Genomic DNA, 288,358 nt, shown 5'->3' with positions numbered 1-288,358 from the left:
TTCTCCCTTTTTTCCTGCATCTCTTTGATGAGTTTACATGCAAACAACGTAAATATATTAAATCATCACACGTCCTGGCTCACTGATACTTCCAGAATAATATCAGTGAACGTCTTCGTTTACGTGGCCATCGTATTGGTAGCTGCTGGATAAATAGTTTATTAATTCTGGTAATGTGCATTCAAAGATAAGGAATTACCACCTTTGACACTGACGCTGTAAATAAAAATGGGCAAGAAAACAAGTGTCAAAGCTAAAATTCGTCTGAAATGTGCAAGCAGGTACACGAAAGTAGGAGACACAACGCGTGCACTGAACAGTTGTAAATAATAAAACGTGGCCTGTGTAGTCACAAAACAAATGCATTTTAGTAGTAGCACACACAGTTCTTATGAATGAGTATTCACATCAACCATCTGCACTACACACTACCCTTTTATCCACATACAGATTGAATGTGAACAATGAAACTTACACAACATGGTTAGTAATGAAGATTTCTATCTATTTAAGTCTCTTCATCATTGTAGATGATGGCGTCTCGGAGGCGCGGCGTAGAATAGTTTATTGTGCGACAGGTTGAACGTCATTGATGTTAATGATTCGTATTACCTACATGACCGATTTCGGAGTACACATTCCATAATCAGATATATCATTACATAATAAAAGCATCATAAACAAGCATCAGGAAACATAATGTTTCTCGTGCTTAACATAAAATTATAATGTTAAAATCCTAATATAGTGATGCCATGAGACAACCCTTCGCTATCTTGTATGCATACACAACAAAGAGTAAAAATTATAAACGTATAATTATAATTAGGATATAAAATCAGTGTAGGAAAAGTGAAATCTATAATGTGACAAAACATAAATTAAATAAATAGACTATCTAGATGGTGAGAAAGTGAGATTTTTTAAAAATTTAATAATTCTATTTCTAGAGTGCTATGAGCCAAACGCCAGCAAATAAAAATATTCTTCCCTAGTATAAGAATAGCTCAGGAACTGTGTAGCTATGTCATGATCAAGCACTACTCCACAATGGAAGACATACATAAACACTGCGAGAACGAAAGAATATAAGAAAATGTCGCAAAACCGGAAATAGTGTGCGTCCATCCGTCCATCGAACAGCAAGCACGGCCTACTGTATCCAGAAGTCCACAGACAGAGGAAGTCATCGTAGCAATTTAGAGGCGAGCAGCTGGATTTGTTATATGTAGGTTCGATCATCGTGAAAGTATTGTAAAAATGCTATATGAACTCAAATGGGAATCCCCGGAGGGAAGTAGAAGTTATTTTCGCGAAATACTGTTAAGGAAGTTTACAGAACAGGAATTTGCAGCGGACTGTAGAACGATTCTACGTACATCTCGCGTAATGACCACGAAGATAAGATAAAATTAATCAAGTTCTTTTTTTTTCGCTCCGGTTGAGGTAGAACAGGAAAGGGAATGACTGGTATCGGTATAAGGTATCCTCCGCCATGCAGCATATGGTGGCTTGCTGAGATAGTATGCAGCTGTTGATGTTAGAAAACCCCACGCGGGAAATGGTATAAGGTTATCCAGCAGCTCGCCTCGCTTCTGTTTTGTAATAAGTTAAATCTCGCTCTGAATAATCTCTAAATACGTGTCCACAGATATACATGTGTGTCTGTGTATGTGCTCATCTATAGCGCTAGCATCTACATCTACATCTACGTGATTACTCTGCTATTCACAATAAAGAGCTTGGCAGAGAGTTCAAGGAACCACCTTCAAGATGTCTCTCTACCGTTCCATTCTCGAACGGCACACTTAAATTTTTGTCTGTGAGCCCCGATTTCGCTTATTTTATCAAAAAATGGTTCAAATGGCTCTGAGCACTATGGGACTCAATTTCTGAGGTCATCAGTCCCCTAGAACTTAGAACTACTTAAACCTAACTAACCTAAGGACATCACACACATCCATGCCCGAGGCAGGATTCGAACCTGCGACCGTAGCGGTCGCGCGGTTCCATACTGTATCGCCTAGAACCGCTTAGTTTATCGTGATGATCATTTCTCCCTGTGTAGGCGGGTGCCAACAGGATGTTTTCGCAATCGGAGGAGAAAACTGGTGAGTGAAATTTCATGAGAAGATCCCGTCGCAGCGAAAAACGCCTTTGTTTTAATGATTGCCACTCCATTTCACGTGACATATCTGTGGCACTATCTCCCCTATTTCGCGAGAATACAAAACGAGTTGCCCTTCTTTGAACTTTTTCGATGTCATCCGTCACTCCCACCTGATGTGGATTCCACGTCGCCCAGCAGTACTCCAGAACAGGGTGGACAAGCGTGATGTAAGCTCTCTCTTTAGCAGACCTGTTGCACCTTCTAAGTGTTCTGCCAATGAATCGCAGTCTTTGGTTTGCTCTACCAACATCATTATCTATGTGATCGTTCCGGTTTAGGTTACTTGTAACTGCAATCCCTAAGTGTTTAGTTGAATTTACAGTCCTCAGATTTGTGTGACTTGTCGCGTAATCAAAATTTGGTGGATTTCTTTTAGTACTCATGTGAACAGCTTCACACGTTTCTTTATTCAGTGTCAATTGGCACTTTTCACACCATACAGATATCTTATCTAAATCATTTTGCAATTCGTTTTGGTCTTCTGATGACTTTACAAGACGGTAAATGACAGCGTCATCTGCAAACTATTAGAGGGCTACTCAGATTGTCTCCTATGTCGTTAATATAGATCAGTAACAATGTAGAGCCTATAACACTTCCTTGGGGAACGCCGGATATTACTTCTGTTTTACTCGATAAATTCCCTTCTAATACTACGACCTGTGACCTTTCTGACAGGAAATCGCGAATCCAGTCGCAAAACTGAGGGGATATTTCAGAGGCACGCAGTTTGGTTAGAAACGCTTGTGGCCGGCCGGAGCGGCCGTGCGGTTCTAGGCGCTACAGTCTGGAGCCGAGCAACCGCTCCCATCGCAGGTTCGAATCCTGCCTCGGGCATGGATGTGTGTGATGTTCTTAGGTTAGTTAGGTTTAATTAGTTCTAAGTTCTAGGCGACTGATGACCTCAGAAGTTAAGTCGCATAGTGCTCAAGCCATTTGAACCATTTTTGAAACGCTTGTGAAGAACGGTGTCGAAATCATTCTGGAAATCTAAAAATATGGAATCAATTTGATATCCCCTGTCGATAGCACTCATTACTTCACGAGTATAAACAGTTAGTTGTGTTTCACAAGAACGATATTTTCTGAATCCGTGCTGACTATGTGTCAATAAACCGATTTCTTCGAAGTAATTGATAATGTTCGAACACAGTATATGTTCCAAAACTCTACTGCAGATCAACGTTGGTGATATTGGCCTGTAATTCAGCGGTTTACTCCCATTCCTCTTTTGTTGGTTATTGATGTGACGTGAGCAGTTTTCCAGTCTTTAGGTATGGATTTTTCTGTGAGCGAGCAGTTGTATATAATTGCTACATATCGAGCTATTTTATCAGCATACTCTGAAAGGAAGCTGACTGGTATTCAGCCTGGACCGGATGCTTTGCTACACCGAAAATATCTACTTCTGTGTTTCTTATCTTGGCAGTTGCTCTTGATTGGAATTTAGGAATTTTTACTTCTTCTTCTTTGATGAAGGAGTTTCGGAAAACAGTGTTTAAAAACTCTGCTTTAGTGGCACTGTCATCAGGGGCTTCACCGTTGCTATCACGCAGTGAAGGTGTTGATTGCGTCTTGCCACTGGTGTGCTTTAGGTATGACCAGAATCTCTTTGGGTTTTCTGCCAGATTCCGAGACAGAGTTTCGTTGTGGAAATAATTAAAAGCATCTCTCATTGAAGCACGCCCCATATTTCGAACTTCTGCAAAACTTTTCCAATCTTGGGCATTTTGCGTTCTTTTAAATTTGGCATGCTTTTTACGTTGCCTCTGCAACAGCAATCTGCCCCGTTTTGTGTACCATGAGGAATCAGTGCCATCACTTATTAATTTATGTGGTATATATCTTTCAATTGCTGTCGATACTTTATCTTTGAAATCATCCACAACTTTTCTACGCTCATATGATCAGATCGGAAGCAATGGAGACTGTCTCTTAAAAAGGCGTGCCATCACTCATTAATTTATGTGGTATATATCTTTCAATTGCTGTCGATACTTTATCTTTGAAATCATCCACAACTTTTCTACGCTCATATGATCAGATCGGAAGCAATGGAGACTGTCTCTTAAAAAGGCGTTAAGAGCATTTTATGAGCTTCTTTAAATAAATGTACTTCGCGTTTGTTTTTGATGGTTGAGGGTGTTACGGTACCAGCCTAGCAGCAACTGCTTTGTGATCGCTAATCCCTGTATGCGTCATGACACTCCCTATATGTCTAGGATTATTTGTTGCTAATATTACAAGTACGCTTTCGCAACCATTTACGCTTCGAGTGGGCTCATGAACTAATTGTCCAAACTAATTTTCTGAGAAAGCATTCAGTACAATTTCGGACGACGTTTGATTCCTGCGCCGGCTTTAAACGTATAATTTTTTCCAGCATATCGAGGGTACTTTAATTGTATGAGTGGGATACCTATTTGAAATTAGACTTAAGTTTTCTTTGAACTGTTCAACAACACTCAGTGTCCCAGCTTTTTTAACTTTCAAACTACCTGCAGTATCATATTTACTGCAGACATAACCGTTAGTCGGTAACACTGGCGCACAGATGAATGTTTCTCGTCAGCTGATAAGCTGCTCGACATCCAATGACGTCGAGGGCCACGCCCCTGACATTTTGTATTTTTCAGCCACGCACGCTACCTGGCGCCGGGTAGCTGAACTAAAAGCGAATCCCAGCTCTTCCGTCTAGGCATTTTATTTTAGCGACGTTACACAGCACTTTAGCGTCACGTGGATGTTTCGATCAGTCTCAGGCGAGCATGTAAACGTTCCCAACACGTCTTTGTGCATGAATCAGCGAAGCGTTGCCGCAGACGCGATAATCTGTTATCGCTTGATGCGCCAAGTGATAACTGTCAACTGACAAAAGTCCCGCCCGAAAGTGAAATTCACGCTAGAAAATGTTTCAAGAACGCTATCGGTTTTACATGCAGCCATTATTAGATGAATGTGCAACCTCCGCATTCCTATCTTCGAAGATTAATCCTTAGCTTCCCAGGGCTCTTTTTTTTTTTGTCATACACTATCCCAGCTATATTTTGAATAGCCATAAAAATTGCTTTCCGCAATTTTACTTGAACATTTCAGATTTTATGTTAAAGACTGCATTAATACCACACAAAAAATAAGTTAATTTTTACGAAAAATCGCATTTAAACATAAAACTGTTCAAAATGAACATAATATTACAAAATATTACAAATACCTTGCACTCCAAATTTTACTTTTCGCTATGTTTTTATTGTTTATTATTCATGTAACAATAAAACATAAAAAATTCCCACAAAACATTCAAAAAAATGAAAATTGCAGCTCCACTTTTTAGGTATTCAGTTTCCTTCTCAGAGGATTTTTTTTTTCGCACACTCTGGAAATTTTTGTACAGATTTCAAGTCAGATTGGCTTCTTGCAACAATGGAAACGTAACATGTCTTTTTCGGGCCACAGGTGGAGCTTGTTTAGCATTCCATGTTTAGCTTTTTCCAATCGTTCTTGTTTCTGCTGCACCCTAAACGTGGTGAAGGATTCACGAATTTCACGGGGTATATGATACTTGTCTCGCTTTTTATGTGTGGTGTCACCAGCGAGTTTACGAGCTTCTTCAGCAATTAAAGCGGCTCACCTAAGTATTTTCTTTGTACGAACTGTGAAGGACAAACGCATTCACCCCACTTATGTCCAACACGCGGAAAAAAATGCCATTGGCCATCCTTGGAAGAGGCTTCGACGACCAACGATTTTTGTTGCGACCTAATATATTTCCAGCAGAACTTTTAGCTAAAGGCAGTCTTCACAATTCTTTCACCACTTTGATAATTTATTTCGCTTAAGTAATTCACAGCTGGCAAAATAAATTCGTCTTCACTTTCGCACTGTTCCTATACCGTATTCACTTTCAATTTCGTTGTCACTATCTGATCCAACATCGCTTCCTAAACTGTCCTCACACCATTTTATAACAGTATCCTCAAAACCAGGGTCCGTAACATTAACAGTAGAGTTAGGCCTGGCTACTGGGTCCATACTGGAAAATGCCAGGTGCAGTCTCAGAGACTGCTAGCACGGAAGAAGCAGTACTAGTATAGGTACACGTCATATTCAAGCGGCCACTGACAAAGGAAACGACGGCAGTGTCGGGAAAAAACAACTACATAACACTGTAACTTCCTAAGCCACAGCCGGCCGCGGTGGTCTAGCGGTTCTAGGCGCGCAGTCCGGAACCGCGCGACTGCTACGGTCGCAGGTTCGAATCCTGCCTCGGGCATGGATGTGTGTGATGTCCTTAGGTTAGTTAGGTTTAAGTAGTTCTATGTTCTAGGGGACTGATGACCACAGTAGTTAAGTCCCATAGTGCTCAGAGCCATTTGAACCAATCCTAAGCCACTACTATGCGTTAGCAACAGAGTAACAAACGCTTGCGGTCTGTGATACCGCACCTGGGACGTTAAGGGTCAAGTACTGAATCCTGTAAAGAAGTAAGAATATTTATTAGTCATTCATTGTTTTGCAGTGAAATAGATTTTATCAACAGCAACCAATAGTAGTACTTAACTGTCGTAGTACATATATATTACTTGGCGTAAAGATGTTCGAAAGTGTTCCATTTCTTCTTCAGTGTTCCTTCCTTTCTTCCAAGTTTGCCAGACACTATAGGAGCGCTATTTCTTAGCTGACAGAGTTATATCTAAGGAGGCTAATTTTAAATATGCACTGCTCAACACAAATGATAAAATGATAATAAAGGTGGCAGTACAAGGTGTGTGTAAGTGACTTGAAGTAACAGATTTAGGCAAAGGAACAATATCATTACTTATAATAATACTACCAACACAATAACAATACTGGTATTTTAATTATTATAAAAAATAAACCTGCAGTAATAAATAGTATACTGAAGAATACATACGTCAAACCTACAATTGCTCTTAAACTTCATGCAGATGAGTTTTTTATTTCGTGTTCTCTACTGATGTGGAACGAAACTTCTAGTCAGAAACTGGCGTTCAGATTTGAAAATTCCCGATTTAGCAAAACGCAGCGCATGCTTGTTGATCCTGGAAGCAGACTTACAAAACCCAACACTGGGTCAAAAGTCGCTCAGTAACAACTGCAGCGGCAACAATGAAATGCTACCCCGAAACTTGAGAAAATGTGTCAGTTCGCCTAGCGAAAGCAAAGAGCATACTAAAAATATGTAGTGTTTTATATCATGGTGTTCCTCTGTTTCGGGCGACTCCCGAAGCACAATCCACGTGACAGGTCGTTGCGGAAATGTCGCGTTTAATGCGTCATATTTCGAAATAGAAGCTACGAAACGGTTTCCTTTTGACGGCTGCGAAGGAAGTCGTATTTCCCGTCTGTTTTAGTTGGTACTGGGACAGTGTTGTACTTCAATGATTGAACTCAACTGAAAAAACTGTATTCAGAATTCATATGAACACGCAAATCATCAGAGTCCGTGGAAAACTAAACTGACTGAATGATTTTAGACTTTCGAAAACCTGTTGAGTCAGTACCAGATCGCCGCCTTATAAAGGTGCGTTTGCAGGGCAATATTTTATGGCAATATTTGGCCACAGTAGCGTTGTCGTCAACACTCCTACTATGTGACTGGAGTACACGGCAATTTTGTGATACGGTCGAGAAATACTGCTGATGTTGCAGGTAGGTGCCTACGTATTGCTGAGCGGTTGCAAGTGTAGTCCAATAAGGACGGAGAATACTTTCGTATTGCAGGGCAATACACAGGGTGTTTTTTTTTTAATTTGAGACAACTAAATGTCACGAAAACGACACATCTCAAGGAATAAAACATTCTAAGTGAAAAGTTAATAAGGGTGTTTGTGCTACAACGGTCTCCTTTTCATCGCCCCTCCTACGTGGTCAGAGTTAACTTTGTATTGTCAAATGGGAACCCCCTATTTTTGTTGCATATTCGGGTTCTACACCAAAAAATACGTCCGGATTACTGAAAACATTGTTTTCCATTAGTGGTAGATGACGCTGTGACGGCAATATCAAGTACGCCTATTTATGCTATTAAGAACTGATGTAGTTGATTCTACATTACATTTACAATGTAAATGTAAATTTTCGTGTCTAATGGTTGATATTTGTGTACGAAATTACTTTGGTGTTGCAAACTTGATTGTACAGTATAATATGATTAGCCGTTTCACTTTGTGGGTAGAAACTACGATGAGGGTGATCCAGGAATAACGACTGGGTGTAATAGGTCACTATCGCCTCAAGGACATTCTACCTTATTACAGTGGTTGTAGTTTTAGTACGCTGATAGCCGCGTAGCGGCCAGCACGAGAGTTCCATAGAGAAGGTGGAAACGCCCCGAAATCACTCGTCCTGATGGCGGGGATTCGGAGCGGCCATCGATATCAAGCATTCCGATGGCTGTGGACACGCCACAAACAATCCCGCAGGAAAAAGAAAATTGCGTTCCCATACAAGTAGCTTATTTGGCGGAAAGGTCAATGTCTAGCCATATTATTTGCACTGTACATTCACATTTGCAACACTCAAGTAACGTTTGAACATAAATTTCACCGCTGGAACACAAATGTTTAAATTTACATCGTAAATGAAATGTACAATCTAATGCTTCGGTTCTTAATTGCAAAAACAGGTACACCTAATATTTTTCGATTACAGTGCCATCTACCACGAATGAAAAACATTGGTTTGAGTGAACCGTACGAATTTTTTGGCGTAGAATCCGAATATGCAATTAAAATTGGAGGTTCCCATTTGAAAATGCAAAATTGACCCCACCCACTCATAACGTGTGGTAAGATGGTGGCCAGTAGCAGTACAGACGGATGTTTCCTTTATCTAGAACGTTTTTTTTTTTTTGTACGATGCGTAGTTTTCGAGATATTTAATTGCCTCAAGTTAAAACAAACATCATGCATATCTCGCACACTGTCAGTGAACACTTCCTTCTTGCTTTCTCCTTTGTTTCCTACTTATCTCATCGACAGCGCTGTAGTAACGTTCTGAACAAAAACAATATCGTTTCGCTTTTGTACGAAAGTTTGAGCGTGTATGTATACATCGAAAGTAATGTATACAAAAATCGCCTCCAGAAGAAGGACAGTAGGCAAGCTGTTGCCGATGAGGTCGGACACATGTTTGATTTCATCGTGAGCTTTAGCGCGTGTATTTCCGTGTGCTAGTGAACAAAAAGAAAATACACTACTGGCCATTAAAATTGCTACACCACGAAGATGACGTGCTACAGACGCGAAATTTAACCGACAGGAAGAAGGTGCTGTGATATGCAAATGATAGCTTTTCAGAGCATTCACACAAGGTTGGCGCCGGTGGCGGCACCTACAACGTGCTGACATGAGGACAGTTTCCAACCGATTTCTCGTACACAAACAGCAGTTGACCGGCATTGCCTGGTGAAACGTTGTTGTGATGCCTCGTTTAAGGAGGAGAAATACGTACCATCACGTTTCCGACTTCGATAAAGGTCGGATTGTAGCCTATCGCGATTGCGGTTTATCGTTTCGCGGCATTGCTGCTCGCGTTGGTCGAGATCCAATGACTGTTAGCAGAACATGGACTCGGTGGGTTCAGGAGGGTAATACGGAACGCCGTGCTGGATCCCAACGGCCTCGTATCACTAGCAGACGAGATGACAGGCATCTTATCCGCATGGTTGCAACGGATAGTGCAGACAGGTCTCGATCCCTGAGGCAACAGATGGGGACGTTTGCAAGACCACAACCATCTGCACGAACAGCTCGACGACGTTTGCTGCAGCACGGACTATCAGTTGGGAGACCATGGCTGCGGTTACCCTTGACGCTGCATCAAATACAGGAGTGCCTGCGACGGTGTAGTCAACGACGAACCTGGGTGCACGAATGGCAAAACGTCATTTTTTCGGATGAATCCAGGTTCTGTTTACAGCATCATGATGGTCGCATCCGTGTTTGGCGACATCGCGGTGAATGCACATTGGAAGCGTGTATTCGTCATCGCCATACTGGCGTATCACCCAGCGTGATGGTATGGGGTGCCATTGGTTAAACGTCTCGGTCCCATCTTGTTCGCATTGACGCCACTTTGAACAGTGGACGTTACATTTCAAATGTGTTACGACCCGTGGCTCTACCCTTCATTCGATCCCTGCGAAACCCTACATTTCAGCAGGATAATGCACGACAGCATGTTGCAGAGATGAAGAGGCTTGCACAGAGTAGACTAGCACGGAGAACTGCATCAAACCTTTCGGGCTTTAGACCACAATAACGACGGCAGTAAATCTTTCTTGGCTTATGGACCGAGTGCCTTCAGTGATAAAAGTTCGTGGGATAGCAATATGCACATATACGGATGGCGGTAGTATCGCATTCATTAAGTATAAAAGGCAGTGAACTGACGGAACTGTCATTTGTACTTAGCTGATTTACGTGAAAAGGTTTCCGACGTGTTTAAGGCCACGCGACGGGAATTGACAGACTTGAACGCCGAATGGTAGTCGGAGCTGGACGCATGGGACATTCCACTTTGGAAATCGTTAGAGAATTCAATATTCTGAGATCACACGTAAAGGGTTGAAGGAACCTGAGGAGAAATTCCGAAACGGAATTAAAGTTGAAGGAAAAGAAATAAAAGCATCAACTGAATGTTCCGTCGGTGCTCGGAAACTTTAAGGATTATCGATTACATGATAAATCTTTCAGAAACGGCAAATCTCTTGGAAATCAGATGAACGAAAAGTATATTGTCTTGAAACGAGATTATAATATGCACAGCAACAAAAATAGAACAAAGTTAATGGAATGTAGTCGAGTTAAATCAGGAGATATTGAGGAAATTGGATGACGAAATGAGACACAGAGTAGAAGATGAAATTTTGTTACTTGGGTATCAAAGTAACTGGCGATGGCAGAAGTAGACAGGATGTAAAATGCAGACTTTTAAGAGGAAGCAAAGCGTTAAGCATTCTACTCTGAAAGTGTTGGTGTGGAGGTAGCCTTGTACCGAAATGAAACGTAGATGATAAGTAGTTCAGACAAGCCCAGCATACATGAATAATTGGGGCGAAAGGAATGGAAACGGGATGGGAAAGAGATAGGAACGAAATAACGACTTCCAATCGCACAGGACATTGCGGCAGCGTAACGGCGAGAGGTGAAAATTTGTGCCAGACTGAGACTCGAACCCGGATGCTCCACTTCTCTAGAACGCTTGCCTGAACCGCGTCGGCCATCGAGACACGCTTTCCGTCAGACTCAAGTTACAAACTCCGCTCTTGTCGCATCACAATGACCCCCGCTCCTTAGCCTCGTACCTCACAGATTTCAGATTCCAGTAGGAGTTCGGACGTTAGTTGCGCATCCACATTGAAACTTTTTCCTTAAAGAGCCGTCGCATCCATAGAATTATGGATACGACTTTGTCTGTTCTGTCGGACACCCAAAAGAATAGAATAGTTTCTTCTGAAATATGGCACTTCAGAAAAATGCTGAAGATCGTTTGGATGGATCGCGTAACCAATGAAGTAGGGCCTACTGGATGTAATTGGAGAGAAAATAAATTTATGACACAATTAGACTAAAAGGACGAATAGATTAGTGGGACATATGCTGAGGCATGTAGTAAAGGAAACGAAAGAAAAATTCGGAGTAAGAACTGAAGTCCATGGAGAAGAAATAAAAACTTTGAGGCTCGCCGATGACATTGTAATTCTATCAGAGACAGCAAAGGACCTGGAAGAGCAGTTGAACGGACTGGGCAGTATCTTGAAAGGAGGATATAAGATGAACATCAACAAAAGCAAAACGAGGATAATGGAATGTAGTCGAATTAAGTCGGGTGTTGCTGAGGGAATTACATTAGGAAATGAGACACTTGAAATAGTAGATGAGTTTTGCTATTTGAGGAGCAAAAGAACTGATGATGGTCGAAATAGAGAGGATGTAAAATGTAGACTGGCAATGGCAAGGAAAGCGTTTCTGAAGAAGAGAAGTTTGTTAACATCGAGTATAGATTTAAGTGTCAGGAAGTCGTATTTGTATGGAGTGTAGCCATGTATGGAAGTGAAACATGGACGATAAATAGTTTGAACAAGAAGAGAATAGAAGCTTTTGAAATGTTGTGCTTCAGAGGAATGCTGGGTAGATCACATAATTGATGAGGGGGTACTGAATAGAATTGGGGAGAAGAGAAATTTGTGGCGCAATTTGACTAGGAGAAGGGATCGATTGATAGGACATGTTCTGAGGCATCAAGGGATCACCAATTTAGTATTGGAGGACAGCGTGGAGGGTAAAAATCGTAGAGAGAGACCAAGAAATGAATATACTAAGCAGATTCAGAAGGATGTAAGTTGCAGTAGGTACTGGGAGATGAAGAAGCTTGCACAGGATAGAGTAGCATGGAGACCTGCATCAAACCAGACTCGGACTGAAGACCACAACAACAACATGCTGAGGCATCGCGGAATAATTAATTTGGTAATGGGAGGTAGGAAGCAGGTTCATATGGATGTAGGTTGTAGTACTTGCGTAGAAATGAGAAGCCTCACACAGTATTCACCAGCGTGGAGAGTTTCCTCAAATATGTCTTCACCACCACAACAACGTTAGTCTCGTTTAGAAGCACCACACCAGGAAAAGTGCGCTGATTAAAGTAATTAAAAACCTGAAATACGCCATATACATTCGCAGGGCTACGAGACTGTCAACACGTGCTCTCAGTAAAGCTTTTGATCCTGCCTTCTGGACAACTTGTTTTGAAAATGAGTCAGATAAATATTTGTGTGAGCGCACTGAAGTGATCTCATGGGCAATTGACAGACGACAGCAATGCGTTGGCTATATATATATATATATACCTGTATTGTACGACTCGTTACAAGGAACAAATCAGAGGGTGGTACATTTCATTGTAGCGCACTTGTGAATGGAAGTCGACCCCCCGCCTTCGCTACTAGTGCTTTCACCGTTCGTTCTCCTCCATATTGCTTTATAGTATTACACCAAATACGTAAATAATGTGACGGATCCAGACGTTTACTGCTAATCCTGTAATCTGATTCCTTTTCTTTGTTGTGCCCATTATCTTAACTTTATCTATATCTAAAGTGGACTGCCATTCATGGCAATACTAAGTCACTCAGTATTTCCTTACGATCAGCCAGCGATGACACATTTGAACAACAGCGCCATAAGCGAACAATCTGATAATGCTGCTGATCCCACCCAGTATTTATCCAATTTCACATCCACATGAATGAAGATAGAATTTTAACTTACGCGTCTAAATTAGAAGTTTACTTTAGCGCCAGTAGTAATTTGCCAGTTCATGTGTTTGCCAACACGCCAGTTTAGCAGAGAGCACTAATGCGATGCTTCCTGGATTTAAGTAGGCGCGCCGACCTCATATCGAATCAGCCTGGCGGATTACCGACGAGGGTCGGTGTGCTGGCCCGCCTGGATGTAGTTTTTAGGCAGTTTTCCACATACCGCTAGGTGAATATCGAGCTGGTCCCCACGTTTCACCTCAGTTACACGGCTCACAGACATCTGAACACGTTCACACTATTCCATGGATTACGTTCGACGCAGACAGCTGGGGTACACTGCTTCTATTCACGGGTGGCGGGGGGAGGGGGGAGGGGGTACGGGGTGGCGACAGGAGGGGCACCCGGCCACGCTCTTGACACTAACAATACCAAAATCAATAATTATCTCCAGACCCGGCAGTAGCTGGAGCGGGATCTGGATATGAACGATGTGTTTGCCAGTTGGGTTCCCCTGGTGCAGATAGCCCATTCGTTGCACAAAGTGTGTCGCGGTGATGATACCATAGCAACGAAAGGCAATCTGCGTTCTTCGTTTCAACAGGAGCAACAACTTCACTACTGGGAAAAAATAGTACACCTGGGACGACGACGTCGATTTTGATCCGATGACAGCATACGCCACCTCGGGGATAGTAGATGTACTGATAATGGTTTCAACTTCATCCGGTAATAGATAGTGTAGTAACATAGCTACCATGCGCAGTCTATGTTTAATTGGAAACGCTCACAGCCAGAAGGCTCTGTGTGGTACAAACGTGTGACGCAAGCGGGCAACAATGCCACGGTGACTCACTCGTGCTTCATTGCATACGTAGAATTTAACAAAACTCCCAATCGCGAGTACCACGATAGCATGCGTGGAATAACGTATCCCAGGACAGTTTTCGCCTTCTGTACGATCGACTAGATGCCGGAGTCAGCGCCTGCATTGCCGCCCGGGATGCTTTACCAAGTACTAATATGGGTTTTTCAGCAAAGGTCGATACTTAGTACCTCAGAAGCACTTGTGCTATTGGTCTATAAATGTAATCATTTCGTGTACTCCATATGCACTGTTGTAACAATAAATCTTGAGTGAATTGGAAACGTCTAAAACCGAGTATTGATTTTTTTCCGGTAGTGTACGTGGCGTGATTTTCGTCGAGAATACGGCGCTGCACCTTCTACAGCGTTAAGGGGCGTACGGTTCTCGCATTTGCACTGTTGGCCTCCAAGGTCGCATTATGACAAGGTTCGTGACTTGTTTCTTTTCTTTTTTTCTGCGAAGTTTGCGGAAGATCGCGTCTATGTGACTTTGGGTGAAATGCGACGTAGCACAGCAAAAGCAGTGAATGAAGTAGCTCCAGACATGGTTACAAAGGTAGAGAAGAGTTTGGTTATCGTCTGGATCTTTCTCTTGCGTCCGGTGGAATATACATTGACCATTTATGAAAGGTAAATAAAGCTATGATCCGACATGTATTTGTAAAAAGTACCCCAAGTCTGTATTCGTATGCATATTAAAGATATACGCTTTAAAATAGGATTGTTCATTGTTGGGCGTAAATCAAAATTTATCCTAAGTTTCTATCTTCATAGATGCAGAAGATGTAGTACTCTTCTGAAATCTGATGAATCTCTTTAAATCATCCTCCTTGTTGAAATCACTGCCTTGCGGCACACCCGATGTTACTTTCATTCGTGCTGTACGGCCACTACACGGTACAACAATCTGTATTCTATGAGTCAAACATTCCTCGGGCCAGTCAATTATTTGAGAAGGTACACCGCATCATCGTATCTGGATTAATGGTGTAGTGTCAATCGCCTTTAGGAAATGTGGGAAGAAGAAATTTAACTGTTCACCAGAACCTATTGTTTGCAACATGTTGTGTGACTAAAGCAATCAATGTATCAATACATTATTTTTGTTTCTCCTGGATTCTTGTTGATTCGCTGAGAGAAGTTTCTTTCCCTCCAGGAAAGTGAAAATATTTGAACTCTGGTATCTTGAAACAGACGGACGTTTAGTTCCGTGGATCTTTTACTTTTTTGTAAACAGGAGCTACTTGTACTATTTTTCGGTCACGTATCGCGAAGGATCTGTGGTATTTTCGTCAGTTCATTGTACATCAGGAGGACAGGACGTGCCCAGGGCTGCATTTGATGGGCAGCAAGTGACCGTTCTGACAGGTAGTCATGCGCAGCGTCATATTATGTTGCATCAGATGTTGAGGGACCCTCACGCTCAATATTTATTGTCAAATAATATTTTCTCAATATTTTGCGCCAAAGTGCGAGGCCAGGAACGCACAATACTCTACCATCGCGCAATATTTGCATCACGGACGCATCAGTTAGAAACCTGCCTTCGTAGCGAATATGACGGCGCTCGATATAATGTAGGACTCGGATGTAAAGCGATTTCACTCGCTGCTTGCTGCAAAAAGAAAAGCACGAGGAACCGACGACGGACGAAAAAGTGGCTTGGAAGGCGTTCTACAAACGGCCATATTAATATTCTAAGAGAACTTGTAGCAGAGCCAGGTGACTATCGGAGTTTTTAAGGATGAAAGAGGAATTTTCAATAAATCAGTGAAATTCGTTACACCTGTAAATCTGGAAAGATTAAGATACATTATCGTTGAGGATCAGTAGACAATACTGTTATGTGTTTCTGTCGTGATAATTCAAGTTTACGAAACGAACAAACAAGGAGTATTATTTCCTGGCACTTAAACATTTTTGCCTGTAATTAATTACTCAGCAAGTTTTTAGTATGTAATCAGACTACTGCCCTGGCTGCACTTCAACGATTTATCCTTTCATCTGTCTTACTTCGTGTATTCATACATTCATATGGCATCGCTGTATCAATTGTTTGCATGTCCGCAAACCACGAAGTCTCGGCAGGAACTGCCGTGTATTGCACAATATCACCTTTACAAGGTAATATGTTACTCAATATATTGAGCGAGCGTCAATATTTTTAAAGCTCTGGAGTCTCCTTCAACACATTTCCCAAATCGTCAATTACTCTCGCAGACGAACAATATTACAGCGCAGTGCTCAGTATTGCTCAATAAAGACTGAGCATTTGCGAGCTCCTTTAACGTCAGCGGACCATATTGGAATGGGAGACGGTAAATACTCAGTATTGTGCAATAAATATAGAGTGTGTGAGGGCTCGTTAACGGTAGCGTGGCATACTAGAGTGGGGGACGGTAATCGTCGTGGCAAGATCGATTGTAGCTATATACAGGGTGATTATAATTAAAGTTCCAGTTTTAAAAAGCTGTAAAAATTGAACCGCTGCTCACAATGACGTCAATTTTGAGTGGAATACTGGCGAAGAAGAGGGAAACGTTATGGAAACAAAAAAATTTAACCAAAATTTTCGCAGTAGATCATTCTGTAAGCGTCATAACACAATTGGGTTCGACTACATATGTCATACGAGTATGAATCGCAATTCGACGGCTATGGGGTGAGTTGCACGTTAAACCAACCGTGCTGAGCAATATGCACGACCACACAAGTTCGTCATTCAACAGCTGCGGCGCTTGTTAGTTACGTAATCCCATCCACCACGGCAAGGTCGTACCACATCGCATGGGAAAACCGGGCATGGGAAAATCGGTTTTTAACTGTTCTGAGATCAGAAAAGACATAAAAAGTAACAATGAAATCGGTTTTTTACTGTACACGGCATCTTTCAGATAACCCCACAGCCAGAAGGCTGTGGGGCAATAATTGCTGATAATGCTAGCATTTCCAAAATGTATCTGCAGCCACTGCTTCACTGGCTGTGCAATGTGCGGAGCGCCAGTGCGTAAAAATGACCTTACCCACACATCCACGCTGCTGAAGGGTTGGAATGATGTTGGTGAGCTAAAGACTCTCATAGCGTTTATCAGCAGCGGCATAGGTAATAGGACCCGTTGGACCCATTCTCTGGAAAAAGTGTGACCCTATTATTAACGCTGCCGTCAAACAGCACCACACATTTACCTTGCAGAAAGTAGCATTAGCTATTGATGTGCGCGCGGATTTTCCGTTGCCCATATTCTGCGGTTCTGTGTATTGACATGTCTTCCGAGATGAAAATGGGCTACGTCTGTCCACAGAATATTCCATGGCCGTTCACTGTCCACATCCACGCGAGCAAGAAATTGTAGAGCAGTTGTTTGTCTTAAGGACAGGTCAGCATGAAGCAACTCCTCAACTTAGGACATTTTTATGAATAGCAATGCAGGATGTTTCGTAGAATTTTGTGCACTGTGCTCATAGGCATGTCCAAAGTTCAGGCAGTTCCTTGTGCATTGTATGTTTGAATACCACTGCTCGACCATTCCTGCAATGCTGTGTCCACATCTTCTACTGATGTCGGATCAAGTTTTCCTCCCTCTGCCACACTGCACTTCAAAACAATCTGTCTTTTCGAATTTCGCAATCACTTTCTCCAAAATCTTGGCAGACATTGGACCAACGGTCTTTTTTCACACCACTGAGAGTCCGGAACGTCTACAGAGCTACTGGCGCACAGTCACTGTTCTTCTAATAGAGCTTTACCAGCAGCGTGCGATCCTGGACTGAGGCAGTCACGCCGAGCTATCAGACGCAAACAAGGGAACAGCCACGTAACCGTGTCTTCTATTTTGCATATTCTGTCCCTTAGCGCTATCTAGCGATAAAATTTTCGTTAATTTTTTTCTGTTCCTATAACATTTCCTCCTTCTTCGATAATATTCCGTTAAAATTTGACGTCATTCTGAGCAGTGGTTCGTTTTTTATAGTGTTTTGAAACTGGTGCTTTAATTATATTCACCCAGTAGTAACTACTTGGTACAACACATTGACAGTTTGCGCTCCAGAATGTAATATTCTAATACAAATATGAAACGCAATAAGCAACGACCACAGATTTACTTACTTATTTACTTATTTATTCATCCAGGGATCATCTCACTATACTATAGGATTTGTTATCACAGTAGAATGAGAATAAATGTCTCCAATATACATACACCTAGACTTTTTTTTCTTTTTGAATCATCAGTCTTCTGATTGGTTCGATGCGGCCCGCCACGAATTCCTCTCCTGTGCCAACCTCTTCATTTGAGAGTAATACTTGCAACCTACGTCCTCAATTATTTGCTGAATGTATTCCAATCTCTGTCTTCGTCTATTCGTCTACAGTTTTTACCCTTTACAGCTCCCTCTTGTACCGTGGAAGTCATTCCCTGATGTCTTAACAAATGTCCTATCATCACGTACCTTCTCCTTGTCCACTTTTTTCCACATATTCCTTTCCTCTCCGATTCTGCGCAGAACCTCCTCATTCCTTACCTTATCAGACCACCTAATTTTAAAAATTCGCCTGTGCCACCACATCTCAAATGCTTCGATTCTCTTCCGTTCCAGTTTTCCCACCGTCCACGCTTCACTACCATACAATGCTGTGTTCCAAACGTACATTCTCAGAAATTTCTTCGTCAAATTAAGGCCTATGTTTGATACTAGAAGAATTCTCTTGGCCAGGAATGCCCTTTTTGCCAGTGCTAGTCTGCTTTTGATGTCCTCCTTGCTACGTCAGTCATTGGTTATTTTGCTGCCTAGGTAGCTGAATTCCTTAATTTCATGTACTTCGTGACCATCAATCCTGATGTTAAGTTTCTCGCCATTCTCATTTCTGCTACTTCTCTTTCTTCTATTTACTCTCGATCCACATTGTGTACTCATCAGACTGTTCATTCCATTCAGCAGATCATGTAATTCTTCTTCACTTTCACTCAGGATAGAAATCATCAGCAAATCGCATCATTGATATCCTTTCACTTTGAATATTAATTCCACTCCTGAACTTTTCTTTTACTTCCATCATTGCTTCTTCCATGTACAAACTGAACAGTAGGGGCGAAAGACTACATGCCCAACACCCTTTTTAATCCGAGCACTTCGTTCTTGCCGCCGTCCACTCTTATTAGTCCCTCTTGGCTCTTATACATACTGTATATTAGCCGTCTCTCCCTCTAGATTACCCTTATTTTTCTCAGAATTTCGAACGTCTTACACCATTGTACACCGTCGAACGATTTTTTCAGGTTGACAAATCCTATGAACGTATCTTGATTTTTCTGTAGTCTTGCTTCTATTATCAACGAAATGCATAAGTATATAGATAGGACAGATGGTCGCCCGCGGCCGTGCTGAAGGAACCATTCCGGTATATTCCTGAAATAATTTAAGAAAATTGTGAAATCAGGATGACCAGACAGAGCAAATTCATTCCAGTGTGTTAACAACTGCAGTGGCACTTGTGGCTGGCCCCTGTCGTACAATGTTCTTCTGATAACAAACACAATACGGATAAGATAACTTTTAATATAAAAGATAGTTTTTCACTTTGTCACTGCACTCACGATGGACATGTGCTGGGTACTGCAGGGCCAATAACATGATGCTATGCCTCTTGCACTTCCTTCAGCCTGTTCGAAAAACTGACTACGGGCCTCTAAACAAGTTACTATGGCTCCATGCGAGTCTCCATGCCCGTCATCAGTACTTGCGGAAAATTGAGTCAGTGTGTAATGCTTACGGTTCTTGACCAAAAGATATTTTTCTGAAAATTTTTGTAATGTTGTGCAATAATCCGTCAAGTAGCAAAAACCGGACGCCTTAGTTGCTGTGGCGACGTGAACCAAGGCACGGAGGAGCGAGTGGCCCTGGTAAAAAGCATGAAGGCCGTCAGTAGTGGAGAAGTAGCGAGTGAGTTTGTAATAGCGTGCTTCTACAGTAACTAAGGAGTACTTACAAAGTTAAATTTAATACCGACAAACAGGCAAAGGGCCGAAACGTCAATTTCAGGCTGGAAGACTATCGTCAGAAACACGAGAGAAATCGGCTCGTGGCATACAGGCTGTACAGGGAACAGTACCATCCATAAAATGATCGCCAATTTATTGCAACGTAACTTCCTGTCACTGGGAAAAAGGCAGTAACTTGATAGATTTACATCTAGTAGTCACCATTAACAATGCAGCGCATTGGTTCAGTATCGTTTCGTCAGTTAATGGGGACTCTGGTGTGTGAATTGGTTATGTGACATACTGACTTATTTCACCAATGCCTTAAATATTCCTAACACTGAACTTCAATGCTTTCTCAAGGAATTTTGTTTGAATATCGGATAGGAGCAGGCAGGGCACAGTCTGACGCCACTGCTTCGAGAGCTCAAGGGAGTGGACCTCAAGGACATTAACCGTGAAACGTCCGTTTAGAAAAATTATGAATGAGTGTGCTAGTAAACTTCTACATTATTTGATTTTCAAACAGCTGAGCAAAACTCAAAGTGCTCAAACCATTTTCTCTTTACTTATACTGATCATCACTAAACTGACATTCCCGGCGGGGTCAGGGATTTTCTCTGCCTCGTGATGACTGGGTGTCGTGTGATGTCCTTAGGTTAGTTAGGTTTAAGTAGTTCTAAGTTCTAGGGGACTGATGACCATAGATGTTAAGTCCCATAGTGCTCAGAGCCATTTGAACCATTTGAACTAAACTGACACACAATGTTTTTAGCGCAACGCAATCTGACTTTCAAAAATCCCTACAAAAGAATGGCCCTGATTAACAATAACCTATACCTTTCATGAATCACTTACCTCACAAAAATCTTCGTTACTCGAACTACTGCAATACAGCGAGCGCCAATACCGCCCGCTAAAAAAAAGATTCTAACTACTGAAGGCAATAACTACTGATAGGCACTAACTACTGATAGGCATAGTTAGCAAATGAAAGATTTTGATAGACAACAAACAATGTATTTACCTTCATAACGTTCAATAGTCATTCATATATATATCTATTAGTTCATGACACCCATCTTTACAAATTTCCTTTTTCTGGCGGACACACGTCTAGGTCGTCCGCTTATAGTAACCTCTCAAAACTCTGGCATCTGTCGCTCTCTCTCCACATCCACCACTGCTGGCGGTTCACCTCCAACTGCCCAACGCTACGCACTGTTCACATCCAACTGCCCCCAACACTACAATAGCGAATATTCCAACAATGCCAACCAAACAGCCACAGAATGCACACAGTACAGTCAGTATTTTCATACAGAGCGCTATGTGGCGTTATCAACGTAAAAACCTAAACAGCCTACTTACAACCGTACCTATTATTGTAGTCGTATCCTTCCACTTGAAAGATTCAATTTTTGATGTGGCTTGCTGTTGGAGCCGACATTATGCTCACTAGTCTCTTTCTAAGCATTAGTAGTAGCGTAAAGGCCAGTAGGAGTTGTTAGTAGTTTTAATTCTTAATGAGATACAATTAGTGTCAGTTGTTCTCGTAGCGTAGATGATAGCGCGCGAGACTGCTCAGCCTTTGGCTCGGGTTCGATCCTTACTACCGTTCCATGTCCAATTTTTGTATCGCTCTCTTGTTCGGTTCTAGGAAACCAAACGAAGGATACATTTAGCGACACCGTCTCTGGCGGGGCGCCTGAATCCTGACTCCACATAATGTCGGATCCAGCAGGCCGGGGTGGCCGAGCGGTTCTAGGCGCTTCAGTCTGGAACCGCGCGACCGCTACGGTCGCAGGTTCGAATCCTGCCTCGGGCATGGATGTGTATGATGTCCTTAGGTTAGTGAGGCTAAGTAGTTCTAAGTTCTAGGGGACTGATGACCTCAGATGTCAAATGCCATAGTGCTCAGAGCCATTTGAACCAATGTCGGGTCCAACAACAAGCCACTTCATTAATTGAATCTTTCAAGTGAAAGGATACGACTACAATTATAGGTGCGGTTGTTGTCCTTGATGTCTACTCCCTTGTACTATTCGCTCGAGCCAAGGCCTGATTGGCTAACTTAAATGCTGATTAACTCGGAAACGGGGCAATGTATCGAATTTTTTTCTTAACAATTATTTCTCAGCACAACCTACCCAGCAACTCTTAAAATATTTTCAGACTGTTTCTGAACATCCTGTCTAGGGAAACCATGGAAAACCTAAATCCGGATGGCCAGACGACTTTTTTAACTTCAAAGTCATCTGGAGTAGTTCTTTAAATTCAGCAACTTCATCCTTAGAACGATTTTTGTTTTTTGATATAATTAGTGCATTACTTTTGTTCTTTTGAATTTACAATTTTCTTACATCCAATGATCTGAGGAGATTTAAATGCTTCGTCAAATTTAATGAGCGCCACGAAAGGTGAATGTTGACATCTCTTTCTGTATCTACATTTATATCTGCACTCTGCAGTCTAATGTGAAGTGCCTAGCTGGAAGCACTTCCCATTCACTTATTAACGCTACTGTCAGTTCCAGTGGCGTATGTAACATGGAAAGAAAGATTGTTTAAAAGCCCGTGCGCGCGATATTATAAGTATAATCTTGTCTTTGCACTCCCTACTGGTGCAGTACGTAAGGAGTTTCTGTATATTCCTGGATTCCTCACTTAGTGGTCGTTCCAGAAACTTTGTAAGAGTTCTTTCGCGGGATGGTTGGCGTCCGTCTTCAAGCGTTTGCAATTCCGGTCCCATTGATGCTTTACCATCGGTCAAACAAACTTGTGACCATACTTGCTGCCCTTCTTTGAATACGTTCACTATCCCGTGTTGGGCTTGTTCGGTTCGAGTCCTACACACTGATCATTATTCTAGGATGTTCGTGCAAATGTGTTGTAAGACGTCTCCTTTATAGACTAACTGCGTTATCCTAGTGTCCTATCAGTGAACCGAAGTTTGCCAACTGCTATACCTATGAATGAGCCTCTGTGATCGTTCCATTTCAGATTCCTAAAAGTATGTGATGAAATAATAAGCAATCAGATGTATGAAAGAAATTTAATTTCTTTATCTATTTCGGGAACTTAGTGCTCTTCTTCAGAAGGATACGCCTATCGAATTATTTGCGAGTGTCAATAATAAATTGTGTACAGCATAATGCCATCGTTCTAAAAATATCCGTGCGGGAACAATAAGTAATACAATACTGAATCCATTCATACAATAAGAGCTCTTAGATGCATACACGTAGTTCACAGCGTCTACATAAAACTATTATTTTATTATGTAGGACTACAGTTGCTGAAGATTGATAAAATACAATCCCTAAAATTGTCACAGTCAGATATTTTTATGAACTGATTAATTCCAGTTATGACTCATTTGCCCGCAGCTCGTGGTCGTGCGGTAGCGTTCTCGCTTCCCACGCCCGGGTTCCCGGGTTCGATTCCCGGCGGGGTCAGGGATTTTCTCTGCCTCGTGATGACTGGGTGTTGTGTGCTGTCCTTAGGTTAGTTAGGTTTAAGTAGTTCTAGGGGACTGATGACCATAGATGATAAGTCCCATAGTGCTCAGTGCTATTTGTGACTCATTGATACTGCGACAAAAGGATACCACATTTTTTGTGTTTTTCTTTTGGATTTCTGAACACTTATGGCGAGTGGCCAATCTTCGCGCAACTTTGAAATTTTATTGAATTCTGACTGAATATTTGTGCAGCACCTCATTTTAGATAGCTGCATCGACTGCAAAAAGTCGTTACTATATAAACTACCTGCCAGGTTATTATACAGGGTGGTCCATTGATAGCGACCAGGCCAGATATCTCACGAAATAAGCATCAAACGAAAAAACTGCAAAGAACGAAACTCGTCTAGTTTGAAGGGGGAAACCAGATGGCGCTATGGTTGGCCTGCTAGATGGTGCTGCCATAGGTCAACGGATATCAACTGCGTTTTTTTTAAAAATAGGAACCCCCATTCTTTATTACATATTCGTGTAGTACGTAAACAAATATGAATGTTTTAGTTATATCACTTCCTTCGCTTTGTGATAGATGGCGCTGCAATAGTCACAAACGTAAAAGTACGTGGTATCACGTAACATACCGCCAGTGCGGACGGTGTTTCCTTCGTGATACATTATCCGTTTTAAAATGGACCATTTACCAAATGCGGAAAGGGCCGATATCGTGTTGATGTATGGCTATTGTGATCAAAATGCCCAACGGGCGTGTGCTGTGTATGCTGCTCGGTATCCTGGACGACATCATAAGTGTCCGGACGGTTCACCGGATAGTTACGTTATTTAAGGAAACAGGAAATGTTCAGCCACCCCCGTCCACCTCCTCCAGTTTGCCGATGACACCGCCTTCCTTGCCCTTGCCCCCACCCTGCAGCGCTCCCAACACCTTCTCCAATCCCATCTTGACCGTTTCACCGCTTGGTGCAACCAGTGGTTGCTCAAGGTCAATCCCTCCAAAACCCAGGCGATCATTGTAGGCAAAACCACCCCTTCCTTCCGCCTCCTTGATTTCTATCTCACCATCTATGGCCGTCCTATCACCCTCACTCCCACCCTTAAGTACCTTGGCGTCACCCTCGACCGTCGCCTCTCCTGGACTCCCCATCTCCGGACAATCCAAGCCAAGGCACACTCCCGACTCCGTCTCCTCAAGCTCCTTTCCGGACGTACGTGGGGTCAGGAGCCCTCCACCATCCTCCACACCTATAAATCCCTCATCCGCCCTATCCTTTGTTACGCCCATCCGGCCTGGATCTCCGCCCCCCCTACCTTTTATAAATCCCTCCAAATCCTTGAGCGCCATGCTCTCCGCCTCGCCTATCGCATCCGTCTCCCCTCCCCCACGCGGATCCTGTATGATCTCATCCCCTTCCCCCACCTCCTCCTTTTCCTTGAGAGGGTACAGATCCTGTACACTTCCCGCAAACTCGATCCTCCTCATCCGCTTGTCTCACCCATCCTCTCCCACCGCCGCCCGCTGCCGCGCCTGTATTCCCACGTCCCACCCGGTCTCCATCTCTCCACCCTCCTTAACCTCTCCCAAGGTGGCTTCCGCCAGCTCCCCCTCCCTGATGATGTCCTCCTCCCCTCCATCTACCCCTCCCATCAACTTTGATCCTCCCCCCCCACTTCCTGTGTCCTTTCCTTTAGGCACCCTCCCTCCCTTCTCTCTCCTTTTCCCCCCATCCCTCTTCCTCCATCCCTCTTCCCCTGGGCTTCCCCTCCCCCTTCCTCCTTTCCTCCTATCTCCTCTGCCCGTGGCATCTCTGCTCTCCCCTCTCCCTCTCCCACCCCCCCTCCTCCTTTCTTGGCAGGTCCCCAGACTCGCACACGCTACGTGGACTTCCGCGCGCCGGAGATCATCGCCATCAGTGTCTCGTGTGTGCCGTCGTGTTTAGTGTTTAGTGTTCACCCTCGCACTTCATCGCTCACCTGTGCCATCGCCATCTTCAGTGTTTGTGCGTCGTATCAACAGTTTGCTGTGTGGTTTATCGTCGAGTGTGACCGGCTCCGTGTTTGTCCTTATGTGTCTACTGTTTTATTGCCCACCGTTCTGTAACTTATATGTATTCTTCCTGTTTTTTCTCATTGTGTATTCTATGGCTGAAGAGCAGCGTAGAATGCTGCTGGCAGCCTGCCTGTTGTACAGATTTTAAAATAACAATAAAGTAAAAAAAAAAAAAGTTCAGCCACGTGTGAAACGTCAACCACGACCAGCAACAAATGATGATGCCCAAGTATGTATTTTAGCTGCTGTCGCGGCTAATCCGCACATCAGTGGCAGGAATCTGGAATCTCAAAAACGTCGGTGTTGAGAATGCTACTTCTACTCGACTGCACCCGTACCATATTTCTATGTGCCAGGAACTGCATGGCGACGACTTTGAACATCGTGAACACTTCTGCCACTGGGCACAAGAGAAATTACGGGACGATGACAGATTTTTTGCACACGTTCTATTTAGCGACGAGGCGTCGTTCACCAACAGCGATAACGTAAACCGGCATAATATACACTATTGGGCAACGGAAAATCCACGATGGCAGCGACAAATGGAACATCAGCGACCTTGGCGGGTTAATGTATGGTGCGGCATTATGGGAGGAAGGATAATTGGCCCCAATTTTATCGATGGCAATCTAAATGGTGCAATGTATACTGATTTCCTACGGTAATGTTCTACCGATGTTACTACAAGATGTTTCACTGCATGACAGAATGGCGATGTACTTCCAACATGATGGATGTCCGGCACATAGCTCGCGTGCGGTTGAAGCGGTATTGAATAGCATATTTCATGACAGGTGGATTGGTCGTCGAAGCACTATACCATGGTCCGCACGTTCACCGGATGTGACGTCCCCGGATTTCCTTCTGTGGGGAAAGTTGAAGGATATTTGCTATCGTGATCCACCGACAACGCCCCACAACTTGCGTCAGCGCATTGTCAATGCATGTGCGAACATTACGGAAGGCGACATACTCGCTGTTGAGAGTAATGTCATTACACGTATTGCAAATGCATTGAGGTTGACGGACATCATTGTGAGCATTAATTCATTAATGTGGTATTTACAGGCAATCACGCTGTAACAGCATGCGTTCTCAGAAATGATAAGTTCACAAAGGTACATGTATCACATTGGAACAGCCGAAATAAAATGTTCAAACGTACCCACGTTCTGTATTTTAATTTTAAAAACCTACCTGTTACCAACTGTTCGTCTAAAATTGTGAGCCATATGTTTGTGATTATTACAGCGCCATCTATCACAAAGCGAAAAAAGTGGTACAACTAAAGCATTCATATTTCTTTACGTACTACACGAATATGTAATAAAAAAATGTGGGTTCCTATTTAAAAAAAAAACGCAGTTAATATCCGTTTGACGTATGGCAGCACCATCTAGCGGGCCAACCACCAACCATAGCGCCATCTGGTTTCGCCCTTCAAGCTAGACAAGTTTCGTTCCTAGTAGTTTTTTCGTTTGACGCTTATTGGATATTTGGCGCGGTCACGATCAATGAACCACCCTGTATACACTAAGGCTTCCAGCATACTTCCCTGGGACAAACCTGAAGCTTATTTCTTAAATCTGTCGATGACTCTCCACCCAAGATAACATATTGTGTGCTCCCTAACAAGAAATCGTCAATCACGTCATAAATTTCACAATTGATCGTACTTTCATCAATAAGCATTGATGTGGCATTAAGACATACGCTTTCGTAAGTTAACGAATACTGCACTTATTTGTTTTCATTGATCCATTCCTTTCAGGGAGTCACATGAGAAAAGTACGAGTTGAGTTTCGCATGAACTTTGTTTACAGAATTCAGCTCGCTGACACGGATGTTATTCTATTCTGTAAGTCTTTATCCGAATGCAAAACGCTGCAAATTGCGGTTGGTGACTTAGACGAATCTATAGCAATCTTCTCGGGAAACGTGGGTATAATTTTGATTGGGCATTGCATTTGCTTATTGTGATAACGTAGAATGTAGATACCTTATCGCGCTCTCAACTGAAGCTGAGCGGCTACGCAAACAGCTGAGTCAGTAAGCAGTGTTCACTGAGGCGTGAGTAACACAAAACCTGCAGCGCTGTCTTATCAGCCACGTCCAGTTGTCATAACTACGGCCGGAACAGCAGGTCACGGTCGGCTGCAGCTCAAGCAATCCTGTTATCGCTTCTGAGTACCCACAGAGGGTGACGAGAATAAACAAATGTTACGTGGCGGTACTGATCTTGCCAAGGCGCTGACATCTTGGACACTATACGTCTGAGGCACGCGGTTCACGGTACAGTGTTTATGTCTGATGCTGATTCCTCAGAAGCAGCATTCTGTGAATGACGCGTATCTGATGTTCGGCGTTCTTACAGTTCTAATTCTGGTGTAATTTCCTGGGAGCCTTATGCGACTCGACACGTCGACCTGCACGTAGCTTGACTTCCCGACGGATTTCTCTGATAACTGTTGTTGTACTTCCGATTATTTAGGACAACGTATGTTTTCGAACCTCACATAAAGGCAGCAGAGTCCATATCTCTGCATTCTCAGAAAGCGTTCGGCAGCATGAATCGTTGTAATATTGTACGTTCCGTTCTCATTTAGTGTTTGAAACATCTTTCTTTCAATAACAGACGAATCACTCAGCGTGTCCACCCTCACCTACCTTGGCCTCACCATTGACCGTCACCTCACCTGGATACCTCATCTCCGCTCCATCCAAACCAAAGCCCACAACCGCCTCCGACTCCTCAAACTCCTCTCTGGCCGGACATGGGGGTTGCACCCCTCTACCATCCTCCACACCTACAAATCCTTAATCCGTCCCATCCTCTGTTATGCCAGTCCTGCCTGGATGTCTGCCCCCCCCCCCCCAAATTCTATCAGTCCCTCCAGATCCTTGAGCGTCATGCACTCCGCCTCGCCTTCCGTATCCACCTCCCGTCCCCCACGCGGATCCTCTATGATCTCATTCCTTTCCCCCATCTGCTCCTATTCCTCGAACATATCCGCATCCTCTACACCTCCCGCCGTCTTGAACCCCCTCACCCCCTGGTTGCTCCTCTCCTCTCCCATCCCCTGACACGTCTTCACCGTTGTGTCCCCCCTACCCTCCATCTCTACACCCTCCATCTCCTTTCCCAAGGTGGCTTCCGTCAACTCCCCCTCCCGGATGATGCCCTCTCTCCCTCCATTTATCCTTCCTATCAACTCTGATCCTCACTCCCCCTCCTTTCCTCTGTCCTTTCCCTGGGCTCCCTCTTCCCCCCCCCTTCCGTCCTGTTTTCTCCCCACTACACCTCTCCCTACCTCCCTTCTCCCCCCAGTCCTTTTGTATTCCCCTCCTCTGCCTCCCCCACTCCCTGTCGTGTCTGCCCTCCACCCCTCTTCTGGGTCCTCATCCTCCATCAGCTCCTTTCCCGGTTCCCCCCTTCGCTTTTACTCTCCTTTCCACCCCTTTTTTTGTTTTCCCATCTTCTGTCCCGTCTCCCCCCACCTGCTCTCGACTGTGGTGTCACATTTGCCAACTTTTTAGTGCAGTGTTCCAGTGAGTATTCAGTGTTGTTTGTCTTTCTCGTGTTGCGAACAGAAACCATGCTGTCGCTCGGTGTGAATTTTATGTCTTTTGCGAACAGAATCCAGACTGTCGCCGTGTTTTTTAATTGTCTATTGTTTTCCCTGTCTGCTTCGTATGTATTTTTCTTAGCATCATCATCCCTCTGTTGTTGTTTTAAGTTCCATGATTTCTTTTCGCCTTGTTACTCTCTAAGTCTCCGATTTTATCGCCTGTTTTTTATTATTTGTTCTCTTGATCTTTGTCACAAAATCTGTCGGCTGAAGAGCGGCATACTAAGCTGCTGCCAGCCCGCCCCCTTCGGGGGGAATTGAAGTTCAATAAAGAAAAAAAAAAAAATCGGCGTGTCAGATCTCCGGCGGTAATCCGGAAGGATACCGCCCTTCGATTGGCCTTTCGGTTCTAATCGAAGCGTTAGTGTATTGCAGGTGCCAGCCACCCTGAAGCGGTCCAGCCAGCAGCCAGCAGCCAGAGGCGGTTCCTGCCAGAAGCCAGCAGCGGTTCCTGCCAGCAGCCAGCAGCGGTTCCTGCCAGCAGCCTGTGGCCAGCGTCCAGCGGCCAGCAGCGGTTCCTGCCAGCAGCCAGCGTCCAGCAGCGGATCCTGCCAGCAGCCAGCGTCCAGCAGCGGTCTACGCCAGGAGCCAGCAGCGGTCTACGCCAGCAGCCAGCAGCATGCAGCGGTCCTTGCCGGCCCCAGCCAGCAGCCAGCAGCCAGCTTCCAGGTTCCACCAGCGGTCGCAGCCACCAGCAGTCGCGGCCAGCGGCCAGCAGTGGTCCTAGCTGCCCCCTCCATCCGCCAGCAGCAGCAGCAGAAGCAGAGGCGTCCCCACCAGCCAGTCAGCTGGGTCGCCCCCCCCCCCCCAGCGGCAGCAGAGTGGGGCTTAGGCCCCAGTCTCCTTCGTCTTTCTCCGTCCCTTTCTCCTCTGTGTCTCATGTCGCCCTGCCCGTCTCTCGTTTGCTCCTTTGTCTAGTACTGTGGTTTTTTTCCCCTTATCATATTGTCAACCTCCACCACCTCTTCTACAGCCACCACCACTGCCATTATCTACACCTCCCCCTCCGCTGCTGCCACCACTATCACTTGGTGTGCCGCTTCCCTCCCCCCTCAGTCCATCCCACCACTCCTCACTCTCTCATCTCCCTCCCTATTTGTCGCCCCGTCCCCGGCTCCTCCCTCCCGCGCCTCCTCTGATCCCTTCGCTCCACTCCCTCCCTCTGCTCCTTCCGTTTCTTCGGCCCCCGCCAGTGTGGTCGCCCGGCGGGCTACGGCCCACGCTCCACTCTCCCCTTCACCTTCATCGACCTCGTCTTCGTCTTCACCGTCTCCTTTGCCATCGCCCTCACCATCTCTGGCGCCGACTCCAGCCCCGGGATCTGCCACTCCCCGCCACATTCCAGTTGTTCCCATCCCCCACCCCTCCTCCGCCGCCGTCAAGCGCCCCAGTGGCACCCCTGCCTCCTCTGCTCCCAAAAAGGTTCCGCCTCGTCCCCCTTCCCCCACCCATGATGCCATGTATGTCTCCCCACCCGTCCCTGCCCCCTCCTCCTCCTCCTCTACCCCCTCCTCCTACTGCTACCTCCTCTCCCGTCCTGATCCCTCCCTCCTTGAAGCCCGGAACCTCACCTTCTTCCTTCGCCAGAATTGTCCTGGTGTCCCCATCTCCCTCCTCACTCCTCGCCGTGATTCGGTGCTCATCTCCTTCCCCAGCCCTACCCTCCACACAGACCTCCTTTCCCGCATCCCTGTCACCCGCTTTGGCCCTCATGCCTCCCTCACCCCTGCTCCTTCCTCACCTCCCTCGCACCAACCCCAACCCCCGTGTCGCCCGCCGACCCTCACCGCCGTGATCACTCGGCTCAGTCCGGCGATCACGGAGGAAGAGGTGTTGGCGGAGCTTAAGGCCCATCCCCATCTGGAGGTGTGTGCGGTTCGTCGCATCCACAATGCTGCCGGCCCCACCCGCCTTATGCGGGTTTTTTCTGAGCACGCCCCCTCCATCGACCGTCTCCTGAAGGAGGGTGCCCTCCTTTTTAACCAACGTTATAAAGTTGACCCCTCCCGTTCCCCTCCTCAATCCCTCCGCTGCCAAAGGTGCTTGCGGTATAATGCGCACCCAACATCTGAGTGCCGCGAGGCCCCCACCTGCCCGCACTGTAGGCAAGCCCACTTTTTAAGGCAGTGCCCCAATCTCCAGTCCACCCCCTCCTGTAATACCTGTAACCTCCCTCATTCTACCTACTCCCAGAAGTGTAAGGCCCGACCCCCTCCTACCACTCCCGAACTCACCATTCCCGTCCGCCCTCTGGACGCCACCACCCCTCCCGGCAACTCCCTTCGCCCACCCCCTACCGCTGAGGACATCATCAGATTCCTCACCATCGTCCTTCAGAATGTTCATCCTTTTCAGCGCCCGCACACCCTCAAACAGATCTCCCTCGCCGCCCGTTCCGTTTCCCAACTCAAAATGTACGCCACCTACTCCCACAACCAGGCCCATTTCACCTTCTCCCATCTTGACACCCTCGTTTAAATCCCTGTCATGGCGCGACAGCACCGTATCCTTTTCAACAACATCTGCTCCCTTCCCGCCAACAAGAACCTCTTCCTGCACACCCTTAACACCCACCGCATGGATGCCTTCCTCCTCAATGAAACCTTCCTGCAACCCCACCACACCGTCCACACTTCGCCCTACCTCCTCCACCGCTCCGATAATCCCCTCCCAATTGCGCGTGGCGGAGTTGCCATTGGGCACCACTGCCAGATCCCCGTTCGGCTCCAACCTCTCCTTCCCGACCCCACCGAACACCTGGTCCTTAGTCTCTTCTTCCCCGGCCTTACCGTTACCTGCGCCACCATCTATGTCCGCCCCAACGCCACTATTCCCTTCAACTTCCTCTCCCACATCGACCGTACCTTCTCCTCCTACGTGATCGCCGCCGACCTCAACATCCATAGTCGTTCCGCTGCCCAGTTACGGTGGTGGCATCGGTTCCTCTCCTCCCTTCAAGGCGACCTCATCCCCATCCCCCAGCACACCCGTCCCGAATCCAACTCCACTCCCGATGTTATCCTCTCCTCCCCCAACCTCCTTGGCCGCATAACGGTGGATGTCCTGGAGCCTATTGGTAGCGACCATCTCCCTGTCCTCCTCACCGTTTCAGACAGTCGTCGCCCCCACCCCGACCCTCGTAATGACCCTCCCCCTAAGTACGTCCATGACTGTTCCCGTGCCAACTGGAATGCCTACCGTGATACCCTCTCCACCCAGGTCGATAGCCACCCTTTCACCTACCACCACCCCGATGATGTCACCCATGCCGCCTCCTTTCTCCAGCAGACCTTGTCTGAGGCCATGGAGGCCCACGTCCCTACTGTCGCCATCCACCCCCACCGTCCTACCTTACCCCCACAGGCCGTCCTCCTCCACCGTGAATCCCGCCGTCTCTACCCTGCCTTCCTCCGCACGTGTGACCCGGACACACTACGACACCACCGGCAACTCCAGCGACACATTCGTAATTTGCTCGCGGCTAAGAAACGCCGGGACTGGCGACAGATATGCACCCGTTTAAATGCTACCCTACCTATCAACTCGTTCAAGTTCTGGTCAGCCTTCCGTCGCCTTACCGGAACTAAACCCTCCCCCTACTATCCTCTTCTCCATGATGATCACCCCTTCCCTGACGCCCTTAGTAAGGCCAATCACTTTGCCTCCTACCTGGTCGATGTGTTTTCCATCCCCGATGATCCCCAGTTCGATTACTCCCTCTTCCCGGATATCCGCGATCGAACTGACACCTCTGTCCCTCCCATCGCTCCTGGTTTCCAGTCTTGGACAACGTTGCACACACGGAACTCAATGCCCCTATCACTACACAGGATCTCATTGCTACACTCCGCACAAAACGCAACACCACTCCTGGTCACGATCGTGTCACCTACCGTCACCTTCGTGAAGCTCCTGTCTCTTTCCTCTCCACCCTGGCCAGGCTCTACAATGTAGTCCTGTCCACCGGTTACTACCCCGACCTGTGGAAAACCTCCCGTATCCTCATGTTCCTTAAACCTGGCAAACCACCGTCCGCCGTCTCCTCCTACCGTCCCATCAGCCTTACCTCGGTCTTCAGCAAGGTCCTGGAATCTATCCTCACCCGACGCCTCCACCAGCATCTCCGCCAGCACCGCCTCCTTCCCGTTACCCAGTGTGGCTTTCGGCCGTCCTTCTCTTCCGACGACCTTCTCCTTCACCTCACTCATCTCCTTTCCGACCAGCTTAATTCCTGTCGCTCCGCAATCTTCCTCTCCCTGGACCTCGAACGTGCTTATGACCGCGTATGGCATTCCGGTCTCCTCTTCAAGCTCCAAACCTACACCCTTCCCCTTAACTACGTCCGTCTGATCAGCTCCTTTCTCTCCCGCCGTCGTTCCTATGTCACCATCCATAACACAGATTCCTACACCTTTTTCCCCTCCGCCGGTGTGCCCCAAGGCTCCGTCCTCTCCCCCCTTCTGTACCTTTTGCACACGGCGGACATGCCGCCGCCGTCACCCCCCGTCCACCTTCTCCAGTTTGCCGATGACACCGCCTTCCTTGCCCTTGCCCCCACCCTGCAGCACTCCCAACACCTTCTCCAATCCCATCTTGACCGGTTCGCCGCTTGGTGCAACCAGTGGTTGCTCAAGGTCAATCCCTCCAAAACCCAGGCGATCATTGTAGGCAAAACCACCCCTTCCTTCCGCCTCCTTGATTTCTATCTCACCATCTATGGCCGTCCTATCACCCTCACTCCCACCCTTAAGTACCTTGGCGTCACCCTCGACCGTCGCCTCTCCTGGACTCCCCATCTCCGGACAATCCAAGCCAAGGCACACTCCCGACTCCGTCTCCTCAAGCTCCTCTCCGGCCGTACGTGGGGTCAGGACCCCTCCACCATCCTCCACACCTATAAATTCCTCAACCGCCCTATCCTTTGTTATGCCCATCCGGCTTGGATCTCCGCCCCCCCCCTACCTTTTACAAATCCCTCCAAATCCTTGAACGCCATGCTCTCCGCCTCGCCTATCGCATCCGTCTCCCCTCCCCCACGCGGATCCTGTATGATCTCATCCCCTTCCCCCACCTCCTCCTTTTCCTTGAGAGGGTACAGATCCTGTACACTTCCCGCAAACTCGATCCCCCTCATCCGCTTGTCTCACCCATCCTCTCCCACCGCCGCCCGCTGCCGCGCCTGTATTCCCACGTCCCACCCGGTCTCCATCTCTCCACCCTCCTTCACCTCTCCCAAGGTGGCTTCCGCCAGCTCCCCCTCCCTGATGATGTCCTCCTCCCCTCCATCTACCCCTCCTATCAACTTTGATCCTCCCCCCCCCCCCCCCCAGTACCGTTTAGCTGCGCTAAACTCTTGTAAGACAGTCCCATTCCGTGTCAGGTTTGCCGTTAGTTTGTCTTCTTGTTTTGTTCTGCCCAATGATGCTGCAGAATACATCGGTTCCTAAACGATACATATCTTACAACTACAGTTTTGTAAACGTTGAGCACAACAATTACCTGCGTCTACATCTACATCTATATTCTACAAACCAGCGTGAAATGCATGGTAGAGGTACGCCCCACTGTACCAGTTATGAGGTTTTTTTCCCATTTCGTTCACGTATGGAGCGCGGGAAGAATGATTGTTTAAATACCTACGTGCGTGCTGTAATTAACCTGATGTTGTCTTAACGAGCGATACCTAGGGGGTTGTAGTACATTTTAGAGTCACCATTTAAAGCCGATTCTTAAAACTTCGTAAGTAGGCTTTGTCGGGCTGCTTTGCGTAGCGACACGTAGGGGGCTGTAGTATGTTCCCAAAGTCACCATTTAAAGCCGTTTCTTGAAACATTGTAATTAGGCAATCTCGGGAAAGCGTACGTCCATCTTCAAGAGTCTGCCAGTTCAGTTTCTTCAGCATATCTGTGACAGTCTCCCACGTGTCAAACAAACCCGTCAGCATTCGTGCTGCCCTTCTCTGTATAAATTCAATAGCCCCTGCTAATCCTGCTTGGTACGGGTCCGACACACTTGACCAGTATTCTAGGACGAGTCGCACGAGTGATCTGTAAGCATTCTCCTTCATAGACTGATTGCATTTCCCCAATATTCAACAAAGGAACTGGAGTCTCACACCTGCTTTACCCACGACTGAGCCTGTGTTCATTCCATTTCATACCCCTACAGAATGTTACACTCAGGTATTTGTATGAGTTGACCGATTTCAACTGTGACTTACTGATATTATCGTCATAGAACACTACGATTTTTCGTTTTGTGAAATGGGCAGTTTTCTTCTGTGCAATTTTATTGGTCAGACATATCAGAAATATTCAGAAGAGTGATAATCAGTCAAAATTAATCATCTGTCCTGTGGCAGAAATAACTACAAAAGTTATGAATGAGGAGATGATAAATATACATATTACATTCAGTAAGAGCGGCTTATCCACTGAAAACTGAAAAGACATAATTAGTCGTTACATCATGATGATAGTAAAAAAATTATCAGAATTTGATAATAAACTGTGAAGCGGGCTGCTAGCTTTACGGGTCGTGTAAGGTCTCATAGAAATCTAATGGACATGGAAGTGATAAGCGTGATCGTTTGTACTAATTTATTGAAGTAATGGCAGAAAGATGTACCAGAAATTGGATTCGGGAGTAGTGCGGAACAATATACGTTTGACTATGTAATTTACATGGTTAGAGGCCAACGACCTAGGATAAAAGAAAAAGGTTCAAATGGCTCTGAGCACTATGTGACTTAACATCTGAGGTCATCAGTCCCCTAGAACTTAGAACTACTTAAACCTAACTAACCTAAGGACATCACACACACCCATGCCCGAGGCAGGATTCGAACCTGCGACCGTAGCGGTCGCGCGGTTCCAGACTGAAGCGCCTAGAAACGTGGAACCAGCACTTTTTTTATTTTGTGGAAGGGCTATAACTAAGGAAAAGGAAAGCAATGATGTCATTGAACCAGTTAGTGAGGTAATACTGACCTTCAGTGTAAGCTAGTCTCTTAAATGTACCACTTCTGTTTTAAGGTCATACCTCATTTATCATCAAGATGTGTTTGATGTGTGTCAGCCGAATTGTCCTCTTACAAACACTTGACATGCAGGCGATGGTTTGAGAATGAACATTAACAAAATGGTTCAAATGGCTCTGAGCACTATGGGACTCAACTGCTGTGGTCATTAGTCCCCTAGAACTTAGAACTACTTAAACCTAACTAACCTAAGGCAATCACACACACCCATGCCCGAGGCAGGATTCGAACCTGCGACCGTAGCAGCAGCGCGGCTCCGGACTGGAGCGCCTAGAACCGCACGGCCACCGCGGCCGGCAATAAACATTAACGTTCGAAACTAGTCACCACCAAGAAACTGTACGCAGTTGTGACGGAAACTTGAATAAACAATAAGTAGTCGTTTGTGTTGTGGTGTTAGCGGCAGCCTGGGGATGGGACGGTAATTGACTAGTCCGCCTTTTGCTAATATCTGACCAGTAGCGCAGGATGAGACAGAATGTAGCAGTCGCACCTATGAATGGGTTATGTCGTGTTTGGTGTCCAGTACAGCGCTCATTCGTTGTGATGGTTAGACATGGTCGACCAAAGCCTTGACGACGAATATGTCGGCACAATAAGGCCACTTTTAAACTTAATAGTGTTCCATAGATTTCGTGTTTGTTTTGAATACAGTCAGAGAGAGTCCCTTTAGTCAGCCATAGTGCCAGTAGTGTCAGTGTCGTCCTAACCGCCGTCTGCTTCACGTCTGCTGTGCAGCGAGCTACCTTAATTTGAGTATTAACTGTATTTTTCTTACTTGTCACTTCTTCTTCCGTGTGTTTTTGCTTTTAGGAAGCTTTAATTGTCGAGTGCTATTAATAGTGTTCCATAGATTTCGTGTTTGTTTTGAATACAGTCAGAGAGAGTCCCTTTCAAATGGTTCAAATGGCTCTGAGCACTATGGGACTCAACTGCTGTGGTCATAAGTCCCCTAGAACTTAGAACTACTTAAACCTAACTAACCTAAGGACAGCACACAACACCCAGCCATCACGAGGCAGAGAAAATCCCTGACCCCGCCGGAGAGTCCCTTTAGTCAGCCATAGTGCCAGTAGTGCTAGTGTTTGTTTTCAATACAGTCCAGAGACAGGTAGTGCTATTTTCATTGCTTTCTACAAGAAGTGGCTAGCAATCTCAGTTTAGTCAATAATCAGCCGCCTTTAGTGAATTAGCAGTCTAGTTAAAAGTTGATTAACTCTCTTCAGTAAATAGATTCCTTAGGATGGATAGGATGTGTGACTGCTGTGTACGGACGCAGGAGGAGACTGTTCGCGAACAGCTGAACGTGTTGATGGCCGCGGTCAGCCGTCTTCAGGCTGCTGCCTCGGAGTGTAGCGGCAGTGGGGAGTCTGGTGCGTCGCAAGGTACACCCCAGGTGTTACATGCTTCACCCACTGTCCCTGCTGTCGAGACATCTTCGCGGGTACCGTGCGCGGTTGGGCCACCCTCTCCCCAAGGGGAGTGGCGGGTTCAGCGGCGTTCGCGGCGCACGAGGCGGAGGGTAAATGTGGAGGCTTGCCGTGTGGCATCGCCCGCTCTGCCTGTGAGTGGACATGTGGCTGCTCCTTCAGCAAGGTCCGAGCAGGCACACGGGGGGAGGGGTTTATTAGTTATTGGGAGCTCCAACGTTAGGCGGGTGATGGAGCCCCTTAGGGAAATAGCGGAAAGGTCGGGGAAGAAGGCCAGTGTTCACTCTGTATGCTTGCCGGGTGGTCTCATCCGAGATGTGGAGGAGGCCCTACCGGCGGCGATAGAGAGCACTGGGTGCACCCGACTGCAATGGTTGCTCATGTCGGCACCAATGACTCCTACCGTCTGGGTTCAGAGGTCATCCTCAGTTCGTACAGGCGGTTGGCGGAATTGGTGAAGGCGGAAAGCCTCGCTCGCGGAGTGGAATCTGAGCTAACTATTTGTAATATCGTTTCCAGAACCGATCGCGGTCCTCTGGTTTGGAGCCGAGTGGAAGGCTTAAACCAGAGGCTCAGACGATTCTGCGGAGATCTGGGGTGCAAATTTCTCGACCTCCGCTATCGGGTGGAGAAATGTAGGGTCCCCCTGAATAGGTCAGGCGTGCACTACACGCCGGAAGCGGCTACAAGGGTAGCGGAGTACGTGTGGAGTGCACATGGGGGTTTTTTAGGTTAGAGAATTCCCTCCCTAGGCCCGACAAGACGCCTCCTGAGACGCGGCAAGGTAGGAGTAGGCAAAATGCAACAGGGAATAACAATATTAATGTGCAAATAGTAAACTGCAGGAACGTCTATAGAAAGGTCCCAGAACTGCTCTCATTAATAAACGGTCACAACGCCAATATAGTACTAGGGACAGAAAGTTGGCTGAAACCAGATGTAAACAGTAATGAAATCCTAATCTCAGATTGGAATGTATACCGCAGAGACAGGCTGGACAGTGAAGGGGGAGGCGTGTTTATAGCGATAAGAAGTGCAATAGTATCGAAGGAAATTGACGGAGATCCGAAATGTGAAATGATTTGGGTGAAGGTCACGGTTAAAGCAGGCTCAGACATGGTAATTGGATGTCTCTATAGGCCCCCTGGCTCAGCAGCTGTTGTGGCTGAGCACCTGAAGGATAATTTGGAAAATATTTCGAGTAGATTTCCCCACCATGTTATAGTTCTGGGCGGAGATTTTAATTTGCCGGATATAGACTGGGAGGCTCAGACGTTCATAACGGGTGGCAGGGACTAAGAATCCAGTGAAATTTTTTTAAGTGCTTTATCTGAAAACTACCTTGAGCAGTTAAACAGAGAACCGACTCGTGGCGATAACATATTAGACCTTCTGGTGACAAACAGACCCGAACTATTTGAAATAGTTAACGCAGAACAGGGAATCAGCGATCATAAAGCGGTTACGGCATCGATGATTTCAGCCGTAAATAGAAATATTAAAAAAGGTAGGAAGATTTTTCTGTTTAGCAAAAGTGACAAAAAGCAGATTACTGAGTACCTGACGGCTCAACACAAAAGTTTTGTCTCAAGTATAGATAGTGTTGAGGATGAGTGGACAAAGTTCAAAACCATCGTACAATATGCGTTAGATGAGTATCTACATCTACATCTACATCTATACTCCGCGAGCCACCTTACGGTGTGTGGCGGAGGGTACTTATTGTACCACTATCTGATCCCCCCTTCCCTGTTCCATTCACGAATTGTGCGTGGGAAGAACGACTGCTTGTAAGTCTCCGTATTTGCTCTAATTTCTCGGATCTTTTCGTTGTGATCATTACGCGAGATATATGTGGGCGGTAGTAATATGTTGCCCATCTCTTTCCGGAATGTGCTCTCTCGTAATTTCGATAATAAACCTCTCCGTATTGCGTAACGCCTTTCTTGAAGTGTCCGCCACTGGAGCTTGTTCAGCATCTCCGTAACGCTCTCGCGCTGACTAAATGTCCCCATGACGAATCGCGCTGCTTTTCGCTGGATCATGTCTATCTCTTCTATTAATCCAACCTGGTAAGGGTCCCATACTGATGAGCAATACTCAAGAATCGGACGAACAAGCGTTTTGTAAGCTACTTCTTTCGTCGATGAGTCACATTTTCTTAGAATTCTTCCTATGAATCTCAACCTGGCGCCTGCTTTTCCCACTATTTGTTTTATGTGATCATTCCACTTCAGATCGCTCCGGATAGTAACTCCTAAGTATTTTACGGTCGTTACCGCTTCCAATGATTTACCACCTATGGCATAATCGTACTGGAATGGATTTCTGCCCCTATGTATGCGCATTATATTACATTTATCTACGTTTAGGGAAAGCTGCCAGCTGTCGCACCATTCATTAATCCTCTGCAGGTCTTCCTGGAGTACGTACGAGTCTTCTGATGTTGCTACTTTCTTGTAGACAACCGTGTCATCTGCAAATAGCCTCACGGAGCTACCGATGTTGTCAACTAAGTCATTTATGTATATTGTAAACAATAAAGGTCCTATCACGCTTCCTTGCGGTACTCCCGAAATTACCTCTACATCTGCAGATTTTGAACCGTTAAGAATGACATGTTGTGTTCTTTCTTCTAGGAAATCCTGAATCCAATCACAAACCTGGTCCGATATTCCGTAAGCACGTATTTTTTTTTTTTTTTTTTTTTTTTCTTTCACTAAACGTAAGTGCGGAACCGTATCAAATGCCTTCCTGAAGTCCAGGAATACGGCATCAATCTGCTCGCCAGTGTCTACGGCACTGTGAATTTCTTGGGCAAATAGGGCGAGCTGGGTTTCACATGATCTCTGTTTGCGGAATCCATGTTGGTTATGATGAAGGAGATTTGTATTATCTAAGAACGTCATAATACGAGAACACAAAACATGTTCCATTATTCTACAACAGATTGACGTAAGTGAAATAGGCCTATAATTATTCGCATCTGATTTATGACCCTTCTTGAAAATGGGAACGACCTGTGCTTTCTTCCAGTCGCTAGGTACTTTACGTTCTTCCAGAGATCTACGATAAATTGATGATAGAAAGGGGGCAAGTTCTTTAGCATAATCACTGTAGAATCTTAAGGGTATCTCGTCTGGTCCGGATGCTTTTCCGCTACTAAGTGATAGCAGTTGTTTTTCAATTCCGATATCGTTTATTTCAATATTTTCCATTTTGGCGTCCGTGCGACGGCTGAAGTCAGGGACCGTGTTACGATTTTCCGCAGTGAAACAGTTTCGGAACACTGAATTCAGTATTTCTGCCTTTCTTCGGTCGTCCTCTGTTTCGGTGCCATCGTGGTCAACGAGTGACTGAATAGGGGATTTAGATCCGCTTACCGATTTTACATATGACCAAAACTTTTTAGGGTTCTTGTTTAGATTGTTTGCCAATGTTTTATGTTCGAATTCGTTGAATGCTTCTCTCATTGCTCTCTTTACGCTCTTTTTCGCTTCGTTCAGCTTTTCCTTATCAGCTATGATTCGACTACTCTTAAACCTATGGTGAAGCTTTCTTTGTTTCCGTAGTACCTTTCGTACATGATTGTTATACCACGGTGGATCTTTCCCCTCGCTTTGGACCTTAGTCGGTACGAACTTATCTAAGGCGTACTGGACGATGTTTCTGAATTTTTTCCATTTTTGTTCCACATCCTCTTCCTCAGAAATGAACGTTTGATGGTGGTCACTCAGATATTCTGCGATTTGTGCCCTATCACTCTTGTTAAGCAAATAGATTTTCCTTCCTTTCTTGGCATTTCTTATTACACTTGTAGTCATTGATGCAACCACTGACTTATGATCACTGATACCCTCTTCTACATTCACGGAGTCGAAAAGTTCCGGTCTATTTGTTGCTATGAGGTCTAAAACGTTAGCTTCACGAGTTGGTTCTCTAACTATCTGCTCGAAGTAATTCTCGGACAAGGCAGTCAGGATAATGTCACAAGAGTCTCTGTCCCTGGCTCCAGTTCTGATTGTGTGACTATCCCATTCTATACCTGGTAGATTGAAGTCTCCCCCTATTACAATAGTATGATCACGAAACTTCTTCACGACGTTCTGCAGGTTCTCTCTGAGGCGCTCAACTACTACGGTTGCTGATGCAGGTGACCTATAGAAGCATCCGACTATCATATCTGACCCACCTTTGATACTTAACTTAACCCAGATTATTTCACATTCGCATTCGCTAATAACTTCACTGGATATTATTGAATTCTTTACTGCTATAAATACTCCTCCACCATTGGCGTTTATCCTATCCTTGCGGTATATAATCCATTCTGTGTCTAGGATTTCGTTACTGTTCACTTCCGGTTTTAACCAACTTTCCGTTCCTAATACTATATGCGCACTATTTCCTTCAATAAGAGATACTAATTCAGGAACCTTGCCCTGGATACTCCTGCAGTTTACCAATATTACGTTAACTTTTCCTGTTTTTGGTCTCTGAGGACGGACGTTCTTTATCAACGATGATAATGTTCTCTCTGGTAAGCCGTCAGGTATTTTATCGTTTCGCCCAAGGGGGGGTCCCTCTAACCTAAAAATGTGCCAAGCAAGATCATAAGAGATGGAAAAGAGCCACCGTGGTACAACAACCGAATTAGGAAACTGCTGCGGAAGCAAAGGGAACTTCACAGCAAACATAAACATAGCCTAAGCCTTCCAGACAAACAAAAATTACGCGAAGCGAAATGTAGTGTGAGGAGGGCTATGCGAGAGGCGTTCAATGACTTCGAAAGTAAAGTTCTATGTACTGACTTGGCAGAAAATCCTAAGAAATTTTGGTCTTATGTCAAAGCGGTAGGTGGATCAAAAAAAAATGTCCAGACACTCTGTGACCAAAATGGTACTGAAACAGAGGATGACAGACTAAAGGCCGAAATACTAAATGTCTTTTTCCAAAGCTGTTTCACAGAGGAAGAGTGCACTGTAGTTCCTTCTCTAGATTGTCGCACAGATGACAAAATGGTAGATATCGAAATAGACGACAGAGGGATAGAGAAACAATTAAAATCGCTCAAAAGAGGAAAGGCCGCTGGACCTGATGGGATACCAGTTCGATTTTACACAGAGTACGCGAAGGAACTTGCCCCCCTTCTTGCAGCCGTGTACCGTAGGCCTCTAGAAGAGCGTAGCGTTCGAAAGAATTGGAAAAGGGCACAGGTCATCCCCGTTTTCAAGAAGGGACGTCGAACAGATGTGCATAACTATAGACCTATATCTCTAACGTCGATCAGTTGTAGAATTTTGGAACACGTATTATGTTCGAGTATAATGACTTTTCTGGAGACTAGAAATCTACTCTGTAGGAATCAACATGGGTTTCGAAATAGACGGTCGTGCGAAACCCAGCTCGCGCTATTCGTCCACGAGACTCAGAGGGCCATTGACACGGGTTCACAGGTAGATGCTGTGTTTCTTGACTTCCGCAAGGCGTTCGATACAGTTCCCCACAGTCGTTTAATGAACAAAGTAAGAGCATATGGACTATCAGACCAATTGTGTGATTGGATTGAAGAGTTCCTAGATAACAGAACGCAGCATGTCATTCTCAATGGAGAGAAGTCTTCCGAAGTAAGAGTGATTTCAGGTGTGCCGCAGGGTAGTGTCATAGGACCGTTGCTATTCACAATATACATAAATGACCTTGTGGATGACATCGGAAGTTCAGTGAGGCTTTTTGCAGATGATGCTGTGGTGTATCGAGAGGTTGTAATAATGGAAAATTGTACTGTAATGCAGGAGGATCTGCAGCGAATTGACGCATGGTGCAGGGAATGGCAACTGAATCTCAATGTAGACAAGTGTAATGTGCTGCGAATACATAGGAAGATAGATCCCTTATCATTTAGCTACAAAATAGCAGGTCAGCAACTGGAAGCAGTTAATTCCATAAATTATCTGGGAGTACGCATTAGGAGTGATTTAAAATGGAATGATCATATAAAGTTGATCGTCGGTAAAGCAGATGCCAGACTGAGATTCATTGGAAGAATCCTAAGGAAATGCAATCCGAAAACAAAGGAAGTAGGTTACAGTACGCTTGTTCGCTCACTGCTTGAATACTGCTCAGCAGTGTGGGATCCGTACCAGATAGGGTTGATAGAAGAGATAGAGAAGATCCAACGGAGAGCAGCGCGCTTCGTTACAGGATCATTTAGTAATCGCGAAAGTGTTACGGAGGTGATAGATAAACTCCAGTGGAAGAGTCTGCAGGAGAGACGCTCAGTAGCTCGGTACGGGCTTTTGTTAAAGTTTCGAGAACATACCTTCACCGATGATTCAAGCAGTATATTGCTCCCTCCTACGTATATCTCGCGAAGAGACCATGAGGATAAAATCAGAGAGATTAGAGCCCACACAGAAGCATACCGACAATCCTTCTTTCCACGAACAATACGAGACTGGAATGGAAGGGAGAACCGATAGAGGTACTCAGGGTACCCTCCGCCACACACCGTCAGGTGGCTTGCGGAGTATGGATGTAGATGTAGATGCCAGGCTCTGATAACGCTGAAAATGAGTATGTGACTTGTCCGTATTCTTCACAGAGATCACTCAACTTCTGACGCTGTTTACGCCGCTTATATACTCTACCACATCTGAAAACAACACAAAAGACGAACAACGCTAATACATTATGGTGGCCGGTCCACATGTCACTGGGAAATGCAACTAATCACTTATACTCCCGTCGAAAGTGTGTACGTGTGCTAAATTACAGTGAGATCCCACCATGTATTCTGGGCGCTTCACTTTTTTTGTCAGGCGGTGTCCTAACGGTCAACATACAGAATCTGACCGCGCTAGTATGACAGAGTATGACAGAGATGCATAGAAAATTAACATGTGTGTATCCCCGTGAAAGAGAAGTTAAAAGGAGATGAAATGAAGAATCAAGTAACGAATGAAAAGAAACAACAGACAGAGTTGATAGGCAAGAGTGGGAAATTTGTAAGGACGTCGTTTACTGATTAGCGAGAAAAGGAGAAAAAGAAAAACAGAACTAAGGAAAAACACTAGGATTATCGGAGGCATGAGATGTTTACAACATTTGTGTTGTTGTTGTGGTCTTGATTCCAGAGACTAGCTTGATGCAGCTCTCCATGCTACTCTATCCTGTGCAAGCGTCTTCATCTCCGAGTAACTACTGCAACCTACATCCTTCTGAATCTGTTTAGTGTATTCATGCTTTGGTCTCCCTCTACGATTTTTAGCCTCCACGCTTCCCTCCAGTACCAAATAGATGATCCCTTGATGCCTCAGAACGTGTCCTACCAACCAATCCCTTCTTCTAGTCAAGTTGCGCCACAAATTCCTCTTTTCCCCAATTCTATTCAGTACCTCCTCATTAGTTACATGATCTACCCATCTCATCTTCAGCATTCTTCTGTAGCACCACATTTCGAAAGCTACTATTCTCTTCTTGTCTAAACTATTCATCGTCCAATGTTTCACTTCCATACATGGCTACACACCATACAAATACTTTTAGAAAAGATTTCCTGACACGTAAATCTATACTCGATGTTAACAAATTTCTCTTCTTTCCTTGCCATTGCCAGTCTACATTTTATATCCGCTCTACTTCGACTATCATCAGTTATTTTACTCCCCAAATAGCAAAACCCATCTATTACTTTAAGTGCCTCTTTTCCTAATCTAATTCCCGCGGCAAAACCTGATTTAATTCGATTACATTCCACTATCCCCGCTTTGCTTTTGTTCATATTCATCTAATATCCTCCTTTCGAGACACTGTCCATTCCGTTCAACTGCTCTTCCAGGTTCTTTGCTGCTCTGACAGAATTACAATGTCGTCGGCAAACCTCAATGTTTTTATTTCTTCTCCATGGGTTTTAATTCCTACACCAAATTTTTCTTTCGTTTCATTTACTGCTTGCTCAATATACAGATTGAATAATATCGAGGATAGGCTACAACCCTGTCTCGCTCCCTTCTCAACCACTGCTTCCCTTTCATGCCCCCCGACTGTGATGATGATGTTATTATAACCAGAATTCTGGTGCATCGAAATCACTGCCTAAGGCAGTAAAGAACCTAAGGATTTGTGTTGCATCTGTGAAGGAACAGACAAACACAATAAATTATGGTACAGGTGTCTTAGGCGCTCTGCTTGGAATCGTGTTGCATGCACAGTATTGGAGAATACCTCCCAGGAGTATGTTTCTGATAACTCCTTATCCAAGAAATAAACATTCTAGGAACTGTATAGATAACGATAAACGTGTTAGAAATAACGTAACAAATGATAACCTATTGGAAAAATAACCATGGTGGCTAATAATCTACAAAGGTCTTAAAACAGCTGTTAGTACTACATAATAGCCATATAGTGCTATAAACCACTCAGTAATTCAATGCGACACATATCCTTCTAATTTCACACATATATAAAGGATGAATATAGGACTAACGATTGCATCACATTGACACTACTGTTTTATAGTTATTTCTGTTAGCTGACTGATGTTCACGCTTTATGTATACATATCATGTTGTACATTCATAGTATATCTTTCATTATAACCTGAATGTTTTACTTCATTATTGGTATCTTTTACTGATATACGACGGTAAGTCAATTATTATCCGCAAAGCAGTTATAAAATTTTATTGTAATCAAATAGGAAACTTACAAGAACATCATTTTTCGACATAGGCTCCTTGAGTTTCAACGCACTTAGTCCATCGTTGCTCAAGCTTCCTGATGCCTTATAAAAGAAGGTTCTCGGTTGAGCTGCGAGCCAGGAATGCACCGCTTCTTTCACTGCTTCGTCCGAGGCAAATCGACGGCCACTTAATGCCTGTTTGAGTGGGCCAAACAAGTGATAGAAGGGGCAAGACCGGGACAATATGGAGGATGATCCAGTACTTAAAAGTTGAGTTTCTGGAGCTTTCAGCAGTGTGTGCAGCAGTACGCGGACGGGCATTGCCGTGCAACAACACAACACCTTTTGACAGCAATCCTCGGCGTTTGCTTAGAATTGCAGGCTTCGGCCTGGCAGTAAGCATCTCAGTGTAACGTACACTGTTTATTGTTGTGCCAGTTTCCCATAATGTTCCAGTACTGGACCTTGTGAGTCCAAAAAAACCGTAAGCATCTGTTTTCCTGCGAACGGTTGGGTCTCGAACTTTATCTTGCATCGCGAATTTGGATGTTTCCATTCCATACTATGCCGTTTACTCTCCGGCTCGTAATGATGGATCCATGTTTCGTCACCAGTAATGATCCTGTCGAAGAAGCTGTCCCCTTCATTACCATAGCAATCCAGATGTTTTTGCAGATGTCCAAGCGCGTTTGTTTATGCAACTGTGTGAGTTGTTTTTGGACCCATCTTGTACAAACTTCATGAAACCCAAGTCTGTTGTGGATGATTTCGTAGGCAGAACCGTGACTAGTTTGCAGACGACATGCCACTTCGTCAATAGTTAATCGTCTGTCTAAGAGAATCATTTCACGTGAACGCTCAATGGTTTCTTCATTTGTGGAGGTAAGCGGTCGTCCGGCTCCTTCATCGTGCGTAAACACTTGTGCGACCATTTCGAAATTTTTCAATCCATTCGTAGACACTCCGTTGTGGCCAAACTCTGTTCCCGTACTGTACCGAAAGTCTTCGATGAATTTCGGCCCCTGATACGCCTTCCGACCACTGAACGTTGCTCTTCTTTGGCGCAGCCATGATTGAGAGCAAGGCAGCGATAACGAAACTAACCTAGCAGCTTGAAAACTGCAAAGATATAACAACAAATAAACAAAGCATGCGTCATCAACGTAAGACGAGAGTACTACCAAAATAAACAAAAATATAACTAAATTGCGGATAATAATTGACTTACCCTCGTACATTAATATGCATGATTCGTTTCATTTATGTAATGCTGTGTGTGATATCCTATTATGCGTTTGTCTAGTGTCTTGTAACTTTATTCCATAGACCCGAAGATGACGTGACTGGAACGTCGAAACTGGTTGCGTAATAAAACACTATCAAAATAACGGCTGTCTGTAGAGTATTATATATGGAAAAGTTCTCACCAGAAGACGCATGGCCCCGTAACATAGCTATATTAACTACAGAGACATCGATATTAACTTCGCTTTTTCAAATAGAGCTGTGGTAATTTCCGCTGTTAGTATCGTACGTCTAAAAAGTTCGACGTCGTTTCACTTTTCAAAATTCGAGTATTACTTTTGCAAAAATTACAATATTTACAACTTCGGATTTCTCTGTATTGAATATGAAACGGATTGCTGTCTTAGGTTTAAGTTAAAGATTTCCAACAATAAAAACAAGAAAATACGCCACGCCGTACAAGTAGGAAAGAGAATGCTCCACTTTCGCGATACCGCTATAAAAGGTGCAAGAGAAAATGCGGCTACCTTGTCTGAATCTTTAATCAACTCTGGACTCACAATCTACAAAACATTCTTTCGGTCCGTTGTTTGCGGCAACGCCGCTAAAGACCCAAATATACGTAGAGGCTCCAGATCCTACAAAATAACACGCTGCAGAGGATTTTCAGAGCGACTACCAATTTCGCAGCACGCTATTTACACAAAGCTGCTGAAGAAATCGAAGTCCTGAAGTTCTACAAGCAGACGAGAGAGTCAACAGATCCACTTATTCGGCAGTTAGGAAGGCAGGATGACAACCAAGACCATTATAAGTTGCCGGTGGCTCTATTAAGCAGATAGTACAGCCACGACTGAAGTAAATTACCATATAATAGTCCCCTCAGCCCAGATGCCAAACAAATAAAGAGGTGTCCTCTAAACCTAGCACTAAATTATATGAATGCGGTTTCTGTTCTTTCGGACATGTCCGAAAGAACAGACTCCACTCATTCATATAAGTGACTCGCCTTGGTGGGCAATTAATCCACAGTCTTTAGTGGAAATTCACATTTCGTTCGACCTCCAGCGGAAATCTAAAATTAGCGCGCATGGAGGACATGGACGGGGGGCTGCGGACAGGTGGTGCCAGGTGGGAATGTGAGTCGGATGGAGAGCGTGCCGAGATAATCCGCGCATTTACGAGAAACACTGTCCGGATGGCGCAGTGGTTAACGCAACTCCATAGTCAGCAGCAGAACCCGGGTTGGAGTTCTGGCCCAGCACACATTTTCACCCGTCGCCGCCGATTCCGCATAAAGTCCAGAAACAGTTGAAGTCATTAGCTCCTTCCCTCTCCTTTCCTTTCTCTCCCATCCACTTTCACTTTTCGTAACAAGAGAAATTACACTGCCTGACAAAGTGAAGCATCTAGAAGACATGGTCGTATGTCAGTGTAACATCATCAGCAGGTACGAGGTGCGACGATAAAGTAATGAGATGATGTGAAAAAAAATGTTGCTTACCGTTTTAGTCAAGTTTAGTGTTGTCTCCTTCAAAGTAGTTTCCTTCTGATTGCACACACTTTTTCCAGCGCTTCTGCCATTGATGGTAACATTTCTGGAACTCATCTTCTGTAATATCCTCCAAGACCCTGGTCCCAGCTTTTTGGACATCTTGCGTTGTTTGAAAATGGTGTCCCTTGACCGCCGTTTTGACTCTTGGAAATAGAAAAAAGTTGCACGGAGCGATATCTGGTGAATGAGGTGGCTGTGGTAGTACTGAAATTTGTTTTGAGGTTTAAAATTGCTGTACTGACACAGCAATATGAGATGGCGCATTATCATGTTGCAGAATCCAATTATCAGCAATGTTGGCACGGACACGAAGAACTCTTTTACGAAGTCTTTCTTAAATTTCTTTGTAGTAATATTGGTTAACTGTTTGTCCAGGAGGCACCCACTCTTTATGAACAATTTCCTTGGAATCAAAGAAGCACACAAGCATGCATTTCACTTTTGACTTTGACATGCGAGCTTTTTTTGGTCTGGGTGATCCCTTTGAGAACCATTGCGAACTTTGGCGTTTTGTCTCTGGATCGTCCTGAAAAAATCAACTTTCATCACCAGTGATAGCACGGCTCAGCAATTCTGGATTGATTTCCGTTTGCTCTAACTGATCGGCTGCCATATTTTTCCGTGTTTTTCGCTGTTGTGGTGTGCGATTTTTGGGGACGATTTTTGCACAAATCTTCAGTTGTTATTATTAGACGAACCGTTTCTCGATTGACGTTCAGTTCTTCTGTGCAATCATTTTACGGATGATCTTCGACCAGATCGTACGAGTTCACACACCCTGGCCAAGTTGACATCCGTCCGTGAGGTTGATGGTCTTCCACTATGGTCTTCATCTTCAACATTCGTACTGCCTTCACTAAACATTTTATGCCAGCGAAAAACTTGAGCGCTTGACATAACCTCTTCTCCAAAAGCCTTCTGAAGCTTACCATAAGTTGTCGTCGAGTTTTCACCCAATTTAACGCAAAAGGAAATGGCATACCACTGCGCAATATTATGCAGTTCTATTTCCGTGACGAGAGACACAAACACGTGTTAACTTATTACAGCACAACTCACGACTGAGCAGTTGCATCAATGTGCCACTTGGACTAGAAGCAGCTTATAGACCGAGGTCAAAAATATTGTGCCTACGCAAGCCTGCAGGGTTGCCATATCTTGCATAGAAAATCAGTCTCATTACTTTATTGACGCGACTCATATGTAAATGATTGCAGATGCAATTCTCCACGACATATAGAACTGCCACTAGAGTGCATAGGCGTTGCATCTGTTTAGTGTTATTACGAGGCTTGATAGGGCATGTAAGGGGCCTGAACAGCATCATGTGATGAGTGACCCGTATCAAGGACACAGTGACGCCGTGTACTCGTGTGAGACTGCGTTATCAGCATCTGACAGAATTTAAAAGAGGTCTTACAGTAGTTTCCTATTCTGTTGGCTGGTCGAATAGCGCAGTATCCAGTTTTGTGAGCTATTCGGACGTGACACCGGCCTTTTGTTGGAATGCGTGGGATCGATAGGGCAGGCATACTCGCCGTTAAGGTACCAGTCGACCACATCTCACCACCACAATGGGGCTCGCCGTATTGCATTAAGAACATCGTAACCTTTTCACATCTGCACCTGCCACCTGATAACAAGTAATGGACTCCCTGCAACATTCTGTATCATACCGCGTCATTGGTCACAGACTAGCAACAACCTGTGTATAGTCTGCCATTAACACCGCAACACAAACAGCTGCGTCTGGCATGGTAGCGCCACCGGGAGGGATGGACTGCTGATAAATGGCGTCGCAGTGTGTTCAGTGATGGATCACAGTTCTGCACTACCCCAGATTACAATCTTCGGTGATTTGGGGAGAAGTCTCATTCTTTCAGTGTTTTGAAGAGGCACAGCAGTGTTACTCTTGGCGTCATGGTGCGTGGAGCCATATGGTAATTTAGGTTACGGCTTGTATTGATCGAGGTATCTCGGGCGGCACAACGGAACTTCACGGACATTCTGGAAGGAAAGAAGCAAGGAAGAAATGAAGAGTTTAACGTGCCTTCGACTGCAAGGCCATTGGAACACAAGCTCGGGTTACAAAAGTGTGGGGCAGAAAATTGGCCGTGCCATTTTCAGAGGAACGATCTGTGTAGAAATTTGAAAAAGATCTGTGAAGTACCTTTCGAGATTTTTGGTAACAACGTTTTCCCTTCATATGTTACATATATAAATGGCTCTGAGCACTATGGAACTTAACATCTGTGGTCATCAGTCCCCTAGAACTTTCCGGACTGAGCGCCTAGAACCGCTAGACCACCACGGCCGGCTTACATATATATTTATGTATTACATATACTAAGAATGTACAGCGTATGTCCATCCGAATGTTCGTTAAAATACCATGTAAAAATCTGAAGTAAACAGGTCAAGATCGTTACGAGATTTTTGGTAACAATGTTTCGCTTTTATACAAATTTTAAAAATATATAGCCTATGTCCATCCGAATGTTCTTTCGAATATCTTGTAAAAATTTGATGTAAATCGGTCAAGTAGTTTTCGAGATTTTTTGCTATCAACGTTTCCTCTTTATGTATTATATATGTATTTATATTCGATACATATTAGAAAAATATCTAACATAAGTCCGTTCGAACGATAATAGAGCATTGTGTAAAAAATTTGATATAAGCCATTCATTATCTTCTCGAGATTTTTGGAAACAATAGACATATTTACATATAGTATATATTAAAAATATGTAGCCAATGTCTGACCGAACGTTTATTAGAATATCGTGTAAAAATTTGAAGCAAACCGGTCAGGTAGCTCCGAGATCTTGTGTAACAGCCCTTATCTTTATGTAGTATGTATGTGTGTGTATTGCAAAGTGTGCCCGGGACTGTATCCGCGGCTAAAGTTTGGCAGACGTGAGGCGTGTATAGACAGAAAGCGCCGTGCAGTCGGTCACGTGCTACCCCGTGTGACGTGACGGAGCTCACACAGCTGGGAACCAGAGAGACGGGAGAAAGCGGCCAAAGGCCAGCCAGTGGTTAAAGGGGGGGGGGGGGAGACAGGAGGGGGTCAAGAGCCGCTAACTCAGCGGACCAGGCCACACGTCTGCTCTGCCCACACATGCTGCTGCAGCTCGTCACGGCGTGGCCAAATAGCCGAGCAGACAATGCGAACAGCCAGAAGACGGCACTCACATCTAGCGGAAGACAGGCACGGATCCAGTGCCCGTTTCTGCGGGGAGAAGAGGAGCCACAGTTCGTTACTGCCCCGCCCATCATCACCAAATATAACTTGCCGTCACCCACACCTTTAACGAGGCACGGATGGCTAAGATTTCAAAAATAATAACAATACATTATTATTGTTTCGACACGTTTTATACTTATTTATTCACCAGTGGTTAGTACAAGGTTTCAGCATAAGTCATAGAAAACTGCAGTTAAGATAAATACATCACCTAAAAAACATTTTCCATAAATTACAATAGTACCTGTGTCACACAATTCTATAATAGCATTAAAATTGCATAACTTCGAAAACTCCATAATTTGCATGTTATAGTTAGTTAGATAGTTTTATGTTCCATAGATAATTTTGCACTATAAATCGTAATGATGAGTAACGAGTCATTTTACATTCACATCGCAAATTAATTTGTACTTATTGTTGCATTCTGAATGTTATACGTTTTTCCTTGTTGTTGTTCCGGTCTTCAGTCCAGAGACTGGTTTGATGCAGCTCTCCATGCTACTCTATCCTGTGCAAGCTTCTTCATCTCCCAGTACCCACTGCTACCTACATCCTTCTGAATCTGCTTAGTGTATTCATGTCTTAGTCTCCTTCTATGATTTTTACCCTCCACGCTGCCCTCAATTACTAAATTGATGATCCCTTGATGCCTCAGAATATGTCCTACCAACCGATCCCTTCTTCTTGTCAAGTTGTACCACAAATTCCTCTTCCCCTCAATTCTATTCAGTACCTCCTCATTAGTTACGTGATCTACCCATCTAATCTTCAGCATTCTTCTGTAGTACCACATTTCGAAAGCTTCTATTCTCTTCTCGTCTAAACTATTTATCATTCATGTTTCACTTGCATACAAGGCCATACTCCATACAAATAATTTCAGAAAAGACTTCCTGACACTTAAATCTATACCCGATGTTAACAAATTTCTCTTCTTCAGAAACGCTTTCCTTGCCATTGCCAGTTCACGTTTATATCCACTCTACTTGGACCATCATCCTTTATTTTGCTCCCCAAATAGCAAAACTCTTTTACTACTTTAAGTGTCTCATTTCCTAATCTAAATCCCTCAACATCACCTGATTTAATTCGCCTACATTCCATTATCCTCGTTTAGCTTTTGTTGATGTTCATCTTATATCCTCCTTTCAAGACACTGTCCATTCCGTTCAACTGCTCTTCCAGGTCCTTTGCTGTCTCTGACAGAATTAGAATGTCATCGGCAAACCTCAAAGTTTTTATTTCTTCTCCATGGATTTTAATACCTACTCAGAATTTTTCTTTTGTTTACTTTACTGCTTGCTCAATATACAGATTGAATAACATCGGGGATAAGCTACAACCCTGTCTCACTCCCTTCCCAACCACTGCTTCCCTTTCATACCCCTCGACTGCCATCTGGTTTCAGTACAAATTGTAAATAGCCTTTCGCTCCCTGTATTTTACCCCTGCCCCAGTCAACATTGTCAAAAGCTTTCTCTAAGTCTACAAATGCTAGAAACATAGGTTTGCCTTTCCTTAATCTATCTTCTAAGATAAGTCGGAGGGTCTGTATTGCCTCACATGTTCCAGTGTTTCTACGGAATCCAAACTGATCTTCCCCGAGGTCGGCTTCTACCAGATTTTCCATTCGTCTGTAAAGAATTCGTGTTAGTATTTTGCAGCCGTTACTTATTAAACTGATAGTTCAGTAATTTTCTTATCTGTCAGCACCTGCTTTCTTTGGGAATGGAATTATTATATACTTCTTGAAGTCTAAGGGACTTCTCCTGTCTCATACATCTTGCTCACCAGATGGTAGAGTTTTGTCAGAACTGGCTGTCCCAAAGCTATCTGTAGTTGTAATGGAATGTTGTCTACTCTCGGGGCCTTGTTTCGACTCAGGTCTTTCAGTGCTCTGTCAAACTCTTCACGCAGTATCATATCTTACATTTCATCTTCATCTGCGTCCTCTTCCATTTCCATAATATTGTCCTCAAGTACGCAGCCCATGTATAGACCCTCTATATACTCCTTCCACCTTTCTGCTTTCCCTTCTATGCTTAGAACTGGGTTTCCATCTGAGCTCTTGATATTCATACAAGTGGTTCTCTTTTCTCCAAAGGTCTCTTTAATTTTTCTGTAGGCAGTATATATGCCTCTACATCCTTGCATTTGTCCTCTTAGCCGAGTCAACATGCGCTCATACGATCTCACGCATTTCATAAACTTTTTGTACACACGACTTGACAATCAATTCATTTACTTGTTGGGTCAGAACCAACTTGCCAACGATGTATCCGCCACCTGTGCGCTTGCATTGGAGAGAAAACTTAATTCTAACAATATTAAAATTCATAACTTAATAATGCTATTGTCTCTGCCAGAATGTCTCACTTTTATTGAACACTTTCTTACTATCTATCGCAGCAGCTACTGTTTTCGACTATTTATAATGTTCAAAAAAATTTTTTTTATTACGAAAATTTTTCAACAGGATATTTTTCTGACCTAGGTAGGCATGTGGTCGACCTTCAATCATGGTATTTTACCATCCTGGCAGGGTCGCCATTTTCTAACATTCTGTGTGGTGTCTGTTGTTCTATATCGGGTCTCCCTACCACTTTCGCGCAACGACGCTCTGAGCGTGTTTTTTAGGGAATTGACTAGTTTGAACCTGGGACCTGTTGCTGGTAAGGAGACGTCAGACCACACATGACATTAAGAATTCAGAAGAGTTCAGTGAGACTAGCGATGATATAACCAAATACTTAATGATTTCAGCGTCAGCTCCACTGCACTCCCTGTAAAAGAATCTTAATACTAACTAAATTTAGTGGAAGGGGCTCAAGGCTTTCCTATTTTTAGTTAGCTGGTAAAATAACGTCGAATAAGCAGTTAAGTTTACCATTGGAAATTTTATTCTACTCACAAAACATTGTTTATAAATTGCACTATTGATAAAAGGAAATGTTTTAATACAGGATGGTAAAAACCAATTGCGTTCAACAAAAATGTGAGCGAATATTCCCTGAATTGGTTTCCAAGTTCGACAATGGATCGAAGGATGACCTATGCCATATCACATCTATAATCTAGGTTTAAATTAAGTTTCACAAAAGATAAAACTATCAAAATGGTCTACAGTGACCCTCAATTATCTTTAATTACTTATCTAACTTGTTGTAAATTACAGTGGCTGATGTGGCTTCTCAATAACTATATAACAGAAAAATAATCGCGTTTCAGATTTTTACTTCAAGTGGCAAATGTGAACACCATGAGCTTTAATTGACGATCGACACTAGTATTACACAAAAAGGGGGTGTAACAGATGAGACTTCTGCAGTTCTGAGTGAAGCTTTATGCGCTGTTATGCGGCATCGCGTGCGTTCATTACCTTGTCGGTGTTCGTCAGGGGGCGGCGGGCAGCACAGCTCCACTCACCTCGCCATCTCGGAAGCAACTCTCGTCCTAACTTCTCCTTACTACAATTTACCGAAGTTGGTTTAAAAAAACTATCTGGCTGTGTTTTCATCTGACCAATCATGGTCTCAATGTTAACCTTAAGCTCCGCCTACAAAAATTCTGTCTATCCAATGGGAAACGTTATACTTTTCGTGGTCGGGCAATGTTTTTTAAGTTTGCAACGTAACAGAGACGCGAAAAAGTCTCACGCTAAATCTTGCAGCTGGTGTGGTCCTTTTAGCGTTATTGTAAGATCTATACTGTTCTTCTGGAGGGCTCTATCTTTTAACATGGCCTGGGGGGTGGTCCTGACGTAACAGAGACGCGAAAAAGTCTCACGCTAAAACTTGCGGGTGGTGTGGCCCTTTTTGTGTTATCGTAAGATCTATACTGTTCTTCTGGAGGGCTCTAGCTTTTAACATGGGCTGGGAGGTGGTCCTTACGTAACAGGGACGCGAAAAAGTCTCACGCTAAAACTTACGGTTGGGGTGTGGTCCTAGCGGTTAGCTGGCGACGTGGGTGTCCGTCCCTTATCGTAGGGCCTTCCAGCTAACACGGTTCTGCTCTCGGCTTCTGTTCTCGTTTCTCCCGTCGGAACTGCGTCTGTCTCACGGTGGGAAGGTATGACATGCATTTAGGCATTCTTGTATTAGTCTGTAGTATTCCATTTGCTCACTCGTTACTCGTATTACTTTGGTTAATTTAATGCCACGATTTATTCGGAGCTATGTGACATACTACTGGATTTGCTTATCATGTCAGGGTTTTCATGGAAGGTGTTGCATTTGCCTGACACCTTACACCCTGTATTCAATAGTTCCCTAATGCTCTCCCTGAAACTCTCGACAACCTCTGGTTCTTTCAGTTTATCGAGGTCCCACCTCCTTAAATTCCCACGTTTTTGTAGTTTCTTGAGTTTTAATCTACAGTTCATAACCAATAGATTGTGGTCAGAGTCCACATCTGCCCCTAGAAATGTCTTACAATTTAAAACCTGGTTCCTAAAACTCTGTCTTATCATTATATAATCTATCTGAAACCTTCTAGTATCTCCAGGCCTTTTCCACGTATATTACCGTCTTTCATGAGTCTTGAACCAAGTGTTAGCTATGATTAAGTTATGCCCTGTGCAAAATTCTACCAGGCGGCTTCCTCTTTCATTCCTTATCCCCATTCCACATTCACCTACTACTTTTCCTTCTCTTCCTTTTGCTGCTATCAAATTCCAGTCCCACATGACAATTAAATTTTCGTCTCCCTTCACTATCTGAATAATTTCTTTTACCTCATCATACATTTCATCAACCTCTTCGTCATCTGCGGAGCTCGTTGGCATATAAATTTACACTACTGTGGTAAGCATGGGTTTCGTGTCTATCTTGGCTACAATAATGCGTTCACTATGCTACTCATAGTAGCTCACCTGCTCTCCTATTTTTTTATTCATTATTAAACCTACTCCCGCATTACCCCTATTGTATTTATAACCCTGTATTCACCTGACCAGAAGTCTTGTTCCTCCTGCCACCGAACTTCACAAATTCCCACTGTATCTAACTTTTACCTATCCATTTCCCTTTTTAAATTTTCTAACCTGTCTGACCGATTAAGGGATCTGACATTCCACGATCCCATACGTAGAACGCCAGTTTTCATTCTCCTCATAACGACGCCCTCCTGAATAGTCCCCGCCCGGAGATCCGAATGGGGGACTATTTTACCTCCGGAATGTTTTACCCAAGAGGACGCCATCATCATTTAACCATACAGTAAAGCTGCATGCCCTAGGGAATAATTACGGCCGTAGTTTCCCCTTGCTTTCAGTCGTTCGCCGTACCAGCACAGCAAGGCCGTTTTGGTTAATGTTACAAGGCCAGGTCAGGCAATCATCCAGACTTTTGCCCTGCAACTACTGAAAAGCCTGCTGCCCCTCTTCAGGAACCACACGTTTGTTTGGCCTCTCAACAGATACCCCTCCGTTGTGGTTGCACCTACGGCACGGCTATCTGTATCGCTGAAGCACGCAAGGCTTTCCACCAACGGCAAGGTCCATGGTTCATGGGGAGGGGGGAAGTTTTTCCTTATAAAAAGATGTACAGATGCTGGTTAGTAATTCCTACCCACCAACTTTCACACATTACAATAATAGAAATTTTTCTATGGAGTAGAAGGAGTTGTCAACCAGAAACTTACTGTTTATTTTCTAATTTTACTTTGCTGTATAATCGAAGTGTGTACCAACCTTTATAAGTACTTCACTTGGATTGTGCAGATGACGGTTGTGCGTACATATAAATGTGTGGAATACTGAATCTTTATGTTTTTTCAACCCATGTTCATGAAAGCTAGTGTTTCTGTTATTTTTTCTTAGTGGAGCATCTTTCCATTTCTGTCTTGCCTTCCAGCATCTTTCTGCGGTTTGCCGGTCCCACCTGTCGACTCACGAATCGTGCAGAATTTTTGTTGGCAGTAAGTATGGTGAGCTTAGGAGGTAAGTCTTTTTGCTCGGTGGGTTGTTTCCTACTGACAGTCAGGCTGCAACTCAATCCACGTGGCTAACACTCAGGAAAGAAAGCAAGAATTGTCCTACATTAAACGAAGCTCGTAATTTTTTAGAACTTTTTGCGGTTTTCGAGATTCTTAGTTCTCATGATAATGAAATCTCCGAAAGTTAGCTGAAAAATTTGGAAATTTATTATATAAAAATGTAAATGCTTTTATTAAAACATTATTGTGACTCCCGTGACGTCAACCCTTCCTCCCCCCTTTACTGGATCCGCCCTGGCCGAAGACGAATATGACATTGCATTTACTCTCCGGTGGCGTTCGTGACAAAGAACAACACTCTCAAATGCAGATAAAATCACCTGTAATTTTGATCTTGTCATTGTGTTCTTCAACGTCACAGCCAAGCTTGACCCCTCTGCTGGGGTCTTTCTCAACAGTCCTTGTGTCTCCAAATGTCTGAATGAAGACAGTGTTCAGCCACCCGAAGATAACAGATGACTCCTGTGGAAGTAACCAACGGAGAGCCCGAAACGTCGAGTTTGGGGAAGAAGTTGAAAAGGGTCGTGCCGAGGGCTTCTCAGTCAGGATTTATTTTCAACAATTGTCTCGAAAGCCTGGAAACTTGACCACTTTCTGATGTTTTTTCATGTAAAAGCATATTAACATCTACATCTGCACAGGGTAAGACACACTACCCAATTACACTGACGGCAAAAAATTGGAACACCAAAAAATAAATAATTGACGTAGAGTAATGAAACTTTGGGTATACATTTGTCTGGGTAACATTTTTAAGTGATTAACATTGCAAGAGCACAGGTTAACGTAAGTGTGAGATAAGCCACTGCAAATGTGAAATGCTGGTACAATAATAATCAATGTAACCGCCAAACTTTCGAAAGCAAGCATGCTAACTAAGGGGGTCTGAGACTTCCATTCAGTCCCTTGTTGACCAGTTTGGTGCGATAGTTGAAGACAGCAAAAGGAAAGCCGGAGTTTTAAATCTCACGTTCAAGAAATCGTTCACACAGCAGAATCGTACAAACATATCGTCATTTGACTATCGAACAGACTCCCATATGGCTGGCATAGAAATAAGGATCTCCGGCGCAGAGAAACAACGGAGAGATTTGAAAGCAAATAAAACACCAGGTCAGTATGGAATCCCAATTCGGTTTTACATAGAGTACTCTACGGCAAAATGTTAAAGGATTCTGCAGCAAACCGAATTTAGGGATATTGATCGGTAAGGGTAAGAGAACGGACACGCAAAGTTACAGACCAATATCCCTAATTTCGGTTTGCTTCAGAATCCTTTAACATATTCTGAATCCGAATATAATAAAATTTATTGAGACTGAGAAGCTTATGTCCACGAAACAGCATGGTTTTAGAAAGCATCGCTCATGCGAAACTCAGCTTGCCCTTTTCTCACATGATATACTGCGAAGTATAGCGGAAGGGCAACAGGCAGATTCCATATATCTAGATTTCCGGAAAGGTTTTGACACGGTGGCCCGTTACAGGCTATTAACGAAGGTACGAGCATACGGAATAATTTTGCAGATACGTGAGTCGCTCGAAAACTTCTTAAGTAATAGAACCCAGTATATTGTCCTTGACGACGAGTGTTCATTAGAGGCAAGGGTATCGTCAGGAGTGCCCCAGGGAAGTGTGATAGGGCCGCTTTTGTTCTCTATATACATAAATGATTTGCCGGGCAAAGTGGGCATCAATCTGCAGTTGTTTGATGATGATATTGTGGTGTACAGTAAGCTGTCGAAGTTGAGTGACTATAGGAAGATACAAGACGACTTGGAAAAAATTTACAGTTGGTGCAAAATGTAAGTTAATGCGGATGAGTAGGAAGAACGAACGTGTAATGATCGGATACAATATTACTGACGTAATCAAGCCTTTTAAATATCTGGGCGTAACGTTGCAAAGGATGTGAAAGGAACGAGCATGTGATAACTGTGACAGGGAAGGCAAATGGTCGACTTCATTTTATTGGGAGAATTTTAGAGAAAAGTGGTTCATCTGTAAAGGGACCCCATACAGGACGCTGGTGCGACCTATTCTTGAGTACTGCTCGAGTGTTTGGAATCCGTACTAGGTTGGATTGAAGGAAAATATCGAAGCAATTCAGAGACGGGCTGCTAGATTTGTTCCCGGTAGGTTCGAACAACACGTACGTGTTTCGGAGATGCTTCGGGAACTCAGATGCGAATCCCTGGATGGAAAGTGACGTTCTTTGCGAGAAACACTATTGAGAAAATTTAGAGAACCGGCATTTGAAGCTGACTGCGAAACGATTCGACTGCCGCCAACATACCTTGAGCATAAGGACCACAAAGAAATCTGGGCTCATTGGGAGCCTGGCTCTATTTGCGAGTGGAACAGGAAAGGAAATGACTAGTACTGGTAAAGCATACTCTCTGCCACGCACCGTACAGTGGCTTGCGGAGTATCTATGTAGAAGTGGATGTAGACTTAGCATAATGAATCCATCATCACGTTTAACTTCCGTGCAAGGCTACACTCCAGTTATATATGAAGGTAGTATCTGTTCTTTTGGGAACAGATACTGCCTTCATATATAGTTAAAATATAGCTACCCGGCCATTGACCTTCTGGCGCGAACGCACACGCTATGTCCCAACTCGTACGGTACTTGGTAGATTAATCTGCCACGAGTAATGAGTATGACGGGGAAACATCTAAGCCGGCACGGTAGCTCAGCGTGTTCGGTCAGAGGGCTGCGTGCTCTCTGAAATAAAAAATAAAAATAAATAAATAAATAAAAAAAACTGAGTCAAGGAATCAACGATCAACTTGTGACGTCCGCCCAAACCAAACGCAACGAACTATATCGAACAAAATCTCCTGGTCAGTGACGCCAAACGGTCCTTTCCATTTTTAAGCCGGCACGGTAGCTCAGCGTGTTCAGTCAGAGGGTTTAACTACCCTCCGTAATAAAAAACTGAGTCAATGGATCAACGAACAACTTGAACGAGTGTCATCAGACGTTCGCCACGAACAACTTCAACGAACAATCTAGAACAAAATGAGATTAAAAACAAAACAAAACAAAAAAATATGGATAGAGCGTATGCCATGTAAGCAGGAGATACCGGGTTCGAGTCCCGGTCGGGGCACACATTTTCAACATGTCCCCAATGATGTATATGAACGCCTGTATGCAGCTAGGGGGTCGATCTAATTATCATTACATTCCAGTTAATTACTTTCAGAATAGAATTTCTAACACTTAAGTTTACTTTTCCCTTTTTGAGAAAAGGTTTCCTTACTATTATCAGTCTTAATTTTGTATCATCTCGACAGCTATTTTGCTGCCCAAATAGCAATACACATCTACTGTGTTAGCGTCTCATTTCTTAATCTACTTCTCCCAGTATCAACTAGTTTAATTCGACTATATTCCAGTACGCTTGCTTTACTGTTATAGATGTCTATGTTGTAACTTCTTTTTAAGACACTATCGATTACGCTCTACTGATGTCACAAATCCCTTGGCATATCTGACAGAACTGCAATCAAACCTTCAAGTTTTCATTTCAACTTACCTGGACTTTAATTTCTTTCTTAGTTTCTCCTTAGTTTACTTTACTGGTTGTTGTATGTCCAAATTGATTAACATCGGATATAGTCTACAACCCTGTGTCACTTCCTCCTCAGCTACTGCCCCCACCCCCCAACCCTTTCCGTGTCTTTCGAATGTTGTAACTGCAGTGTGGTTTCTCTACAAGTTGTAGACGATCTTACCGTTATTCTAAGTGACGGTATGTATCCTCATGTACTGCTTTCGCCATGTGAAATTATGTATATCTACAGTGTACACTGTGAACTGTTAACTGTCTAACCTGAAGGAGGTCAAAAGACTTAACCTCTTCTGTAGGGCAGAAGATGAATAGAAATGACACGATTGTAGTCCGTTTGTTTCCGTGACCGCTCACATCGCATGTCTTCTGCTCACTGTTTGTCACCTCTAAACTAATCACCTTCTCCAGCATTTCTTGATTATCTCAAGGCCAACGGAGCGGAAAAAAGTAGAACTTGCGACACAGTAGGTCTGCGTTCTTAATTTGTACCGGTCACCTTGTTCGCAGAATCCACGTAGCTTCAAGCTGACTGTGTACTTGCAAGTTAAACAGAATGACACTGGCGTGCTGAAATGCCCGTACACACGATGATCCGGGACGAATTCGCAGTGTCTTTGGTGATAGCACCCCTGATAATTGTTAACAAAGACGTAATGTAACTTGGGGTCTCCTTCGGACTATTACCGAGATTTTATCTGTCTGACGATAATACACTGACATGACGAAAGTCATAAGATAGTGGAGCCAGTTCAGTTCATGTAAAAACAGCCCACACCATTATGAAGTCACCACCAGCTTACACAGTGCCTTGTTGACAACTTGAGTCCATGGCTTCGTTGTGTGTGCACCACACTCTAACGCATAGAGATGGCGGCAGTATCGCGTACACAAGGTATAAAAGGACAGTGCATTGATGGAGCTATAATTTGTACTCAGGTGATTCATGTGAAAAGGTATCCGACTTGATTATGGCCGCACAAAAGGAATTAACAGAGTCTGAATGCGACATGGTAGTTAGAGGTAGACGCATGGGTCATTCCATGTCGGAAATCGTTAGGGGATTCAATATTCCGAGATCTACAATGTTAAGTATGCGCTGGCGTAAGCTGTCGCCAGCACATCCCTCGGCAAAGATGTAGCGCGGAGATCGATAGTAGGCGCTGGATGAAGTGCGCCTACCACGAGAGGCCAGAGGAAACATCGCATGCAACACGCCGCCAACGTCCTCTCGACAGCAAGTACACTACTGGCCATTAAAATTGCTACACCACGAAGATAACGTGCTACAGACGCGAAATTTAACCGACAGGAAGAAGATGCTGAGATATGCAAATGATTAGCTTGTCAGCGCATTCACACAAGATTGGCGCCGGTGGCGACACCTACAACGTGCTGACATGAGGAATGTTTTCAACCGATTTCTCATACACAAACAGCAGTTGACCGGCGCTGCCTGGTGAAACGTTGTTGTGATGCCTCGTGTAAGGAGGAGAAATGCGTTCCATCACGTTTCCGACTTTGATAAAGGTCGGATTGTAGCCTAACGCGATTGCGGTTTATCGTATCGCGACATTGCTGCTCGCGTTGGTCGAGATCCAATGACTGTTAGCAGAATATGGTGGGTTCAGGAGGGTAATACGGAACACCGTGCTGGATCCCAACGGCCTCGTATCACTAGCAGTCGAGATGACAGGCATCTTATCTGCATGGCTGTAACGGATCGTGCAGCCACGTCTCGATCCCTGAGTCAACAGATGGGGACGTTTGCAAGACCACAACCATGTGCACGAACAGTTCGTCGACGTTTGCAGCAGTACGGACTATCAACTCGGAGGCCATGGCTGCGGTTACCGTTGACGTTGCATCACAGGCAGCAGCAGACCATCTTACCGAGTCCCTTAAGAGTTCGGGCAATGCGTGTCCACCCACACAGAAGAAGGTCAACGCCCGGTTAGCCTTAACTATATGAAACAACAGATACAATCTTCATATTCCTCATCGCCTGCGATGGTGTACTCAACGACGAACCTGGGTGCACGAATGACAAAACGTCATTTTTTCGGATGAATCCAGGTTCTGTTTACAGCATCGTGATGGTCGCATCCGTGTTTGGCGACATCGCGGTGAACGCACATTGGAAGCGTGTATTCGTCATCGCCATACTGGAGTATCACCCGACGTGATGGTATGGGGTGCCATTGGTTACACGCCTCGGTCACCTCTTGTTCGCATTGACGCCACTTTGAACAGTGAACGTTACATTTCAGATGTGTTACCATCCGTGGCTCTACCCTTCATTCGATCCCTGCGAAACCCTGCATTTCAGCAGTATAATGCACGACCGCATGTTGCAGGTCCTGTACGGGCCTTTCTGGATACAGAAAATGTTCGACTGCTACCCTGGCCAGCACATTCTCCAGATCTCTCACCAATTGAAAACGTCTGGTCAACGGTGGCCGAGCAACTGGCTCGTCACAATATGCCAGTCACTACTCTTGATGAACTGTGGTATCGTGTTGAAGGTGCATGGGCAGCTGTACCTGTACACGCCATCCAAGCTCTGTTTGACTCAATGCCCAGGCGTATCAAGGCCGTTATTACGGCCAGAGGTGGTTGTTCTGGGTACTGATTTCTCAGCATCTATGCACCCAAACTGCGTGAAAATGTAATCACATGTCAGTTCTAGTATAATATATTTGTCCAATGAATACCCGTTTATCATCTGCATTTCTTCTTGGTGCAGCAATTTTAATGGCCAGTAGTGTATTTAGGCCGCCGCCGCTGACCGGAGGGCCTGACTGAGTCACGGGCTCTCTCAGGCTACGACAGTGCATAGCGGTCAGATTAGTGACTAAAGTGTGTAATAGCCAGATTGCCGAAATTGTCTCCAAGAGGACTGTTACTGAAGAGCTTCTACCACGAACATGGGCTCTATTCAAGTTAAGTAGCAGCTTCATGGTAATAAAGAAAAAAATTAATCCACATGTGCATTTGTGTTGTAGAAAGAATATACTGGCCACCCATAACAATATCCTCTTCCTTGCTTACTACTGTACAAGACTCTACAAAGAGTGTGCCGAGAATACAAAATTTCAGGCATTACCTCTCACCACAGACAACGCGGTGGCCGACTACCTTCACTTAACAATCACGAGCAGTGATGTTGTCGAGCAGTTCTCAGTGCTAACGGATAAGCGACACTGCGTGAAATAATTGCAGAAAACAATGGGGGACGTACGATGAACATATCCATTAGGGCAGTGCGGCGAAATTTGGCGTTAATGGGTTATGGCAGCAGTAGACCGACGAGAATATCTTTGCTATAGGCACGACAACTATCCCCACAAAAGTCAACTCACAAAGCACCAGGTGATCAAAAAGTCAGTATAAATTTGAAAACTGAATAAATCACTGTATAATGTAGATAGAGAGGTACAAATTGACGCACATACTTGGAATGACATGGGGTTTTATTAGAACCAAAAAAATACAAAAGTTAAAAAAAATGTCCGACAGTTGGCGCTTCATCTGATCAGAATAGCAATAATTAGCATAACAAAGTAAGACAGAACAAATATGATGTTCTTTACAGGAAATGCTCAATATGTCCACCATCATTCCTCAACAATAGCTGTAGTCGAGGAATAATGTTGTGAACAGCACTGTAAAGCATGTTCGGAGTTATGGTGAGGCACTGGCGTCGGATGTTGTCTTTCAGCATCCCTAGAGATGTCGGTCGATCACGATACACTTGCGACTTCAGGTAACCCCAAAGCCAATAATCGCACGGACTGAGGTCTGGGGACCTGGGAGGACAAGCATGACGAAAGTGGCGGCTGAGCACACGATCATCACCAAACGGCGCGCGCAAGAGATCTTTAACGTGTCTAGCATTATGGGCTGGCGCGCCATCCTGCATAAACAGCGTACGTTCCAGCAGGTGTTTATCAGCCAGGCTGGGGATGATGCGATTCTGTAACATATCGGCGTACCTCTTACCCGTCACGGTAGCGGTTACAAAACCAGAATTACGCATTTCCTCGAAGAAAAAAGGCCCGAAAACGGTAGATGTGGTAAATCCAACCCATACCGTGACTTTCTCGTCGTGCAATGGAGTTTCCACGACAGTTCTAGGATTTTCGGTAGCCCAAATTCTGCAGTTGTGGGCGTTGACAGACCCTCGGAGAGTGAAATGAGCTTCGTCGGTCCACAACACGTTACTCAACCAATCGTCATCTTCCGCCATCTTTTGAAACGCCCACACCGCAAATGCCCTCCGCTTCACTAAATCGCCAGGTAACAGCTCATGATGCCGATGGATTTTGTACGGATAGCATCGGAGGGTACGCCTCAGTGCGAACCAAACAGTAGTGTATGGAATGCCGGTGCGACGTGTGACTCCACGAGCGCTGACTTCCCCGTGCATAGACGAACCTGCTACAGTCTCCATTTCTTCCTGAACTGTCTCAGCAGCATTACGCCTTGTGCTCGGTCGGCCACTACGGGGTCTATCGTCTAAACAACCCGTGGCTTCGAACTTCGAAATCATTCTCGCCACAGCTGCATTTGTCAACGGACCTTCACCCGTTCGAATCCCCTTCCTATGGCGATAGGATCGTAACGCTGAACTAGCACATTCCCCATTCTGATAATAGAGCTTCACTAAAAGCGCCTTTTCAGGTAACGTCAACATGCTGCGACTGGTGGCGCATCTGATTCCCTCTCTTTTTTTTTTTTCCTTTATTGTATTTCAATTCTCCATCGGGGCGGGCTGGCAGCAGCATAGGCGCTGCTCTTCAGCCGAAAGACATAGAACAAAACAATAGAAGACATTTAAAAACAGCAAAGGAGAGAATAAGGTGAACATAGATATAAAAAAGGGGAACATCATGGAAGGCAATAGACAAAAAAACGGGGTGACTAAAATGGAGATAAAAAACTGTTTAAAAGTAGCACACACAAAAAGCCACACACTGCGACGGTTAAAAGAACACAAGGCACAGTATGACTGGAGCATAAAGGTAGCGACGGATGGCATAGCACATAATGTAACACTGACGGCGAACCTCAAGGCAGGACACAATTAAAATCACACCTCTTGACGCACACGAGAAACAGCACTAAACAACACTGATGTGGCACACTGATGAAGAGCAATACTGAGGATCTGCCAGGCGCTAGGAGATGAGGGAGACCTGAAGAAGGGAGGGAGGGGAAGAGATGGGGGAGGTGATCGGGGGGCGCGCGGAAGAGGGCCAGGTAGGGAGGGATGTGGGAAGGAGAGAGGCAAGTATGGGGTGCAGGGTCTCAGGGGAGGGGGGGACGGAGGAAAATCCGCTCTGGGAGAAGGAGGAAAGAGGAAAAGGGGGCCCTGGGGAGGGGGGGGGGAACAAGGCCAGGTTATAGTTGGAAGGAAGGGTAGATGTCACGGCGAAGTTCGTCATCCGGGAGGGGGAGGCGTTGGAAATTGCCCTGATGAAGGAGATGGAGGGTGTGGAGGTGGAGAGAGGGAGGGATACAGCGATAGAGGCGCGGCAACAGGCGGGGGGTGGAGAGGAAGGAGGAAACCAGAGGGTGGGGGGGATCAAGCCTGCGAACAATGTAAAGGATGCGGAGATGTTGGAGGAACAGGAGGAGGTGGGGGAAGGGGATCAGTTCATACAGGAGCCATGTGGGGGAAGGAAGGCGGATACGGAAGGCAAGGCGGAGTGCATGGCATTCAAGGATTTGGAGGGCCTTGTAAAAGCGGTTGGGGGCGGAGATCCAGGCAACGCTGGCATAACAGAGGATAGGACGGATGAGAGATTTGTAGGTGTGGAGGATGGTAGAAGGATGCAATCCCCATGTCTGGCCAGACAGGAGTTTCAGAAGGCGGAGGCGGGAATGGGCTTTCTGCTGGATGGTCAGGAGATGAGGGGTCCAGGTGAGGTGTCGGTCAAGGGTGAGGCCAAGGTATTTCAGGGTGGGGGTGAGTTGGATAGGACGACCATAAAGGGTGAGGTAGAAATCATGGAGGCGCAATGAGCGAGTGGTGCGGCCTATGATGATTGCCTGGGTTTTGGAGGGGTTGAGACGGAGGAACCACTGGTTACACCAAGTGGTGAACTGGTTAAGGTGGGTTTGGAGGGTACGTTGAGACCGTTGAAGGGTAGGATAGAGAGCCAGGAAGGCGGTGTCATCAGCATACTGGAGAAGGTGATTCCCTCTCTCATTACAGCTCCTTTTATACACGATTGTCAGGCGCATTCACTGACGTTTTGCTGTCCAGCGCCATCTGTCGGACATTTTGTGAACTTTTTTTTTGTTGTTGTTGTAATAAAACCCCATGTCATTCCAAGCAAGTGTGTCAATTTTTACCTCTCTGTCTACATTATTCCGTGGTTTATTAAGTTTTCAAATTTATAGTCACTTTTTGATCACCCGGTATTGAGCGTGGAATCTAGGAATTGACGAATTTAGGAGTACATTATAGGCTACTACGTTTCACTGCAGTAAGGACCAATAACCGAAGATTAAATTGATTATAGCGCACACAGTCATATAAACACTCATACCTCCCGCTCGACATTCGCAAATGAAATGGGAAGAACCCTTAATACGTGGTACAATGAAAGGTACACTCTACCGTGCACTTCACAGTGGTTTGCAGACTATAGGTGTAGATGCAGAAGCCACGCTGATGAAGCTGTGCTGCAATATGTACACTGGCGAAGTAGAAACCTTATTGAAAAGGCTGTAGACGATCTTTGCACTGAGGTGGCAAAAGTCACGGGATACCTCCTAATATCGTGTCGGACCTCCTTTTGTCCGGCGTAGGGCAGCAACACGACGTGGCATGGATTCAACAAGTCGTTGGAAGTCTCCTGCAGAATTACTGAGCCATTCTACCGCTGTAGCCGTTGCAGAAGCGTAGCCGGTGCAAGAGTTTGTGCATGAACTGAACTCTCGATTATGTTGCGTAAATGTTCGATGGGATTCATATCTGGCGGTCTGGGTGACCAGATCATTCGTCTGAATCGTCCAGAATGTTCTTGAAACTAATCATGAACAACTCTGGCACAGTGACATGGCGAACTGTCACCCACAAAAATTCCACCGTCATTTCGGAACATGAATGGCTGCAAATGGTCTCCAGGCAGCCGAACGTAACCATTTCCACTCAATTACCGGTACAGCGGGACCAGAGAACACAGTTCATTTCATGTAAAAACAGCCCACACCATGATGTAGCCACCACCAGCTTTCACGGTGCCTTGTTGACAACTTGGGTGCATGGCTTCGTGGTGCGTACACCACACTCGAACCCTACCATCAGCTCTTACCTACTGAAATCGGAACCCATATGACCAGGCCTCAGTTTCCCATTCGTTAGGGTCCAACCGATATGGTCAGAAGTCCAGGGCAGGCGCTTCGTTCCATTAGCAAAGACTCTCGTGTCGGTCGTCTGCTGCCATAGCCAAATAATGCCAAATTTCACTTCACTGTCCTAACGGATACGTCCGTCGTACGTTCCAACTTTGATTTCTGCGGTTATTTCACGCAATGTTGCTTGTCTCTTAGCACTGACAACTCTACACTGACGCCGCTGGTCTCGGTCGTTAAGTGAAGGCCTCCGGCCACTGCCTTGTCCATAGTCTGAGGTAATCCCTGAAATTTGGTATTCTCGGCGCACTCTTGACTCTGTATATCTCGGAATACTGAATTTCCTAAGTATTTCCGAAATGGAATGTCCCATGCGTCTGGTTCCAATTACCACTCCGTGTTCAAAGTCTGTTAATTAACAGTCGTGCAGCCATAATCACGTCGGGCACCTTTTCACACGAATCATCTGATTGCAAATGACTTCCCTGCCAATGCACTGCCCTTTTATACCTTCTGTACGCGATACTACCGCCATCTGTATATGTGCACATCACAATCCCATGACTCGTCTCATCTCGGTGTACTGTTAAGTTGTCCAGTCATTCCAATGCGCCGATTTTGCCAAGAAAAGCCACTAAGGCTACCACGGAAAATATTGTTAAAATAAGTTCGGTTACTTTTTGAACGGATCCCCATATATACCTTCCAACATTTGACACATTCGACATCATTATGAGTTATGATCTGAAGAGCCAACAATATACCAGACATATAAAGGACTCTATGGAGCCGGCCGGAGTGGCCGTGCGGTTCTAGGCGCTACAGTCTGGAACCACGAGACCGCTGCGGTTGCAGGTTCGAATCCTGCCTCGGGCATGGATGTTCGTGGTGTCCTTAGGTTAGTTAGGTTTAAGTAGTTCTAGGGGACTGATGACCTCAGCACTGAGGTGGCAAAAGTGCTCAGAGCCATTTTAACCATTTTTGACTCTGTGGACTTCGCGTCCATGGCGCTTCTGACCGTTTTGTAGGTGCCGCAAGTGCTGTGGCACTTCCGGTCAACTAGATTTTCACCGTGCAATTTCCGACCACTCTCCACCGCGTATGCGGCATCCTTCGACGCGGTAATGCTGCTCGTTTCACTCGTAGCAATTTAAGTCGTACTCTACGGTTCCTGTCTGTCTAACCACACCTTCGGAATATGAAGATTGTATCTGTTGTTTCATATAGTTAAGGCTAACCGGCCGTTGACCTTCTTCTGTGTGGGTGGACACGCATTGCCCGAACTCTTAAGGGACTCGGTAAGATTGTCTGCTGCGAGTAACGAGTGTAATGGGCAGGGGCACTACGAATGTAGTGTTTTGAAATTAAGTTGGGAATGTGGGTCTCACGGGGAGCTTGCAAGGGATAAATCCCTGCACTCGCACTATCGTCTGTGCTCTCGGTGGCTCAGATGGATAGAGTGCCTGCCATGTAAGCAGGAGATCCGGAGTTCGAGTCCCGATCGGGGCACACATTTTCGACTGTCCCCATTGATGTATATCAACGCCAGTCGGCAGCGTAGGGTCTTGATTCAATTATCATTACACCCTCGGAAATCGCGACATATTCGGAAAAAAATCTTACTTTCTTTAATCAGGCTAAAAATAAAAAGCATACATTTTAACATTCCTAAGTACTTTGTGCAAAGCCTGCCCTAAGCCCGTTGGGTGCCCAGAGGAGTACGGTATTCTTCGTACCACGCACCTACACTGTAAGGTGTGTGACACGTTACATTGTACTGCTGGTAGATGCCATCGTTCCGAGGAAAAACTAACGGCATGTAGAGGTAGACATGGTCCCCAGGGATAGATGAATACTTGTGTTGATCCATTATGCCGTCCGCAGCACGTGGTCGTGCGGTAGCGTTCTCGCTTCCCGCGCCCGGGTTCGATTCCCGGCGGGGTCAGGGATTTTCTCTGCCTCGTGATGACTGGGTGTTGTGTGATGTCCTTAGGTTAGTTAGGTTTAAGTAGTTCTAATTTCTAAGGGACTGATGACCATAGATGTTAAGTCCCATAGTGCTCAGAGCCTTTTGAACCATTATGCCTTCCATAATGACGAGATCACTTAGGAATGTACGAAAACATTCCCCAGGCCATAATACCGCCTCCTACATCTACATCTACATCTGGATCCATATTCCGCAAGCCACCTGACGGTGTGTGGCGGAGGGTACCTTGAGTACCTCTATCGGTTCTCACTTCTATTCCAGTCTCGTATTGTTCGTGGAAAGAAAGACTGTCGGCAAGCCTCTGTATGGGGTCTAATCTCTCTGATTTTATCCTCATGGTCTCTTCTCGAGATATACGTAGGAGGGAGCAATATACTTGGGTCCATGGCTTCATGGTGTGTGCACCACAGTCGAACCCTACCATCAGCTCTTACCTACTGAAATCGGAACCCCTCTGATCATACCACAGTTCCCTAGTCGTCTAAGATCAAACTGATATGGTCAGAAGTCCAGGAGAGGCGATTCAGGCGATGTCCTCGAGGCAGAACTATTCCGACGATCGTTACAGTGTGTTTTCTTTCAGATGTTTCACACCGTAGACGCCAACAGCCGGCCTGTCATCTGAAAAGGCAACCTGTCGTCAATCAGTGGACGTCCAGCTGCGGTATTGGCGTGCAAATTCCAGCCTTCATCGCCAATCAACAGCAGTCAGCAGCATTTGTGCATGAATCAGGCGCTCGTTGTGGACTCCTACATGTTGCAACTTTCTCTGAACGGACTTTGAGGAGACACTGTTGGTAGCCCCTTGGTTCACCTGAGTGATCAGTTGCACATTTATTCACACGTACACATATTCACAGCCGTTGTTCACCCCTGGTCCGTAGTGAACCACAGTTGAGATCATCAAGTAAGATGCAATGAAGTGAAGGACATGACTTACCCAGAGCACAGCCTGTCGCCTAGGGGACCGTTTCGGACAAGCAAGAACTGTCCTCACTCTGTTGACATGTTCCGGAGTTCGGAATGAACGAGAAAGAATATGTGGTTTTTTCATCATCACAGACCCAGTATATCTAAACAGAAAACTCTTCCGAGTAGGGCGTTGTGATCTGGGACCGCACCTCGGCATTCGACATTAAAATTTCGATGGAAAAAACGTTGAACCATGACAACAGACTGTTTCTAAAAAAACTGCTCGACATCAAACCACACGATGCTCTGGGCTCCAACGCTCCACAGTGATTGAAACTACTTTGTTTGAGCCGTCCTGCAGAGGTCACCAGAGGTCAATACCTCACTCTCCACTAAGTACTGGCTGTTTAAAAAACATACATTTGCTGTGCTCCTTCCTGTATTTGCGCATTATCTTATCAGTCACAGTCTTCGAAGAATGGTCCATCACTTGCGAATATTTCTTCAGGCCTTCCGCACTTTGGGTTAGTAATAGCTGATCATATACGAACGGTTTTCCTCAGTGGGCCAGAACCGCGGGCCAGTCCCTGCCCGGTCTGTCCCGCCCCAATCTGAGGTCCGCCGTTTCCCATCGTGCAGTCTCTGCCCCTCGGACCTGGCTCTACGATCAGCCCTCAGACTGGGTCCATTCGTGCGCAGGGGAAGATCGGCGGGTTTTCGCGGTTTATCCGCAGATCCAGGAGTGCTATGCATGCACAACAGGCCAGATGGCACTGGCGATGGATTTCAGGAGTTGCAACTGCATCTCACCACAAGTACGTAGTACAGTGCGCAGTTTCATAGGCATTTTATTTGTTGTGCTATATTATAGCACTTCGAAGTCTTCAAGAATAGACGGTGTTAGGAAGAAAACTGTGGCATCTGCTGACTTGTTGAACCTTTACAAAGTATAGTAATTCGTAATAACTGCTAAATAATGGACACAACACACTTCTGGGGTATAGCCTACAATAACGAACATACAGTAGTATAAGCAACATTTTATTGGCACGCTCAATAGTGTTACTTGTTGCTTTACACCGAGCGAGGTGGCGCAGTGGTTAGCACACTGGACTCGCATTCGGGAGGACGACGGATCAATCCCGTCTCCGGCCATCCTGATTTAGGTTTTCCATGATTTCCCTAAATCGTTTCAGGCAAATGCCGGGATGGTTCCTTTGAAAGGGCACGGCCGATTTCCTTCCCAATCTTTCCCTAACCCGAGCTTGCGCTCCGTCTCCAATGACCTCGTTGTCGACGGGACGTTAAACACTAACAACCACCTTGTTGCTTTATACAACTCATCTCCTTCTTCCCCCTTTTACGCTTCTTTCAAGAAACTTCCCGCTGTCGGGCGTGGCCGGCACTTGGATGGGTGACCATCCGGGCCGCCATGTGCTGTTGCCATTTTTCGGGGTGCACTCAGCCTCGCGATGGCAATTGAGGAGCTACTGGACCGAATAGTAGCGGCTCCGGTCAAAGAAAACCATCATGACGACCGGGAGAGCGGTGTGGTGAACACACGCCCCTCCTGTCCGCATCCTCAGCCGAGGATGATACGGCGGTCGCATGGTCCTGATGGGCCACTTGTGGCCTGAAGGCGGATCGCACAAGAGACTTCCACCTTACTGAGATTCTTTCACAGATTATTGTAGGTATTTTAACTCTGTCTTTGCACCTACAATTTTAACGCTGTCTTTGCAAGTAGAAGAAAATGCGTATTTTTATCACCAAATGCGTTTCGTTTTATTGAAAAAAGCATAATCACTGGTCTGTAATGAAACCTGTTTACCATCTCGCCTGCTTTCTGCATCTGAAAAAAGTTCGTTACCGAAGATGTTGATGTTACTTACGATATATGTCCGATTTTCGCTCACATCAGGAAACATTGTCTGCTTGCATGTTTTTGACGCGTTCTATCGTTTGGTAATATTGTTAGTTTTTATAACGCTTTGGTTCACAGTTGTTATACTGTCTAATAATGTTTGAACCATCTCTCTGTAAGCCATATTTTTTACAGTCTTGTTTGTTAATGTTCATGTGTCAATTTACACAATCAAGGTTTCACGGTATTGTTGTATAAGGTTTTTGATGTGGTCATTGGTTCACCCCTTTCCTATACTTGCAGCGACTAACACTTGCTGTAACCTGGAAACCACCCATTCATCAGTGGCAAATTTCCAATATCACCTACACTTTTCTTGTCGTCATGTTAAAATTTGCTTTTTTTGTTAGAACAAAGTGGAGTTTACACACTGTCACCTCGCTAACATCCTAACGAAACTGCAAATGCAACAGAATCCTGAAACACTGGTTTATTAAGGAAGGAACCGAGAACAAATCAGGTCCAAAACTTATGAAAAAGAAAATGATAGGTATAATTATAAACATGTAACTTCTTCACTCATCTTGTTGCAAACCCACACTAAATCTCATTTCACCATTTACCGAGGACTGTTAAAAAACATTGTTCCTCCGAAAAAGTCTACAGTTACTCGTGCATCACGGTAGATACGAATGTTGCACTTGTTTAGCATATCTCAAAATACTCTTCCCTTTGTGGGCTATCATTTGCCAAAATCTCATTTCGATATCCCAAACCGTTGTCCAGATACGACGGGTGTTACGAGTATTTCATTGTAGCTTTATTGATGGCACATGTGATCGCAAATGAGTGTGATACATAACATCAAGTTTCTCGAGATCGGTGATAGATAGAGACCCTCTCCCAAATCCAAAAAAAATTCAATATGTTATCTAAATTTCACACACAGCAATATATGATTTAATATGCACCAAACGCAAATTCATAGAGATCCGTATTTTTCACTGCAAGCTTTTGGAATTTTACTCAGTGAAAATGAAATGTTCGTATGTCACTGACGGCTGGGAGCCCCCCCCCCCCCCCCCCCCAGGGGAAGTTCAGCCGTCGAGTTGCAAGTTGGAAAGGGCAGCTAATCAAATTTTTACTGGCGGTGGTTCATAGCCAATTCACTGTCATTAAACTTTGAAACGACCCACTATAAGCAGTTCAGAACTTCCAAGAGATTTCCTTCTAATGTCTGTATAAAATATGATGACATGGAAATAGGAAAAGTTGAAAGTGTAAAATTCTTAGGATTACAAATTGATAATTAATTCAGTTGGGAGCGACATACTAGCGAACTGCTAAAGCGCCTAAACAAATCCGTGTTTGCAATGCGAATGATGTCAGACATAGGAGATATTAAATATAAAGAAACTGGCATATTTTGCTTATTTTCACTCCATTATGTCATATGGTATCATATTTTGGGGTAACTCCAGAAACCGAGAAAAAATGTTTAGAGTACAGAAGCAAAAAATGGTTCAAATGGCTCTGAGCACTATGGGACTCAACATCTTAGGTTATAAGTCCCCTAGAACTTAGAACTACTTAAACCTAACTAACCTAAGGACATCACACACACCCATGCCCGAGGCAGGATTCGAACCTGCGACCGTAGCAGTCCCGCGGTTCCGGACTGCAGCGCCAGAACCGCTAGACCACCGCGGCCGGCAGTACAGAAGCGTATAATAAGAGTAATGTGTAGTGTAACTCCAAGAACATCGTGTCGAAACCTATTCAAAGAATTGGGCATACTAACAACAGCTTCTCCGTATACTTATTCCTTAATGAAGGTTGTTGTAAATAATACATCCCTTTTTCCAACTAACTGCTTACAGTATCAATACTAGGAATAAGAACTATATACATAAAGATTTAAAATCACTTACTCTTGCCCAGAAAGGAGTCCAGTATTCAGCAACGCATATTTTAAATAAGTTACCAGCAACCATTAAGAGTTTAGTTTCAGACAAGGCGCAATTTCAACATAATTTAAAAGAATTTTTGGTGGCCAACTCCTTGTATTCCATCCATGAATTTCTCAACGAGTGCAGTAGACCATTTTAATAAAAATTTATTATACTTTAATTTTTGACAATAATTGGTTGTAACAGCCAAGCAACTACCTACAGTGTGAATGATGGATGTATGGAAAGCAGGTGCAAGTCTGAAGTCTGTAAATAGTGGAAGTTTAATTTTAAATCTTGTACATAATTTGACTGTTCTTAACTGAGGATCATTGAAATGAATAATTTACTTTAATTTTTGACAATACTTGGTTGTAATAGCCAAGTAACTAGCTACTGCGTGAATGATGGATTTAATGAAAGCAGAAGTATTAAACCTGTAGATATTAGAAGTTTAATTTTAATTCATGCACATAATTTACTGTTTATTGACTGAGGATCATTAAAATTAATGAAACTCAAGTTCTTCTAATTTCATTTTTGTAATGTGTTTATCTGACATGTTCCGCAACCAGAAGGATCCCCTCTTTTGTGGGTCTATGGAATGAATAATCTAATCTAATCTAAAGTCTTTTCAGTTGACGCCACATTGGGCGGCTTGTGTGTCGATGATGATGAAAGGATAGTGAGAGCAACACAGCACGCAGTCCCCGAGTGGAGATATCTCCCCCGGGCGGGAATCGAACCCGTGCCCGCTGCATGGTAATCAGAGGCGCTAAAAGGGCGAACTTACGCAGTGAGTTACTTACATGCGAAATATCACAATAATTATGACCATTAGCGAAATTATAGGCACTTTATCATGAACCTGACGGTTAAAGCTGTAAACTACATAAAAACCAATTTTTTTATCGAATTGTTTCTTTAAAATCTTTAGAGAAAGATTACGGAGTAGCCGACGTGAGCGCGCTGTCCTGCTGGAGTAGCACTCAGCCACTGGCTCGCCGAAAACTCATGGACTTCGTTGGAGGAGGCCCGTCGCAGAAGTCGGCCCTTGTGTATACCTCCTGATACAGCACACAGTTTTTATCTGTAAGAATCAATCATTATGCCTTTCTAGAAGGCTATTGGGGTGACTTAAAAGGAGTGCTCTACATAAAGTCAAAATGGGATGCCACAACGGAAAAACTACGATCAAAGAAGAGCCTTGCCGTTAACGACTGTTCAGCATCCGAAGACGGAAACAAAGCTTTGTTCGCTCTGGCAAGTTGTTGTCACCACATGAAGACTGGTTTGATGTAGCTCACCACATTAGTCTACCCCATGCAGACCTCTTTATTTCTGCGTAACTTCTGTACCCTAGATACATTTGATCCTACTTACTGTAATTAAGTCTTGAGCTACGTCTCTACAACTCTCCCGCTCGCCTTTTTCACCATCGAAAATGTGTACTCCCTCCTTTCCTGTGTTGTGTTCCGCCATTGCGACTAATGATTGTCTTGAAGGGTCATTCTACGCATGCGGCGAGAGGAACTTTAAACGACTGACTCATCTTGAAATAAGGGGGGCAATATTAACAGAATTCTATCAGGCATTAACGTGTGGCAGGCATTTCAACACGTTTTCTTAAATTGTTATTGAGATGAAGCAGTGCCTACCACTTGCAAGATTCACTTCCACTGCTAAGCTGATTCCTCGCTTTGGAGTCGCTTCGCGTTGTGTCATGCTGCGAGTAATTCCTCAGCCGCACTTGTCTGCAATTCGCCCACTATTTCCCGAATGAACTGTTGCCAACTGCGGCAAACGAACATCTGGCGGCCGCGTACATCTTGCATCACTGCGAAATCCAGTCCAGATTTGGTTCCACTCGCCGGTATTCCATTGCAAACGGAATTTGTGGTAATCTGGGTTCGTGTCCTGTAGTTTTAGGTAGAGTGAAACATTACAAGACACTAGTGCGAGCATTTCTACTGTTTCTGCATTTGGAGTTTTTATCAAGTAGGCATGACAGCACACAGCCAACGTACAAGGAAGCATGCTAGTAGAATCGTACCAAGTAGATACATCCCAATCGAAAATGTAAACAGGGATACCCAAAGAAATTAATTCGCTCCCCTCAGACACTTGACACCTGCGACGAATTTCGCTGAATGATCACCAATCACATAATCAAAAGATGTCGGGTCTTTTCGTACTCTCGCACTGCATTTATCTAAAGAGTGAAGAAAAAATGCCGCATTGCATTTTGAAGACACGAGGAACTGGCAACACTGTCACGTGGTAGAGCGCTTCGGAATGTACAAGTTATCACCTCAAATTACCATACGAGCTATCGTAGTTCACTGAGTAGACTGCTGGGCCATCAAACGCCCCACGCATGATGGAACTATGTTTCGCATTCGCGGGAGGGTCCTTTTTTATTTTTTTGATGTCGGTTGCCTAGTTCTCGTCGTTTATACGCAGAACATCATTTTGTCACATAACAATAGCTTATCACACGAGAGTGGTATCCGATAAACTGCATGCGTGTGTCTACTGACCGCGGAGTGCACAACCATAACTGGTCCAGTCGAGCTCATGTAGGGCAGCTTGCCAATGGTGTACACAAACGATGAGCTCGTCGACATGCTTTTGCCATACTACAAAATCCTTTTTAAATAATGCTGTCTCCACTACACGGCAGGCCCACTTCCTTCCTTTTCAAAGCAAGTACATAGCCAGACTGTCTAACACACACTGCCCACTACTCTCTTCAAAGGAAGTAACCTCTTTGACCAACATCTGCTGTCTCAAAAAAAGATTTACAAAGAATATGATTATATACACTCCTGGAAATGGAAAAAAGAACACATTGACACCGGTGTGTCAGACCCACCATACTTGCTCCGGACACTGCGAGAGGGCTGTACAAGCAATGATCACACGCACGGCACAGCGGACACACCAGGAACCGCGGTGTTGGCCGTCGAATGGCGCTAGCTGCGCAGCATTTGTGCACCGCCGCCGTCAGTGTCAGCCAGTTTGCCGTGGCATACGGAGCTCCATCGCAGTCTTTAACACTGGTAGCATGCCGCGACAGCGTGGACGTGAACCGTATGTGCAGTTGACGGACTTTGAGCGAGGGCGTATAGTGGGCATGCGGGAGGCCGGGTGGACGTACCGCCGAATTGCTCAACACGTGGGGCGTGAGGTCTCCACAGTACATCGATGTTGTCGCCAGTGGTCGGCGGAAGGTGCACGTGCCCGTCGACCTGGGACCGGACCGCAGCGACGCACGGATGCACGCCAAGACCGTAGGATCCTACGCAGTGCCGTAGGGGACCGCACCGCCACTTCCCAGCAAATTAGGGACACTGTTGCTCCTGGGGTATCGGCGAGGACCATTCGCAACCGTCTCCATGAAGCTGGGCTACGGTCCTGCACACCGTTAGGCCGTCTTCCGCTCACGCCCCAACATCGTGCAGCCCGCCTCCAGTGGTGTCGCGACAGACGTGAATGGAGGGACGAATGGAGACGTGTCGTCTTCAGCGATGAGAGTCGCTTCTGCCTTGGTGCCAATGATGGTCGTATTCGTGTTTGGCGCCGTGCAGGTGAGCGCCACAATCAGGACTGCATACGACCGAGGCACACAGGGCCAACACCCGGCATCATGGTGTGGGGAGCGATCTCCTACACTGGCCGTACACCACTGGTGATCGTCGAGGGGACACTGAATAGTGCACGGTACATCCAAACCGTCATCGAACCCATCGTTCTACCATTCCTAGACCGGCAAGGGAACTTGCTGTTCCAACAGGACAATGCACGTCCGCATGTATCCCGTGCCACCCAACGTGCTCTAGAAGGTGTAAGTCAACTACCCTGGCCAGCAAGATCTCCGGATCTGTCCCCCATTGAGCATGTTTGGGACTGGATGAAGCGTCGTCTCACGCGGTCTGCACGTCCAGCACGAACGCTGGTCCAACTGAGGCGCCAGGTGGAAATGGCATGGCAAGCCGTCCCACAGGACTACATCCAGCATCTCTACGATCGTCTCCATTGGAGAATAGCAGCCTGCATTGCTGCGAAAGGTGGATATACACTGTACTAGTGCCGACATTGTGCATGCTCTGTTTCCTGTGTCTATGTGCCTGTGGTTCTGTCAGTGTGATCATGTGATGTATCTGACCCCAGGAATGTGTCAATAAAGTTTCCCCTTCCTGGGACAATGAATTCACGGTGTTCTTATTTCAATTTCCAGGAGTGTAGATACTACAGACATTGAGTACATTTATCAGATTCACAACTTCTTTTACATTTATGATCAAAACTTCTTGAAAATTGTAATGGTAAATAAGATACCTACCTTTCAAGCTCAATCGTAGTAGAGCAGTGGTTCCCCACTGACCCCTCAGGGGTCCACGAGCTATGCCGGAGGGGCCCGCAAGATGCTATTAGAATAAAAAATATATTAAATATATTTCGTATGATAACAGATTTTTAGTTTTGGCCGCTTCCTGCATGAGCGGAGCTTTAGCGAACGCTAACTTCTGCGTGTAGCGTCTTCCTAGAGCCATCTGACACTAGAACACTCTAGCGCAAAACTAGAATTAGATAGAGGCGAATAGTTCTGCTGTATGCCGTTAGACTGCGCGCACTGCCTCTTTGCAGCTGACAACTGACAGTCACTTTACACAGAAACTCGCTTTTCAGACGACACTCGGCCATTGTTAATTTATTGCCAGTGCTTCACAGACCGTAATGTTTACATACTCAATATTCTGTATAAAAACAGTAGTGTTTCTAAAGCGTTGTTTTTCGCGGATGCTAGAGTTCGCGTAGTTAAAAATGGACCATTGGTTAAAAAGTGGTTCGTTAAAACGAGGAAGACCTACAGATGAAGAGGAAGATAATGCATTTGATGTTCAAGCAAGTAAGTCAGTGACTCTCGAACCGAAGTCGTCAGTGTCCATTGAACCTAAATCGTCGGCGTCCCTTGAACCTAACCCTTACAAGATCAGTGTTAAGCTTACTGGAAAAAATTAGGAAATATGACTCTGATTACTTGGAAATCAGTTTTACGTTCACTGGACCTGAGCAACAGCCTAAACCTCAATGTGTAATTTGCTAAGAAAGCCTTTTGAATGAATGTATGAAACCAGCAAAACTCCGGCGCCTTCTTGAAACAAAGCACCCAGAGTACAAGTAAGTCATTAGATTTTTTCAAAAATAAATTAGGAAAGTTGAAAACATCTCGTAAAACAATTACCAAACACTGCAAATGTAAATGAAAATGAAACCCTTGCATCTTACGAGGTGGCTCAGCTTGTTGCTAAATTGGGAAAAACCACACAATTGCTGAGGAACTTATACTGCCATCAGCAATAATACTTTGCAAGAGAATGTTAGATGATGCAGCTGCTAAGGTCTGTCCCGCTCTCAAATAATACTGTTCAAAGACGAATTACTGATATAGCAGTTAACATCGAAGAAACATTGCTGGCTAGACTTTGCATGAGTGACATGTACGCTCTGCAATTGGATGAAAGCACAGACATTTCAAAAATAGCTATAATGTTGGTATTCGCACGATTCTAATGGGAGGACCAAGTGTTCGAAGATTTTCTTTTTTCGTGCGAACTACTGCATACGACAGCAGATGATATTTTTACCGCATTTAATAATTATCTCAATGAACACGATGTCTCCTGGAAAAAATGTATAGGCTTGTCGACGGATGGAGCAAAGTCAATGGCTGGCAAAAAACAGGACTTCTAGCTCGTATCAAAGCAGTAGCCCCAGAAGTGAAGTGGACTCACTGTTGTATCCATCGTGAAGCCTTAGTAGCCAAAAGATTACCTGAACCTTTGCAAAAGATACTTAACGAAGTAGTTCAAATCATCAACTACATTAAAACTCGACATCTGCAATCCAGATTATTTTCTTTGTTATGTAAAGAGATCGGTAGTGAGCATGAGCAACTTCTTATTCATACGGAAGTAAGATGGCTTTCTCGAGGTAGGATCTTGCCAAGATTTTTTGAACTTAGAGACGAGGTTCATGTCTTCCTTCTTGACACAAAGTACGCGGATTTTCTCACTAATTTCTCTTGGCTTTGCTCAGTTGCGTACTTAGATGATGTGTTTGAACACTTGAATGTGTTAAACTTGAGTTTACAAGGAAAAAATGTAGACATGTTCAAAGTTGTGAATAAGATTAGTGCTATGGTCAAAAAGTGTCAGATCTGGGCGTCAAGGATAGAAAACGAGTCACTAACTAACTTTTCTACTTTAAAACAATTCTTGGAGTCATCAGAGGAGAGTTTGCCTGACCAGATTAAGATCAATGTAGCCGAGCATCTACGCAGCCTAGCCACCACATTTAGAGAGTATTTCTCTGAACCTGACCCTGACGACAGATGGATTCGAAATGTCTTCAGCTGTGAGGAAATAGACAAAATCCAAGGCCTCACTGAAGAAGAGCAAGATCAACTTGTGGATCTGTCCAGCTGTGGTACAATGATAAACATTTTCATCGATGATAAAATTACAGACTTCTGGGCATCAGCACGCAAGAACTACAAGAAACTTGGAGATAAGGCAATGAGAAAGATCCTTCCATTTGCAACCACATATCGGTGTAAGCAAGCATTTTCTTCAATGTGTTTCATGAAAAACAAATATAGGAATCGGCTCGACATGCAGTCGGATTTCAGGGTGAATGTCCCAAGTTTGGAACCTAATATTTCTGAAATAATGGACTCATAGGTCAGATTGAACTCATCTCATTAAGAACTAAAAATTAAAACTAACTGTATACTGATTGAGTACTCTGTTGTAACTGTATTTTTTCAAATAAATAATACCTTATATGAAATTAGTGTTTTCTTATTTTTCACACATGTCTACTCAATGAAATCTCAAGTGTAGTACACTTGAAAGACCAATAAACTCGTTTTATTTTTTCCTGTCATTTTCAGTTCATTGTCAATTTTTATTCTTTTAAGGAGTTTGTTTTACTACACACTCAGATTTGAACACAAAGATTTTGAGCAATAATCAAAAATTTAACAATAACAATGATGGCTAAATTGAAAAAGTTTTAAGCTCAATATTTTTTCAATAATGAATATGTCAATGTTTTTTCTAAGTACCAAAAATAGAAAACTTATAAAAAGACTCTTAATTTGGATTTTTAGGTACTTGGTACTGTGATATGACAGGGTACCAATCATGCACGATGAGGGGGTCCTCGAGAAAATTTTGTTGGGAACCCCTGTAGTAGGGGTAACTGCAGGGGGTAAAAACTGTAGGGGGGAGAGAGATTGGAAACATTCAGAAAATAGTTCAGAACGTCGGGCGTAGGTACATTTAGCAACATATTAGACGAATTCGCAATTGCGAATAATGACTACCATCAGCTGTAGAATGGAGTGACGACAATGAAAATTTGTGCTGGACCGGGACTCGAACCCGGATTTCCCGCTTATCTCAAGCGGTTGTCTTACCATTTTTTATAGCCTCATTTTGTTCGTTAGTATTCGTTGTATTTGTTCGAGTGGACGCTCCGTGATTCTTGTTTGAGTTCATCGTTCATTCATGAACGCAGTATTTTTTATTACAGTGGGCAGCAAACCCTCTGATCAAACACGCTGAGCTACCGTGCTGGCGTGATGATTGGCTATCCGTGCATGACTCGCAGACAGACCCAAACTTCAACATGTCATCAACCATACGTCTACGACCTGTACTCGCACATCCATTATGTGTATTCCTGTACAGGTCAAACGTTGTGGTTGAAAGTCGAATGCCCGGTAACGGCAGATTAATACGAGATTTACCCAGTGGAAGTCTGGGTCTGGCCATGAGTCGTGCACGGCTAGCCAAGTGGTAAGACGACCGCTAGAGATAAACTGGAAATCCGGGTTCGAGTCCCGGTCCGGCACAAATTTTCATTGTCGTCACTCCATTCTACAGGTGATGGTAGTCATTACTTACAATTGAGAAATCATCTAATGTGCTTCGTAATGGCTGTGGTCGCCGCAGCGCATCGTCATCAGAATAGCAGAGGCACTGCAATATCGCATTTTGCAAATTTTTCTCACTGGAGAGTGAGAAAAGGTCCTACCGACCGATCAAGTGCGCCCGATTTCTCGGCTACGGCATCCAGTGCTTTTCACCACTCATCGCTCCTAATTGTACCTTATATTTGAAGAAACAGTCCACATGTACAAGGGTGCTACTAGGCTCTCTAACAAGTAATATGCCCTCAATCCTGCCGGGCGCATGTAGAACGCCATGAAGCAAAATACCAATCGGGATGGAGCAGTGGAACACACTGGTTTTGCATTCATGGGCAAAGAGGTTCAAACGACTGTACAGCTATCCAGATAAGCGATTTTCCTTAATTCGCTTAAGAGAAATGCTGGGGTAACTGTCCCTTTGAAAATTGACATGGCTAAATGCCTTCGCCATCCTTTCTCAATCGCCCTTCGCGATCCATCTATAGTATCACGTTTTCGATGGGGCGTTACACCCCAATCTTCCCGTCTTCCTTCATCTTGGATCCAGCTGCGACCTAAGGCTTTTCCCCATGGCTTTCACTGCGTAGACGACTCCGCAGCACCATGCATCGTCGCCACCATCACAGCAAAAGGTGGTGCCGTACACTGCTTACAAGGGGAGCCCGCTGGTTCCAAAGCAGGTGCTGCTTGCTCCTGCTCGTGTGTATGATGCACGGTTCCCTCAAAGGCGCCGACTCGATAAGAATATTTTTCGTCGTCTGTAGCAGCGCATCCGGGAAGCAGATAATTCTCATCCACAAGTAATGGATATAGGTCGTGCAAGGGCTAGACGTACTCCACAAACAGAGAAAGCGATTCTTGAAACTGTTCATCAGTCACCTCGGCGAAGTACCTGGGGCATTTCAGATATCTCAAAGCCTGACTGCGTAAGTGTTGCACGATGAAGAACTGTATTCATATCATCACACGTTAATTTAACGCCAGTGGCCAGTAGACCCCATTCGACGAGTATAGTTTTCTCAATCACTTTTGCACCAAGTGGAACATAACACACATTTTGTAAATAACATGATAAGGACTGACGAATCTAGCTTCACGTATTTTCAACCTCCACAACAGCCACTTTGGTCGGAACACAACATACACTACAGGCCATTAAAATTGCTACACCATGAAGATGACGTGCTACAGAATCGAAATTTAGCCAACAGGAAGAAGATGCTGTGATATGCAAATGATTAGCTTTTCAGACCATTCACACAAGGTTGGCGCCGGTGGCGACACCTACAACGTGCTGACATGAGGAAAGTTTCCAACTGATTTCTCATACACAAGCAGCAGTTGACCGGCGTTGCCTGGTGAAACGTTGTTGTGATGCCTCGTGTAAGGAGGAGAAATGCGTACCATCACGTTTCCGACTTTGATAAAGGTCGGATTGTAGCCTACCGCGATTGCGGTTTATCGTATCCCGACATTGCTGCTCGCGTTGGTCGAGATCCAATGACTGTTAGCAGCATATGGAATCAGTGGGTTCAGGAGGGTAATACGGAACACCGTGCTGGATCCCAACGGCCTCGTATCACTAGCAGTCGAGATGACAGGCATCTTATCCGCATGGCTGTAACGCATCGTGCAGCCACGTCTCGATCCCTGAGTCAACAGATGGGGACGTTTGCAAGACGACAACCATCTTCGCGAACAGTTCGACGACGTTTGCAGCAGCATGGACTATCAGCTCGGAGACCATGGCTGCCGTTACCCTTGACGCTGCATCACAGACAGGAGCGCCTGCGATGGTGTACTCAACGACGAACCTGGGTGCACGAATGGCAAAACGTCATTTTTTCGGATGAATCCAGGTTCTGTTTACAGCATCATGATGGTCGCATCCGTGTTTGGCGACATCTCACCAATTGAAAACGTCTGGTCAATGGTGGCCGAGCAACTGGCTCGTCACAGTACTCCAGTCACTACTCTTGATGAACTGTGGTATCGTGTTGAAGCTACGTGGGCAGCTGTACCTGTACACGCCATCCAAGTTCTGTTTGACTCAATGCCCAGGCGTATCACGGCCGTTATTACGACCATAGGTGGTTGTTCTGGGTACTGATTTCTCAGGATCTATGCACCCAAATTGCTGAAAATGTAATCACTTGTCAGTTCTAGTATAATATATTTGTCCAATGAATACCCGTTTATCATCTGCATTTCTTCTTGGTGTAGCAATTTTAATGACCAGTAGTGGACATGTCACCTGTGAACGGTGGCTTTCGGGCATCCTTTGGCATGAACCTGTGAACTGAAATCGTGGGAGGTGTGCTTTTGAGCCATTACCTACCGTTGGGCAAGTTGAATGGGCCACTGTATCGTACGTTTCTTTGCAGTACTTTGCCTGACGCATTGGGAACCGTTCCACTTAGTGTTCGGCGACAGCTACGGTTTCAGCGTGATAGTACACTGTCACACTTCTGAATGAATGTGCATAACTATATGGATTGCTCGTGAAGGTCCTATGTTCTGGCCTCCAGATTCCCTGGACCTTAATGCACTAGATTTTTGTTTGTGGGGACACTTAATGGAAGAAGTTTGTAGTACTCCACCTATAGTTGTACACGAACTAATAGCTCATGTGCATGCCGCTTCGGCAGTGGTGCCTGCAGGTGTGTTTCGTAGGGTGCAGAAAAGTATGATGCAGCGAGTGGTGAAGTGTTTGTATGGGTTCAAATGGCTCTGAGCACTATGGGACTCAACTGCTGGGGTCATTAGTCCCCTAGAACTTAGAACTAGTTAAACCTAACTAACCTAAGGACATCACAAACATCCATGCCCGAGGCAGGATTCGAACCTGCGACCGTAGCGGTCTTGCGGTTCCAGACTGCAGCGCCTTTAACCGCACGGCCACTTCGGCCGGCAAGTGTTTGTAAATGCAAGGTAGTCGCTTTGAGCATCTTCTGTAAAGCGAACGTTTTCGTACGTGTGTGTACTGGCTCAGTGAAGATAAGCCTGGTTGCAAACATACAGAATGGAATTAATGTGCGTCGCTTAATGTGCCTACCTATTGCGATTTTTGTGCCTCGTTGGATACAGACGGTGTTACTGTATTTACTATTATTTTCTATTTTCTTTATTTGTGTCATGAGCGAAACAAAGCGGTCGTTTACGTCTCTAAGGGGTTCATGTTATGCCTTAATGTTTAAACAAAGATAACAGTAACAGAAAAAATACACAAGATACCACATTGTGAAGGTTTAAATTGGATACAGTTTGTTTCTTTAACTGGAAAAAAAAGTATTTGGTGCGAATACGTTTCATACATCGGCGAATCTGCACATTCGTTCCCCACTGCATAGCCTCGTCTCATGGAGCTAGTGGGGCAGCTCGGGCCTAGCGCACAGTTCACGCTACCTATTCTTGGCCACGATGCACGCAGTTACAGCGTTGCCAGAGCCTGTTTTTTTTAATTGCATTCCTATTAAATCTATTGGCGGGAGTAGGTTTTGCTAGATGCATTTTTGTCTCGAACTGGGATGAGGAATCGCATGCCGACCGCCAGGTGCAGCAATTTTTTCTTCACACTGCATAATAAATGTCACAGAGCTGAAAACGCATAACGAGCGGTTTATGTACGGGAACTGAGGAAGACTGGTCGTCCCCAATATATCCAGAAAGATTAAATATCTCAAGGTATGGGTTCGTCAATTTACAACGGACAATGTGCCAAATTTTCTGACGAAGGCAAGTAATTTTTACGTTCATAGCTGCCGACTGATGAGACCCACTTTGACCTAAATATTACTCTTATTAGTATTATTATTATTAGGTGCAACTGCACCCTATCGAACCACGCAAAGTTGTTATCTTTCAATATTCAGAGTTTCCAAGAGCTCTCAATTTTTCGGCATGAACTCCTTTTATTTCTTTAGCCCACTTTCTTTTTATCTGGTGGTGACTTCGTTCTCTGGAGGTACTTACAATTTGCTAATTCTTTGTCTGTATTAGTTTCTGTTGAAAATGTCTGACGGATCTATACAGTATGATTCTTTTCTAGATCGCTTTTGACAAATAGTGGGAAAAGCAGGCGCCAGGTTGAGATTCATAGGAAGAATTCTAAGAAAATGTGACTCATCGACGAAAGAAGTAGCTTACAAAACGCTTGTTCGTCCGATTCTTGAGTATTGCTCATCAGTATGGGACCCTTACCAGGTTGGATTAATAGAAGAGATAGACATGATCCAGCGAAAAGCAGCGCGATTCGTCATGGGGACATTTAGTCAGCGCGAGAGCGTTACGGAGATGCTGAACAAGCTCCAGTGGCGGACACTTCAAGAAAGGCGTTACGCAATACGGAGAGGTTTATTATCGAAATTACGAGAGAGCACATTCCGGGAAGAGATGGGCAACATATTACTACCGCCCACATATATCTCGCGTAATGATCACAACGAAAAGATCCGAGAAATTAGAGCAAATACGGAGACTTACAAGCAGTCGTTCTTCCCACGCACAATTCGTGAATGGAACAGGGAAGGGGGGATCAGATAGTGGTACAATAAGTACCCTCCGCCACACACCGTAAGGTGGCTCGCGGAGTATAGATGTAGATGTAGATGTAGACCTGCTGGAGCTAGGGTTGGTTTTGAGTTGTTTTATTGTATGTTCCAATTTTGTGAATGAGTCTTCTTGTTGGGGGTTGTGGATATGCTCATAAAATTTGTCTTCTCTTTCTGATGTCTCACGCGAGATTCGATAGTTTTTCCGTCGTGTTACGGGATTGTAGTCTGCATCCATCTTATGTTCCTTTGCGACCGTATCTTTCCTAGAATTTTGTGTACTTATTTATAACTGTGTTACAGTGCCTGTTTTTCGAGTGTATAAACATAAACTTTTTGCTGTAGATGTTGTAGATTTTACCGTAAGCTCCTCTAAGCTTTTGCATCCGAACTTTTTGTATTATCGTTCCTGCCCAGTGCGTCCAGAGATTTCACATAAATACTTCAAGAACGAAACTCTCAATTTGTCCACATAAGTAATCAGTGTTTGAATAAAATCTTTTGAGCATATGAGCTAAAAGTGATAGAATGCACAGTGGCCAGAACATCACCCCTTAGCAATATGCAGCATCTTAGCTGTGCCCCACATGTAAGTCTATTACTATTGCTCAGTCACAGTTTTTGTATGATGTATATTGAATAGTATGGTCCTTGATGGAAGATTTTTTGTCATCATCAACTCAAGACGACATATAACTTGCTCGTCATTTAACTTGCTACAGAAACAAATAAAAGTCGTTTGCATCCCTGATTAATCATTAAAATATTGTAATCCCCGTAATTTTTCACTTGAATATGATAGCATTGTTATGATTCTACACTGTTCAGTCATATTAATGTGACCAGCTGTCAAAAGTCTGAATAACCAGCTTTTGCGGCTTGGACCACTGCGTGATGTGCAGGAAGACGTTCAGTGAGATTCTAGAAGATACTGACATGAATGTAAAGCCTTGCCGATTCCAGTTTCCTAGATGAGGATCCATTCTACGAACAGTCCGATCGAGGAGGTCCCACTGATTCTCGACGTTTAGTGGTCAGTGGGGTACGATAAATTCGCCCTGGTGCTCTTCACGCCACACTCACACTGCGAACTGTGTGACGCCTTGCATTGTCCTGCTGGTAGATTTCATCGTGCCGAAGAAAAACAAACTGAATATAGGGGTGGACATCGTCGACGAGGATGATTGCGTACTTGTGTTGACCTTTGTGTCTTCCAGAATGACGAGATCACCGAGGGAATGCCACGAAAACATGCCACACACCATAACGCTCCCTCCTCCGGCCTGGATACTTCCGACGATTATTGCAAGAGGTTTGCTTTCAGACGTTTCAAAGATAACTTTGAGATAGGACATGGTGAGTTGATATTAGTCAAGAATTTTAAGGCGACAAAGACGCCATTATCAACACCTCACTGAGTTTGAACGAGATCGCGTAATGGGGCTACGAGAAGCTGTTGTTCCTTCTGTGATGTTGCCGAAAGACTTGGCAGGATTGTAGCCACTGTACATGATTGCTGACAGTGGTGATGACAACAGGACCGGGCTCCGGCTGTCCCCGTTGTATCCGCCTTTAAATGACCGGGTTCACCTCTCTGGCGGCAGGATTCTGTCGCCCACAGTAGCTCGGCGTCGCCTATAGGGCTTTATGCGAGGCGACTACCGGGAAGGAAGAACATCGTGTTTTTTTTTTTTTTTAGTCTCATTTTGTTCGTTATAGTTCGTTGCAATTGTTCGTGGCGGACGTCCCCTGACGCCCGTTGAAGTTCGTTATTGATCCATTAAGTCAGTTTTTTTATTACAGAGGGCAGCTAACCCTGTGACCGAACACGCTGAGCTACCCTGCCGGCGTCGTGTTCGTTGTATAGCTCTGGCGTATCGCACTGTATGTGCAGCAGCAATCTGACAAGGGAACCTCCCCATCGCACCCCCCTCAGATTTAGTTATAAGTTGGCACATTGGATAGGCCTTGAAAAACTGAACACAGATCAATCGAGAAAATAGGAAGAAGTTGTGTGGAACTATGAAAAAAATAAGCAAAATATACAAACTGATTAGTCCATGCGCAAGATAGACAGCATCAAGGACAGCGTCAGCTCAGGAGCGCCGTGGTCCCGCGGTTAGCGTGAGCAGCTGCGGAACCAGAGGTCCTTGGTTCAAGTCTTCCGTCGAGTGAAAAGTTTACTTTCTTTATTTTCGCAAAGTTATGATCTCTCCGTTCGTTCATTGACGTCTCTGTTCACTGTAATAAGTTTAGTGTCTGTGTTTTGCGACCGCGCCGCAAAACCGTGCGATTAGTAGACGAAAGGACGTGCCTCTCCCATGGTAACGGAAAACATTTGATCGCAAGGTCATACGTCAACCGATTCCTCCACAGGAAAACACGTCTGATATATTCTATACGACACTGGTGACGGCATGTGCGTCACATGACAGGAATATGTTGTTGACCCACCTAACTTGTACACTTGGCGAATGGGTAAAAAGATTCTTCTACCTTGCCCGATTTAGGTTTTCTTGTGGATGTGATAATCACTCTCAAAAAGTGATGAAAACATAAGAGTTTGTCACATAAACTGCAACAAATGAATGCAACAGTTTCACAGTCGCACAGTTTTCCCTGTGCTCTGTCAAAACATATGTTTTTAACGTTTCCAAATTTTTCCGTGTGTAGACAGTCAAAAAAAAAAAATGGCTCTGAGCACTACGGGACTCAACTGCTGAGGTCATTAGTGCAGACAGTCAAATCCTGCATATGTCCAAGCAAATCTGAACATGTCCTGGAATTTTGGAGAGCGAAGTTGATTATGTGTGGGATGCCTGAACTTTGATAATTATCTGAAAATAAAAAATTAAAATTTTCGCTCCAGGGAAGATTTGAACTGCTCACGCTAACCACGGGACCACGGCGTTCCTGAGGTCATTCTATCCTCGAAGTTGCTTATCATGCCCATGGGTTACTCAGTTTGTATATTTCGTTTATTTTTTTCTTAGTTCCACATAACTTCTTCCTGTTTTCTCGATTGATCTGTGTACAGTTTTTCAAGGCCTATCCACTGTGCCAACTTATAACTAACTCTGAGGGGGGTGCGATGGGGAGGTTCCCTTGTGAGCAGCAGTTTCCACCACAGTGACGCAACCAGCTGTTACGAATCGATTAGTTCAAGGACGGCTCCGAGCCAGATGCCGTGTACCATGCTTTCCACGAACGCCACCAACAGCTTCCATCTGCGACTTCAGTGGTGAGCGAGAGCTCATCGGGGGGTAAGGCTGAGGTCTGTTCTGTTTCCTGATGAAAGCTGATTCTGCCTCGGTGCCAGTGATGGAGTCTTGGTTAGAGGGAGGCCAGTTGTGGACCTGCAACAAACCTATGTGCGTGCTAGACACACTGGTCATGTATCTGCAGCTATTGTCAGGGGTGCGAATCCGTATGATAGCAGGAGCACTCTCGTGGCTATCCCACGCATCCTGACAGCAAGTCTGTACGTCAGCCTGGCGATTCGAACTGTTTTTCTGTCATTCATGAGCAGCATTCCAAGGGGTGTTTTCCAACAGGATAACGCTCGCCCACCTACCGCCGCTGTAACCTAACAGGCTCTACAAAGAGTCGATATGTTGCCTTTGTCTGCTCGATCACCAGATCTGTCTCCTACCGAGCACATATGGCACACCATCGGATGAACTCCAGCGTCATCCGTAAACAGCACTAGCCGTCCCTACATTAACAGATGAACTGCAACAGGCATGGAACTCCATCCACAAACTGATATCCAGTATATGTACAACACAATCCATGCACGTTAGCATGCCTGCATTCAACATTCTGGCGATTACACTGGTTATTAATGTACCAGTAGTTTACATTTGCAATAGCTTATCTCGCGCTTACATTAACCTGTGGTCTTGCAATGTTAATCATTTAAATATGTTACCTACGCAAATGTACACCCGAAATTTCATTACTCTACACTGATTATTTTTTGGTGTTGTGATTTTTTCTGTCAGTGTAATATCAATTTTATGTGAACTTTCTTTTGGACAGAAAATGGTTATCGAGGCCGCTGATACGATAGTTTGTACGGGGTGGTGGGGAGGGGGGGGGAGATCTGGGGGTAGCGAGTATTTTTAATATTTTTGTAGACAGGTGGTGACGTGTAAGAAGCCAAAAAATGCTCAAGTTCCAATCCTGTTAAAAACTTGCATGATACCGACATTTAAATAATTTTTTAAAAAGAAGAACACCTGACTACACTGTATTTTTTACGTTCCCTGAGAGCTAGAGTTGAGGGGGAGGAGGGGGGGGGGGAGCCTTGCCTCCGGTTCTGTGCGTCCTTGGGGACAATAAATACCAAGGTGTGACCTGAATTATCGCTTTTACCCACTGAAACCTTTACTTACCGTTTCGTTGTACCACACTGAGTTGCTTCACGAATACAAGCATTAATGTTGCGAGAACCCTTTACTTTACAATGAATCGTAAAGTATTAGCAGCTAGTAGGCAGAGAACGATGATGCGTCAGGGAGTACATAAAATAAACCATAGAAACACGTTATCATGTAAATAAAATGTGTGGCTCGCTCAAAAACTTGTTTCATTTATCTGCAGTTGCAACAGCCCTTTGAGGAGAGTGGCAGAATGTTAGAAGCTAATTCCACAACAGCTGCTGGATGCTTGCAGGGTAGGAGTGAAGAAACGGGAAACACGTTTAAACAGCGAAAGCAGCTCCCGCGGTGTCTATACACTGTCAGGAACCCTATGGCTTCTAGTGGTTCAGGTACTTTCGAATGTCAGCACTCAGCAGCTGGCGTGACTCAGCGCCAGACTACTGCGCATGCGCCGGCGCACGTAGGCATTACGTCACGTGCTGCTGCAGCCGCGTCTGCTTTCCACGAAGGCGTGGCTGTGTTTAGACTGCAGCGCGCTGTCCCTCACGTCGGCCGCAGACACGCGACCCATTTGCGTGGTGGCCACCTGTAACTGCACACGTGAGCTGGCGCACGTGCGTCTGTCGAAGCGCACAGGTCCAAGCGCCTGTCCGCCTCAGCTCTATCGTGACACCAGACGGGCGCGACATTGACAATTCGTGCGTCTGAGGAGTCCAACTTGTACAAAGCGGCGTATGCTGTCACAGTGTTCCTCCATTTCTGCATTACGGCGCACAATAACTTTTTCAGTGAATGCTTAGGATGCACGTCTCTTGGAAGCATTCGCTTTTATTCCCGCCAACGCGCTGAAAGTTGTTGTGGGATTTATGTATTTCTTTTGATCCAAAATAATTTTTTTAATTCTAGGCGTGTTAAGAGGAAATTCAACCATTTAAGTGGCTCTTTTTTTGTTTATTGCTCAAGTATGGAGGTATTAAACAGATATAATTGCAAGACACAAAACGTTTAAATGGTTCAAATGGCTCTGATCACTAAGGGACTTAACTTCTGAGGTCATCAGTCCCCTAGAACTTAGAACTATTTAAACCTAACTAACCTAAGGACATCACACACATCCATGCCCGAGGCAGGATTCGAACCTGCGACCGTAGCGGTGGTCGCGCGGTTCCAGGCTGTAGCGCCTGGAACCGCTCGGCCACATTGGCCGGCCAAAACGTTTACCCAGCAGATATTGTAGTAGCTCTTCTAATTGCTAGTAACAGTTTTCCATCGGAATTAAAATACAGTCTCTACGTATCTTCAGAGTTTTTCATTAAAATAATTTTACTGGAGACTTACACAGGTGCAAGGTACCAATACCTAAAAGAAGTCTGCCATACACACGTTCCGACACAGTTACAGTACGTTTCTAATCGAATTATTACACCGAACAGAAAATTGTTTTATTTGAAACTGAAATCTACATCCACAGCCTGCAAAAAATTGTGAAGTACATGGAAAATGGTACTTACAATTTTCCGATGTATTAGGGTTTGCGTACAGAGCGTGAGAAGAATGACCGCTTAGTGCCTCTGTACACGCAGTTACTAGTATTGGCTTCACGGCCCCTACCGAAGCAATGTTAGATGGCACCAAAACATTCCCAAATTTCTCATTTTCGAGTGGTACTATTTTCCAGATAAGTGCGTCATCTTCAAGAGATTACGGCTACTATTAATATCGTCTGTTGGGTCACTGATATATAAAATGAGCAACGAGGGTGCCAAAAAAACTTTCCTGGGGCACTCCGGTCGCTTGACGCAACAAAGAAGTAGCTCATAAGTAGGCTCTTTCATACAACACAACGACGAGATACGCAACTCTTGAGTAATAAACGTACTAATGACTGGAGTTACTACTTTCCTGAAGAGAATGAATGGAATTTTTTCCACAAAATATGTATCTCCAATCTACCCAAAGATGGAGTTACCTCTTAACTGCGGCAAACTGTTCAGTCACCAACCGCTGTTTAAGGACCATCGGTGTATAAAGCCCTGTGTCCTCTTTTACTGAAATTTCACCGATAGTCTATGTTACATTGCTACACACAGAAATACTGTGAATTCAGATTAGCCGGCCGAAGTGCTCGTGCGGTTCTAGGCGCTTCAGTCCGGAACCGCGAGACTGCTACAGTCGCAGGTTCGAATCCTGCCTCGGGCATGGATGTGTGTGATGTCCTTAGGTTCGTTAGGTTTAAGTAGTTCTAAGTTCTAGGTGACTGATGACCTCAGATGTTAAGTCCCATAGTGCTCAGAGCCATGTGAACCATTTTGAATTCAGATTATGACCAACAAGTGGGAGCAAACCACGCATGTAAAGAAGCACATCCTGGAAGCAGACCTTATTCAGTCCACTAATAAGTGCAAATGAGCTCTGGCGTACTTCTGGAACGGCGTCTTGCGTTTACTGAAAGAGCAGTAAACGCCAAATCGCCGTAATCTAATAAATTACACGGATATTCACATTAAACAGTTTTTATTTAACAACAAAACATGCACCAAATCCAAGTTTCCCTTAACACGTTTCGTCTTCGAAATACAGCTGGACACATTCTCTCAAGTAAACAGATTTTACTTGCAATTACTCTCCAAATATAGTGCGTAGCTGATGGCTGACGCTCATACTCAATGGTCATGACCACGATTTACCAGTTAATTTATACCGACAAAATTATGATAATTAAACCGTCTTCTAACACTTTCCTGACAAAACTGACTCTAAACAACACATTTGGAACGAAATCCGCGATCGCCTAAGTTTTTTTTTTTTTTTTTTTTTTTCATGCACCTAGTGTGAAGCTGTTATCCTGTCCACTTCGCGCAGTTACTATGTATTTTATGGACGCGAAGCCCCACTAGACCGGTGGAGTCTTATGTTTCTGCAGCCATCTACCGTATCTAACCATCACTTACATTTCGTATTTTAGTACTACCTCGAGGTAACTGCTGCGGTTGTATCTCTGTCGTCTATAGTTAAATAATTACTGCATAGCGCAGTGGCCACTTAAAAAAAATAGAAAAAAAACAAAGAAATTTCCGTACGCCGCACAGCGATCCCTATTGTGTCACGTTGTGCTTCACCGCACCACACCGTACGTCGCACAGCGTGTGCGTGTAGAGAATGAGATGCCATGCTGCCTCGCAGGAGCATTGCGCTCACCCATCCTTAGCACGCAGAGGGAGGTAATGATAGAAGAGCTTAGTGTGACCTGTTGCGATAGGTCGCATGCCGATGCTGTGCCACGTCTGAGCCCGGGTGCAAGACGGCAAATGTGTGTACGACTCTATGAAAACCTCCCGCACTTGTCACGATTAATAAATTTGCTTTGACCACTTCCACCCAGAAGCACGACTTTGCGATATGCAGTCTGTATTCTACAGAGTGATCGGAAGTATCTGGAGACTTACCAACGGACATTAACACGAGATCTGAAACTTCGTGGCAGATTAAAACTGTGTGCTGGACCGAGACTCGGAAACTTTGCCTTTCGCGGGCGAGTGCTCTAGGAGACTAGGCACTGGCAGAATTGAAGCTGTGTGGACGTGTCGTGAGCCGTTTTTGGTTAGCTCAGATGGTAGAGCACTTGTCCGCGAAAGGCAAAGTTCCCGAGTTCGAGTCTCGGTCCAGCACACAGTTTTAATCTGCCAGGAACTTTCATATCAGCGCACACTTCGCTGCAGAGTGAAAATCTCATTCTGGAAACAAGAGATCTGTCTACCGGTAAAATCATATGCCATACTCAACTAGAGAGAAAAAATAAATAAAAAGAAAATCGTGGCAGAAAAGTCTGAGACATGTGCGCAGCGTAATGCAACAGTAACATTTCAGTACTGCTTGACGTGTTTCTTCTTCTAGATGTACAGAAACGGAGGCGAAATAATGTGTTTACAGCACGTCGGAGGACAGGGCGAAGACTGTTTTATCCCCAGAACACTTGGAAGGTACAGCAAACTCACACAAAAAAAGATTGCCATACACCACGCTTGTTCACCCCTTCTCTCGACCATTTCTGCGCGGTACAGAATCATTAATAAATAGGATGACATCTATAAAATTTTTCGACAAATGGTGAGTCATTTATGCAAGTTCGCGAAATAGATGAAAGCGTCCCTGGGATGACGATCTTTCCCCCGCAGTCCTGCACACCATTCAGTGACTTTGACAAAGGGCAGACTATTACATACATCAAAAAAAGTTTTGCATCACCCCGGTTCCCAGAACTCCTGAAGACAGACGTTGACTGTGGATATTGTGTCACAGACACAGTCCCTTTGACCGTTCAGAGATGTAACTAACCCCCCCCCCCCACCCCCTCCCACCCCCCCACCCCCTCCGAAAGATGTAAACACCATTCATGAGCAGCGCCTATTAGCCGGAGGGGGTCCGACAGCCGATCAGTTCCAGTCATTCCACCAGGAAGGCGGTACACGGCTCTCGTTGTCTGTAGTTCAACCATGCCTAGAGCGTCAATACCGTGGTTCGATCGCGTCCGCATTGTTACTTTGTGCCAGGAAGAGCTCTCAACAAGGGAAGTGTCCAGGCGTCTCGGAGTGAACCAAAGCGATGTTGTTCGGACATGAAGGAGATATAGAGAGACAGGAACTGTCGATGATACGCCTCGCTCAGGCCGCCCAAAGGCTATTACTGCAATGAATGACCGCTACCTACAGATTTATGGCTCGGAGGAACCCTGACAGCAACGCCACCATGTTGAATAATGCTTTTCGTGCAGCCACAGGACGTTGTGTTACGACTCAACTGTGCGCAATAGGCTGCATCATGTGCAACTTCGCTCCCGACGTCCATGGCGAGGTCCATCTTTGCAACCACAACACCATGCAGCGCGGTCAGATGGGCCCAACAACACGCCGAATGGACCACTAAGGATTGGCATCACGTTCTCTTCACCGATGAGTGTCGCATATGCCTTCAATCAGACAATTGTCAGAGACGCGTTTGGAGGCAAGCCACTCAGGCTGAACGCCTTAGACACACTGTTCTGCGAGTGCAGCAAGGTGGAGGTTCCCTGCTGGTTTGGGGTGGCATTGTATGGGGCTGACGTTCGCCACTGGTGGTCATGGAAGGCGCCGTAACGGCTGTACGATACGTGAATGCCATCCTACCGATAATGCAACCGTATCGGCAGCATATTGGGGAGGCATTCATCTTCATGAACGACAATTCGCGAGCCCATCGTGCACATCTTGTAAATGACTTCCTTCAGAATAACAACATCGCTCGACCAGAGTGGCCAGCATGTTCTTCAGACGTGAACCCTATCGAACATGCCTGGGATAGATTGAAGAGGGCTGTTTATGGACGACGTGACCCACCAACCACTCTGAGGGATCTACATCGAATTGCCGTTGCGGAGTGGGACAATCTGGACCAGCAGTGCCTTAATGAATTTGTCGATAGTTTGCCACGACGAATACAGGCATGCATCAATGCAAGAGGACGTGCTACTGGGTATTAGAGGTACCGGTGTTTACAGAAATCTGGACCACCACCTCTGAAGGTCTCGCTGTATGGTGGTACTACATACAATGTGTGTTTTCATGAGCAATAAAAACAGCGGAAATGATGGTTATGTTGGTCTCTATTCCAGTTTTCTGTACAGGTTCTGGAACTCTCGGAACCGAGGTGATGCAACACTTTTTTGATGTGAGTATTATGCAGAGCCTGTGAACGAGTAATTCGAAAACGGTGAAGCTGTTTGAATGTTCATGTGACCGCTACGGTCGCAGGTTCGAATCCTGCCTCGGGCATGGATGTTTGTGATGTCCGTAGGTTAGTTAGGTTTAACTAGTTCTAAGTTCTAGGGGACTAATGACCGCAGAAGTTGAGTCCCATAGTGCTCAGAGCCATTTGAACCATTTGAATGTTCATGTGCTACGTCGTGAGCATCTTCGAAAAGAGGTAGAAGAACAGTGAAACTACCACTAGGCGCTAAATGGTTGGATGTCCACAATTAGTCACAGAACGTGGGGTTCGGAGATTTGTCTGCTCTGTAAAGTAGGATAGATGGTGATCTCTGGCATCGCTGCCGAAAGTGCACAAGCTGGTGCACGCACAACTGTTCATCATACATTGTTGAACATGGAGCTCTACAGCAAACCACACCAAAGTGTTCACATGTTGACCCAACGACATCGTCAATTAAGACTGCAGTGGGCACGGGACCATCGGGTTTCGACCGTCGATCAATGGAACCGTGTTAGCTCTTCGGGTGAATCACAGTTTTGATATATTAGGTCGGTGGTCGCCTCCACAAAAGCTGTTAGAGGCGAATGGGGGCCCGAAAAGTGCAGCGCGCCATGGACGAAGGCTGGTAGGAGCAGTATTATGCTATGGGAGACATTCTCATGTGCTTGCGTGAAACCCGTTGTAGTAATTGGAGACACGCTGACAGCTGCGAACCACCTGCATCCCCTCATACTTGATGTCTTCGCAGAAGGCGATTGCATCTTTCAGCAGTATAATTGTCCTTGTCTCGGAGCCAGAACAGTGCTACAGTGGTCTGACGAGCATTATAGTTCGCCTGATGTAAATCCTATGGAACCCATCTGGATCGGTGCCGGGCACCATCACCGCGTACGCAATTCAACGGACTGTTATTTACGCGAATTACATGACCTGTGCGTAGACATTTAATGCCACATACCTCCACAAACCTACCAACAAACTGTCGGATCCCTGATACTCAGATTCAGTCATGTATTTATTTCTAAAGACGGACAAACAATCTAATAAGCAGGTGGTCATAATGGTTGGCTCTTCATTGTAGTTGTTTGACAAATGCTTATGTGTAAACGTAATTTGTCCTATATTATCGAAGTCATGTCGCCACAGATCCTCAATGTTCTTTTTCCATTCTTCTGTATATTAATCTTGTCGACTGTTTGGATGCATGAGATGTTAACCTGATTGTGTGATAGTATTCTTCCTGTCTGAAATTGCTATCTTCTAATTGTGTGGTTGACAGTTTTCCGAAAGTCTGACGATATGCGGCCAGTCTACACACCAACTTGAATAGACGTTTGCTCATCTATACCTCTAATGATTTTAGAAATTCCAGTGGTCTGTTATCTATCCGTTCTACTTCTTTATTTGGAAGTCTTCCAGAGATCTTTTAAATTCTGACTGTATTATTGGATTTTCTATTTCTTCCTTGTCGACTCCAATTTCTTCGTCTCTCACTTCATGAAAAAAGTCGGAACTTACGGGCGCTCAACGACGATATTATCAGCTCAAACAAGTTCTCCCCCCTCATAAAGCCCTTCAATGTACACTTTCCACCTATTCGCTCTTTTCTCTGTGTTTAACTGTGGGATTCCCATTGCTCTCTTATCGTCAGCACTCTTGCTTTCAGTGTCATCAAGGTTTGTTTTGATATTTTTATAAGCAGGGTCAGTCCTTCCGACGATTTCTTTTTAGATTTCTTCACTTTTCTTCCTGTAACTACACTCCTGGAAATTGAAATAAGAACACCGTGAATTCATTGTCCCAGGAAGGGGAAACTTTATTGACACATTCCTGGGGTCAGATACATCACATGATCACACTGACAGAACCACAGGCACATAGACACAGGCAACAGAGCATGCACAATGTCGGCACTAGTACAGTGTATATCCACCTTTCGCAGCAATGCAGGCTGCTATTCTCCCATGGAGACGATCGTGGAGATGCTGGATGTAGTCCTGTGGAACGGCTTGCCATGCCATTTCCACCTGGCGCCTCAGTTGGACCAGCGTTCGTGCTGGACGTGCAGACCGCGTGAGACGACGCTTCATCCAGTCCCAAACATGCTCAATGGGGGACAGATCCGGAGATCTTGCTGGCCAGGGTAGTTGACTTACACCTTCTAGAGCACGTTGGGTGGCACGGGATACATGCGGACGTGCATTGTCCTGTTGGAACAGCAAGTTCCCTTGCCGGTCTAAGAATGGTAGAACGATGGGTTCGATGACGGTTTGGATGTACCGTGCACTATTCAGTGTCCCCTCGACGATCACCAGTGGTGTATGGCCAGTGTAGGAGATCGCTCCCCACACCAAGATGCCGGGTGTTGGCCCTGTGTGCCTCGGTCGTATGCAGTCCTGATTGTGGCGCTCACCTGCACGGCGCCAAACACGCATACGACCATCATTGGCACCAAGGCAGAAGCGACTCTCATCGCTGAAGACGACACGTCTCCATTCGTCCCTCCATTCACGCCTGTCGCGACACCACTGGAGGCGGGCTGCACGATGTTGGGGCGTGAGCGGAAGACGGCCTAACGGTGTGCGGGACCGTAGCCCAGCTTCATGGAGACGGTTGCGAAAGGTCCTCGCCGATACCCCAGGAGCAACAGTGTCCCTAATTTGCTGGGAAGTGGCGGTGCGGTCCCCTACGGCACTGCGTAGGATCCTACGGTCTTGGCGTGCATCCGTGCGTCGCTGCGGTCCGGTCCCAGGTCGACGGGCACGTGCACCTTCCGCCGACCACTGGCGACAACATCGATGTACTGTGGAGACCTCACGCCCCACGTGTTGAGCAATTCGGCGGTACGTCCACCCGGCCTCCCGCATGCCCACTATATGCCCCCGCTCAAAGTCCGTCAACTGCACATACGGTTCACGTCCACGCTGTCGCGGCATGCTACCAGTGTTAAAGACTGCGATGGAGCTCCGTATGCCACGGCAAACTGGCTGACACTGACGGCGGCGGTGCACAAATGCTGCGCAGCTAGCGCCATTCGACGGCCAACACCGCGGTTCCTGGTGTGTCCGCTGTGCCGTTCGTGTGATCATTGCTTGTACAGCCCTCTCGCAGTGTCCGGAGCAAGTATGGTGGGTCTGACACACCGGTGTCAATGTGTTCTTTTTTCCATTTCCAGGAGTGTACATCGCATTGGCTACCATACACTTCCTATTTATTTAATTCCTAAGGTATTTGTGTAGCCGTATTCATGTCTTTCCATGAACATTTCTGTACTCCCTCGATAAATTCATCAAGCAATTCAGGTATAGCCGCTAATTTTCTCATTGCAATCAGTTTGCGAGATGTGTGTGGGAGGGAGCAATATTGTTTCCTCACCACACTCGGAAGAAGCAATAGACAGATCACCATTGAGACTCCCTTTTGTCAGAGTATTCTCATGAATCTTCCAATCTTCGATGTATGGCATTTGCATCTACTCGATTTTGATGTGTAAGACTGGCTTTAGGTATCCCCTGCCAAGTCACATAGCACTGCTAATTCTCTCCAAATCCCATCACGACGCCTCAGCATTCTTCCATTAGTTAAGAGGGTTCTCCAGTCCTCTACCCATCACTGGCACAACGAGCTGTCACAACGAGAAAAACAGTACACTAAAGCTCATGGAGAAATTCACCACCATGCAGGCGCTTACGTCCACACATTTTTTTACGACTGTTACTGCTTCTAGTGATCTGCAGTCAGTCGCATAGTAGAACAGTAGCAGGTCTCTTCGGCTTTGTATCTCCACGATCACAAAAAACTGCTGTCCAGTATTCAGCACCTCTAGCCAATCCCATCAGCACGGAAACCCTTAAGACACCCATCCACACCTCACATTCGGTCATCCCAACAATCATCCGACTCGGACGATGAACAGTCACTTGGCAAGGGTTGCACAAATTTAGCGCATGTTATTGTAGTCCCGGGACACAAGTGGTTATCACCTTCTCGGCATACAACATAGGTATCATTAGTTTTAACTTTTGTAACTCGACAGGAACCTAAATTCTTGGTCTTCAGCTTTGGTGTTGGTCCAGTTTGTGTTCGTTTTGATGCCACCATATCACCAACTTTGTACTCGTATTTCGAGGCTTCGGTTGAAGCTACCATGCTTTTCTTCATGCACCATGCTGATCTGTAGCTTAGCATCATCCTTCAGTTTAACTCGTCTCTCTTCAAATGAATTAATAATTTCTTCTTCTAATAATTTTGTGAAGTGAATATCTATCTGTGTATACATATTAACTCCTATCAAAAGTTCAGATGGTGTTTTCCCAATACTTCTGTTGTATGTTGAATTCATGACATGTTGAACTGATGGTGCCATCTAATACCCTTCATCAAGGCTATCATTACCAAACTTAGCAATTATTTTAGTCAAAGTAGAATTAATCCTCTAGAGCTATCCATGGCTCTAGGGGGTTCTGTCACTATTAAAACGTGTTCAATTCCTTCTGTAGCGCAGCGCACCTCGAACTCTTGAGAAGTAAAGCAAGTCCCTTTGTCAGTAATTACTTGGACTTGATTTCCAAAATTAGTCTTCTGTAATTCGATCTTACTAACTGCTTCTCTTGATTTTGTAGTCGTTACAGGATACAGTCAGGTAAACTTGGTGCATGCGTCAATAATACTTACAATGTGGTTGTATCCTTTGTGCATTAATTGAAGTGGTACAATGTGATCTTGTGATAAGTGTGCAATGGCTCACTTTCTTTGGATAAGAGATGAAGGAAACCTTCCTTTTTCCGAATTTCTTATTCACAGCTCAACATTTTACACAATTTTAAATCACTCTTTTCACCTGATCAGTCAAATTTGGTATTTCATGACCTTGATTTACTTCCTCCTCAATTCTCTTAACTGCCTAATGACAATTCTGAAGCACAAGCCTGATGATTTCATGTTACATAGTGCGTGGCAGTACCACTGTCTCTCTCCCACCATAAGACTTGAGAACAATTTCATCTCTCATTAAAAAGTTTTCTTAAGGCTGTTTTTTGAGAACACTGTTGTTTGCTGCTAAACCATCATCATTCTCTTAAAGTTCCCTCATGCTCGCTATTAAACCATCTACAAAACCAAACAGTACATTCATACAATGACTTAAGGCATCTATCAGATCGGTATTCGATTGTGTAGGAACACTTTTCCAACACTAAAGCCCCTCTTGCTATTCTTGGTGATAAGTTCTTCTTATTCATAGTCTTTTGGAATGTAGTCCTGCCGGTTGCAACTTTCAAACGTATTCCTAGTCAATACACCCAGAATCTCCTTCAGGCATTAACAATAGCTAGAACTTAAAGCTCATGACTACTGCATTTCATCTCCTTGAGATTGTGTTTTTTTACCTATATACGAGACTGGATGTAACTTGTCGTCATCTGGAGATTTTTGTAATAACGTCGTCCCAAAACCTTCTTTCTTTGCTTGTATCCATGTGTAGTTCAGTTTCGCATTTTGGGCTGTAGATTTGTAAGACTGGAAGCGATGACGGAATATCTTGGAGTATCTTGAATGTTTGCCTCTGCTCTTCTTCAAATTTATATTCTCGATTGTTGTTGTTGTGGTCTTCAGTCCTGAGACTGATTGGATGCAGCTCTCCATGCTATTCTATCCTGTGCAAGCTGCTTCATCTCCCACTACCTATTGCAGCCTACATCCTTCTGAATCTGCTTAGTGTATTCATCTCTTGGTCTCCCTCTACGATTTTTACCCTCCACACTGCCCTCCAATACTAAATTGATGATCCCTTGATGCCTCAGAACATGTCCTACCAACTGATCTCTTCTTCTAGTCAAGTTGTGCCACAAATTTCTCTTCTCCTCAATTCTATTCAATGCCTCCTCATTAGTTATGTGATCTACCCATCTAATCTTCAGCATTCTTCTGTAGCACCACATTTCGAAAGCTTCTATTCTCTTCGTGTCCAAACTATTTATCGTCCATGTTTCACTTCCATACATGGCTACACTCCATATAAATACTCTCAGAAACGACTTCCTGACACTTAAATCTATACTTGATGTTAAGAAATTTCTCTTCTTCAGAAACGCTTTCCTTGCCATTGCCAGTCTACATTTTATATCCTCTCTACGTCAACTATCATGTCATTTTCCTCCCCAAATAGCAAAACTCCTTTACTACTTTAAGGGGATACGGAATCGGATTTTTGGTTAAAAAATCGAATTTTTTTTTATTGGCGTATTATATTCTGCCATGTTTCCTCTTTAAAATGACGTATCATACATAGCTCTACTACAATTATAACTATTTTATTTTTATATATTTGTGAGATCGGGTATTGCGCTTTAGTTATACACGTCTCTCGTGGCTGACCATGAACTTTTTGGCAGTACCTTTAAAGTGACATGAATTCAAATATCCCGGTTTCCAGCGACTATTTATACACTAGTTGCCCGAAAATGTTTCTCTCTGGTTTCCTCAAGTTACTCTTTGACTTTGTGGCGGGACTGTTTTGTAAACAGTGTGATATAAGAAAGTAGTTGTTGTTGAGTTATTTCGTATTTAGTGCTTCATTTTTCGCAGTGAAAATGCCTAGAGCTAAAGCAAAAGAATTTAAAAAGCGTGTGAACTGGCAAAAGAAAAGAAATAATGATTCATTAGCAAAGCAAAGCAGTTCATCATCATCACTGTTGGAAAATGTGAATCCACTTATTACTGATTTGCCGAACGAACTTACACCAAATGAAAACAGTGCTTCTCATAAAAAACTAAGAGATTTGGAAGAGAAATATAATTTACTTGATAGAGGGAATGAAGTTTTTGAACTCATTGATACGAATATATTGTGTGAAGCTCTTGAAAACAGTTTGTGCTGCAAAAAATGTCATGGAAACGTTTCTCTGAAAGTAGAATCCCATGTTGGCCTGGCTGCCCAGTTTAATTTAATATGCAGTGTTTGTAAATACAGCTGTAAGTTTCCAAGTTCGGTTTCAGTAACTGTAAATAATGGATACAAGAAAACTGAACTTTATAGTGTAAATATTAGGTTAGTTTATGGATTGCGAGCAATTGGTAAGGGCAAAGCAGCTGGTGATATGCTATGTGGTGTTCTAAATCTTCCAAGTGCACCTTCAAAGTTTGAAGCTTACAATTATGTACTAGGATCTGCAGTTGAAGATGTAGCACAGAAGTCAATGCAGGTTGCTGTGGAAGAAGCAGTGGAAGAAAATGACGGCAGTCGTGACCTCACAGTGGCGTTTGATGGCACGTGGCAGAAAAGGGGCCACACCTCCAACAATGGTGTTGTAACAGCAACTAGTGTTGATACTGGCAAGGTTATTGATGTTGCAATAATGTCTAAATACTGTAGGTGCACAGGCAGGCTGAAAAATGAACACAGTGATGACTGTATTGCTAATTATTATGGTAGTAGTGGTGGCATGGAGGTTGCTGGGGTGAAGAAAATTTTTCATCGCTCTTCACAGTGGTATAATGTTCGCTATGTCAAATATCTGGGAGATGGTGACTCTAAAGCATTCAAAGAAGTTTTGGAAAGCAAACCATATGGGAACAGTGTAAATATAAGCAAACTTGAATGTATAGGACATGTGCAGAAGAGAATGGGTGCCAGGCTGAGAAGGTTAAAATCAGTTATGGCTCTGAGCACTATGGGACTTAACATCTATGGTCATCAGTCCCCTAGAACTTAGAACTACTTAAACCTAACTAACCTAAGGACATCACACAACACCCAGCCATCACGAGGCAGAGAAAATCCCTGACCCCGCCGGGAATCGAACCCGGGAACCCGGGCGTGGGAAGCGAGAACGCTACCGCACGACAAAATCAGTTATGAAAGGGAAAAAACTAGATGATGGGAAAACCTTGGATGGCAGAGGAAGATTGACTGATTCCATAATAGACCACATTCAGAACTGCTATGGCCTTGCAATCAGGCAAAATACAGGCAATCTTGAAGAAATGAGGAGAGCTATATGGGCTTTATATTTCCACACCGCATCCACGGATGAGCATCCACAACATGGTTTGTGCCCCAAAGGTGAAAACAGCTGGTGTAAATACAATAGGGGACTAACAACAGGAGAGAAATACATTCACCACCACAGTCTACCATCAGCCATCATGGCAGAAATAAAGCCCATTTTCAGAGATCTGGCTGACAGAAGTCTTCTGATGAAATGTCTTCACGGAAAAACGCAGAACCCCAACGAGTGCTTGAATAGTGTGATATGGCATCGTCTCCCAAAAACAGTGTTTGTCGGAATTAATACACTACATTTTGGTGTGTATGATGCTGTGGCAACCTTCAATCTTGGAAATATAACTAAATGCCAGGTCCTTCAAAAGTTGGGTATGTGTGTTGGTTCCCGTACGGTACGTGCTATGTTCTTTTTAGATCAGCACAGACTAAGGCATGCTGATAATATAATCAAGACATTAGTGAAAAAAGCAAGACAGGTGCAGAGGGGTGCCAAAAGAAGACTTGAAGATGATTATGAAGACTGTGAAGGGGGTATTAGCTACGGATCAGGAATGTTTTAATCTTCTTTCTCCGTTTCCCGTAAGTTTACTTTTTACTTCATCTAGGAACATTATCTCAGGTACTGGTCAACCCAGAAGTCTGAAATTTTTATGACGTAGTGACATAGGTCCCTATTACATACTGAAACAACGATTTTTTAATTACTTGATTTACAAAAGACTTAGGGATGATAGTCTAGTAAAAAGCGATGGAAAAAATTTACTTAAAAATAAATGTACAATATCTCTGTAAGAAAATACTTTGACAATAAACTGTTGTTTCAGTATTGTTGTAACATATGAATGCACATACAGTAAAATTTTTACCTCTCTGTCTCCAGTAGTTTGTGAGAAAATGTTCCCTATAGTAGGCATATATTAACATTGCGGGGATAGGTGATTCCGTATCCCCTTAAGTGTCTTATTCCCTAATCTAATTCCCTCAGTATCAAGCGAGTTAACTCGACTACATTCCATTATCCTCGTTATGCTTTTGTTGATGTTCATCTTGTATCCTCCTTTCAAAACACTGTCCATTCCGTTCAACTGCTCTTCCAAGTCATTTCTACATCTACATCTACATCCATACTCCGCGAGCCACCTGACGGTGTGTGGCGGAGGGTACCTTGAGTACCTCTATCGGTTCTCCCTTCTATTCCAGTCTCCTATTGTTCGTGGAAAGAAGGATTCTCGGTATGCTTCTGTGTGGGCTCTAATCTCTCTGATTTTATCCTCATGGTCTCCCCGCGAGATATTCGTAAGAGGGAGCAATATACTGCTTGACTCTTCGGTGAAGGTATGTTCTCGAAACTTTAACAAAAGCCCGTACCGAGCTACTGAGCGTCTCTCCTGCAGACTCTTCCACTGGAGTTTATCTATCATCTCCGTAACGTTTTCGCGATTACTAAATGATCCTGTAACGAAGCGCTCAGCTCTCCGTTGGATCTTCTCTATCTCTTCTATCAACCCTATCTGGTACGGATCCCACACTGCTGAGCAGTATTCAAGCAGTGTGCGAACAAGCGTACTGTAACCTACTCCCTTTGTTTTCTGATTGCATTTCCTTAGGATTCTTCCAATGAATCTCAGTCTGGCAACTGCTCTACCAACGATCAACTTTATATGATCATTCCATTTTAAATCACTTCTAATGCGTACTCCGAGATAATTTATGGAATTAACTGCTTCCAGTTGCTGACCTGCTATTTTGTAGCTAAATGATAAGGGATCTGTCTTTCTATGTATTCGCAGCACATTACACTTGTCTACATTGAGATTCAATTGCCATTCCCTGCACCATGCGTCAGTTCGCTGCAGATCCTCCTGCATTTCAGTACAATTTTACATTGTTACAACCTCTCGATACACCACAGCATCATCTGCAAAAAGCCTCAGTGAACTTCCGATGTCATCCACAAGGTCATTTATGTATATTGTGAATAGCAGCGGTCCTATAACACTCCCCTGCGGCACACCTGAAATCACTCTTACTTTGGAAAACTTCTCTCCATTGAGAATGACATGCTGCGTTCTGTTATCTAGGAACTCTTCAATCCAATCACACAATTGGTCTGATAGTCCATATGCTCTTACTTTGATCATTAAACGACTGTGGGGAACTGTATCGAACGCCTTGCGGAAGTCAAGAAACACGGCATCTACCTGTGAACCCGTGTCTATGGCCCTCTGAGTCTCGTGGACGAATAGCGCGAGCTAGGTTTCACACGACCGTCTTTTTCGAAACCCATGCTGATTCCTACAGAGTAGATTTCTAGTCTCCAGAAAAGTCATTATACTCGAACATAATACGTGTTCCAAAATTCTACAACTGATCGACATTAGAGATATAGGTCTATAGTTCTGCACATCTGTTCGACGTCACTTCTTGAAAACGGGGATGACCTGTGCCCTTTTCCAACCCTTTGGAACGCTACGCTCTTCTAGAGACCTACGGTACACCGCTGCAAGAAGGGGGGCAAGTTCCTCCGCGTACTCTGTGTAAAATCGAACTGGTATCCCATCAGGTCCAGCGGCCTTTCCTCTTTTGAGCGATTTTAATTGTTTCTCTATCCCTCTGTCGTCCATTTCGATATCTACCATTTAGTCATCTGTACGACAATCTAGAGAAGGGACTGCAGTACAGTCTTCCTCTGTCAAACAGCTTTGGAAAAAGACATTTAGTATTTCGGCCTTTAGTCTGTCATCCTCTGTTTCAGTACCTTTGCTCTCTCTGACAGAATTACAATGTCATCGGCGAACCTTAAAGTTTTTATTTCTTCTCCATGGATTTTAATACCTACTCCGAATTTTTCTTTTGTGTCCTTTATTGCTTGCTCAATATACAGATTGAATAACATCGGGGAGAGGCTACAACCCGGCCTCACTCCCTTCCCAACCACTGCTTCCCTTTCATGTCCCTCGACTCTTATAACTGCCACCTGGTTTCTGTATAGATTGGTTCAAATGGCTCTGAGCACTATGGGACTTAACATCTGTGGTCATCAGTCCCCTAGAACTTAGAACTACTTAAACCTAACTAACCTAAGGACATCACACACATCCATGCCCGAGGCAGGATTCGAACCTGCGACCGTAGCAGCCGCGCGGCTCCGGACTGAGCGCCTAGAACCGCTAGACCACCGCGGCCGGCGTATAAATTGTAAATAGCCTTTCACTCCCTGTATTTTACCCCTGCCACCTTCAGAATTTGAAAAAGAGTATTCCAGTCAACATTGTCAAAAGCTTTCTCTAAGTCTACAAATGCTAGAAACGTAGGGTTACCTGTTCTCAATCTAGCTTCTAAGATAAGTCGTAGGGTCAGTATTGCCTCACGTGTTCCAATATTTCTACGGAATCCAAACTGATCTTCCCCGAGGTCGGCTTCTACCAGTTTTTCCATTCGTCTGTAAAGAATTCGCGTTAGTATTTTGCAGGCGTGACTTATGAAACTGATAGTTCGGTAATTTTCAAATCTGTCAACACCTGCTTGCTTTGGGATTGAATTTATTATATTCTTCTTGAAGTCTGAGGGTATTTCGCCTGTCTCATACATTTTGCTCACCAGATGGTAGAGTTTTGTCAGGACTGGTTCTCCCAAGGCTGTCAGTAGTTCTAATGGAATTTTGTCTACTCATGGGGCCTTGTTTCGACTTAGGTCTTTCAGTACTCTGTCAAACTCTTCACGCAGTATCATATCTCCCATTTCATCTTCGTCTACATTCTCTTCCATTTCCATAATATTGCCCTCAAGTACCTCGCCCTTGTATAGACTCTCTATATACTCCTTCCACCTTTCTGCTTTCCCTTCTTTGCTTCGAACTGGGTTTCCATCTGAGCCCTTGATATTCATACAAGTGGTTCTATTTTCTCCAAAGGTCTCTTTAATTTCCCTGTAGGCAGTATCTATCTTACCCCTAGTGAGAAAAGCCTCTACATCCTTACATTTGTCCTCTATCCATGCCTGCTTAGCCATTTTGCACTTCCTGTCGATCTCATTTTTGAGACGTTTGCATCCCTTTTTGCCTGCTTCATTTACTGCATTTTTATATTTTCTTCTTTCATCAATTAAATTCAACATTTCTTCTGTTACCCAAGGGTTTCTACTAGCCCTCGTCTTTTTACCTATTTGATTGTCTGCTGCCTTCACTACTTCATCCCTCAAAGCTACCCATTCTTCTTCTACTGTATTTCTTTCCCCCATTCGTGTCAATTGTTCCCTAATGCTCTCCCTGAAACTCTGTACTACCTCTGGTTTAGTCAGCTTATCCAGGTCCCATCTCCTTAATTTCCCACCTTTTTGCAGTTTCTTCAGTTTTAATTTACAGTTCATAACCAATAGGTTGTGGTCAGAATCCACATCTGCCCCTGGAAATGTCTTACAATTTAAAACCTCGTTCCTAAATCTTTGTCTTACCATTATATGATCTATCTGAAACCTGTCAGTATCTCCCGGCTTCTTCCATGTATACAACCTTCTTTTATGATTCCTGAACCAAGTGTTAGCTATGATTAAGTTATGCTCTGTGCAAAATTCTACCAGGCGGTATCCTCTTTCATTTCTTACCCCCAATCCATATTCACCTACTACGTTTCCTTCTCTTCCTTTTTCTACTATCGAATTCCAGTCACCCATGTCTATTAAATTTTCGCCTCCCTTCACTATCTGAATAATTTCTTTTATCTCATCATACATTTCTTCAATTTCTTCGATTATTCCTCAGTAAGTAGCTCAGAGGTGTGGCAGTTGCAAAGTAATTTGAGATAAACTTCCTAAAGTATCCTGTTAGACCTAGGAAACTTTGTATTTCTGCAATAGATTTCGGTTCTGGAAAGTTCTGAAGAGCTATTGTCTTCTCAGAAGTAGGTTGGATTTGTCCACATTGTATTACATACCTAAGAAACTCAACATTTCCGTTCAAGAACTGGCATTTCGCAAAATTAATTTTTGAGCCGTATTCTGCTGCTGTTTTTAACACTAAACGAAGCCGCTGAACTGCCTCATCATCACTCTTTGTTGGTATTGTAATATCGTCCGTGTAAATAAATACGATGTTCTCTCCAGCCAGTGCCCAAAAAACAGTGTTCGTCTGGAACACTGCAGGTGAATTTGATGAGGAAAATGGGACTTTCCTGAAATGAAACTGCTCTGAGTGTGTCACAGACGAGGTATATTTTCGGCTTACTTCTTTAACGTCAACGTGAAAAAAGATTGCTGGGGTCTAGTGTGGAAAACACACAGGCGTATTGTAGTTTATTTAAAAGATCTTCTATGAGGGGCAGTGGGCAACGATCTTCACTGTGAATTTGTTTAATTTTCTGTAGCCTATACAGACGCGATAATATCCTTTATTTATTTATTTATTTTACAGCTACAGCTTGGCTTGGTTCTATTATTCCTTGATCAAGCCACTTCTGGACTTGGATGTTAACAACTTCTTTCTCTCCTGGTGACATACTTCTGGGTCTGCTACAATCAGTTGTTGTTCTTGCTCAATAATCTTCATTCTGACACCAGTGGACTTTGGTGGGGCTTAATTAGTCACTAAATCTTCGATGTATTCCTTTGTTTCATCACTGACAGAGCTTTCAGTATCCAATTCTGGTTTGTCTGTTACATGGATACTCGTAAGATGAGCTGCCCTTCAAAATCGTTTACAGCTCCCAGTGCTAAATTCATTGTCTCTCTAGGAACCACATAAATATCTGTTCCAATTTTCACATCATCAGTCTCAACAATAGATTAGATTGGACACAGTTTTCATTCCACAGACCCATAAATGAGATGATTCTCGTGGGTGTGGAACAAGTCGGAAAGTGAAACATAAAACATTTGATTATAATACTCAGTCACCTGATCATTTGTCAGGAGATTGTCAAAATGGGTGAATACATTGGCCGGCCGTGGTGGCCGTGCGGTTCTAGGCGCTGTAGTCTGGAGCCGAGCGACCGCTACGGTCGCAGGTTCGAATCCTGCCTCGGGCATGGATGTGTGTGATGTCCTTAGGTTAGTTAGGTTTAATTAGTTCTAAGTTCTAGGCGACTAATGACCTCAGAAGTTAAGTCGCATAGTGCTCAGAGCCATTTGAACCATTTTTTTGTGAATACATTACAGTAAGCTGGAATTGCTAATATTTACAGAATTATTACACTGTCAGAATGAAACGTAGTTACGTACTTTTAATAAATTTATTATACCCAAAATACCTAATCTTGACTGTTGTTACCAAGTTCTGTCAAAACTGAAATGTAACAGACATTTTTACTGAAGCTGGTCTAACAGCCCCTTTTAACATATTCAGCTATAGAGTAGAAGGAGTTGCCTATCAAAAAGTCTTTCAAACTCGGTTTAAACTGTGCTTTATCTGAAACCAAGTTTTTAATGATTGATGGAAATTTATTGAAAATGAGTATTCCTGAATATTGGATCCCTTTTTGGACCAAGGTATGAGATTTTGGTCTTTATGTAGATTGCTCTTATTCCCGGTATTGAAACTATCTATTGAGCTATTAGTTGGAAATAGAGATATATTTTTGTTCTTTCGCCGCCTGTCGTGACGAGTCGAGCCAGGTTGTGGCTTGTGCCTGCCGCAGGGCAGTTTAGACGCGCTCTCCGCGGATGCGACGCGCGAGCTGGATGTCCTTGAGCACGATGGTGACGCGCTTGGCGCGGATGGCACACAGGTTGGTGTCTTCGAAGAGGTCGACGAGGTAGGTCCCGCTGGCCTCCTGCAGAGCCATGGCGGCGCACCTCCGGAAGCTCAGGTCGGTCTTGAAGTCCTGGGCGATCTCGCTCACTAGGCGCTGAAGGGGCACATTGCGGTTGAGCAACTCGGTGCTCTTTTGGTAGTGGCGGATTTCTCGCAGGGCGGCGGTTCCCGGCCTGTAGTGGTGGGACTATTTGACGCTGCCGGTGGCGGGCGCGCTTTGCCTCGCCGCCTTGGTGGCGAGCTGTTTGCGCGGCGCCTTTCCACCGTTGACTTAGCCTAGTTTACATGACGACACTAGGTTGCAGGCAAATGCGCTACCGGCCACTGCGCATGCGCGCAGAGCGTTTACGCAACTCGTTGGTGAAACTAAACACTTTCGGCGTGTTCCAACTTTGACGACACTAGTTGCATGAGTTTTGAGGTTGTGTGTGTTCGTAGAGTGTAGACAAACTGAAATATGATGTGGGGGACTGGGAATAATGTTCGCTTTTTGGATATCTATGCTTTGCATAGGTGTTTGTGGGATTTCAGTGGTGCTGATTACAAAAATAAGCAACATATTGCTGCCGCTGGGACCTTCATGAACGATCACAACATAGATGGTTTGACAGTTTTGTTTTGTTTGCAAATGACACAAGTATTGCAATAAATAGTATGTCAAGTGTAGTTCTAGAAAGATCTGCTAATGATATTTTCATGGCTATTAATAAATGGTTTAAAGCCAACTCACTGACATTAAACTTCGAAAAGACTCACTATATGCAATTCAGAACCTGTAAGAGGTTTCCACCCAGCATATGCATAAAATACAAAGAAGAGCAGATAGAAGAGGTTGACAGTCTTAAATTCCTGGGATTACAACTTGATAATAAATTCAGTTGGGAAGAGCACACCACAGAACTGCAGAAACGCCTTAACAAATCTGTATTTGCAATTCGAGTGTTAGCAGACATAGGCGACATAAAAATGAAAAAGCTTGCATACTTTGCCTACTTTCATTCCATAATGTCATATGGTATAATATTTTGGGGTAACTCTTCAAGTCAAACAAAAGTTTTCAGAGTCCAAAAGCGTGTAATACGTATTATTTGTGGAGTAAATTCACGGACGTCCTGTAGAAACCTCTTCAAAGAACTGGGTATACTAACTACTGCCTCTCAGTATATTTACCCATTAATGAAATTTGTTCTAAATAATATATCTCTTTTTCCAACAAACAGCTCAGTTCATACATACAATACCAGGAACAAAAATGATCTGCACAAGGACTTAAAGCACTTACTTTGACATGTTCCACATCCACGAGGATCTCCTCAGCACGAATCTATGGAACGAAAACTAATCTAATCTAACAGTATCTAGACTGCAGGGCAAAATTTATTGAGTTAGGAGCACATATACAACTGAATTAAGAAAAAACTGTAATTCTAGTTGTGGCAATGCTCTCGTCTACAAGACTAAAATGCTATCGTTCGAGTTGGCCAACTCTTTGTTAAGAAATATTGTTGACAGGAGGGAAGGCTATGCAGATTCAAGAAGCTGCATTCTTTATTCAATATTCGTCTGTTTAAAACCTCGCTGCAGTGCTCCCCATTCACGTATGTTAGAATTTTGGAATATTGCCGCTGTACAGAGAGTAGTTCGCTAACCATTCTCTTCTTAATGCGGCCTGCTTCGAACAATTATTTTTGCTAATGTTAGTAATTATTATTGTTACTGTTAATAATTATTGGTGTTAATGAAGAAAATTTAAAAAGGGAAATGGATAGGTTACACTAAGCAGATTCAGAAGGATGTAGGTTGCAGTAGGTACTGGGAGATGAAGAAGCTTGCACAGGATAGAGTAGCACGGAGAGCTGCATCAAACCAGTCTCAGGACTGAAGACCACAACAACAACAATGAAGAAGCGTCATCACCAACTAAAACCGTATCTTATAGCATGCCGAGTATTCTCGATTGTAATGCACGCAATATGACGACAGTGATTCATGCATTACAGTACCTTTATTCTTTATTGCATAACTAACTCTATTTAGAAGAAACGTGAACAATTCTGATGACATTCTAAGGTAATTAGAACAATTTCTTGGATCTTCCGTTAGAAATTATTTCAGCAAGGATGCTGAGCATCCGAGCTGACGTCTTTTCTTCATCCAGTTTTTTTTTCTTATGTAGCGATTTCACGCAACAAACTTTAACTCAATTACAACTCGTGTGACGTGCAGCTCTCAAAAGTTTCATTTCAGACGCGACTCAGGGACACACAAAACGACGAAACTGGAGTGTATATTAGTGTCGCCGTGTCTACAGTCAAATATGAAACCACTTGCGTGCAACTCATTCCACGCAACGAGTGGCGCAACCGTGTCGTGTAAAATAGGCTTTACAGATCTTTTGCTTTGTGCGCGGCTGCGCGCCATGACGAGAGCGTTAGCGAGACGGAGCGGAGTGGCGTGGATGTGTGTGCGCGACGGCGTCTACTACTGTCTTGTCCGTAAAATAGCCTTTTGGAGAGACGAGGTTTTTCGCGAATTCTGTCAAGACCACATCGGATTTTTACATTTTTAAATTTACAGTAGTCAACTCTCTTCCTAATAGTGTTTGCATTCATAGTCGCCTTTTGATTATTCGGATGAGATATGGCCAAACTCGTTTCAATCACTTTTGCCGCACATTTTCAACATCTGTCATCCATTTTTGCGGTATTTCCTGATATTTGCGGCCCCATGTCTTTCATATTAAATTACTTGCCTCAGTGCCACCTACATCGCTTCGGGAGAATTAGAACATTAATAAGAAGCACCCTGAACAAAGAGTGAACTGGCATATCTGAGGAGTGTACTACCGCTTAGCGGGTTTTATGGCAAGCGAATTGGGATAAAACTCTGCTGCACTGTGCTACCAAGAAGCTGTCTGGTGCGAAATTTGTTACAGTGTGTGTGTGAATTCCTAAGGAACCAAACTGCTGAGGTCATCGGTCCCTAGACTTACACCTATTTAAACTAACTTATGCTAGGAACAAACACATACATCTATGCCCGAACCGATCGAGGTCTCCGTCGGCGGAGGAGGGCAGGGAGGGGGAGGGGGGGGGGGCGCAATCCGTGACACAGCGCCCCAAACCGCACGGCCAATCCGCGCGGCAGTTGTTACAGTTTGGCAGCTGGAGAGCCAGTAGCGCTCCAACCAGTGGGAAAGCATGTGTCGTAAGGATAATATTTGTTTTTAATTATTTCCTAATTAAGTAACGAAGTAGTTGTTATATTTTTGCGTCCCGCTGCGTTAGTAAACAACCGAGGTACTTCAGTTTTCGTGAAATACATGTAAAAACAGCCGAATAGCACTGATTCAATGAAATAAGCTGTAGCTTGTCCATGAAGAAATGCTTTCAAATATGTGCATATTTGCAGGTCATTCCGCTGGAAGCCACAGAATATAAACACATATTTAGCCCATGAGAAGTATATATTTCTGTTGATGTCTATTGTTATTTTCATAGGTACTTTCCTTGGCACTTAGAAATTTTTGTGGAGTCTAGTGATACACCCATTCTTACTCTTCACTCGACTTTCTAACAAGCGAATATTTTTGTAAATGTAATTATATTTTACTTCAAAAGCGAATGTGTTGCAAATTCGTGCTGTTTGTGGCTCTGATTTAGCAACAATTGTGGAATTGATTTCTTCTGTGTTGCGGAAACAGTTGCATTGTTTGACCATTTATTATTACGTCTGTGTGGTCTTCCCTTTAAGGTTTCCTACGTTCCACATTCACTGATGTGGATGAAAGTGTAGCCAACAAAACTCTGCTCCGTTGGGTACATCTACAACATCTTTCTGCAAAAGGTCAGATCTTCTGGTGTTTACTAGCAATTTTTTGTTACTGAAGGAAAACGACATTATGTTGCAAGAGAATCGTAAATGAACTGCCCTGTAATATGCCGCTTCGTACCTCCCAGGATCCTTAGAAAACTAAATAATGACAAATGTGATGTCACTTATTAGTTATTGTTGATTGTTATGGCACTACATACTCTCACTATTGTAAAAATTATGTTACAAATCACTATAAATATTAGTATTCAGAAGTGTCGCTTGCTGACCGCTTGGGGTGCTACTGTCGCTTGGGTAACAAAATGAGACGGAGAGTGTATGTTTGAGTGTAGTGCTATTCGTAGTTGAGTGGTAAGGGTCAGCTGAGCACGCCATGTACCGTGCACGTTGTATTCGTATGTATTTGAGCCATAGGACAATTACGTCATGCCAGTTGCGACTGCGCAAAAGCTCCATAAAACGTGCGCAACTGAAGATGCACTCGCGACCCTGACGCAAAGTTCAACGAAGTGTAGAGGAGTAGCAACGCAGCATACCGCGGTAGATTTGAGTGCCGTGTATTTCAAATTACCGCAGCTGTGTTACGTATACCACCACTGAAAGAAAAATAACCAATAAATCCGCAAAATCTCATAAAGTTAGGATATTCACGTGCTCATACACAGCAACTGCCACTGTCTGTAACATGTACTACGAGATGTGGTATCTAGGACCCCAAATGTTTAACCCAGATGACCCTATGATCCTTCCAAAAGGTTGTATGAATATAAGTACAGTGATTAAAATAACTAACATTGTTGGTATTGGGGAACATTTTTCAAACATTGAAACGTAAGTTTTAAGTCCCTTGTTGACAGACAGTAGCCAAACAGTGTCATACTGGTCCCACAGTCATCTGTGTTGTGCTTTGAAAGTCATTCTCTTGCAGCAATGGATGAACTGACCGAGATAGTTTTGCAAGAGTAAGTAAACTTTATTATGAATGTTTATTATTTATATTATTATGTTAGTAACATCTTAAATGTTTAATCTTACATCCAGTGGTAAAAATGTTATCCAAAAACAGTTTCCCAGGTGGTATTTAGGACCTTATTTCTAAACATCCTTCCAGAAGGATGGTAGGACTATGTGACATCTTTCCTGTTTACTTGCAAGAAAAGGATTAAACTAAATGAACTACACAAAATTCTTTACATCAATGATGATTTACCAAATAATGGTGTAGATGTGGCCCTAACTCATCTGAACGCCACAGGTGACGTTACTGACAAAGATTCAGATGCTGTGGATAACCCTTGTATAGATAACTTACCTGCAGGTCAGCGAAATGCAAATGTTTTGATTACTGACCCACATATTCGGACTTTGACTCTAGATTCACCAGTGGAAACAAATTCTTTTCAGAAAGAACAAATACCTGTTATATCTTCAGTGTGTAGCAACAACAGAAATGATACTGGTAATAAGCAGCTACTCCACCTTCCCCCCCCCCCCCCAAAATATAAACAGGATTCTGTTTCAAATGACAATTCTAGGAAAGAAGAAAGTTGTAACTGAACAAAAGACAGCATTCCTGAATCAACTGTAGAATGGACTCTAATGAATAAAACCAGACTGGGAGACTGCACTGAAAATGAAATGCGGGATTTTATAGCTGTTATTCTTCTTAGTGGGTATGTTGTGGTCTTGAGGAGGAAGATATACTGGCAAGGAGAAACTGAAAACCACAATCAACTTGTCTCCAATGCCATAACAAGGAACCGATTCGATTTTATTATGAACAATCTTCATGTTTGCAACAATCATGAACTGGATCCAATTGATAAATTTGCAAAAATCAGAAGATTGTTATCCATGCTCAGTGAGAGATTTGTACCACTGGCACCACATGATTGCCATCATTCAGTTGAAGCGTCGGTGGTGCCGTATTTTGGACGATGTGGGTGTAAACAGTTCATCAAAGGTAAATAACTCATTTTAAAAAATTACGTTATCTCCAAATAATTTTAAGGAAAACCGATATCGATGTAAGTTCTAGTGTGCAGGTACCAGCGGTGGATATCTCACATGGCTGGAACCTTACCAGGGAGCTGGATCTTTCAGCGAAAAGTATGAGGTCAAGGGTCTGGGGTTATATGTGCATATGCTGATCAGCTGCTGCAAAATATTCCATACCGATTTTTCTTTGACAAGCAGTTTACCAGCGTTCAGCTTCTGCAATATCTCAAGAAAAGCGACATTGAAGCTACTGGGACAATCCGCCGGAACAGAATACCTAAAAGCTGCATTTTTTCTGCACCAGAAAAATTCAAGAAGGAGAAAAGAGGAACACACGAGGCCTGTTCAGGTAAAAATTCTGATAAAAATTTAAATGTATACGTTGAAATGTTATGCTCTGAAATAAATCAACATGTTAATTAATTTCTTTTCTTTCAGTAATATCATTTGTCATGTGGAATTATAACAGTGTCGTTACTTTGGCTGCCAATTATGACCAGGGTCTGTCACTTAAGACAGGTAGGCCGATTCTCGTGGGAGAAGAATCAGAAAGTGTCGGAGCCTCAACCTAGACTGTTCCGTGCATATAATTATCATATGGTTGGAATAGATTGCGCGGATTAAAATATATCCTTCTATAGAACATCCATAAGAGGAAAAAGGTGGTATTTTCCTATAATTGAACATATAATCGATGTTGCTGAACAAAATGCTTGGAATCTGTACAGGCGTAATGAGGAGCCAACTGATCATCTCACATTTAGGCGCCGTATTGCAAATACCATACTTGACGGAAATAACAGGAATGTCCAAAGCAAAGCAAAGCAAAGCAAAATAAAGAACATTATGTTGGTGATTTACCAGTAGATGGCAAAACAAACAAGAAAATACAACTGCAATGCAGAATGTGCAAGAAAAAGACCACCACTAAGTGCCCCACTAAGTGCCTCAAGTGTGATTTGGCTCTCCATGTTTCATGTTTTCTGTCTTTCCATACAAAATTGTAATTGTAACATTGTTGAAAATGTAGTCATATTATCCTGCCATCCTTCCAGAAGGAAGACCTGTTTTGACTAGATTATAATTGTAGTTGTTGTAAAATCTGTTTTCTGTGTTTGTAACAACAAATGCTAATAAAATGTTAGAATATAAACCAAAAGTTTTTAAAATTTTATTTCAGGACTATCTAAGTTAAAATGAGATTTAATACATAAATCATTTGAACATTTTCATGAAGTTATATAATATTAGTTTTTGTAATTGTTTCAGTGTTGTTTAAATACTCCTCGTTGATTTTAATTGAACTAAATAAAGAACCTGCAGTATTTTACTTTATATCACACAAAATCACATACTTTCGTGCGGTTTTCTAAATAGTGCCAGTAAACAAAGTTAGAGAAAACTGCGCTCGACACGACAAAAAGAAAGTCTGCAAAACCGACATTCAGTGCTTGGATCTACTTTTTCCTAAACCACCACACAGAATACGGTTGATGCTCACAAACACAAAAGTATTTTATGGGAGAAACAGGGAGATGGCCAACATCGTCCTGAAGGTCTTACTCTGGATTACACTTGTTCGCCTGCAGAATTATAATCTCTGGGAATTGCAAAATCGTTGTCTTTCTAGCCTGTTTCTTGATCTATACCATCGACTGTTAACTTCATCAAATTTAGGATCGTTAAAATTGGCACATTCCTGCGAACACATTTTGGGAAATACGGAAGCGTCCGATCTAACCCGTCGGCTTTGACCCATGACGTCACAAATATAGCGGAAACGACAATTCCAATATGGCGGATATAGAAACGTTGCATACGTATCACAAAAACGAAAACACATAGAAAAACAACACACACAAAGGTTTCACAAGAACAATCTGCTAACATTGATAGCAAACAAAGATAATAATAAACAAGTGGTACTCAAGGCCAGGCAGGGGGGGGCTGCGCCCCCCCCCCCTGACCCCCCCCCCCCCCCGCCAAAAAAAAAACTCCCAACCTAACCTCGTATTCAGGGCTACGCTACAGATCAATGTGTAGGTCAATCAAAAGATAAAAAAAGAAACAAATAAAAAAAAAGAAAAAAACAATATTGATTCATTAGACATAACGAGTAGCGACAAAACATATAGACCATAAAGATTGAACAATCTAATGGCAAACTGATAAAAGCCTAATAGACGACGTTAAAACAAAAAGTACAGTAAAAAGGTAAACTATATATTACAGGCCCTAAAACTCCTACTAAGGTAACGTCAACGAGGCAACATCTACAAACACGCCACACACACAAACCAAACTCCGCGCCGTAATGACGTCACACACCACAACACCCTTACGTCACGGGTCAAAGCCGACGCGTGAGATCGGATGTTTCTGTTGACCCACATTTTGTGCTATACTAAGAAAACAGGAACGTAGTTCACGAGGCGCGGTCTAGGAGACCCCAACACATGTCAACAACACGTATCAGAAACAAAGAGGGCAATAATGCAGCCGACAAGAAAACTTACACAGTTGGCGATCTTAAGGGGAGTAGACGGTGTATGTATAGAAGCACTCCACCTGAATTCACCTTGAAGTGCGTGTTCGAAACTTCTCGCGCGGTCTGAGAGACGCACACCACATGAGTTAACGGCTCTTTGGAAAATACAATATTAGGATAGAAGATTGTCATTCGCAATCTTATGACGACACCAGTAGGATACATTCAGGTTTAAGTGCAAAGACAAAGGAACTGAATTCGATAACATTTTATGTGGCCTATGTTGCGCATTAGTTAAACCTCCTTATCCAAAACAAAGCGGAACAATCCTTAGAATCAGTTGATTTTTTCAAGTTTTTCATTGACTATACGACTTTTTTTAATCTTCTACTCATCGCTGGTAAATTGTTGTGAAGAATAATGGAAGATTTAGTAAGTCATCATCTGATACTACTAAAGAAAATCGATGGTCTCGCCGTTAGGAAGGAATATCAACTGTTCGACAGAATTTCGATGTCATTAATGTGTCACTTGAAGAAATTGTCAAGAACAAAGAAGGAAACGCAGAGACAATAAATGAAGCAGAATTGACACGGAAAAAGCTAAAAAACTAAGAGACAGCAACATTCGTTATTTTTTGAGATGTCATGCCTTGAATGGACAAAGGTAAGAAATATTTGCAAAAGCCTGGACTGGAATTGTTTAGCAAGTGTCTGGCAGTGAAATAATTGATTCTGTTTTTTAGTCATATTAGAGAAAATTTTGATGCATATGAAAACCAAAGTAGGAGCTTAAGTGAGCATTTGTATCAAGAATTTAGCCACAAGAGGAATTGCAAAATAAGATGAAGATTCTTTGAGGGAGAAAAATCAAAAGAACTGAGTGGACATCATAAATTTCGGTGGCACTTATTACAGTTGTTGATAAACTACAGAAAGAGAGAGAACAAAAAGTAAAATGCTACAGAACTCTTATGGGAAATGTCAAAACCATGTGAAAGATACCAAGGTGATATTGATGAACAAAGTTTTCATTCTGAAATTCTTCATTTAGTGAATTCGAATTAGGCTTAAATGGATTAATGTTTGAACATGACCTTAGTGATGTTTTTCCAAATGTAGGCGTTCCAGTTATGATTGTATAGTGGATTTTCCCCATAGTACCAATTGTGAAATGTGAAGCTGAGAGAAGGTACTCTAAGCTAGCTCTAGTTACCAAGGACAAATTATGCGCTACAAAGCAAGAAGAACGAATTTCCGATCATGCCTTGTTATCAATTGAACATTAGGTAACTAATTCTCTAAATATCCAGGAGTAGATAGAGGATTTCGCTAGGACGGAAATTTTGAGGTAGTCATTTTTTAATTTACTGCATTTATACAATAGGTAACCCTGTATGTTATTTTTATGCATTTGGAAAGTTCCCTTAGGTATATCATCATGTAATGCATGTCATAGTTGTTGAAGAATTACGTTTATTCCCTTAACTGATTCTTGAATCTTTGTAAATATGCTTTTGTGGGATTGTTGGTATCTATCAAATCAGTCTTTATAGCATTTCTGTGATGCCGTATGGCTTATTCCCAGCTGGTGTCACCATGGAGATTGAGGTTGCATCTCATTCTATTCTGCTGTCAAAAATTGAAAAGACATAAGTGATTTGGTGCTCACATCATTCCAGAAAGTATGCTACTCCCAAATATTTCGTATCATTTAGTCCTACCCAACAGCAAGGCAGAATGAATAACGGTTTTCTTCTTTTTCGAAGAATCTCAAAAAATCATGAAATATTAGTACTAAATATTCCTAAAACAGTATTTTTGAAATATTTCTGTCTTTGTATTTTGGAGACCTCACCACGAAAAGCATTTTTAAACAAAAAGTTTGGTGTCAAATTGTGCCTCCTACACCATTTTGCACAATGAAAACTTGCAGGCAACTGAACACCACAATAGCAACAGATCCACATTGCTTTGGTGATCCCAGGATCCACTTGCTCATGCATTAACAGCAGCATGTACCACCAAGCAACTGAACAACCGCACTGTATGAACTTGTTCTTCCATGGTGAACACTGTCATGGTTTTTGTGTGTTGAAATAATGTACTTTAGTTTTAAGTACCACTTCGGCCAATCACTTCCAGAAGTTCAGTTACCCAAGAGCTGTCAAGGATTACCTTCAGATTTTATCCATCACTTTCCTCTCCTTTCACCTTTTAACAATGTTTGTTAATGCGAAAAATGCGAAGCTGTGGTGTGGTTTGGTGTCCATGTTAAACTGTAGTTCTGTTAAACTGACAGGGCAAGTTAGTTTAAACTGGAAGGAAGGCAATGCCGTACCACCAAAATAGGATTATGCCAGACTCATCCACTCTGGTGGATGACAGGTGTACTTTTTTAAGGTTACTTCTAACAATGTAGAAGTATAGAAGACTACTCATCCAATAACAGAAGTGTTGTCAACAGGCATAGACAAGAGAAAGAAAACTTGCTAGCTTTTCGACCAATCCTTCCTCGAGCTGGAGTACACACATGCGCGTGCACACCTGTGCCCATAAGCAGTGCTGGATGGACACACAATGCTGTGACTACAGTTTAGTAGGTGGGCTGCAGGTTGTGTTGGAAGGGTGGGCAGAGAGAGAGAGAGAGAGAGAGAGAGAGAGAGAGGGGTGGTGGTGGGGGAGGGGGGGGGGTGAGGCAAAAAGAGAAGTTGAGGTTAGGCAGCTCAGCCAGTTTGCTGGCTAGAAATGTGAAATGATGGGTGGCAGGTGATGCACGACTGATGGCGCCAGTCGTGTACGGCACATGATTATGGTGATGTGGACATATGAGTTGGGAGGGACTGATAGGACAGAGGAAGGAGAAACTATTAGGTGGAGGGTGTGGGAACAGTGAATTAACAGAGCCAGGAAGGTTACATGAGTGAAGGATGTATTGCAAGGAATAGCACCTATCTATGTTGTTCAGAAAAGTTAATGGTGGACGGGAGTATCCACATGGCCATGGTTGTTTAGCAACCATTGAAATTGAGCGTGTTGTGTGCAGCTGCATGTTGTGCCACTGGCTGATCTACTTTTGCTTTTGGCCACTGTTGGCAGGACCATTCATTCTGATGGACAGCTGGTTGGCTGTCATACCAACATAAGAAAATTGCAGTGATTGCACCTGATTTGGTATACGACATGGTTGCTTTCACCAGTGGCCCTGCCTCTGACGGGGTAGGATAAGCCTCTGACTGAACTGAAGTAGTAAGTACTGGGTTGGTGGAGTGGACAGGTCCTGCACCTGGGTCTTCCAAAGCATGAAAGGGGATGGAAGGGGCTGCAAGGGATGTGGTGAGGGGTTGGAGGTGGGATTGGCATAGGGATGGACTAGGATGTTGTGTAGGTTGTATGGGTGCCGGAATACCACTTCAAGAATAGTGGGAAGGTTCTTGAGTAGAATATATCTCAATTTTGGGCAGGAAAATAGATAATCAAAAGCCTGGAGAAGCACATGCTTCAGTTGTTCCAATCCAGCAAGATACGGGGTGATTTGATTTTTTTTTGGGGGGGGGGGGGCTGATTCTTGAGGGTGATGGGAGGATTAGCAGTGTGTGAGGATATGCAAAGGAAATCTGTCTGTGGGCTAGATTTGGGTGGGAGTGCCTGTCTTTGAAGGCCATCATCAGAATGTCAGCATACTAGGCAAGGGACCTCTCATATCTGCAGATACACTACCCGCAGGTGGCGAGGCTGTATGGGAAGGATTTTTTGGTGTGGAAGGGATGATAATTGTTGAAACGCAGGTATTGTTGGTGGTCAATCTGGGACATCTGGATCCTTCCCTCCATTACCAGATTTTCTGAACTACACAGATGAGCGTTATCCTTGCAACACATCCTTTCCTCCCCATAACTATCCTGGCCTGTCTGTTAGCCCACTGGCCCCACACCCTACACACAAATTTTCCCCTCCCTCTCTCCTATTACCCCTTCTCAACTCACATCTCCGTGTCACCTTCATCGTGTGTCACACCCGTCGGCCCCACCACTTATGCATCACTGGCCCAGCCCATGCACCTGGCACCCTCCCTCCCTGCCTTCCTAACCAGCAAACCACTGCCTTCCACCACTAGTTACTCACCCCCAAACTCTCTTTCTGCCTTCCATCTCTCTCTTCCTCTATCTGCCCCACCCACACAACCCTCACCTTAACGAATCGGGCTGCCAAACTGCAATCGTGGCATTGTGTGTCCAGCTGGCATTATGTAGGGGCACAGGGGTGCATGTGTATTTGTACTTCAGCTCAAGAAAAGACTGACTCCGAAAGATAGCAAGTTTTTGTGTGTGCCTGTCTTGACTCAGTGCTTTTGCTATTCAGTGAGTTGTCTCCTTTACCCCTAAATTATTTACAGTCTACCATATCTTTCCTACTATATTTAATGTTAATTTCAGTTATTTGGATTGTTGTAAAAAAGCCTAATGAAGCGGTTGTGGTGCAAACCATGTTCAAGGCAGTCAAGATAGCTATTTTATCCATGTTGGATCTTGTGAATGTAGCCTTTAGATAATGATAGTTGGTGAATGACACAGCGGCTGGTTTGCTTCATTCACCAAATAACAGTCACAATAGCCACTCCAATCATGGTCTGGTGCTGCTGATCGCAGTGTAGTTTCAGCTCTCTGAGACTGCAGATGTGTGTGCAAGTTGCGCTTGTGTGAGTGTGTATGTGCGTGTGTGTATGTGTGTCTACTGCTGACAAAGGCCTTAATGGCCGAAAGCTATGATTGCGTGAATCTTATAATTGTGCCTAATGCGGCTCAGCATCTCTGCTATATGGTGAGTAGCAACTTTCCTTCTCTCGTATTGTTACATTCCATCCTGGATTTTCCATTGTTTGAACTTGAGGATTAGGAAGACTACCTATGAATAAATGCAACAATTTACTGAAACTGGTAATTCCAAAGAAACTGTTAAGGGAATACAACACTTATGTGAGTACATTTATTTCATCACACAAGTGACTGACTGTGACTGCATTTTTCACCAGCGTACTTACTATGTTTATCTTTTCATCTAATTGTGTTCATGCGAGTTTGTGTCAGAATGATACTTTTGATATGTAAAAGTGGTTTTATTTTGTTAATTTTTTCAACATTGAAGAACAGATGCATTATTAAAAACTAAGCACACTGTGAAACTCTTAGAAAAATTTATTTAATAATAAATTATAAATTTTGTACAGAATTTCACCCTCAAATATTTACACAAAATTTACATTTTTGCACTTTACAAACATGTGTAACACATTAATTTTTATGAAACATTATTACACATAAATAAAATTCTGAACATTCCTCAGAATATATTTCTGCATATAGGGCATGTTGACTTGTTGCTTGTGCTGAACCATTTGTACTGAAAAAGAAACAAACAATAAGTAGCAGCCTCAAATACTGCAAATAAAACTCTGTGAAAATGACAATTAAAATTCCCATATTAAAATTGACTAACATGTTACTATAAGAGCCAGAGGCTTCCTGTGACGTATGGCTGTAACTTCTACAATAGAAGTAGAACTATAGCAGAAAGTAGATATGAATAGAATGTGTACAGTCTGTTAGTATACAGGAAGATCCTTAATAATACCGACAGTCCAAACACAAACAAGTAAAATACGTTGAATTTATAGGAAATGTATATGATTGAAACATGACTGAAATTGAAACCTGTGACCACTGAAGGACAGAGCCACGCATTGTGCACATACCAGCACACATGCTAATTGTCCACGTCATATAAACTAACATAAATCCATGTGTTGATGAAGATACAATCCAACACACATAATGGGAAGAGTAATAAATTTGACTGCTTGCAAAGCTTTTTACTTTCAACTGGATACTCTATGATTAAAACTAGTTATGGAACTTCTTCATACCAAAAAAAGGGACAAACAACACTTCTTGTGTGTGTGTGTGTGTGTGTGTGTGTGTGTGTGTGTGTGTGTGTGTGTGTGTGGGCGCACACGTGTGCGTGAAGGCGCGCATATGCGCAAGCATGTGTGTGCATAGGGCGGAGGGGAAAACTAAATAAAAAACCAAATCTATGTTTAGTAAGTATTACTTCACTGTTGGTCATTATTAGTCAATCAATAAATCTTAATTAACCATAAATATTCCAGTATTTTTGCTTTCTTTCCTTTGGTTACTAATATCCTTCATTTAATCTTAAGGAACTTCAAATTATCATACAAAACCACTAGAGGTTTTAATTTTTAATTAATATCACTTTTGCAGAAATTAATTATAAAAACTGGGACAAAGACAAAGAGAAATGTATGAAAGTTACATATCAAGTGGCTGATGTGTATTGCAAACTCAAAGACTTGAAACTGACACACACAAAGGTGATAGTGTAGGATATTGGACCAGACTTTCTTGGTCTAAGTTGAATGGTTATTGGTCTAGTTAAGATTCTTTATCTGTACTTTTCTCTCGTTATGGGGCTTGTGGGAAGAACCAGAGAATTTGTCTCCTGGTTTCAACATCAATTCACTTAAAATTGGTAACATATGTTAACTTATCCAATTCTCATACTAATGTAATTATTTCTGACCATACAGGAAAATAAGGGTGGCTTTTGACAGGTTTCCTGGTGCATGACACACTCTATAATGAGTATGTGACAGTCAGATCTGTATTAAATTGTACTGTAGTGACTGTGCATCATTATATTAAGTATGTTCAAGGAACAAAGTGTTTATGCTAAACAACATTATCGCTGAAATTCACTTATTCTTTGGTTTTCATAATTATTCCTAGTATTGATTCTTGCTATGTATTCTCAGACTGTTTTACGTTTTTGCACGCCATTAAATGTTACAATAAAGCAGATTTACTCTAAACGGCGACATTTTTGGTGACCCTGACGTCATCCCAGGTGCCAACTGACATAATATCTGGTGGTAGTTGATGCGAATCCCTGGAGTTAATCAACGTTTCACACAGTTCCACTTCAAACAACAAGTATGAACTGACCATAATACGCAATGTCTGTGTATTGAACTGCAGTTCTGTCCCGAACGTCAATCACGACTCAACCACGCTCTGTGCCGTCCACGTATCGAATCCTGAATCCTAGTTTTGCGATGTCAGATCCACCGCCAATTGTTGATGCACCTCCAAGCATACTGGTTGGCAGCTTCATGGCCAAACCACCATGATTCTGGTAGGAAAACCTAGTCTTGTGGTTGGTATTGTTCGAGAGTCAGTTTGTGGTAGCTGTCACCACTCATGAAACCAAACACAGTTACATAGTTGCTGCATTAAATGAAGACATGGGTATGGAAGTGCACGACATTTTGGCTTTACCATCAAACACTGACCAGCAAGAACACCCCTGATCACTTGCCTGTCACAGTCTGAAGTAGAGTACCTAGAGAAGTTACTGCATACAGAGAAGTGAGGAGTTAGGCAACTGCTTTTCCTCACAGCTACTGCACCAGCTATGGACTCTAGTGAGGAACACTCTCATCAAGGGTATCCAGGAACATCTGGCTGCTGCGCTTAACCACCAGATGCAGAAAATATCTTGACACACTTGTACTCACTGCGGACCACATCATAGAAATGTATCTGTTCACAGATGTAGCAGTTATCGCTCACAGTCGGGTAATACTATCGCATCATTATGGGTCAAATTGCTGAAGTTAACGTGCAAGTTGCTGCACTGCAAAAACAGCATTCCAGTCACTAATCGTGTATCAGTGTATCCATCTTCCAACTACCTCGCCAAAGTAGTGATGACCGTTGTCTCTTTGCTGCCAATGGTTCTACCATCCAGACACATGGTAGTGTGACACATTGTTGCTGAACCTAGGCCTACATAGCAAGTTCGAATGGCAATTTATTGTGGCAGATGCGATGCACTCTATTCTTGGGGTAGGCTGTCTACCATTTTACGGCCTGCTACAGGGCCTTTGTCATCATCATCTCCTAGACACTACCACTAATTTCACCAGCCATGGGTGTTTACGCTGTTTGGACAATACTGCTCTGCGAATGATCACAGGTGGTTTTCTGTATATGGAACTTCTTAAACAGTTCCCGGAGATAACTCACAGTTGCTTACACTATACTGATAACACCGAGGCTGCCAGTTCACACTCAACATCGTTGCCTGACAACAGGACAGTTGGAAGTAGATAACAAAGAGTTTTCCTTTATGTTTTTGCAAGGAATCTATTCCCATAAAGCAGTAGCTGGGTCTCACCACTACACATAGCTCCCAAGAAGACCAATGAATGGTGCCTTTGGGTAATTACTGGCAGCTTAATGTTTGAACAATACCGGATTGCTATCTGGTCCCACACACTGAAGACTTTGCATTCAAGATCCATGACAAGCAAATACACTGAAGTGCCAAAGAAACTGCTATAGGCATGCATATTCAAATACAGAGATATATAAACAGGCAGAAGATGGTGCTGTGGTCGGCAATGCCTAATATGATAAGTGTCTGGTGCAATTGTTAGAAAGGTTACTGCTGCTACAATGGCAGGTTATCACGATTTAAGTGAGTTTCAAAGTGGTGCTATAGTTGGCATATGAGCAATGGGACTCAGCATCTCCGAAGTAGCAATGAAGCGGGGATTTTCCCTTACGACCATTTCATGAGTGTACCATGAATATCAGGAATCCGGTAAAACATCAAATCTCAGACATTGCTGTGGCTGGAAAAAGATCCTGCAAGAACAGGTTCAACGACGACTGAAGAGATTGTTCAACATGATAGAGGTGCAACCCCTCTGCAAATTGCTGCAGGTTTCTATGCTGGGCCATCAACAAGTGTCAGCGGGCGAAACGAAACATCATCGATATGGGCTTTTGGAGCCCAAGACTGACTCGTGTACCTTTGATAACTGCACAACACATAGCTTTATGCCTCGCCTTGGCCCATCAACACCAACATTGGACTGCTGATGACTGGAAACATGTGAACTAGTCGGACGAGTCTCATTTCAAATTGTATTGAGCGAATGGAGTGTATGGGTATGGAGGCAACCTCAGGAATCCATGGATCCCACATATCAGCAGGGGACTGTTCAAGCTGTGGAAGCTTAGCGGGGCCGAGTGCAGTTGGACTGATATGGGACCCATGATATGTCTAGGTACGACTGTGACAGGTGACACGGATGTAAGCAACCTGTCTGATGACCTGCATCCATTCCTGTCCATTGTGCATTCTGACGGACTTGGCCAATTCCAGCAGGACAATGCGACACCCCACACATCCAGAATTGCTACAGAATGGCTCCAGGAACACTCTTCTTAGCTTAAACACTTCCGCTGGCCACCAAACTCCCCAGAAATGGACATTATTGAGCATGTTCGGGATGCCTTGCAACATACTGTTCAGAAGAGATTGCCACCCCTCGTACTCTTACAGTTTATGGTCAGCCCTGCATGATTCATGTTGTCAGCTCCATCCAGCACTACTTCAGACATTAGTCGAGTCCATGCCATATCGTGTTGCGGCACTTGTACGTGCTCGCGGGGGGTCTGCACAATATTAGGCAGGTGTACCAGTTTCTTTGGCTCTTCAGTGTATTTTCCAAATTAGATTTGGTACACATGTTTTACCCACTACCTGTTCCAGGAGACATAAGTAAAACAGCCTGTACTCCATTGTCTCTCTTTTAGTTTACAAGAATGCCTTTTGGACAATGCAATGCTGTGCAGACCTTTCAATGCTTTATGGATGAAGTACCATGAGATCTCGACTTCCATTATGTTGACATGGACGATGTCTTGGTGATGTCCAGTCCCAAAACTGAACACCTGGAACATGTATGCCAGATCTTTACTCACCTTTGTTCACATGGACTACTCATAAATCCATCAAAACGCATCTTTTGGGCATCCGAAGTCTGCTTCCTGGGTTAGACAATCAATGCTCAAGGAATACGCCTGCGACAGGACAAGGTTGAAGCTATAAACAACTTTCCACAGCCTGTGGCTGCTTGAGTTGTGATGATGTCTTGGTGTCCCCAATTTCTACTGCTGTTTCATGCACAACCATGCATTCTTCACTGTCCCATTGAATGAACTTTTACAAGGTTCATCAAAACTTGCCCTATCGAATGGACTTTTACACGGCTCACCAAAAACCAAATGACAGGTTGCCGTGAACAAGTGACGCTGAGACAGCCTTCAACAATGTGAAGACTGCTATCACTAAGACTGCACTTTTAGCCCATCCTGCCCCTCAAGTGCTACTTATCTTAATGGTTGAAGTATCTACAACCACAACAGGTGGTGAACTTCAGCAACAAATAGACCAACACTGGCGGTCTGTAGCATTCTTCAACCAGCAGTTATATCCACTACAGCACAGCTGGTCAATGTATGATCGCAAGTTGTATCAAGTATACTTTAATCAAGAAGTTCTGGCACATGACCAAAGATTAACACTTTATGCTCATTACTGACCACAAGTCACGGATGTAGTCTTTCCCTCAGATACTGGCAAAAGCATTGCTGCATCAACTATGCTAGTTAGACTGTATAGGATAATTTACGAAATATATAGTCCACACCATACCAGCAGATACCCTCTCTCACATAGAAGCAATACAGGTACAGTCGATTACGAAGCACTCGCTTTGGTGCAGCAATCTGACAACAAGCTCCACGATTTACTGGCCAAGAAACCTAGTCCACAACTCCATGGTCATGCATGCTGTAGTATTGTGACATCTCCACATTGAAGCCACGACTATTTGTGACTGTTAACTTGCATCTGTGGACAATTTGTCTCATCCAGGAGTCCAAAGTAGAATGTATTTGGTTAAATGAACTTTTGGGTGGCCCAATATTGACAAAGGCTGCAAAGCATTTGTGCACCAGTGTACAGCATGTCAGTGAAGTAAGGGTTGAGGATTTTCTCTGCCCAGAGACTGGGCGTTTGTTTTGTCCTCATCATTTCATCATCATTCATGAAAGTGGCTAGACTGGACTGTGTAAAGATTGGGATGTTGTACGGGCGCTGATGACCACGCAGTTGAGCATCCCACAAACCAGACATCATCATCGTCACCAGTGAAATAAAATCATTCGCCATGTAAGTGCACTCTTTGGCACAGTTGTCCCACCTAAACAGCGATCAGACCACATACATATCGACAAAGTCAGGCATTTACCGCAGTCTGAAGGATGTACTTACTGCCTAACTGCCACTGACCACTTCACTCTTTGCCCCGAAGTATTTCCCATGGTCATGACTGAAACAGTCGCAACCACATTCTTTTGCAGATGGATTTCTTGTTCCGTAGTGCCACTTTGCAGTACCACTGGCCAGTGCAGGCAGTTTGAATCCTACCTGTTCAAAGCACTCATGTCCTGTTAGGCATGATGCGCATTCGAACAACGGTTTATCACTCAACAACAGACGGCTTAGTGGAATACCTGCACCAACAGTTAAAGGTACCACTTTGGTGCCCTGAATTGCAATTATAGACAGAAACCCTGCTGATCATCCTCCTGGGCCTCTGTACATCCATCAATAATGACAAACTCTACAGCACCAGATTTTGTTAACGGCCAACTGATCTGACTGCCCAGCGAGTTCCTCAGCAACATGCCAGACACTTTTAATGAGGCATCAGATTTGTCAACAAACTATGCACGTAGACCTGGCAGCTCTATCCTGCTGCAATGAGAGATCAACAGAGTTGTTGCCCTTTTGTCTTTGCCAATCTACGCAAATGCGACGAAGTTTTTGTTTGCCACAATACTGTCTGCAAGCCTCTGCAGCAACCATATGATGGACCATCTCCAGTCACCAGCAGAGGTGGCAAAATGTTTCAAGGTAGACGTCATGGGAACCTCAACACCAATCTCCACTGACTACCGTAATCCACATTCAGCACTGCCTACTCTGGTATGAGCAAACTGCCTGACACACCAACCACAGAGAATACAGAATCACCCGCCCGCCCCTTCACTGTCTGTCTTGAACAAGCCACAACAGACACTGAACACTGACTATGATGCCTCAGCAGCAGCAGCAAAACCTGTTGTCACACGATCCATGTGTCAAGTCTGCTTCAGTCAAAGATACCATTAGCATTTAGTGGGGGAGTGATGTAGTGATTGTGCATTGTTACATCAAATATGCCCAAGGCACAAAGCGTTTATGCTAAGTAACATAATAAACCAGATTTATTCTAACCCACAACAGTATGTTTCCTTAGAGTATTCTATCAAATATATGTGCATACTTTATAAATAAGTGCTGCTGAAGTAATATTTCCACTGCACACTGCCTGTATGTGTGTGTGTGTGTGTGTGTGTGTGTGTGTGTGTGTGTGTGTGTGAAAACAGTTGTGGTGTATCCCTCAATATTTTATTATTTTCTTACTATAAAAGCTAAATTACTTACAAGACAAGGAGAGTGAAATTTCTTCTTGCAGGTTTTGCAGCATAGTTTCGGCAGTTGGAAATTTGATCCATGCAGTACAGAAAAACAAATGTAACATTCTTCAACACCTTCAAACCGTTTGTCAAGGTTGCTCTTTAGCAACATCAGTCCATCCCACAAAGAACCATTCTAGCAAAGAGACGTTTATATAGTTAGTAGATGTTATCATTATACATGTTTGACATACTGAAGAGACATGTTTATATACCCGAGATGAACACCACTGATCTCATATGATTACTTTAATAAAATGTGACGAAACTATCAACTATCACATCTGGAGGTCTTATCATTGCACTCATATTTATATATTTTTTATTAAACAGCTACAACCAAAAGCTAGTGACACACTTTGACTGATTTCTGCTGTCTACTGCAGCCATCTTCAGTCAAATGCACATCACTAATGACCTTGTGAGATGAGTGATAATCAATAAACAATAAAAATAATAAATACATTGAGTAAACACAGGAAAGAAAAAAAATTCATATTGAAGAGACACTAGGCAGATGAATTACTGATCTGATGTAGTGATTTTATCTGTACAAACCTGATGTGTGAGGAAGATTGTGAGCTGCAACATCCAGTTCCGCCATTGCCCCGATCCAACAAAACGTTGACCACTCTCCACCTTCACAAGCCCCAGTGGATGATTTGGAGCCAGTTTCACCACCAGTTCAACGCGTGCTTCATCAAGTGAGTAGATTACAACTACTTCACGAACACTTGAATGTACTTTCACCTGCAAGATAATAAGGGACCTCATGAAACAACTGTAATTAGACACATACTTAATCTCGTCTCTGTACAATATTCCTTATAAAGTATGCTGTAAATCTGTTTGTTGTTTTAATAATGATACCGGCCAAAATCCACATGGCAAACAAAGGTAATTAATTTTTTCACTTAAATATCAAATGGTAAATTGGAATTAGTATTCTGAAGGTGTCATCAGCACTATCTCCTTAATGTGATAAATGCAACAGTACTCCACCATGTGTCAGTTGATAAGGATTGGATTCCACTGGAAAGTTACTGTAAGATGTAATTAACAAACATGAGACTCATCTATATTACTAAATGGCTAACCCAGTTAAAATTGGCTACCTAATGACTTCCAGGGGGAACAAAAAGTTTTTAAACAACCAAATTTAAAATGCTACCACCATTTATTCATTAAGAGATAATGTTAAAAATTCAATACAGTAAGACAAGTTTCACAGTTCGAAATTACTAGGGTAGTTTGAAAAGTTCTCAGAATGGAGTAGAAAAAAAGTACTTCCAGCAAAATAGTTGTCAACTCCATCTATCAATTCTTTGTTTGAAGTGAATCTTTGTCCACCAAGAAAAATTTTCAGTTATGGGAAGAGATGGAAGTCTGATAGAGCCATATCAGGTGAATAAGGTGGGTGTGGCAACAATTCATACCTTAGTTTGTGTAAATTTGCCATGGTGATGGCACATGTGTGCGGGCGCGCACTGTCTTCATGGAAGATGACTTTCTTTCTTGCTAAACCTGGCCCTTTTTCACGTATCTTTTGTTGCAATTTGTCCAGGAGGTTAGCATAGTATTCTACAGTAATTGTTTGCCCAGTGGGGAGATAATCTACAAACAGAATTCCCTTCACATCCCAGAACACTGATGACATGACCTTTCCCGCCAAAGGAATTGTCTTTGCTGTCTTTGGTGGTGGAGAATCAGCATGTTTCCACTGCTGTGACTGTTGTTTTGTCTCTGGGGTATAGTAGTGCACCCGAGTTTCATCTGTGGTCACAAAGCGGTGCAAAAAATCTTGTTCGATTCTCCAAAAACAGGCCAAACATTATTTCAATATGTCCATTCTCATGCGTTTTTGATCCAGCTTCAAGAGTAACGACACCCATCTTGCATATATTTTTTTCATTTCTAATTCTTCAGTTAAAATCTGATATACCCTTTCATATGACATCTGGCAAGCGTCAGCAATTTCACGCACTTTCAATTGGCAATCCTCCATGATCATTTTGAGCACTTTTGCTATGATTTCTGGAGTAGTGACACATCTTGGCTGACCACTGCACGGATTATCATCTAAGCTCTCCTGACCACATTTAAATTCATTTATCCACTTGGAACAACAACAGAGCCACGTCACTGGCACAGCTCTCTTCCAAGGGCACTGACATGGCACATGTTTACAAACAATAGTCCAATGAATATCATATGAACAACTTGTTGAGCTAGCGCTGACCTCTCAAGGTGATTCCGAGAACTTTTGAAACCACTGTTGTATGTATATGTCTTGAGGCAGTGTATCTCGTGGTGGGCGAATTACCCAGACTACAATCATACACTATGAGAGCACTTAGCGACTTTCAGAACAAACTTTGCATGTAATAAGAGACTCTTTTTCACTGACACGGTGCAAAAATAATTAAAGGAAAACAGTTTAGCGTGTACTACATTTTCACTCTTCATTCTGTACAACTTCAACTCTTCGTTCTGTAAAACTTCAACTCTTTGTTCTGTAAAACTTCAACATCAGCCATGATATTTTAATTTATTACTTCTTTACTACTAACTCTATTTGCAACACATTCTACGGATAGTAACAACATATACTACTGCATGAATCTGCCAAAAATATATCATTGTATGCTACATAGTTAAGGAGACTTGATGTTATGCACAATGTGATTTGTGCAAAACTAGCTTTGGCTTAAAAGGGAACTTAAATTATCCGTCATTTGGGGATGAGAGCACTTAGTGACTTCTAACAAACTTTAAATATTATTTCAAAGTTTTTCTAAACTTTTTGTTGCTTACATTCTTAGCTTCAAATATTTAACACATGAAATTATTTATAAAATAATCAGATGTTTGAAGCTATTTTATACAAGGGACTTCCATTCTTTAAAGAATAGGAGTGGGGTTTACTGGTAATCTTCTAACTTGTAATAAGGAAACCATCTATTGTAATGTGTCATGAAGCACAAAACTTCTGAAAATTTTATTTTCTCCTAAAGCATATACTGATGCTTGAGAGGTACACATTTGAACAAATAGAGATTTGTGCCTGGTGCAGTAAGTTTTTCATATCAGCTCTCACAAATAAAATATTCTTAGCTGACAAGATGAATTATTTCATTACACAATCTCAAACTTTAGAGCACTGTCACTTTCATCATTATCAAAATTGTACGTTTTAAGTGGCACAACACATCTATTACTTCTTACACGGGTAGTGTAGTTATTTTCAAATTTTGTGTCCAATTGCAAAATAACAGATTAGTAACAGACAGACTACATGTCTATCCAGCAACAGGTCCAAAGTGACATCAGTGAGAAGGATCAGAGGCTACTATGAGAACTATCTGGAAAGTAACCTCAATTTTCATGAAGCAGGGGAAGTCAACTCAATAGTCACTACATTGACTCATGCAGTGGGTCAGTGTGCTAACAGCTGTGATAGCGCTAAAGCCATATTGCTTCTCATTCGCTTATAATAGCTATTCAAAATGAGCAATGCAGTTGAAAATCCTGCCAAATTTGAAATCTGAATAGAATTTTTTGTGGCAGAGTATCACAAAACAGTAGGAATTCTTCGTGGAATTTATGCTGCATACTGACTAAATATGATAAGTGAAGGTGTTGTATGTCAATGGTATCATTTGCTTAACAGTGGAGACGAATGTTCATGTTGAGGACTGAGAAGTTCTGTTAGCTACATAGCAAGTAGCAGTTATCGTTTGAAAGCTGCATGACAAGCAGTAAACAGGACTCTTTTATTTACAGATGTAGGTAACTATTTTCTTCAAACAAATACTTAAGTAAATATTAAGCAACCATAGGAGATAAAAAGCAGCTGTTTAATATAACTGAGGAAGGAGTATCTTTTTCAAAGCAGCAGCTTTCTTTCGAATTTTATAGTATTAATAAAGCTGACACAACCACAAATAGTATTAAGCACTATAATATACATATTACATTTCTATTATTTGCCTGCCTTCTGCTGACATCTACCATGACTTTTCGACACCCCTTAAAGTTTTCTGTTTTTACAGAATCTATGGAACATGAAGACTGGATGAATGATGATGACAGAAGTGGGATGAATGATGTTGGCAGAAGTGGATATGCAACTGTAGCCACCACCCAAATGTTACAGAAAATTGATGAAAAAATAGTGAAAACTGCCATTTCACAGTACCTCAAAGACCTGGTAAATTTCCTTGGATTCCTCAATGTTTTATTTGAGTCTGACACTAAACAACTGAAGTACCACAAGTTTTGTGCTTACCATGGTGTCCAAACTTTCTGAGAAGTACAAAACTCAACAAATGACTATTTTTCTCGACTTAACTTCCCATTATGAAGCAGAAGGAGATGATCTATGGAGCAGGATCGTGACAGGTGAAAAGCCATTGGTTTCCTATACTAATGTGGTGGCAGTAGTCCTCGGTGTGGAGTCATCCAAAAGCTGAACCACATTCTTTCCATCTTTAGTTATGACTACCATTTTTGTAACATTATTGCAGTATTTTATTTATAGCCGAATGGAGTTTACTTACCTGATTGTCTTTGTACAACACATCTTGTTATTGAAAAATGTGGATTCTCCATGTGAATGTGAGAACGGTAAATTAATGTAAGTCTGCAGACATTCGTGGCTGTTGTTACTGAAGATAAAATCTTCTGGGTTGCTAGGATGAATCGTATTTCTTCTATGAGATTAACATTTTGACCCCTGTGCTGGGATTTTCTTCAAGATTTTGTGGTGTCCACAATTAACTGAACATCACAAGACTGTCCTCTTCCAGAGCATGTTCTGCAACATGATATTATGTGTTGCCAGTATACACCCTCTGCCTATGACCATTCATGATAACTGATAACTTGTTGGTAGTCCTGCCAATGTAAAAGGCCGAACAGTGTTAACACAACACAACAGCTAGTGTATGATGTGTCACTTCACAACTGGCCCTCCGTTTGATAAGATACGTTTTGCCAGTTACAGAGTTGGTATAGGTGGTGGTAGGAGGGTGCATCGAGCAAGTCTTGCAGCAGGGGCGGTACCAGGGGTACAAGTCATAGGGCAGTGACAACATGACAGTTGTGACCTTGGTGCCTGTTTCAGCACAAGTGCCATTTGGATTCTTTCCCCAAACACCAGTTGCTCAGAACACCGCAGGTGGGAACTGGCGCTACAACATGTCTTTGGTTCTTGCCATCCATCCGGCCTTAATCCTTCGGTCTTAACATTTCTTCACAATAACTATTAATTTCTTGACTCCCTTTTAGTTTTCTAAAGCTTTCATTTTTTGACCTGTCTATGTTTTGCCATCCCCATCCACCACATACAATGCGCTTTGCTTTTTGCTTCTATTAACTTATCCACAATGTTTTAGCTAATCTCTGTCTTGCATTTTACCGTATCTTCCACCTTTAAGCTCTCAGGTTTTCAAATCTCATCTGGTACACTCCCCAACAATAAATCTTTCCTTCTCATCCCGTCCGGTAAGCCTCTCCTGACCCAGGGTTCTGGGTAGTTTCTCTGAACTCCACTCCTTTTCCTAAACCTCACCAGTCATTTTCCTTCACCCCTCTTCCTTCGCCTTCAACCCATCCCCCAGAAGAAAGAGCCAAGGGCTCCAAAAGCTTGCAAACTGTAATACCTTTTATATGTGTGTTCTTCTGCCGCTGCTTGATAAGTAGATTTTTTATCCATGTAATTACATTACATTATAATAGAAGGAAACATTCCACGTGGGAAAAATATATCTAAAAACAAAGATGATGTGACTTACCGAACGAAAGCGCTGGCAGGTCGATAGATACACAAACAAACACAAACACACACACAAAATTCAAGCTTTCGCAACAAACTGTTGCCTCATCAGGAAAGAGGGGAAGGAGAGGGAAAGACGAAAGGATGTGGGTTTTAAGGGAGAGGGTAAGGAGTCATTCCAATCCCGGGAGCGGAAAGACTTACCTTAGGGGGAAAAAAGGACAGGTATACACTCGCGCACACACACACATATCCATCCACACATATACAGACACAAGCAGACATATTTAAAGTTTGGGCAGAGATGTCAGTCGAGGCGGAAGTGAAGAGGCAAAGATGATGTTGAATGACAGGTGAGGTATGAGTGGCGGCAACTTCAAGTCCTACAGTGCTGCCTGATACAATGGAATACTGCAAGCCAATTTAAACTGTTTTTAACTACCTGCATGTTGTTGTATTTGACATCCTGCTGCTGAACAGCCTGCATCTCCTGTATACAAAGCAATGGCGATACGTAACAAGACGTCACTTTGTCAACCATGTTAGCAACACGGGGCTCCACCTCTCCCCACCACTGGCGCACCATAGCAGGCAGCCGCCTTAAAGTAGAAAAGTACACCTGCAACAGCACACGAATACCTAACAAACAGACAACAGTGCTTACCAAGGAAAGCTGTACCAGAAAAAGCAGCTCAAAAAAACTTAGTTACACAATAAGAGAACTGTTCAGAACATCATCAACTGTAAATTACACATTTGGACAGATATCACCATCAGATTTGAGGGGAGAAAACCAATAATGAATACATTAATTGAATTTTCCCATGTAAAAGTGTCAACTAATGCATGGATAAATAAAGTACTATCTAGCCATTCTTTCACTGTGTAAGAGCACCATGCTCTATTATAAATTTTAATGGTCTTGATCACGATAAAATGTAATTATGATATAATGATTTCCAGCTCTGGTTCACTAGCAACCATCCTCAGATCATATTTAAACTAGAAATGATGTCTAAGTACAGTGTTGATCAAACGAGATCACTACTATCTGCAATTTGTGAATATTAATTGACCATGCTCATTGATATCTTTCAAGACTTTATATCTCTTTTCAAACACTGATAGTGCCACAAGTAATGCTGATTTTCTTTTGCCTGCCCCCAAAATAAAGTATTTTGAAATCTGAATAAAGATTAAAATTAAAAAGCTTGTACAAGGCTTAGTTCACCCACTTTCTTGATGATCTGTGGCTGAAGTGCAACAGGAATACATCGAATAATCCTTCCACAAGCACTGTTAACACTCTTTTGCTTGTCTATTGACATGACCTGTTTATAGACATTCAACTTCATTATTACATGATGTTAAGTAGATCATTAAGTGGATGGCTAATTATTAAATTGTAGGATACGTCTGGCCATCACCAAAACACCATGCATTAAAACGAACTGCATCCCTTCTTGAAGCATACTTCTGAACTCTCCCTCAGTCACGTTTTGTGGGATATAGACAATAAATTCAGTGTTTCCCATGCATGCTTCAAGTAGGGATGCAGTTCATTTTATTACATGGAGTTTTGTACACACACACACACACACACACACACACACACACACACACACACACACTGTGAGGGTACATAATTTCATATAATTAAATTCGGGAATTTCCCCTTTTAAGACAAAAAGTGCAAAGTTTTCTGTACTCTTGTTGTCTCCTATAGTTAAGTTAACTGTGGAGTTTTCTATATTCGAACAGCACACAGGTCTACATTTTGCATGTGGTATAATGTGAGTACATATATCTGTTTGAGTGGTATTATTATACTGTTTGAGGTGCTCCATGGGTGGCACGCAGTGACTGGAGTTCGCCATTAGACGCGTTTACATGACAAGTATGTCAAGGAGCTTCCAACATTGCAGATGTTGATAGAGTGCCTTGAATAAGACAACTTTGTACTTCATCAATAATGTCTAGAAAATGATCTGTAAAATACATGCAATTCAGTTCAGTTGTAATGAGATATCCGCACTAAGAATATGCACGATGTTAATGAATCTGGTGGAAGTCACTGGAAGTAGCTGAACTGATGGAAATGTTATGATGGATTTTTTTATTATTATTTTCCATGATATTGCATACCTAGCAGAATTCTGTCTACAGGGTGTTACAAAAAGGTACAGCCAAACTTTCAGGAAACATTTCTCACACACAAATAAAGAAAAGATGTTATGTGGTCATGTGTCCGGAAACACTTAATTTCCATGTTAGAGCTCATTTTAGTTTCGTCAGTATGTACTGTACTTCCTTGATTCACCGCCAGTTGGCCCAATTGAAGGAAGGTAATGTTGACTTCGGAGCCTTTACAAGTACGAAACAACATGTGGTTCATGCACGATGGAGCTCCTGCACATTTCAGTCAAAGTGTTCGTACGCTCCTCAACAACAGATTCGGTGACCGATGGATTGGTAGAGGCGGACCAATTCCATGGCCTCCACGCTCTCCTGACCTCAACCCTCTTGACTTTCATTTATGGGGGCATTTGAAAGCTCTTGTCTACGCAACCCCGGTACCAAATGTAGAGACTCTTCGTGCTCATATTGTGGACGGCTGTGATACAATACGCCATTCTCCAGGGCTGCATCAGCGCATCAGGGATTCCATGCGATGGAGGGTGGATGCATGTATCCTCGCTAACAGAGGACATTTTGAACATTTCCTGTAACAAAGTGTTTGAAGTCACGCTGGTACGTTCTGTTGCTGTGTGTTTCCATTCCATGATTAATGTGATTTGAAGAGAAGTAATAAAATGAGCTCTAACATGGAAAGTAAGCGTTTCCGGACACATGTCCACATAACATATTTTCTTTCTTTGTGTGTGATGAATGTTTCCTGTAAGTTTGGCCGTACCTTTTTGTAACACACACACACACACACACACACACACACACACACACACACACACACACACACACACCTGGCTGTGCATGTATCACACTGTTCAATTTTTGACCATAATTTGATAATAAGATTTAATGTCTCAAAACTGCTCATGTCTATAACTAAAAAAAGTCCTCACAGTAGCTATGGGAAGATTTATTCAATGTATTCCTTAATAAACTTATGCTACAACTGGGACATTAAAGGTGACTAATAATTTGAAGGAATTACAGAATTAATGCAAAACTCCAGTTAATAGCACACTTCTGGAGTAAAAGATGAGAAAAGAACAAGGCTTCAAGACAGATTTAATAAAATGCTGCATTCTTTTATCTGGAATTATAGAAAAAATTGAAAACATACCCAACATGCCAGATGCTGTAAATACTGCCCATCACATGGTTGTGAAAACTGAAGTGACGGTTCCGCACTAAACATAAAGGCCTTCGGTGGTTTTGGCTTTACATCAGACACCTTGAGAACTTCTGCTGGCATTAGGCAAAATAGGTTCTGCAGCAGACACCTCAGACTACCATTTTCACTAAAACAATTTTTTCACAGATATTGAAAATGTATAAGAGAAATAACACAAAACAGATTTATTTTGTAACAGAGAAAAGAAAGTATTGATTTCTTGCAGCTCTTCAATAATGTCACATATTCAACTCCCTATGATTTAATTAGTACTTCTTTTTAATTAATTGTCTTCAGTTATTATTAGAAACAGTTGAGAACAGAAAAGGATGAACAGAAAAGGATTGTTCAGTAAGTAAAGACACTTTTTATTTCTGAAGGCAGGTTAGTGTTGTTCAAGATTCCAATACATCATATTATCCTCCACTCTTTTTTGGCTACAAAACCCCATTTTTCAACATAATATCCGAACAGTGTGATGGCCTTACATTACCTTTCTGGGAGGGCCTATATACCTGCAAGGTACCACCCTACTGGTCAACATCAGAGGCAATGTCTTGCTATGTCAGTAACCTCCTCATTATCCAAGTACTGCTTCCTGTGAAGTGCAACCTTGATTGGACCAAACAGATGGAAGTCAGAAGCTGTGAAATCTGGGCTATAGGGTGGATGAGGAACAATAATCCAATGAAGTTTTGTGAGCTCCTCTCAAGGCATGGAGACTCGTGTGATGCCTTGCATTGCCATGGAGGAGGAGATGGTCATTTGCGTTTTTCTGCCAACGAACACACTGAAGTCAGTTCTTCAACTTCCTGAGGCTGAGTGTGGTTGGCAGGCACATAGATGAGATAGGTTGGCGCATCCTTGTTCAATAACAGATGCTTTACCAAATGACTCACCATGCTTTTGTTCACTGCCAGGTTTCTGTAGACATTCTGGAAGTGCCTATGAGTATCTGCAATGCTCTGGTTTTCTGCCAAAAAAAGCTCAGAGACAGCTCTCTGCTTGGAATGCACCTCTATTACAGATGATGCCATTTTGAAGGCTATTTATAGTGCTGTCATACCCGCCAGGTTAGCCGAGAGAGTTAATGTGCTGCTTCCTGGCCTCGGGTAGGTGCGCCGGTGCTGGATCGAATCCGTCTGGCGGATTAACGATGGAGGCCGGAGTGCCGACCAGCCTGGATGTGGTGTTTAGATGGTTTTCCACATCCCACTAGGTTAATACCAGTCTGGTCCCCAAGTCCCGCCTGAGTTACACGGCTCACAGACATCTGAATATATTCACGCTATTCCATGGATTACACTAGACGCAGACAGTTGGGGTACACTAATTCCGTCTCGGGGGTACGGGGTGGCGGCAGGAAGGGCATCCGGCCACCCCTTAAATTAACCTTGCCAATTCCGATTAACCATGCCAACCCTGCGCCACTGTGGGACAAAGGCACAAGCAAAAGAAAAGAAAGTATAGTTCTGTCATCTACCAAAACTTCATGAAACTATAGGAGCTGTAGCAGAATATTCCACAATCTCTCACAACAAATTCAGCATTTTTCAAAAAGAGAGAGAGAGAAAGAGAGAGAGAGAGAGAAGAAGAAGAAGAAGAAGAAAAGGGCTGCATTACTTATTGAATGCCTCTTGCAGTTTTATTTTTGTACAAATTGAAGAGTATCTATTCAGTGAGAGAAAAACATCATCATATAAGAAAGATACTTCAATTTTGTTAATGAGATGTAAACACATTTGCATTTCTCTCTCTCTCTCTCTCTCTCTCTCTCTCTCTCTCTCTCTCTCTCTGCCTCTCTCAGCATTATCCAACTTGACCTGTATTGTGGCATCACTGCACTGACTTATCAGCACATCTAAATGCTGCATGTTAGATACAAGTGAGCTTCTGAGCAACAAATAAATTGTGATATCAGTGATTCAAAGGCATCTGGTATGGGGCCCAATGATAGAGTTTAGCAACTCTGAAATCAATCACATCTGAGTATATAATCATCGAGAACATAGCTGTTAATGGGAAAACATTTTGTGAATAAAGAAATGTCAGTAGCATTACAGGATGGCAGCTCCAAGCCATCTTTACTAGAGCCCCAAATTCAACAGAAGTGTTTTTCTCTAATGGAAAAATTGCAAGTATGGAGATTAGCAACAGTATGAAATACGTTTCTGTAAAATAAAATTATTAAGATTAAATATAAATTTAAATGTTAGGAATGAAAGTATTTTTCTAGAATATAGCCTTGTACTGAAGTGAAACTTGTATGATAAGAAGAGAATAGAAGCTTTTGAAATGTGGTGCTACAGAAGAATGCTGAAGATTTGACAGTTTACTTAACAAAGATGTACTGACTCAAATAAGGAAAAAAGAAATTTGTGGCACAACTACACAAATAGAAGGGTTTGGTTGACGGGCTACATCCAGAAGCATCAAGAAATTGTCACTTTTTTCAAGAAGGGTCTTGAATAGTGCACAAAATTATGTCCTGTCTATCTGACATTGGTCTGCTGTAGAATTTTGGAACATATTTCATGCTCACGAGTTACAACAGTTGCGAAGACTGAAAATTTTTAGGAATCAACATGGGTTCCAAAAACAATGACTGTGTGAAACCCAGCTCGCTCTGTTTGCCCACGAGGCTCAGAAAACAGTAGATACAGGTACTCAGGTAAATACTACATTCCTTGAAGGTGTTCAATACATTTCCACACTGCTGCCTAATGAACAAAATGCGAGCATGTGGAATATCAGTCCAAACGTGTGTGTGGATTGAAGAGTTTCTAGCACATGGAACACAGCTTGTCACTCCCAAAGGAGAGAAGTCTTCAGAGGTAAAAGTTACTTCGGACTTGCCCCAAGGGAGTGTTATAGGATCACTACTTTTCACAACATATATAAATTACCTAGTAGATAACGACCACAAGGCTTTTTGCAGATTATGCCATTGTACACAGAAACGTCACAACACTAAAAAGCTGCAGTGAAATGCAGAAAGACTTGCAGAGGATCGACAATTGGTGCAGGGAGTGGCAATTGACCCACAACATAAACAAATGTAACATATTGTGAATACATAGACAGAAAGACCCTTTATTGTACAATTACAAAATTGTAGAACAATCACTGGAAGCAGTTACTTCCATAAAATATCTAAGAGTATGCATACTGAGTGATCTGAAGTGTAATGACCAAATAAAATTATTCGTGAATAAGTCAGATGCCAGACAGATTCATTGGAAGAATCCCCAGTGAATGTAGTCTACCAAAAAAAGAAAATAAGTTCAACACACTTGTTCAACCGATACTTGAATATTGCTTGTCCATCTGGGATCCGTACCAGACAGGACTGATGAGAGGAAACTGAGAAGATCCAAAGAAGAGCAGCAAATTTTGTCGCAGGTTCACTTGGTAGGTGTGGGGACATCACAGAAATGCTCATCAGCTCCACTGGCAGATATTGCAAGACAGGCATTCTGCGTCACGTTGTGGTCATTCTGAGAGTGTCTTCCTAGAGGTGTCAAACAATATATCGCTTCCTTCTATGTATAACTCACAAAAGGACCATGAAGATAAAATTAGAGAGTTCTGAGCCCACACACAATATTAACAGCAATCATTCTTCCCTACAACCAATCATTCTTCCTACAAACCAATTGAATCTGGAACAGGAAAACGGGGGTTGTTGCACTGGAACACAAAGTACTCTCTGTCACACACTGTAAGGTGGCTGGCAGAGTATGGATGAAAATGAAATGGAAGGAAATGGGGGTGTGTAAAAACTGTTGAGGGAGACAAGCTGGTTAAAGTGGATGGTGGTTATAATAGTTATGCAGAGATGAAGAGGCTTGCAAAGGGTACTCTAACATGGAGAGCTGCCTCAAACCAGTCTTCAGACTGAAGACTTCTTCAACAACAACATGCTGTGGTACTATGAGTAACATTATATTTCAGCAGTAACAGTGGAAACAGTACACGTTAAAATGTAACCAGATCCAGAAGCACAGCACGTTGTACATTTTTGGAGGTGATAGCTTCACTGCAGAAAGTCTTGGGTCACTTCCAGACGTACAGTAATTAATCTGTTAGCAACACTTGGTTATTTGTCACAACTTAACAAGCACTGCAACACACCAGCTAATCCTCCAACCGCTCTTCTCTAGCTTTTTGGACAATTTGAATTTATACACCTTTTAACAATTACATTATTAGACATTATTATGTTATTCCATGTTTAATGTTATAATTGCAATAAGTTAACCCAGCAAAAACTGACATTATGGAGTTTTAATAGAAATTAAAATGAGTACAATGATAATGAATATTTCCCAAATTAACGATCTTTTACAAGTGCAATTTTGAAACATACATACAGTTAACAATTAAGTTCTTATTATTCAGTCCAGAACATTCTCGAGTATCTTTTCATAATTTAATTAATTATGAAATTTTATGAAACAATTTTGAGCTGGTATTATTTCTACAATGTCAACATTACAATTCAAACGTTAAAATGACTTTTTTACAACATTTGAAGGCTAAAATGTGGAATAATTACGTACAACCCAAAATCTTTAAATCGTGTTACAAAAGATTAATGAATCATTCATCTAACATTATTTATGATACAAACTGTCTTCCTGAATTAGGTTAGGTCTCCAATTTGAATGAATCTTCTCTAGTTTTCGTAATATGTAGACATTGCATTGAATTTCTCCATAGAATGTTCCAGAAACATTAATTACGAGTTTAATTACAGATTTGTTTTTAGTCGGTGATTTCTGTACGAATATGTTGTCCTGACTTGCAAAGATACATAAATGTTAGGCTTTTTCAAAATTAATGGTTTACACACTCTATCTACGTTTTGTTAAACAATGAATTTTACAAATTGAATTATTACAACAAAACTGAATGAAAAAGGTTATTAACATTTATACACTATTAACACTGACTCGCGATCTTGTTCTTTCTCTTCAAAACATCCCGAAATTCATATCAAAGTGGTAATGACTTATCCTAACTGTACATTACTTTACAGTAATTGGTGTGTGACACAGTTTAACATTTTTGTTACTATTTCACAAAGTTGCACTAAGTGACGTTATTCACTAAGTGTCTTTATACACTACCCACATCTGTTTTAGTGTGTATCACATACTGCAAAATCTGCTGTATCAGGTACACTGCAAGACCCAATACAGCCTGTTTCGTTACAATGTGCTTAAAGTGAGACTTGTGTGGTAAGGTAAATGAGGAACGAGAAGAACACGGGAGATAAAAAACAATGCAGTACCTGAGTTTAGCTGCATATTGGTATCTTAGCTGTGGCGATGCACGAGCGCAGAGCTCCAGCGTCAGTGACCACAGCAGCAGATAGGCACTGCAGTATGCGTGTGACTCTGTGAACGGCTCCAGAGTGCAGCTCTCGCCCATACGCAGCTCACTAAGCAGAGCACCGGTCGCGGCTTCACCTCTGTCCAGCAAACTGGTCAGGAGGCTGAGGCCCGGAGTGGGCATCTCCTCGCCAGTCACTTGTCCCACGCTTGAATCTTTCGCAGAAAAGAAAGGCACCAACCTGAAAGTACAGAAACCGAGATAATCTGTGTGCAATAATGAGTAGCAAATATAATATATGAAGTGATATGAATCAAAAATCACCTCCACACAACAGATCTATCAAATGAGATCTGAAATAAAAGTTAACAAGTTACTCTTACAATTACAATGATGCCCTTTATGTGCACACACACACACACATACACACACACACACACACACACAGCATTTCATTCATCAAGGTGTTGATGTTAATATAATAATACCAAGTAACAGATCATAACACACACTACTTAAAATTACAGTGCAATATAAGTCAGATGTTGACTTTTAGAAAGGGTTTGTTTGAGCATCATAGTGACTTAATATGTATGCTCTTATTGAAAATGGTAGCCTCTACTGCATTTTCACTGCAAACTGCTCCTTAAGAAGGTGGAAATTACAATTCAACACGAAATCTTAACCATGGTGTAAAATACATGTCTTACAAACTCACAGCAAGGTCAGAGGTTAACATGATAAATGTCACAACATCTATACTGACTTGGGATCAAATCCCGAACCTTTGGATTTGTAATTTATAATCCCCACAGTGCTGATACTCATGATGCTGGCTGTTTCTGTGTCAAAGTTCGTTAAAATCAATCCAGGGGTTTGGGATAAGATTCCAGACATACACATACGTACATACATTATTGCTGTGAATTTGTGCAATATTTGAGTATTATCATGCAGAATGAATCACACCAGTGAATTAAGTTGTTGTGGATGTACAGCCTACATAATATGTACTAGACCATTGCAGTAACATCAATAATTTAACAACACGATGAGGAATAATATAAACTAGTCATTACTTGATCTCAGAGCAGTACAGAAAAGAGTGAGATATTCTGCCATAAAAAACTTTCACCACTTACCCAATAGTTCTACGAATCTTATAGACACAAAATTAACTTCAAACTGAGATCACTCCATAGACACAGTTTTGGATGTTTACAGCTATAATGTGTGTGTGTGTGTGTGTGTGTGTGTGTGTGTGTGTGTGTGTGTGTGAGAGAGAGAGAGAGAGAGAGAGAGAGAGAGAGAGACTGACTTGTTCCAATTATGATTCATGCAAGATGCAAATAACTAAACACAACTAAACTTTGAGGTATGAAATCATTATCTAACTTATCAACATTAGCCATGCACAAAACAAAAATATCTTTGATGAGATAACCGCTGTTATGAAAGTTTAGTCAATTACTAATGATAAAGTTAATACAACAAACCGACAGATAAAGCTACCACAATAGTAATGATGTAAATTACATCAAACTTACTTTTTGAGCATTTGAAAACCAGTTAGCTGGAGCACATTTAGTGGTGTGTAAATTAATTTTTCACAGCTTTCTATGAATGCCTCATGCTGACTTCCTTGGAGATACTGCCCAACATCAGCACACATAAGAGACTTGCCAATTTCTTGGAGTAATATCTGTCGATCTAAGGTCACAACTGTTTCTTTAGCAGCATCTGAAGCAGAGCAAGTAAGGATGTTAGTTAAGAGTACAAAATCTTCTTCGACTGCTAACTTGTATTCCTCTCCAGTGCTTTACCTGAAAACAAAGAGAACGGGCACATGGAAAAGGCAATGGAAATATGTAAGGTTCAGGTGAGGAGTGATGGGGAGGGAGGTAGGACAATCTGCTATCCACATGAGATAAGACCAAATAGCTACAGAATGGAAGTAAGAACAGACTACAATAGTTGAGATACACATTCCCTAGTAATAGCAATGTGCTATAGGACTTCAAAATAATAAAAACTACAACATAACAGGAAATTAAAGGAAAATATGGGAACATGATGAAAAACGGCTGATAATCAAGAATAGAATATCTTCGTCCTGGCTTTCCCATTTGCAGTTAGTGGTACAGAGGAGAAGTATCGTGTAGAGCCTCAATCTTTGTTTAAGACTTTCATATTGAGAGGTTGTAAATTGGTCAAGAAGGGACATTGTTTCAAAAATAAATGGCTTAAGCTCAGTCGGTAAGAGCATTGCCTAAGAAATACAGGGTGTCCGAAAAGTCTTTCCCTGATTACATAAATTGATAACACAGGCTAGAAGTAAGATACAAATATGAAACTTGTGTCGAATTGTTTACAACTATCAAAGTTTTTTTTTTCTGTTTTAGGTTCGCAGTATGTAAGTAGTGGATGAGGTGCAGTGCCCAAGAAGCCATGTTAACCAATCAGGAGAAGGCACAGTGTGTCCTGTGGTACCATGAGACACGATCACCAACCACAGTACAGACACACTTCCAGACAACATTTGGAAGGAATCCACCCGATGTCAAGAGCATTAAAGCCTGGTATGAGAGGTTCAAGAACACAGGATCTGTTGCTGACCTTCTGAGGTCTGGTCGACCAAGAACCTCAGCAGACAGGATGGAAGCTGTAAGGCAGTCTTTTCTGCGAAGTCCGAAGAAATTGGCAGGGCCTCACGAGAATTACAGATGCCGAAAAGCTCTCTCCATGACATTTTACACAAACATTTATTGTTTCATGCATACAAAATGCAAATCGTTCAGGCCTTGTTGCCCAATGACAGTACACGTCAATATGACTTTGCTGTCAAAATGCTATCACGTATTGAGGATGATGAGGGTTATCTCAGACGAATTGCCTTTTCCGACGAAGCGACCTTTTTTGTCAGTGGAGTAGTGAATCACCATAATGTGCGCATTTGGGGTTCACAACCCCCTGGCGAGGTCATGGAGTGCACCAGAGGCAGTCCAAAGGTGAATGTTTGGTGCACACTATTGCACGATCGAATTATCGGGCCATTCTTCTTCGCTGAGGCTACCATCACATCTGCAGTGTATCTGGACATGTTGCAACTGTATGCTGTTCCTCAGCTGCTTCAGTATCACCCCCATGTCTTGTTTCAGCAAGACGGAGCACCGCCTCATTGGGGTTTGGGCGTCCGTACCTATCTCGATATGACCTTTCCTGGGCGATGGATTGGTCGTGATGGGCCAACGGTTTGGCCTCCACACTCTCCTGACATAACCCCATTAGACTTCTTTTTAAGGGGTTATGTCAATGACGAGGTCTACCGAACACGTTACCAGATCTTGAAACCCTGCGGCAACGGATAACCACAGTCGTTGAATCGATCCCTCCAGTGATGTTGGCTAATGTGTGGACGGAAACTGAATATCGCCTAGATGTGCTATGTGCTACCAAGGGTGTTCATGGGGAAGTTTACTGATGTGTGAAAAAAACTTTGATAGTTTGTAAACAATTAGACACCAGTTTCATATTTGTATCTTACTTCTAGCCTGAGTTATCAATTTATGTAATCAGGGAAAGACTTTTCGGAGACCCTGTATAGGTTCCACATCTTACACACAGTTTTAATCTGCCAGAAAGTTTTGAAACAGTGGATACTCAATTACAGACTATAAGATTTATTCTGGAAATATAATACCAACATTTCAACACATGTAAACATGTGTGGCACTGGTAGGCACTCTTGTATTGGCACTGACTGAAGGGCCGAAACTGAAGATTAATGTGAGACAGTCAGATGCTGCAGACTTGGGCTCATATTGGAAGTGTGTGTCAATATCAAGAACTGTAGATGACAAGAGAGATATAGTGTACAGCTTTTAGTATGCAGGTAGAATTCTTTTCTCAGCCTGTACCATACAAATAGCTTCCAAGCTCTATCATGTAGCACAGGGATACTGCGATGTGACTGGTATTGCACACTTCGCATTTAAATGTTTTCTTATTTACTTATTTAGCATCTGCACAGGGCACCTTTTTTAAGTTGATCGCACCATGAGTAAACACCTAGTGTCACCTTGGAGTGATCAGAGAAATATGTGCATTGAGGCGAAATAATTTCAAAGACATAAATTTTTATTATCTCCGAAATTAATAACATTTGTATTTAAGACTTATAACTGGTGACTTCTGTTAGTGTGCTGCAAAAAACTATTTACCATGTTAAACATGCTACACAAAAGAAATGTGGTAGGAAGATCTATACCTAAGTTAGCTACAGTTTCTCGTAAATAGTGAGGTATACAGGGTGTCTCAGGAAGGAACAGTCAGTATTCTGGGATATGACAGGAATGCCCATTTGAAGCAAAAAACTTTGTATGGGTGGAGATATACCCTATTCCAAACAGTTTCCAAGACAGAACACATCTAATGCGCATTGTCATTTATTTTCTGTTTTATTCTGTACATTGTCAAGTTTAACAATGCAGGAAAAGACAGATTGCTACTTAACATAAAAAAGACACGCTAAGTTGCAGACAGGCACAATTAAAAGACACTGCACATGTGCGACAGTTATAAATGGGTTGACATTAGATAACGAATGACAGTTTGTACCACCGTTGCCAGCTTTCGAATGTGAAGTGCTCACAGCAGCAGGTCAAACAATAGCTGTCTACAGAGCTGTGACAACATCAAGACATTGCCATATGTTTAAAAAATTGCATTACGTTATTGGTTGAGGTAGGCCTGTGAAGCTGCCGCACCCAGCCCACAACAGCTGTCAGGGATTAATTTACACCGACTCAACTACAGTAAGCATTACAACATGCATTTTACAAGTATAATCACACCCAATCTTTTTATTTCTCTCCTTTCCCGCAATTTCCTCCCCTCCCTACCTCTCCCCTGCTCTCTGTCTAGCTTGCAGCACTTCACTGTCTACCACCCCCATCGTACTACATACTATGCCTCCCCCTCCCATCCCAGCCTCCTCCTTACCCCCACCAAGTCACCACTCTCCCCGAAGGCCTTAGCAGCCGAAAGCTTTAATTGTAAGTGTCTTTTTGTTGTGCCTATCTGTGACTCAGAACCTGTGCTGTATGGTGAGTAGCAATTTTCCTTTTCATAATATTGTTACATTCCATCCTGGATTTTTCACTGTCAGATTTAATTGAAAAATATGTATTTTTAACAAATTTACCTCTAACCATTGTCATACATTTCACATTACAGCTGTTGTACAGTTCGCAATAAATGTTGGAATACACCACCAACTTCAACTCATTAGTGCACTCTTGGAAGAACATGTAGTGTTGCTTGTCTGAGTGCCTCTGCACATTTCCTAATGAGGGCAACAGTGTTCATGACGCGAACAAGCACTTCATCTCGTGTATTCACCTTTCATTTGTACAATTCAGATTTCATCCAACTCCATAAACAAAAATTTAATGGTGTAAGGTCTGGCAATCTTGGTGGCCAATTAACTATACTATCACAGCCAATCCAGAAATTAAGGTAAGTATGGCTGAGATGTTCTCTCATATGTCAGGTAACATGTGGATGGGCTCCGTCATGCTGGGAGTACATTCATGGTGTATACGTGGACAAGGAAACAAAATTCCTGGATTTTTCCCGGTTAAAAATACAGTTTCTCCTGGGTCAAAATATACTTTTTCTGTGTTAAGTGACAGTATACTCTTCCTTGTCACTTTAAAACTCATCAATCCTTTGATTGTTTATGGTCTCATATACTGACGTACAATTTCCTGGCACTTTAGAAAACGAAACTCGGGGGGTGGGGGGATGTTTTGAAAAACCTTTGACGTGCAACAACATGTACACTGCATATGTTCATATTATGAAGGTATAAGTTCTGATTCCACCAAACACCGCATGTTACTTTCTGAAGCATTGAAATCGACATTGTGATGTGCTTTTGTAAGCCAGTCATAGCTCATGTCACGTGATCTTGCCAGCTGATGACAGCACACGACACATGATGGTTCAAATGGCTCTGAGCACTATGGGACTTAACATCTATGGTCATCAGTCCCCTAGAACTTAGAACTACTTAAACCTAACGAACCTAAGGACATCACACAACACCCAGTCATCACGAGGCAGTGAAAATCCCTGACCCCGCTGGGAATCGAACCCGGGACCCCGTGCTCGGGAAGCGAGAACGCTACCGCGAGACCACGAGCGACACGTGATGTAGTCATCCAACAGCAACATCACTCTTAAGTAGCGCAAACACACAAATAAGAAAAGTCAATGGTTTAAATTAATACACACAGCATTCACATATAATATTAGTCTCGAAGATTAATAAGCTGCAAGAGAAGCTAAGCTTGCACATATAACGTTGATCTTTGCGCGTGTAACACTTTAAGACACATCACACAAATGTGCCTGTAAAATTTTTAATAATAACCTAAATGTCTGATTTTCTGGGCTCGAAATTCTTCTAAACGGTCCTCCTCAAAGAGTTGATTTTTAAATGAGAGTCAAACACTTTGTGATTTAAGAAATTCATCATACTTTCTCGCACATAGTTCATCTTGTGTAAAAGGAAATTTGCTTTGAATGTAACACTTTTCAAACCACCATTCGCAATATTTCCCCACGACCTGTTAGAAATAAGTTCATTTCGGCAGTTAGCAGAGAGCGCCAGATAACAGGCATCACCGAACTTGCGCAGCTAAGATGACGCAGGAAGCCCGATGTTGCTACGTGTAAAACATTAAAAGATCTTACATTATGTCATAAAAGAAACAAGACATCAGAGGATACTTCAAGAGCATCGGAATTTCGTGCATAATGCCATAAGTGTACTTGAGATACAGCGAACAGTAGAAACTAGCCAATTATGTGAAACTAAACACTTCATGTCAAATAAATTGATGCTTCAGCAGAAAAGATTAATAAAAGCCCAAAGGGGTGCAAGCCTCCTCCATGAAAAACATGACCACATCATAACACCACCACCTCAGAATTTTACTGTTGGCACTACACACTCTGGCAGATGATGTTCACCAGGCATTCGCCATACCCATACCCAGCCATCGGATTGCCACATTGTGCACCATGATTCGTCACTCCACACAACGTTTTTCCGCGGTTCAATCGTCCAATGTTTATGCTCCTTACACCGAGCAAGGCATCATCTGGCATTTACCTGCATGATGTGTGGCTTATGAGCACCCGCTCGACCATGAAATCCAAGTTTTCTCACCTCCCGCCTAACTGTCATAGTACTTGCAGTGGATCCTGATGCAGTATGGACAGATGTCTGCCTATTACACATTATGACCCTCTTCAACTGTCGGCGGTCTCTGTCAGTCAACAGATGAGGTTGGCCCGTACGCTTTTGTGCTGTACATGTCCCTTCACGTTTCCCCTTCACTACCACATCAGAAACAGTGAACCTAGGGATGTTTAGGAGTGTGGAAATCTAACGTACAGATGTATGACATGAGTGACAGCCAATCACCTGATCACGTTTGAAGTCTGTGAGTTCCACGGAGTGCACCATTCTGCTCTCTCATGAGGTCTAATGACTACTGAGGTCACTGATATGGAGTACCTGGCAGTAGGTGGCAGCACAATGCACCTAATATGAAAAACGTATCAACAATGACTGGTTCCTGATACAGCACAAAAATATGCCGCTCAACAGCTTACCATAAACACAACTGTGTTCAATAATCATGTGGCAAACATTTAAAGTTCAGTGTGGTCTTCGCATCATAAAACTCCATACGATTTGTATTATGTTATAAATGAAGCCATCCGCTGTGATGATAACATTTCCATGAATTAAAAAGTATCATTTTCAGTTAACTTTTAGTTTCTAACTAGTGTGCTGCTACTCATAATTTCTGAAATGTGAGCAAGAGGAGACAGAACAGTACAATGCTGAAGGAAAAGAGCAGTAAAACTTATTTGGTTTGACCAAGAACAGACAGAAATATGGTACTGTGTCACATATGTGAAAAACACATAAGTTGTATTGCTCTATTTTCAGAACATTTTAAAAATCAGAGCAATTTTCAAGATAGTGATTGTTGTTTATATTTAACTGAAAGAAACTAACATTATTTTTATACCACTGTTACAGTTACCCAATGACAAAAAATTCCAGATTGCACATCATTTGCAAGCAGCTGCTCATGGAAATGCTGTTAATAGAAATGTCTCCAAGAGCTAAACAACCTCACCAGCAGTATTTTCTGCAAGCAGGTGTGGAAATCATGTCAATGACAGTTTTTTGGAAGATATATGCAAAGCATTAGTTTCAGCCAACAGCCCTCTGAATAAGTTAAATGATGTAGAATTTTGAATGTTGCTGGAAAAATATTCCGAATGAAAAGTTCCTGATGAATCAACAATAAGTAAAAACTACCTTGGCAATGTTTATGAAGGGGTAAGTTAAAAAACGTTATTTAATGGAATTAGTTTGTGTGTGTCAATTAACACCCCCGCCCTGTAACTTTTAAATATATAATACAAAAATACCAGAATGAGATTTTCACTCTGCAGCGGAGTGTGCGCTGATATGAAACCCCCTGGCAGATTAAAACTATGTGCCCGACCGAGACTCGAACTCGGGACCTTTGCCTTTCGCGGGCAAGTGCTCTGCCATCTGAGCTACCGAAGCACGACTCACGCCCGGTACTCACAGCTTTACTTCTGCCAGTATCTCGTCTCCTACCTTCCAAACTTTACAGAAGCTCTCCTGCGAAACTTGCAGAACTAGCACTCCTGAAAGAAAGGATATTGCGGAGACATGGCTTAGCCACAGCCTGGGGGATGTTTCCAGAACGAGATTTTCACTCTGCAGCGGAGTGTGCGCTGATATGAAACCCCCTGGCAGATTAAAACTGTGTGCCCGATCGAGACTTGAACTCGGGACCTTTGCCTTTCGCGGGCAAGTGCTCTGCCATCTGAGCTACCGAAGCACGACTCACGCCCGGTACTCACAGCTTTACTTCTGCCAGTATCTCATCTCCTACCTTCCAAACTTTACAGAAGCTCTCCTGCGATACTTGCAGAACTAGCACCGAGTTCGAGTCTCGGTCGGGCACACAGTTTTAATCTGCCAGGGGGTTTCATATCAGCACACACTCCGCTGCAGAGTGAAAATCTCATTCTGGAAACATCCCGCAGGCTGTGGCTAAGCCATGTCTCCGCAATATCCTTTCTTTCAGGAGTGCTAGTTCTGCAAGTTTCGCAGGAGAGCTTCTATAAAGTTTGGAAGGTAGGAGACGAGATACTGGCAGAAGTAAAGCTGTGAGTACCGGGCGTGAGTCGTGCTTCGGTAGCTCAGATGGCAGAGCACTTGCCCGCGAAAGGCAAAGGTCCCGAGTTCGAATCTCGGTCGGGCACACAGTTTTAATCTGCCAGGGAGTTTCAATACAAAAATATTTTAAACTGGGAACATAAAATTATGTAGATCTGTAGTTCCACAGATTTTGATTTAATTTAGTTTATTATGAAGAAACATATTTTCAAAATTTTTTTATACTTGTTTGCTGCAAAAGTGAGACCCCAAATTACAGCCCTGTTCCTTACTAATTTTCAAGAAAATAATTATTTTCATGTTATACAAGAAATAAGAGATGATATCAGCTACTTGAACTTGTTTTTATCTGTAAATGAAACAATCAACTCGTGTGGGACATTTATTGGCAATGTCGCAACAACTGCTAGGGTAGTTCATGATGCATTACCTGTTTTGTGGACTGCTAAAAAAAACGAGAAAACATTAGCAGCTCACTGAAACAGGACATTTTCCCAGATAGACTGACATATGCTATTGTTAAACCATTGCATAATAAAGGGGATACCGTATTTACTCGAATCTAAGCCGCACTCGAATCTAAGCCGCACCTGAAAAATGAGACTCGAAATCAAGGAAAAAAAAATTTCCCGAATCTAAGCCGCACCTGAAATTTGAGACTCGAAATTCAAGGGGAGAGAAAAGTTTTAGGTCGCACCTCCAAATCGAAACAAAGTTCGTCTAATTGTAATATGAGACACAATTTAGGTCGAATGAATGACGATACAGCTGCAGTAGTTTGGTTCGAGTCATAAGGTTAGCAGTTACGGTTTACCAGGTAGCCATTGCTACGCGTCACGCGCTCCGTCCGTATTTATACGGATATCCTTCCTTTTTCACGTGCTTCGTCTGGTTTGAATTGATTGCTTATTTTTCTTTGATCTGATAAGTGCCGTTCTCTTTGTTATAGGTGTTTACGTCACTCTAAGCTGAAAATGCATTACTGTACTGTGTCCTGCATTGTTTGTCGCATTCTGATAGTGCGTGTTTACGGCCTGTCGCCGCTCGCGGCGTGGCTTGCTTTTGTGCGCGCTACCGCCGCTTACAAATAAAAAATAGAGAGGAATCGTTTCATTAGCGAAACATTTGTTGTTACTTACACTACTGCTTTCTTTGATAATGATTAACAAGAACCAAATAATAGACTGTGTACGATAGATGATGATCTGAACGAAATTTTAGCGAAAATTTTTCTCCGTTTGAAAATCTTTGCAGGTGCCTCTTTAGTTCATTACATTCTGCACAGAAATTAGAGTCATCTTAGATTTAAAAATTTAATCAGTTGCCGTGCTTCATTTCTGACTGTATGACTATCAGGCATAAGAATAATACGAATATAAACATGACATGATATGTATATTCTTCCGCGTTTGCTGTTGTCTCACTCTAGTTTCGTAGTTTATTAGGCAGACAGGATTTAAATGAGATAGTAGCAAACACGAAACAATACATGACAAAATGTTTATATTCGTATTAATCTTATGGCGAAGAGAATACTACATGTGATTCACAATTCATAAAAGCTCCTATTAGCAACCATCTCTTCTCACAGGTAGGAAAAAATTCAGAACGTAGAGTTGGCCATATTGACAAACATCCCAAACAGTCTTGCCAGTCGGATTTTCATAGTACATTGAAATGCTGCTACATTCGAAGATCAACAATACAGAATTTGTATTTACTTCGTTGAATAATGTACCAAAATGCAGTGATCGAAACTCTGGGCGGAGGAAAAAGGCTCGTCTTCCACTTTTTATTTATTTACTGACGCAGAGATTTTGGTGCCAGTATTTATCTTTGTGCCTACAAAGCGTGCCTATGTGGCGCTACATATATTCGACGGCAGAAGTTAGTTGTGGCGGCACCCACCAACATTTTTCAGAACTCCCGCTTGCTTTGCACTCGATTCTAAGCCGCAGGCGGTTTTTTGGATTACAAAAACCGGAAAAAAAGTGCGTCTTAGATTCGAGTAAATACGGTAGGTCTGATGCTAACAATTACTGCCCAATCTATCTTCTGACAGCTTAATCCAAAATTCTTGAAAAAGTAATGTAATCAGAATCAGCTTCATGTGTCTGTGAAAATGATGTACTAACAAAATGTCAGTTTAGTTTATAGAAAGGCTTTTCACCAGAAAATGCTATACAGGGTGTACGTAAAGTCCGGAAACACTTTCAGTTATTTATTGCACACCAAACATTGTGCAGAATCATACATATGTCATTTTGAAGAGAAACCCTAGGTTTAAAAAATACTGCCACAGCATAGTTTGGTAATTTGCTGATAGTGCCACATTGATGGATTGACCATGCTACAGAAGGGGACAGCTGTTTCATGAAATGGTCTCCCTGAGCACCAGATCTCACTCCGTGTGACTTTTTTCTGTGGGGACACATTAAAGATCTGGTGTATGTACCGCCTCTACCATATGATGTAGCAGAGTTCCGGGAGAGAATACGGGAAGCTACTGCCACAGTCGACGATGCCATACTGGGATGGGTATGGCAAGAATTTGATTACCGTATTGACGTCTGCCAGGTGATGACATCTGCCGGGTGACTCGTGGTTCGCATATCGAATGTTTGTAAAAAAAGCTTTCAGAGTCTCTCTTCAAAATGCAATATGTATGACATCTGTACAATGTTAGGTATTTTGCAATAAATAATTGAAAGTGTTCCCAGACTTTCTGTACACCCTGTATATGCTTTCACTGATCATATATTAAATGTCTCTGTATGTCCATATTTTCAGAGATGGTTGCGGGACTCAGCTGTTCACTACAGGATGTCAAATCAAACACCTTAGAGGGCTGAAAGGGTTTGATTTTGATATCCTATACGTTAATACTCTGAATAACTGAACATCACCCATTGGGATATTTTGTGACCTCTCACAAGCTTTTGACGATGTGAATCTTGAAATTCTTCCAGATAAGCTAAGTATTATGGCGTGAGTAGGGCAAAGCACAAATGGATTAATTCATATTTAACTGGAAGAATGCACAAGGTTGAAATTAACAGTACAGATAGACTGCAAAAATCAGCAGAGTCCTCTAACTGCAGAGGTATCAAGAATGGTGACCCACAAGGGTTCAGCCTTGGTTCCCTTATTGTTCTTAATACATATTAACGACTTGCCACTACATTAATGAAGATGCAATGGTAATTTTTTTGCTGATGATGCATATATAGTAATCACTCCCACTAAACAAGAATTAGCTGAGGAAATTGTAAATAATGACTTTCAGAAAATTATTAAGTGGTTCTCTGCAAATGGACTCTCACTAAAAACAGAGGCCTGTTGCTAAGATAGAATATTCAAAATTTCTGGGTGTGTGCATTGATGAGTAATTGAATTGGAAGAAACGCATGGATGATCTGCTGAAACGGTTAGATTCAGCTAATTATGCTATTAGGGTTATAGCAAATTTTGGTGATAAATATGTCACTAAATTAGCCTACTATGCCTATTTTCATTCACTGCTTTCATTTGTCACCATATTTTGGGGCAATGCATCATTAAGAGAAAATATACACTACAAAAAAGTGTGTAATCAGAATAATAGCTGGAGCCCACCCAAGATCACCTTGCAGACATCGATTTAAGGAGCTGGGGATATTCACAGTACCTTCACGATACATATATTCCCTTCTGAAATTTCTTATTAATAACACATTCCAATTCAGGAATAATAGCAGGTGCATAGCTACAACACTAGAAAAAATGATGAACTTCACTATTCTGGGTTAAATTTGACTAAGGAACAGAAAGGTGTGAATTATGCTGCCACAAAATCTTTGGTCATTTGCTAATTAGCATTAAAAGTCTGACAGATGGCCAACCAATATTTAAAAACAAATTAAAACAATTTATGAATGACAACTTCTTCTACTCAATAGATGAATTTTTAGATATGAAGCAGTAACTAAAAAAAAACTGTGTAATGAAACTTATGTTAAACTGATACATTCCACATCATTACAAAATATCGTATTCCTGATCTATGGAACAAGTATTAATGTAATGTAATGTAATTCTTGCTGATAGTTACAGATGCAGCAGAATACATGATTAAGGCTGCAAAAGCTTTGAAGGTATTTTATCCTAAGGCATTTCATATGACATGTTTAACACATCCGCTTCACTGGCTGGCAGCCTTAATTTCCTTTGCAATGAAGTATCTGTGAATGTGCCACCAAATTGAAATTATTTGCTGATATGATGAAAGGTACTTGTTTACCCCCCTAAGCAATCCGCATGAGATGGGGTATGTGGATTGAAGCAATTCTATATTACAGTGATCAATTAGAAAATGTGAAAAGGTGCTTGACGTAATGCATAAACATGAAGCAGTGAGTAACCCTGCTTAGTTTAGTGCTTGCAGTAAGAAGAGTCAACAGAGTAAATTGGTATTTATTAACACATATTTTAGTAAATTCCCATCTGAAATCACATGTCTGGAAGGAAAAGAGATGCCTCTATCCACTACACTGCAAGTATACGAAACAGCTGTCACTGGAGACATAGTAGGAGAAATACGAAAGTATCTTTACAAAAAAAAATTGAGAAAACTTATGAAATGAATCCACGTTTAAATTTAGTGCAGGATATGAAAAAGGTGCTATAAGAAGAAAGTGAAAAACAGCCTAATGCTTAGTCTGGAAGTGGCATAGCCTCTTTTCAGTACTGTGCTCTGACTTCGTGTGAAGCAGAGAGACCTTTATCTTCTTATAAAAACAATTTAAGTGACAGAAGGAAACTATTTCTTCCAGAAACCTATGCAAACATTTAATTTTTTTTCAATAGAAATGCTAAAACAGATTCGGGGGAGGGGGGAGAAATAAATATTAATTTTGTTATGAGTAAGTTTAGGAATAAATTTGCAAATCTGATTACTTCATCTAGCCTAATAAATGTGGGAAAGTTGAAATATGGTGGATTTTTTAATGCACATTTTAAAATTTTTGGAGCATATTTACCAGATTTATTGAATGGAGATGATTGAATAGATCATATTTTGTAGTACATCTAAATCTGAGCTCTTATGGTGATGGTACCAGTGATGGTGGAGTAAGTAATTTATAGCTGACAAAAACTCAAATCAGGACCGGATGGGAGAAATTAAATACATGGTGGAACTTGATATTAACAGCAACCTTTCAGGTCTTTTTCAGCATGATTGATTATTGGTGTGATTCTAGATGTTCAGCTTAGTTGTGATTTCCATTTTATGTACAATATTTCAATAAAAGACTCAGTTGTCTTTTTCAAGTGCTGCGAGTTGTGCTGTTACATGTACTCACTGCCTGTACTCTAACTGGACCAATAATAATTCATAGTCTGGTTGGAGTCCAGCCAGCTAGTATATAAAACAGCACAACTTGCAGCACCTGAAGAAGATGACTGGGTCAGTTGTCAAAATAATGAACATAAAATGGAAACAACAACTCGGCTGAACAAAAGGTACCACAGCATTAATTTTCATAAACTATTTACCAGAAATGTCTGGACCACAACTTAATATTTTTCCTGGAGGATATTGCACAGATAATAACCATTTAATGTTACTGTATCACAAAATACACATCAATCTCAGAATAAAAGGTAAAAGTCATCAACTATGAACTACATGTGTAATGCACACAGATTATGGAATGCAGCAGTACATTAAAGTCAAGGTATGCTAATTCCTCAGTATGCTATATTCTAATTAATACTTAAAACTAAAAGATTTAATGAAGATTTATACCTGCCAAGAGTTTGACAATATCTGTGAAGGTCTTGTAAATTTCTCCTACATAAACCAGCTTCCATTCTTCCAGTAAGTCTTTAAACATTTTTTTGTCCAGTTCTTTGTTGTCTTCTTTGGCAACTTCTTTGAAGAAATTGTCAACAGCTCGAAACAAGAGGCATGTTGCAACTGCAAAGGAGGTTAGGTTTCTCCTACTAGTGCTGTGTGTGCGTTGTGCATTCGTTTCTTGCAGGAGAGTCTTAACAGCACTCTGTAAATTCTTTACGAGGTGCACAAGAGCCAAAAGAATGAAATCCCACATGCGCACTGGAAGAACATGCCAAGCATTTTTCGTGACTGCAGCAAGGAAGTGTATTTTCTCTATCAACTTATGTACTTCTTCCCAGTCAACATTTGACAATTCACTGTAACACATTAAATCACTGTAATCAGTATTCAAGGTACAATGTGTTATTAAGACAATATTGGATATGACTGAGAAGGCAGGTAATGTTACAACTCAAAGGCAGAGTTATGAGCTGCAGATTGGCCCAGACAAATAGAGCAAGTGACTGATAGTGAAATACATAATATGATCCTGCATTGGAGCAGATATGATGTTTTACAATCATTTATACAGTCCTGACGCAGTGACATAATTCAGAAGACAACTATATGTATATATGTATGCGAAACTTCTTTTCAACTCCAATGAAGGACTGTAGTTTAATAGTGTAGCAGTAATCACAATATGTGCCTATGACTCATTCGTCACTTTGGCTTTAAAGTGAGTGGTGACCTATCCTTTCAATTATATTTTCCTTAGACACTAGAAACCAATAATTAATACATATTTCTACTATTGAATAGAATACAAGAAATAAGTTATTACCTGAAAAAAAATCAACTGAAACAACAGTTAAGTAAAAGTGTTCAAATCATCAAATTCAAATTTATATGCAAGCCATGTAGAAGTTTTGCTGGTGCTGGGCTGGCTAGTTTCCCCCTCCCTGCCAACTGTCATTTTTGCTGTTCTATGACCTGAATTGATGGACCAGGGCATCAGTGACAGCTTCAGATGTTATTACAGAAATAAAAAAATGGTTCAAATGGCTCTGAGCACTATGCGACTTAACTTCTGAGGTCATCAGTCGCCTAGAACTTAGAACTAATTAAGCCTAACTAACCTAAGGACATCACACACATCCATGCCCGAGGCAGGATTCGAACCTGCGACCGTAGCGGTCGCTCGGCTCCAGACTGTAGCGCCCAGAACCGCACAGCCACTCCGGCCGGCATTCCAGAAATACATTACTGTGTATGGTACTAATTGGAAAAGAATATGGGGTGGGGGGTTAGGGTGCAGAATTGGCATTGGTAAAAAGGGATTCATTTTAAGAATTATGTGTATATGACAGCAGAAACTTAAGCAACTTCAAGGACATTATATTAGAAAAAACTTGGAATAAGCTCTTTCCTTCAGATGAGTCAGTCATTTTCATCTAAAGAGACACCAAACAGTTAATTTGTATCTGAACTTGGAGAACCAGTTACATAATGTTCAGGATTTGAAGAATGTGATCAGGAAAATATTCAAAACTGGCTTGAATGTGATGTTGATGACCCTGGCTATCAAGTAGTGACAGACAATGAAATAACTGCCAGTGTCATCTGTGACGAATACCTGCACAATACCAAGAAAGGCCTCACGACAATGACAATGTTGGTAAAGGGCTGTTCAGCAAGAAAGTCATCCATTGTTGAGAGATGGCCATCAAGTGATTAGAATAGAAGAATATGTTGCTGTCCAATAGCTGTCTTTGAAACATTTGCAAGATTTAGGGAGAGGGGTGGAGGATTGGGGTGGGGTGGGGTGGGGGGCCACTGAGTCTCAGTTCTTTGGCAAAAGCAAATACTGCTTCAGCAGCTTTCTGAACTTTTCAAACTAATCTACATAGCCCCATTTCTCTGTTTCATTAATGATAAAAACAATATATATGTACAGTACTGTTTTGTGTTTAATTTGATGTTTATTTGTGTAGTGGCAGCCACACCACAAAAATGACCCTCACTTAGGTTTTATACTGCTATTAAATGATCAATTATCCAAAAAACAGTTATCCAACACATTCTGTCACCACTTTCCTCCTCGCCCCCCCCCCCCCCCCCCTCATCCTCACATGCAAGCGCAAAATTCACCCACCATTCTCTCTCTCTTTCCCTCCCTCTCTTTGTAGTAGTTGTGTTTGTGAAAGAGCACACAGGGAACAGTTCAGTATGTCATGTGACTAGGAGGTGGTCTGCGACCAAGCACTGGCTGCCAGTGTGATAGCTGAATGGAGGACACACAAGGCATATGATATCTGTACAGTTGATCATGCCCAGAAAGCAGGTACACAATATGTGGAGTATTCCATCTCCAAAACCATAAAGGTATCGGGCTTTCTCATGTGCCACTGTGTCAAGAGGGTATTGAGAGTACCTTAAATGTGGAAAACCTTCTGCTACCAGATTCAACTGCTACTGGTGGTGGTGGGGATTTCTTTTGACTACTGCAAATTTTAACAGTGGAGAGACTGGCCAATCATTTGCCTATTCAATGCTGGATGGTAACAAGTATTGAGTGTTCACATTGTTCAGAACCACCCTCTTTTTGTGGGGTACAACCTCTACTCACAGCAAATCCTAGGGCAATAGAGGTTAGCAAGGGTGCAGGAATATCACAACAAATCCTAGGGTAACAGAGGTTAGCAAGGATGCAGGAACATCATAACTGAAAGCTCAAAGCATGGAAAAAGACTATCTGGATGGTCTCACTATACGTAGGTATGTCCAATGGCATTGTATGAGTATAGGGAAAAGCACCACATCTTGCTTCCCATCAGTATTCCATTTGGGCATGTCGTGGAGGTTGTGTTGTATGTGGCCCACTTGTGTGAGTAATGTTTACTGAGGACGAAATGGGGACCCTAGTAAGTCTGCTATCATCTTTCATCAGCAAATGATACTTACGCCTACTGTCTGTTCATATGAAATGATTTGTTTGCTTACAGCACCCTGCAGGTGGCCCATACAAAGTCTGACTTTTATGTTTTTATGAAAATACTGAAATAAAAAGTTTTGTTAGTACACATCGTTTTACTGTTGCTCAAAATATTCCCCATAAAAATTTATACACTTTTTCATGAGTTTGTATCAACTTTGATTTTCTTCCACTCTGAAGCTGGTACCTCAAAAGTATGGTTTTGGAAGGATGTAATGGCTTCTTGAGGTAATGGAAATCACTATCCATGCATTTTTTGTTTGACATAAGGGAACAAAAAGATGTCATCAAGTGATAAATCTGTTGAATATGGGCAATGAGGCAGTAATACAATGTTTTTCTTCATCAAATGATCAATTTTTTGATATGCAGTGTAACAGATGGAATTGTCACAATGAAGAATAGTGAAATTTTTTTCCTGATTTTATTGACAACTTGTGGCAAAGAAACTGCTACATACCTTTCTGAATTAACTGTTCTGCAATCATAAAGCAACAGCCATGACAAGTCTAATGTAACCAAAGAAACAAGTAATCATATTCTTGGAAGTGCTCTGCCAACAACTTTCATCAGTTTAGATTCATACTAAGAGTTACACAAACAGTTGATGGCTTCTTAGTGTTTTCAGCTTATAGGCAAATGCTCTAAAGATGTTGTAAATGGATTTTGCATTTTCTCAGTTGAATTTTGAGCTTTTCCTCGCACCAACTCAGAAGAACCACTTTTTGAGTCGTGATCAACCTGTCTTGAATCTGTCAGCAACAGAACTTTTTTGCAGATAAATATTTGTGGAAAATCGATAACACTGCAGACTACGATATGACTAATCATGACCATTTCATTGTAAGTCACATGCCAATCCTCTTTAGTCACATTGCACAAAGCACAAATGTTTTTTTAAGAACAACTACTAATTCTGGTCAAACTTCACAAAATTCTTCACTGACTGAAGCATTGTTCTGCAGACAAACTTTTTTATGAAGATGATTACTTACTGAAAGTTGAAACAAGCACTTTGAGGAGTAGTTGTCAAATACAGGGTGTTCGAAAATTCCAATATCAAAGTTTTGGGATTTGTAGATGGGAGAGAATATGTGATATTTCGAATAACCCACGTCTATGACAGTTTCAATTCAGATGCTTAACTCACCTACTTCTGCTTCAGGAGCCGAATTAGGCATGGCACAGTAAATTATTAGGTAACAATTTGAACAGAAACATAACAAAACATCCATTTATCTCTTAAACACATTTGTTTGTATTAACACTTAAAGATGATGTGCTTACATTACTCTAAGACAAAACAGAACCCAGCATAGTGTACAGTACCAACACATTACAACAGAAGCTTGATGTGACGACATCAATGTTGTTACAGACTTTGTAACTACGAAGCATGTTCTGGTACACTCTCTCCACCCCACCTGGTATGTCTTCAATTTCTAGCGCAGTGGCCAGATCTCTGTCTCTACAGGAGTCTCGTAGCAAGGCAGACATTAACTGACATCAGGTGACTGTCGATGCAGTATACGTCATCCTGTCTATGCTATTGCATACCAGACCAAGCCACTAATGTTCTTTAATAATTTAAGAATGAAGCATTTTGCTTGGATAGGACATCAGGTTATCTCGTGAGCGTTGGTGACAGCAGTCGTAGCAGCACAAAACAAGACCATGCACACAGGCCGCAAATATGGCCCCACAACAAACCCGCACCGGATGCTCATCCTCATACACACAGAGCATACATACGAATACTGTGTGTGTATGTGGTTGGACCTCTGGTGTCATTTTGGTCTGGAGCCATATTTACAGCTTGCGCACATGGTCTTGGTCTGCACTGCTATGGCTGCTGTCACCAACATTCATTAGATAACCTGATGATGCCCTTCTTCTTGAGTTAATAAAAAAATTGTGCATCCTACAATTGTTTTAATATTAGCCAAAATACCGTTGCTGTACCATTGCCAGTTTTGGAGGGTAAAAATCGTAGAGGGAGACCAAGAGATGAACACACTAAGCAGATTCAGAAGGATGTAAGTTGCAGTAGTTACTTGGAAATGAAGAAGCTTGCACAGGATAGAGTAGCATGGAGAGCTGCATCAAACCAGTCTCTGGATTGAAGACCGCAACAACAACAACAACAACCAAGATGTCATGATGGAGTGGAATAATTTTTAGAATTGTTGTCAAGTTAGGCCTCTAAAATATCATAAAAAATCATCCAACAAAAATCTTCATGAGAAAAGTCTATTTTTTTCAAAACATTGTTTTTATAGCCATTCACTTAGACAAACCACTTACTCACTTTCTGAGCTGCCATTGTTCTAAACAATAAAAAATATTTTTTTTTAATTGCAACACTACATCTCATCATTTCCATCTAGTGATCACTTGTAAGAACTTAAAAGGTGGCCCTCATTTCTGCAGGAAGATATGGTATAAACTCATTACTCCTGGACTGTATCAGAACACTGTGAGACACACTTCACAGACTCATTTTACTCATAATAGCTCCTGATGTCAATCTCACAGAACAGTTATGAGAACAATTGTGCACCTTTAACTCAATTCCAAACGATCTGCACATGTTGATAGTTGGTCAGCTGTCATGCAACAAGATAGTGAGCCAACACAGTGTGTCTCATGGTGTCCATGTCACAAGGAACTGCAATTTTATGTATGGTCTCTCTGAACCTGGGGTCTTAGTGATTTGTTCCTCTTATTCAACATTCTCCAATCTAGCCCCCTTTTTTTCCTGAGAAATGAACGAACAGTACTGAAAGCTCGGTATTGTTTTTTTTAGTTTTAAATGTATCTACTAGCAGTAATCAGAATTTTGTCTCCTGAACGGAAGCCTATTTCTCACGGCCAGTGAGTTTTCTCCAACTTTTCACTTACGTGTAATTTTGAACAGCATATAAACCTAGCACAAAAAAAAAAAATTAATATACCTCAAAAGATACACCTTTTGAGGCTGGTCACTCTTTCAACATTATAAATGTAATTGCAACTTGTGGTTCTTTTACAATTTAAATTTCTAACAGCGCCCCCCCCCCCCCTCCATGCAGGCGCTGCCTGCACTCGCTACACAATATCTGAATGAACATAGAGAACCTGACTCTTGCAATATTACAGAAGACACAAAAAAGGAATTAAAAAAATTAAATTATTACAGCATACCTGTCTGTCCCCCCCCCCCCCTCTCCCATGAACCGTGGACCTTGCTGTTGGTGGGGAGGCTTGCGTGTCTCAGCAATACAGATAGCCGTACCGTAGGTGCATCCACAACGGAGGGGTATCTGTTGAGAAGCCAGACAAATGTGTGGTTCCTGAAGAGGGGCAGCAGCCTTTTCAGTAGTTGCAAGAGCAACAGTCTGGATGATTGACTGATCTGGCCTTGTAACAATAACCAAAACGGCCTTGCTGTGCTGGTACTGCGAACGGCTGAAAGCAAGGGGAAACTACAGCCATAATTTTTCCCGAGGGCATGCAGCTTTACTGTATGATTAAATGATGATGGCGTCCTCTTGGGTAAAATATCCCAGAGGTAAAATAGTCCCCCATTCGGATCTCCGGGCGGGGACTACTCAAGAGGATGTCGTTATCAGGAGAAAGAAAACTGGCGTTCTACGGGTCGGAGCGTGGAATGTCAGATCCCTTAATCGGGCAGGTACGTTAGAAAATTTAAAAAGGGAAATGGATAGGTTGAAGTTAGATATAGTGGGAATTAGTGAAGTTCGGTGGCAGGAGGAACAAGACTTCTGGTCAGGTGACTACAGGGTTATAAACACAAAATCAAATAGGGGTAATGCAGGAGTAGGCTTAATAATGAATAGGAAAATAGGAATGCGGGTAAGCTACTACAAACAGCATAGTGAACGCATTATTGTGGCCAAGATAGATACGAAGCCCACACCTACTACAGTAGTACACGTTTATATGCCAACTAGCTCTGCAGATGACGAAGAAATTGAAGAAATGTATGATGAAATAAAAGAAATTATTCAGATAGTGAAGGGAGATTAAAATTTAATAGTCATGGGTGACTGGAATTCGAGTGTAGGAAAAGGGAGAGAAGGAAACATAGTAGGTGAATATGGATTGGGGCTAAGAAATGAAAGAGGAAGCTGCCTGGTAGAATTTTGCACAGAGCACAACATAATCATAGCTAACACTTGGTTTAAGAATCATGAAAGTAGGTTGTATACATGGAAGAACCCTGGAGATACTAAAAGGTATCAGATAGATTATATAAAGGTAAGACAGAGATTTAGGAACTAGGTTTTAAATTGTAAGACATTTCCGGGGGCAGATGTGGACTCTGACCACAATCTATTGGTTATGAACTGTAGATTAAAACTGGAGAAACTGCAAAAAGGTGGGAATTTAAGGAGATGGGACCTGGATAAACTGAAAGAACCAGAGGTTGTACAGAGTTTCAGGGAGAGCATAAGGGAACAATTGACAGGAATGGGGGAAAGAAATACAGTAGAAGAAGAATGGGTAGCTTTGAGGGATGAAGTAGTGAAGGGAGCAGAGGATCAAGTAGGTAAAAAGACGAGGGCTAGTAGAAATCCTTGGGTAACAGAAGAAATATTGATTTTAATTGATGAAAGGAGAAAATATAAAAATGCAGTAAATGAAGCGGCAGAAAGGAATACAAACGTCTCAAAAATGAGATCGACAGGAAGTGCAAAATGGCTAAGCAGGGATGGCTAGAGGACAAATGTAAGGATGTAGAGGCTTATCTCACTAGGGTTAAGATAGATACTGCCTACAGGAAAATTAAAGAGACCTTTGGAGATAAGAGAACGACTTGTATGAATATCAAGAGCTCAGATGGAAACCCAGTTCTAAGCAAAGAAGGGAAAGCAGAAAGGTGGAAGGAGTATATAGAGGGTCTATACAAGGGCGATGTACTTGAGGACAATATTATGGAAATGGAAGAGGATGTAGATGAAGATGAAATGGGAGATACGATACTGCGTGAAGAGTTTGACAGAGCACTGAAAGACCTGAGTCGAAACAAGGGCCCCGGAGTAGACAACATTCCATTGGAACTACTGACGGCCTTGGGAGAGCCAGTCATGACAAAACTCTACCATCTGGTGAGCAAGATATATGAGACAGGCAAAATACCCTCAGAATTCAAGCAGAATATAATAATTCCAATCACAAAGAAAGCAACTGTTGACAGATGTGAAAATTACCGAACTATCAGTTTAATAAGTCACAGCTGCAAAATACTAACGTGAATTCTTTACAGACGAATGGAAAAACTAATAGAAGCCAACCTCGGGGAAGATCAGTTTGGATTCTGTAGAAACACTGGAACACGTGAGGCAATACTGACCTTACAAGAAAGATTAAGGAAAGGCAAACCTACGTTTCTAGCATTTGTAGACTTAGAGAACGCTTTTGACAATGTTGACTGGAATACTCTTTTTCAAATTCTAAAGGTGGCAGGGGTAAAATACAGGGAGCGAAAGGCTATTTACAATTTGTACAGAAACCAGATGGCAGTTATAAGAGTTGAGGGACATTAAAGGGAAGCAGTGGTTGGGAAGGGAGTAAGACAGGGTTGTAGCCTCTCCCCGATGTTATTCAATCTGTATATTGAGCAAGCAGTAAAGGAAACAAAAGAAAAATTCGGAGTAGGTATTAAAATCCATGGAGAAGAAATAAAAACTTTGAGGTTCGCCGATGACATTGTAATTCTGTCAGAGACAGCAAAGGACTTGGAAGAGCAGTTGAATGGAATGGACAGTGTCTTGAAAGGAGGATATAAGATGAACATCAACAAAAGCAAAACGAGGATAACGGAATGTAGTCGAATTAAGTTGGGTGATGCTGAGGGAATTAGATTAGGAAATGAGACACTTAAAGTAGTAAAGAAGTTTTGCTATTTGGGGAGCAAAATAACTGATGATGGTCGAAGTAGAGAGGATATAAAATGTAGACTGGCAATGGCAAGGACAGTGTTTCTGAAGAAGAGAAATTTGTTAACATCGAGTATAGATTTAAGTGTCAGGGAGTCATTTCTGAAAGTATTTGTATGGAGTGTAGCCATGTATGGAAGTGAAACATGGATGATAAATAGTTTGGACAAGAAGAGAATAGAAGCTTTCGAAATGTGGTCCTACAGAAGAATGCTGAAGATTAGATGGGTAGATCACATAACTAATGAGGAAGTACTGAATAGGATTGGGGAGAAGAGAAGTTTGTGGCACAACTTGACTAGAAGAAGGGATTGGTTGGTAGGACATGTTTTGAGGCATCAAGGGATCACAAATTTAGCATTGGAGGGCAGCGTGGAGGGTAAAAATCGTAGAGGGAGACCAAGAGATGAATACACTAAGCAGATTCCGAAGGATGTAGGTTGCAGTAGGTACTGGGAGATGAAGAAGCTTGCACAGGATAGAGTAGCATGGAGAGCTGCATCAAACCAGTCTCAGGACTGAAGACCACAACAACAACAACAACAACCTGTCTGTCTCCACTTGTGCTTCAGTTTGAGCTGCACTCACTCACGCCATCACATTTATTCTAAGTGGTAACAAATTAAAACAAAGGGCAATTTTTATATTCCCCAATTAATTAATCATCACTTTCATTAATAATATTAACTTAGAGCTACTATTTGTGATATCCAATTTAGATGTAGGTTCCCATGCATTTCAACTCTATTGCCAATATTCTGAGTGGAAGATGCTCATGCGCTATCTTGTTTCTAACTCCACTCCACTCTCAATAGCTATACCTTCCAAACCCCCCCCTCCTCCCCCACCCCCCTCCTGTGAATTCAGCTACAGAAGTTTGCCACCTCTTTACAAATTCCCACTGGCTTCAACTCACTATTGGATCCTGCTCACAGCCTAACATGTGCTCACTTGTCAAACTGCAACTCATAAGTGTAAATTCACATTGGCCAATTTTCAGTTTTACATGCAACCCCATCTGGATTCTCCACTGATTCTCACAGTTTGCCTTGCATCCTTATGAATATAGAAAATCACTCCTCACTGTCCACGTGACATACATTATAAATGCTTAGAGTTCTAAAGTCTTTAAAACAGATTGTAACAATTCATTTCATCATGCATTTATATCTGAAGTTTACAAGAGGTACTTACCTCGTGGGAATTCGTGCTTCAACTGTTTTCCAGTATGCTGGAATGTGCTCCATGAAATGCCTCACTACAATGTTACCACTTTTATGAAAGGGCCGTGTCACATTGTTCAGCCAGCAAGTAATGGTGGGCAAAGTTTTTGACAGTTCTGTTTCCGCAAAATCCACATCGCAGTTCTTTGAGGCGTTAAGGCCATAAAAAATCTGTAATTGATAAAGTACTGGGTAAAGTTTTTATACTGCGTGACACAACTTACCAAGGGAGGCAGCAAGCTGAGCAAAATAATTACAGTAAAAATTACCAATGAAGTAGTGTTCTAATTAGAAAATACAATAATATACAAGATATCCTTAGCAATCACTTAGACAGGAAGGCAAAGTGAAAGTTCTTGGTGTTACAGTGGAAAGTAAGAATGTATCTTGCTCTTTCCTGCACCACTGATGGAAAATAATTTCTTTCCTTTGACACCCAGTGGCAGAAAATGTTGCTGTAAACAACGCACTTGACTTCAATGGCTGCTTTAGAAGCCATGTCATCTGGCTCTTCCTCTATCAATAGCAGCTTCTTTGAAGTAAGTAGACTGGAATTGTCCTTAAAAACATATCCTTTGTCCCTCACAATCCTCGTGGCCTCAATCTCAACTAGTCCCTGTCCCCATGCTCCCTCTGCTCCACCAACTTCACTCACTCACTCCCTCCTTCCTCTCCATGTCATCAACCCCCCCTCCCCCCACCCTTCCCCCTCCTCCCAAGTCAGACCAACATTTCACGTGTTACACAATTTGAGCTCACTGGTGCCACATTCCTATCACATTTCCTGCCTGCCTCTCCCTATCAGTTGTCAATCAACCCTCCCTCCTACCCACTCTCACTCTCCACACCTCACCCCTCACACTATTCCACCTGACCTGAGCAAGCTAGACATGATTTCTTAAAAAGAAACTCTTTCAATCTGCTCAAGAAAAAGTGGTAAAAACTAATTTTGCAGAGAACTAGAGAAACAGATTTCAGATTGCAATATGGTTAAAAGAACACATGCCACATTATTTTGTATCTGTACGAAAACTGCAAGAATCAAGAAGTACCTCTTGCCTCTGCTCCTATGGCTACCAATCCATTTGATACTTGTGTTAAGAAAAAGGCACACAAACATGTATGCACTCTGAGGTTTATGGAACATAATGTGTGAATTAATTAATTAAATAATTAATGGCAAGGAACAGACCAATGTGTTTCAATCAACAGTGGTAATTCAACGGGCAAAACTGAACACAGATAAAAAGAAATGTTAAAAGATTTATACTTTTTTAAATTATAGCAGCCCCTGCAAAAGAAACCAAGAACTACAAAAATGCAAAAGGAATTTCTGCTTAGCAGGTCATAGCAAACACACACGTAAACAGAAGCTGACATTAACACTAGCTTCCACACATTCCTCCATTGGAACAACAGAGGAAAGAGGAGTGAATAAAGCAGGAATATTTAAGGATCAAGTAAAACATTACTCGGAATGCCAGGTTAGATGGGACCTTGCAGAACACTGGAGTCTTTCTGGTAACTACCTTGTCATGCCATCCTTAAATAGCACCAATATTAATTTGCTCATACAGAACTTCCTAATTTCCGTTATCTTGTGTTTCAAAGTTGTTTATCACAGAGATACACTAATGGTCATAAATTCTCACCTGTTCAGTATGCATTCTGGGCAGGCCAAATAGTCTGGATTCTTTAATAAGACAAGAGAATATTGCTGTTCCATCTTCTATGCCAAAGGCGTATTTGTGCAGGTTGTATATTGCCCATATCCATGTATTACCCTCCACTTCTGCCCTGCAAAATGGCAATAGACCTGTGTTAGATCCTGCCTTTATTTAAGAAAAGATTATGAAGTATTAAAATGTATGAAATACACAAGTGTGTCACCACAACATGGACAAATTTAAATTGACCATTACATTATTCTTCTGTCAGAGGTCAGTGTTGAGCTCTGCACAGTCTGTTTTTCCTAGTAAACAGCGGTAATCTCAAAATATCCAAAATGTTCAAATGAAGTGCAGAGTACGGTTAGAGAGCCAAAGTAGTCAAAGGCCATGAAATGGGTGCTTGGCAAAAAATATATAATTTTTTTTCTTTAAATACCAATGTCTAGTTAGGAGAAACGAGATATTGCTTAACACAATAAAGTCCCCTCGTTGGAAATCAGTTAGAATAATTAATAACTCCCGGACAAAAGTTTTGAAGAATATTTTTCAGGAGATGGTGTGAAATGAAATTTATAGCAAACCAAATGCTGACTTAAAAATTTAATCTATTTCATGATAAATTCACGTAATTATGACAATCTTAGGGTTTTTATCTGTCTCTTATGGATTCTGCCACCTTTGAAAATGTTTGTTGATGTGAAAATTGCCGAGTTGCACCATGGTTCAGAATCCATGTTAAACTGAAGGCCCCCCCAATGTACTGGCTGGGTAAGTCAGTTCAAATATCTGAGGAAGACAACAGTAACCCAACTCCACAGGACCATGCCCAGCAAATCACTGAAGCATTGAAAGCAATCTTCAGGTTGATGACTGCTTTACTTTTTTTAAATTTGAAATAAGCTTTCCTTGTAAACTAATCAGAAAGGGCATTAAACGAATTAACTACAGCCTTCAGTATCACCAGCTGACTTTGACCAAAGATAAAAATTATTCCAAAATGAAGACCACGACGTCACAATCGCCCATTCCTATGGTGCGAAAATATAAACATCAATTATGGAATTGTACAAATTCTTAATACTAAATAGTGAATGTACTCGGATAAGTGCTGGAAACTGACGGTTCTGGGTAGCGACAAACTAAAATCTAAAATAACGATCACAACCTTACAGAAATACTAAAATACACAGACAAAATCCACCAGGTAAACACAAAATAATAACTGGTATCAAAGATGAGGAGGGCAGGAATCAAAATTAGTGTGAACCAACAATAATATCTCAAGACCTACAAAGCCAAAAAGTGAGATTAACCCAGGCAGTCAAAATTTGCAGTAAATCACAAAACACAGTATTTGAAAAGGTTACATGACCCATTCAACTCAAGCGAGACTCACGATACCAATAGAAAAAGCGATACCAGAACAGGAAGCCAAAAGGCAATCCCAGTAGAGATAGCCAAAAAATGCAGAAAGTAACAAAATGTGATATCGAAAGTATCATTTGACCTATATAGCTAAACTGCATACAGAAAGCCAAAATCATAGAAACTAAATATATCTGATACCGCTTAGATGTGAGACGGTGTACATTAAAGAGGGCAATGATGATTTACTTTATTCTATCACTGTACCGTGTTGTCAGCTCCCACCTCAACTAATTCTGATGTACCTCAATACATTACTTTCAGCTATTAATATATTAAACTTTACATTAACGATCTGTAAAGTGTAATATATTAATAGCTGAAAGTGCCTAAATGCTATTTCCTCACTGTTGGGATACAGAGTCATGCGCCAATGAGAAGAGTGGCTGGAAGTGACAGGAAAATAAGCTGCATCTAGTAACGTCCACAATGCAGTTGTGGCGTACCTCCTTCTAGCCAAGCAGATGGGATGAGGTCCTTCTAACTCATCTTCGCATTGGACACATCCCTGAATGCATGGCTTCTAGCTCTGCTGAGAGGACCATCCTATGTGTGGTGCTTGTGGCATACGGATCATAATGCACCACATTTTAGTAGACTGTATTTTATATTCAGACGAGAGGGCAGCCTTTATATCCCCCAGGAGAGATTCTTGGTATTAATTTGATTATATGCTGAGTGGACCTGCGGTTGTCCTGGAGGGACTGGAAAGACAAAAAATTCCCACCCTATCTGGGACTGAACCTGGGACCTCCAGGCTGGAATGTGTAATATGAATGTCAAATTAATCATTCCACATAATTATGAAAATTTGTACAAATAAATCACAATTAATGATGTGACAAAATACTCTGTTTCATAATAGTTGCATGAAGAGTCCAGTGCACTGGTGAGGAGTTGTTACTTGACAACACTGGGAGGACACCTGAAGTGTCTGAAAGAGCTCAAGTGCTGCTTTTGGAGAATTCAAGGAAATAACTGCTATTATTGGCAAACATTATTCATGTAAGTGAGCCAACAACATGAAAAATTGGCTCTTTGATAGAAACCTACACATTGAAGTTAAGACAAATGCTGTCTGAGACTGGTATGGTAAAGTGAGTCAGTCAAAGTGATTTGCTTCTGTGTTGACTGAAAAATTATACCAAGGGGCCAGAACAAAATTTTCCACCAGTCTGAACATAATAGAAGAAGTTTATTTGACATTATTTCGAGTGTTGTGAGGCTGTGGATGGAAATTGTGACATCTGGAACTCCATATGTTTTTCACAAAGACAGTGCACTGACCCACACAAACCATTTTTACACCTACATCAATACTATGCAAACCATTGTCGTGTGCATGGCAGAGGGTATTTCCTACTGTACCACATATTAGGACTTCTTTTCCGATTCGTATGTGCATGCAGAACAGAACGAATGCCTGTGTAAGTACTTCTGTGCACACTCTAATTAGTGTAAGCCTGTCTTGTGGTCTCTACAGGAGTAATACCTAGCGAGCTGTAACATAGTCCTAGATTCTTCATTTAATTCTGGTTCTTGAATCGTTATGAGTATGCTTTCATGGGATAGTTGTCACCCTCTTCAAACATCTGCCAATGCAGGTTTTCAGCATTTCTGCGACGATCTCCTGTGAATCGAACAAACCTGTAATCATTTGTGCTGCCCTTCTTTGTATATACATCCGCATATACTCTGCAAGTCATTGTACAGTGCATAATGAAGAGTATATCATATCATTATTATCGACTTTCTTTATTATTCCATTGAGCTGTGGAAAAATGACTATATATATGCTCATGTACAAACCTTAATCTCTTATTCTCGCGATCCCTGCACAATATATATGTTGGTGACACATAATGTTTGCACAGTCTTTTACGTATATAGGTTCTCTAAATTCATCCACCACTGACTCAAGAACATTGGTGTCTTTCTTGCAAGGATTCCCATCTACTTTCCTGAGCATTTCTGTTACACTTACTTACTACTATACCAACCTGTTTCAATTCTAGCACTGTGTCTAAGAATCTGTTTGATGTCTGTTGCTGTGTCTGCATGATAAGGGCTCCAAACACCAGAACAGTACTACAGAAGTCTTTCACTGCTGTCTTTTATGTAATTTCCTTTAGAGATGAATTGCATTTTGCCAGAAGTTTTCCAAACACAATCTGTGTGTTCCATTCACTTTCTGTTGCTGATTTTGCGATTGTCCCTGAACACTGATTCTTAGTGTTACCCCCCCCCCCCCCCAAATACTTGTATGATATGACATGTTCAATAGTTAACCACTAATCATGTAGTCAGATACCTCTTGTGTTATAACCATTATCTTATACTTATCCATGTTTAAAGAGGGTTGCCATCAGAAATTTCTTTCCAGATCTTTTTGGAATTCCATATGATGATAGTCTCTGGTCACACTGAAAACATTAGATGCCCTATTATTCTCTCATTAGTGTTCCAGAGTAACATACTGGGTTCCATTAGTCACATATTCCTTGAGCCAATCACATTTTTGCAAAGATACTTCATATGATTGTGTCTTGGTTAGTTGGTTAGTAGCTGATGATGTAGTACAGTGCTGAACATCTTTCAGAAATTTAGGAACCAAGTAATGATAATACTGCTCCTCAAGAAGAGAAGCAATCATGGCATAAAAATCTATTGTTCCATAAGCTTAATCTGTATTTTGTAAAAAGTTTTTACAAGAATATTGTTAAATAATATAAATGTCATCCTTTCTGCAACTCAACCCATTGAGCAGACTGGATTCGGCAGTAGCTTCAGTAAACTACACTATATTTTTGTTGTTGTTCCTGTTGCAGTTTTGGGGTCTACGAGCACTCGACGGTGACGTTATCAGAACCCTTATAAATATTAAAAGAAATGAATATGGTTAGAGGGGATAAAAATGTTGGCACACTCACTCACTCCTATCTCAATCATGGTGATCCACAGAATCACTCCATATCATATTACGTAAAACAAAGGAGAAATAATGAACGGTACTACACCTGGGAAGAAAACAGAAGGAAAACAACAGAGGAGCTAAAACAATGATACAGGTATATGTGACTGGCTGACCACTTACAAAATACCTCTAAAATTTTTGAAAATAATTTGGACAAACCACAAAACCTTAAAAGTGACATCACATTTGTTTAAATGTTACTTAAAATAGAGGGCAGATCTGTCAGCAAATCTGTTGCTGCCCTCTGGTCCAAAAACAAAACACAGCCTAGTAAAATGTGGTGCACAGTGATCTGTACACACATTGGAGGGTCATCACGCTGGAGCAAGAAGCCATGCGTCACAGGACTGTGGCCTTTGCGAAGACGAGTAAGAAGGACCTCATCCCATCTTTGTGGCTAAAAGGAGGTACACCACGGCTGTGTAGTGGGCTTTACTAGATGTAGTTTATTATCTGTCATGTCCAGCCACTTGTCTTCCTATTGACACAAAACGCTGTACCTCAACAGTGAGGCAATAACGTGGAGGGGAATGGCACACTAAAATAACTGAGGATCACGACACACCTCCTAGGTTGCTACATCTGTTCTTTCAGTTTTATAGGCTTTTGTGTTTTTCTCCCCAGCCATTGTAGTTGTAGGAGGATGTCCTGGATATTCTGGACTATTTTATCTGCTGGGTACTAGTGTCATGGAGAGTAAAGACCACCCAGAGAATTGGAATAGACAAGGAATTTAGCACTTGAAGCACATCTCACCTCCTTCAGTGCCTGTTAGATCGCTTATAATTCTGCTTCAAGGACAATAAAAGTCTCGAGACATTCTGACATTGAGGACATTATTATGGAAAACAACAGAGCAACCAATGGAGTCCCCCCTCTTTCGACCCATCCGTAGAGATGGCTGTAGAGTTGTGGTGCTCAGTTAAAATGTCATAAAATAATGTATTAAAAACATATGCACGAGTGCAATCTCTCCTGTGCTGTTCCAAATCTAAAATTACCCAGGGCCCTCTGCAGTAACCATGGTGGCACGCAGTTAAGAGCATAGATTTGGGGTTGTACATGCTTCACACCAACGGACTCCAGCATTCGCTTCATGCAGATCCCAAATGGCCCTGCTGCTCATGGACGATAGGAGAAAAGGCATTCCAGACATGGACAAATAACGGTACAGTATGTAGGTGAAATTGGAGCTGCAAGGAACTCACATGCCTAATGCACCATGAGGAGCTGTCACGGGATGGTGAGTGGCAGTTCCCCAACCTCTGCTCAGAGCCTGGGTATGACACTGTTCATGTAAGCACCCATGGCCAGCCTAAACCCATCAAGGTGGATAGCATCACTAATCTTCAGGTAAGAAGGCCTCACTGACCTGTACTCTGTGCATCTATAGCTTAGCCACAAACACACAAAAGCCTATAAAACTGAAGCAGACATGCCCTGTTTGCTCCCCAAGACCTGTGGATAAGGCACTTGATGACATTCAGTGTCTTCTGAGTTTTGGATTCAGATCTCTCAGATGTGGTAACCACGACAGTTTGGAGTCAAAATTAGGTCCCAGAACACTCACTGAGTCTTTAAATGTAGAATGGTGTCCCTCATATGTTAGTCAGGTAAATTAAAAATATGACAACAATGATTAAAATGAAAACACAAAAACAAAACACATACACACACACACAAACACACACACACACACACACACACACACACACACACACACACACTTATCTGCAACAAGCTGTAAACTCATCTTTGCAGCCCACTCCTCTAACCTCTGTACTGTAACCTGAAACTGATGTGTCATCGTTGCAACACTGGAGGATGAACAGAAAACAGCAAAATTGTCTACAAATAAGGAGCACTGCACAGGATTCCTTACCATAAATGTGATACTGTTTATGGCTATGGCAAAGAGGGTAACACTTAAAACACTGCCCTGATGAACATCATACTCCTGTTCAAAATGTTACCTGGTCATGACCAAATCCGGTACTGCAAGACAGCATGCCACCAAGAGTGATCTAAAAAAATTGCCAAAACAAGAAAGATCATATGAAGATGGGAATGAAAGCCCCGCAGATAAGAGTTGAATGACGATACTGCATCTCCAAGTAGTGTCGTAAGCCTTACTGATATTAAAGAATCTGACGAGATAGTAATGTTTATGTAGGAAAGTCTGCTGAATGGCCGCCTCTAGTAGGTTCAGGTTGTTGACAGTGGACTGAAATCTCCAGAATACACATTGAGAGCAGCTAAAGAATTGCCTGGTCTCTAACAACAAGACCAGACAATGGCTAACCATTAAATCCAGAGTCTTTCCTGGACATCTTGTTAAGGCAACACTCTGGTAACTACTGGGATGCGTGCAGTCCTTTCCTGGTTGAGGGAGAGGCATCAAAATTGCCTTTCTCCACGAGTTGGGGAAGTGATTTGTCTGCCATATCAAATTAAAACATTCGAAGAGGATTTCCTTTGACACTGGTGGCAAGTGTTGAAGCGTGCAGTACCGGATTTGGTCATGACCAGATGCAGTATCACGAGTCTCAGACACTTCTATATGGAGAAAGGGCAGGTGTAAAACTCAGAATTGTGTCAGTCCAACCTGTCCCTCTCTGCAGTTGCATGGTAGTGGTGAAACATCGAATCCTGGGTGACATTGGCAGTAGTTGCTGCAAAATGCTGTGCCATCATCTGAGTGGCGTCCCTGGGCACTGTTGGAGACAACCCTGTTTCAGCATTACTGCTACTGATAAACGACTGTGTTTACGGGAAATCTTCCGAATAGCTTCTCATACTTTTGTAGAACAAATGGAACAGATGATAGAGTCTAGGAACACTTGCCAAGACCTTTTTTTGCCTTCCTCAATTACGTGTCAAGCTTTGGCTCTCACGACTCTATTCTGTGAGGCTGTCTGCTATTGGGCAACATTTAAACCATCAAATAACTGCACTCCTGTTCCAGATTGCTGAAAGGCACTCATCAGTCCACCAGCTTACATGTTGCCTTCTAAGATGACCTGAAGACTTTGGGATGGATAAATCAGTGACATGATGGATCACTCATGTGATGTGGTCCACTCATTCCTAGACACTGTCGCAGTGTTCAAACACAGCCTGCTGGTTGAGCAGCATCCAGTCAGCCCCGCTGATCATTCATTTTGGTGGCTTCCGATCAAGCAGTCCTCAATCCAGGAATTGGATCTACGGTGGTAAGAGGATACTGGAACGAAGGTGACCAGTTGCTTCCCACTGCGGTGAGTCTGCATGCGTTAGAGAGCAGAAAGAGAGGTTGATGGTTGAGGATGATCCAGTGACAGCTGAGAAATGTGTGGAACTGCATATGTTGAGGATGTACAGCTCCTGAGACATCATGAGGTTCTCCATGACCCAAATCCTGTGGCAAGTGTAGTTCAAGCCCCATAATACATTATGGGCACTGAAGTCACCCATTAGGAGAAATGGGCAGGGGTGTTGTGCAGTAAGGCCTGCAAGAGCTGCAGAGTCTATTGCATCCCGTGGAGGTAAATACAGGGAACAGATAGTGATCCTCTGAACCACAAGGACAGCAACAGTCGCATTTGTAGGTCAGTAATCAAGGCGAGAGCAGAGGAGTGGTGTGTATTACTGACACAAAGACAGCAATCCCTCTCTTGACTCTGTCCCCAGTCAGGTCATTCTTTCAGTGAAGGGTATAGCCCCATAGTGCAGGGACACCAGTGGCTTTAAAATGTTTTTCTTGTAAGCACAGGCACAGGGGGTGTTCATGTGCTAGCAGTTTCAATTCCTCCACATGTGTCCTGAACACAATGATGTTCCATTGTAATATGGCAGCCATCTATGATCAGTTGCACTTTCACCAGGGAGGGGAGCCCATAATGGGTCGAGACTCAGTCTCGGGCAAAGTGACTGCCCCCAATCAGACATGGTTAGGTTAGTTAGGTTAGTGTTGTTTAACGTCCCGTCGACAACGAGGTCATTAGAGACGGAGCGCAAGCTCGGGTTAGGGAAGGATGGGGAAGGAAATCGGCCGTGCCCTATCAAAGGAACCATCCCGGCATTTGCCTGAAACGATTTAGGAAAATCACGGAAAACCTAAATCAGGATGGCTGGAGACGGGATTGAACCGTCGTCCTCCCGAATGCGAGTCCAGTGTGCTAACCACTGCGCCACCTCGCTCGGTAATCAGACATCAAGGTCAATTAGTTCTACAGAAGAATCATGAGAGATGGCAGAGTCGATGATGATAACACTGTCGGAATGTTTACTCCCCGACTTCAACGGTTGGTGGATGCTTGACATTTGACTTTTTGCCCTGGTCAGCCTTCAGAGCCACAACCATGGCAGTTAAGTGAGAATGCTGGATGGTGGACAAGACTCAGCCTTTGGAGGAGCAGGGAGATGCGAAATGTTGGCTACCACATCCTTGTCTGGGAGGAAGTATAAGGATCGAAGTAACTGCAGCAGCACAAGTGCACTGACAAATGCAGGTACCAGAGCTGATGCTAGCAAAGTCCATTTGTGTACCACTATTGGTTTTCTGAACTGGCTGTTTAACAACCGAAGCAAAGTAGGCAAACAAGGCGGGCTGCATGGCCTTGTAAATCTTTTTAGTCTGAGGAAGGAGAGCTTTGTCGCTTTGAACTCTTGTATCCTCCATTCTTCAAGGAGGGCACAGCAATCTCTAATCCAGACAACATGGGCCCCAAAGCATTTCACATACTCCAGTAGAGATGAACATCCAACTAATTCATGGGCAGCCTTACCCCACTGCCACAAGTGGCTTCTCCCTTACATCCAAGAGTGGTGTTCCCAAATCACTGGCATTTAAATTAATGCACTGGATGGGAGACATAGAGCTGCACTGCCTTCTTGGGCCCACTCAACTTTCAGGTCTTCTTTGGGGACGCCAACCATGTCCCTGCACGTCACTTAACCTCTACTGTACTTTAAGGTACTATGGAGCTCAATCTCAATGGCATATTCCCCAAGGCTTTTGGCCTTCTGTAGGTGTGCCACTTCTTGGGAACTTGAGCTTTTGATCAACAGTGTCCCATTCCATAACCGGTTAATAGATTTTAATGTACCTGCAGTCTCCTCTAAACCCTTTTGAATGTAAAAAGGTGAGATTTTTTCAAAGCTTCCTTCTCTCCTTGTAACCAATAAAAACACAACCTGACTAACAGCATGAATTCTGTTACTATACATACTATAAGTCTAAAACATCCCTGAGTGTGGATGGCTGGCTACACAAGCCCTTTTGTTTGACTGGATGCTGGGACATACCAGCAGCCTACCCATTCCACTGGGAGGATGAAGAAAAAATTTCAAATGGCTGTTACACCTCAACAGCCATGCACCTCATCAGCAGGAAGCATACCTACACCTTAAGGCGGAGGTTTTTTTTTAATAGAGGGTTTAACTGTCCTCATGATTCAGGCAGGCAAACCAACGTCCCTGTTCCCCGTGGCACACAATGTTCCACTGCAGCACCACATTACGGTCAGCTTACAGTGACAGGAGACTTGTGGTGCATACCAAATCCAGCTCGGTAACCTTGGGGTCGCCAAGCACGTACCCAACAAACAAATGCTGAGCCCCTGAGGGTCACTATATTTTTGTTCTCTGAGAAGTGATAAGCAGAGCAAACAAATACTGGGTGCCTTTTGTAAATTTTGAAATGGCCTTTGATTCAGTCAGCAATATTGATATTGCGCCATCCTTAGCTGGACAAGATGTGGCCTCTGTTACAATTCTGTACCATGTATATAGAACTTCTACAGCTTTCGTTAAGTGTCATGGAATCCAACTCAGGAGTTAATAAGTCAGAGAGGTGTGAATCTAGGTGACCAGCCATCTTTCCCAAGCTGAGCTCTGCCTTCCTGGAAATGGCAATGTCATAATTAAACTGGGAAGAAAAAAGGAATTAGAATCAACAGGAACATACTTAACAACATGAGATTTGCAGATGACACTGTGCTATTGGCAAATGGTTTTGAAATACTACAGACGTTGGTATTGGATCTCACCTCGGTACGTCACACAGTGGAACAGGACATAAAGCTTTCCAACACAAACGTTCTGTCTAATAAATAAATGTACACCTCAAAAATGCACTACTGGACACTTTCAGAGAATACATTTATCTTGCCTAGGTTGTAGACACAAGAGCTGTAATTTTTCAATGTATCAAGTTAAGTGGCAATAACTTGGAAGACCTTCAGCTATCTTCCAGATAAACATGGCAGTAAAACTGAAAGATAATTTTGGGTCAGTATGTCTTCCCTGTGTTGACTTACAGTGGTGAGACTTGGACACTTCATGAACATACAAGACAATAACTTAGAACTGTGCAGCAATGTGTGGAAAGCTCTATGTTGGGTTTCACAAGGAAAGACAAAAAAGGGCTGGAGAAAGTTAGATCAATTACTGATATCAAAGACAATCTGAAGAGACCAGGTCAATGCTGGAATGGACCCCACGAGACAGACACACTCCATGAGGATGACTGTCAGACTGATGGTCCATGAGGAAGACTGTCAGACCGATGGGACAAAGACCTGTGGAAGATCACTGGAGTTAGCTGGGTGAACATTGCCCAAGACTGTTGCTCATGGAGAAAATTGCCCAAGGAAGAAGAAATTGCAGATGTACCTGAACTCAGTACTGGAGAGGCTACATCATTTACTGACAGTAGTGCTTAATGATGATGATGACACACTACAGATCATCTTTATGTTGTGTGCCAAGAACAAGCTGAGCTACTGTAACACTGATACAACATATTCTCTCTCTCTCTCTCTCTCTCTCTCTCTCTCTCTCTGTGTGTGTGTGTGTGTGTGTGTGTGTGTGTGTGTGTGTGTGTGTAAGCTTTGCAACTTTTTAAATCTTGTTTAAGTGTGTATTGCCCACTCAACACAATAACTATCCAGTCAGCTGTTACTTTTTCTCCTTCTATTGTTTGTGTTCCATCCTGGACTTTCCATTATTACACTGAAGAGCCTAAGAAACCGGTACACCTACCTAATATCGTGTAAGGCCCCATGAGCACGCAGAAGTGCCGCAACACGACGTAACATGGACTCAACTAATGTCTCAAGTAGTGGTGGAGGCAATTGACACCATGAATACTGCAGGGCTGTCCATAAATCCGTAATAGTATCAGGGGTGGAGATCTCTTCTGAACAGCACATCACAAAGCATCCCAAACATGTTCAATAATGTCCATGTCTGGAGAGTTTGGTGGCCACTGGATGTGTTACTCAGAAGTGTGTTCCTGAAGCCACTCTGTAGCAATTCTGGACATGTGGGGTGTTGCAGTGTACTGTTAAAATTGCCCAAGGCTGTCGGAATGCACAATGGACATGAATGGATGATGGTGATCAGACAGGATGCTTATGTACATGTCATCTGTCAGAGTCGTATCTAGACGTATAAGGGGTACCATTCCAATAGCACACACCCCACACCATTACAGAGCCTCCACTAGCTTGAACAGTCCCCTGCTGACATGCAGGGTCCATGGATTTATGAGGTTATCTCCATACCCAAACACATCCATCTGCTCAATACAATTTGAAACAAGAGTTGTCCGACCAGGCAACATGTTTCCAGTCATCAACAGTCCAATGTCAGTGTTGACGGGCCAAGTTGAGGCATAAAGCTTTGTGTCGTGCAGTCATCAAGGGTACGTGAGTGGGCCTTCAGCTCTGAAAGCCCATACATATGATGTTTCATTTAATGGTTCACATGCTGACACTTGTTGACAGAACAGCATCGAAAAACACAGCAACTTTGGGGAAAGGTTGCATTTCTGTCATGTTGAACGATTCTCTCCAGTTGTCGTTAATACTGTTCTTGCAGGACCTTTTTCCAGGTGCAGCGATGTCAGAGATCTGATGTTTTACTGGATCCCTGATATTCATGAAATGGTTGTATGGGCAAATCCCTACTTCATCGCTGCCTTGAGATGCTGTGTCCCATCACTCATATGCTGACTATAACACCACTGTAAAACTCACTTAAATCTTGATAACCTGCCATTGTAGCAGCAGTAACTGATCTATCAACTGCACCAGACACTTGTTGTTTTGTATAGGCATTGGCGACTGCAGTGCCATATTTTGCCTGTTTACATCTCCCTGTATTCGAATATGCATGCCCATACCTGTTTCTTTTGCAGTTCAGTGTATATTTCCAATTTATGTTTCATATTGTAGCAGCTTGTCAAGATTATTAATCATGGCAACAATCTCACCTCTCCTTAACCTAGTTACTCAACCCAACAGTAAACGAATAGTAGAAAAGACATAAAGTGAACCTCTTGCAGCTAGTTGAACATACTCTCACTACATGTAAAATCCCAAGCCTCCCGTTTTTTTGAAATTCTTTAGGAAATATTTTCAAAACCATCCCTACTTCATAATTACGTAAGCACTATTTTGAGAATGTGAAGATAAAGATCTGAAATACCCTACTGATACTTCTGGTGTAATTTTCAGTAAGTTCTGTAGGTGACTGAAGCAGCTGGTATGAAAGGAAACATTCAATAAATATTTCTTTAAAAACACTGTCCAAAACTTTTGTATTTAGTTACAAAATGAAAGTAGCTTACCTTTCAATAATTGCATCTGAAACTTTCTGAATCTCTTTCTTACTGAGCTGCTGAATAATTTTTTTGTATCCTGATTTTAAATCTGTAACACATGCAGACATTCCATTTGCATGAGGTGTCTGAAACAAAACAGAACAGAATATAAGCATTTCTTTAACAATGAATGGGAACTCTCTGTGCAGTTGTAATTGTAAACCTCATTCGATAAATTTATGAGATAGTATGAGCAGCCCTCTTAAGACAGTTTGCAGATGACGATGTCTTACCATCTAGTAAAGTTATCAGAAAATCAACCACAGACAATAAAAATGTAAGGTCCCCCTCATGAGTTATAAAAAAATTGTTAAATTTAAAATTGTGTGGTGCTCCACATGAGTTCTACAAAGAATCTGTTAAACTTTGGTTGCACAACAAATAATACAAATTTAAAAGTTATTGGTACAATTAAATATCTAGGGGTTAAAATTTCAAACAACTTAACCTGAAACCATCATACAGTAAATGTTGCGAGGAAGGTGAACCAAAGACTCCATTTTATTGGCAGAACTCTTAAAAGATGCAACAAATCTACTAAAGAAACAGCCTACACTATGCCTGTCCATCCTCTGCCACAGTATTGCTGTGCAGTATGGGATCCATGCCATATATGATTGACAGAGGACTTCAAAAAGTTCAAAGAAAGGCAGCTTGTTTTGTATTTCATGAAATAGCAAAGCAAGTGTCACAGTTATGATATGCAAGCTGATTTGGTGATCATTAAAACAAAGTCATTTTTCATCGTAAGATTTTTTCACAAAATTTCAGTCACCAACCTTCAAGCGATATTCTGAAAATGATTCTGTGAACCCTGTGCCAAGCACCTGAATGTGAATTGCAGGGTAGTGATGTAGATGAATTGAGGGCACACATTCTGAATATGATAATACATTATGGAAACAAAACAAATCCAGTGTGTACAAGAGGTATAAAAATTCTGAGTAATATAAATCTCTTTTGTGACTCTTCAGGCTTTCCCGGCAGATATGTTGTAAATAGTCTTCACGGGTGTGCCGCCGGATGACGTTGTGCAAATCCCACAATATTTCCTCGGAGCAACTGTCCGACATCATCAGGTGGTTGAACTTCGCTGGTGGCTAGGTGCCTAGCTAGTCGTACCTAGCCACCAGCGAAGTTCAACCACCTGATGATGTCGGACAGTTGCTCCGAGGAAATATTGTGGGATTTGCACAACGTCATCCGGCGGCACACCCGTGAAGACTATTTACTACTAAATCTCTTTTGTTTACCTCTGATGTGAAACATCTTTTCCTTTCAAGTATATCCCAAAAAAATTGGTTTGATCTATTTCTTAGAACTATGTTGAGTAAGATCAATAACAGATATATGATTGTTTCTTAAATGAAAAAAAAGTGAGTTCCAACAGTTGATGAAACATTGGAATAAGAAGCAAGAGAAAAGTTTAAGAAGTATTATGGGGATTCTTGTTCCTCCATCTTATGGTACAGTAAAAAATTGTGCCATTAAAGTTTATTTAATCCATACAAGAATTAGTGAAGTCAAGCATTCAAAAGTCTAGTGGAGACTACAAATGAAGAGAGAAAATCTGACAGTGTGTTGTATGACTACTAATTGAAGATTCTTGAGTTTGAAATGACTATGAACATCTCAAGTAAATGGGTATTCAATATCTTTCATGAACATTTTAGTAGGAAGAGGCTGTTGTCAGAATAGATTCTGCAATTTACCACTGTCAACAACGAGTTACAGATACACTATTGCATACAAATTCAAGAAGAGTACTTTTAGAATATACAGAGGTACACTTTTGAAGTTGCAGGATGTTTCACTACTTCCACATAATGTTCAGTGTAAGCATTGTGCAATAGTTGCAATTAACAAAGTCAGGCCAAACAACCTGCACGAACTGGGAAGGAGTTGTCTCTCTATCGAACTCAGACAACTAGATTATTTTTGACAAATAAAACAGTTGTTTCAAGCCTCAGACATTTAACACATGTGATTAAATTTTTATTTTACATACTTTCTCAGTCTCAAATCACAGTACAACACTGATATGACAGTCACACTATGTATTACAGATGATAATGGAAAAATTATATACAAAGGGAGAAGCCTGAAGATGAAAGCAACACCACACCATTATATGCTGGCAAATTCTCTGACACAAGACAGCCACACAGTGTTGCTACCTGGTGAAAACATAAGTCTACTTTCTTCACTGTGTTTTCTGAGAATCATTGTGTTTTGTTACATTCTCCACGTGTCCGCCACTGATGATAGACTATTTACCATGTTATTGGAGCCTGCTACAGAAAGAATAATCAAATGCATGTACAGCCTGGCTATACGAGTTTTAAATTAATACAATTAGTAATTTCAAACAATAGAAACCACAGTTTGGAATGCCAACAACATTCGGAAAAGGATAGATTGCTACTCACTGTAAAGATGACACAGTGAGTTGAGGAAAGGCACACTGAAAAGGCTTTACACATTTAGCTTTCGGCTAACACCTTGGTTAGAAAAGAAAATACACACATGTTCACACAAGCAAGCACACCTCATGCACATCTCTGGTAGCTCGGACTTGACTGAAAGTAAATGTGTAAAAGTCTTTTCATTGTGCCTGTCTGCAACTCAATGTGCTGCCTTTGCAATGAGTAGCAATCAATCCTTTTCCTAATATAATTAATAATCTGTAATAGAGATACAAAATTTGCATTCTTTGTTAATGTAATGATCCATTACAAAGGACCAAACTGAAAGAAAATTTATAAAAAGAAGGTAGATTTGTTTCAACATATGTTCTGCATTTCTCAGAATAGTTCTCATCTGCTGCTAGGACATCTTCAATGATACCAAAGGAGTTTGCTGCAAGGAAGATTTATTGTTTGGATTTGAAAATCTGATTTTTATTGCTCACACACCCCATTTCTGTTGAAAACCTACAGCAAACAGTATCTGCAAGGAAATGCCTACGGTACCTTTTCACACAACAATTAAATAAGAGTAACCAAAGTGAAAATCATTTTTACGGACAGCAGAGAAGTCAATATGAGTATCCCACTGTAGTATAACAAAACTGTTGACACTATAACATTACATGTACTCATGCTGCTTGTGCAATCACTGGCAATCTCAAATTTTAATTATGTATTGCAGTTTTATATGTTATGAAATTAATATATTTAATTTAAATTTTTATGGATATTTATTCCATTTTGTTGTTTTTTATGTAGAACTAGTGGGTGTTGTGAAATTTGTTCAGCACTGGTCAGTGTGGAACAGTTAAAACAGATACTTATTGTGCCTGCCACTAGTCAAAGATCCTAAGAAGACGGAACATCAAGGCAGCTCACAACCACCACACTTTGATCTCAACAACAGATTTGTTAATGTATAGTAATGGTAAACGTTTGATGAAAAGATTTTAGTCAATCACATCCAATAAAATATAATGCTGACAATGTAGGAAAAGACAGATTGCTACTTACCGTAAAGAAGACACATCAAGTTGCAGACAGGTGCAATTAGGAGACACACACTCGTGTGTGCATGAGGTTTGCTTCCTTTTGTGTGTGTGTGTGTGTGTGTGTGTGTGTGTGTGCGTGTGCGTGTGCGTGTGTGTGTGTGTGTGTGTGTTCTCCGGATGAAGGCTGTGGCCGAAAACTATATGTGAGTGTCTTTTAGACTGCCTGCAACATGATGTGACTTCTTTAAGGTAAGTAGCAATCTGTCTTTTCTTACATTGTTGACATTCTTACCAGGAGTTTCCACTGTTTGAAAATACAATACTGGATGTGTGATGTTATCATCAACAAATTAAATAAAAATGTTAATTTACATTGTGGTTTTACAAAGCATCAACAATAAAAATTCAAATTTAATTTTTTCATGAGTAAACTGCACTTTGAAAATAGTAGCTGATCCTGCAGCTGAAAATAGAGAAATACAAATTATACATGCTCACACACAACAACACAGGTACCCAAATGCACACTACCATTACAATAATGATTGTTAATGATTTTCCATTATTGAGAGCAGTTGGGGGGGGGGGGGCTGATGAACGTGGGGAGAAGGTAGGGGAGGAAGTGTGAGGCATGGATTGGGTAACAGGGTAGTGAGAGGCAGAAGTGGGAAAGACAGCCGGCTGAATAAGACAAAAGGAATTCTGAGGGGGTAAGGTATGTGCATGATACAGAAAGAGGGAGTGGGAAGAGAAACAGGATGTGAGAGGAGGGTGGGGAGGGAGGTGGAGGGGGCAAGGAAGGGGGAGGGGGAGGGAGAGGGAGAGGGGGAGAGGGAGTGCCCACATGGGAGTGAATGGAGGAAGAGTTTGTAGAAGAAGCCAGTACACAATCTAGAGAGGGAAGGAGTGGCATGGACAACATACCAAAAAGGGGAGAGATAACATGAAGCACAGGGATACATTAGTGGAGGATTAGGCCAGGACTCGCAAGAATGCTGGATATATTGGACAGACAATTCCCACTTGTGTAGTTCAAAGAAACTTGAGATAGAAGGGAGTATCCAAGTGGCACAAGTACTGAAACAGCTGTTAAAGTCATTTGTGTTGTGATGTGTAGCATGTTCAGCAAGTGGATGGTCTAATTTGTGGTTGGCTACAGTTCGGTAGTGGCCATTTATATGAGTAAACAGTTGATTACCTATCATGCCCGCACAGAATGCTGCACATCAATCGCTGCATAGCTGATACATAACATTGCTGCTTCACACATGGCCACACCATTTGTAGGGCAGAAAGGGCTTGTGGCTGGACTGCAGTAAGAGGTAGTAAGCGGCTGTATGGGGCAGGTCTTGCACCTGGGTTTTCCACAAGGGAATGACTGATGGTGAGCAGGATTGGAATAAGGATGGACAAGGAAATTCTGTAGGTTTGGTGGGTGGCAGAACACTACTCTGGGTGCTGTGATTAGGATTTTGGGTAGGATAACTCTTACCTCAGAGCACAATTATGAGAGGTGGTTGAAGCTTTGATGAATGATGTAACTGAGCTTCTCAAGTCCAGAGTGACACTGGATGATCAGAGGAGTGCTAGTCAGTGGTTGGTTAACAGGTTTACTGATGTCAGAGGAGATGGCATGGGAGACCTGTTTAAGATGAGCTGGATAGGAAATCATCTGCCAACAAAAGTTCTGATAATGTTGTCAGTATATTTTGACAACTCCTGTTTTTCACTGCAGATGCAACATCCACAGGTGGCAAGGCTGTAAGGGAGAAACTTTTCGACATGGAATGGGTGACAGGTGTCAGAGATCGATGTCTAGGAAGGTTGTTCATTGAGTTGAGAAGGACCAGGTGAAGCAGATTTGGGAGTAGGTGTTGAGAATATTGAAAAAAAGAGCGAAAGTTGTCCCTGTCATAAGTCTAGATCATGAAAATGTCATTAATGAACCTGAACAAGACAATGGGTTTTAGGTGTTGTTGAGATAGGAATGATTCCTAATCAGTACTCATGGCAGTGTCACAGATTTGTTTATAGACTTAGCCTTCAAAAGTAAAATAACTGTAGGTCAGAATGTTGTTGGGCAGGAGGATTAGGAAAAATATGGTGGGTTTGGTATCAGAAGATATTGGGAACAGTGCAGCCATGGGCATCAAGGATGTAGTATATAAGAACATTGCATCCTCAGTTACCAACAAGGAGTCTGGCAGTTACAAGACAGGAACTGTGGAAAGATAGTGAAGGAAGTGAGAAGTGACTTCAACATAGGATGGGGGGATAGGGACAATAATTTGGAGGTTCTGGTCAATAAAGGCAGAGGTTTTTTTTGTGAGAATATTGTAACTGAGCACAATGGGACGACTAGTAGGAAAAACTGTGGGGTGGAGTTTGCAGAGTAGGTAATAGACAGGAGTGCAGGAGATTGCAGGAGTGAGGAGTGAGATGGAGTCAGGTATTAGGTTTTGGGATGGATCTAGGCCTTGAGGAGCTGCTGGAGGTTTTGCTGGACTTCTGGGATGGAATTATGGTTGTGAGGTGTGTATGCAGAGGTATTGGAAAGTTGGTGGAGAACTTCAGCTGCTTAGTCAGCATGATTAATGACCACAGTGGTGGAGGCTCTGTCCGCAGGAAGGATGATACAGTCTGGACAGGTTTTCAGGTAGCTGTGTGTTCCACACGAGTGATGTTGGACTCACTAGGGAGAGATTTAGGAAAGAAAGGTGAAACCAGGTTAGAAGTGAGGAATTCTTGGAAAGATAGCCTGGATACGATTGTGAGGATGGAGAGGAGGAGTATGGTTGGAAAAAGGTTCGAACTGTTTTAAAGAATGAAATGACGATGAAATCAAGACCCTAAGCTGTCAACAGGCATTGATGTACATCAATGGGGACAGCTGAAAATTTGTGCCTCGATGGGGACTCGAATCTGGGATCTCCTGCTTACATGGCATACACTCTATCCATGTGAGCCACTGAGGGCACAGAGGATAGCAGGGATGTATCCTTTACACGCTCCCCGTGAGACCCACATTCCCAACTTAATGTCCACACACTATATTCGTAGTGCCCCTGCCCATTACACTCATTACTTGCGGCAGATAATCTTACCGAGTCCTGTAAGAGTTCGGCCAATGCATGTGCATCCCATGCAGAAGGAGGAGGTCAATGGCCAGTTAGCCTTAACTATACGAAGGTGGTATCTGTTCTTTTGAACATGTCCAAAACAACAGATAACATCTTCCTATATGCTTTAAAGAAGGTTTTATGTTAGTAGTTTTGGTTGGCTGTTGTTGGTGTGGTGCCTGGTGAAGAAATGTTTCCACTGCCGAGAATGAGTGAAGGAAACCAAGTACTTTAGCAGTCCAGCATGGCTGAAGTTACGTTTTGGGCTACATATGAGGCCTTTAGAAAGCACTGAAACTTCTGCAGGGGTCAGAGTTTTGGCAGATAGGTTGACAACAATGATAAGGAATGAGCAGTGTGTTTCATGGAGGCTGAAGAAAGTTTTCAGGGGTATGGAAGGCAGAGTGAGTTAGCAAAGTATGATCAGAGAGCTTTGAGGGGTTGACACGAGTGGCTAGAGGTAATCCCATGCGAGCAAAAGACAGGAGCAGCTTGGATTACCTCCTCAGGTAGTGCTAGGAATGCTGTTCCAACTGCTGGGGAAGAATTTCTACTGCAGTGTAGCACCCATCAGCTCAGGCAACTGCTTTCAATAATTAATAATCCTTAAGCCCTGGCTACTGCTCTCCATGATTGATAACCAATAATTCTATCAGTCCAGGCAAGTGCTCTAAATAATTGATTATCAATAATTTCTCTGAACTACGCAGATGGGAATTAAGGGCTCTGCTGAGAGAGGGAGTCATGCCACTTTCACAATAAAAGGAGATAAATTGAGGCATTATTTGTACAATAAAGGTTACGTTTTCACTGCTTAACTTATTGTTAGGTAGATTATGCATAAGCAAAAACATAAATGTCAACGTAAAAAGCACTTATTATGAACATCTATGTACGATACATAGTTTTTGTACGGAAAATGAAGAATTTTATACTGGCGTGTTAGAGAGCTTTATACTGGCGTAAATACTTTTTGTTGAATTAAACCATGTTAAGAGGCTTACATATCAAGAACATAAAACTATTTTACATCTACTCTGGTGCATCTTCCCAGTCGTTCCTGTGGATTTCACTTTTTTGTAAACACCATGAGGAAATGGGGGGGAGGGGGGGGGAAGATACATGACAATATGGAAAGAACGATGATATGGGCAGTCTGTATGGATAGAATAATCATATTTCTTCAAGAAGTTTAGTCATGTAAGGATTATCAAGCATGGTTTCTTTTCTGGTTTCCGAGTGCTGACATTACATCTGCTTGAAGAGTTCCAATCTGAGCCACTTTTCAACTTCAGAATAGATGTCTTTAAAAAAGAGCACACCTGGTTGTCTATCAAATTTCACAGCAGTTATTTTCCTGATATTAAAGCTTGCACTAGGTATTACAATTCCACTCTTTACACTGTTTAACTGTTGTTTGACTCTGGCATTTTCCACAACTTCGTACAATTGGTCAAGAGTGTAAATATGACCTGTCTTTCAGAGTTTCTTTTCCTTTGTGCTAAATCTCAATGACTAAGGTAAATAGGTATGTCCAAGAACAAGGAAATAATGTTGAATGAAATCACAGAGTTCTTTAGCAATGGCAGAATACTCCACATCAATCATTGTATTGTTTCTGTTTCGCCAAATACGAGAGTCTAAAAAAAATTATTGCAAAATGAACATTCAAGGGATCATGGAGCATTTTCATGATGCAGGATACAATTCTCACAAGCCCCTTGAGTCACTATCTTCTCGTGATATAATATAATAACTGAATTGGAGTTGGATTTGTTGAGGCCAAAGTTGTACATTCACAACTGCCTTTGGTAGAAAAATGTATCTGTTGGAATTTTTGGTGCCGGAAGTGTAAATCATAGGTGATTATACAGTAGTCACAACCATCACTGGAACAAGTCATTGTGTATTCCATCAAGAGAGAGTATGCTTCTTCAGTTTTAACACAGAAAGAAACAGTATCTATCATAAAAGCAGCACACTCATCACGAGTTTCACATGTGATGTGTGATAACTTAAAGCTCAGTTTTGAAAACTTTCACAGACTTCATATGTTGCGGAGTAAAACTCCTGAACCTTGGTATCCTTATCCACACAGATAGTGCATTTCAGCCACCTTTCCTGAATTGACATTCCTTGAGTAATGACTTCTGTATTTCAGTAATTTTTAATATGGTCTCGAACACAATCCAATGAGGCTTCACTGATTTTATGCTTAACATTGGCATGTCTTTCACATCTACCTATATGTGGCATACCAAGGTGCATTGAATTACATTCACTGCTAACTTCATCACCATCTAACTCTTCCCCAACATTATACACTTTCCTGTTCCTCTTGCTGCTGAAACTCTTTTCTGCAAAACTGCAAGTATACTGCAAAAAGCTTTCAAACATATTCTAAGTTTTGTGCCAGTAGCCACTGTCACATGATAAGTAAATGAGTTCTTTCTTCTGCTCACTCCCACATCACAGTCCTGACTGCAATCCTTATGCTCAAAAAGGCCACTGAGGTGGGCATTTTGAATGTAGTACTCTAGCAGTTAGTAAAAATCACAAATCTTTGTCTAACACTGAATAGCTACACCAACTGAGATTAGAACTGTCTGATTTGCTTTTGTAGCCATATCCAGGTCCTTGTTGCTTAGCTCCTACTTTTTTTACTGGTTTTATCACTCATGTTCACATCCACCGTAACTTTTCTTCTTCACATTCTCTCTCTTCTATTTCTCTGAGTTACAAATACATTTTCTGCAAGACCTTTCAATATTCTCTGATACACAAGCATCCATGTTTCTCTGAAATACTGCATAGCAGGGGCACCTGAGATATCGCTTCCACCACCAAAACAAAGACAAACATCTGTTACAAACTTAGGAAAAATAACTGTTTGTGTGTAATGTGCATTAAAAAGGGAGATGTAAAAAATAAACAACATGCCCTTCTAATATGATAAAATTTATGTAACAGTCTGTAACATTCCTATGTTGGTAACTCAGCCACTGACACAGCAAACATCAGTAAGTGACATAACTTCTCCTCTCACTCAAAATTCTGAGGGGAACATATTCCTGAACTTAACAGAATCTACTGCAGAAAAGGTGGGAGCCTTGCCATTCTAGTTCACATGACAGACAATATATGATAGAAGTATACTACAAACAACAAAATCTAAATTTTTCCAGTTTAATGCCACAGCTCCCTTTTCACTAAACCTCTAAATCCTCTCTCCAGCATACCCTATGTTTGTTTCCCACTGTCTCAGCATACCGCTTCATTTTTCTCTTCTGTCATCATCCATACCACTCCTTCCCTGTCCAGATAATGTACTACCTTCTCCAACCACTCTACATCCTCCCCCTCACCCCCATATGTGAGCTCTCCCACCCCCAGCCCCATTTCTGCCCTTCTCCCCCTTTTTTGTTTTTCTCTTCCGTGTTTCTCTTTTTGTCTCTGCCCCCTCTCCCTCTTGCTCTCTCTTTTATATGTTCTACACCCTCATAATTCCTTTCATCTAATTGTGCAGACACTGAGTCTTTCCACTCCTGCCTCACACTACCGCTCCTTCCTTGCATGTCCTTCTCTAGCCTCTCCCCACATCTATCAGCCAAGGCAAGTGCCCTCAATAATGTGTAATCAATAATAAATGTTGCTGTGGCCAAATGCATGTACTTTCTACTGAAAAAGAGCCAGGACTCAAAAGCTAGTAACAATGTTTTCTGTTACATGTGTCTATGTGTTGTACATCAGCCTGCTATAAGTGTGGTTACCATTCCCTTATTTTATGCATTGTTCTACCCAGGAATTTCCATTACTGCTTTCGCAATGAGATTTCAGGCAAAGACTGAAGATGGCATTTGGCAGTGTCATCAGCACCGTATGATGATGATGATGATGATGATGATGATGATGATGCCGGCCAGGGTGGACGAGCGGTTCTAGGCGCTACAGTCTGGGACTGCGCGACTGCTACGGTCACAAATTCGAATCCTGCTGTAATATCTCTTTATATTCGATGAATTATTCAGATACAATTCTACCCTTGAATGACGTTTACTAATTTTCTATCTTCATACTCGCAGAATCCATGCGAAAAGTAGTTCATACAATAGCTATGCCATGAGCGCATAAGTATTCTTTGTACTACTCTCTCTGGTGGTTGTTAGAAGAAAAAAAAAGAAAGGGAGCTTCCGAGATTGTCTTCGTGCCGATTAGCCTGAGCCTGGTTTGGAAGAACTGTAATCTGATTATTGAGATTTATCACATAAGATAACTGATACGAACTGTACGATTAAAAAGGAAATATATATAGATTGCTCCTTCATACAAAAGGTGTGTATTTGACATTTGAGAATTAATGATATTTATCGATATATTGCGTAGTTGTTAAGCTACATCTACATCTACATTTATACTCCGCAAGCCACCCAACGGTGTGTGGCGGAGGGCACTTTACGTGCCACTGTCATTACCTCCCTTTTCTGTTCCAGTCGCGTATGGTTCGCGGGAAGAATGACTGTCTGAAAGCCTCCGTGCACGCTCGAATCTCTCTAATTTTACATTCGTGATCTCCTCGGGAGGTATAAGTAGGGGGAAGCAATATATTCGATACCTCAGCCCGAAACGCACCCTCTCGAAACCTGGCGAGCAAGCTACACCACGATGCAGAGTGCCTCTCTTGCAGAGTCTGCCACTTGAGTTTATTAAACATCTCCGTAACGCTATCACGGTTACCAAATAACCCTGTGACGAAACGCGCCGCTCTTCTTTGGATCTTCTCTATCTCCTCTGTCAACCCAATCTGGTACGGATCCCACACTGATGAGCAATACTCAAGTATAGGTCGAACGAGTGTTTTGTAAGCCACCTCCTTTGTTGATGGACTACATTTTCTAAGCACTCTCCCAATGAATCTCAACCTGGTACCCGCCTTACCAACAATTAATTTTATATGATCATTCCACTTCAAATCATTCCGCACGCATACTCCCAGATATTTTACAGAAGTAACTGCTACCAGTGTTTGTTCCGCTATCATATAATCATACAATAAAGGATCCTTCTTTCTATGTATTCGCAATACATTACATTTGTCTATGTTAAGGGACAGTTGCCACTCCCTGCACCAAGTGCCTATCCGCTGCAGATCTTCCTGCATTTCGCTACAATTTTCTAAAGCTGCAACTTCTCTGTATACTACAGCATCATCCGCGAAAAGCCGCATGGAACTTCCGACACTATCTACTAGGTCATTTATATATATTGTGAAAAGCAATGGTCCCATAACACTCCCCTGTGGCACGCCAGAGGCTACTTTAACGTCTGTAGACGTCTCTCCATTGATAACAACATGCTGTGTTCTGTTTGCTAAAAACTCTTCAATCCAGCCAAACAGCTGGTCTGATATTCCGTAGGCTCTTACTTTGTTTATCAGGCGACAGTGCGGAACTTTATCGAACGCCTTCCGGAAGTCAAGAAAAATAGCATCTACCTGGGAGCCTGTATCTAATATTTTCTGGGTCTCATGAACAAATAAAGCGTGTTGGGTCTCACACGATCACTGTTTCCGGAATCCATGTTGATTCCTACATAGTAGATTCTGGGTTTCCAAAAACGACATGATACTCGAGCAAAAAACATGTTCTAAAATTCTACAACAGATCGAAGTCAGAGATATAGGTCTATAGTTTTGCGCATCTGCTCGACGACCCTTCTTGAAGACTGGGACTACCTGTGCTCTTTTCCAATCATTTGGAACCCTCCGTTCCTCTAGAGACTTGCGGTACACGGCTGTTAGAAGGGGGGCAAGTTCTTTCGCGTACTCTGTGTAGAATCGAATTGGTATCCCATCAGGTACAGTGGACTTTCCTCTCTTGAGTGATTCCAGTTGCTTTTCTATTCCTTGGACACTTATTTCGATGTCAGCCATTTTTTAGTTTGTGCGAGGATTTAGAGAAGGAACTGCAGTGCGGTCTTCCTCTGTGAAACAGCTTTGGAAAAAGGTGTTTAGTATTTCAGCTTTACGCGTCTCATCCTCTGTTTCAATGCCATCATCATCCCGGAGTGTCTGGATATGCTGTTTCGAGCCACTTACTGATTTAACGTAAGACCAGAACTTCCTAGGATTTTCTGTCAAGTCGGTACATAGAATTTTACTTTCGAATTCACTGAACGCTTCACGCATAGCCCTCCTTATGCTAACTTTTACATTGTTTAGCTTCTGTTTGTCTGAGAGGTTTCGGCTGCGTTTAAACTTGGAGTGAAGCTCTCTTTGCTTTCGCAGTAGTTTCCTAACTTTGTTGTTGTACCACGGTGGGTTTTTCCCGTCCCTCAAAGTTTTACTCGGCACGTACCTGTCTAAAACGCATTTTACGATTGCCTTGAACTTTTTCCATAAACACTCAACATTGTCAGTGTCAGAACAGAAATTTTCGTTTTGATCTGTTAGGTAGTCTGAAATCTGCCTTCTATTACTCTTGCTAAACAGATAAACCTTCCTCCCTTTTTTTATATTCCTATTAACTTCCATATTCAGGGATGCTGCAACGGCCTTATGATCACTGATTCCCTGTTCTGCACATACAGAGTCGAAAAGTTCGGGTCTGTTTGTTATCAGTAGGTCCAAGATGTTATCTCCACGAGTCGGTTCTCTGTTTAATTGCTCGAGGTAATTTTCGGATAGTGCACTCAGTATAATGTCACTCGATGCTCTGTCCCTACCACCCGTCCTAAACATCTGAGTGTCCCAGTCTATATCTGGTAAGTTGAAATCTCCACCTAAGACAAAAAATTTATGTGAAATGTATTCCAAATTTTCTCTCAGTTGTTCTGCCACTAATGCTGCTGAGTCGGGAGGTCGGTAAAAGGAGCCAATTATTAACCTAGCTCGGTTGTTGAGTGTAACCTCCACCCATAATAATTCACAGGAACTATCGACTTCTACTTCGCTACAGGATAAACTACAACTAACAGCGACGAACACTCCACCACCGGTTGCATGCAATCTATCCTTTCTAAACACCATCTGTACCTTTGTAAAAATTTCGGCAGAATTTATCTCTGGCTTCAGCCAGCTTTCTGTACCTGTAACGATTTCAGCTTCGGTGTTTTCTATCAGCGCTTGAAGTTCCGGTACTTTACCAACGCAGCTTCGACAGTTGACAATTACAATACCGATTGCTGCTTGGTCCCCGCATGTCCTGACTTTGCCCCGCACCTGTTGAGGCTGTTGCCCTTTCTGTACTTGCCCAAGGCCATCTAACCTAAAAAACCGCCCAGCCCACGCCACACAACCCCTGCTACCTGTGTAGCCGCTTGTTGTGTGTAGTGGAACTTCCGAAAGACTGGATACGAACCTGCATTTAATAATCCAAGAGCTCCATTACTTCTTCAGAAGGTTAAACTTCATCAAAGCCAAATATCCGCTTGATCTGAGGTTTCCCGACTGATTATACAACGCTCCCAAAATTACGAGGCATTTTATTTGTACAGATTAGCAGACTGCCGCAAAGCACGAGCCTGCAGAGAAGAAGAATCATTGCCTGATTTCATTCTAACAAGTAAAATTTCAGAATCATTTTGAGTGACTGAGCTATGACTGTGTTTCCTATCATGAATGACTGATTGCTCGAACGAATTGAGAGCTACAGAATTACGTAGATAGGAGGTTCAAATGGTTCAAATGGCTCTGAGCACTATGGGACTCAACTGCGGAGGTCATTAGTCCCCTAAAACTTAGAACTAGTTAAACCTAACTAACCTAAGGACATCACAAACATCCATGCCCGAGGCAGGATTCGAACCTGCGACCGTAGCGGTCTTGCGGTTCCAGACTGCAGCGCCTTTAACCGCACGGCCACTTCGGCCGGCGTAGATAGGAGGAAAAATTACAGTAGCGCCAGTGTGACAGGACTCTCTTGGAGTGTTATATAATATATGTATTTTTCGTTTCATGAAAACCAACGAGAAAGAGAGGTAACTAATCTGAAGAGAGATTCGGTGCCCATAGTAAAAGATTGCTGATACCAAGAAACGATTTCAACTATTGGACAACACCGAGACTACAGAACAAGGCCAGAGAAACCTAATTTTTTTATCCTGTAGTTAAAATACACTCCTGGAAATTGAAATAAGAACACCGTGAATTCATTGTCCCAGGAAGGGGAAACTTTATTGACACATTCCTGGGGTGAGATACATCACATGATCACACTGACAGAACCACAGGCACATAGACACAGGCAACAGAGCATGCACAATGTCGGCACTAGTACAGTGTATATCCACCTTTCGCAGCAATGCAGGCTGCTATTCTCCCATGGAGACGATCGTAGAGATGCTGGATGTAGTCCTGTGGAACGGCTTGCCATGCCATTTCCACCTGGCGCCTCAGTTGGACCAGCGTTCGTGCTGGACGTGCAGACCGCGTGAGACGACGCTTCATCCAGTCCCAAACATGCTCAATGGGTGACAGATCCGGAGATCTTGCTGGCCAGGGTAGTTGACTTACACCTTGTAGAGCACGTTGGGTGGCACGGGATACATGCGGACGTGCATTGTCCTGTTGGAACAGCAAGTTCCCTTGCCGGTCTAGGAATGGTAGAACGATGGGTTCGATGACGGTTTGGATGTACCGTGCACTATTCAGTGTCCCCTCGACGATCACCAGTGGTGTACGGCCAGTGTAGGAGATCGCTCCCCACACCATGATGCCGGGTGTTGGCCCTGTGTGCCTCGGTCGTATGCAATCCTGATTGTGGCGCTCACCTGCACGGCGCCAAACACGCATACGACCATCATTGGCACCAAGGCAGAAGCGACTCTCATCGCTGAAGACGACACGTCTCCATTCGTCCCTCCATTCACGCCTGTCGCGATACCACTGGAGGCGGGCTGCACGATGTTGGAGCGTGAGCGGAAGACGGCCTAACGGTGTGCGGGACCGTAGCCCAGCTTCATGGAGACGGTTGCGAATGGTCCTCGCCGATACCCCAGGAGCAACAGTGTCCCTAATTTGCTGGGAAGTGGCGGTGCGGTCCCCTACGGCACTGCGTAGGATCCTACGGTCTTGGCGTGCATCCGTGCGTCGTTGCGGTCCGGTCCCAGGTCGACGGGCACGTGCACCTTCCGCCGACCACTGGCGACAACATCGATGTACTGTGGAGACCTCACGCCCCACGTGTTGAGCAATTCGGCGGTACGTCCACCCGGCCTCCCGCATGCCCACTATACGCCCTCGCTCAAAGTCCGTCAACTGCACATACGGTTCACGTCCACGCTGTCGCGGCATGCTACCAGTGTTAAAGACTGCGATGGAGCTCCGTATGCCACGGCAAACTGGCTGACACTGACAGCGGCGGTGCACAAATGCTGCGCAGCTAGCGCCATTCGACGGCCAACACCGCGGTTCCTGGTGTGTCCGCTGTGCCGTGCGTGTGATCATTGCTTGTACAGCCCTCTCGCAGTGTCCGGAGCAAGTATGGTGGGTCTGACACACCGGTGTCAATGTGTTCTTTTTTCCATTTCCAGGAGTGTAGTTTGAAATCAATTTAGAAAGAACTTTTTTCCAGATAGTAGTTAGATTGCAGAACTGTATGTTGTGTGATTTTCGAATCTGGACATTGAACTTTATACCATCTGTGAAGTAATTTGAAAGTTAAGTGTGTCTACGACAGTAAATTTGAAACTGTATTTAGTGATTAGAACCTGATATTGACAGTTATTTAATGGTATTGACTAGAGCGGCATTTAAAATGTCATTGAATCAGCAACGAGAAGTGCAACAGCCTTCAGCTGTTTGCGCAGGAGCAGAGGCCACGGATAGCAATTCTGAGACTGTTGTGGCTAGCGGTAGCAATATAAATAATCTCGCTGGTTCAGAAAACATTCATACAACAGCTGATCAGACTGTTGTTGACACATTAGTTGTTATTATGCAACAGTTGTCTCTATTAGCCGAAGGCCAAGCGGAGGTAAAACGAGACTTATCCGTTATACAAAATGAACTCCAAAATCAATTAGCCGAAAATCAAACAGAATTACAAAATCAGTTAAGAGCAACCTTTACTGAATTAGATCAGAGATTAAATACCCAAACACAGGAAATAAAAGAACAGGCAGAAAGGACCGAACAGAATCTTATTGCTGAAATTGAGCAGGTCCGCCAACAATGCCAAGAAACCAATAGTAAATTAAAAGTGGAACTAACCGAATATGTATCCGTCAAAATTGACACGATACAAAAACAAGTAGAACTGTTTCCTCAAGTAATACAAGCTCAAGAGGACATGAAGTGTTCCGTAGCTATGATACCAGAAATTATAGAATCCCAAGATAATCTAAAGAAGCAATTTGACGAAGTGAAGGAAAAACAGGACACAGTGGAACACAGAATGAATGTACTTGCGGGAAAGTTTTCAGAAATGACATTAGAGCGGCAAAATTTTCCTTCGGAAACCATAGAAGAAACTGTGAAAGTAGCTTTACAGTCAATTTCAGAGAGTTCCGAGGAGAATTTTTTCAACAAAGGGTTAAAGGAAGTTCGAGAACAACTTGGCGAAGAATTCTCACGTTGGAAAGAAAATATCGAAAGATCACTAAATCTCTCGCAGGAGGATTTAGAAACAGCGAGAAGTAGGAAACAACATTCTCAATCTGCGCGTAAAATTCCGTCCACGTCAAGATCCGATGTAGACAGAACTGGAACGTCACAAGTTAGATTCAATATAACGGATAGCCACAGGGAAGAGTACGAATAGGATGATTTTTGGAATCGTAGTACCGTTGAGGAAAAGATGATTAAACAGAGACAATTTCAAATCTTTAACCCTGACAAAAAGAATGTTCATCCTGCAGTCTTTATTCGAAGTTTCAGAGGTGTATTTCCACGATCTTGGACAGAATGGCAAAAGATTAGTTTTGTACCTGGATATATACAAGGATCAAGAGCATTGTGGGCATCCGAACAAACATCTTCTTGTAAATGTTACAAAGAATTTGAGCAGGCTTTTCTAGCAAAATATTGGTCTGGTGGAGTACAAGAAAGACTTAGGCAGGAAGTATTATATCCTGAGCCTTTCTCATTTTCTAGAGAATCTCTAAAGAGATATTTTGAGAAATACATTAATAAATCTTTGTATTGGGATGTACCGATCCCTTTGCCGGATATACTTAGAATACTCAAGTCCAGACTACCCACCAGTATAAGGAATCAGCTGTTATATATAAATGATAAGGATATAGACTCATTTATGACTACGCTTGATCGTATTGATATAATTGAGGAGGACAATAAAAGGACAAGAGAAATGTCATATCAAAGAAGAGCAATAGAAGCGAATCCGAGCTGCAACTCGAATGGGAATGGCAGTAATGGTAGCAGTAACAATAATCATAACCAACTACACTCTCCAAGGAGACTTAGCAATGGACAAAATGCAAACAATAATTATTACCATAATGGAAACTTTAGTAATGGTGCAGCGAGGGGCTATTTTAAGAACAGTAGGAATTTTAATCGATATAATCCAATGTATGGCAACACAGGACAGTTCTACCAACACCAGCAGAACAACAAAAATAATTACACGAATCAAGCAAGACAACATAGACAGAATTCACCACAACAACCGATAATCACTGAAGTAGCTGAAGAGACAAATACCAATCGGACCAACAATCAGTCAAACTAAACATGACCGCATCGTGCCCCGGAGGAGCGGTCAGGGAATCTGTTAGGGGCGAAACAGTAAAATTACAATTGTTAATATATAATGATGGTGAGCTGTTAACTGAAGAGTTAACAAAGGATTTAATAACGTGTCATAATGACAGATCGAGTGTTCCGGTATCGGAAGTATTTGTTGAAATAGAGGAAGTTCCAACGAATGTGATATTGGACACCGCCGCTTCTGCCAATGTCATCTCAGGCGCTCTTTTTCGGAGAATTATTAGGAAGAAGAAGGTACCAATTTTGCCAGTACAGAACTGCAAAATCATCGGAGCTGTTGGAGCACGCTCTCCCAATGTCAAAATACAAACACAATTAGAGATGAAAATGGGAAATGTAGCAATAAAATGCACATTCCTTGTAGTGGAGAAGTTATTAGTGGACTGTATTCTTGGTATTGGGAGTATGCAGGAGTACGATTGTCAGATTGATTTTTTGGAAGGAATAGTTAAATTTAGATTAAATGGAGAAGAGATAGCACTGGATTTAAATAGAAAGGAAACGGTGCATGAGAAATATTGTCGCGGTGCCATAATTCAATTAATTGACACTACAAATGGTCGTTGGAAGGAGCTTTCAAAGGATTTGGTACAATAGGAGGACTTTAACCAAACAACAATGATAAAAGCTAGTGAATCAAATCAGCTTACCGGAGAACAAAGGCAGCAGCTTCATTATTTGTTAGAGGCATATGGAGAAATTTTTGATGAGAAACCAGGAATTATTAAAGGGTATATTTGTCACCTACAAGTGAAGCCACATCAGACTTACTGTTACACGCACTATCCGATCCCCTGGCGTTTAAAACAATCCGTTCAAAGGGAGATAAATAGAATGTTAGAATGGAACTTCATTGAGCCATCAACTAGTCCATATTGTTCTCCGCTCTTAGTCGTCCCAAAACCTGGAGGTAACGTTAGATTAGTTCTGGATGCGAGAGAGATTAATAAAATAATAGTACCTGTAAGAACTCATCCGGAAAATATAGATGAATTAATTCAAAATTTCCAGGATGTTTCGTACTTAACTAGGGTTGATTTGAGAAGTTCGTACTGGCAGGTCCAAATGGATGAAGAATCTAGGAAATATACCGCATTTATCTATGCTGGGAGAAGTTACCAATTTAGAGTTGTCCCGTTCGGACTTAATATTAATGCCGGAATATTTATTTCAGCGTTGGATTATGTTCTTGGACCAGAATTGCGTAGTCGTATAACTGTGTTTGTTGACGACTTATTAATAGCCACGAAAACATGGGAAGAGCATTTGCATATTTTGGAAAGGATTTTTGCTGTTTTCAAGAAAACCGGAATTACAGTAAACTTACAAAAGTCTCATTTTGCTTTACCACAAATTAAGTTCTTAGGACATATGATAGATGTGAAAGGTATCCTGCCTACCGAGAAGAAGATAAGTGCAATTCGAAATTTTCGATCACCACGGAATAAAAGACAGCTGAAGGGATTTATAGGTATGGCATCGTTATTCCGTCGTTTCATAAAGACTCAAGCCATGAATTCTGAGGCATTAAACCGGCTTCTACGGAAGGATGTGCCATGGCAATGGACTGAAGAATGTGAACTAGCTTTTCGAGACATTAAAGACCAACTCGTTAACGCATCCTTATTATATCACCCTGATATGAACTGTGAGTTCTGTCTGTCCACGGATTCATCGGATGTTGGATTAGGTGCTTGTCTCTTCCAAATAAGGAAAATAAAAGGGGTACCAACATTCTGTCCAATAGCATTTGCTAGTCGAGTGTTATCACCCTGTGAAAGAGCCTATACGACCACAGAACTTGAAGCACTTGCGGTTATCTGGGCATTCAAGAAGTTTAACTATTATTTATATGGTTCGAAAACGATTGTGTATTGTGACCATCAATCACTAACCTTTTTGCAAACATGTAAATTATTACATCCTAGACTGTCACGTTGGACAATGACACTACAACAGTACCAATTTAAAATTATTCATGTGTCTGGCAAAGAAAATATTATTGCGGATGCACTGTCAAGATCCCCAGAAGGTTTAACGCCGGAAATAGAATCAGTAAATACTTCGGATTTTCCAGTATTACTGTTGCAGGACAATATCTACAAGACTTATTATGTACATCTTTGTAGAGATATGGGAAATTTACAACGAAAAGACCCTCGATGGAAGAAGATAATTCAGCTAAAGGAACAACAAAATTCAAGGGCTAGTTTAGATCATTATAAATTAATAAATGGAGTATTATTCTTCAGATGTGGGAAGGACAACAATCCACGGTGGTGTGTATGTATCCCGAAGGAATATGAGGAAAAATTAATTTGGTTTACCCACTTATCATGGGGACATTTTGGCGTAATTAAATATGCTAATAAAATAGGAGCATACTGTTATTTTCCGAATATTCGGAGAAAAGTGCACCAAACAATACAAAACTGTTTACTCTGTCAAAAGGCAAAACCGGATAATAGAGGTAGTAAGCATGTTCTGCATTCAATTATTCCACGAGAGCCAAGGGCGTTAATTTCGTGTGATATCTGCGGCCCTCTCCCACGATCAAGAGGAGGAGTCAAATTCATTGTTGGATTCTTTGACGTGTTTACAAAATATGTAAAACTATATCCATTAAAGTGTGCTACTGCCAGAGCTGTTGTAGTGAGATTGGTGCGTGACTATCTTCCGCATGTAGGTTTACCGAAATCCATAATTACAGATAATGCCAGAATTTTTACTGGATTTAAATGGAAGCAAACATTAACACAACTTGATATTCGACAAATTTTGACATCATGTTACCATCCGCAAGGTAGTCCAATAGAACGAGTTTTCCGAGAATTAACCCGATTTATGCGTACATACTTTCACAGTAAACAAACATCATGGGCTGCTTATTTGTCAGAATTTGAACAAATATTTAATAATCTGACACACACTTCAACTAACTTTACTCCAACAGAGCTTATGTTTAGTCAGATTGAAAAGAACTTCTGGATAAACCATCTGCCAAAGTATGAAGACCAGAATTTAAAATGGGAGGAAAAGATTCGACTCGCACTTGTCAATTTAACTAAAAAGGCAATACAACGGAAATTGACATATGATAAACGGATTCACCGGATTCAGACGTTTCATCTTGGAGAAAAGGTTTTATTGAGGCGACACATCCATTTCTCGAAGCTGATGAAGAACATAAAGAAATGGAATCTTATTTATACCGGACCATATGTTATTGTAAATATACCAAATCCTGGATCATACTTGTTGGCATATCTCGAATCGAAAAGAATAAAGGGATTATTTCCGCATAAAGATATTAAGAAATTTTTTGAAGGATCATAGATCTGTGATACCAAATATGGAGAAGAATTTCGAGTGGAATTTGACTATGAGTCGAATGTGTATATAAATATCAAGAAGTTTATGTTGTCTAGAGGTTAAGAGACAGTGAGACTACTCCTGGGATAGGTTAACAGACAGTGAGATTACTCCTGTGATAGGTTAAGAGACAGTGAGATTACTCCTGTGATAGGTTAAGAGACAGTGAGATTACTCCTGTGATAGTTTATCACAAAAATTTTAAGATAGGTAGAAGAATTTGTTAATTACTAGTGTTTGTAAGTGTGGACTATGAGCAGAAGCCCCAGTGATATACAATGAAAGTGCATCTACATTTCCTCAAGACACGGCACTTATGTGAGAATTGCGTGTGAAACTTGAACAGTGTGGGATATATAGGTAAATACTCTGTGTGTATGATGTGCGCTGTTCGCGCAAGAAAACAAATGAACTGTGAAATGAAGCAACAGTCGATAATGTCACTGTTGCAAACAATTGAAGAAACTCTCTCGTTGCGCGAGAGAAAATTATTATAATTTTTAGATTTTTCATTATGCCTTCTTTACCAGGAGAATTAATTTAAGAATTTTAATTAACATTTTAAGAATAGCAGTTTGTGTGTTTCATATTATGGACATAATTGTTGAAATATATTTCCATAAATGTTCATGAGAGGATGAAGAAGATTCTGCGAGTGGATAATTTGTTAAATGAACATACGTCATCATTAATGATATTTATTTGCAAGTGGATCTATAAATCAATTAATTATAAGAATAATGAAAATTTTTCAAATTATTCCTTTTGTGGAGTCAGTGTCATATGCCTATGTTTAAAATTTTTCATCAGGTGTAAACTTAAATTTTATCCATAATTTCGTAATTGAAAGCAAACCTCGGACAGATTCAATGCTCTACTTCCACCTGCACTATAACAAAATGAAGATTAGATTAAAAATTTTTTTGAGAGGACTACATTCGATATGAGCTACAACAAAATTTAAATGCCCACAGTCTATTTGGCAATGTTTTGGACAATCAGCAGTTGTAATGCAAAACAACTTTGGTATTGAGGACTACAAAAAAATCCGCGATTGTCAGGACTGATGGATGTTCCAGTCTAGTACAGATGGAAGAATATAAGAATCCACTCCGATTTTGAGTTCAACGATGAAATATGGACTTCGTTGCCTTAATCCACTCTCTTCCAGGGATTTATTCAGTCAGAACCTTTTCTTATTCCACTTTAAACCTGTCTCATGTTCACGTCCCTGACCATCTGTTCCTGAGATCATCTTCCTGTTTCTACAGCACATTACCAGCTTCTATCCTGTGCCATAAGCCATCGCCTGTCCTCCGTGTCGCCTCCACCAAACGCTGTACGTCGCCTACCCGGTGTCCGCACCCAGTGTTCCTGTTCCATCGACTTCACAACGAGATCGCCAGCTACATCGTCGAAAGAAGAATTTTGAAAAATTTTTTTTGAGCAATATTGTAAAATTTTTTTTGGCTATGAGGCACTTTTCCTTCAATCTAATCTATGGAGCTTCTATATATTTCAAAATTACTGGATTTAGGCTTTCCTATCTTCTTTAATACCTGAGCTGGGGTCTATTCTTCCGGGTTTTCAAGGGTTTCCCTGTGAAGGCCAGTTCCCAAATGGGTAGACCTTTTTCGTAATTACATCAATCTACATCTTCCCTGGTTATGTACTTGGGATGCGGGTATACTCCGGTACATGTAAAAGCTACAGCTAAGGTATTCTCGTAACTTACTGTCTTAACATGTTACCCATACTCTCTATAGTAAAATTCTACTAATTCAAAATATTCCTCTTTTGAATAAACAACCCAACAAATTTTTTCTGTTAGCTCGCAAAGTGTATTATCATTAACTTTGCTCGCTGTGAGTGGCAATTGTAATATCTCTTTATATTCGATGAATTATTCAGATACAATTCTACCCTTGAATGACGTTTACTAATTTTCTATCTTCATACTCGCAGAATCCATGCGAAAAGTAGTTCATACAATAGCTATGCCATGAGCGCATAAGAATTCTTTGTAGTACTCTCTCTGGTGGTTGTTGGAAAAAAAGAAAAAGAAAGGGAGCTTCCGAGATTGTCTTCGTGCCGATTAGCCTGAGCTTGGTTTGGAAGAACTGTAATCTGATTATTGAGATTTATCACAGAAGATAACTGATATGAACTGTACTATTAAAAAGGAAATATATATAGATTGCTCCTTCATACAAAAGGTGTGTATTTGACATTTGAGAATTAATGATATTTATCGATATATTGCGTAGTTGTTAATCAGAAGGGAACTTCCGAAAGACTGGATACGAACCTGCATTTAATAATCCAAGAGCTCCATTACTTCTTCGGAAGGTTAAACTTCATCAAAGCCAAATATCCGCTTGATCTGAGGTTTCCCGACTGATTATACAACGCTCCCAAAATTACGAGGCATTTTATTTGTACAGATTAGCAGACTGCCGCAAAGCACGAGCCTGCAGAGAAGAAGAATTATCGCCTGATTTCATTCTAACAAGTAAAATTTCAGAATCATTTTGAGTGACTGAGCTATGACTGTGTTTCCTATCATGAATGATTGATTGCTCGAACGAATTGAGAGCTACAGAATTACGTAGATAGGAGGAAAAATTACACTGCCTCGGACATGGATGTGTGTGATGTCCTTAGGTTAGTTAGGTTTAAGTAGTTCTAAGTTCTAGGGGACTGATGACCTCAGAAGTTAAGTCCCATAGTGCTCAGAGCCATTTGAGCCATTTGATGATGATGATGATGATGATGATGATAAACAAGTGACAACATGCTTATCTTGGTGATTCCAACTTGGGGTTGGCAGTGATGGGCACATGGAATAAGTAGGAGTAATGGAGGAATATAGATGATCCACATAAGAGTTACTACGGTACGAGGCACAGTACTGTAGCAATGGTTTTAGCAGGTTTGTCACAAACACTTAGAATAATTTTTTATTTCAGAGAGAAGTAAAAACTCAACTCTCCTAGGAATATAGTCTGCAACTAAAACCCAATCACGCCAAGTGTCTGTAAAGTCACTCTTTAGGAGCATGTATATTCTGATAAGAGAAACTAGTCTACCACAAGCTATTTAAAAATGACAGAACAACCAAAAAACCAGTCAGTCTTACTGAAAGAAAACCATCCCTTCTGTCACTCACATGTGACAACATTTCATGATAGTCTACGAGAATATTTTCTTTAAGCTTTCCATACGTTTTGTTTTTTCATTTTTAGCAAAATAATAAAAAACAAAAGTATAAGATTAGTACAATAAATATTACAAATAACAAAGTTTTTACAGTTTCCCTCAATGAGAACCTAAAGTTTTGTAAAAACAAACATTAATAATTAGCACAAAAAATGCACATACAGGGTGGTCGGAAATTCCCATTACAGACTTCTAGGACTTGTAGAGGGGAGTGAGTACATTGTATTTTGGATAGGAACCCATGTCCAGAAACGTCATCCAGTGAGACTACAAACATCAAAGTTATAGGCACAGGTGTCTGTAAATGTATGTATACAAGGGGTGATTCCGTGATGGTGTTACAGACTTTCTAGGATGATGGAGAACGATAAATGTATTAATTTGAAGTAAGGATCCCTGTACTAGAAATGAACGAGTCGAAAGTTATAAACAAAAACCGTTCTGATTCCTCTGACAGTTGAATACATATACCAGTTCTTGTGTTGCGAAGAGTGTAGGGTTGGTAACTTTAAGTGATGGTACTGTGGACAAAAACGAGAAAAAATGTCCAATAAATGTGGGCTCTAAAGGGCGTACCTTAACAGCTATGAACACTTGCTCAGTAGAGGACATGTGTTTCACATTAGCGAAGATGAGCAAATGGTCATAGCTCCTCAGGTATGCAATTTAGAGCATACGTTTAAAGGACATTTTTTCTCGTTTCTGTCCACACTACCACCACTGAAAGTTACCAACCTACACTCTTCACAACACAAGAACCGGTACACGTATTCAACTGTCAGAGGTATCAGAACGGTTTTTGTTTATAACTTTCGACTCATTCGTTTCCAGTACAGGGATCCTTACTTCAAATTAATACATTTATCGTTCTCCATCATCCTAGAAAGTCTGTAACATCATCATGGAATCACCCCGTGCATATGTACATTTACAGACACCCGCGCCTGTAACTTTGATGCTCTGTAGTCTTCTTGGAAGACGTTTCTAGACATGGGTTCCTATTCAAAATACTACGTACTCACTCCCCGCTACAAGTTCTAGAAGTCTGTAATGAGAATTTCCGACCACCCTGTATATGATACACGTTGGACTCTGAACCAAGGCAGCTTTATTAATGTGAACAATTCTACGACTCAGCTATGCCAGATTTCATTTCTCACATTGCTTATAAAACATTTATGCAAAATGTTACTTTTCATGTGTGTCTTTGCTGTTATTTTATACTCAATACTGTGTTACTAGCCTGCAGTAAAACAAAACAAACGCAAAAATACATTAACTTATATTCTATGATCCTGAGTCAATGTCTTCTCCTTGTTAGACATGTACTTATTCAGTCACTGGTAACAACCTACAAATATTGTTCTGAAGTACCATAAGTTTAAATATAGACCACATGCCTAACAGATTGCGGTACTTACATTAACATAGCAGGTAAGAAAATCATCAGCGATAGCCAGGGCATGTGTCAGCTCTGGCATGTGCTCAAGCAGTTTATCAGCATCTCCATCATCATCAGAAGAAGACTGACTTTCTTTTTGTGATTTTTGAGAAAGTAGTAGCTGAACCGACAGCAAAGTGAGTGCAGCAAAGCTGTGAGTGTCACGGGAAGGACCTGGAAGAGGCGGAGGTGTGACAGCATCGCCTGTCAGCTCTCCGAGTAGCCGATGAGCCAGGTGACATGCCCACGACATCCACATACCGTCATCACGGCGAGCAGACTTCAATTCTGTTAACAGTTCGGCTTTGACATCTGTGGGCAGAGGCTGCAGCTGTTCTGTTATTTCTGCAACCTCACTGAAGGAAGACAACATAGAATAAGAACAGGGAAACACATGTAAACAAAGTAACATTTATCTACAGAACTGGATTACCTTCGATTATGACAAAATGCCTATATTATACAAACAGATCTGAAGTTACTGTTTCTCTGCAACTAATGTAAGTGGAAAATGTAACAAGGTCACATACATATTGGCTTACAGAATATCACTGCTCAGAAGTGAAACTATCCTACAAAAGCTTGTCTAACACATTTTGATGTACAAATTCAGCACTGACATGATATTTGCATGAAACAACTACAGCACTGTCCTGTGGCAGTTTATAAGCGGTTCACACAGATGAATTTGTTTGTAAGGTATTTAGTAGTTGTTTATTCCATAAATTAACTGAAAAACAGTTATATGATATTCACAGAAGCTACTTGATGAGCAGAATTTACCGAGTTCCTTTGCAACACAATTTCAACATAAGTTTATTTTAGAATGCAATTTCAGTTACACGATAAATCACACAAATTTTAAGCTGTCAATGCAACTAAATACCTAGGGATTACATTCTCTCTTGGGATGTAGCAGAACTGCCTATGCAGGAGCTGAACTAAGTTACAAGGCCATTCCAAATATCATTTTTTTGGCGGGGTACGAAGGGTACGTGACAACAATTGTTTTGTTTTCATCATCACAACAATTAGGTCTTGTATACGTCTACATCTATACTCTGAAAACCACTGTGAAGTGCATGGCAGAGGGTACGGCCCACTGTACCAGTTATTAGAGATTCTTACCATTCCATTCACATAAGGAGTGTGAAAAGAATGATTGAAATGCCTCTGGGCATGCTGTAATTACATTCTAATCTTGGCCTCACAATCTCTATGTGAGTGATACGTAGTGGGTTGTAGTATATTTTGAGAGTCATCATTTAAAGCTGGTTTTTGAAACTTTGTAAGTAGACTTTCTCAGGGTAGCTTTGTCTATCTTCAAGAGTCTTCCAGCTCAGTTTCTTCAGCATCTCTGTGACACTTTCCCATGGACCAAACAAACCTGTGACATTACCTACAACTGAGTCTATGCGATCATTCCATTTCACATCCCTACAAAGTGTTACATCCAAGTATTTGGATGAGTTGACATTTTATGTGAAAAACTTGCATTCTATGATGACTGATCTTACGAACTCCATGTTATACGTGCAGCACTCTACCAGTTGTGCTACAAAGAAACATATGTATTCCATATTCCTTTGCAACACAATTTCAACATAAGTTTATTTTAGAATGCAATTTCAGTTACACGATAAATCATACAAATTTTAAGTTGTCAATGCAACTAAATACCTAGGGATTACAAACAACTTAAATTGGAGTCATCAATAGAAAATGTTGTCCTCTTCTGGAGTATTATTGTGTAGTACAGGATCCTAACCAGAGAAGACTGACAGAGCACACTGAAACAGTTCAAAGGAGGGCAGACAGTTTTGTATCTACATCTACACTACATGACCCCTCTGCAATTCACAATCAAGTGTCTCGCAGAGGGTTCATCAAACCACTTTCACACTATTTCTCTAGAACAGTGCATGGGAAAAATGAACACTTAACTTTTTACATGTAAGCTCGTATTTCTCTTATTTTATTATGGTGATCATTCTTCCTGTTCAGTGAGCATCAACAAAATATTTTCACCTCCAGCAGAGAGCTGGAAATTGAAATTTCATAAGAAAACCTCACTGCAATGAAGAACACCTTCATTTTAATGACTGGCATCCCAATTTGTGTACCTTATCTGTGGCACTCTCTGCCCTATTTCATGGTAATTCCAAATGAGCTGCCCTTTTTTGAACTTCTTCCATGCCCTCTGTCATGGATCCCATACAATGCATCAGTACTCCAGAAGAGGACAGACAACTGTAGTGTAGACAGTCTCTTTAGTAGACCTGTTGCATTTTCTAAGCATGCAGCCAATAAATCACAGTGTTTGGTTCATCTTCCCCACAACATTATCTTTGTGACTGTCAGAATTTAAGTTGTTTGTAATTGTTAGCCCTTGTATTTAGTTGAACTGAAGAACTTTATATTCATGCGGTTTATTGTGTAACCGAAATTTAACGGATTGCCTTGAGTGCTAAATGTAGATGACCCCACATTTTTCATTATTTAGGGTCAATTGACACTTTTCACATCATACATTTTGTCAATCATTTTGCAATTGGTTTTTCCCTTCTGATGACTTTGCTACATAAGCCACTGTCAGTCCATGTCTAGTATTCAAAGACTACAAACAGTATCAGTCACTCTGCACATAGCAGCCATCACATAAAGTTCCACGTCAGTCTGCATTGTTTCAAATGAGTCTACACTACGTAATCATCAGCCAATTTTCATGCAATCAGTTTGTGTTTAGCATTCAGTCATGTAAAATTCCATGTCAGCAGGCTGAATTATGTACATACTGTCACTTGTATGGAACAGTTGTTGTGTGTAAATACAGTATTATTGCCACACATTAAGTGTTGTTAGGCTTCTTGAAGTTTATTGACTTGCTGTGTAAAAATATGAAGATTGCAATACAGCTGATTTCTTCTATACTATAAAGTAATAATAAATGTGCATAAAGTATTCTGACCATTTTATATACAATTATTTAGATATCACCTAAAGCTCTGTGTAGCTGATGAACGAACTTTGAGAAAAAGACTACCAAGGAACATGACTGACAGATCAGCAAAATTACAACTGGAAAATCTACACCAATCCCAGCAGAATAAGAATAAACTACAGGTGACCTGTCACCTCAAATGACTGGGGAAAGGCAGCTTCACAAGAGGTTAATGTGATGCCAATACACAAGCAGTCTACCAAATTACAGAAAAATGTCCTTTTGGTCTAATGTGGTCATTGGTCTGACTTCTTCACAGTGACAAAAGACGCAATCAAATTAACACCATCTGACTATACGCATGTGATTCATGTTCAATTGTTGTGTATGATTTGTAACTTGCTACGCCATTTGCTAAATAAAAAACCCACTATTAATTAGGTCTTGGCACAGCAGCTAGGAGCTAACTGATGCCATCAGTTCTGTTACAGGGCTTTTTCCTGTGTTCTACTTGCCATGGATATCTTTCCTTGTACAGTAAACAGATAAATATTGACATGAGAACTTACACTCACCAGTTATGAAGCAAGGCCCTGATCTCTGCAACCAATGACGGAACTATAAAGATGTCAACTTCAGGTGCTACACTCTGCCACGCTTCGACAACCTCCGGCTCCTCAGCTTTGTGCAATACTGCCAGAGCGAATATGCCTGCCAGGAGGTCAATGCCAGCAGAGCCAAAGTTCACTGCCATTGCCGCCGCTTCACAAGCCAAAACTGTGCATGTCGTTGTAGGTTGTGGAGTCCTTCGAAGGCCCACTGCCAGCTCTCTGAGTATGCCTGGCACTGCTGTGTCTGTAAGTATTATTTAAGAAGCATTAGACTTCATGTGTAAAGAGTAGAAACTGATCACTTTTTACATACTCACATCCAGTATTATCCATATAAACAATACAGAATAGAACAGGTGTTAAACTATTTTTATGCATATTTTATTTTTGAGGAGCATGACTGAAACTATAATACACTTTAGTATTTTTTAAAAAAGCTTATTTAACTGACACAATCACCCAACTATTGCACTGCATTACCTGTTTTGGTTGTGACAGCAACCATCTTCAGATCATATTATTGCTATAGCAGTACACTAACAAATCACTGAATGTTCAAATGCAAGCAAGGCGCAAATGACATTCAGTTTTGGTGTTGCATGTATTCAAACAAGCAATAATTTTTGCTTTCACTGCCACAGCTGTAATACGATCAGAAATTAAATGTCGTGACAACTGAAGTCTGGTATGGACTTTAACATTGTATTTAATTTTTTTAATCCACTAATTTGTGGCAAGGCATAAAATGATGGAATATGTTGTTAGTTATTAGAGTTATCCGCAGGCTTTAATACCACTGAAGCACTATATCCAAGTAGCATACAACATTTATTCAACAAGAGCAAGGAATAACTAACTATTACAAAACAAAGACTAAACATACATTATAGAATGTGTCAATGAGCATAAATACTTTTAACACTGTATGGCAAAAATCAATCAATGGAAAATCCAGGATGGAATGTAATAAAATTATGAAAAGGAAAGTTGCCTAATCATCATATAGCGGAGACGCTGAGTCACACATAGGCACAACAAAATGACTGTCACAAAGCTTTCGGCCAGCAAGGCTTTTGTCAAAAATAGATGACTGACTGACACACACACACACACACACACACACACACACACACACACACACAAAAGAGCAAATCACACATACGAATGCAGACTGTGGTATGGCTTCAGTTGCCAGAGACTGCAGTCATGTGTATGAGCTACATTTGCGTACACATACGCACGCTTGCGCCCGTGTGTGTGTGTGTGTGTGTGTGTGTGTGTGTGTGTGTGTGTGTGTGTGGTCTATTTTTGATGAAGGCCTTGCTGACCAAAAGCTTATTAGTGATAGTCTATCTGCAACTCAGCATCTCCGCTATATGGTGAGTAGCAATTTTCCTTTTCATAATATTGTTTAACACTGCATGATGTCACTACAGTCACTGTAATGTGCGATCAATAACTCACTCACACTAGTGTCAATGATATTTGGTGTTGAAACAGACGTGTCTTGTTCACATGATCTCTTGCTTCGTGGAGTCCACTGCAGTATTTTGTGGACTACTGTTTGCAGCACACTGTTGCATAGTCATGTCTGCTGCAGTATCCGTAAGTTTGGTGTCTGCCAATTGTTGTGGCTAGTTCATGACATGTTGGTTGATGGTAACTGAGAGTGCTATATTTGCAGTAGACAGAGTAGGTGGATTGCATGTACCGATGGTGAAGTTGCAGAATGCAGGCTTCAGATGATCCACAGAGACTGTGGTGGGAGTACCCATAATATCAGTCTTAAAGTCTTTCCAGTGCTGCTGAGGACTGTGTAAGGCCCATCTACAGGGATTGGAGTGGCTTGCATACCATGTCGTACCAGACAAAGACTTGGTCACACATTGCTAGATCCTTGAAAATAAAATGATGATGAGTGAGATGGCACTGTGGTGCGACAGGTGGAGTTATTGGATCAGCGGCCACAGCCTGGAGACAAAGTCAGATGCATCGATGAAGTCATTAGGTACATGCTCAAGGAATTTACCTGGTAGTTGTATTGTTTGGCCAGATATGAGATCACTTAATATAGCCTCAAGATTTTCCTTAATGAATGCATAGAGGCCTAGAAGCACAATGGATAATGTTTTTGTCCAATGTTGTGAATTGTGATATTTTAGTGCTGCCTTCAATTACCAGTGCAGTCATTCCACAAGTCTGTTAGCTGAAGTGTAGTCAGCTGTAGTGTCAATATACTTCATACCTAGCAGGGTGGAGAGAGCTTTAAACAAATACAACTCAACTTTTTGGTCTTGATCTGTGTTAACACGAAGAGGCATGCTGAAATGAATCTGGTTGTTATAGTTTCAGTCATTGTATCACCCATAGGGGAGGCAAAAAGCAGTCCAGAGGCATAAGGAAAAGTGAAACCTTTGGATGAGGGTAACAGTCGATTATGTCTAAATGGACATTCTCAAATTGTTGATTTAGTGACAGGAAATTCCCATATGGTGCTTCGACATATTGAGTAATTTTATTCCTCTAGCAAGCCATGCACTGGTGCACAAACCAGATGCAAGCTTTGTCCATAATCAGCCACACAAAAGCATGTTTTACAAGATTCAATGTACCCAGGCCCCTGGAAGTGCCAAGTTATATAATGATGCAGTGGCCTGGAGTTAAAACCGTAGGGGCAACAGTTGTGTCTTCGCTGCTGAAACATCACAATACACCCACATGTTTGCTGGTGGTGCTGGGACATATTGAGGTGCAGGTTAGTTGGTTGCTCCAGTAATGCACATAGCTATGGATCGAGGACGTGTGACTTAGCAAGAACTTCACTGTTGATTGCAGCTGTGAGTGTTTCAACACAAGAGAGAGCACCTGCTGGGACATTCAGATTACCCCATGTGATTACATGCATCTGAAATTGACCTATGTAATCCAAATGGTGTAGGTGTCAGGTGATGCCTTGTCTGGCTTCTGATAAAATGCAAATGTCAGTGGCTTGTGGTTGATGACCACAATAAACTGCTGCCCTTCGAGCATACAGCAGGATGCGCCACATGTAGGTCACAATTGTATGTCCACTAGCCTCATTCTGCTGGTAAAAGCTTCTGGCTAAAAAAAAGGCAGGAGGTTGCCAACACTGTTCTATTTGCTGCTGTAGTACAGTGCTTATCGCTGTTAACTATGCATCTATCACCAAAGCGAGGGGGGGGGGGGCTGACAGGATGTGCTAACAGCGTAGCTTCGGCGATGGCAGCTTTCACTTAGCAGAAAGCTGCCTCTGCTTTGATAGTCCATAAGATTTCATCCTTCAATTTTGAAGCACCTCTCAACAAATCATTCAATGATGGAGCTGTCTTCATTCGGGAGAGAGCTCAATTTAACAATTTCTCAGCCAATGTCAAGAGCTCACAGACTTTAGCATTATAACCATTTAACCTGTAATAATGTTTAGTTTAATAATTTATTGTGCTTAATATTGGCCATTAGGTAAAGTGTAATTTCAACATTAAGAAACAAGTTTGATTCACAACACTCTATGCAAGTGGATTGTATCTTTGCTTACAATGTTCGGTTACCTAAGAACTCATGTCCCTTCCAGAAGCTAGTCAGTTGTTTCTTGAAGTTGACCCAACAAGCTGAAAACTAGTTTGAAATAAACAAAACTCAGTGTAACATAAACAGTGTACTTATTACTCAATCAACAGATAATCACTTCCCTTGCTTAAGCAATTGTCCCAGTATGGTACTTGTTTTTCTGTAGTATACCTTTTCTGAAGAAGGTCAAATCCTGAAGAAGGAAAAACTTTCTACTCCTTTAGACGCTACTCAACAGCAGATGAAGTGATGACCTTCCAGGGCCTTCATCCAGGAATCAAACACATGGTAATTGCAAAGTGAGAGATTCATACTACATAGAGGGTGATGCAATACATTTCATTAGAAAGACCGTAGACCATCCTATTTTGCCTTGTTAGTGCATGGTTATCATGAGGCAAAATTGCAACTTGTAACAAATTGCCAGATCACTTGTTTTTAACAATCCTTAGAAAGTCGTGTGTAGTCCTGACATGAATTCACTCCAAAATCAATAGTCCCTGACTCAACATGACCCTTCCAGCCACAGTGTGGTGTCACCGCCCCAGACACCACACTTGCTAGGTGGTAGCCTTTAAATCGGCCGCGGTCCATTAGTATACGTCGGACCCGCGTGTCGCCACTGTCAGTGATTGCAGACCGAGCGCCACCATACGGCAGGTCTAGAGAGACGTCCTTGCACTCGCCCAGCTGTACAGCCGACTTTGCTAGCGATGCTACACTGACAAATTACACTCTCATTTGCCGAGACGATAGTTAGCATAGCCTTCAGCTACGTCATTTGCTACGACCTAGCAAGGCGCCGTATTCAATTGATATTTATATTGAAGCATGTACAGTCAAGAGCGATGTACTCCAATTATGGATTAAAGTTAAGTATTCCAAGAACTACGTTCTTTTCTTGTTAGACTCAACTCCTTTAACTGTTCCAGACCTCACGCCAGTCTGCGTGTAATTAAACACGTGCATTTCGGCCTCCTCTAGCAACACGGTGTTGGCTCTTCTGCCAACACAGCACACAGGAGTTGACTGCACTATCACAGCCCTAGGAAGAAATGGACCTCTCCATGACTGACACACACTTTACGTTGCCTGTTGGAAATGGTGACGTCATGTTTGATCTATATAGCCATAACAGTCCAAGAATGCTGTTTCATACAGGTATCACATCAGATGTACGAGCTTCTGCATGCAAGTCTTTCTGCTCAATACAAAGGTATCAAAGTACATTTTGCAGAAAAAAATTTCTAATATCCAAAGTCTTTGCACAGCACTTGATAGCACACGAAATATGCCACTTTACTTTGTCAGCCACTCTGAAATCGGGAACACTACTCTTACACACAGCTACATTTGAAGCATGCTTCCCTATACACAGTTTGAATTTGATGATGAATTTCACTTTACGAGAGATGTTCTTTGAACAAAAATTGAATAACAGCATGCTGTACTTGGCTGGACATACACATCCAAGACAATTCTGCCGCTAGAAATGGTGACGTCATGTTTCACCTATAGTAACAACACAGTCTAAAATGCTATTTCATCCAGATATTCTTGTGTGTGGTGCAGGTATCTCTGGAAATTCACATGTTTGCTACAATAAAGTCACAGCACCAGCTTGGTTAAAGTGATATCTTGTGGCTTAAAGACAAATATTTCTCATTTACTGGCTTTGTCTACCATTTGAACAATTCATACCAAAGTTTGTATGTTTCATGAAGAAAAGAGCATATTTGATTACTATAATTCTAAACATAGGTTTCTCTTTAAAAATACAATCAAGAAAACTGGCTTATTTTTGTTCATTTTAAAAAGGCTTTTTCTTTGTGACATTTAATTAGAGTGTTGTGTACTGTCTCATACATAAAGATATATATTAATTGGAATAACTTATAAACTAATATTAACGTAGTTGTACCTGCAATGGCTGGAGTCTTGAGACAGAAACGAAGAATTTCAAGGGCATCACCACCATCACAATCAGAACAAGACGAAACCTCTCCAGAAAGTGCAACAAGTTCTCCACTCATCTTCTCTCCACGGATAAAGTAAATTACATCCTTGTCACCAACGTGTTTGACACACATCTTCAGGAGCCACAGAAGCACTGATCTGTGGGACTCGGAAATCTGCCAGATATATCAAATGGTGCATTAGGCAGGACTGTTATTTCCACTTATAACTAATGATTAGTTATAAAATTTGTGGAGCAATATATGAAGTACTGAATGAATGTAATTTGAATACTAAATGGAACATTAAAAAAAAGTTGAAACAGAGTAACAAAACAAAACAGCCATACAAAATAGTGTTACTTCAAACCTGGTACATGTTAGTTGCAGAGACATCCCGCAGAAAACTATCAGCCACATTGTACTCTGACGTCACACAGGATGTTATTTTTGGATACAGTTACATCCACACCTATACTCCACATGCCATCTTAAAGTGTATGGTGAAGGCTACTTCTGCTAGCACTACACTTTCACACCTATCCTGTTCATATTACTAATGGTGAACCATCACAGTCATTTAGTAACATGTATGTGAGAACAAGTAATACATTGCCCGACTTGTCTTGGAATGTATGCTCTAGAAATTTTAACAGGAAATCTATCCACAATGCACAACACCTCTCCCACAGCATCTATTTGACGCTCTTGTGCTAATTAAATGAATCTGTGACAAAACATGCCACCCTTACTTCGATTTTTCCTGCCTCCTCCATTAATCGTGCCTAATAAGGGTCCCACAACGGCAAGTATTACTTGAGAACTGAATGATTGAGGGATTTGTAAGCTCATTCTTACATAGTCTAATTACATTTCCTTAAGATTCTTCCAATGAATCTCACTGTGGCATCTCCTACATCTAGTTTTATGTGGCCATTCCTGTTTAGGATACTCCATTCGGATGCTTCCATAAATTTTACAAATCTTATTGTTTCCACTGATTTACTGCCAATACTGTAGTCAAACAATAATGGGTCTTCCTATGTCATTATGCTCAACGCGTGACATTTACTTATGCTGAAGGTCCCAGTACATGAACCAAGCATGTAAGCTCTGCAGATCTTCCTCTACTTTTCTTCAGTTTTTCGGCACTGCAGCTGTTTTATAAGTAAGAGCATCATCTGCTAACTGCCTCACAGTTTCCAGTGTTATCCACCAAACTATACACATATGAATATAATAGAGGAAAACATTCCACGTGGGAAAAATATATCTAAAAACAAATATGATGAAACTTACCAAACAAAAGTGTTGGTATGTTGATAGACACACAAACAAGCACAAACACACACACAAAATTCAAGCTTTCGCAACCCACGGTTGTTTCATCAGGAAAGAGCGAAGGAGAGGGAAATACGAAAGGATGTGGGTTTTAAGGGCGAGGGTAAGGAGTCATTCCAATGCCGGGAGCGGAAAGACTTACCTTAGGGGGAAAAAAAGGACAGATATACACTCGCTCCCCCTCCCCCCCCCCCCCACACACATATAACCTTTACATATGTCTGCTTGTGTCTGTATATGTGCGGATGGATGTGTGTGTGTGTGTGTGTGTGTGTGTGTGTGTGTGTGTGTGCACGAGTATATACCTGTCCTTTTTTCCCCCTAAGGTAAGTCTTTCCACTCCCGGGATTGGAATGATTCCTTACCCTCTCCCTTAAAACCCATATCCTTTCGTCTTCCCCTCTCCTTTCCTCTTTCCTGATGAAGCAACCGTGGGTTTGCGAAAGCTTGAATTTTGTGTGTGTGTTTGTGTTTGTTTGTGTGTCTATCAACATACCAACGCTTTCATTTGATAAGTTACATCATCTTTGTTTTTAAACTATACACATATATTGTTAACAGCCCTCTAACACTTCCTTGGGGTACATTCAAAATCACTTTTACGAGTACATCTGATGATTTCGACCCATTAAAATCTTACATCACAAGTTACTGTCCTTTACCACTAGTCTGCTTGCTGTTTAATGTCTATTCTACTTGGTAAGTAGTGACTGACTCACCATTTTACTTCCCCTCGCAATACAGTTACTTAAAAGTTACAAAATCTAAAAATTGAATTACGTTATTAACTTCTGTCTATACACAGTCTGAGATGCTCGTCCACACATTATCCATGTGATTTGGGTATACTGATTTCAATCATGACTAGAATTTGGCCAGTGCAAGAAAAAGGCATCATAGTGTATTGTTCCTGATCACCAAATGAATGTAAATATCCAAAGTTAAATCCTAAACCTTTGTCAGGCCTAATGAGTAAGTTGTGTATAAACAATTTGTCAGTTGGCACTCTTAAGGTGTTATTCATCATTATAATGTTGCTGGAGGAAAAGAAGCTTCTGTCAAGCAGTAGACACAAGCTCTGGAAAATCCATTTGTGCCAAACGCAGCCTGCTTTATTGACACAGGACACCATGCAAAATGTATATGCAAGTAAAGAGGTAGATTTTTGAAAAGTGTTTGACACTGTATTACATCACTGAATAATAATGAAGATACTAAGATTGTACAGAGTATCTCCACCGATAAGCAAATGGCTCGATGAAAGAGTCAACTTTTAGTGGACAATCATTCAATACTGGTTCTGTGCACAAGAAATTACTATTGGTGGGCATCAAAAGCAACCATACGGAACATCATTCATACGATGGGCATTTTATTGTTTTCTTTTTAATCTTGATGTGTGCTGGAAAGATGTTACCACATCAGAATAATTTGTTTTGGGAAAATAAAAGCAATTACAGTGGACCTAAATCACACTCCTGTAGCTGGAGCATCTAATACTTTCATTTGATATCAATTGCAAACGCTGTACTCAAGAGCATTTTTTATAAGTAATAAATTTAATGAATATAAATGAACTTCTCAAGCTGGATAATGTAGAAAACAATGCACCAGAAAGCACGCCAATAATGAAAAAATTTAAATTAGCTTCCAGAATGGGCCTAACTTGAAACAGATCACTACAATATAACAGATTTCAAGTCTGGTCCTAACAAAGCCATTTCTACATAAAATAGTTGCCTAGTGTGGAGCTAACAATAAACTCCAGAATGAATTTTCACCCTATGCACAGTGTGTACTGATTTGAAACTTGCTGCCAGATTAAAATTAAGTCCCAGATTGAGACTTGAACCTGGAACCTTCGCCTCTTGTGGGCAAATGCTCTCCCAATTGAGCTCTCCAGACACAACTCATGATCCATTCTCACAGGTTTATTTCCACCTACATTTGCCAGCAAAATGCAAAGTTTCCATTTCTGAGTCCCAATCAGGCACTAGAGTAAGAAACACACTAAATTTGGTGAGAGGTGCAATTTGTGAAGCAGTAACATTTTACTCTGTTTTGGTGACTTTTTTTAGTCCCCAAGATTAAGAAAGAGTAAAATATGGCCTTAGCCTTAATTTCAAATCCAAACACTATGGTAAGAAAATTAGGAATAAAACATACCTCATACAAATGGTGAATAACTCGATCCTTCATTTCGGTGGAAACATGCATCAATAATGAAAATATTAATTCGACAACAGCTTCAGAGCACCTGGCTTTGTCCTGCAACCAAGCACAGAATGTTTCATCCAAAAGCTTTTGCAGTTCATGTATTTTCTGTTCTTCATTTTGGTCAGCGCTCCCCACAGCATTCAGCAAGTCATTACTGCTTAGTGCAGAGTTCACCAAATTTTTCAGGGGTTTAATATATGCAGAAACGTGACATTCTTTCAACTCATTAATAAACACAGTTGCCAATTCACAGCTCAAACTACTCAATTCTTTGGCAAATTCATCAGCATGATCTTCACTGAAAACAGTTAATGATACCTGGCCGTCAGTTGCACCATTTTCATTTTCACTCACTTCATTATCAGTTATTTCTTTAGATGAAAACCTAACTTTTGAAATACTTTTTGGAATCTCAGAAGCGGGACATTTTAACAAAGCACACAAGTCCACAACACGGTCCACCTTCCATTCTGCCGGGGTTTCCTGTGGCTGCATTGAGTCATGCCCTGGAGGTTTCAGTATCTTCATGCACATTTCTGATAGTCCACACCAAAACAAACTTAGCAGTTCAGCGTGCAAAGCATTATGTCTGTTCCTGCTCCAGTGATGAATGAGATTTGAAACTTCTCTGAATAGCATTCCACAGTTAACTGTACGTTCTGTTAAGGCAAGTTCAATGACAGACATTAGCTGCAAAACAAAATCACAAAAAAATATCAATTAAGACCTACAATTTTCTTGAACACTGACTTGAGCAGTCCACAATGACAAGTACATGTGTCTTCCTTAACTGAAGTATACTTTAGTGAAATTTGAAGGGGATGGAATGAATGGCTAGTACTTACCTTCAGAGGATGAAATACTGAGTACCGGTGATATGCACGCGTGCCTAAACAGTATATTTAAATGTATTTTAAAGTTAAACAACCTACTCAGCTTTCATAACGGTCAGTTACTTTCTCGGGAAGGAAAGAGGGATTTCTTAGGGAGGGTTGGCAAGGAAGAGCAGGTCATTCAGATGCCGTACTGAGAGGGTCCCACTTGCTGCAAGGACGAGGGGAGAAAAAGATGAAGCGGGCGAGGTTCAGTTCAAAGGTGATGGAGGAGAGAATGCAAAATAAGACCAATTAAGACAAAGAGAAATGATAAGAGGGATGAATAGTACAATGAAGAAGAGGAAAGGAGAGGGGAAGAAACCCAAATTGAGAATAAAGGAGAAAGGAAGAGGGACAGAAATGGTGATAAAAGAATAAAAAAGTAATTACTAATGGAATCCTCCAAATGTAAAAAAGGAGTAGTAGGGATACTAGTTTTCTTGAACTCTGACGATGGAAATTTACTATTCAGTACACTGTATATCTTCGAACCCCATCACCCTCCTGGAATTAACTACACTAACCACAGGTTAAGTTCATTAATCCTTTTGCTACTTGACATGCTCTTTGTATTCCATGGTGAGGCAGATTTTATTATGGCTGCACTGCTCGTCAAGTGCTGGTGCTGTGCTGAGAGCCAGCATTCTGGCCGATATAAAATACTTATCATTCGATTTTTCAAAAACTATTTTTTCACATCTTACTGTCTAATATCTTGTGTGTGTGTGTGTGTGTGTGTGTGTGTGTGTGTGTCATCACTCTTCTGACTGGTTTGATGTGGGCCACCACAAATTCCTCTCCTGTGCCAACCTCTTCGTCTCAGAGTAGCTATTGCAACCTATGTCCTCAATTATTTGCTGGATGTATTCCATTCTTACCTTGCCGTTGGTGGTGAGGCTTGCGTGCCTCAACGATACAGATAGCTGTACTGTATAGGTGCAACCACAAAGGAGGGGTATCTGTTGAGAGGCCAGACAAACGTGTGGTTCCTGAAGAGGGGCAGCAGCCTTTTCAGTAGTTGCAGGGGCAACAGTCTGGGTGATTGACTGATCTGGCCTTGTAACACTAACCAAAATGGCCTTGCTGTTTTGGTACTGCGAATGGCTGAAAGCAAGGGGAAACTACAGCCGTAATTTTTCCCGAGGGCATGCAGCTTTACTGTATGATTAAATGATGATGACGTCCTGTTGGGTAAAATATTCCGGAGGTAAAATAGTCCCACATTCGGATCTCTGGGCGGGGACTACTCAAGAGGATGTTTTTATCAGGAGAAAGAAAACTGGCATCGGAGTGTGGAATGTCAGATCCCTTAATCGGGCAGGTAGGTTAGAAATTTTAAAAAGGGAAATGGATAGGTTAAAGTTAGATATCGGGGAATTAATGAAGTTCGGTGGCAGGAGGAACAAGACTTTTGGTCAGGTGAACACAGGGTTATAAATACAAAATCAAATAGGGGTAATGCAGGAGTAGGTCTAATAATGAATAAAAAAAATAGGAGTACGGGTAAGCTACTACAAACAGCATAATGAACGCATTATTGTGGCCAAGATAGACACGAAGACCACGCCTACTACAGTAGTACAAGTTTATATGCCAACTAGCTCTGCAGATGACGAAGACATTGATGAAATGTATGATGGGATAAAAGAAATTATTCAGGTAGTGAAGGGAGACGAAAAATTAATAGTCATGGGTGACTGGAATTCAAGAGTAGGAAAAGGGAGAGAAGGAAACATAGTAGGTGAATGTGGATTGGGGCTAAGAAATGAAAGAGGAAGCCGCCTGGTAGAATTTTGGGCAGAGCATAACTTAATCATAGCTAACACTTGGTTTAAGAACCATGAAATAAGGTTGTGTACATGGAAGAACCCTGGAGATACTAAAAGGTATCAGATAGATTATATAATGGTAAGACAGAGATTCAGGAACTAGGTTTTAAATTGTAAGACATTTCCAGGGGCAGATGTGGACTCTGACCACAATTTATTGGTTATGAACTGTAGATTAAAACTGAAGAAACTGCAAAAAGGTGGGAATTTAAGGACATGGGACCTGGATAAACTGAAAGAACCAGAGGTTGTACAGAGTTTCAGGGAGAGTGTAAGGGAACAATTGACAGGAATGGGGGAAAGAAGAAGAAGAATGGGTAGCTTTGAGGGATGAAATAGTGAAGGCAGCAGAGGATCAAATAGGTAAAAAGACGAGGGCTAGTAGAAGCCCTTGGGTAACAGAAGAAATATTGAATTTAATTGATGAAAGGAGAAAATATAAAAATGCAGTAAATGAAGCAGGCAAAAAGGAATACAAACGTCTCAAAAATGATATCGACAGGAAGTGCAAAATGGCTAAGCAGGGATGGCTAGAGGACAAATGTAAGGATGTAGAGACTTATCTCACTAGGGGTAAGATAGATACTGCCTACAGGGAAATTAAAGAGACCTTTGGAGAAAGGAGAACCACTTGCATGAATGTGAAGAGCTCAGATGGAAACCCAGTTCTAAGCAAAGAAGGGAAAGCAGAAAGGTGGAAGGAGTATATAGAGGGTCTGTACACGGGCGATGTACTTGAGGACAATATTATGGAAATGGAAGAGGATGTAGATGAAGATGAAATGGGAGATATGATATTGCATGAAGAGTTTGACAGAGCACTGAAAGACCTGAGTCGAAACAAGGCCCCCGGAGTAGACAACATTTCATTAGAACTACTGACAGCTTTGGGAGAGCCAGTCCTGACAAAACTCTACCATCTGGTGAGCAAGATGTATGAGACAGGCGAAATACCCTCAGACTTCAAGAAGAATATAATAATCCCAATCCCAAAGAAAGCAGGTGTTGACAGATGTGAAAATTATCGAACTATCAGTTTAATAAGTCACAGCTGCAAAATACTAACGTGAATTCTTTACAGACGAATGGAAAAACTGATAGAAGCCGACCTCGGGGAAGATCAGTTTGGATTCCGTAGAAATGTTGGAACACGTGAGGCAATACTGACCCTACGACTTATCTTAGAAGAAAGATTAAGAAAAGGCAAACCTATGTTTCTAGCATTTGTAGACTTAGAGAAAGCTTTTGACAATGTTGATTGGAATACTCTCTTTCAAATTCTGAAGGCGGCAGGGGTAAAATACAGAGAGCGAAAGGCTATTTACAATTTGTACAGAAACCAGATGGCAGTTATAAAGAGTCGAGGGACATGAAAGGGAAGCAGTGGTTGGAAAGGGAGTGAGACAGGGTTGTAGTCTATTCCCGATGTTATTCAATCTGTATATTGAGCAAGCAATAAAGGAAACAAAAGAAAAGTTCACAGTAGGTTTTAAAATCCATGGAGAAGAAATAAAAACTTTGAGGTTCGCCGATGACATTGTAATTCTATCAGAGACAGCAAAGGACTTGGAAGAGCAGTTGAAAGGAATGGACAGTTTCTTGAAAGGATGGTATAAGATGAACATCAACAAAAGCAAAACGAGGATAATGGAATGTAGTCGAATTAAGTCGGGTGATGCTGATGGAATTAGATTAGGAAATGAGACACTTAAAGTAGTAAAGGAGTTTTGCTATTTGGGGAGCAAAATAACTGATGATGGTCGAAGTAGAGAGGATATTAAATGTAAACTGGCAATGGCAAGGAAAGCGTTTTTGAAGAAGAAAAATTTGTTAACGTCGAGTATAGATTTAAATGTCAGGAAGTCGTTTCTGAAAGTATTTGTTTTGAGTGTAGCCATGTATGGAAGTGAAACGTGTACAATAAATAGCTTAGACAAGAAGAGAATAGAAGCTTTCGAAATGTGGTGCTACAGAAGAATGCTGAAGATTAGATGGGTAGATCACATAACTAATGAGGAGGTATTGAACAGAATTGGGGAGAAGAGGAGCTTGTGGCACAACTTGACTAGAAGAAGGGATCGGTTAGTAGGACATGTTCTGAGGCATCGAGGGATCACCAATTTAGTATTGGAGGGCCTCGTGGAGGGTAAAAATCGTAGAGGGAGACCAAGAGATGAATACACTAAGCAGATTCAGAAAAATGTAGGCTGCAGTAGGTACTGGGAGATGAAGAAGCTTGCACAGGATAGAGTAGCATGGAGAGCTGCATCAAACCAGTCTCAGGACTGAAGACCACAACAACAACATTCCATTCTCTGTCTTGATCTACAGCTTTAGCCCTCTACAGCTCCCTCTAGTACCACGGAAGTCATTCCCTCATGTCTTAACCGATGTCCTATCATCCTGTCCCTTCTCCTTGTCAGTGTTTCCACATATTCCTTTCCTGTCCTATTCCATGCAGAACCTCGATAAAGAACTGAACTCCTTTTCTTTAACTGCCATACTTACTGCACTGCATCAAATTATGTAAAATACAGCACGAAATGTTAAAGAGTTTGCAAAGATAAAAACGCATGGCATAACCTTTACATATGTTTGATTTTAGCTCACACATTACAGTGAATGAAGTATAGACAAGATATCAGAATTTTATTTAAGACTGAGAGCAGAATGATATTTTGTTTCATTTTTGAGTTATTGGGTTTTATATCTCATGAATGGTCAAGTGTGATGCGCTCAGTTCTGTTGATGTGGGCTTGTCATCTGCTATGAAATACTTCCCACTGGTCTTTAAGAAAACTGTTTCGTGAAACAAAAAATGATTTTTGCACATCTTACAGTATGATATCTTCATTCAATAAAAGATTGATTTCCTTTTCGTTATATGCCATACTCACTGTGCTGCATCATATTAAGTAAAATTTTAAAGATTTTTACAGAGGCAATAACGCTTTGCGTAAACTGTGTGTGTGTGTGGCTGATTTTAGCTTAAACATTTCAGCAAATGAAATGTAGATAAGATATTTAAATTTTATTTAAAACTGAGAGTTGGATATTTCATTTCATTCCTGAATTATTACATTTCATATCCAAAGGACAGTCGCACGCAATGCACCCATTCATGTCCCTGCACATCGCGAATCATATGGTTATAACAATCGTCATATCTCATAAACGATTCAAGATATCGAAATCAGTTTTTTGCAAATGACAGCACACTATGAGGCACATATGTTGCATGATGAATACTCAAAACGTTTCTATTCACTCAGATATGGAAGTAACTCGTCCGCAACAGTGGTGACTCAGGATGCATTCCGACATTCACGGTACTGAAGGAAAACCCAAGTGAGGCACATATACACGTCCTCAACATGTGGGGAAGTGTGGCATGACATATATACATAGCCACACAGTGAAAGGGTTAACATATACAGGGTGATGAGGGGCGAAGATATATACCACATAGCATATTCTGATCTCTGGAATTCAGGAAAACTAGTACTGGGGGTAAGACGATGCAAATGCCCTTGAGTGTTGCAGGCATTCTGCTGTACGGCATGCTCACCAACTGTGTATTGTGTGTCCCTAGGCAGACAACCTTTAAATATGTCTGTCAGCAGTACTTGGATTTTTGCCTCCTCAAAGTTAAGTATTTGGGCATCCTGCCTCCTTGTAATTTTACAATTTATGAGTGATTCTCCCATTTGATGAATTATTTTCTGTGTATAATATGTAAGTCTACGTGCATGGGCATGGGTAATGTCAAAACATATTTACACATACAGTGTTACTCACAAGGGAACCTCCCCATCGCACCCCCCTCAGATTTAGTTATAAGTTGGCACAGTGGATAGGCCTTGAAAAACTGAACACAGATCAATCGAGAAAACAAGAAGAAGTTGTGTGGAACTATGAAAAAAATAACCAAAATATAAAAATTGAGTAGTCCATGTGCAATATAGGCAACATGAAGGTAAGTATAAGTTTAGGAGCGCCGTGGTCCCGTGGTTAGCGTGAGCCGCTGTGGAACTGGCGGTCCTTGGTTCAGGTCTTCCCTCCAGTAAAAATTTTACTTTCTTTATCTTCGCATCCCTCGAATGAAAATTTTACTTTCTTTATTTTCGCCAAGTTATGATCTGTCCGATCGTTCACTGACATCACTGTTCACTGTAATAAGTTTAGCGCCTGTGTTTTGCGACCGCACCGCAAAACCGTGCGATTGTTATTGCTGGATTCATATTGCCCACGGAATACATCTCACGTATTTAATGCACTCTCGTCCAAAGTAGTGAACAGTCAACTGCCAGCCAGGGAGCCTCGTTAGCAGAAATACTCTCTCTTCCATGCGCTGTAGTCGACTGACATCGTGTGTTTCGATGTTTGTTTAGATGTGGCGTCCCCATACTACGGCGCAGTTACCTCGCATCGGACGGACGGACAGATAATAATTGTCCAAAAATAAAAAAATTAATCTTTTCAGTCGATGGACGACTTGAACCAAGGACCTCTCGTTCTGCAGCCGCTCATGCAAACCACGGGACCACGGCGCTCTAGAGCTCACATTGTCCATGGTGTTGCCTATGTTGCGCATTGACTACTCAGTTAGTATATTTTGCTTATTTTTTCATAGTTCCACACAACTTCTTCCTGTTTTCTCGATTGATCTGGATTCAGTTTTTCAAGGCCTATCCACTGTGCCAACTTTAAACTAAATCTGAGGGGGGTGCGATGGGGAGGTTCCCTTGTCAGAACTCTCAACACATTTATACATTGTTGTACAAAATTTCTGTCTACAGTACAATATATCTGATCACAGAACAACAGTAATTTTTTACATCATTAACTTTAGAAGTGGGAGACAATTGTTGGTAAAATTTCTATTCCCATCAATTTCACAGAAAATGGACATTCAAACAGTTTCTCTAGTAAACACTGGCACTTCATTAGGTAGCAAATTAATTAAATTCATTGAATTCATCGGTGCTTGACAGAATATAACAATAATATCAATTGGCTCTGAGCACTATGGGACTCAACTGCTGTGGTCATAAGTCCCCTAGAACTTAGAACTACGTAAAGCTAACTAACCTAAGGACAGCACACAACACCCAGCCATCACGAGGCAGAGAAAATCCCTGACCCCGCCGGGAATCGAACCCGGGAACCTGGGCGTGGGAAGCGAGAACGCTACCGCACGACCACGAGATGCGGGCAACAATAATATCAAAAAGGTTATACATTACTGATGCTCTGCAACTAGGGCTGCAACTTAGTTCACCAGATGAGCTGCCAATATTAGTCCCTTACTAATCATTTTATATAAAAATTAGATGTGTCCTTTTTAAAGGAACCTCCCTGGTCTTTACTTTAATCAATTTAGGGATACCACAGAACACCTAGACCTGCATGTCCAAATAAGGAATTGGATTCCTATCCTCTTGATTGTTAGTACAGTGTCTCAAAAACCAGAACTGTGTGTTAGAAGCATTACTGGGCGACAAAGGAAGACAAACAAATATAACAAGCAACAAACTGCAGTGAAAAATGTAATTATAACTGTAATGATAATGAAATGGGCCAAGGAAGTACTTCGTTGGATTTCACGAGACCAGGAAAGACCAAGCCAATGAACTAATGGAAGATGTGTAGATGATAACAGAAAATATGCAGGTGCAAAATAGATGTGTATAGCTTAAGACTGGAATGTCTGGATAAGTCTGCAGAACAATCCTATGTAACAGTGGACGTCAAATTGTTGTTTATGATGTTGTTACCGTTGTAGTTTAGTACAGAAAAATGGACATGCTTTTACATAGAAATTAGTGATAATTTTTGTGCAAGAATATTTCAAACTGATTGATTATCCAAACTAGAATATTGATGACTGGGTATATTTTGGAAAAATGTGCATTTAGACACTGTTTATTTTAATCTGAGGTCCTTAATAGTGTTGTTTTAACAAAATGTTTATATTGTTCTTTACCTGCTCCCTGTGCAGCAATTTGCAAAATTCTATATCATTGTTCTTCATGCTTATCAAGTAGCGGAAACATTCAATATAACATTTGGCAACAGCATGGTTTTCTGAAATGCTCTGCTGTACTGTTTTCTGCTTGAATCTGAAAGAAAGGAAATAAAGATTATGTTATATATTACACAGTACAAAAAAAGATAATGAAGGGTTTGGAAGAGGAAAAAGTAATGAGAGAGGGTTAATTGTTGGGATGAGGACATACAGTAACTGATGAGGTAAAATACTGATTTTAGTTAATATTACAAGAGTCACTGTTAAGTATTTAATGCATATAATTAAACACAACCATCTATCCTGTAAACTTCTTCACAAATATAATGCTGTAAAATCTAGTATAATTTCTATGAACTGATAGTATTCAGGTATTTGTTTGAAACAAAATTTGATTGTGTTTAATAACTGAAATGGATTCAAGAGGTTGGGTTGGGTTGTTTGGGGGAAGAGACTTAGTGTCTATTTTCATTCACTATGCTTCTCATATATTTCTCAAATATCTTCAAGTATTTTGCAATGTGCTACAGAAATAACAGAAATTCTTATTGTACAGCAGAAAAAAACAACTAAAGGAATCAGTTACAATGGATAAGAGGTTTTTGTGAGAACAGGAAGATAGGATTAATCAACCTACAGGAAGGTAGGAATAATCAAACTATGGAAACTACAGATTGGAATGTCAACAATATTAGGCAAATGACGATTGCTACTCACCATAAAGATGACATGTTGAGTTTCAGACAGGCACACCAAAATGACTGTTAGACATTTAGCTCTTGGCCTAAGCCTTCTCCAGAAAAGAAAACACACACACACACACACACACACACACACACACATAAACAAGTATGCAAACATGACTGCTACCTCTGGCAGCTCAGACCGGAGTGCCAACCAATGCATTCCGGTCCAAGCTGCCAAGGATGGCAGTCATATGTGTATGAGGTGTACTTGCTTGTGTGAATGTATGTGAGTTTTCTTTTCTGGAAAAGGCTTTAGACGAAAGCTAAATTTGTAACAGCCTTTTTGTTGTGCCTGTCTGCAACAATATGTGTCATCGTTACTGGAAGACAGGAATCATTATTTGCGACAGGTGTCTGCCAGATATGACTTCCAAATACGGAAGTAAAATATTATTTAGAGTATTGGAACAAAAATAATTCACATAGACAGTGGATATAGGAGCTTAAGTGTTACAAATGTCACTATGTTAATACATTTTACATAAGCAATTATACTTAATAACAATACGTAACATCATTTTCTGTAGATTTTGGAAATGATATAAGATGATCTCAAAATGAGTGAGTGAGAAAGAGGCACAAATGGAAAGTCTTATAAGACGACAATGTGCAAGGGTCACATTGTTGTGAACTTCATTGCAGATCTGGACAAGAGGGTTTCATACTCTTAAAACTATAGAAAGGTGAGGGAGGTAGTTAACAAAAGACTACTTCTGGGCACATTAGCTTATTTAAAATTAGAAAACAAAGTAAGAATAAAACTTTTACCCATGCCGCAAACTGGAAAAGAACTGCTCACAAAAGCCACCATCATCTGCATATGTAGAAGCAGGCAGCTTGCTAAGGAAAGGAAGCAGGTTTGGGAAAATTGTCACTGCATTTCCATAGCCACCTTCACGCAGCACATTCCATAGTTTTGGAAATACGAGTTTTTCAGTGTCCACTAGTGACCAACAATTCTGCAAGGAAAAAACAGAACACTAACATGACACAATAATTTAGGCGTGACACACATTGTAGTTTGTTGTCAGTTGAATACAGAAAAGTTCTCACTCAATCAGAATTGCTTGTTCAAGTAGGAATACTCAGATAGCTTGTGGAATCAACATTACAAAAAGTAATAATTTATATTTTGAGTTGATATATCTAAATCACAACAGGAACCAGTTCCCCCCTGTGTGGCCAAGGTTGCTAAAGCACACCTGTGCGGTAGTGCTTGACCCGAGGGTAAGCCGGTTCGAATTCTGGTGCTGCAAAAAATTTTCACTATCAGCATTTGGCTGGCAAGGGGACGAGAAGAGGTACTGTCATAAAGTTCCTGATCACTAGACTCTGTGCCAACACCCTGGTTTAAATACCAAACCTCTCCACAGTCCCTCATGAACTGAGCACATGTGACACTGTTGATGGTGGCTCCCTTGGTGCTATTCATGAGGAGCAAGTTATGTCCTGGCACTGGGTTTCACCCTCTTCCTTTTCTCCTCATCATCATCATAATACAACAAAAACATTACATTACACTACACACACACACACACACACACACACACACACACACACACACACACACAAAATGCACACCTGTAGGGTTACAAATAGTGTGTAATGCAGCATGTTGTAAACAAACAAACAAATAAAAGCCAGGCTCTAATGCTCAGATCAGATAATCCAGATTAGAGCTGGGATTTATGAGATAAAAATTTGAAATAGGAAGGGGATAATTATAAAGTATGAAGAACAAGCAGTGCAGTGAATATATTAAGAAATAACATCAAAATTACACATATCTGTTATGCTATAAAAGGCATTGTCTGACCAACAGTTTTACCACTGTGTGTAAAAAGCAAAAAGTGATCTTTTATGGAAAGATAGCACTGATGTTGAAATTCCTCCAGCACCTCATCAAACTGTAGAAATAAACATTCACAATACGACTATTTTAAATCTGGTACAGACAGAATAACTATTATCAGCCCCATAAATCACTTAAAAAGCCTTCTTCCACACCTTCAAATGTTGCTGATGTGAGCAGAATATCCCCAGAAGACCAGATCACACAAAATATGATACTCGTGCTGCCCAACTTACAGCAGTCATTAGTAAACATAACTAGCAGTTTTCACACATGATACGAGACTCATAATATGCTTTCACACAAAAGTTAAATGTACTGTCAATTTAATTATTGCATTAATTCTTGTAGATAAGATACAAACTAAGTAAAAGAAATAAATGAGGTAGTAAACTTGTAAATACATGGATTTGATCATTATATGTTTTATATTGATTTCATAATGCTTACAATGCTATCTTACATATTATTTTTGTACTCTTTTAAGAACACAATACTGAGGTAAGGAAAGCGCTCATCAACAAATAATTCATGGGTGGCACATAAACATATTTCACTGAACAATTCTTAATAACTTTCGAGCTACTACTCTTCCTCACAGTATACACTATCTGATCAAAGGTATCCAGACATTTGTTAGTGGAGATTAATATAGGGTGTGTCCATTCTTCACATTTATGATGGATCATTTGAATGTCAGTGTAAGAATGGTAGCCCTTTCTTCCTCAAAAACTGAAACCAGAGAAAATAGTGATGTTGGATACTGGGGTCTGTAGCGAAGTTAACATTCTAATGCATTCCAAAAGTGTTTCATTGGATTCGGGTCAGGGATCTGGGCAGACCAGTCCATTTCAGGAATGATATTGTCCAGAAACTATTGCCTCACAGATGACAGGATCCATAGTCAGGGTAAAACAATCACTCATTGAAAACAATCACTCACTGTTTCTGAACTGTTTCTACATTGTGTACGTAGTACACAATGCCGTAAAAGGTATTCATATCCTCTCACATTTAGCAGTTTCTTAAGCTCAATAAGGAGATCACACCTTAACCATGAAAAACACCCCCATACTGCGACACCACTTGCTCCCTACTTCACTGTCGGCACTACATATGATGGCAGGTAACATTCTCCAAGCATTCAGCAAACCCAAACCCTTCAGTCATTTTGCTACAGGGTATAATGTGATTCACTACTCAAAATAACTCATTTCCTGTCATTCACTGACCAGTGGTGTCACTCTATACACCACCTCAAATGTCGCTTGGGATAGCTACAGAAAGGTACGGCTATAGGAGCTGCTTGACCATTGTAGCCCATTATTTTAAACTCCCTATACATTCATTATGCTATCTGATCTCCTGGTAGCACTTTGGAGCTCAAAAATGATTCTTTCCACTGATTTCATGCAATTTGTTACAATCATCTCTCACAACCCTCGGCAGTGCTTGTCAGTCAGTACATGAAATCTACCTGGTCTTGGTTTAGCTGTGATTGTTCCTCTACGTTTTTCACTTCTAGTTACATCACAAACAGACACCTTGGGCAGTTTCAGAAAGGCTGAAATGTCCCTAAAGTATTTGTTACTTCGATGACATACAATAATATTCCATGTTCAAAGTCACTGAGCTCTCCCGACTGATTCACTCTGCTGTTACTGCTTTTCTACTGATAACTCAATACTCTCCACCTCCTTTTATACTGGCTGGTCCACCTCGTGTGACATTTAGTAGCTAATTCCACCTTACAGTGGGGTGTTGGGAAACTTTTTATCAGGTAGTGTATGTAAGCAAACACATACACGACATATGTTTATGCACCACCCGCTAGTGTTTGCAGGTGAGTTGTTTCTTGTTTGCATCCTAAAATTTCCATCATACTATTTCAAGCAAATTATATTTAACAGGAGACACACTGCCTTGTTACTAAATTTCAGAATTATTTCAAGGGCATGCTGAAAAGTAACGTCTGAATGTTTTATTTTGTTTTCAATAATGGTTGAAGTCATGCATACTACTTGGGCAACTAACCCACTTCACTGATGCACGTTGCAACTCTTTACTGCTGGAGGGTTTGAAATTGTGTGGTGTGTGACATGGTGGTGTGTAATGTAATTATATTAGTGCATGAGAAACAGTGTGTGAATCAAGTTTTGAATTTGAAGAGTTTTTCCACATGTGGGGCACCTTCTTCTTCAGCAAGGTAATGCAAGACCACACACCAACGCTGCAACATCTGCAACAATCCCATGCCTCGGGTTCACTCTCATCAATCATCCTCCATATAGTCACGATTTGGTCCCATTCTATTTTCACACGTTTCCAAAACTTTAAGAACACCTTTAAGGACTTCACTTTGATAGTGATGAAGCGGTGCAAGCAGAGATAAGGTTGTGGCCCCATCAACAAAGTCAAACATTCTACAGTGATCGTATCAACAAACTGGTCTCTCGTTGGGAGAAATGTGTTTGTCACAAGGGTGACTATGTTGAAAAATTCATATGTAGCATGTTAATAACTCTGATTTCATTTAAAAAGCTCTAAGAGTTTTCACATAAATTTGGAGGCTTTGCTTTGCAGCATGCCCTCATATTATTTCCCACCATTATGTTAATCTTTCATGTTCTTTACTTATTTAACCTACTTACTGAGAAATAAACTTACTGAGAAATTCAACTCGATGCACAAAATTATCATCGTCATATAACAATATTCACTTCATAAAAAACATTGTTGCAGTAGACATTCTAAACGAGAGGTGTATAATTTAAAACTAATGTCTTCTAAAATCCTAAATGCTGTGTAAAAATGCTGACTGTTACTTCATTAAAATTTTGATAAAGTAGAAGTACTGATGAGAATAATGAAGTAGCAATAATGCTCATTCAAGAATTCTGGGCATTCCGTTATGCCAGCCAATCAATCATTCAGTGCCTTCCATTATTTTACATGACCTCTTTTAACTTTTAAGGCAGAGTATATGGACAATACATCTAAAACATACAGACCTGCACTACTGTAAGGACGTGCAGCGCTGCTTCCCATACCGCGGGTAGTACGACTGGGTCAGTCTCGTCAAGTTTCCCAAACACAGCTACAGTAACTTGGCTGCCGTTGTTTTCCAGAAGGTTTGGTGCTTTCTGGCATACTGCAATAAGTGCAGAAAACCATGCATTCCGTACCTGCAAACACAGTGTTAGTACAGATTGACTAACAAGCATACATTACAAGCCACAGAGCCCTTTTTTTTTTTTTTAAAAAAAAAAAACTGGTTTTAATATGTGCACCATATGCTGCAAAACAAAATTTTAGCAGATTTTCATTAATAATTTGGAATGAGGAGGATTATCCAGAAACTAAGGTTTAATAGTCTCCAAAAATGGCACATGCATTTGGAGTGGAACAATCCTTGAGGTAGGCAGAGAGGGAACAGGGGACAATAATGTGGTGCACTTTTAGTGTTACGATGGCAGTGATCACAGTGCTAGGAGAAACTGGTGGGAACTTCACGCAATTATCAGATTTCTGCATGCTAAAAAGCAAATTCCAGCAGAGGTCCACTGCCAGCTGCGCCACATTATGAGTGACAGAATGGTTAGAGGATGACACAGGCAAATCACTAACATGCACGGTAAAGATTGTAATGGCCAACCACTTCCAGTGCCAGCGGAATTGATGAAAAATGTGTGACAAGCAGGTTCACAGAACCTGTCCTTCACAGTTAGGGCACTCATCAATTCCCCAAATTTTTTACTAACTGCTGCTCAAAACAGACAAACTCAAAACCAAATGTATAGTCACAACATTGATAATCTTCCAGATATTAAAAGAAACATGACAAGTTTCACACTCTGTCACCAGAGATGAAACATGAGTGTTGAATGTTACACCAGAGTCAAAACAAGCATAGTGGTTTACTTGCGAATACCAAATTCAAGCAGAAACACTGCCAAAAATCTTGTACAATGGGACTGACAGAGTGTTCTCCTGAACAAGGGTTTCTGGCAAGGGTAGATCAAAAATGCTGGCTAATATGATCAAACAATTTACAAGAAGACACCCAAGTAATGTCTTCAACAACCACCAACATTTCTACAGGTGGACGCCACATCATTTCCAAGGCACAAATTTAACTAGAGAATTTAAGTGCTCAGCAGCTATGGGTATGCTGACCAAGGACCTTAATATGGCTTACTTCACCTTTTCAGATTCAACTAAACCTTGGCCCTCACAAACCTGGTACTGTAAACATACCTCTCCACGTCACAGGCATGCCAGAACCACCTCTACTCCCTCTACAAGATATTATTACTGTGCAATCCCTACTCCATACATCACATCTCTGAAATTGAATCCCTTGCTCTCCAGCACCTGGAGGAGCATTCCAGACAACACCTCCACAAGTTATCCAATCTGTTGAAATCCTACTGCCGCCTCAGGGCACTACAATCCAACCCCTATCCTACCCACAGTGTTGCTCCTCATCCACCCCTCGTAGCATCTAAACCCCACCTAGTTGACCTTCTCAACTTGCCACATCCCCCTAAACTCCCTACCAACCCTCCACCAAATCCATAGACAAAACATTCCTGTAACACTGTTGTTAACCTTTCTAGCAAAACCCACAGCTCCACAGAAGTTTCAGCCCTATTCAAACACCTCACTTTTAGCCCTACAACCACATTTAACCATGCTGGACTTGTCAAGGACCTACTCTCCTTCTCCAGATCCCTGCAATGGAAGCACTTCTTTGCTGCCAATCCCTCCAATCAAAACCAAACGAATTCCAAAACTAAACCCTTGCCTCTTCCAGTTCATACCACCATCCACAATCCTCCCCCATCCCACCTAACCACCCTCTAGTCATCTCCCAAGAATTCCTAACCTCTAACGTAGCCTTGCCATCCTTCCCCAGGTACCTTCCTCAAAACACTAACTTTTCAGTAGGAAAAAGAATTGCTGTACACAACCTCAAAACAAATCCTGACATAATTATGCCACCTGCAGACTGTTGTTACGAATTACAGTGACTACCTGACAGAAGGCCTCTGACAGTTATCTGACTCCTGCACCTATGAACTCTGCAACCTCTAATCTCTGCTTAAAGCCTTAGGCCCTTCCCGGAACCTCTCTCCAGAATCCACTTCCCTCCTACCCCTATGACACACCGCACATTTACCTTCTACATGCTCCCCAAAGCCCACAAACCCAACAATCCTGGTTGCCTAATTGTGGCTGGTTATTGTGTCCCCACTGAAAGAATTTCAGCTCTCACTGAAAAACACTTCCAACCAACTGCTCATAATCTAGCCTCTCACATGAAAGACATCAAACACTTTCGTCACCAACTCTCCACCATGAACACCCCTTTACCTCCTGGATCTCTACTTGTCACTGCTGATGCCACCTCCTTATACATCAACAATCCTTTAGATTCCAAACCCACTACCTCATTCACCTTACTGACTTTATCCTAACCCACAACTACTTCTCCTTTGAAGGAAAGTCATACAAACAAATCTGTGGCACAGCCATGAGAACCCATGTGGCACCCTCCTATGCCAACCTGTTTATGAGCCACCTAGAGAAGACCTCCCCAGCCTCTGGAAACACCAACCCTTCATCTGGTTCAGTTTCATTAATATCTTCATGATCGGGACTCAGAACCAATACACCCTCTCTTCATCCCTTCACCAACTCAACACCTTCTCTCCCATGCACTTCAGCTTGTCCTCCTCAACCCAGCGTGCCATCTTCCTAGACATTGACCTCATCCTCTCTGATGGCTCCATCTACACCTAAGTCCACATTAAACCCACCAATTACCAACAGTAGCTGCATTTTGACACCTGTCATCCCTTTCACACCAAAAAATCCCTCCCATCTACACCTACATAGATACTCCACAAGCACTGAATGGTGCGTGACGGAGGGTACCCCGTACCACACCACTACTTGTCATTTCCCCTCCTGTTCCAGTCGCAAATAGAGCAGGGAAAAACTTCTGCCTGCATGCCTCTTTATGAGCTCTAATTTCTCATATCTTATCTTCATGGTCCTCAAGCACGGTGTATGTTGGCAGCAGTAGAACCGTTTAGCAGTCAGCTTCAAGTGCCGGTTCTCTAAATTTTCTCAATAGTTTTTCTCAAAAAGAACTTTGCCTTCACTTCAGGGATTCTCATTTGAGTTCCCGAAGCATTTCTGTAACACTTATGTGTTGTTCGAAGCTACCGGTAACAAATCTAGCAGTCTGCCTCTGAACTGCTTTGATGTCTTCCTTCATCCAACCTGGTGCAGACCCAAGCATTCAAGCAATACTCAAGAATAGGTTGCACCAGCAACCTATGTTTGGTCTTCTTTACTCTTTTCTAAAATTCTCCCAATAAACCGAAGTCAACCATTTGCCTCCCCTATCACTGTTTTCACATGCTCATTCTACCTAATATCATTTTACAATGTTACATCCAGATATTTAAAAGACTTGACTGTGTCAATCAGGACACTAGTAATACTGTATCTGAAAATTACAGGTTTTTCTTCCTACTCATCCATATCAACTTAAATTTTTCCACATTTAGGGCTAGCTGCCATTCAGTACACCAACTAGAAATTTTGTCTAAATCATTTTGTATCTTCCTACTGTCACTCAACTTCAACACCTTACTGTACAACATGGCATCATCGGCAAGCAACCACCTATACAGCCTGGCCACCCGGGAACGGCATATCTGCAGTGACAAGAACTCCCGTGTTCTGTATGCTAAGTGTCCTCACCAAGGTCTTCACAGACTGGCACTATCCCTCAGACTTAGTTCAAAAACAAATCTCCCATGCCTTTTCGCCTCATACCCTCAATCCTCCCACCACCCTCAAGAAACAACCACAAAGGAGTGCCCCTTTTGTCATCCAGTACCACTCTGGACTGGAACAACTGAACCACATCCTCCATCACGGCTTATGCCCTGAAATGAGGGACATCTTACGCGAGATCTTTCCCACCTCTCCTAAAATGATGTTCCATTGCCCACCCAGCCTCCACAACATCCTGGTCCACCACTATGCCACTCCCAACCCCCAAACTCTTGGCACAAGTATCATATCCCAGCGGAAGACCCAGGTGCAAGACCTGCCCAACTTACCCACCCAGCACTTCCTTTTCCAGTCCTGTCACAGGTTTATCCTACCCCATCATGGGCTGGGCTACCTGTGAAAGCAGCTATGTCACTTACCAGCTCTGTAGCAATCATCTGCATTTTTTATATTGGTATGACTACCAACCAGCTGTCCACCACAATGAATGACCATTGCCAAACTGTGGCCAAGAGCAAAGTAGGCCACCCTGTGGCACAACATGCAGCAGAACATAACATGCTTTGTTTCAGTGGTTGCTTCACTACCTGAGCCATCTGGATCCTCCCCTTCACCACCAGCATTTCTTTCTGAACTGCACAGATGGGGGTTATCGTTACAACACTTCCTCTGCTCCTGAAACTGTTCTGGCCTCAACCTATGATAAAATACTGTCCCCACGGCCCTCAACCCAACAGTTTCCACCCTCTCTGTCCTATCATTCCCCCCTCCTCCCCCCCCCCCCCGCCCAATTCCCATCTTCCACCCCCTGCCAACACACTCTCCCATCTTTCCCCACTCCACTCCTTTTTTTACCCACAACCTACTGACATTGTGCCCAATGGTATTCTAGTCCCTGCACACTCTGCCAGACAGTGTCCGCCTTTACCCCCACCCATACACTACTATACCTTCCCTTCCCCACCACCTGACTGCTGCTTGCTTCCCAGGTGGTAGCTGCATTCTGGCCTGAGCTGCTGGAGTTGGCAGTCATGTGCATGAGGTGTGCTTCCTTGCATGTATGAATGGTGTATGTTTCTCTTTTGCTGATGGAGGCTGTGGCTAAAAGCTTTATGTAAGTGTCTTTTAATTGCACCCACCTGCAACTTAACATGTCTTCTTTATGGTAAGTAGCAATCTATCTTTTCCTACATTGTTGTTATGCATAAAGACACCACACAACCACAGATGACCACATCAGAAGTTATCAATAGTTAGTACGAATTATCAGTGAGTGAGCTTGAAGCATTAAATCTCTCTCTCTTTGTTATTTCATCTGAGAGAGAGCAGGATGCTAAACAGAATTTAAGCAAAAACCTCCGTTTTTATTTATGAGGTGAAATGCTAACTTAATCTCAACTGCATACTTAATGACACTATTCCAAATAGCTGGAGGTGTACACCAGAATCTCAGTTTGTTGTACTCCATACGATGATGGTACCAAGCCAATGTTCCACAATAGCAGATTTCCTCAGCTGATGTAAGAGCGTGTGACACTTACGCTCTATACCGAAGCAGGGAAAATGCAAGAATATTGGCATGGGTGCTGCTGGCAGCATAGTGCTGTGCTGCAAGCTTGTGAGAATCATGTACATCACCAGTATGCATGGACAAAACGAGGATTTTAACTGTGTGGTTTTTATCATTGTGTGTATTTTACCAGCTGGATTTTTATCAAGACAAGTACATGTGGGGAGTGCCTTTTATGCTTTACTTCAAATAATGTAACATGGCAATTTTATAGCAAGTTCCATAAGATCAGTTGATGGCAGCGTAAGACTGTTGAAACTGGTCACTCTGGAGCAACAAAACTGTCGACACTGCAATCGTGGCATATGAGTGTGTTCACTTTAAACCTTGGTGCCTCAAAAGTATCAATATGTCATCTCCTTTGTGTAGAAAGTAGATAACATTTCAACAGAGTAGGTTTTCATGTCAAGGACAATTGTATGTTTAATTTGCACTGTTCTCATAAAAATGGCAGATTTATGTGACTGAGCTTTTAGGGGAAATAACCGTTTCTTCCTTGTTTGTTGTCACCAATTCATAGTCACTAGCACAGACCATAAGCCACTACACAAATGAGAAGAGTTTCATGCAAAATAGTGCACGCTTGCACAAATGCACAAACACACACGTAGTGAATTTTAATAACTAAACTAGAGAAATTAAACATGGAATGCCTGTCAATACATACACTCTGAGGCTGAGCCAGTTGTGACTGCAGAGCTAGGTAATAGAATAATAATTTTTTTTTTTTTAAGCATTATAAATTGACTTGCGGCATTATCAAAACTAAGTATCCAATATCTTAACCACAGTCACATGTGCAAAGTCCTAACAGATGAGATGAGAAATTATGTTAGCCAGCCTTTCAAAAAGAGACACTGAACTACTACTGCGTGACTGTGGTCATTTCTATGAGATATGATGGGAAAAACAAGATCATTGTTTAATGGTGGAAAGGAAGGATCAACAAGGCATCTATAACTTAGTGCCAATATCTTCAAGAAATGAGGGTCAAAACAATGAGAAGACTGTGTCAGTTCTACCAGACACCCACACTTTATGGTAACTTGTCTCATCACGAAGGTGAGTACTACACCTACATCCATGTTTTGCAAACCTGTCACTTCCTGGTTTTAACAGGTTTCAGAATTCAACTTTTCCTTTTACACAGTCTTGATGTATTTGAACCCAGAGATGTGCGTATTCTCAAGAGAGCACAAAGAGCACACACAATAGCATCTTTGTTTGTCAGAGTACCTCTTGATGGTGTTCCCATCTGACACCAAAAGTTTTGCAGCTATATGTCCAAATTAACACCTTTAGTCACAATTAATGTATCTACAAATTTACCAAACCAAATTATTGGTGGTAGCATGTGTAAATGATTACGTGAAATGCGACTAGTGTTCAGGTAAGCTAGAAGTAGTGGAAATGGGGAGCATTCTGGGTTGGGAAAATGTGAGATAATCAAAATATCTAACTGTGCAGCATCTGATAAAAATTAAATTAATGCTTAGAGACAATTGACCAAGTTTAGTGGTACATGCTTCTTAATCTTTTAATTTTCAGTTAGTTATAAAAAATTCAATGCAATTATAATTTAAGATTGCACACGAAGTACTGCATACCAGTGGGGCTTTATGTGAAGCCAGCTTCCAGAACCTCTTGGAAGAAACAAGTTTTTTATTGAGATCATTTACAGCCTCAAGATGCTCTGGTGGCATCTTCTGTAGAAATAATGCATATCCTTGTAAGGAGCTCACAAGTACCCTCTGATATTTGGATTCCATATCTTCAGCAGATGATGTCCTGCATAAACATGCATCACATTAATCTCATATCCATTCCACATACAATACACTGCACTCTCCACAAACAACGTATATGAACAGAATATACCTCTGTCCTCCTGCAGTTATTGTCTAGTAATGCAGATTAGTTAGTGATGAGATTATTTTTGCACAATATTAACAATAAAAACTTCAAAAGGAAGGTAGAAAAAACAAAAGCAATGAGAGAGTTAGCAAAGAATTTCAAATTAACCACAACACCTCAGTAGGATTACATGGCAACATTTATGATACTGTATAAAACTACAACTGGTTCCTAGGTACATTAACTCAGGATGAAGCCTAATATGTTCAACTCAGGGTGCAGATGCAGAGAAAAGAATCACTTTCATCCCTTCGCACGCACATTTTTTGTAGCAACTCAGTGAAGATAATTTTTTGCTGTCCTATCAGAATTGTGATCAGCCAACTATCTATATATATATATATATATATATATACACTCCTGGAAATGGAAAAAAGAACACATTGACACCGGTGTGTCAGACCCACCATACTTGCTCCGGACACTGCGAGAGGGCTGTACAAGCAATGATCACACGCACGGCACAGCGGACACACCAGGAACCGCGGTGTTGGCCGTCGAATGGCGCTAGCTGCGCAGCATTTGTGCACCGCCGCCGTCAGTGTCAGCCAGTTTGCCGTGGCATACGGAGCTCCATCGCAGTCTTTAACACTGGTAGCATGCCGCGACAGCGTGGACGTGAACCGTATGTGCAGTTGACGGACTTTGAGCGAGGGCGTATGGTGGGCATGCGGGAGGCCGGGTGGACGTACCGCCGAATTGCTCAACACGTGGGGCGTGAGGTCTCCACAGTACATCGATGTTGTCGCCAGTGGTCGGCGGAAGGTGCACGTGCCCGTCGACCTGGGACCGGACCGCAGCGACGCACGGATGCACGCCAAGACCGTAGGATCCTACGCAGTGCCGTAGGGGACCGCACCGCCACTTCCCAGCAAATTAGGGACACTGTTGCTCCTGGGGTATCGGCGAGGACCATTCGCAACCGTCTCCATGAAGCTGGGCTACGGTCCCGCACACCGTTAGGCCGTCTTCCGCTCACGCCCCAACATCGTGCAGCCCGCCTCCAGTGGTGTCGCGACAGGCGTGAATGGAGGGACGAATGGATACGTGTCGTCTTCAGCGATGAGAGTCGCTTCTGCCTTGGTGCCAATGATGGTCGTATGCGTGTTTGGCGCCGTGCAGGTGAGCGCCACAATCAGGACTGCATACGACCGAGGCACACAGGGCCAACACCCGGCATCATGGTGTGGGGAGCGATCTCCTACACTGACCGTACACCACTGGTGATCGTCGAGGGGACACTGAATAGTGCACGGTACATCCAAACCGTCATCGAACCCATCGTTCTACCATTCCTAGACCGGCAAGGGAACTTGCTGTTCCAACAGGACAATGCACGTCCGCATGTATCCCGTGCCACCCAACGTGCTCTAGAAGGTGTAAGTCAACTACCCTGGCCAGCAAGATCTCCGGATCTGTCCCCCATTGAGCATGTTTGGGACTGGATGAAGCGTCGTCTCACGCGGTCTGCACGTCCAGCACGAACGCTGGTCCAACTGAGGCGCCAGGTGGAAATGGCATGGCAAGCCGTTCCACAGGACTACATCCAGCATCTCTACGATCGTCTCCATGGGAGAATAGCAGCCTGCATTGCTGCGAAAGGTGGATATACACTGTACTAATGCCGACATTATGCATGCTCTGTTGCCTGTGTCTATGTGCCTGTGGTTCTGTCAGTGTGATCATGTGATGTATCTGACCCCAGGAATGTGTCAATAAAGTTTCCCCTTCCTGGGACAATGAATTCACGGTGTTCTTATTTCAATTTCCAGGAGTGTATATATATATATATATATATATATATATATATATATATTTGTGATTTAGGACCAAAAACTATGGTGGTAAATAGATTTCCCACTTCCCTTTTGTGAGCTGTTATGTGTTGCCATTACACATAAAAAATAATGAACAATGTTTTCTGTTTTTATTTTTTTACATTATTTTTTATTTACTTTATTTAAAAAATATTTGTAACCAATATTAAAAGTTCACTTACTACAATGTGAAAACAATTCTAGAAACTTTATCATGCAATACGGTATGAGCTGATGCAGGTCACAATAATGTATAATGCAGAAGTGAAGCAATGTGTTCCAATAACAGCTCGTCTCATGCAAACAGAAACTGATTGTTGTAGCAGTTTTCATACACCAGGTACAGTGTACTACCACAAGATGTGAGGCATAGGCAGAGGTGGTAAGACATATTCCCAAAAGCTTTGGGATACTCCTAAGTTGATGGTAAGTATGATTCCCAAGGAACACAAATGATAATTAATTTTGTGGTAAGTATACTTCCCAAGCCCCTTCCAGAAACTACATTGGTGGTAAGCATACTTTCCAAGAATCATTGAAAAAAACCATTGTTTGGTGAGATATATACTTCCCACAGTCCAAAAGGCTATATATCGCAGCAAATGGAAACCACAGCTGGTGCAGCGGACTGCCACTAGATGCCAGGAGTGTGCAGAAGTGGTAACACATACTCCCTTAAACACCGTGAAGAAATACATTTAGTTGGAAGCATATCCTGTACGGCACAAAAAAGGGTTAATGTCTATGTAATATGTAGCAACAAAGGATAACTCTGTTAATACTGTATTATTCTGAGTGACCAACTATGCTGACGATCCTACTTTCATTCAGAATTTTCAGCAGCTGAGCTAGCTGTCTTTGTAAGGTGAAGAAAGCAACAGTCTAAGATGTCATCACTGCCTGGACTCTAAATTAACTGTGAGTTATCAATATAAATGCACTACTATTTATTTCAGATTCAAACATAAAAGAATTACAGACATTGGCACCAAGTGGGCATTGATGTAAATTAAGGGGGAAAGTTGAAAATTTATTCTGGACCGGGATTCGAACTCAGATCTCCTGCTTACTGGACAGATACTCTGACCATAAGCTGTCCAGCCACAGTGGTCATAACAACTGTACAGACTACCCTAGCATACTTCCCATCAGACCCAAATTCTCAACTTACTCACACATTCTTTCAGACGAAAGAACAGGCTCCTAAAGCACATAAGGCCAATGATCTTTTCAGTGCGAATGCACACCAGGCTCAAACTCTTATGGGAATTGGTGACATGCCATGATGTAATGAGGATAATGGGCAGGGAACACTACATTCGTAGTGTGTGGATAAGTTGAGGATTTGGGTCAGATGGTAAGCATGCTAGTGTAGTCTATCCAGTCATAATGACCACTGTGGCCAGATGGCTTAGTGGTCAGAACATCTGCCAACTAAGCAGGAGATGCGGGGTCGAATCCCGGTCCAGAGCAAATTTTCAACTTTCCCAATTGATTCACATGAATGCCTATTTGCAGCCAATGTCTGCAAATCCTTTGTGTTTAATTACTAGTGACTGTCAAATCAAAAGGATGGTTGTTCTTTCAAACATGGGCTAAACAATCTTCAACCTAGTTTTCTGCTGTTCCATAATCAGACAGCACATAGGAAAAGGAGGAGGAGGAAATTAGTGTTTAACGTCCCGTCGACAACGAGGTCATTAGAGACGGAGCGCAAGCTCGGGTGAGGGAAGGATGGGGAAGGAAATCGGCCGTGCCCTTTCAAAGGAACCATCCCGGCATTTGCCTGAAGCGATTTAGGGAAATCACGGAAAACCTAAATCAGGATGGCCGGAGACGGGATTGAACCGTCGTCCTCCCGAATGCGAGTCCAGTGTGCTAACCACATAGGAAAAATGAACACTTCAATCTTTCTGTGCGAGTTCCGATTTCTCTGAATTTATTATGAAGATCATTTCTTCCCATGTATGTGGTTGCCAACAAAATATTTTCAGAGTAATAGGAGAAAGTTTTTGACAGAAATTTCATGAGAAGATCCTGTCACAACAAAAAATACCTTTGTTTTAATTGGTGCCACCCCAATTCATATATCATATCCGCAGCTCTCTCTCCCATTCTACAATAATACAAAATAAGCTGCTTTTTTTTTTTTTTTTTAAGTTTTTCAATGTCCTCCATAAATCCATCTGCTGCATAGCCCACAGCGCAAAGCAATACTCCACAAGATTAGGAACAAGTGTAGTGTACACAGTCTCTTTAGTAGACCTGTTGCATTTTCTAAGTGTTCTGCCAATAAACCACAGTCTTTGCTTCGCTTTCCCTGCAACATTATCTATGTAGGAACACAATTAGATTACACGTCACTTGTTGGAATGGTGTCAAAAGCATTCTGGAAATCTCCAAATATGGAATCAATCTGACAGCCCCTGTAGATAGCACCCACTAGTTTGTGAGAGTAAAGTGCTAGTTGTGCTTCACAAGAATGACATTTTATGAATCTGTGTGGTCTATTTGTCAATAAAACTTTTACTTCGAGGAAATTCATAATGTTGAAACACAATGTGTGTTCCAAAATCCTACTGCAAATGAATGTTAGTGATATGAGTCTGTAGTTCAGCAAATTACTCCTATTTCCATTCTTGGGTGTTGTTTGAGCTGTGCAACTTTCCAATCTTTAGTTATAGATTTTTCAACAAGTAATTAGTTTTATATGATTGGTAAGTACTGAGCTACTGTATCAGCATACTCTGAAAGAAACCTAACTGGTATAAAATCTGGACCACAGGCCTTGCCTTTGTTAAGTGATTTAAGCCGATTTGCTACAACGAATTTGTATCTAAGTTAATCACACTGGCAATTGTTCTTAATTTGAATTCTGAAACATTTACTTCGTCTACTTTGGTGAAGGAATTTCTGAAAACTGTGTTTAGTAACTCTGCTTTAGTGGCACTGTCATCAGTAACATTACCACAGCTATCGCACAGTGAAGGTACTGACTACATCTTGCTGCTGGTGTATTTTATGTACAACCAGAATCTCTTTGCGTTATCTGCCAGATTTCGAGATAGAGTGTCCTTGTGGAAACTATTAAAAGCATTGAAGATTATGCTTAATTTTGAGCTTCCATAAAACTTCACCAATCTTGGGGATTTTATGTTCTTTTAAATTTGGCATGACGTTTTCGTTGCTACTGCAACAATGTTCTGAACTATTTCGTGCACCGTCATGGATCAGTACCATCTTTTATTAATTTATTTGGTATATATCTCTCAATTGCCAGCAATGCTATTTCTCTGAATCTAATCCAAATCTAGTCTACATGAACAGAGTCAGATGGGAAGGAATGGAGACTGTCTCTTAGTAATGTATCAAGCAAATTTTTATCTTCTTTTTTAAATAGATATATTTTGCATTTATTTTTGGTGCCTTTTGATGAACATTCATTCTAAAAGCTTTACAGCTGTCCTTGTTTTGTCTTGTGAATCTGGACTGCTCTATTCTGGTTGTTCCTGCATCAACAACTTTTTCACTTTACAAAGAATAATCAACTCTCATAATGCAGTCTGGTTTCTGTAGAAGTGGCAGATAACTTTTCATTCCCATTATTTTATCCATCAGACTTTCAGAATTTCAAAGTGTGCATTCCATCAACATTGTCAAACACTTCTGCCAGCCTATTTGTTCTTCTGACAATAGTTCATGTTAGTATTTTGCAATCATATCTTATTAGACTCATGGTTTGGTAATTTTCACACATGTTGGAATCTGCCTTCTTTGGAATTGGGATTATTACATTCTTCTTGAAATCTGAGGGTATTTTACCAGTCTGATATAGCTTGCACAATGAGTGCAACAGATTTGTTATGGGAGGTTAAGCCAAAGTTCTCAATAATACTCTGAGGGAATATCATCTATTTCAATTGCCTTGCTTTGGCTTACGTCTTTCAGTGTGCTGTCAAATTCTTCCCACAGTGTCATCTCTCCTGTCATCTTCATCTATTTATTCTTCCCTTCCATTAATATTGCCTTGTAGTTTGCTTCTTTCATACGCCTCTTCTACGAGGGTTGGAACATTAATAGTGGCAACTATTTATTTACAGCTCGTACAAAATAGATATATGTTTCAAAGTTTTACTGACCTTCAAGTTGGTCGTAGGTTGTGTTCCAAAAGTGAACAGCATAGAGACAGAAGTGGTGACACTTTCTGCAGGACCTGACCATCATTTTGCAGGACAATGCTCAAGCACGTACAGTGCAAGCTGTTACTGATTTGTTTGACCGATGGGGCTGCTAAGTGCTATACCACCTACTGCACTCCCCTGACTTAAGCCCTCATGAGTTCAACTTCATTTCTAAAGTGAAGGAAACACTTCACGGCATTCGCTTCCGAGCTGCTACAAATTTGTTGGGCAATAGATCGCACCGCTCGAACTGTCAACACACTGGCACTGCTAAGAGTGTCCTACAACTTCCACATCACTGGCAATGGGTTATACACAATGCAGGTGACTACACTGAAGGTCAGTAAAACTTTGAAACATGTATCTATTTTGTACGAGCTGTAAATAAATAGTTGCCACTATTAAAGCTCAAACCCTCATATATAGTTTTTCTACCTCTCATCCTTCATCGAATGACATGAAAGGGAGGCACTGGTTGAGGATGGAGTGAGACAGGATTGTAGCCTATCCCCCATGTTATTCGATCTGTACATCCAGCTTACAGTAAAGAAACCCAAGAGGAATCTGAACAAGGAATTAAAGTTCAGAGTGATTAAACAGTAGCTTCAAGCTTTTGCCAATGGTATTGCGATTCTGCAAGAGACAGCAAAGTACATGGAAGATCAGTCTAATAGAGGTTATAAGATGGGCAGTAACAAGTTGAATAAAGGGTAACTGAGTCTAGTTGACAGTCTTTTTGCACATATGGCTCCACAGCCATTGTAAATTTCTTGGGGGATGTCATTTTCCTACACAGGCTGTTATTTTATTTTGAAAAAAATATTTTATTTCATAATTTAGTGATTAGCTAATTTTATCCCCTTGGGCAATTATCATGCTAAATCACAGCAAAATTTGTGATGTACTTAGCATGATATATTCCTTACATCTTTGAAGGTGTCTCTAATAAGGGTTTCACACAGCTAAAGCAGATGTAGACATAACTATCTTGAATGTGAAATACATATAGGGAAAAAAAAGATATAACTATATATGCAAGCCTCATGTCAGTTCCATTACTCAGCCAGCATTCAACACATTAAAATACATTAGTGGCACTGTAAAAAGAACATGCACATAGCTTGGTCACCATCATAAAATCAAACTGAATGCATGTCAACTTTGGTTTTGGTTTTGTTTTGCTTTAGGGCACAAAAAACAACTGGGGTCATACGCGCCCAATTCAAAACAGGCACATGGAAAAAGGGCTAAAACAAGACGCCATACAGAATTGGAGGTCCAAAACTAAAAATTAAATGGCCTTCGCCATATTACTTTGATGGATAAAAAGTAAAAAACGGTTGACAGCTCACGCGTCATTTGCTAAAACGGCCAATAAATCAGACAGCAAACCCAAGCGGGAATGTAAGCGGTTACAAAATGGACAGTCCGTCAGGAAGTAGCAGACTGTTAAAACTTGGGCACAATGTGTACAAAGTGGTGGGGTATCACCACTTATCAAATGACGATGGCTATAACAGCAGTGCCCAATACACAGCCTACTTAAAATGACCTCCTCCCAGGGGAGGAGCGAGAGGAGGTTGTCCAAGCCACTTGGAGAGGCTTAATAAGCCAGAGCTTATTCCCGTGAAGTGAGGACCATTGGCGATGCCAAAGAGACACCACCTCCTGACAGATGGCAACACAAAGATAATTGGAGGGAATACAGGAACTCGCGGGCTGAGGTACGAGAACTGCAACCTCGGCAGCAGCATCAGCAGCCTCATTTTCTGGCAGACCGACATGACCAGGAACCCACAGAAACATCACACTGGCTCCACCAAGAGTGAGTAAGTGACAGTTTTCCTGGACCCACTGCACTAAGGGATGGGCAGTGCACAGCGCACATAGATTTTGAAGGGTGCTGAGGAAGTCTGAGCAGAGGACAGAATCGAAAAGGCTGTGTCACCAGATATACTCCGTGGGCTGAATCAGGGCAAAGAGCTTGGCTGTAAATACTGAGAAGTGTGCCGGAAGCAGATATCGAAAGATACAGGTGCCAATGACGAAGGCACACCCGACCCCACAGTCAGTCCGAGAACCATCAGTGTATACAAAGGTACTCTCGCGAAATTCCATGCGAAGGTCAAGAAACTGAAGGCTACAGACCGAGGCTGCAGTAGTGTCCTTAGGAAGCGAATGAAGGCCAAGGTTAACATGGGCCACTTCACGAAGCCAACATGGTGAAGGGAAAGGTATAGGTAATGTGAAGTTAAGCCACTGTAGCAAGTGCTGAAAGTGGACTCCAGGAGGTAACAGAAAAGAGGAATGTGCTCCATACTGGCGATCAAAGGAATCATCAGAGGAGGAGGGATGGGATGGGTGGCCACGCATGGCAAACAAATGGCGTGCATACCTGCTGAGAAGAAAGTCACATCGTTAGGGCAGTGGTAGTTCAGCAGCTTCAGCATACAGACACTCAACTGGGCTAGTGTAAAAGGCGCCTGTGGCCAAACAGATGCCACAATGGTAGATAGTGTTGAGACGGCGTAAGATGAATGGACATGCAGATGCATAAACAAAGCACCCATAGTCGAGTCTCAAATGGACAAAGGACTGGTACAAATGGAGAAGGTTGGTTCGATCAGCATCCCAGGAAGTACCATGTAGGACATTGAGGAACCACGTACAGTAAGACACATGGGAGGACCAAGAGAGTTTCCTATCGAGCATGAGCACCAGGAATTTTGTAGTTTCAACAAACGGAAAGGCAACAGGCCCAAGATGTAAAGATGGAGGGAGAAACCAATTGCATCACCAGAAATTCATGCTGACGGTTTTGTGAGTGGAAAAGTGAAAGCCACGGTCGATGCTCTAGGCATAAAGAAAATGAACACATCGCTGAAGGCGCCACTCGGTGAGGCAGGTCCATGGAGAACTGCAATAGATGGCAAAATCGTCAACAAAAAGGGAGCCGGAGATGCCCAGCGAGGAGACAGGCCATTATAGGGTTGATGGCGACAGCTAAGAGAAAGACGCTCAGGATGGAACCCTGAGGCACACCATTTTTCTGGATAAAGGTGTCCAACAAGGCAGTACCCACTCAGCCTTTTAAAAATGCCTGAAGGAAACAGGGCAGGCAGCCACAGAAGCCCCATGTGTAAAAAGTACGATGGATACTGGTTCTCCAGCAGGTGTCATAGGCCTTCTCCAAATCAAAAAACATGGTCACAGTCTGGGATTTCTGCAGAAAACCATTCATGATGTGGATGGACAAAGTAATGAGATGGTCAACTGCAGAACACTGTGCTCAAAACCCACACTGTGCATTCGCCAGTAAATTTCAAGACTCGAGCTACCATACCAGCTGGACATGAATCATATGTTCCATCACCTTGCAAACACAGCTGGTAAGAGAGATGGGGTGGTAGCTAGAAGGAAGGTTTTTGTCCTTACCAGGCTTAGGTATGGGTATGACAATGGCTTCACACCAGCATCCAGGAAATAAGCCCTCTGCCCAGATGCAGTTGTACGTGTTAAGCAGAAAGTGCATGCCCACAAGACAAAGGTGCTGCAACATCTGAATGTGGGTGGCGGCTGGCCCTGGGGCGGAGGATCAGGAGGAACTGGGAGCATGATCCAACTCCCTTATACTAAAGGCGGCATTGTAGCATTCACAATTCTGAGCTTCAAACTTCCGGAAAAAGGCGGTACAAGGTGTTGAAGATAGCAACAGGGTCCACAAGGACATCATCTGCTACTGTCAGGCCGGAAACTGGGGAATAGTACTTGGTCCCAGAGAGCCGTCAGAGGTTGGCACACATGACAGAAGATGGGGTGGAATTGTTAAAAGAACTAGTGAATGAAATCCAGCTACCTTTTTTGCTGTCCCGAAGAACGTGATGACACTTTGTACGCATCTGTTTATAATGAATGCAGTTTGCCATGGTAAGATGACAGTTAAAAATGCAGAGAGCATGTCTCCATGTACGAATTGCGTCATGACATGCCTCAGTCCACCAAGGGACTGCAGGGTGTATACGTGGACAAGGAAAAAAAATTTCTGGGTTTTTCCCAGAATTCCCGGTTGAAAATACACTTTCTACCGGGTGAAAACATGCCTTTTCCGTGTTAAGTGACAGTATATTTTCCCTTATCAACCTTTGAACGGTTATGGTATTATACATGGGAGTAGAATTTCTTGCCACTTTAGAAAACGAAACTCAGGGAAAAAGACATGTTTTGGAAATATCTTTGATGTGCAGCACCCTGTACGCTGCGTATTTTCGTATTACAAAAGTATACATTGGAATTCCACCAAACACCGCATGTTACTTTCCGAATCATTGAAATCGAGATTGCAATGCGCTTTTGTTAGTCAGTCATAGATCAGGTCACGTGATCTCGCCAGCCGATGGCAGCGGATATTCAGAGCATAAGACACGTGATGTAGTCAGCCAACAGCAACATCACTGTTACGTAGCACGAACACAAAAAAAGGGAAAGTTAATAGTTTAAATTAACAGTGTTCCTACAAAGAAAGCAAAGCTTTCACATATAATATTGGTCTCAAGCTGCAAGAGAAGCTAAGGTTTCGCATATAATGTTGATCTTTTTTGCGCATGTTACACTTTAAAATATATCACACAAAAGTGCGAGTAAAATTTTTAGCAATTACATAAATGTCTGATCTTCAAGGCTCGAAATTCTTCTAAATGGCTTGTCATCAAAGAGTTGATTTTTAAATGAGAGTCAAATGCTCTGAGATACATGGCACATTCTTGCACATAGTTCAACTTACGTAAAAGGATATTTACTTTAAAAGTAACGCTTTTCAAACCACTATCACTATTCGCAATATTTTCCCGCGACCTGTTTCAGCAGTTGCCAGAGAGCGCAGATAACAGGCGACATGCACAGCTTTCATGATGAAGAAAGCCCGTATGTACATACGTGTAAAACATTGAAAGATCATACATTATGACGTAAAAGAAACAAGACATCAGAGGATACTCCAAGAGCATCAGAATTTCGTGAACCATATTAAAATGAGCACATTTAAAGTGCATAGTGCACATTCGTATGTCCGGATTCCCAATGAAATAAACCTCGACCTGATATTAAGCTTTTCAATGTGGTTTTCGGAATGTAAATATTCTTGGAGCACCCATGCTGTATTATCTCATGTTTGGTTCTTTATTATGGCATAATGTCATACGTGCTAGAAAATGAAAATGTGCAGTTGAAATGCAGCGAACAGTTGAAACTAGCCAGTACTGGGGAATAAAACATTCCGTTTCAAATACATTGACTGCCTCTGCCGAAAAGGTTAATAAAAGTCAAATTTCTTTAGCAAACAGACAAAAATAACTTCATTGTTCTGCAAGGCGATTAATGCTTGACTGTCAGAAAGGTAGAAATAAAATAAAATAAAATATGAAACTAATAACATATTTTAGCCTTCCGTAATTATGTGAATGTATTTTAGTTCACTTGATAGCTCCCGGCCACAGATATCCATTTTGTTTCCATTTGACGTGCGAGTAAACGAAGGGAAACCTAATCACTAAATGTAAACACGGGTCACGTGGAGAATACCCACTATAACTCAGACTGCTCAGCGCCTCAGCCCCGGATCTACGATATTTGCGAACCGGGTCAATACTAAAAAAAACGAATTTTCAAAAATATGTTCATCTTGGAGCGCACATCTTTCTGAAGAGTCTGAAACATATGTCTTCGAGGAAATGTAAGACATATTATTTGGCCTTAAGTATGCCGAAGTGCAGTGCCACGACTCTTCATAAAGCATTCTTCTACCGCATGTCACTGTATTTCGCTCTGTGGAATTGAAAAATGTATATTTTGTAATGGATGCCACCAAACTATATTCAGGACAGTGGAAACTGAAATGTCCTGTGGTGCCTCTCCTGCTCACAGTCGACCGGTTTGACAGCCTGTCCCTGTTTTTATATAAAAAGAAAGATGATGAGACTTACCAAACAAAAGCGCTGGCAGGTCGATAGACACACAAACAAACACAAATATACACACAAAATTCAAGCTTTCGCAACAAACTGCCGCCCCACCAGAAAGAGGGAAGGAGAGGGAAAGACAAAAGGATGTGGGTTTCAAGGGAGAGGGCAAGGAGTCACCCCAATCCCGGGAGCGGAAAGACCCACCCTAGGGGGAAAAAAGGACGGGTACACACTCGCACACACACACACATCCATCCACACATATACAGACACAAGCAGACACATCTAAAGACCTGGTCTTTAAATTTAAAGACCTGGTCCCCAAACATGTCCGCCCGCGTCCGTATATGTGTGGATGGGCACGTGCGCGTGTGCGAGCGCACACCCGCCCCTCCCCCCCCCCAAGGCAAGTCCCCCTGCTCCCGGGACCGGAACGACTCCCCACCCCCCCCACCCCCAAAACCCACACCCCCCCGTCCCCCCCTCCCCCCCCCACCCCGACGAGGCAACAGTTTGCTGCGAAAGCCTGAACCCCGTGTGTATGCTTGTGTTCGTCCGTGTGTCCATCGACGTGCCAGCGCCCCCGCCTGGCAAGTCACATCATCCTTGTCTGCAGATACATCTTTCCCACGTGGAATTTAAATTTAAAGACCAGGTCTTTAGATGTGTCTGCTTGTGTCTGTATATGTGTGGATGGATGTGTGTGTGTGTGTGCGCGAGTGTGTACCCGTCCTTTTTTCCCCCTAGGGTGGGTCTTTCCGCTCCCGGGATTGGGGTGACTCCTTGCCCTCTCCCTTGAAACCCACATCCTTTCGTCTTTCCCTCTCCTTCCCTCTTTCTGGTGGGGCGGCAGTTTGTTGCGAAAGCTTGAATTTTGTGTGTATATTTGTGTTTGTTTGTGTGTCTATCGACCTGCCAGCGCTTTTGTTTGGTAAGTCTCATCATCTTTCTTTTTAGATATATTTTTTCCACGTGGAATGTTTCCCTCTGTTATATATATATATATATATATATATGTGTGTGGATGGATATGTGTGTGTATGCCTGTCCATTTTTCCCCCTAAGGTAAGTCTTTCCGCTCCCGGGATTGGAATGACTCCTTACACCCTCTCCCTTAAAACCCACATCCTTTCGTCTTTCCCTCTCCTTCCCCTCTTTCCTGATGAGGCAACAGTTTGTTGCGAAAGCTTGAATTTTGTGTGTATGTTTGTGTTTATTTGTGTGTCTGTCAGCCTGCCAGCACTTTCATTTGGTAAGTCACATCATCTTTGTTTTTAGATATATTTTTCCTACGTGGAATGTTTCCCTCTATGATATATATATATATATATATATATATATATATATATATATATATATATATATATATAAAAACAAAGATGATGTGACTTACCAAATGAAAGTGCTGGCAGGTCGACAGACACACAAACAAACACACAAAATTCAAGCTTTCGCAACAAACTGTTGCCTCATCAGGAAAGAGGGACGGAGAGGGAAAGACGAAAGGATATATATATATATATATATATATATATATATATATATATAGAGGGAAACATTCCACGTGGGAAAATATGTCTGCTTGTGTCTGTATATGTGTGGATGGATATGTGTGTGTGTGCGAGTGTATGCCCGTCCTTTTTTCCCCCTAAGGTAAGTCTTTCCGCTCCCGAGATTGGAATGACTCCTTACCCTCTCCCTTAAAACCCACATCCTTTCGTCTTTCCCTCTCCTTCCCTCTTTCCTGATGAGGCAACAGTTTGTTGCGAAAGCTTGAATTTTGTGTGTGTGTTTGTGTTTGTTTGTGTGTCTATCGACCTGCCAGCGCTTTCGTTCGGTAAGTCACATCATCTTTGTTTTTATATATATACAGACATAGATATGTGTGTCTATCGACCTGCCAGCACTTTCGTTTGGTAAGTCACATCATCTATGTTTTTAGATATATTTTTCCCACGTGGAATGTTTCCCTGGGAAACCCTGTGGCTAAACATGCCTTGTTGCACGGCCAGCACATCCTGGCACATCCTGGAACTCTTTATTGCCTATTAGCTATTAACTTGCTGTTTTGTGTGACATAAAATTAAATATAGGATACATAAAACCAATAAAGACAAGAGATAAGCAATAAATTACACATTGCTTCAATCCTTAGCTCCTAGCATTTTTTCTCACTAATCTTGCTACAGCTTTACAATGGCGTGCTTTTCTTTCTGCGAATGAATCTATTACCTCATCAAAGTCCGTCAAACGCGTTGCTACATGAAAAATCGAAATGTCGTTCTCTAAAACTTAAAAAGCTGTTAACACAAATACTACCCAAGGCTGGTATGGTTTCTCGATCTGATTACGTCTATTTTGTCACTGTCTGCTAGATAAAACAAAATAGGCCTTTCTAATATGGCAGCAATTTTGTAACACACACCAAATAAAAGAGACTGTTTTGGCACAAATGGTCTTTCTTATAACACGACAGAATATAATTCACGAAGTACCAATATCAAATGCCTATTAGGCCTACTACAAGCAAAAAGTTTTATGTTAGGAAATAGTTTCACATTTCATTCATACGCACCAGTTTCTCAAACATGAGATCAAAAAGTAGTATTACGAAATTTTTATATAAATTTGTAATCGTCTTATCCTTCCATAATTTGTGTGATGTACCCGTTTCTTCTCCTTCCTCGTCCTGACAAACATCTTGTCATCACCAATTCTGTAGCTATTCCTGCCATTGTCAAACTTTATTCGCCGATTAACTTCACTAAACCTGCCAGAATCACAGGTTTAGTTATCCCGCAGTTATTTTCCTGTTAGGCATTATTACGTGTTCGTACAACACGTTTTCCACGTTACTTCCAGAATAGAACTTAACCGGCTGCTAGCCGGGGACTGTACTGTTGGTCCTTACTACTGTAGCAATCTGGCCAAAAATTTTCTGTCAAAATTTCATTTATTTGTATACACCGAGAAGATAATACGTAATCTTTCTCACCTGTTATTCCTGTCAGTCGTTTATTTCCATTCTGGTAGTCTGAATCTATGGATTTCGCTAGTACTTATAACAACGCTGATCATTCGCAAACCCAACCAACCACATAATCAGACAGCGATTGGCATTCATCCGTTCAGTTTTACTCCGCTCAACTCTTATAGCCCAGTCCCCTTTTGTCTGCAGAAAGTTTATTTCTAGGTGCGACGAGGATTCTCCTGACAGACACATCACGTACACTATGCGTGCATTCAAAAATCAACTTATGAGTCATTCAGAAATAAACTTAAAATGGGTTCAAAATCCAACAGGGAAGCGTTTCAAAATCATATGAATAATCTAATAGAGGGAAACATTCCACGTGGGAAAAATATATCTAAAAACAAAGATGATGTGACTTACCAAACGAAAGCGCTGGCAGGTCGATAGACACACAAACAAACACAAACATACACACAAAATTCAAGCTTTCGCAACAAACTGTTTCCTCATCAGGAAAGAGGGAAGGAGAGGGAAAGACGAAAGGATGTGGGTTTTAAGGGAGAGGGTAAGGAGTCATTCCAGTCCCGGGAGCGGAAAGACTTACCTTAGGGGGAAAAAAGGACGGGTATACAGTCGCACACACACACATGTCCATCCACACATATACAGACATATACAGACACAAGCAGACATATATCTGCTTGTGTCTGTATATGTGTGGATGGATATGTGTGTGTGTGCGACTGTATACCCGTCCTTTTTTCCCCCTAAGGTAAGTCTTTCCGCTCCCGGGACTGGAATGACTCCTTACCCTCTCCCTTAAAACCCACATCCTTTCGTCTTTCCCTTTCCTTCCCTCTTTCCTGATGAGGCAACAGTTTGTTGCGAAAGCTTGAATTTTGTGTGTATGTTTGTGTGTCTATCATATGAATAATCAATAGACAAACGTGCGCTGGATGCTAGGCTCTTTGTAAAACAAGTTTTTTTCCCCTCAAGAATATGAATTTGGCACCCCCTTTTCCCGGTAGCATCTAGCTGCTTGCTGTGACTGCTTACACAGCCAACAGCCACATTCCTATAGCCAGAAGGGAGAATCTACTACTCAAACGCGGTTCAACTGCGCATGTGCATGAGTCCGCTCGTAACTGCTAAAACAAATCTAACATAAACAGTTGTGACTTCACGCTCATTGGAGGCAATTTGTTGTTATGAAGCATTACATAGTCTTCCTAAAGCCTTTGACACATTTTGCAGTTGGCAGACGTTTGCATGAGCACTGTTTGTCGTTGTGTATGGCACATTTCCTTTGCAATTTAAGTTATTTTCGTTTTTTCTCTCGTTTGTTTTATTGTTGAAGTATTATTCTGCAGTAGCGGGGTACAGTAATATCCTTTGTTAGAGTAAAAAATCCCGGGTTTTTCACGGTTTTCTCCCGGATGAAAAAATTCCCGGGTTTTTCCCGGATCTCCCGGTTGTCCCGGGTCGTATACACCCTGCACTGGGACATAAAATGGTAAAGAGGAAGTGCGAGGAATGGGACATTCTGCAGCAGTAAGGATAACATTTGTGAGATATTCCACCTGGCCATCTCAACTGGGGAAATCTTATTCTTCGAAGGTCACCAGGCAAGTGTAACGCTGCCAGTCAGCATTAGTAAGCTGACATTTTGGCGTGCACGCGGATGGGGTAGGAGTCAGTAAACAGATAGCACACGGGAAATGGTCACTTGAGTAGGTGTCAGAAAGAATGGACCACTCAAGATGATGGGCAAGCTGGGGGGGTGCAGGATAGGTCCAAATGCGAATAGGTGTGCAAGGAATCAGAAAGGAAAGTGAGTGCTCCAGTGTTAAGGCGGAAGAGGTTAGGTTTGTTAAGAAGGTCAGCCAAGAGGGCACCTCTCTGACAGGTCCCGGGAGAACCCCAAAGAGGATGATATGCATTACAGTCACTGAGTAGCAAAAATGGGGGAGGTAGCTGCCCAATAAGCTGAAGGAAGTCTGCCATGGTGACATTGAATGGCAGAGGGACATAAATGGTACAGGGAAAAAATTCAGGTGGAAAAGGAAAAGGCGAACTGCAACAGCTTGAAGATCGGTAATCAGGGAGATGGTTTGACTGAGAATGTCATCCTGTATGAGCAGCATGATACCCCATTGAGATGGAATGCCGACCTCAGGGGAAGGTCAAAACGAATCGATAGGAAATGTGAAAGCTCAAAACAGTTGTGAGGGCGCAACTTCATTTCCTGAAGGCAGAGAACAAGGGGACGCTGTGATGCTAAAAGCAGCCGTAAATCCTCTTTGTGGGACCGAAGGCCGCGAACTTTCCATTGGAGGAGAGTCATGATGAGGAAGAGATGTGGGGGTGGCACCTCGGCAACTGCCGAGTCCTGCTCCATAGGGTCCATAGAAGCATCAGCTCGCTTGTGCAGTCGGTCTGTGGAGTCTAATGCTGAAAAACAGTTGGCGGTGTGCACCGGCAACACAGAGGCCAGCTGGGCGACACCGTCAAAGAGGATCCTCGAGTTGGTGAAGGAGAAGACCGTTTGCCTTTGGTGGATTTCTTTGAGCCTTACTGGTTAGAGGAAGACACCAGTGTTGTTTGGCTGGAGGGATGGACGAAGTCTTCAGGGGAGTACTCCTACTGTCCTCTCCGGCTTGCCGGTTGTGTAGCTGGTGGCTTTGCCCCTTGAGGCGAGAGTCTGATGGCTAGTTGCACAGCTGGACGGGGGAGATAGCGATGCTACCTTGACACTGGGCGATTTCACAACCTCAGAGCTGAATTGGTGGTCGCACGTCTGCGTGGGCACGTCCATGGAGCAAGGGGTAAAAAGAACAGAACTATGGGTGCCACACAGAAGAATGCTGGGTTTGCGACTAGCCAGTAACCTGCGAGCTACTGGGTAACGCACTTTTTCCTTTACCCCGATCTCTTGGACAGCCCGCTCATCAAGATACATGGGATAATCCCGAGAGGAGGTGGCATGGGCGCCACTGCACTTGATAGAGCGGGCAGGAGGTGGGCAATCGCCCTCGTGTGCATCCCTACCACACATTACACATTTGACTGGATGTCGACAAGACGTTCTAGTGTGGTTCAAACGATGACACTGGTAGCAGCACACCAGGTTCGGAATATATGGCCGGACTGTGATAATTTCATAGGTTGCTTTGATCTTGGATGGAAGCACCACTCTATCAAAGGTGTGAAAAAGAATGTGGGTGGGCACTAAGGAGGAATCTACCTATTTCATTACACGATGGACGGCAACGACATCCTGATCAGAGAGGTAAGATTGAATTTCGGTCTTAGTTAGACCATCGAGCAGCCTGGTGTAAATTACACCACAGGAAGAATTCAAAGTTCTATGGGCCTCGACACGAACAGGGTAGCTGTGGAGAAGCGAGACTTCAAGCAATTGTTGTGCTTGAGAATCAGAAGTAGTCTCCAAAAGCAAAGTGCCATTCCATAAATGAGAGCAGGACTTCACAGGGCCGGCAATTGGATCAACACCTTTCTGAATAATAAATGGATTTACTGTGGCGAAGGACTGACTGTCTTCAGTACATAAGACCATGAGGAAACGTGGTGCAGTGGGAGTAGTCTTTGAATCATTGCCTCATTATGTTTATGTTTTGTAGACACCGATTGTGAACATGGCAATTTGGGAAGTTTGCACCTCAGGTGATCGCCCTTTCTGGGCCTGGCCCAGGTGATCGCCCCTTCTGGGCCTGGCCAGTACCAGGGGGTACGTGCGAACCCTACCTGTCAACATGGGACCGGTTATTCCGCGTTACCCAGTCGCCTGTTATGCGTCAGACGCATGGGCTGTCCTTCAGGAGCGCACAGGGAGGAAGAAGAAAAAGAGGAACCTCAAATGCCGAAGTGGAGGAACAAGAGGAAAAGGGAAACAAGGAAAGGAAAATGGAGCGAAAAACATCAGTGACAGACAATGCAGAACATTCCCAATAATATCCCAGGCATGTTCCAAAAGTGAGGGGGAAAAGAACAGCAAGAGGATAGACACAAAGCACATAAAGGAAAAAATGCTGCAAAGGCTGGGGTCCCGTGGTGGCCAAGCACAAACCCACTAAAGAGTGGCGAGCCTCCTAGGGGCATGTCAGCTTTGACGATACAGTTGTGCTGTTGAGGTGTTTGATATGCATTCCATTTAATTTTATGACACTGGCCATACCATGTGTATTTTCACTGTAATAGTAGCACTACTGTATTTTATTGTGTTGCATGCTAGTACAGTGACAATATCGACATATGTTTCATGATCTCCTCCATTTTACATATCCAATCCCAACCCGCTGCCACAGGGATCATGTATCCCAGTGGAAGACCCAGATGCAAGACATCCCCAATTCTGTTATAGTACTGTCACAACTATGTCCTATCTCATCATAGGCTGGACCACCTGTGAAAGCAACCATGTCATCTCTGCTGCTATCATTGCTCAGCTTTGTATATTGGTATGACTACCAACCAGCTGTCTGCCAGGATATATGGACACTGCCAAACTGTGGCTAAGAACAGAGTGGATCACCCCATGGCAAAACAGACAGATGAACATCACATGCTTGCTTTTAATGGCCGCTTCACAACCCAGGCCATCTGAATCATCCCCTCCACCATCAACTTTTCTGAACTGAATAGTTGGCAGTATTCTTACAAAACATTATCTGCTCTCAAAATTATCTCGGCCTCAAACTACGATAACCTAGTATCTCCACATCCTGCCCATCACTCCCAATTCATGTCCCCTCACCCTCACTGTGCTCACTGTCTGCCAATGTTTCCATCAACCTTTTCCACTTTCTGCTAGACATCACTCTTCTCTCCCACACCCTTACTCTGCTATCCCTCCCTCTTCTCTATCCCACTCTGGATTGCTACTTTCATTCAATGTAACAGTTGCAGTCTGACTAAAGTGGCCAGAGATAGCAATCATGTGTGCCTCCTTGCATGAATGGGTGTGTATGTTTTCCTTCCTTTTCTGAAGACGGCTTGGTTGGCTGAAAGCTTTGTATGTAACAGTCTTTTTGTGGAGCCTGCATGCAACTCAATGTTGCATCTTTACACTGAGTAGGAATCTGCCCTTTTCACAGTTTTTGATATTCCAACCTGGAGTGTTTACCTAAATATCTGATCTTCAGAGACATTATGCATAAAATAAAACATTTCTATAAATGTTTTTAAATGTGTATTACGCATTCAATTTACATTATACATTAAGCGAGTTTCATAAGCAGCAGAAATAAATGAGTAGTAGAATAAAAATGAGTAGCTCACTTACTTTGGGTTACTCAGGGTCTGAGGAGTCTGCACAGTGACATTATCAATTATGTAATTTAATATTTCTTGTTGGCAAAATATTATTGCTTCAATCATCTTCTTTGGTGGAAAAGCATCCTAAAACAAATAAAATATGATGCATAAATGAGAGGCCATAAACATGCATTCTCACTGACATTATAACTTATAGAATAATACTGAAATAAATCTTTGCCTTCGAAGTTTTGACAATACATTTCATTTTGCACTGTATGCGAGAGAGAAAGCATGTAGTTAATTCATGCTATTCATTTAACAAATTACAGAACAAAGGAAAAATAGATGGGATGGAACTTTTCTATAACAAAATATAACCTTCACAATGGTTCAGTGTTGAACCCCAGGGATAATAATATCTCATTAAAAACCTATTTAAAAATGTTTGAGAACTGGTTTTTAACACAGAATCCACAAATTCGTTAGCCGACATATCACTCCTGTAGTGACCATAAAGATAGAATTACCTCGATAGCACTATGTACATCAGCTTACTTGCAGGCTTTCTCCTGTTCTCCATCAATAAATGGAACAGGAAGAAACTTTTTAATCTGTCTTACTATGTGGTGAAACATATAATCTCAGTGATTTGCAGAGTATACGTGTATAACACTGTCCACATAATTTAATACAGCTGCATTTGGAACCACAGTTTTACAACTTCCCATGGAGCTCCTGCATTGCAACCAACCTCTTTCTGAGCAATTTTCCCAATAGTCCAAAGAAGTGACAAGTCACACAGCAAAATGTCCAGCTTCTCGGTAGAAATGACAAGGGCCAACTATGGGAAGCTTGCCAGCATATTGTGCCAAACCTAAACGTTTTTTGGCTCATTACTCACTATCTAAGAGCCCTATTTGCAACCAAACTGCAAATATTTTTAGTTTCTAAATAGATAATTAACATATGAGATTTGCTGTAAATTTTAACTGCTTTTCCCAGGAAATAACAATTTTAGTGACCAAAGTTGAAAGTGTTCATGTGTGAATTAACCTGGCCAGCTTTCACTGTACAATACGAAAGAGAAGGTTGATGAACAAATTATCAGGATGGCGATTTGAAGGCAAGGTTAGTATCTTGAGATGTTTCTGCACTCCCAGGTGGACGGATATAAGCTGGAAAAAAAAAAAAAAATCATCCACAGTTTCTCTGCTGGGACACCGACACCCCTTAGATAGATAAGGCCATTCTGTGTCCAGAAAAGTGCTGCTTAATCCTTTTGCATTACTGTTTAATTGCCTATGAAAACAAAGTATTGCTTAGGATGTGAAAGACTCCCTCCACAAGGAGCAAATTTTGGACATAATACTAAGGAGCAAGAGCACAAAACAGTTGCTACTGCCAGCAGTCACAACTGCTGAGTTCATTATTAATGGGCGAGGAACTCTCTTTGTGAATGGTTAGGATAAAGGGCCCTGTATTGCAAATGCAAGTGGGTGACCAAACCTAATGTTTCTTAAGCTTTTCCTAACTGAATATTTATCTAAATCAACATAACAGCTACTCAGTAGAAGAATTCTCTCTGTTACAACACAACGACAAAAACATTCTTTTTAACAATCTTGTACTGTTAGCTGATAGCCCAAATTCCATTGTAATAGCCTCTACTAGTCTACCACACTGGGGAAATTGTAATAACTTTACAACTGTGGAAGACTTGTTTAGTTATGTGAAATAAATGAGTGTATATGTAGAACATCAATTTCTACAGTATATCTTTCCTCTTTGTACAATAGCCTTTGGTTAGTTTTAAATATTATTAAGAGTTTGAGCATTATGGCGATCTTCTGCCAATGCCGAGCAAATCAAGGATTGTAAAGGAGGAGTGGTGTCGACATGAATTGCAGGTAATGCTGCATCTCTTCCTAACAGTCTTGCAGGTACTCGAGGGATCAGCAAGTGGGTGAGTACATCACAATGACTTATCCTTTGCACTGTTCCCTATGGTACGAAATAACCTGCCCAAAATTGCACTCTGTGGTAACAGACTCAAAAGTTTCACTGTTGCAGAGCCAGCCAGCATGTTCGATTGGGAAGTCCGAATGTGTGATTGGAAAAATCTGTGTGGTAGTACAGCAGGTGGTACAAGTAGTATCCTCTATGTACTGCTAAAATGTTCAAAATGGGAACCTCTACTACTGCATACCTTCTGATAACATAATCACATGACATGGATGGTAAACAGAATCCAAAGCTGACATGCACTTCTGACATCACTTGTCAGTCAACTTACGATTGGTATGGGTTGTATGACTGATATCTGCAACAGCATGATAATGTTGATCTTGTTTAACACTTTCTCTACCTTCTGATATTGAGAAAGGAATGCCAGGCACCAAATGATAGGTCTCGAAAACATTCAATACATCCAACAACACATTCCCCACAGTTAGAAAATGTATTATACTTCACTATGTATATGCAGATGGGTTTCCTAGTGTCATGATTTATTGTGATACAACTTTGTTCTATTACCACGGACTGCACAAAACTAAGTTGTGTGCTGTACAGTACTTGTCACTTTGGTGATGGAAAAACAGAGCCCCAGTCTGATGTGGCATTGAAATTCTCACTTTCATTTGAGGATGTCATATACAATCCATGGTTGAACAATAGGGCATAATCAATAGCAACAATTATCTAACCAGCAGTGACTTTAATGTAATTAGAAATTTACCTTTATGCATACCCTTCTTAAGACCTTGGCTAGTGCCACCTACAGCATATTTATAGTGCATAACTTGGCAATGCAAAAGACTGGCACAACCAATAGAAGGGTAGTTTAAAAGAGAGGCCATAAGTGAACTCATTTTATTACCTGTGCATTTTACTGTATTAGCAATTTTCTTAAAATTTGGTGCTCATAGCTTTGACATTTTCTTCTACTATTTAGTTCGAATGCAGGCTGTAGTGACAGATTGGTTTGTAGCATAGTCCAAGGTCTGCATTAGGTTGAAAAGTTGTGTGATATCAATGTGCTATAAATTTATTATTTTTTTATGGTGATTTATTTTTACAACATGTCATCTGTCCACTTCTCTGTCACTAAGTACTTACAATCAGCTGCTGACACACCCCATTGTATTCCTGCCACACCTCATGGTGTGAACTGCCACAACAAGTAAGTAACAGCTTACCACTGATCTAGGCTCTTATTGATTTTTTTTGGTATTCTTTACTGTAAATCACATGATGGAAATATTAAATAAAAGATGAAGATGAGCAGTAATTCACCTGCAGATTTCTGGTACATAGACAATAATGTATGAAGGGTTACTGGAGCACAGGGAAAACTTTGACTTTGGACTCCCACCCTCTTCCGTTCATCATCCTATTGTTTAATCCTCATTGCAGCTTAACAACATATGCAGAAAGTACTCCTTACAATTCCATTACACTGGCTCATTTGGTACAACGAGAATTCAATCAGAATTGCCTTTTTATTTTCTTTGCCCCATTCCCACATTACTGTCCCAATCATTTCCCTTCCTCTTTTTCTTCTTCTTTTTCTTTCCCCTACTACTACATTCTTCCTCTTTCTCTTTTTGCTCCTCCACATATGCGGAGACACGCTAAAATATACAAAATTTGTAAGAGTATTTTCTCTACTTCTAACTACAGTGAATAGCGTGTGTATGTTACATAGAGAGAACAAAAGCAAAATTTCAATATTAGTGTGATTTCTCAACCATTTAGTGGCCCATATGTCACCTACCGATCAACTATAAATGAGTGGTTACCTATACTCATTCGAATTTTATTTTTTGTGGCTTTTATTTCACATAATTTTTACTGCATTTCACCAATGTGGAAGTTACTTTTGTACATGCAAAGGTAAAAGTCTGAGACAAGGGCATTGCTATTACATATCTAGATATAAACACTCCACAAGTAACCTTATGATGTGTGACAGAGCATACTTCTGGTACCATTAGGTGAAACCCCCCTCCCCTCACACACACACATTCCAGATCCAGTTCTAAATGTTGCATAGAAAGTATGACTGTCCATAAGACTCCATATGAACTCTAATTCTTTAGATTTTCTGAGATATATTGGGAGGAAGCAATATGTAACCTGATTCTTCTTCGAATACACAGTCTCAAAATGTTAGCGGCAAACTTCTCTGTAACACACAATGCCTACCTTGTAGCGTCTGACACGGGGGTTTGATTGACATCCCTATAACATTCTCATGTTTACTGATTAAATCCATGACACAACATATTGCTCTTCTTTTGATCTCCTCTATTAAACTCGCCTGGTAATGGTGCCAGACTGATCAGCAATACTCAAAAGTTTGTCTTACAAATATTTTGTAAACCAATTCTTTTGGGGATGAATTATGATCTGATTAAAATTACTTTCTGATTGACAGATTGCAGTGGCAGGGGGAATGATGCCAGCGTGCAACCAGCCACACTTCAGAAGGCACTGCATGTACCTACAAAACAGCCAATACAGTGAGCATGTGCATTTGAGAAAGGACTATAATTGGATGGCAACTGGCCCCTACCACTCGCCTCAATGAGACATCAATCAAAATGTGATTTTAATTGGAGTATAAATGTTCTTAAGATTCTCCCAATGAATCTCAGCATGCACTATGATTTTCCTCCAATTATTTTTATGTGATCATTCTACTTTAGGTCGTCCCAGAAAGCTTTTCCTAGATGTTTTACAGTGGTAATTGTTTCCAGTGAGTCGTCACCAACTGTGCAATCAAACTGTAGTGAATCTCTTCACCTACTTGTGCACAATACATAACATTTATCTACATTCAGTGTCAGTTGTCAGTCCCTGCACCAATCATTGAACCACTGCAGCTCTTCTTGCATTTCATACAGTCTTTTGCGCTGCAGCCTTCCTGTATACAACAGTAATGTTCAGAAACAGCCTCATAAAATTATTTTGCATTATTTACTAGACTACAGCTAATTGTAAGAACCCTATGAGAGAGGAGACTCTGTTTTCCCATTGGTAAAACATCTTTTCCATGTATTTACAGCACCAAAATTAAAAATCTGTTTCGGTATGTCCATGACTTTTGGAACTAACATGTTGGTAACCTGCTACCACAATATTTTGGTGTGGAGTCTTCTGGCAACCTTCATGCGTTTACTGACAAAAGTATACTGAGATCCTCCTTCATTACATAATCTATACACCAGGAAAGTTTTAAATGCCACATCTGTGTTGTACATTGAACAGTTCCCCTGTAAGATGGTAAACTTAAGCACAGTGAATAACATATGATCTTCCAGGGCAGTGAAAGTTTACCTACTGATTTATTTATTCAATTTATTTATTGTCATAAGTGATTTGAACTGTTACCTAGACTGTAAAAGATATCACGGCTAAAGCCTAGATCAGGGGTAATGGTAGTCATGGCAGTGTTTGTCTATTGTTCACAGGTTGGCAATGCATCAGTTTCGCATAGCCAATGGGGCGTCACTTTAACATAAACGACAAGAGGTGAGAAAAGAGACAATAAATTTCTAGCACTGAAACAGAAATTAGAAACCATTCCTTCCTTCACAGTTGTCATAAATATTTGACTATTTCCTAACATGTCACAAGCTGTGAGACTGTGGTTAGGTTGGTAGCCAATAGCACAACTTCAATTGCAGCAGCCAAATATTTGTGGCAAGCAATATTATAAATTTTACTGATCCTTGGCATGCAGCAGTGAAATCTATAATCCTGCTTGTCACAAATATTCAGCTATTTTTTACTGTATATGTCATGACTTCCATGGGTGTGATTATGATGCTACCCATGAACAAAGAGTAATATAATTTTTGCTGTCACAATTATTTGACTGAATTTTCTGAATACGAAACAAATTACAAGGTCGTGGATAGTTTGAAACGTGACCATTTGGTTGTGAGTTGGCGAAGTCAACATATATATAAGCTAAAATATCTGGTTTGCTGACAGACTGAACTGTAGCTTAGCCAGAGGCTTAGGTTAGGAGGAATATAACAGTTTTACTCACAAAATTTAAATTTAGGATCTTTGTTGTCACATATATTTGTTTCTTCTGAATATGTCATGAATTACGAGGTTGTGGTTAGGTCGGGACCTAACGGTACAGCTTAAATTAAATTATTAATCTTTGTTGTTAAAATGTTTGCCTCTTTCTTCCGAATGTGTTATGATGTTGGAGGTTGTTATACACTGACAAGAAAACGTGAATATTCCTTCAAAACACATCTTCCGTTCACTGATCTCTCACTGGCTTCACACATTCTCTTTCCTTTCCTCAAGGTGAGCACTGACAACATTCTGCACAAAACACATTAGTAGTACAACACTGGCTCTGATCTAGACTTTTTCCAGTTATCACATTGAAAGCACTTACTAATTGCAGTTCATTTTATAATTATCACATCACAAAGCCCATCTTGATTCAGTATACACATATTGATAAAATTATGTAATAATTTCCAGTATATTAACTCAATAAAAAATATTATTTTGTTTTTGTTTGCAGCTTTTTATGAAAACTCATATGTGTAACAAATGAGAATTAGGAAAGGTATTAAATTAACAATGGTGACTGACTTTCAGAAAAGGAAGAAACGAAGATTGGAAAGATAAAAACTGTACAGTGTTCCATAAACAATGTATTTCTGGGACAGTGGTCCTGAAAAAAACATCAAGAGTTTTGTTTCCAGACGGCATGTTACCTGTGGACTAGACTGTTCTCATGCCTCGTACTGCACAGATATATAGCCTCCAAGAGACTGGACACTCTGTTCTTAGCACCTGACATCTACATTTATGTCTATACACTTTTTTGGGTATCCTTTTGATATACAGTAATTGGGCATGATCTCTTTCACATGTCCTTCGTAGGTACAATACCTGGAGAGCAAGCGCAGCAGCACTGGCGGCAGGGGGATGAGTGTCATACTGTGCAGTGAACCATGGACCGGCGAGCTGCCGAAGGTGCGGAGCCAAGTTGCGGCGGGCGGCCCGAACAATGGCACGCTGTGCTACGTGTGCAGCTTCCCTCACACGGTGTTCAGGGTCTTGCACCAGCTGGCAAAACAGGCGAGCCCAGCATGGGAGCAAGACTTTGACCGCCTCAGCTGAATCTCCTGCTGATACCAACTGTGTGAACTCCTGTAAAGCCTACAATGCCATACAAACACAATTGGTTTGAGAATCACATAGCAGTCACTAGAGCATTATACTACACACATTTCAAAGCTGTAGATTTTGAGAGACTACAGTACAGACTGTTCATCATTTCCTGAGGAGAGATACATCAACTTATCCTGATAATCTGAAGAGCCTAATTTAACCTAAGACAATATACATTAAAAACTGATATTTTAATCAATGATCTTTAAGTATGGCTGAGTGAGAAATAGGAGGAAATGTATTTTATATGAGATTCTGAAGGTAACTAGGGATAAAATACTGAGAGCAAAATATTATCTACAGCTTGGACAGAAATGAGACTGTAGTTATAAAGAGTCAAATAACATGAAAGGAAGGCAGTAATTGAGAATGGAGTGAGAGAGGTTATTCAATCAGAACACAGAGCAAGCAGTAAAAGAAAATAAGGAAAATTTGGAAAGGGAATTAAAATTTCAGAGAGAAGAAATAAAAACTTTTAAGAAAATTTTGTCAGAGTTGGCAAACAACTTGGTAGATTAACTGAATGCATTGAATATTATTTCTGAAAAGTGGTGATCCACAGGTACAATACGTTTCATGAAGGCATATTTATATAGCTGTATCATCAGCTACTGTCAAAAAATTTATTTAGTTACATCATCAGCTGCTGTCAGAAACTTAAGTCGCTGTTAGTTTCAGTCTGCTAAAACTGCACTTAAGGTGTTGACAGCCTTTGTGCTGCGCGCTGCAGTTAGTAACTGTTTGCACAGAGAATTATGGGACGTGAACACAATACATTATGATTCAGATGATTAGACAAGATGGCAGAACCAATGAGAAACTAGTGATCATAATGCGGAGACTATCCAATTACATGGTGGCGTAGTGGAATGTATTGTGTGGAATGCTGTCATATAAAACAAAATATTCTGTAAAATTTAAACTGTACCCTTAGGTTCCTGCATAAGCACAACCTCAACATTTAGAAAATACCCCACAGAGTTTTCGAAATAACCACCAGGCTATGTTACAGATCAGTCCATCACCACAGCCAGTTTTCCTCCTGTCATATTTATTGGCTTCACCAACTCTCAACCAAACTACACACTCCAAGAAATCCTGTCCTATTCTGATAAACGTACAATACAAAACATACATTTGAAAACCAATAATCAACTTTATACTCCGTAACAGCTACGTCAATAATTGTCAATCTCATGGTACCCCCACAGAAAACAAAATTAATTAGGCCTAAATCATATCTTCTAACAAAAGAAATCATTGGATTCGGCGATTCTCACTGATTTCTGTATACAATAAGCCAATTGACTATAGTCAAAAGAAACAAATTTCTCACAGTAGCATGCAGCAGAAGAGCCGATACCATAAGTGCACATTAACCTTTTGGTCTATGCATGGACCATCTTCTGGTACTGGCTAAAAAATTGATATAGTATTTTGCTATCTGATGTGTTACATATCACTACCTTAATATTATGTTAAATGGGAAAGCATGAGTGTTGTTATTACACATCATAAGTACACTATTGCTATCTGGAAACATACGTATTTTTGTTATAAAAAAAATGATAAACATGTTTGTTGTCAGACCTCCCAATGTTACTCTTAAGGTGTTCACATTGCAACCCTGCCGAAAACTTCATTCTTGGAAGCTGAAAAACACATTCATCTTGTCTGCAGGCTATTCTTTTGCAGATGCATTACATAACTCCACATGCAGAGTGCTCCGTAACTACCATTAATGTGAGAACAGACTTGTCTGTTAGATATGTGGTAAAATTCATCTGGACTGTAGGTGTTAGATCAAGAGGTGGGTTTCATTCTGTGTTCCCTGACCAAGTCTCATGCTGCCTTGCAGGGATGGTGAGCTTTTTCGATTAATATAACAGTGAACATATTTGTCAATATTGGTTTCTGCAGATTACATGCGCTATATCAGTAGACAGTTTACTGAGATAGATGTCTCACAAGCTGATCACTGAAGTGTGACTCTACTGTGGTTGCTCCAAATGAATCACTGTTTCCCCGTCTCTTCTAATGTCATTCCAATTATTTGAACACAATATCTTCATATAGCTCTCAATATAACCCTTTTTCTCCTTCTTATTACACTATTTCCTCTCTGTGACACCTTTTCTGACTTTGGTTTACTCATTGGTCTCTTACAGAAAATTGTGCCTGTTATGCTTTGGCATTTCTGATCAGTTCAAATCTCACATAAATTGGAACACACATATCAGGAAATTGTTAAAAAATCATAAAGAGAGAAAAAAAAACTGGACAATATTTGTCTTATGGAGGTTCAACTCTAAATACTTTGGTTAAAAACACTTAAAACAGAATACAGCAATCCCAGCTTTGTGGAACAACATGTTCCTTCTTTGGCAAGGAGAGAGAAATTAGTTCGAGATGTTGAAAAGGGAGCAGGTCACTCAGACTACAGATAAAATGGGAAGGTGTCAACTTAAGTGTACCAATACCAGATGTCAGATTTGTACTGTGGCACAATGATGATGTGACATATGACGTCATATATTGCAAACGGGAAACGAACAGAACATTGATTTTATCTTGTGTGTGTATCTATATCATTTTTTGAAAAGTCAGTTGTGGTGACAGACTGATCTGAAGTATAGTGCAAAGTATAAGTTAGGTTGAAAGGTAACAGTTTGGTTGTCAGTTGGTGAAGTGGCATATAAGATTTCAGTTAATTGTGAGAATTACCTGTTATAAAGAGGAACAGGGATCTTTGCAAACCCCTCTTCCCTCCTTGAAGAAGGTATAACACGAGTTAGAGAAAACTGTTTTATCATATGTTATTTACACCAGGTCCTTCCCTTATGTTTCTCACTTTTTAACATTTTAGCTCTTACCTACTTAACTAGCCATCAAATAACACTCTTTCTCAAATATATTTCTTCTGGTTAAATTTACTTCCCTCTTCTTTCCCCTCTATATTAACTGTTGGACAACGGACTGCATCAATAACAATTAAACCCATCATCTCTCATGGTTCCCAAATTCTGAGTGTAACAATTCAAAAAGCAACCACTCAGATTTGTGTCCAATAGATACAATGGTGTAATATCTGAAGCAGCAGCTGACAAGAAATCATGAATGAAAAACAAATTTTAATTCACTCAGCCAAAAGGGTGCATACAAGCTCAAGACTGGCACTCAGTGGAATTTTACACAGAAGATTGATGAGTAATACTTACATACAAAATAAACAACGGAATTAGTGAACAGTGTGACAGACTTGGTGTAATATTCATCAGCCCAAAGAGACAGAATGAATTGGACAATATTTGTCTTATGGAGGTGCAACTCTAAATACTTTGGTTAAAAACACTTAGAACAGAAAACAGCAATCCCAACTATGTGGAACAACATGTTCCTTCTCTGGCAAACAAATTTCTAAGTGACAAATGTCTGAGAAGGGATGGCGTGCACTTAAATAGACTAGGCACAATGACTTCCAGTAAAATGCTCATGGATGCATGTAAAATAATTTTAAAAAAGGGGGAAACTGAGATGGTCCTAAGAGGGTGATAATTCAAAAATATTTCTTGAAAAAACATGAATATAATTGAAATGATGAAGCACTTAAACCAATTCACAGAGAGAAGAGGAAATGCTATATGGCAGGTGATGGAGCCCCTTAGGGAAATAGCACACAGGGCTGGAAAGAATTCCAACATGCACTCGGTTTGTCTGTCGGGGGGGCCTCATCCAAGATGTGGAGGCGGCCTTGCCTGCGGCTATCAAGCGTACAGGGTGCAGTCGTTTGCAAGTAGTTGCCCACGTCGGCACCAATGATGCCTGTCGCTTGGGTTCTGAGGCGATCCTCAGTTCGTACGGGATTTGGTGAAGACCGCTGGCCTCGCAAGTGGGGTGCAAGCAGAGCTCTTTATTTGCAGCATCGTTCCCAGAGTGGATCGGGGTCCTTTGGTTTGGAGCTGAATGGAGGGTCTCAACCAGAGGCTTCGTCTACTCTGTGACGGTCTTGGCTGCAGATTTCTAGACTTGAACTATTGGGTGGGGAATTGTAGGACGCCTCTAGATAGGTCAGGGGTGCACTAAAAGGAAGCGGCTACTCGGGCAGCAGAGTACTTGTGGCATGTACATGGGTTTTTTTTTACGCTAGGCAGTAGTGCGAGGTGTCCTGATGAACACTCACCAGTCGACGTGCAGGCAGGGAAATCAGGATGTGCACAGTGTAAAGACACTTCAGCTATCGAGATATTAGCAGTAAATTTTCAGGGTGTTCGGAACTTTCCTGAATTTACTGCCCTCCAGGAAGTGTGTGGCGTGCAAATTATTCTTAGGCCTGAGACCTGGCTGAACCCAGAGATAGGAAGTTCTGAAATATTTAGTGAGGGTTGGAACATGTATCGGAAAGATAGATTAGACACCGTAGGAGGTGGTGTCTTCAATGCAGTTGACAAAAATATTGTTTCTACTGAGGTTGAAGTAGAGTGTGATTGTGAAGTTATCTGGCACGTTTAACAGGGCTAGGAGAAATAAAGTTAATTGTTGGGTGTTATTACCGGCCACCAGGTTCCACCATGACAGTTCTAGAATCATCCAAAGGGAGTCTACACTCTGTATCGCAGAGGTACCCGGATCATGCTATATTAGTCGGAGGCGACTTCAATCTACCTAGTATAGACTGGGACATCTATGGATTCATTACAGGTGGTACAGACAAGCCGTCGTGTGAATTACTTTTGAACACATTATCTGAAAACTGTCTTGAGCAGCTAAATCGACAGCCAATGCGTAATCGAAATATTTTGGATCTGGTAGCCACGAACAGACTAAACCTCATCGACAGTGTCAGTGTTGAGACAGGGATTAGTGATCATGATGTTGTCATTACGACTGAGGTTACGAAAGTTAAAAAGTCGGTCAAGAAGGCTAGGAGAGTATTCTTACTAGAAAGAGCAGATAAGCAGTTGTTAGCATCCCACTTAGTAAATGAATCCACTTCATTTACTTCCGGTACAATGGACGTGGAAGAATTATGGGCAAATTTTAAACACATTGTAAATCACACATTGGAGAAGCATGTGCCGAAAAAGTGGGTTACGGATGGAAAAGACCCACCATGGTTTAACAGCACAATTCAGAGAATGCTCAGGAAGCGAAGACAGTTGCACTCGCGGTACAAGAAAGATTGAGAGAATGAGGACAGGCAAAAGTTAGTAGAGATTCGTGCTGCTGTAAAAAGAGTGGCACGCGAAGCGTACAACCACTGCCACCGTCATACCATAGCAAAAAATCTTGCTGAAAACCCAAGGAAATTCTGGTCTTACGTAAAATCGGTAAGCGGGTCGAAGGCTTCCATCCAGTCACTCACTGATCAGTCTGGCCTGGCAACGGAAGACAGCAAAACGAAAGCTGAAATTTTAAATTTAGTATTTGAGAAATCTTTCACACAGGAGGATCGTACAAACATACCGCTGTTTGAGTCTCGTACAGATTCCTGTATGGAGGACAAAGTGATAGACATCCCTGGGATTGTAAAGCAGCTGAATGGGTTAAAAATAAATAAATCACCAGGTCCCGATGGGATTCCAATTCGGTTTTACAGAGAGTACTCTACTGCATTGACTCCTTACTTAGCTTGCATTTATCGTGAATCTCTTGCCCAATATAAAGTCCCAAGCGACAGGAAAAAAGCGCACGTGACGCCTGTGTATAAGAAGGGTAGAAGGACGGATCCTCAAAATTACAGACCAATATCCTTAACATCAGTTTGTTGCAGGATTCTCGACCATATTCTCAGTTCGAATATAATGAATTTCCCTGAGACAGAGAAGTTGCTGTCCATGCATCAGCACGGCTTTAGAAAGCATCGCTCCTGTGAAACGCATCTCGCCCTTTTTTCACATGATATCTTGTGAACCATGGCTGAAGGGTATCAGACGGATACTATATTCCTTGACTTCCGGAAAGCGTTTGACTCAGTGCCCCACTGCAGACTCCTAACTAAGGTACGAGCATATGGGATTGGTTCCCAAATATGTGAGTGACTCGAAGACTTTAAGTAATAGAACCCAGTACGTTGTCCTCGGTGAGTGTTCATTGGAGGTGAGGGTATCATCTCGAGTGCCTCAGGAAAGTGTGGTAGGCCCGCTGTTGTTTTCTGTCTACATAAATGATCTTTTGGATAGGGTGGATAGCAATGTGCGGCTGTTTGCTGATGATGCTGTGGTGTATGGGAAGATGTCGTCGTTGAGTGACTGTAGGAGGATACAAGATGACTTGGACAGGATTTGTGATTGGTGTAAAGAATGGCAGCTAACTCTAAATATAGATAAATGTAAATTAATGCAGATGAATAGGAAAAAGAATCCCGTAATGTTTGAATACTCCATTAGTAGTGTAGCGCCTGACACGGTCATGTCGATTAAATATATGGGAGTAACATTGCAGAGGGATATGAATTGGGACAAGCATGTAATGGCAGTTGTGGGGAAGGCGGATAGTCGTCTTCTGTTCATTGGTAGAATTTTGGGAAGATGTGGTTCATCTGTAAAGGAGACCGCTTATAAAAAACACTAATACGACCTAATCTTGAGTACTGCTCGAGCGTTTGGGATCCCTATCAGGTCGGGCTGAGGGAGGACACGGAAGCAATTCAGAGGTGGGCTGCTAAATTTGTTACTGGTAGGTTTGATCATCACGCGAGTGTTATGGAAATGGCTCAGGAGCTTGGGTGGGAGTCTCTGGAGGAAAGGAGGCGTTCTTTTCGTAAATCGCTACTGAGGAAATTTAGAGAACCAGCATTTGAGGCTGACTGCAGTAAAATTTTACTGCCGCCAACTTATATTTTGCGGAAAGACCAAAATGATAAGATAAGAGAGGTTAGGGCTCGTACAGAGGCATATAGGCAGTCACTTTTCCCTCGTTCTGTTTGGGAGTGGAACAGGGACAGAAGATGCTAGTTGTGGTACGAGGTACCCTCCACCATGCACCGTATGGTGGATTGTGGAATGTGTATGTAGATGTAGTAATAATAAATTAACAATTGTTCACCTAAATATTCAATGTCTAACAAATAAAGTGCAACAGCTAGAGGTTTAGCTGGAGGTCACAGACAGTTCTGTTGCTTGTATGACTGGTGTGAACAATCAGAAATTAATCATGTAGTCTTAAGGTTTTACAATTTAGCATGTTCATATAGCAGAATATCTAGGGAGTATGGAAGCTTTTGTATTTACTGTATATGAAACAAAATTATCAATTTAATGTGAGAAGCAATCTCTTGGCAATCAGTGAAGAGAAGCATTTTGAGTTGACAGTAATAGAATTAAGGGACCAAAATAAATGTACAAAATACACTATTTTATTATTAAACATTTTGGCAGGTGACTGCCAACAGTCATTAAGTAATGTATAAAATGCATATTTTATGATTATACAGATCTCTTAGTGGACATACGAATATCTTTTCGTCACAACTAAATCAAATTACTGAAATGATATCCACTTCAAATGAGTGATAGGTGAGTGCAACAAATGGTATGTCAATTGTGAAAGCTGTAAAAAATTTACACAGAATTCATAAAAAAAAGTTCCAAAATAATTCAAAAAACTGTCAACAGATGGTGCTGTACACTGTGCAGCTCATAAAGTATCAGCGTGCATAATGGAACTCATTCTCTGCAAGTAGTCTTTGCAATTACATCACAATCTTTTTGAAATTTCCACCACTCAAAATACAGAGGTGATGCAAACAAAGAATGAAATTTGTCATCATATCCTGTAATGTCTCAACCGAAAGGGTTTCAGATGCCACACAGATCACTGATACAAGTTCATTAAGCATGGTGGGCTGGCTCCGGTAGACAGCACCTTCCAATGTGCCCCACTGAAAGACGTCACAAGGAGTCAGATAAGGCAAATGTGGAGGCCGATCCATCCCTGCACCAGTAAATTTGCAATAATCCAACACAATGACTCTATTCATGAAGCATTCATCAAGAAAGCATAACAACTGTCTCGTGCGATGTGGTCTGGCTGGCTCCATCTTACATTGACCACTCAGTGCCTGATTCATCATCCAATGCTATCTGTGTGACAACAAACTGTTCCAAAATCTACATCTACATCCATACTCCGCAAGCCACCTGACAGTGTGTGGCGGAGGGTATCTTGAGTACCTCTATCGGCTCTCCCTTCTATTCCAGTCTCACATTGTTTGTGGAAAGAAAGATTGTCGGTATGCCTCTGTGTGGGCTCTACTCTCTTTGATTTTATCCTCATGGTCTCTTCGCGAGATATACGTAGGAGGGAGCAATATACTGCTTGACTTCTCGGTGAAGGTATGTTCTTGAAACTTCAACAAAAGCTCGTACCGAGCTACTGAGCATCTCTCTTGTAGAGAGTACCACTGGAGTTTATCTGTCATCTCCATAATGCTTTCACGATTACTAAATGACCCTGAAACTAAGTGCGCTGCTCTCAGTTGGATCTTCTCTATCTCTTCTATCAACCCTATCTGGTACGGAGCAGTATTCAAGCAATGGGTGAACAAGTGTACTGTAACCTACGCCCTTTGTTTTCGGACTGCATTTCCTTCAACACTGAAAATATTTACAGGAAATTACAGGCCACTCTCACTACTCCCATGCTTCGAAAAAATAATAGAAACTATTGAGAAAAGGAAACATATGAACTAGGCCTATTTAAATAAATACAACCTTTTCAATGATCAGTTACGTTTACAGTCACGGAAAGGCACCAAGACAGCAACACCATATCTCACAAAACATGTACTAGAAGCACCTGACATTAGTAAAGCATTTGACACAGTGGTGCACTAAATAACATTAGATGTGAATTAGTGGGTAACAAACAATAAAGTCACACTTAATGTAAAGAAAATAAGTACTACAAACTTCCACATAAACAAAACTCCAATTACAACAATGTGAAAATAAATAACGAAAAGTTTACGGAAAACACAGAATTCCTTGGAATGAATGTTGACAGTTAAAAGTGGGAATAGCATGTAAAAATACTTAGTAACAAAATCTCTTCAGCATGCTACGCTCTTCGAATTCTTACACCAGCAAGCCATATCTCATGTATCAGATCAGCTGGTAAAATGAGAAATACAATGGAAAATACAAAAGCAACACCACTGGACACTTTCAGAGCTCTAAGCCCTCCCAAATGTAACCCAGCGAGGTGGCGCAGTGGTTAAACACTGGACTTGCATTCGGGAGGACGACTGTTCAATCCTGCGTCTGGCCATCCTGATTCAGGTTTTTCGTGATTGCCCTAAAATCGTTCCAGGCAAATGCCGGGATGGTTCCTTTGAAAGGGCACGGCCGACTTCCTTCCCCACCCTTCCCTAATCCGATGAGACTGATGACCTCGCTGTCTGGTCTTCTTCCCCAAACCCAACCCTCCCAAATGTAGTTTTGTGATTTAAAGACAAATGACTTCGAGTACACACACTACAGTTAGAAACCATTACATGTACTGGCTATCTTCAAACTGATACTGATAATATAACCAGTCACTGTGGTTGGTTCGTGTGGAAGGAGGGGACCAAACAGCGAGGTCATCGACCCCATCAGATTAGTGAAGGATGGGGAAGGAAGTCGGCGTTGCCCTTTCAAAGGAACCATCCAGGCATTTGTCTAAAGCGATTTAGAGAAATCACCGAAAACCTAAATCGGGACGACCAGACACGGGTTTGAACTTTCATCATCCTGAATGTGAGTCCAGTATGCTGACCACTGCACCACTTCACTCTGTCCAGTCACTGTGGTGTTGACGGATGGGAATTTGGTTTGTGAGGATCAATTTCTTTTTCCAACGGTAAAAGAAGGGGAGGGGTGGTGCAGTGCATGAGAGGAAGGGAATAGTTGTTCCTGGCTGGGTACAATGATGTATCTTCCGCAGATACATGTAGCATGAATGGACACTGCGTTACAGAAAGTCATGTTTAAAACATAAAAGAAGCTACATTTATAAATTAAATAAATCACCGCAATGTTTTACGGTCATCTGTATTCTTATCACTGTAGCAACAGATTGTGATCACCATTGGGCACCTTACAGACGACTGGAGTAGCCTAATTCACTTTGGAAGCACATTGGCAACTTACTTTGAGTCTTGTCGTTGAATCTTTCTTGCTCATTTTCTTCAGTACTAACTGAAAGTTCACGTCAATGTTGGGGTCCACATCTTCATGGCTTGGTGCTGTAAATCCAGATAGTGCTGGAATGTAGCCACATTCTTTGACAGCATCGAAACCGGGGAAATTTGGCGTGGTATTTGCTAGCAGTGCAGCACTTCTACCACTGCTTGATGGCTGTAAAGTAGAAAAACTGATTATATTAGTTATGTTCCGGAAACATGGAAAATTAAAATACGCAAACACCATACGTACTAACCATAATGTTTAATTACTTACCCGAACATTATTCTTCGTCCTTTGGGCTTGTTTATGTTTACCTCCCATAGCTGAATCTAATTTCACTCTACTACTGAAAATAATGTTTTTTGACACCAACAAAGATTTCGCATATGCAAAATTTGTAAATAAAAACTAACCTACACGAATTCAGAAATCATCTTTGACAGCAAGCCAAAGAGTTTCGCCGACACATATTCTGTGAGTGACGAAAGAAAGTATGTTCAAGGTCGATTCTCACTTGATGGAACAGGGCGTTCCACATTGTCAAATGTCAGGTAATTACTGGCCGGTAGACTGTTCGTATAGAGCTCCGTTTTGGTACCCTCATTCTCCGAGTTAATTCATGAAAATGATCTCGAATCGGTGGGCGGGAGTTGCGTAATTGGTGACAGGACGTATACTTGTGGTTTAAACGCCAATTCACAATGGTTGTCACGTTAAAACATTCCACAATGCCCCTCAAATGGCGGCATTCCCAAAGGCCGTCAACTGACCGTCAGGTGTTGTCAGTATTTCTCGGGAGGAAAGTTTTGACGATGTCGTCCGTTGACATCGGAAGTTAATCTATATTGGTGGATTTAGCGCTTTGGTGACTTCCTAAACTTCATTCAATTATTGTGCTTTGCTTTCATCTCGATCTAGATCTACACTTCTCAAACCACCATGAAGTACATGGTACGTCCCACTGTACCAGTTATTAGAGTTGCGTTCTGTTCCATTCACATATGGAGCGCGGGAAAATTGATTGTTTGAATGCCTCTGTGTGTGTGCTGTAATTATTCTAACCATATCTTCACGAACCCTGTGTCAGCGACACGTAGAGGATTTAGTGTATTCGTAGAATCGTCATTTGAAACTGGTTCTTGAAGTTGTGTCA

At 42.0% G+C, this 288,358-nt stretch overlaps 1 protein-coding gene across 1 annotated transcript; it reads right to left on the bottom strand.

Moving 5' to 3' along the window:
* Positions 1 to 127,250: 127,250 nt before the first annotated feature.
* On the bottom strand, positions 127,251 to 287,643 carry LOC126244652 (E3 ubiquitin-protein ligase listerin). Its single transcript, XM_049948256.1, has 23 exons — positions 287,479 to 287,643; positions 287,170 to 287,376; positions 276,758 to 277,027; positions 269,853 to 269,968; positions 249,315 to 249,495; positions 242,336 to 242,509; positions 238,241 to 238,431; positions 236,685 to 236,820; positions 227,944 to 228,684; positions 224,403 to 224,613; positions 218,858 to 219,137; positions 215,322 to 215,697; positions 188,970 to 189,088; positions 175,939 to 176,083; positions 174,258 to 174,457; positions 164,097 to 164,503; positions 150,552 to 150,744; positions 148,964 to 149,245; positions 143,617 to 143,794; positions 140,752 to 140,928; positions 135,092 to 135,283; positions 134,502 to 134,669; positions 127,251 to 127,475 (listed from the first exon to the last, which is right to left on the bottom strand). The coding sequence occupies exons 1-23, from the start codon at positions 287,524 to 287,526 to the stop codon at positions 127,416 to 127,418; spliced, it is 5,052 nt and encodes a 1,683-aa protein (XP_049804213.1). The 5' UTR covers positions 287,527 to 287,643; the 3' UTR covers positions 127,251 to 127,415.
* Positions 287,644 to 288,358: the final 715 nt, after the last annotated feature.

This window comes from Schistocerca nitens, chromosome 1 (assembly GCF_023898315.1).
Source record: "Schistocerca nitens isolate TAMUIC-IGC-003100 chromosome 1, iqSchNite1.1, whole genome shotgun sequence".
NCBI classification, from domain to species: domain Eukaryota; kingdom Metazoa; phylum Arthropoda; class Insecta; order Orthoptera; family Acrididae; genus Schistocerca; species Schistocerca nitens.
The sequence above is the reverse complement of the archived record's forward strand: the minus strand, read 5'-3'. Positions and strand labels throughout refer to the sequence as shown.

Bases quoted from the DNA above. Each gene is read 5' to 3' on its own strand.
- LOC126244652 (XM_049948256.1), bottom strand. From the start codon at position 287,526: ATGGGAGGTAAACATAAACAAGCCCAAAGGACGAAGAATAATGTTCGG. The intron at 164,504-174,257 runs GTAAGTACCTCT...AATGTGTTACAG, and splicing joins GAAGCACGAATTCCCACGAG to TGAATTGTCAAATGTTGACT. The intron at 150,745-164,096 runs GTATAAATCTTC...GCTCTGCTTCAG, and splicing joins TATTGTCAAACTCTTGGCAG to ATGCTGCTAAAGAAACAGTT.